This window comes from Telopea speciosissima, chromosome 7, assembly GCF_018873765.1.
Source record: "Telopea speciosissima isolate NSW1024214 ecotype Mountain lineage chromosome 7, Tspe_v1, whole genome shotgun sequence".
NCBI lineage: Eukaryota > Viridiplantae > Streptophyta > Magnoliopsida > Proteales > Proteaceae > Telopea > Telopea speciosissima.
Window position 1 is genome coordinate 20,456,812 of NC_057922.1, and position 277,865 is coordinate 20,734,676.

Below are 277,865 nucleotides of genomic sequence, written 5' to 3' on the forward strand. Positions count from 1 at the left end.
ATGTGGGGTTTCAAATGGGAGACATGGTGATGGTTCGTGTCAATCCCGAGAGATTCCAACCGGGTGTCAACACTAGCCAAATGCATTATTGGCTCTTGGGAGTATGTTGCTTAGTTTGGTTCATTTTCCATTTGTTTAAGTTTGTGAAATTACAATAAGAGAAGGCATTTGGAAAATGAGAGCAAATGCTTTGACATGGATCTCTTTGCTCTAGTAGTCTTCTTTCTCTGTTGCCTCAACCTCGAGGGTTGTTTTTGGGGAGAGTTCAGGATGCATGTTCTTGTATCTAGTTGTACATACATGCAAGGTTTAAAGTATCAGTATCGGGTATCGTATTGGAAGGGTGATTTTAAGAGACGTATTGTACCGTATCGTATCGGAGAGTTGTATTGTACACTACAGATACACGTGGAAATGGTCAAGATATACATGAAAATACACTTTTGGAGCAAAAAAAAGTGTATTTCCATGTGTATCTTGACCATTTTTGAGAAAACCTACCTTTTTCTGTGGAATCTCCTTCAATGATCTTAGCTTGTTGGATGATGCAAAGGATGATGTTGTAGCTCTCCTTGATTCGTTTTTGAGTGTAGATTAAAAGCTCCAGCTCCAAAAGTGTGAAAAACTTGGTTAAATGGAAGATTTCAGACTTGCGGTTGAGAGTTTCCCTTCTTTTTTCCTCCAGAATGTGTGTTGTATCGAGTTTGTGACTCAAAATGTCTTTTTTTTGAATGGTTTGTATCGATTGTAACGGTATGTATTGAGCCGCATATCGATACGTATCAATACATACCGATACGTATTAAAGCAACCCACAGAACCGTTTACCGGATGTATCGATGGTATCGATATGTATCGGTTGTATCATTTCGATACCATTCGAGACAGTCCATTTTAAAAAAGAGACATATCGGTACCCGACCGATACAGACATAACGGTTGATACGATATGATACGTACTGCTACTTTAAACCATGCATATATGTATCTGTATGTACTTTGAAATGGTTGTACTTGTACCACTTTGGCATTTTAGTATGCATACATGAAAAAAAAATCTATAAAAAGGAAAATATTTGTAAATTACAAATTTGCATCTCCCTGCTGTTAAATAGTTTCTCTTTTGACTTTGTCTATTTGCAGTTCTTATCCTTTGACAGAAATAACTATTTGTAACTAGATGAAAGATCTAATGAAAAAATTTCCATGTTCAATTACTTCTTTTTCTCTAGCAATGCAATATTGATTCATCAAAGCTTAAAGTGGATAAATACGCAGAATACATAGAGGGCAAGAGGCAAAGAAAATTATAAGAACTCCGGAACATGCAAATGTGCTTATGTGAAAGATCTAATGGAAAAATTCTCCATGTTCAAAAGATATAGATTCAGAATGTATTGCTGTCCAGCTGTAAATGGTGATTCATGATCCAAAGCGTTTTTAAAATTTTTTTAATGCAAGATGATTTAAGCAGTTGTTTCAGATTAATATCTCTACAGTCTCAGTTGTCCTATTTTTTCTTCTTCTTCATTCCACGTTTCTTTCTCCACTTCTTCATTTGAGGATTGAGGAAGTAGTTTCAAGTTGCATTACTTTTATGTTTTGGCATGTTAAGTGATATTTAGATTATACCCTTATTCCATTTGAATTAAACTTATGGTGTCTTTGTACTTTGTAGGATGGAGCAGGTCGTGTTGGTAAAATGCTTTTTGCACGGCAAGGAAAGAAATTTGACTATGATCTGAAACAGGTAAACTTGCACTAGAACTTGGTGCTATTTTTCTGCTGAACCTTGTTTTCTACTGTTTATACAATTGACTGCTGCGAACCAAAATTGTTTCAGCTTCGGATTGCCGGTGATCTTTTGATGGAGTTAGGTGCTGGTGTAGAGTTGGCAACTGCTGCTGTGCCACACCTTTTCCTGCCATTGGCTTGTGCTGCCAATGTTGTCAAGGTTGGACTCTTTCCTTTTACTGTTTCACATGTCTTTTGCTGAAGAAACTCGACAAAACCTTATGTATGTTTCCTTTCACTTGTAGAATGTTGCTGCTGTAACATCAACATCAACTCGCACACCAATTTACAAAGCTTTTGCCAAAGGTGAAAACATTGGGGATGTCACTGCTAAAGGAGAATGCGTTGGAAATGTTGCAGATTTGGTATGGATTCCTGCTGTTCTTTCCTTACCAGATTCTCATAGATGTCTCTCAAATGATACTTTCGACTTCTCCAAGTCTTGATTGTTGTGGAGCTTAGAATTATTGCTTACGACTTTCTGCAGCATAGTGTTGATTTTATTTAAGTTTGTTATCCTTAGAAGAGGATACCACATGTTTCATATATTTTCCAGTTCAAGCTAAAGTTGGTGATTTTGTTTGATCTTTTTGTATTGGGAAAGCTTGGAACTGGACTGGGCATCATGATCTCAAAAAGAAATCCATCTTTGGTGACTACATTTGCACTCCTCTCATGTGGATATGTTCTTAGCTCTTACCAGGAGGTTTGGTTCTTGTACTTCAGTTGGCATTCTTTTTCTTCTTTTCTTCTGCACCATTTGAAATTGTGTTAGATCTTGTTCATTGCTTTCGATTTGGTTGTGGCCAGGTAAAATCTGTTGTTTTGCATACTTTGAACCGGGCAAGGTTCACTGTGGCAGTGGAATCGTTCCTTAAGACAGGTTAGATTGAATCCTTCGTAAGCAAGCATATCAGATGCGGTTTTCTCAGCTCGTGTCTTTATTATTCCTTCTTTAATTAGTTTAGGTGAAGTCCCCAGTGGAAGTTCAGAAAATGTGCTTCATCTCTGATGGTTTTCTTTTTACCACCTTTCAATATTGTAGGATGTGTGCCCACATTGCAGGAGGGGAATATGAAGGAAAATATCTTCAGTTTCCCTTGGTCAAGAAATAGGCCCATTGTTCTAGGTACATTTAGAATCTGCTGATCATGGCTGCTTTTACTTGTTCCTGATGTTTATATTTGTATCCTTATTTCAAACTGAAGTTTGTTGCTTCTGTTTTTACAGGAACGAGGTTTAAGGATGCATTTCAAGATCCTGGTTCATTTCTTGCCATAAAACCTCTATTTGAAGTATATTTCTTCATTATACCTCTGATATCAACTTTTTAATGGAAATGTTACTTCACACTTCTCTTTAACCAATCGGAGAAAGAACCTATTATCATCTCTCTTTCTCTCTCTCACACTTACACCGTGTGTTTTTTTTTTGCACTTCCTTGACAGAAAGAGAAGTACATGATTACATACAATCCTTCAAAGGGTAATGTGTATGCCTTGCTCAAGGATCAAGCAAAGTCAGATGACATTCTAAAAGCTGCTTTCCATGTGAGAATTTTATGTTGCGTCTTATTCTAGGTGTGTTCTTTATTATTATTCAGAGAGCCATGTCTAAAATCTGATATGATACAGGCTCATGTGCTTCTACATTTCATCCGTTCATCACATGAACGTCGATCTTCTTATTCAAAACATGGTGAATATGATGGTCAAGATTTTGTTGGAACCCCGTCAACTCATTCTCTTTTGACCACTGCTGATCTTGAGGCTCATATTGCCGAGTCTTGCAAAGTGGTGTCTAATTCATATGTTTTCTTTAAGAGGAAAGCTGCAGAACAGGTTTGTGAAGTTTGTTTTAATTTTATGTGCCATTTTCCTTTTTATAGATTGTACATGACAAAAAAGCATATTAGACATGGTTGAGGGATGAAAATGATGTATCGTGGACCAAGATGCCATAAAATTTTTTTCTTCTGGAAAACAATGTCCAGAAATTTGAAATGGAAGTCATTTCCAAAAATTTGCATGGTATTTATGCAAATAATTTCTGGTTTTTTACTCTAATACAATTTCCTTTTGCTTTTAATTTCTTCCTGTGAAGTATTTTCCTTTTGCGCTTAATCTCTTCCTGTGAAATATTTTCCTTTGGAACAACCGGAGCCTAATAAGCAAATCTGAAAAAAGGGGCGTACCCTGTACCCAGTGCACAAGGCTTCCGCCACTGCGGGGTCTGGGTAGGGTCATAATGTACGCAGCCTTTTACCCCTGGTTTGTGGAGAGGCTGTTTCCAGAGACTCAAACCCATGACCACTTGGTCACAAATAATACAAGTAGACATGTATCTGGACTGGCCATAGTTTCGCATTCATTTGTTTCCTTTTGCCCCATTAAAGTTGATTGTTGATTTTACTTCTTGCAGGGATGGGTAATGTCAGAATCACATCTCAACCCTGGGCGAGCTCGACTATGTTAACTACAGCATTAGAGAAGATATCTTCACTTTTGACCGATGTATCACAATGTTCAGGGATGCTCTTCTAGTTCTTAAGAAATTTTACTGGCAGAAGCAGGTTGAGATTTATTAAACGAGGCCTTTCACATAATGCTGAAAGGGACCATGAGAACCATGTTTTCTCTTGCGAAGTTAGCGTAGTTGCTTTCACTGGTTTCTGAGAAGAAGCCCTTAATAGCCATGCTCTGTGCTCTATCTTAAATTATTAGGTTAATTCCACAGGAGATGAAGACAATGCAGTGGGCATTTCTGTTGGTTTTGAGGAAACAACTTGTTTCCATTAAGCTGTAAAGTATAACAATGCAATCTTTATGTGTTTTTTTCGTTTATTACTTTGAACAGGTTGCCAATTTTGTTGATTTGATGATGTGTTTCTTTCCTTTATTATTATTATTTTTTTGGGTCTGAGGGTAAAGGGTTTCTTGGGTTGCAGATGCAGAGTTTTTGATCTAATTTGATTTATCATGCCTTATATTCTATGTGCAGGAATTATTGTAATTTTTCATTCACCATTTAGAACTCAGAAATCTGTTTTTGGTTCCAATTATTATCCTTTGATGTCTGCATATTACAGGACCATTTCCAAGGTAACCAAGCTTGGTCTTGAAGATGTAGAGATATGAAGATAGTCGAAGAAACAGAGAGGCAGGCTTTTATTCTTCCTGGATCACGTAAAACATTTAGTTTTCTTTGAGTTCTCTGAACACTTCCAAACCCTTGGCCCAGGTTGCTGGAACTGTTGCCTTGGAACACCTTTGAAAGTGTTCCTTGCCAGTGGGGCTCGAACTTAAAAGAGTCCTAGGTTCAAAATAGGAGTTTCCATGATATGGTCTATAACATGTTTTAGAAGAGCTAATGTTTGGTGTAACAGGAACGTTTCGCTGTTAAACCAAGGAACAAAAATCTTTGTTCCACGAGTCATCTTTTATAATAAGAAATTTAAGGAATCAATTAGTGGGAGGGCTATAATTAGATGATATAAGCTACACAAGTCGTCTTTTGTAATAACAAATTAAGGAATCAATTAGTGGGGAGTGGGGACCATAAACAAAAAAAGAATCATGGAAACATCAATTACAGCCTATTTTTATCTATAATCAACCCCCTAATCGTTTAATCGAGTATCCTAAACCTAGGTGGATATCCCTAAGTCAAGGTATGTCCATGCTTTCCTTTCCTTAGAGATTAACTTATGAGATAATCATATATAAAACGTCAGTTTTACCAAACAGCTTCTTTGTGCACATGATTCCTACTTAGATTTGTCCTCTTTGCTTAAGATAAAAATATTAGGGAAATGATCATTTCAGTAGACTTAATAGCAATGTACTTTACTTTAATCTGCAATTTGCATTGCCTGTAAGCGGTCGGTCGTTCCTTATCTTCCTATTTCTTCATGTTGCTTTGCCTGTTTCTCTCAGGAAAACCGAGGCATTCAATTGTGGGGATTCCTTCCCATGTCTTCTCACATTCTGACCAGTGGACCTTACACTGACACTCTCTCTCTCTCTCTTCCCACATCAAATTGATCATCTTTCTTTCATAAAACCTTCTCCCGTGCGTCTATTGGGATGATGTCTCACATTGGTATTATGGGAAAGCCTTGTCCGATGATTTAATAGGAATAGGAAAAGGGAGGGGGTTCTCATGAAATGAAAATGGTTGGTGACTTGCCAGGAGAGTGTAGGTTTCCAAGAGGTCACGGGTTCGACTTTTCTATATTCACCTTGTGTGATAAAGCACCCCTCCCCCCCCCCCCCCTAAACCGAGACTGTTGGTGCCTTGCCAGTAGAGTGTGCTATACAATGTTGGTTCATGGTATAGCCATTTGTGATGCATTCAAGGTGACAAACCACTATGATAGGGAAATGCATGGCTTTAAGGGTTAAAGTTAGAAGAAACCCGAGTCGAGCTTTTTTGCGATAGGGTAATCTCTGCAGGCAGCAGCGGGGAATAAAATGGCCTTATATACCAGTGTTGTGGATCCACCAGAGAAGAGAGGGCAGACTCGAACCAAACAAAGATATGGGAATGTCGTATAAGTGTATTTTTTTGGATGCTTTTCTCAGAAATTTTTCATCCTCCCTTAAATAGGTATAGGGGAGGCATAGATAGGGAGCTGAGCGAAAGAGATGATAGGTAAAGTGGTGGTCCATGACTCCATTAACACCAAGCAATCTCTTAGTGTCAAACGCCAACCTACCTGAATCAGAATTGTCATAAAACCATGAGATCATTGGGACTTCATTTCACGCTTCTTACTTACCATCCAAAACAATTCAATTTCAATTAGATTGGAGTGAGATATTTATATATAATAAAATACGATCATGAGTCATGACCATAAAAAATTGAAATACAGTTACTACTGTCTGCAAGAGCATTGCCCCATTTAATAGGACAGACAGGTCATTTAGTCTATTAAATATGGTTCAGAAGATTAGGCCTCCTCAGGGGTTCCATATTAATTAAGAGATCGAGGCCCTATTAAATGAAAGGGTAACTCGACTCTTTTGATCTTACTTTCATATACTTATCTTAACTTGCTAATTTACCCATCAGGTAGATCCCAATTTCGGCCGATTCGGAATGGTATTTCTACCCGGTTTTTCAACCCATTCCGATCTATTACTCGAACCTCAATATTCTCTTGACGAAAAACCCAAAAGAAAAAGAAAAAGAAAAAAAAAGACTTTGAGTTTTCTTTCACCGCAGACTTCTTGATGGATACGAGTAAATATTGGGAGGGTATTTTGGGAACATACCAAAAACCCTATAGAAGTTTTGAGAATCCTAGGGATGGTGGTTGAACCTTGAAGTAAAATTTTGTCCTAAAAGAAAAAATCTCATTGCACTACTTAAGATTAATGCAGAGAAAGGGTGACCTTGAAGGACTTTTCAAGGGGAAATTGGGAAAGGTAAAACAAGTCATTTTCTAAAATGTGAACGTTGTTAAGGTCCCCTCACCTATTTACTTATGAGAGTGGAAGTTAGGAGAAGGTAGGTGGAATCATCATTGGCAGAATTTAAGACTGGATACGTCATTACCTATCTTAAGTAGATTTGTTAATTTGTTACATATGAGATCTGTTGAAGGACTTATTATTAACTGTCATCATAACTCTCAAATTGATAGTTTTTATTAAACAAAACAATTGATGATGTTAGCTTGGTTTAATGTAATAAGATGCCAATTTATAGACTAATAGTCAAAATGTGTTGCAGAAGCAAAAATATTTAGAGAAAGAATTAATATATCTTGTTCATGAGTTATTAATAATATGGTGCACGCAGACACATGAGGTGGGTGAAATGACCACCCTGCCCCCCCTGAATTTCCAGCCCATGTGTTTGGGTGCAGGCTATGCTGCTGCGGCACAGAGAACATCAACCCTAATAGCACTATTGAACCTTTTGATGGTGGATTTAAGAGGTGCAGCAGGTCTTATATATTGCTTCAAGCCCTCATCTCATCTATTGAATTAATGAAACATGCACCTCTTGTGAATGCATGGTGGCCCTGCAAATATCATTACTTATCTCTCTCATACACACACATGATGTGAGCAACAGGAAATTAGAGAGAGAAAAAATTACATTCTCAAAAAGTTCAGTGTAGAGAAGTAATGGTTGTTAATCCACTTGTGACATAGCAAATTAATATTTTTTCCACCAAAAAGAGCAAATAGTTTCAACAGAAACTAAATAAAAAAGGGGGTTTGGGGGAGAGAGCCGGGGGGGGGGGGGGAGAGGGAGATAGAAATTTGAGAAAAAATTTTAATCAATCTTATGAATAATAAGTGGGTAATAATACTATTCATTCATACAAAATATATAAATGAAGGTGATATGGAGAGAAAACCTGGGTTTTGGACAAAGGAAAAAGATAGACATCAATACCAATAAAGATACTAGAAACAATGACAAAACAACAGAGGGAGGTCTATCTGAATTAATTTTTGGAGCTAGTCTACACACTACAGTACCAAGGATTCAAATACTTTTCTTTTTCCCTCTCTCTCTCTCTCTCTAACAAGAAAGAGAAATTGGAATTAAGAGATGAAGAAAAGAGGAGACCAACCCCATTTTAGCAACTCCAATGACTGAAATGGTAAACTCCCCCCCCCCCCCCCAAAAGAAAAAGCCCAAAAAAAATCAAATTTTGAATCACAAACTACAAAAAATGAAGAACCCCAAATGGGTAACTTAAAGAGCTATTGGCTAAGGATTAGATTAGAACTTAGATAACCAATTAAATCTATTGTGGAAAAACAAACATGCATGGATGTCAACCACTCAACCCTCAAACTCAAACTCTGCCAGACCAACTCTACCTAAACCACATTACATTGCCACAATAATATATAAGTAAAGAGAATCCTAAAGAACAAGGGGGGAGGGAACAATAGTCAAATAAGGGAGATACAAAGGAAGAAAAAAAAAAACAGTATAAAACTAGCTGGACTTCTACATCAATGACAAATAAGGAAGATTGAAGCATAGAATAATAAGATAAGGAAGATTGGAGAGAAAAAAGTAGAGTAGTTTTCAAGATACTGCTGCTGCTGCATTCTTCTTGGCCAAGTTGTGTTTGTTGTTATGCATCCACACCTTAAGGACTCTCCTCTTGACACCAATCTCTTGGCAGAATTGCTGCACCACCGACTCCTCTTGCTTCTGCATCCTCCACCCTACTTTTTCTGCAAAGCTGAGCATCTTCTCTTTCTGTTCTTGAGTGAACTTGGTTCTGAACCTCTTCTCCACTAGCTGTGGTGGCCTTGGGACAATTCCACCACCACCTTCTTGCTCATCAGACTCTGAAGGGAGTGAACCCCCAGCCAAGTTGTAAGACATTATCATTTGATGGTGAGATAATGGAGCTTGTGCTGCTCTAGATGAGTGCATGAAAGCTCCAGTGTGATAACCCAAGGCCTCAGCAGGGCCTAACATACCACCAACCTTGTGTGGGTTTGGACCAAGAATGAGCTTCCTTCCCAATCCCATTCCTACCCTGTTGAGATGTGGGTGGTGGTAGCAGTCACAAGAGGAGGACTCACCTTCAATCTCTTTCCTATGGAAGTTCCTGTGACAGTTGCAAGCTGAACACTTGAGGGCTTCAAGGGTACCCTCTTCTCCACTGGGCATGAACTCTCCACACCCATCTGTGGCATTCCCTCCCATGGCTGCTGCATGGTTCTTGAGGCATTCCCTGTACCTGATCAACACTTTCTTGTAAGGCATGTGATCCTCTAGGGCTGGGGTTATGGGTCCATTAGACGGAGGCTGTGGTGATGATGAAGAAGGGATAATGTGGTTGTGTGGAGGAGTGGGTTCATGATGGATCATGTGTCCATGTCCCCCAGCATAAGTGCTGGTTATTGGAATTGGGATTTCTTCTTCTTGACCTGAAAGATCCATCTCTTACTCTCACTCTCTCTCTCTCTCTGTGTGTGTGTTTGTTTGTTTGGAGACCAAAAGAAAGAAAGAACAAAGGAAGAAGAAGACAATTAGAGGCCAGAATGATTAAGGGTAGAACTTGTTTTTGGTCTGGGATTCTTGAGACTTGTCTTCAGGAATGTCCCCCCTTCTTGCTTTCCATTTCTTCTCCCCTCTGTAATGACCCACTACAGAATGTAAAGACCTCTGATACTCTTTGACACCATAATATTACCTAAATAATTAACCACTAAAGCTTTTCTTTTCTCTCTCCCTCTCTCTATTGATTCCTCAACTTGGCGGTAGTGGGCATGAACAAAAAAGATCAGTCTATATATCTCTTCTCTCTAAAGCTAATGAGAGAGAGAGAGAGAGAGAAGAAGAGAGTTAACAGATTAGCCAAACCATACAGAAATGATGGTGGAGGAGCTGATGAATAAGGAGTAAAAACTCTCTTCTTTTTGGTTTTTTTTTTTCAAACTAGAAATGGAAAGTCAAGGGGGAAAATGATATGAAGACAGTCACAGAAGCATGAAATATTTCCTCTGATCACTACTGGCTACAGGCTTTGGTGGATTAACAAAGAAATGGACTTCCTACATCAGCTTCTCTGCAAAACTTGAACTAGAAAAAAAAACAAACACATTCAACAGCTAAGACACAGGTTTTAACAAAGAAGAAGGAATAGAAGCATTGGAAATTAATAATAAAAAAGAAGAGCAAGTAGGATGGTGAAGGAGAAGAAGAGGCAAAACTTGAGAGAGAGAGAGAGAGAGAGAGAGATGAGAAAATGAAGATGGGTTTTGTGGGTGGGATTTCTAGGATGTCAAGCACTAAGCAAGAGCTTATAGTAGTAGTGAAAGAGCACAAAAAGGAATTGCCGGTGTGAAAGAGAAGGGGGACAAAAAAAAAAGCAGGTTTTTACAGACAAAGAGGAGGACAGATGGTTTGAGAGAGAGAGAGAGAGTGACGAGAAAAAAAAAAAGTGGGGTTTTTGCTTTGCTTGCACTATCAGGCATCAAGCTTACGCCATACAGAGGCAGTGGTGTCAGAGACTGTAATAGAGAGAGAGAGAGAGAAGATGAGAGAGAAGCAATACAGAAGCAGTGGTGTCAGAGACCGTAATAGAGATTAGAGAGAGAAAGAGAGAGAAAGAGAAAGAGGGAGACCCCCCACGGAAGAATTTTGGAAAAGAAAGGCATTAAATCCTCACGGAAGAATTCTAGAAAAGAAAATGTCTTAAAATTTGAAGGGAAATACCAAAACTTCCTTATTTAAGAGTAAGTTGACTGAAAACCCAAATATTATTTTAAGAGAACTTTACCTCTCACAATTACCTTTTTACCCCCTATTTATATATATATATATATATATATATTTATTTATTTATTTATTTATTTATTTAGGGGTAAAAGATGTTGTTTGGTCAATGAGAACACACGCATTGTATTAATATGGATGGTTTTTTTTTTTTTTTTTTTTTTTTTTTTATTTCATAGGATACAAAATGGTAAATTTGCATGCTCCTGTGTCAAGAGTTTAGACCCAAGAACCACACGATCAATCAACATTTTTTTTTCTTTTATTTATTTTTTTGCAAGAAAAAATGGCTTGTAGGCAATGTGACGATTGTGCCTAGACACATGAAGGACAAAATTATTGCCCCACCCTCGTGAGATGAAAAATCCCACCCCTGTTGTGTGCATTGTGCACACTCTCATTGCCCTCGTGCTAGTGTAGAGGTCACACAGCCTGGTAGCTATCCCCCTATTTCTTATTTTCTTTTTACACAATTTTTATGCATGACTGTATATGTACATAGTTGTGCCTTTCAACCGTTGGATGGGGGTGGGGGCAGAAGTGTAATTGCACATCCCTCTCTCTCATCCAACAGTTGAATGCACGATTGTGTAAGTACACGGCCGTGCATTAAACCTTTTGTTTTTGTTTTTGTTTTTTTTTTTAAATGTCTTCTTAACAAAGGTGATATTTGTTCAACGGTGAAGGAAAATCCCTTGACTGTAGTTTTCGTATATATAGACTGTAGAGGGTATCGCACAATAGTGAAAGATATGTTCGACCATTTATAAATAAAGAGATGTTTTAAGATCCTTTACGGGTAGCTGAACCCTTCCAGTTGGGTGAAAGAAAACTTTCTCCTAATACATTTTTGTTAATATGCATAAATAAAAAATCATAAGCCTTAGCCTATAAATAATTAACCACAAGTCTTGGTTTATAAATCATTACCAAAATGTTTCTTTTATTTTATTTTATTGGCCAATTATGTCTATATTTAAGATAGTGTACTTGTATTTATATATTCTTCAATTAAATTATTCTATAGGGAAATTGGGTAAAATAAACTCTTGCCATTTGGGGAGGGGGAGGGGGAGAAGAGGAAACCTGAAAACTTCAAAGCAAATATAATAAAGGGAGAATGTTCTCTTGTGCTGTAGGGCAGGTTGTGTCCAGGCACATGGGTCTGCCACTTAAGGGGGGCAGGATGGTTATTGCGCCCACCCCCATGTGTCTAGGCATAGCTTGCGTTGCGGCACATAGAACAATGCCCTTATAATAATTTCTTTTGCTTTAATAAATTTTGACGGAATGAATATTTTTTTACATTTTTTTTCCTGGATAGAAATAGCTGAATCTGTTAAATATATTAGCTCTAATGGATTAAATTACTGAATCAAAATATTTACTGAAATTTTCTACAAAAGAAAAAGAAAAGAGGGCATGGGTGGGTGACTCATTTATTTGAATGAACAGAATGGCCCAAACAAAGTCCCCATGATGTCCTTTCCAATATTTGTAGGACAACCAACTGGTGCTTCACCCCAAAGGAAAGGATAGGTATCATATGGGTCTAACATTGCAAGGAAGAGGGAAAGAGGGAGTACCACCTACTAATACTGGGCTTCTCTCTCTTTCTCTTTACCCCCCCAAAAAAAAAAAAAAAAAAACTAGCAGTAACGGCTCTTTCTCTCATGTAAAATACTATTATACGTTCAGGTGTAGAAATTGACAATATATGTACCACCACCCTTGTTCTGATGCTTAGATCTTGAACCTTTATTAGTGAAAATACCCGAGATTGAATCGCGTGATTCCATCTCATGTGGTGGGGTAAGTGTGTTAATCGGTTGGTTTGGTTCGCTTTTGATCAGACTGAATCAATTTTGGTCTCAATCAGATTCAGTTTTCATCTGGTTTTTAGTTATCGGTTTGTAATCGGGTTACTATTTGGTTCAGTTCGATCAATTTTCAGATTTATTTGGGTCTTGATCATCTTGGTTTGGTTTAATTTAGGGTTTGATCCGGATTGACCGGTTCAGGTACACCCTTTTTTGGTGGGGTTATAAAGCATGGGTGCGAAATACACCCTAACTGTAGTACAATATGTAATAACTAGCGACCCCACCACCTTCCTGTTCCTGAAATTATGGTACGTACAATTGACAGAAGAGGGTGATTCAGAAAGCAACCAGTGTTCATTCTAACGTGGGATTAGAATCTGCCAAGAAATAAAAACATAAGGATATATTTGTCCCTATATATTATGGTCCTTCCTAAACCTTGTAATAACGAGAGCCTCGTGCGTTGGGTACGTCTTTTTTTTATGTTAACTTGAATGTTCTCACAAATCACGTTCAAGAAAAATGCATGAATCATATATAGCACTTTGCATTGGAGAAATTTTTGTTACAATACCTATTTATTTCTCTAATTAATGGGAATCGATTCACTGCGGGGCTTTAGATGCACCCGAAAAGATATCATGAGGGTATTTTGAGAACATAGTAAAACCCTACAAGGATTTGTAAACCCAAGATGTTGTGTTGAAGGAAAACCTTTTTTCTTCATTAAACTTTTTGTTGTCTTGATTGATTTGAAAAAAATTGACTCAATTGAGAATGTTACATGCCAAACATCTTTATATATTTTCTTACAATTTTCTTGAGGAATTTATATGTGTGTTTTAAAGTGAATGCATGATTGTTGGGAAATTAATCGCTATTTGGGTTTCTAGAGCTTGCACATGCACGTTGGCCAAAGGAAGCACACACCAGGATGGATTTCCACCATTTCATAGGGGGTGGTGTGATCTTTTCACATATTTCTATATCTAAGTGTAGGAACCATGCAGGCCACACGACCTGGTAGCGATCTTTACCCAATGATTTATATATCCTTTTGTAATTTCAATCCAAATCACTTTATTCTTCATTATCCATTTCCTTTATTCCATCTCACCACATTTAAAGTCTCTTCTTTTTATCTTTAAAGATTTTGTTTTATCTCCTTTGTTCATCTTGTATGATTAGTAATTCTCCTTATCAACTTGGCCATCTTGGGGAAAATTATCATTGACAACAACAGATATTTTCCTTTTCACACTAAAATTGTTGGAAAATAATCTTATTTTTAATTGTCATTTTAAAAAAAAATTATATAATGTAGTATTTAATGCATTAATGAAAACGGGTTTTCAAAAAATTAAAATTTACTCAATGCAAATATTTAATATATTATTTATGTGAAATAATAGAAATTACTCTCATTGAAAAAAAAAACACTAAAAAGATAAAAAGGTCAAAAGGTACATTAAAACTTTTTTTTTTTTTTCTTTCTCTTTCACTTACCTTGGTTAAAACAAGATTTTCCCTTAAAAAAGAGTTAAAATTCCTGAATATGATATTTCTTTTTCCAATGCTGCTAGTATTGTCCATTTCCGCTTTATCTTCGTATTCATTGATTTTTCACTTCACTTACGCTGTCCACATGACATGTGTAAAAATTTAATATAAAATTAATAAATTAATTGTGGGACCTACATCCCATGACACATTTCATGTAAACAGTAAAAGTGAAAGTGTTTTTTTTTGGTAAAAGTGAAAGTGATTTAATCACTTCATGTACGTGTAGATTCTATTCCTTCAGTTTTCTCTCTGTCACCAGAATTGGTCGTCGTCCATTACCACAAAAAAAAAAAAGAAAAAAAAGAAAAAAAAGAAAAGGTTTTCGTCGATTCAGATTTGATCATATTCTGAATCAACTGGATCAGCTAGGAATCGGCCAATTCCACCTAAATTGGATCGGGGTGGAATCGGTTGGGAAAATAATATGAAAAAAAAATAATAAAAGGTAACAAATTAATGACAAAAATCTAGAGTCTCAGCGATTACTATAACACCACCTCCCTCTCTTGGCTAGAAGTGTAAATTGGTCGGGCAGGTCGGTTTCGGTTGCGCTTAATAAGTCTCCACCATTTTAAGATCTCGCACCATTTTTGTCCGTTTAAGTAATCTGTCCGCGTAGGTCAGGGGATGGATAAGTTTCTATTTTATCAGTTTATCACCCATAATCGGGCCCAAGGTAATCGAATTTATTGGACTAAAAAGGCAATAAAGGGTTAAAATCAGGTTAAATGTGCTTAAATAGTTTAATTGGGATATAAATGGTTGATTATCGATTGGTCACATTATTTTATTGTTTCTGATCAGGCGACCGTTGGGCCACTCCCTTCATGCAAGGTTTCACATTTTTTTCCCAATCTCAGCCGTCCACGTGTTATGCATTCCCAAGCTTTGTTCGAGTATTTTGTTTATTTATTTTTAAAGGGTGATAGCACGACATGTTGGCATCATGTATGTATTCAGATTGGGTGGATTGGCCGATCCATATCAAGTGTAACGGCTCCGCCGATCCAAAATAGGCTGTTTTGGATTAGAAAGAGCAATCAGGATCGGCCTCACTATAAAAATACTAGTTTTATAGCCGATGATTTTTACCGCTCCTAAAAGTCTTAAAATTGCCACCAAAGGCTTTAGTGGCAGTTTTTTTTTTTTCCCCAAGGGGATCCACCACTAAATGCAGCGCCACTAATGTTTTGCAATTCCGCTCTCCAGCCGTGGCGGGAGCTCCAACCTAGCCAAAGCAGGGGTTTTGGGTCATTTTTGTGAAATGATCGAACCCCATGTTTTGGCTGGGCTGGATCCTCCAACTCCCTCCACGACTGGAGGAGAGCCAGATTCATTGCTTCGTGGTGAAAATTAGTCATCACCCGTGTACGTAACCGATCACCCCGCCACCAACCGGTCCCACTCCTGAAACTACCCTTCAATCGCCCCATCAAGTTGCCCTCGCCCCTCCCCATCCCCTATCCCCTTCCCCCTCCCATGAAACTCCTCGCTTATCCTTGCCTGTCCCATTACTACCACCACCCTCCTCTTGAAGCTCCTTGTCATCCCTCCCTCCCCTACTCCACCCTACCCTGCGGCCTTTTCCCCACTTTTGCCAAACCATGCTCTTACACCACCAAAATCTTTTGCAAAATGTAGGAGAAAAGGGAGGCCGGGGGAAGAAAAAAAGGAACCCCACCCCACGGCGCCTCTCCACACAAAAAAAAAAAGATAAGGCGAGTGTGAGAGAATTGAACCTTATGCAACATTGGCAAATAATAGAAAATGCAGAGAAAGATGATGCTCATAACACCGACATCTATAGATCGTAAAGATCAAAAACCTTAAAATTCACCCCTCACCAAATTGCCTCCTTCCTCTCTCCATATCCCATCCCTCTCCCCCGATTATGTGGAACTCCCTCATCATCTCTCCATAAATCCAATTGGAGAATTGTAGGAGATTCTGCTTGAGATGCTGAACGGGATGATACAAAGGAACTATTCAGCTGTTGATGTCATCGGATTGACAGTTGGGGATTTGAATGCTGCAGTGATGAAGTTGTATGCTACAGAGAGCCAAAGTCCCCACCATGATTTGGCGGGTGTTTTAAAGTTGAATGAAAGTGGCCTTTAGCTGCGGTATTTTTTTTTTTTTTTTTACCGTGGTTAAAGGTTATATACCTTTGCATTTATTTAAATAAAAAAATTCCATCCATCAGTGATGCTTCTATTAAATCACCTCTACTCATACCTCTTTATTGGCATTAATGTTTTACTGCCAATGAAGGTTATACACCTTTCCACATTTAATTAAATAAAAATCCTATCTGTCATGGCGCTATCTCTACAGAAATACCGCCACATACCACTTTAGGGGCGGTAAATTTTTTTTTTTTACCACCGATAAAGGTTATATACTTTCAATTTAACCTAATAAAAACTCCATCTAAGTAGTGGGGCTTTTATTAAATCGCCTCCACACAGGCCCTTTAGTAATAGTATTTATTACCGCCACTAAAAATTATATACCTTCATATTTAAGGACCCAAAATCGATCCAAAATCATTGAAACACAAAAACTGTGCTGGACCCAGATTCAAATTTTTAGAACAAAAACAATGCCATATAGAGCCAAAAAGTCTTGTAGAAGCATTGTTTTTGTGCCTTTTTTTTTTTTTTTTAAACTGACTTGGTCAATTCCATGGATTCGATTCCTTGAACCCTGTTTACTATCCCCTTGGGAGAAGTGCAGGGAATGTTCACGTATGTGAGCGTACGTGAACAACTCATAAGTATTCAGATAGAATCTATTCTGTGAGAATGTTTCAATTGAACGGCTATGAGTTGTTCACGTACACTCACCTACGTAAACATTCACCCCTCCCTTGGGAGGAGGGTGTCTGTTAAAAAGGACTATTTACATATAAAAGACGGGTAATAGGGTTCACGGAAGTGAAGATTGAATTATTGGATAGTTAATAAATCTAATTTTTTCTCTCTCTCTCACTCCCTCCTCCCAGGTGGTATTGAGAGGAGATTACATTAATAGAGCATAAGCTGATTACGTGGTAATTAAATTATTCATGCTAATCATGACACACTTGGAGGGAATTCCAATTAACTTTCAAGCTAGTGTTGTCCTTACTGTTTAGAATGATGTGTGGTATAATGAGGTTTTATTAAGCTGATCATCTTTATCATTAATAATTAAAACAAATAGGCTCTTGATCCAAATAGATTATTAAATAATATATACTAAGATCAAGACAATAAGATATACTTAATTCTTCAAATTTTAGAGATTTGAGTTTGCTTGGAAGGGAGGAAATAGACAAAAGTAAGCTTTGAGGAAGCTCTTCCTCTTTTTTAATCCTTCCTTTCCCATGTTCTTAGGTGTTAACGATGTTTTAAGATAAAAAAGGGATGCACATGTGGGCACTTAAAGAAACACAAAGTGTCTTTCCGCTCTTGCTATTACTAGTGTCTTAGATTAAAAACTTGTTTAATCTCTTTTGCCATCTTTAAGGGATTCTAATTATCACAATCCTCTTTCTTCATTTCATTGGTAATTATATTTCATCTTCTAAAATTACGTCTCTTCTATTCCTATCTTGTTTTGATTGGCTAACATATTCTTTTATTTATATTTTTAAAGAGTACCCTTATTCGTTTAGGCATCTTTTTCAGGTGTTCGTTCGCATGGATTCAATAAAATTAATTTGAAGCAGGGTTAAGTGACCTAAATAGGGAGAAGGTTCTCTACACTGTCAATGTGGAGGAATCTTCCATGCCTTTCTAATTTGATGTAAGAAATAGTTTTATCAACAGAGACCCACATGATCAGGAAGGAAAAAGAAAATATCAATGCGAGACCCACATGGACAGGATATGAAAGAACATAAAAAATACCTCCGCACTTCTGGAGCAAAAAAGTTTCAACTTCAATTTGAGAACGAGTTTTTCTTTCCTTCATCCATGGTGAAGAGAAAATCTATAATTAATCCAAGGGATCTAACCCTCTCATTTGACTGAGAAAGGGGATTCCAGATATTCTACTAGAGGACTACAATTAATGATAACTTTTGCTATTGCAAGAGTTGATTAATGAGATTCAAAGGCTCAACTCTCAAGTCACCATAGATGAATCTGAATGAATACAGGAAACCTTTCACCTTACCTTTTTGGAATCGCTGTTTTGTCCATTTCTCTTTTCGGGAAGTATTTATTTTTACTTGTCGTGGGAGCTAATGTACCCTATGACTTATAAGAGGGTAGTTGTACCTATTCTCATTTCCTTTGGCATGTGCTTGAGGACATGCCCTCCAACTGGACATGTACCTTGGACTGGAAAGTCTAAATCATAAATCATTGCTCACTTCATACTTACATCCATGCCTCTTTCTCTCTCTCATCATATATTTTGCTCGTGAAGGTAATGAAATTATCTGTGAGGCTAGCAAATGGAGTCCTAAAGTAGCTATTGCTTGTGATGTATGAAAGGAGATCAAATTTGAATTCCCAACAATGGATATACTTTGTAATCAAGTAATTACTCTTTGTTTCCTTAATTGATTTGTAATTAAACTCAACACGGCGTGTGAGTTATCGTGTTTACTTCAGTATTCTTGGATTGGTAGGGCTTTTTTGTCCCACTCGTCTCAGTCTGCTGGCATGCCACAAATAAATGTAGAAGAGATTCGATCTCCAAAGGCAAAGGCATACCCTTGGGGAGCATGACTCCTGTCCTGTGCACACGAAACCAATGAGAGTGCGTGCTTTGGCATTCATGTGGGTGAGATTTCCGCCTTTCATGGAGGAGGTGATCATTTGCCCCCCTTTGTGTTTGGGTATGGAAGGTACACTCCCTCCACATAAAACTTTCTTCTATATATATATATATGGAAAAATGTTCTCAGTTGGGGGGGGGGGGGGGGAGGCTACTCCCAGACATAGTGGGGGGCAAAATGATCATTGCGCTCCCATGAAAGGCCAAAATCCTGCCCCCGATATGTCAGTGCACACGCTCTCATTTGGGTGCCGCATGCACGTGGCTCCTGCGCTCCCCCACAAAGAACGCTCCCCTATATATACATATATATATATACCTTAATCAAAATGTAGACTCGTCGAGTACACATATGAACTAACATAAGGTTACAAATTATTTAGCATCTTGAGGGGTGTTAAAAAAATAGTATTATTTCACATGTACACTAAAAAAATGTGTATGACAATGATACCTTTTAGTAACAACATAATGATACATGACATTCAAATTACTTTTGAAAACTCTTTTATATCCTTATCTTAATGAATTTTTAGGAATAAGGCAAGGAGAAATTAAAAGAAGGTGCGAAGTTATATATATAGGGTTCTATGAATAAATGACATAGGGGAGCAAACCAATGAGGAATGATAGAATGGTTTTTTACATAGGAGGGTAGCAAGGTCATTCCATATGAGGAGGAGAGAGTGCTAGTATAACTTCCCCTTCTGGCTAAGAGAACTTGTTTTCTATATGTTTATTGACTTGAAATTTTAAGAATTAGAGAAAGTTTTCCTCCACCCATAGAGAACGGTTCACCTATCATCCTAGGGTTCACAAACCCCTATAGGATTTTATTATGTTTCCAAAATACCCTTCCGATGCCCTCTCCCACCCCGAGGTGAATAAGATACCATTCACCATAGATGGAGAAAAACTCGACTCTTAGGAATTTAGCATTTTTTTTCTTCCTGATTTTGTTTGGGTTTTGGAGGGAGTAAGGTATAACATGTTATGCCATTGCCCACTGGCAAATTTTGGAATAAAAAATGCTTTTGGGTTCGTTCTCATTTTCTTTCCTTCGGATATAATCTTCCAAGAAATCTATGCTTCTTTGGTAGTCCGTGACATTTCATTTTGGGTCAGACTGAGTCCAGACTCTCGTGACTCATGAGAGTCCAACTCCAAACAGCCAAGAATTGGTCTGAATTTCGTATTAGATTCTGTCATGACTATCAGTCCAATTGGCAGATTAGGTTTCCACCTTAGTACAGTTGGGGAATCCTATACTCATTTTCTTTTGTTCTCACTTCTGCACCAAACTCTGGTTCAAGTTAATCGTATGGTTCTATTCACAATGTCATAGGTAGAAATCGAATCATTTATTAAACGGTTTACACGGTTTCTATTATAGTTTCATAGAAAATGGCACACTCAAAAACCTAATTTCATAGAAAAGACATTTCAGACTATTAACGAGATATGTAGTTTAGGTTATTTATTTTCAGTACCTTGCCATGCATAGTATAATCTCAAATTTCTTTTCCAAATGATCTTGAACTACGTTCGACTTGATCCCAAGTAAGGTACATGGGTCTTACCTAAAATTAGGTAAGACCCATGTCTTATTCATTTGAGTTAATTATCTCTCCCGAAATATGGAGATCTTTATGAGTCATAGACGACCCTTATTTAGATGGCAACTCCTTAAAGTGAACTTTAATCCCCCTTCTCGCATTGTGCATGGAGGTGCATGTTTCATCGTGTGTACCTATAGTGGCGACTTTGCTGGGGACTTAGGACTCATGTTTTGGACCATTCATGTATATATGGTTTTTTAGTAGTTATTACGTTCTATTTATAAATTAGTTATATCATGTCATCATTTTCAAAGTGCACAATGCTCCCACGTTTAGCAGGGTCTAGGGAGGGTCATATGTACGTAGTCTTACCCTTGTTTCCAGAAAGGCTATTTCAAGGACTTGAACCCGTGACCAACCGTTCAGCAAGTGAACATCTGACCAATGCACCAAGCACGACGTTCAATAATTAACTTTAATTTTTTGTGGTATTTTCTTGTTAGATATGAGAGTGATCTCTTCATAATTATTCTATAATGCATGAGCTTTCTATCTTTGGGTCCTAGTAATAGAGAATCTCTCTCTTTCTGATACTGAAAATAGAGAACAAAAGAGACATATGGATAAAAGAAGAAAGGAAAAGGGCAAAGTAGTAGCCGTTGAAACATTCCCACCACTTTTAAATTTTGTCTTGACTTGGGCACTTGGCCAAAGGTTTTACATCCTGCCGCTTGGTATAAGATTCAAAGCAACTTAGAAAAAGATGGTTTTCTCAAAAAGAAAAACCGTTATTTTCCTCTTACTACTCAACCCAACCCAGCCCAACCCCACCTCTAGTGAAAGATAAAAAGTAGAGGGGATAAGAGAATAAAAGGATAGAGGAAAAGCAAAATGCATGGTTTCAATAACCTAACAATATTTGATAGTATCATCAAGGGATTCTATACTCTCCATTTTCCTATGTAATCTTTTCATTAGTTTCAATTCTCAGACCCAAATAAATAGAATATAGGGATAAAGATCTCTACTTGGTGGTGTTTCCTACGCCCTCTCACAGGCACCGTGAGATGACATTTCTGCCCCCTGGGTAGATATCCGACTACCCATACGCTTGTGTAGAGACCATGCGACCAAGTAGAGATCTCTTATCCATAGATAAATAAATATATAAAAAACATAAGATAGAAAGTATTCATTTGGTAACGGTAGAAAATATTTTCAAGAAATTATTTAAAGACAAAGGATGCATGAGGCTCCTACCACTACAGGGTCTGGGGAGGATCATAATGTAGCATATTTAATTCCAAGTCACGATGAGGCTGTTTTTCAACTCGAATCCACGATAACTAGGTCATAATAGAGTAACTTTATTGTTGCGCCGACGTCCACCTTCTAGACAAATGAAAATTCTATTGATTTAAAATAGAATTTAAATGTAAATTATTTTCCATGCATTTACATAAGGTATTGTGTCCTCCAAGTCTCTCATTAATATGGCTTTATTCTTTTTGATACCAAAATTGATTTATTTGGCTAATTTTCATATACTAGAGAGAATCTGAAGTTTGGCTGAATAAGGCACATTAATATTCTACTTCCGAGCACGCAAATGAGAGGGCTTCATGTGCAGTTGTCAAATCTCAATGGTTAGATTGGAATCTAGCTAACTGATAGAATTTACCTGATACCAATCACAGACCCCAAAAACTATGTTCCATCAATTTAATGGAAGAAAACACAAATGTCAACGCCATTTTGTTGGGTCTCTCTCTCTTTCTCTTTTATTCTTATCCCAAAAGCAAGAAATCAAAGCTAAAGTTATCCAGAGTTAAGGAAACAAAGAGACCCAACAATGGATCTTCTTTTATTCTTCTCTCTTTTTCTCTTGCAAGTTTCAAGAACCCCACAAACCTTCTTTTCTTCTTATACTATAATAATTACATGAGCCGGGAAGGAATTTACCAAACTACCCATGTCATCAGTGGGCTGTACGTCCCAAGCATCTTTAAAGAAGTTTTATCTCATCAAATTAAGCTTAGCCAGCTTAATGGGCATAATGGAATTGAAGTGGTCTTTATGGACTGGACCAATCCCCCACTATACATGGACTGGAGAGGGACCTTGTCCATGTTCATTTTCAATGATAATATTGCAAGATAGATAGATAGATAGAGGTAGAGATATTTGTGATAGAAAAAGCAGAGTTAAGTTTTTGTCTTTTTATTAAGTGTTGTTGGAGCTTTATTCTACTTTTGATTAATGGAGCTTTGGCTTTGATGAGAAGGGCAGGCTATCTCTTTCTCACTTTGACAAGTTGATCATCTCTCTTTTTTTGATTTTTTGTGATGGAGGTAACCTGACCCAGCAAAGGGTGGGGTTTAGAGCCTTTTACGTACAGGGTGAGGGTGATCAAGGGTTAGTGTGTGGGACTATGAGCAAGGAAAAAGGGTTGGAAGGTTGGGAATGGAGTAGGGTACCCTAAGGATAAGAAAGAAGTAATCTCCCTTGTGCGTGGGGACCCCTATTTGAGGAGGGAAAGAAAATCAATTAATTCAGGCTGGCATATGTAAGGAAGGGGCTTTTAATGTGCAAAGTGGATGTTGGCAGAAAGATCATTCTCAAACCCCACGCCTTCACTCTCTCTCTCTCTCTTTTTGCGTGTGTTTTGGTGTCTGTGTGGGGATCGGAGCTGCACAGATTCTAAGGTATTTAACTCACAAGTATGTGCCCTAATTAAATCATCTTCTTGGTAGGAAAGGGTAGCTGATTAGAAGGGAAAATATTTGGCTGCAACCCGGGATGCAGCCATGTTCTGCTGCCCCCAATGGTAGGTATCAATTTGGAATAATTTCCTTTTTCTTTGGATTCATAAATGTCCTTTTAGGTTTTATATTTCCCAAACCCTATGATTGGGCAGTAGGAACATGGCTGCAACCAAATATTGTCGGATTAGAAATCCATCTTGGTCCACGTTGGCCTGACCGCCTAATACTGAATAATTAATTGGGCAATTAGAGATTGATGTATCCCTGCATTGTGCGTAGAGGCATCAGCAGAGATGAGATTTTTTATTTCACAATGTGGAAAAGTAATTTTATGCCCTCTTATATTTAGGTGTAGGATCCACACGACTTGATAGTGATCACCTACCCTTAATACTAATATGGGCAAGAGATCTCTACACAAACGTGTGGGCCAATGGGTGAGTATGCCTGGGTAACTACCTAGGGGGCAGAGGCGTCATCTCACGGTGCCTTGTGAGAGGGCATAGGAAACACCATCAAGTAGAAATTTTTTTCCCTACTAATATTAATTTAAAGGAATGTCCATTTATTTGGAAACCCATTTTGAGAAGGTTGTATAAATTATTGGCAATCCATAAGGTGCTCAAACTTGTGTTTATAGCTAGGAACCTCCAAAGGATTGCACCAAAATGATCAAACGATTGTGTCATTAGAATAGCAGCAAAATGATCCATCTACACTCTTCTAGGGTTTAAAACCCCTAACTCACAATCAATGGAAGAAGAGACATACAGAAATAAGAGAGAGAGAGAGAGAGAGAGAGAGAGAGAGAGAGAGAGAGAGAGAGTGTGTGTTGCTATTTTATAAATTTGCAAAAATCAATTTCATGTAACATATAACAAACCAAATGGTGAGATCCTGTTGAGTGATCTTGTGATCTTACCTTTTTCGCTTTATATCAGTCTTTAACTCAACATGAATAGATATCTTTATTTACTCAAAAATACAACCATCTTTAAGAAAAAAAAAATGAAACTATTTACTTATAAGTACAACCTATGATGGATATAACTTAAAATGATATAAATAAATAGGGGTGCTGTTCTTTGTGCCTCAATGCAGCCTGTGCCCAGGCACATGGGGGTGGGTGTAATGACACCCTACCCCCCTGCACAGGCTGCCCATGTGCCTGGGTGCAGACTGCGTTGCGGCACAGAGAACATTCTCCCAAATAAATATATTTAAGTTCCTCCACTACAATATCACATATTGAAACAAGTATATACAAAATTACCGTAAAATACCCTAATCCACGGGACAACTTATGTAGAGAATCACGGCTATGAATTGGACGTAAAACTTTTATATATAGCTATTAAATTATTATTATTATTATTTAATATTTTTGTAACTAATTTATGAAATTGTCAATGAGCTCGGAATTTAGTCCAATCATAGTCGTAATTTTCTTAAGATATTCATCCTATTCGAGAAGTGGATTCCATGTTGAGCATATCTTGCATTCAAAGATGACATTCCAACGTATTGATATATAGCCAGTGTAGGCATCAACTTTTGGTATACCAAAACACACAAAGTTCAACTGTAACAGTAATTTTGATGGAAACCTATGCAAGATTTTCAAGATGATCTAGTTCGTTAAACATACAATATGAATACCAATATTTATGTTTTGGAATCACATTTCGAAAAAATATACAATGTGATAACCTATGAACCAAATACTCAATTTTGTCTTTAGTTGCAAACACTTTAAGGTATAACCTTAGGACAAACAATCCCACATAAAATGACAGTGTAAATTAATTTAATTTAAACACTTTAAATTGGGTTTGATGAAAACATATATCCAGCAATTTGAACATGAAAATATTTGTGGTCAATAATTTACAGAAAAGATTGGTAGATAGGTATGATTGTTTGGCCATGTGGAAGAGTGATGTGACAATTCTAAATGTGAGATATCTAGGAAATAATCTAAAAGACCACATGTTGAAGCCCCAAAATCACGGCTTTACCTGTCCGGAGCACGATTGCAGTTAGCGATTTTGGTATCGGTTGATACTAATAAATATGGTATTTGGTGAAACGCTTATGAACCTTAGATTTTAGGGGGAAAAAAAGAGAAGACTTTTGATCTTGTATTAAATCATTATGAACCAATATTGACGATATTTATCAGTAATGGTATTGATTTCGGTGGTGAGAATATTTGTAGTGACCGGTATCGATAATGTGTATTAAAACCATGGTCTGAAGCCTAACAAGTAGGCCAATCTCAAGTGAGGGTGTGGTGCTTGAAGTTGACACCCCCACCTCTGGAAAAAATATATATAAAAGGGAGAATGTTTTCAGTGCCGCAGCGCAGGTTGCGCCCATGCACATAATCCTGCCACTCAGGGGGCAAAGTGGTCATTGCGCCCACCCCCATGTGCCAGGGCGCAGCCTGCGCTGCGGCACAGAGAACAACGCTGCTATATAAAAATAACTATTTGACCATGTGGCCCAAGCCCCAAATGCAATATTTTTTTTATTATATTAAAAAAAGGGTCAATATTTTGTGTCCAAGAGCGGAGGAGGTTGCGCTATCTGTCACTTTCGTTCTCCACATGAAATGACCTTCTTGGGCAAAGGAGAGAGATAGAGCGGGAGGTACTGGCGCATCCTTCGCTCCCAAACAGAGAACATTCACCCTTAAATAAATGGGGAAGTGTTCCCTGCTTGGGATGCAAGGGCAATGTCGTGCACGGCAATTAATGAGAGACCGTGTGTTGGTACATTTGGGGGGTAGAATTTCTATCATTCATGGGAGGCATGCCGATCATTTCTACCCCCATATGTCTGGGCGTGGCTCCTGTGGAAAAAGAACTCTATACGGGAGTGTGGCCTACGCTAGCACTCCCATGAGTCTATCTCTCTCTTCCCCATATCAAAACATACTTCTACCCCTTGTTTTGAGGAGAGACATAGACACATGGGAGTGTTCTAGATAGATAACTACTTCCCTAATTTAGGGTATGTTTGGATGGCAAGACAAGAAAAGAAAAAAAAATTTCAAAAAAATTTTTGAATATGGGATAAGAGATAGACAAGTAAATCAATCATTGCATCATCATCATTTTCATGATTTCTAAACATAGAGAATGCTGCCTGGCAGTGTTCCCTATACCCTCACACATGGAATAGTAAAATGACCACCCCACCCTCTCTCCTTGAATACCTGTGCGAGCTCCCATTCATTGTCTGGCGTTAAACCGTTTCCCATAATTTTAAGCCACTGAACGGTTACTGATAAGTGATAACACAGTTTTTTTTTTTTTTTTGGTAAGAAGTGATTACACAGTTGAAACCTGTTTTTCTTACTACTGCCAGTGGCATACGTGTTATTACAGATGTGTTACGTGAGCATGTTACCCCGTACGTAAATAAATAGAGTAGCTAGGGGGGGGAGAGAGAGAGAGAGAGAGAGAGAGAGGAATGAACAGTAAGAAAAGAAAAAAAAGAGAGGCGGGGTTTTACTTTGAAGAGATTATTAGAAAGAGGAAAAAGAGGAGAAAGTGAAACAAAGAAGGTGAGGCAAGGTAATTGCGCGATCCGAGGAGCGCAGAGAGAGAGAGAGAGAGGGGGAAGTGATCAGGGCGCGCATGCCCGCATGGCCACTGAATACTGACCAAACCTTTTCCCGACCACTACCTGCCACCATTGCATCACTCTCTCTCTCTCTCTCTCTCTCTCTCATTCTTTCTTGTGGGAAATTTTGGAATTGGTACACGCAACCCCACCCCACCAAGTCACCCATACCTTCCTTCTTGCTAGTAATGAATCCCATTATAGGGTCTATACTTCTATACACCTCTCTCTCTCTCCTTGAGAGTCTGGGAATATAGGACCCACATACCATAATCATCTTCACAGTCCTACAGTACTGAATTTTAGGTACACGAAACCTCTTCCCTGATATTTACCCTAAAAAAATAAAAAGGAAACCTCTTCCCTGGTCCTGGGCCTGGACCCTGCGAGATTAGATGACCTGATCTATCAATTTCATGGCCCTTTCTTAATTTCAATTTAATTTGTCTTTCTTTTTTCTTCCTTCCTGTAAGATAAGACCTTGCGCACCATCCGTTTCCTAGATCTCAATGCTAAAACTTGCTCTAATACCATTGTAGGGATGAATGCACAAACATGAGTAATTACTTTTAGTCACCAAAATAATTCTACACCTCTCTGTACCTCACTACGTTGTCTACTATTAGAGTTTTCCCCCAAACAGACAATAAATAAGCACCCCAAAACCCTGGCTTCCACACAATTACAAATTTTAATCTTACACATGTAATAGACCCTAAACTGACATAGTAAAACATATACAACCCCAATAATAACTACGTTGACCCTGCATAAGCAAGACATGAACCCCCAACAGCCAGTCGGACATGACAATAGTGCCGGATTGGGACTGGGCAAGAAACTTGTCATACACTTGAGTGACATGCCATGCTCTCTATTTTAAATAGTTGCAGAATTAGTGGACATTCAGAGTGTTTGCCGCTTACACTGAACAAAAAAGGAAAAAATTAAGCTACCTATTATGGAATCATTATTTTCTTTCAACAAAGAATAAAAGCCAAATTGCAATTATGATACAAAGGAGAAAAACACAGAAATATGTTGAAATTGTTCTTAGCGACAATGATTCATCAACAGGATCTAGACACAAGGCACAATCAAATATTCATATCAGATCTATCTTGAATATCCTGATTCCTTACACATGGCTATAAGCCCATAATTCTGTGATGCATTCAGATTGCACAAAACAAAATTTCATTACAATGTTATATTGAACACCACAACCATCCACAACACTTTATAATATTACAACTCAACTCAGCTAAGCCTTATCCCAACTAAATGGAGTGGCTCCATTGATCCTCCCTTTGTCATTCATCTCTATTCAAATCCCTACTTGTCAACCCTATAGGGTGGTACAATTTCGATTCAAAGAAAGCTCCAGAATGTTGGATAGAGAAGAATGTTTTCGACTAGCATGCAATTGTAACTAGAAAGCAAAAGGCAATTTAAGTGAGTCAAGTATGGCACTTAAACATGAAAGAAAACGTTACTTGTTGGATTTGAGCAACATATCCCTGAACTCATCATTAGATTTTGGCTTCTCATCCTCCTCACTCGTCTGTTCATTCTTACTCCATCCCAGGGGTCTAACCAAATTCCTTGGCACCGCAAATGTGTTCTTCCCCTTGAGCTGGACTCGGTCTTCACGCCTTTTGGAAACTGAAGATGACTTATGAGGTCCAGTAGACTCTTTAGAGGCTGCAATAGGTTCTTCATGTCCTGCTATCAACAACAACAACAACAACAACAACAACTCAGCTCTTCCCAACTAAATGGGGTCAGCTACATGGATCCTTCCAAAAACAAAGTAAGAGAAATGAAGAGGAATGCAGATTAAAAATGAAGAAATGGCATAAGAAAAGTAAGTAAGGGAAAATGAAAAATGCACATAATATTAATTGACATTGGACCAAGAAATGGGAGTTATGGAGTGCAACAAAAATTCCCATTTGATATTGTGCTGATGAGCTATATCCAGAATAAGAACTTCAAGCAAAACCTACTGCGGAAGGAGATTCAAAGATGATAGTATCTCCTTAAAGCAAGCGCTTGATTGCTCACACTTTGAATGGTGCGACTAAATCATGATAAGCACTATGAAATATGATTGCGGATGAACTGATCTAGCCTAATGATGCCAGGCAGCTGAAAACTGAAAATTTAACAGGCTTGCAAAGACAAACCAGCTCATTGCAAATATTAACCTTTCAAAACCCCCTTCCATAAGCCCCAAAAAGAATCTCATGGGCAAGCATGCAGCTGAAAATGAAAAATTAACAGGCTTGCAAAGACAAACCAGGCCTTCACTAATAGTAGCCTTTTCACAGTTTCACCACCCTACACCCTCTCTCTCCCCCCCCAAAAAAAAAATAAATAAAAAAAATCACATGGGTAAGAGAAGCCGAGTATTTGAACCTAACATAAGTCCAGAATTCAGGGAGAACAAACTTACAGTAATTGATATAAGTAGAATAGAAGTAGATATTGATAGGCGGGGCAATTGGCCTATGCCGTTTTCATAGCAAAACTAGTAACGACATTGAATTTTTCCATTTGCTGTATCAAGTAGAATAGGCATGCGTAAATGTTTTAATATGGGAATTTAAATTCTTATTATGTAATTTTCTACTTTCTGCTTTTGCCAGAACAAGCTTATGATTTGTATAGCAGTGGCTAATTTTCAGGCTGACTTTTTTTTTATTTTTGTTGGAAAACAAACACAAAACTTAATGATAATATCTCAAAACATCTGATCTTTATCCCAATCAATTGGGGATGGCACAAATCCTGATTTTCCATTCAAACAAACAAAATCATATCTGAAGTTAACCAAGAACCATCCATATGTTTTCTCAGCATTTCACCCCAGTTCATTTTCAATCTACCCCTTGTTCTCCAGATCCTCTAATCTAAACCATATCACTCAGAAGATGCACTTCTCCTACCCAAGCTAAGTATATATGTAGAAATTAGGGAGAAAGAGCACAAGCAAGCAGACTGCTGCCTACTTACATTAATGAACTTTTAATACTTATGTTCTCCTTTGCCAGAGTAATGAAATTAAAAACTGTTCACAAGTAGGACGAGAGAATAGAGTAAAAATAAAATAAAAATGTTCTCCTCCTTGAACAGTCGCCAATGATTTTAAAGAACCCCAAATGCACATCTGCCCCTCACCTCTTCAGCCCCAAGATTTCCCGATTTACACTCTGCCACACATCATAAAGAACATTGGGGCCACCTTCATAAAAAATTTAATATGGACTCTTCACCTTCAAGATCTAGGAATTGACATGCAATCCTGCTGCAGATCCAACTGCTAAGGTGATCTCGACAACAGTTAAACATAAGTGAGGTCCCAGGAGGTCAGTTAAGGAGGAGATGCTGTGACAGAAGGTGAACATAAGAAGCATCACACATAGGAGGTTAGCTAACGAGGAGATGCTGTGATGGAAGGTGAACATAAGAAAGCATCACACATTGAGAGGAAATGAGACCTCACCTCCAATTATCAGACATTGGATGACTAACACAAACTGTAATCAGCTAGCCAATCATGGATCCCATCTCCAGTAATCTGCTACTAGTTGGGGTGTTGATGAAGACATTCATGGATTGAAGTTGCCAATTTAGTTTTAACTCTATTTATTTTAAAACAAATTTGAGTGTTTGCTTCCTGATTCAGTTTTTGCTTCGGTTGATACAATTTTCAAGCAACCCAAATGTTAACCATAGGTGTTTGTAAGCACTAATGATGTAGGGAAATGTAGTGCTAGATTTTCACATACGAAAATGGACACAAACCTATCAATTTTGTAAACAACCTCCACCAAAAAACAAAAAACAAAACAAAGCAGGATTCACTCAAAGCAACTGCAGTCCTGATGAATACCCAAAGGCCCAAACTAGTAAAATTACAAAACCCATTTGAAAAACCACCTAAACACAGGAATAAATGAAATTTTCTATCAAGAATCTAGAATCAATAAGAAATTCAACGGTACAAGTCTTGCTAGGTTTGATCAACCCTAGGTAGATCTGCAAAATTGATGTAGAGCTGAAACAGCACAAGTGTAAAAAGAATTAAGGCCCAACAGAGAAGCACACGATTTAGAACTAGGGCCAACAGTGACCCACGGTTGTGGGTCTGGTTCTTCCTTTGCATGGTGGTCTTGGTTCAGTTTCTAGAAGTCACATGTGGTCCCTAATGTGAAGACAATGTGCTGGAATATTTTCTTAGTAGCTATCTATATTATAGATTCTATTTTGTACTAGATTTAATTGCCAAGTCATTAGCAATCTAGGAGTTTCTATTTTGGTTCTATTTTTCTGTGTTTTTTAGCAACTAGATCTTCTAGAAAGTTGTTATTTTATTGAGTTGTAAGCTACTCAGTAATCAAGACTTACAATTCTTGTAAGACATGCTTCTTAGTTTATGAATACAAGCAAGGAGCCTCTACAGCCCACGATTTTGGCTATTCTCTGATGTATTTCTTCATTGAAGAATGTGTGCTACTGTAGTGATACAGCAGCTCCCCTGATGAAGCTAAGGACTGATTGGTGGTGAATCCAACTGCAGGCCAGAGTGGTGATACCCTGGCCATATTTCCTTCCTTTCTTCTTCCTCCTTTATTCTTTCTATTTTCCTGCATACCCATAGTTTGCATGGGGAGTTTCTGCTGCAACTTGGACTACCATTCAAAGATAAAAAGTAGACTTCGGGCCCTCCAATACTACTGCCAAGGATTCTTCAATGGTTGATCAACCATTGGTATCAGTTCTGCCCAGGTACAGCAGCTTGCAGTTCTGGTTTTCCTTTCCATTTTGTCTTCAAGTTGTTACTTCTGTAACAATAGCTTCAATCTTCGGATTGAGCCCAAACTTGGTGAGTCATTCTCTTCTACCTTGCCTTCCAACGACCTGAATTTGAAGTCCATTGGTGTTGTTGATCTGAAGCTATTCCAGTTTCTCTTACTAATTTAGTGATCATATTAGTTTCACAGTTGTCACGGCGTCTAGGCGATCCAAGGCGCTGGAGAGGGTCCAAAATCAAGGCAACACAACACCAACTAGGCGCCCAAGGCGACCAAGGTTTTTGAAGATATTTTAGCCACAAGTTGGTTCTTGAAGATATTTTCTGTCCACCTTCATTACTCACCATCTGACCGTTGGTTCTTGAAGATATTTTAGCCACAAGTTCAGCTGTTTTAGGCCAGCCTTCAACCAGATTTTGAGCAACATTGGCTGGCTGGTTTGTGAGTTTTTGCATATTCTATTTTCTGCCCTATTGTTACCTATGCTAGGAGCACTACGGTTCTATCATGTGCATAGAACTAAAACTCGGAACTCGACCAGGTTTCGACCCTGGGAAAAACCGAGTTGACTCGGGATATCTCAAGATCTTGGTCGAGTTGGTGCATTTTTGTTTTCAACTCAAAACCTGGTTTCGGTGGGTTTTAGACCTAATTTGGGTCTGAAACTTGGTACTCAGTCTATTTTAGGCCATTTAAACACAATGGCACTATCAGATTTTGCAAAAGCAAAGTCCAAATAGGAGTTTCACTTAGTGGGAAACCAGGACAGACACTTATGCCAGAAACCAGGACAGACACAAGACAAACACTTATTTATACCTAATACCATTTAAGTAAATGTTTTTGTATTTGTATTTTCATTTACTTAAGATATTATTCAGAAACAAATGAATATTTTACCGCACTTCAGGTTTTTAGCAATGTTTTACCACATTAAGATTTATGGAATTTTTAGATTTGAGAAAAACCCCAGCATTAGAAAGTTGAAAAATGCACCTACCGCCGAAAATCCATTTTTTTTTCTTGAACTGGGAGGTTGACTTTTATTCCTTTTGGAATTTGATTTTTTAACTATTTTTATTGGATTCAAATAGGGGATATTTGCTTATTTATGAATAATATCTAAAGTAAATGAAATACAAATTCATTTACTTAAATGATATTAGGTGTAAATAAGTGTCTGTCCTAGTTTCTAGCATAAATAAGTGTCTATATCCCAAGGTTTGTAGAGATAGGTGTCTTTATACCAAGATTTCCCACTGAGATCTCGAGATGTGGCACTCATATAAAGGAGCTTGGGTCGAGATCTCGAGATTTCCCACTGAGATCTCGAGATCTGGCATTCATATAAAGGAGTTTGGGTCGAGATCTCGACGAGATATTGCACTTTCTCGTTTCTTATGCCATCTCGTCTCGACCCTGGGAAAAACTGAGATCTCGCGATTTTTAGTACTATGATCATGTGGTGTTACAGTTCATTAAATCTTAATTTGATTTTTTAGAACTCGTTAGACAACTTCTTAACTGACTGTACAGTTCAGCCACCACCTAAATTTTAGATATTTCCGGAACTGCAACCCAGCATTAAACAAATATGGGAATTTTATGGTTTGGTATTAGACATATGGAGCAACTATTTCACGAAGTTTCAGGCTTTCAGCCCAGACAGCAAATCCTTGGTAGTCCAAACAGGCAAGTTGACCAGATCAATATGATTATCATTTTCAGAGTAACAAGTTAAATTTTAAATTGGTTAGGTAGCAAAGAACCCATCAAAAGCACATAGAAGAACAAGATACAACACATAGAAATGTCTAAAGAGTTGGAATAAGTAAGTGGGAGCACACTAAAAAAGCATAGTATGTGATTCATGACAGGATAATGAAGATGAAATGGAAAATCTCGCAAGGGAATGATATCACCCAGGGAAAAAAAAACATAGTATTTCATGCAAATATTGGTTGAAACATCATAACTGATATGATTAATCCAAGAAAACAAAAAATATTTATCATGTTGGCATACCATGATCCGGTGCAGTGCTAGCTCCAAAGGAAACCTTCTTTTGGCTTCGTTTTGGATCTGACCGTGCAATGCTCAATTTCTTACCAAGCAGTGTCTGTCTGTTCTTTAACACAGCTGCTCCAAGTTGTGTGCTATCCGAAAAATCCACATAGGCCAGACCCTTCGCAAAAGAAAAAGAAAATGATATGGAAAGCTTTGCAAGGAAAAGAAAATTCATTGGACCGAGAAGAAATAGAAGACACCAGAAAAGAAGGGGGGGGAGGGGGAAGGCAAAGAAACAGAAGACATAAAACCTCCACTCCCTTGCAAGACTCCAGAGAAAAGGGGAAAAAGTAGCAGAAGGAAATCAAAGGCAAAACTAAGAGCAGTAAAAATTCTGCCCATATTGCGAAAAATTCCCCTACCCCCACCACATATACCTTTATTGGAAATGTCTTCTGTTTAGGCACAATAGCCATTCCACTTAATTTTCATGTGGGTGACAATACAAAATGTCCATCTAGTGGGAGACCCAGTGGGTATCCCATGTCAACTTCTCCATCCAAGTCAGCTTTATAACCTACCTTTGGACAATTCATTAGTAAAGGTAGGATGTTGCAAATTGGGCTGGCTGGACCAGGCTTTTGAGAACCCGACCCAAGCCCACCAAACCACAGGCTGGGAAATTTCAATCCAAATCCATGCTTTCCAGGCTCAGGTTAGCCCAGCCTGGCCTGAAAGACCATCCTAAAATGTTTAAATATCTTTGCATAGTTGTCAAGACGTCGCCTTGGTTTTTGTTCCCCCTCACCTTGGGTCACCTAGTTGCCCTGACAACTAATATATCTTTGTGAAATGGAGATGTTAGGGAGTTTTGAATATTGGTCAAAAAGATGTGACGTCCATAGGGCTAACCACCACAACATCCAAGCATTTTTTACAAGAAGCATCAAATCGGGCTTCGGCCATGCCGAACCATGGGCCTCACCCTTCACCCAGCCCAGAGCGACCGCAGGTTGGGCCTTCTCAAGCAAACCTTGTCCCATGGGTCCAAATCACAGCCCAAGCCTGGAAATTTTCAGGCAGGTTGTGGCCTTTCAGGTCCAAGATGCACCCTAGGTAAAGGGAACACAATGAATTCTACCCCCCCCCCCCCTTCTTTCTATTATTCTTTTCCTTTTGGTTAAGTGAAAAATAATAAGAAAAATAACTTCCCTTTTGCCATATGGAAGAAACCCATGGATTGAAAATTGAAATATGAAGAGAGTCAAAAGTTGCAAATTCTTCTGACACATAATATTGCATTGCAGTATACAAATTCTTCCATCAGGTAAAAAAGATGCTGGGAACTTAACACCCTCCCAGGGCCAAATTCCAGCTGCAAGAACATAGACCATGAGGAGTCCTTCCTTACATTTTATTTATAAAAAAAAATAAAAATAGAAACAATAGTTCAACACATAAAAAAGGGTGTATCCAGTGCAAGAGGCTCCCGCAATTATGGGGTCTGGGGAGGGTCATAATGTACGCAGCCTTACCCCTGCTTCACGGAGAGGCTATTTCCTAAAAAAGAAACAGCCCGTGTTCAACACAAAAAAGAAAAGAAGTCTCCAAGAATGGTATAGTACGAGGAAAAACTGCATTAGACCAACCCAGAGGGTCCCATTTCAGATGGACAGACAATATTGCAATATCACACCTCATTCAGAACATGCCTTTCTACTTCAAAACAAACAAGCAAAAGAAATCAGAGGACCAGGACAACAAAATCCTGTTAAATGGCAGCTCAGTTGATAATGTGATAAATGTGATTCCAGCAGGCAACAGTACTACACCACATGGCAAAATTAAGCAGTCTTTTCTGACACTACTCAATAAGAAAATAAAAAATTTTAAAAGCTGAAATCACAAGAAACGTTTTTACACTTGCTGAACCATACAGCTCAGGTGGACCATGGAACTTGACATGCAGCAAAACGAGACCCTACCTCATGGACGGTCCGCTTGTGCAGAACATCCTGGATGTGGCTCAAATTGGAAAACAAATAAAACCTTTAAGAACAGTCTGAATTGGGCACGCATTTTTATTTCAAATAAGAAAGAATGTGGATCAAATGATACAACTACGATCACTAGGAAGTGATTGAAGAGTAGACTTTGCAAAAGGACCAGGATGCTGAACAAAGCATGCCGTATCATAAATCTCCCCATGCCTAAGAACACCATGAGAGTTGGAAAAAAAATTCGTCGAATGGATGTTTAGAATTTTTCCTAGTAAGGGCAGCTTCAGGCAACCAGCAATCCAAATTATGGCATAATTTGTATTTCGAATAATAATGTGTTACATGAATAGCATTGGACAACTTCAATAGGGCATAAACATACGCATGTGTTTGGGAGTACATGTGAATAAGTTTGTGTCTATGTACAAATGATTGTGTATGTATTTTGTGATGTATGTATACATAGGAAGGGGGAGATACAAACCCTTGACTTGCGAGTGAACTTGTCCTTCAAGATCCGAATATCTGTGACTCCACCAATGTCGCTAAAGAAATCACGCAGATGTCCTTCATTTGCCTAAGAAAGATGCTATCATTAGAATTATAGCAAATTTTTATCACTGAAGAATACATTCATCAGAAGATAGATACTTGCCTCCAAGCCAAGATTTGAAATAAACACAGTGCACTCATCACTGTACAATTTTGTTTTCCCAGCTCCGGAATCATTGACTTGTTGCTCATCTGAGTTTTCAGGTTTGTTAGCCTTGACTTCATTGAGCCTATCTTTCTTTGTACCTGACTTCTGAGTTGAATCCTTCTGAAAAACTCCCTTCTGCCTCTTCGGTGGATTCTGTTCATCTGTTAATCTTGCGCTTGATCCTCTTTTTTGTGAGAGATTTTTTGCAGGGGCTCTCTCTTTCTGAGTTGCTGGTGCAGCAAGATGTGTGGCCTGTTGTTGTGATATGAATAACTTAAGCTCTTCAAGGCGTGGAGTCACCTAAGAAAAAATGGCAAAGATTAAGGCATCGGGACTCTCTGGTCTTTAGAATTAGGAGATCACTTCAGAATAAAAATATTTTATCCGTCAACAGAAAAATATACTGACCAGACACTTTATGGATATCTCTGGACTTCAATTGTGCCCACCAACATCAATTTATTTAAATATAGTTAAAAAACTGTTTTACTGTACTGTGAGAAATATTACTGTAGAGAATCCTTAAAAACTATTATATGGTGATGAAAATGCTAACAATAGAAATGTAGCTAAATAACGACAAACTAAATAAGAGTCCTGAACAAATAGGAAGTATTGAAGTGAAGAATCATGCTTGTATCTCATGTCAAAGTCTCTAACCACAATACTGATCATGCATCTTAGGTTTTCAGTCTATTTTCTAGGCACAGGTACAAATGCCAACAGTGACATGGTACTAGTGCCTTCATTATCCTCCAAAATCATTTCAATAAAGTACATGCATATTTTTCTGTTGACTACTTAAATATGTTTAGTTGACCAATGAATAGATATTTAAAGGAAAAAGTAGAATCTATATTGTAAATGTGTGTGCCTATTATTTACAAAAGGGATTCATGATCAGATTACTCAATAAAAAACTGTCTGACACACTGAATCTGTGAATCATGAAAGAAAGTGGTTGTGAGACATCAATATTTTCGATCACATCTATTGTTATGATTCAACAACAACAACAACAATAACATCATAACCTTATCCCAATTAAATGGGGCTGGCTAAATAGATCCTTGCTCTCCAATCCTCTCTATTTGAAGTAATACATGTTACAAGGCCTAGCTAAGCTATGCACGTCTTTCCTCACCACTTCTCCTATGGTTATTTTAGGCCTGCCTCTGGCTCTTATAGATTCCTCAATCTGAATCAAATAATTCCTCCATACTGAAGCATCCAAAGGCCTCCATTGCACATGGCCATAACAACTCAAACGACTTTCTTGCAACGTATTATATATCGGAGCTACTCCCAAATCAGCTCTAATATCATAATCCCTTACTTTATCCTTCCTAGTTTTAAGCTTTAAAGGAATACGCCGATCACACAACACTCCGGAGGCACCTCTCCTCTTCATCCAATTTTAATTCTTTGAGCAACATCATCCTCTGTATCACCTTCTTTATTTATGAATGAGCCCAAATACCTAAAACAATCCCTTTGTGGAATCTTCCTCTCATCAATATTTACTTCCTCATTATCCGTCCTAGTGGCTAGTGTAACTAAAGTTACACACCATATACTCTGTCTTTGTTCTACTTATCTTTAAACCTTCTGATTCCAAAGTAAATTTCCATAACTCCAACTTGGCATTAATTCATGTTGTTGTCTCATCTGCCAAAACAATATCATCAACAAACATACACCAAGGAAACTCATCTTGAATGTCTCTGGTTAAATCATCCATGATAAGAGCAAACAAATATGGGTTTAAGGCCGATCCTTGATGTAACCCTACTGTAATTGGGAATTCACTACCTTGACCACCCCAACAATTCTTACGCCAATCATCACACCATTATACATATCTTTAATTATGTCTACGTATTTACTTGAAACCCTTCTCTTCTCTAGTATTCGCAAAATTAACTCTCTAGGGATTCTTTCATATGCTTTTTCTAACCAAGCTTATAAATCTCGATTTCGAGGCAGGTTTCAACCAGACAAAAAACCAATATTTCTCGGGTTTTGACCAAAACCTAGTACTTTTCTAGGCAAAACTAGACATGTCTATGCTGCCAAAACTGGTCAAAACTAGGTTTTTTTTTGTCGAAACTGGTTGGAACTAGAGAAATGTGCGAAATATGGTCAAAACTAGTCGAAACTTGACTCATACCAAATTTCGTCTCTTATTTCTTGGGAAACCGAGATTTAGAACCATGTTTCTGGGTCAATAAAAACCATATGGAGATCCTTTTAACCCTCTCTAAATCTTTCCATGAGACTCTAAAGTAAGAAAATAGATTTCATTGTGGATCTTCCAGGCATAAAACCAAATCAGTTCTCCGAAATAGTAATTCCTTTTATGCCTCTATAGTTATTGCAACTCTGAATATTACTTTTTTTTTTGTAAATCATGACCATAATGCTTCTCCTCCATTCATCTGGCATTTTCCTTGTGTTCATAATCTTATTAAACAGTTTGATTAACCAAGATAAACCATAAATTCCTAAGCTCTTCCATACTTCTATTGAGACCCTGTAATGTACTCCTAGGTAGGAAAAGTCCCACTAGGAACCAGGGTAATAGGGTTGGCCGAATGGGACAGATTTGGCTAATTAGGGCAAAATTTAGAGTTAGGGTTGAGTAATGATAATGGGGTTTATAGGGTTTTAATATGCAGGTTTAGGAGGTCTTAATGATATAAAGATGTTAGGGTTTGGAGGGGTTTTAAAATTCTGCAGTTGGGCAGAATCGGGTTGCAGGTTTTAGGGTTTAATGGAGTGAGGAACTGGAGGGATTAGAGTGGATACTAAAGGCTAGGGTTAAGGTCGAGTGTGGGGAATGATGTGGGGAATGTGGGCTGGAAGTAGGGTTTGAGGGTGAGGCCTAAATCTGGAATTATAAGGGAGTCCTAGTTGAGGTAGGAGTGCAGGTTTAATGGAGTTTAAAGTTTGATGGATGGAAGGGGATGTGGATTAGGTCTAAGGGAAGGGTAATGGCTAGGTGGAAGAAGACTTTAAAATAACTTGCAGGTTTGAACTTACTGTAATGCTGGAATAATGGCAGCAGCTTGAAGACTTGATAGAACCTCCTAATCTTCACAATGCAAGGAGTCGCAGGAGTCCACCTACCCTTCACCACCTTGAGATCCACAAGGATGCAAAGCTCACCGAGGAGCAGAGGCAGCAGCACGATGGCAGCAGTCACAGCTTGAAAGCAGTAAATTTTTTAATGCAGAAATTAGTGGGGAGCCTGCCCACGATAGCTTTATTTATAGTAGAAAAAAGGGCCAAAAGGCCTTACAAATATTCAGATCTGGAAAAGGAATCCCAGATCTGAATCCTAGTTACAATCCTAGTCAGATTAGGACTGGTGGTTCCTAACCTGAATCCTAATTAGAGAAGCCTCTTTTATTTCAAACACCCCAATTCTGTGTACGTATCTACAACATGTGGAGTCTTGACGAGTAATGCAGCCTTCTAGTGCACTATTGCTCAAAATGTCTTTATTTAGTAGGCTGTGGAAATACTCTTTCCATCTCTCCTCAATGTCCTCATCTCTCATTGGAACTATGCATTCTTCACTTTTAATACATCTAACATGGTCAAATCTTTACTCTTCCTTTCTCTCATTCTAGATATCTTATAGATAGCTTTTCCCCTTCTTTTGTGTTCAAATTGTTATAAAGATCTTCATATTTCTTTGCCCTTGCTTTCCCTACAATCTTCTTAGCATCATTTCTGGAGAATTTATTCCTTTTTAGATCCTCTACCTCCTTAGTCTTTTGCCATGTTTAAAAACTAGCTTTCTTAGTCTTAATGGCTGCTTGAACCTCATCATCCCACCACCAAGTCTCCTTATGTGTATGGCAGTTTCCTTCTGATTTCCCTTTGACTTCTTATCAACCTTCTTAATACAAGTTCTCATCTCGTTCCACACATAGTTCGCTATCTTGTTTCGGTCAAGTCAAACCACCGAAACACCAAAATTTCACTAAACCTTGCATTTTTTCCAGCTGGTTTTGGTTTTGATGTTTTGGGCTAAACCTTCAAATTACCTCAAAAAAAAAAAAAAAAACAATAAAAAATACACTAAGTGGCAAGTAAATTATGCAACAATAGATGAACATAATATTGATTAATTATTTAACAAATAGGTAAAGTAGAAATTACAAACTACAAAGTACAGTGAACAATATATAGACGCCCAAGTCTTCCATGTCCCAACAATACAATACTGTGACCGTCTACTGATATGAACTATGTCGTGCTGGATCGAGTCCACTCATGGTCTGATGGAGGCAACGCGCATTGTCCTCTGACTGCATGACAAATGCATGCCACCTCATAGTGAGCAAGAATGAAAGAGAGTAGTCTTCCACAAATGCCATGTAAACGGTCTCATCTCCATACTGCAGGTAACCTATCCTAGGGTATAGGTCACTGTAATGTGAAGAACCAGCCACTAAGCCACTTTCAAAAGATAGTGTTGGCAACATGTACAGCTGTAATATGAAGAACCAGCCACTGAGCCACTTTCAAAAGATAGTGTTGGCTGCATGTACAGCCAGTACGTCCCAATGAATGGGCGTCATACTTAAAATTGTAAGCGGATGAAGAAGACGCATGCTCCCAAACGCCAGTGAAATGACCATATGGACTGTACTCTGGCAAGCCGCTCTATCCAATAAAGGATGAGGTACCCCAGTGCCTATTTCCTCTGTTGTCCTTTATACTCATCCCATCCAAAGTGCCAGACAAGCTATCAACGTCCATACAATCAGCTAATTCATCTACTTGGAACAAGTGAAAAGGCCCTCTCATGTAGCCTGCACCTTGGGTTGGACGTGCATCATGGTCCGTATCCTATGTGGCATGATCAAACTGGGTCTCCACAGTGGATCAAGCCAGCTCTGTCTCCTACGCCTCCTCTGTCTGGTCATACTCCTCCTAAAGTCCTGCATATCTATCACCACCATCACCATCATCATCATCATCGCCGCCACCATCATTGTCGTCGTCTCCATCACCTCCATGAGTAGATGACGAAGGTATGCGAGTGTGACCACCTGAGGAAATGGACTAGTCCGGGTCGTCCTCATCATCCCTACCAGGTGTGGGATCGAACGTTTGAGGTGTCTATGAGTGCATCAGACCCTCTGTAGCCATGTACACATCCAAATCAACACCCATCTCACTGGCTATATGGAGTCAGGCCTACCCCCCAGCCTGATCCATCACCAGCTCACCTCTATCCCTTAATGGTACTCGGTCTAAAAAACGTCACCAAGCTCGATATGGTTAGTGTCATTCTCCATACCCATACGTATGTGCTGTATCTTCAGCATCATATTATAGTACACATACATTAAATTAGCGAGATGTTCTAAACCTAATCAATTGCGCCTCTTTGACCGGATGAGCGAAAACGTACTCCAGTTTTGCTCACAGCCAAAGGTGGAACATGTCTAGGATAGGACCTTAATTGCTATCCTCAAATTTTCTGCAGACCTTGCTTACCAACATCAGAAGCATTTCGGCCAGCCTCTGCGACGGGGGTTCCAAAACTCCCCGATTCATCCCTGAAACTTTTAATCTATACCCAGTTGGAAAATTGTATTTGTTAGAACCCATCAAGAGTAATTACTTATGTTGTAAATAGGGAATAAGGGTATTTTGGGTAGTTTCTATATTTTGTATTCATTGTAACCCTATTCCTGATATTATAAATAAAGAGGACCAGTGTCATATTGACACAAGTCCTATTCACTCCAATCCAACATGGCATTAGAGCAAGAATCGATCTAGGGTACTGAAAAAAAAAAATTTCCCATCATTTTTTTTACTCTCCCTTTCTCGATTTTTTCCACCTAGTGCCACCACTCCACTTCCACCTAGAGATCACCGTTTTCTCCCTTCTCCACATCTAGCGCCACCGCCACCCACCACTTCCGCTTCCTCGATGGCGATCTTCTAAGCCACCGAGGGCCTTTGTTTGCCCTTGCTTTTTTGGTTCCCTTCATTAAACTAATGATTTGAAGGGCTTCATCCAATTTTTTAGATTTTTTTTTGGGTTTCAGACATCTTCATTCCTTCGATTTTACGGGTTTTTTTTAAGATCAAAATTTTTTTCTTCCGATCGATTCTTAGGTTCCAGCCTAATTTCGATTTTTATTTGGTCTGACATCCCCTTCTGGTTATCTTTTTTGTCCAAGCATTCCCTGGTATCGATTTTTTTCATGGATTACAATATTTCCTGGTGCTTCTCGATTTCTCATCTCTCTCTCCGAAATCGAATTTCTTTTTCTCTGGCTGTATCGTTTATCTTTACACCATAGATTCCTTAGATTTTTTCCAGAACTCCTTTATCCAATCAGAGATGACTGGTTTGGAGGCATCTAGTGGTTCTTCTGCAGATGATGGTAGCCGCTCATACCCAACCTTCCCTCCCTGTGCTGTTAAACTTGATGGGGGGGGGGGAATTACTTGATGTGGTCTAGATCTGTCTTTGTCTCTGTTGACTCTCATGGGTACTATGGCTATCTTACTGGTGCTAAGCCAAAGCCCACGGCTGAATCTGAACAAGAACGATGGAGTTCAGCCAATTCTCTTGTTATGTCTTTTCTCTTCAACAGCATGCAACCTCAGATTGCCAGAGAATATATGCCATTGGATACTGCAGCCAAGATTTGGAAGGCTGCCCAGGAAACATACTCCCAAGTTGGGAACGATGCACAGGTCTATGAGTTAAGGAAGAAACTGCGTGAGACTAAGCAGGGTACCCTCACATTATCTCAGTATTTCTCTGAGCTGCGTTCTCTCTGGCAGGATTTGGATTATTATGATGGTTTTCAATGCTCTACGGCTGCGGATGTTACTGCTTTCAAGAAACGGAACGAAAAATTCCATGTTTACGATTTTATGGCTGGTCTGAATGTGGTATATGATTAGTTTCATTCTCAGATTCTCAGTCGTGATCCGTTTCCCACTTTGGAACAATCATATTCCCTGATTCAGCTTGAAGACACCCGCAGATCCGCCTTTCTTCCTCCTTCTGCGCTTCCCGCTCCAGAGCGATCAGCCTTAGCTTCCAGCATTACTATACCATCTCAGGGTGGTACTAATAAAATCACTGATCGTGCTACTTCTGACAGACAACCTTTTAAGTGTGATTATTGTGGAAAACCCTGGCATAACAAGGAAAACTGTTGGAAGCTTCATGGCTGTCGAGCTGAGGGCTCTATCAAGGGCCGTGGTAAGAACCAAAACCGCAAGTCTTTTGCAAATCTTTCAGAGGCTGCTGATAATGCTGCACTTGTCGTGCCTACCCCTGTTGCTGCTTCCTCTCCTATGCCTGATGAAGTCACCATGTTACTCCGCCAGTTGGTCACCAAGTTAGACTCTCCTGCCATGGCCAATCCCGCTGCTGCCTCCTGTTCTACTTCGGTACAATCAGGTTCTTCTGCCATATCAGGTATAGCTTTCGCTGGTTGTGCCTCTGCTGCCCCTCGTCCCTGGATTATTGACTCAGGGGCTTCAGATCACATGACTGGTGATTCCAGTTTTTTTTCTCGTTACTCTCCTTGTTCTGGTAAAGACAAGGTTCGCATTGCCAATGGAACATTCTCTTTTGATTATGGACAAGGTTCCATTGTTTGTACTCCTACTTTAACCTTACATCATGTCTTGCATGTTCCTGAGTTCTCTACAAACCTACTTTCCATTCATCGCCTTACTTCTGACCTGAATTGCAAAGTGATATTTTTTTCCTCTTATTGTTTGTTTCAAGATATGGTGACAGGAGAAACGATTGGCTCTGGTAGAGCTCATGGTGATCTCTATTTGCTTGATGAGGAAGCTTCCCCAACCAATCTAGCTCACTTGACAAAATCAGCAACTCCAGCTTCTTTGGATTCGTCTTCCCTTTTACTTTGGCATAAACGATTGGGTCACCCGCCTGTGGGGACCTTAGTTAGGTCTAATCCTTCTTTATTTTCTGGTTGTAATTCCAAGGATTTGTTTTGTGAGGCATGCATTTTAGCCAAACAAACTCGGGTTTCATATTCTAATTCCAATAAACGAAGTACTTCACCATTTATGTTAATCCACACTGATGTATGGGGTCCAGCATGATGTAATTCTTTATCTGGTTTTAGATGGTTTGTATCCTTTATTGATTGTCATACTCGAGTTACCTGGCTGTACTTGATGCGTCACAAGAGTGAATTGTTTCACTGTTTTCAGTCCTTTCACAGCATGGTTCGCACACAATTCCAGGCCACTATCCAAGTTCTTCGTAGTGATAATGGGTTGGAATATTTAGATGACGCATTTCGTCAATATCTTGACACCCATGGTATTTTACACCAAACCAGCTGTGTTGACACACCCGCTCAGAACGGTGTGGCAGAACGGAAGAATCACATTTCCTTGAAGTTGCTCGCTCCATGCTTTTTGAGATGCATGTGCCTACTTCTTACTGGGGTGAGGCAGTCCTTACTGTAGCCTATCTGATCAATCGGATGCCTAGTTACATTCTAGACTTTGTATCGCCTATCCAGGCTCTCCAGGGCTCTACTAGCTTCACGGTTCCACCTAAAGTGTTTGGCCATCTCTGCTTTGCCCGCAACCATCAACACCCTGGGAAGTTAGAACCTCGTGGATTGAAGTGCATCTTTGTGGGGCCCCCCCCACACGGCGGATGTATGTCAACATGGATGTAGTTTTTAATGAGGCTGTTCCCTACTTCTCTTCGGCATCTCATCAAGGGGGGACCTTGTTTTTCACTGATGATGTGCTCCTATTCAAGGGGGCCCTTGGATGATTCAGCTGCTACCGATATAGTTCAAGATACCTCTCAGCCTGTTGCTCCTGTTGTTATCCCTTATGACATTGTTTATCATCGGCGACCTCGTGAAAAGCAAATAGAGCCTACCACAGCTGCATCAACTCTACCTAGCCAACCGACTCCTACATCAGATCAGATCTTAGATTCAGCTCCATCAGGTAATGACCATCCTTCCCCTGAGTTCATATCATTAGATTCCCCTTTACCTGATCCATCTCTTGATCTTCCCATTGCCCTCCTTAAGGGGACTAGAACCTGTACACAACATCCCATTTCCAAGGCGGTTTCGCATGGGTGTCTATCTCCACATTTTCGTGCCTTGTATCGTCCTTGTCTTCTGTTTCCATTCCTCAGAATTGGTAGGAGGCTCTCAGAGATCCAAGGTGGAAGGCAGCAATGGTGGAAGAAATGCAGGCCTTGAAGAAGAACAGTACATGGGATTTGGTGACTCTTCCTCCTAACAAGAGGACTGTGAGTTGTAAGTGGGTATTTGTTGTCAAGCACAATGCTGATGGATCTGTCGATCGCTACAAGGCGAGGCTGGTTGCTAGAGGATTTACACAGACATATGGTCTTGGCTCATGTGATCCTTTCCGAGTACTTGGCTTGTTTTTTTGGGCTTAACTTAAGATGCAGTTCCAGAAATGGAGTTGCAATTCTCGATTCAGACAAGTTTTCGAAGCGAGCTTGCCTGCATTACCAATGAGTGGGTCAATGCTCGTCCTCAGCCGTAAGCGCGCGCGCCTCTTCTTAGGCTATCTAGGACGTCGGGTAGCTGCTCACAGAGTTCCCACCTCCGCTGACGCCTAGACCGGAACCATATCTCTTCCTCTGGTTGATTCTTTGCTCTCCAGCCCGAGACCATGCCAACCCCTTCTCGAGGGAAGAAGCCCTCCTACCTTTGAATTGGCTATCTCATATCAGGAGACATTCGCACCGGTTGCAAAGATGAACACCATTCGAGTCATCCTTTCATGTGCAGTCAATCTTAGGTGGACCTTGCAGCAACTTGATGTGAAGAACGCCTTCCTACAAGGGAAGCTCGAAGAAGAGGTGTATCTAGATATTCCGCCTGGGTTTGCTAGTTCAGAGACCGAGGGCAAGGTATGTAAGCTCTAGCGTGCGTTATACGGGCTGAAACAGTCTCCTCGAGCCTGGTTTGGCTGTTTTCATGGTGCTATGATCTCGTTTGGTTATTCTCAAAGCAACGCAGATCACACTCTCTTTATCAAGCGCACGGGGACCAAGATAGCAGTCTTAATTGTCTATGTTGACGACATAGTGGTAACTGGGGACGATATTGAAGAAATAACTCACCTCAAGGTGTATCTTGGCCGAGAATTTAAGATTAAAGACTTGGGACAGATGCGCTATCTTCTTAGCATTGAGGTGGCCCGGTCTACAAAGGGTATGTTTCTCTCTCAGCGGAAATACACCTTAGACATCTTAACTGAGACAGGTATGATGGGATGTAAGCCAGCCGATACTCCTGTAGAACCAAACGCTCGTCTGTCTAGTCAAACAGGTGAGCCAGTAGACAAAGGTCGGTATCAACGTTTGGTGGGCAAGCTGATTTATCTGTCTCATACACTGATACACGTCCGGACATTACTTTTGCTGTTAGTATGGTCAGCCAATTTATGCATGATCCATACACCTCACACTAGGAAGCAGCCATTCGGATACTCCGCTACTTGAAGGCAGCACCAGGAAAGGGTATACTTTTCTCTCCACATGATCATCTTCGGATCGAGGTTTTTACTGATTCAGATTGGGCTAGTTCTCCTGATGACAGACGGTCCATCTCTGGGTATTGCACTTTGGTTGGAGGTAACTTAGTAACTTGGCGTAGCAAAAAAAAAGTTGTGGTTAACGATAAAGTGCTGAAGCAGAGTTTCGTGTCATGTCTCATGGCATTTGCAAACTGTTGTGGATTAAAAGTCTTTTACAAGACTTGACTGTTCCGGTCCAACTACCTATGATGCTTTACTGTGACAACAAGTCTGCCATTAGCATAGCCCACAACCCTGTCCAGCATAACTGAACGAAGCATGTGGAGATCGATCGACACTTTATTAAGGAAAAATTAGAGCTAGGACTGATTAGTACTCCCTTTGTCAAATTAGCAGATCAGTTGGCTGATGTGTTTACAAAGGGTTTGGCTAGTAAGGTTTTTTGTCCTATTGTGTGCAAGTTGGGCATGCATGATATTTATGCACCCACTTGAGGGGGAGAGTGTTGTAAATAGGTAAGAAGGGTATTTTTGGTAGTTTCCATATTTTGTATTGATTGTAACCCTATTCTTGATATTATAAATAAAGAGGACCAGTGTCATATTGACACAAGTCCTATTCTCTCCAATCCAACAATTTATTATATTCATAAAGAACTAGACTCACCTCATTGTTGTAAACAGACTATAGTTTACTATTTGGCTTCAACTATGCAACCACTTCCTTGACAGCTTCTATAAGTTCCAGATTCATCCCAAGTCTAATAATTGCATATAGATAATGTCTAGTATTACATATTCTATAAATTATAAAATGTACAATTGTGGCATGGTGCGCTTGAAAGCAGAGTCCACTATCCTCAGGACTGAGACAATTAGGCCTAAAATTTGCACCACCTTACTCAACTGGACCCAAAACTCCTCAGATGCAATGGTTGCCTGTGCTGCCCTACCACAGGGGGACTCACTCCCTCCACCCAAACAACTCCTCAAATGCAAACATAGTTCTGAGTCCAGCCTTCTTCGCCTCACAGCTCTTTACTGCAATATAGTTTGTAGCAAATCTGGTGATTCCGGGCCTGACCAAGTCTCTTGCACACTTCTCCCTCCAAAGGTTCAGTGCAAACCCATGGTTGTAGACAACGGTATTCACATGTCTGGCTCTCTCAGCAACACTCAGCACCAATTTTACCTTCCCCATGTCCTTCAACATCAAGTCAATGCAATGGGCTGCACAAGGGTCCAGAAGAGCCTTTACTTACTATTATGCATCAACTTTTGACTGGCCTTCTGAAAGATGTTTCCGTTATCCGTCACAATCTGGACAAAGTTCTCTACAACCACATCCCCTTCAATTCATCTATATACTGCTGAAGCTCCTTTTTCAGCTGAGGCAAATACTTATAAATCACATCGTATGCGGTGTATCCCTTGACACCTGGGTCAGCCTTAGCAACTGCATCTAGCATCGTCAGGTTATAAGGCCTCGTAGGGCGTTTGCAAGGATGTTTTGGAATAACAACCACTTAGACACAACCTCGGTAGCCATCCCCTCACACTACCCCACATCCACTTCAGTTTACGTTGCTTGTTTCCTTTTTTCCTGTAGATGTCGAGATCCTACTGTAGTAGGGGCCACTCGTGGTGGGACCACTAGACGTGGAGGTGGAGCCACCCTACTACTCTGTGATCTTCTGAAGGGAAATATAAGTTGCCTACTAGATGGACCAGCTCCTCCACTACCACTAACACTACCACTTGCCCTAGATGGACCAACTCCTCCCCTAGTGTCTCTGTATCTACCCTTCTCCTCCTAGAAGATGGCTCTATTCCTCGCCTGTGCCTGCCAAAAATCTCTAGCCTTTGCCTATGTCTGCACATTATTAGACAAATACATAGGGTTACCACTGTCATCACTACTATCATAATCCCCATGTACTGGGCGGGTTGCATGAACTACCTCCTCAAATGTTATCCTCGCTTTCTCCTTTTCTGCCTTCCTCCTATTCCCTCCCCTCATGTGTTCATCTATGGCCCTAGCAATATCCATAGGTACCATGGGGCATGAAGCCACATTTGAGTCATTCCCAACCAAATGTTGTTTCAGTCTTGTGGCCCCACCTGACATAATCCTCTTGTGACAGTAGTTACATTCGACTTTTTTATTCACCATCAACTGGAGTACCACGCAGCATGATGTCTCTCCCATGTTTCCTCCCATGTCTCTTCCCCTATCGCCTCCCTCATCGCCTTCCCTTTCACTTGTTATCTCACCTCCTTACTGTTGCATTAAAAAAACGAAGCATTATTAACTTAGAAACATCAAACTGAGAATCACTAAAAAAACTATGCAGACACTTATTATTTTTCCCCTAACCCTTATACTTTTTTTTGTCATAATCAAAAATAATTTTCAGAATTTTCTTTAATAAAATAGTGGTCTAATACAAGAAAACCAAATATGGTACAGCATTTGAAGCCTCATATGCGCTTCAAAACACGCTAAAATCAGCAACATAAATTTATTTAATTTTTCTAAAAAAAAAAAAAAGGGGAATGTTTTCCCTTATTTTTCTTTAATTTCTTGGATTTTTTAAATATTTTGAAAATTAAAAATAATTATTTACCAGCAGAAAATAAATTCAGACTCCGTGAGGCCGTAGAACGGCCAATGGTAATTAACATATATATAATTGAGCCCCATCCAGTTTATATCAACCCTAATTTTTTGACATTTTTGTTGTAGAAAAATCAATATTTTTTACCAGAAAAATAAATAAATATCTACATAAACAAAAGAAAGAAAAAAAATCGGCACCGTGTGGTTGTAGATCGGCCTTTGTTGTCTAACATATAACAAATCCACCCCCATACAACAAGTATTTATCATATTTTTTTAAAAAAAATTAATTTTTGGGAAAGTTAGTTTACCTGAAATAGTTGAATGTAGCCAAACCTTGCCCAATATGCAGCAACTAATCTCTTTGGAATGATGTGGCAATCCCCAGCAGTGTATTCCAATACTATGGAGTGGTGATGTGGCAAAAAAACCAAATTTTCAGCACTTCTCCCCTTATCCAGGTTGAAACTAACAAAACCACCGAGTTCTGGTCGATGTTCAACCTTAACTCGCAAAAGCATCCAAATTTATATAAGGGTTTGTGACATTTCGGCAAGATGGTACAAACAATACCAAAATTTCGCTGGAATTTTGAAAATTTATATTGAAACAAATACAATCTACTGTTTCATATGGTGTTTTGTCTCGGCTCATTCAAAACTACTGAAATTTTCAAAATTTCTTATATAAGGGTTTGTGTCATTTCGGCGAGATGGCACAAACAGTACCGAAATTTCAAAAATTTAGGTCAAAGCAAATACAATCTACTATTTCATATGGCGTTTTGTCTTGGCTCATTCGAAATTACCAAAATTTTCAAAATTTCGCTGAAATTTTGCCGAGTTTTCAAACCATGGTTCAACATCGTAGTAGTGTCTCTCTCAAAATCCCACTTTTCTTGTTAGATCACTTTATCAGTAAAAGAATTTAAGGAATCTCCTTTTAAAATCCACCACCTTATCTTAGGGAAAGTAGGCTCCCCAAGCTTACGATTTTGTGATATGAGGCATATATCCATGACCATCAATCTATGCTGAGTGGTCAGGCTCTCCCCAGGTATAACCTTACAGTCCTAACAAGTAACAAAACAATCTATAAGACCTTCTAGTTAGGCAGAAATTTATTTGCCTGCTATGATGCCCACTTTTGAAGGTAACTAGATGTTCCTCTCTCTTTTCAAAGTAAGTGTTCACAATGGATAAATCATAAGCCACAACAATATCTAAAATTGAGATCCCCTCCTCATTTGTCTCTCTAAAACCATAACCTCCATGAAAGCCTTCTTAGCCTCTACAATCTCTCCCCACATTGTGTTCGCAAAATTGTAACTTACTACTTTCATCCAATTCTACTTGGGGTACATAAGCACTAATTATATTGACAACCTCTTTCTCCAACACAAACCTGATGGATATAATCCAATCTCCAAATCTTTTAACATACACCACATCATTCTTCAGATCTTTATCCACAACAATGCCAATTCCACTTCTATTACTTTGATCTCCCGCATGCCAAAGTTTAAAGTTGTCCAACTCCTTAGGTTTTTTACGGAAATGATGCATTCCAAAAGGTTAAATACAACTTTTTGAGCCATTTCAAGATGATAAACGTTGAAATATGTGAAATTGCTAGGAAACCTTGTCTCCCCCCCCCCCCCCCAGAAGGTATAAAAGGCTCTCTCATTGCATTCTACTCTCAAACATCATCAACAAGAGCATTTAAAATATTTTTATGAGAAACAAAGCCTTGAACTTCAAACCAAAAAATAATTTTTCATTATGCTTCTAATAAAACAAATTTAAAAGCACCAAAATGGCAAAAAAATTATTCGTTTTCAAAAAAGTATGCAAGTAGCTATGAAAGATGTAGAAATAGTAGAATGCAACTTATTGGGCTTTTTCATTTCTTTCTATTAGCGAATCAGTATTTTCTCACATGATTACTAAAAATAGATAATTGACACAAAGGCAAATGTTCCCTAAACGATCCGTTTAGATAAACTTATCCAAATGGCCCAAATCTGCATGTGGCAGATCAGATAGGGCCCAAATTTAATGAATAGACCCCACGGTCCCCTGCCTACATGTCAAGTTTCAGTCCAAGTGGATATCTTTTTTTTTGGTGAATAAATATATTACCATACCCCAGGAGGGGGCAGGAGGAAAAGAAAAGGGGGGGGGAGAAAAGAAACAGAAAATCAAGCCATCCTTACAGAGGGAGGAGGCTGCAAAAGGGAACTATCTAAGCCCCAAGTAACAACAATATGCCTGTTCCTTGGGGTGTTAATAATGGATCTATGGGGACATCTAAGCCCCAAGTAACTTGGCCTTCCAAATCAAGTCGAAGGAGCAAGATTTGCAAGTTCATCTCTTAAGGTTCCTCTCCATCCAAATGTGATGAATAGCAGAGCCAAAAACAAGCTTTCCTACGGTGTCACAGAGGGAGTTGCCTTTGAAGGCTTGTCCATCCAGCGCCATTCTCTATCAAAGGGGAAATGTCTCCTGCAGCGGGTCCAAATGGACAAGAGGGCTTTGTTCCAAATGGTGGATGAAAAGGGGCAAGCAAAGAAAAGGTGGGCAGTGTCCTCAGAACCATTCCAATAGAAAATGCAGGAGGAGGAGACGGGGATATTTCAGTGAAGGAGGCTTGGGTTGGGAGGCAAATGTTAGGCGATCTCCAGACCGTGAAGCTATGGCTGGGGATGAGGCCTTTGATCCAGACTAGTTTGTGCCAAGGGACAGAAGGGCTTGGGTTACGGATAAAGTTCCAGGCTGAACTAAAGCTAAAACGGCCGTTGGGGGAGAAGAGCCAAATAACCTTATCCGCAAGAGCAGGGGGGAGGGGGGGAGGGATGGTCAGATCTGAGAGAGGATAGGGATATGGGGGAGACCAAGAGCCAAGAGAGATGATGGTATAAAGGGGAGCAGATCCGGAAATGCAGGAAGAATAGATCGATCTAGCTCCAATGGCGTTGTAGAGAACTCCAAGAGGGTGCCAGGGATCAAGCCAAAGAGAGGTGGATGGGAACTATCCAGATGGAATTGTTTTTTAGAAAATGGGAGTAGACCCAGTTGACCTAGATGGAGTCATGCCTAGAGGAGATTTTCCAAAAGAGCTTCAGTATTCCAACAATATTGGAATCGCAGATGCGGCGAATTCCCAAGCCTCCTTTAACCTTGGGGAGGCAAATGGATTTCCAACTAATTGGATGCAGAAATTTGGAGGCTTCTTTTCCTTTCAAGAGGAAGGCACAGAACAGGTTTTCCATAGCCTTGATAGTTGCTTTGGGGATACCAAAGATACCACACTAGTAAATGTAAGATGATTGGAGAACCGATCTGATGCATTCGAGCCTGCCAACATAGGAAAGGAGTTTGCCTTTCCAAAGCTAGAGCCGATTACGGATATTGTCAAGCATGGGGGAGCAATGATGGTTGGAAAGCCTAGCAGGGATGAGGGGAATGCCCAGGTACTTGACAGGGAGGACTCCGATGGAGAAGTCAGTTAGAAGCAGGAGGGCATCTCTGTCAGACTCAGGGATATTTGCTAGAACGGTTTTGGATTTGAGGAGGTTGATACGGAGACCAAAGAGATCCTCAAAGAGGAGGAGAGAGGACATGATGGCCGAGATAGAGGAAGGGAGAAGATCATCAGATCATCAGCAAAAGCCAGGTAGGTAAGATTGAGGTGCTAGCATTTGGGGATAGGGGAGATAAGGTGGAGATCCGTTTTGGATTGGAGACTTCTAGAAAGGTCTTCCAAGGCCAGGGAGAAGAGAAAGGAGGAAAGGGGGCAGCCTTGGCGGATACCCACTTTGGAATGGAAGAACCCGGCGGAGGATCCATTAACCAGAACAGAGAGAGAAGGGGAGGAAATGCATGCAAAAATCCAACGGACGAAGGCGGGGGGAAAACCCATTTGAGAGAGCACATCGCAGATGAAGTCCTAGCGGAGGGAGTCAAAAGCTTTGTGAAGGTCAAATTTCATGAGGGTCGAGGGAGAGTGAGATTTTCGATCAAACCCACGCACAATCTCGGAGCAAAGGATAATATTATCCGTAATACTTCTACCAGAGATGAAGGCAGATTGATTGGGGCTGACAAGGGAAGGGATGACAAGCTGAATTCTATTTGCAAGGATCTTTGCAACGAACTTATAGAGAAGATTGCAAAGGGAGATAGGTCTGAAGTCAAACAAGGAGGAGGCTCCTTTTTTAGGGATGAAACAAAGGAAGGTCTGATTGAACTGGGCAAGTTGGATGGGTTTAAAAAAGAAGCTACGGATAGCTTTGAAGAGGTCTCCTTTGATTGAGTCCCAGCAACTTAGGAAGAAGCCCATACTGAATCCATCAGGACCCAGGGCTTTGTTGGATTTATGGGAAAGGATTGCCTTGGAGATTTCATCATCAAAGGGGATGGACAGAAGAAAGTTTGTCATGATGAGGGGGACAAATTTATTGATGAGATTCGATGGAAGGGGGGAGGGGGGGGGGAAGGGGGGATTGAAGAGGGAAGAGAAGAAGGAGACTGTCTCAGTCCAAGTGGATATCACCAAGTGGCAAAATAGAACTTCAAAAATCTAGGGACTCCAGGAAGGTGCAATGCATGGACACACAAGGGAGCATTCGATTGAATTTGAGTCTGAAATTTGAAACGTGGCTAATCCAAACCTAGATTTGTCTATCCAACAGTCAGAATTGCAACACCATCCTACCACATAGCCTAAAAGAGTGGATTGCTATGATAAGATTATCACAACGGGGCAATGTAAATGAAATCATCCTTTGACATATTATATGATAAAATATATTATACCATGTAAAAACATGGTTCTATTATTCTAAGTGCATGTGATCTAGGAGTGGCTTAAGTAGAAGATAAGTTGAACGAGCGACATCCAATATGGTATGGACATTTGCAACGGAGACTATTGAGTGAGATGATACAATTAGAGGGACTCAAAGACCAAGGGAAGTCTAGAAGTGACTGGGAAGAACAGTGAAAAGATTAGAAAAGCCTAAGCTTGAAAGCTAACATGACCATAAATAGAGTTGATTGGTGGAGCAGAATCCATATGCGATACACTATCTGTTTAGGGTTGATGTCTTGTATTCTGTGGTTTGGGTTGTATCTCTTTGTTTTCCCTTTAAATTGTTCGCAATAGGGGTTATTAGGGTTATGGGAAATTCTTTGTAAGCAGAGACAGAAGAGGAAGAGAACTTGTAACTTGCTTGATTGTTTTTCTTTCTGTTACTTTGTGTTTTCTGCATCGTAAATAGGTTTCAGTTTCTACACTATCTACTGAAGTTACGAAACCATAATACCAATTTAAGAGATTTTTTTAATTATAATATTTCCTACATATATATATATATATATATATATATCATACTATTATATAAAAGCACGTTGTGGCAAATCTTTCAGTTACCTATTCTACCCTTCATTCTTATCTATAATTCCATCTTTTTCTCATTCTTTCTCCCGTCTTTTGTTATTATATTCTTTCTTAAAATTGGTACCCTTAGCTTTTTTTCTTTTTTTTTTTCTTAATTCTTAAAATCGTTTTTTATGACAGTAAATCTGTCGAATCCCATTCTTACCCCCAAAAAAAAAAAATACTCTCTAATCAAAACTATCTAATTGTGTGACCTTCTATTTCCCTCTCCCTCTCCAATCTCCCAATTTCAGTCCTCTCACGCTCAAACGAAACAAACCTCTCTCTTTTCTCTCATCATCCACAATCCTCATCGAAACTTGAAGTTTGCAGCCTCTCCAAATCCAATCGTTGCAATTTCGAATTTGAACTCTTTGTCGACATTGCTAATCGTCTGCATCCGGACCCTTTTATCTCTGTGACTAATTTCTTAATCTGACCAGCGATTCTCTATGCTCAGTTTTGCATTGTGATATCTTTTTTTATAGTTGTTACCCTCTTTGCCAGTTTTGTTTAATGGATGAAAACTCCATGAATTCATTTGTTGGTTTCTCACTCTTTGTTCTCTATTTTTTTTTTAAATTAATTCATTGGTGATTGCAGAGGCGGACTATTTCTATTCCTCTCCTTCTTCTTCGTCTCCATCTCCTTTAGTCAAACGGTTACAGCGGCCATTTGCAGTGGTCGTAACTCGGAACACTTCATTTGAGGCTCTTTCTTCTTCTTCTTCTTTATCTCTGTGACTAATTCCTCAATACTTTGTGATTTTTTTTTAACTGAATAGACCTTTTGATTGTTTTGTGCAGCCATGGCTTGGTCTTTCCTTCAGGTTACGACTTCAGAGGAGGTCGCTTTGCCTCTCAGAGTAGTGCAAATCAAGGGTTTGGTAATCTTCTCGGACCTTTTCTGTTGGTTTAGTGCAGTTGCACAAGAATTGAAACAAATTTTTTTTTAGGGAGGGGGGGATTTAGTGATTTCCCTACATCTTTTTTGGTTTTTGATTTGTAATTTTATCCCTGGCCTGTAATAAATCTCACCTAATTTGTTGCTGACTTTGATCCGGTCATCGCATCGGTGCTCCCACAATCATATCTTGAAGCTGCTCTATTCGCAAATACAACAGACCGGCTTCTCTTTCAGGTAAGAAACTCCAGACTTCTTGTTATTTCTCTGTTTTCTTTGTTCTGTGGATGACAATCATGATCTCGACTAGATTTCAAGTGCTACCGTTGAGTCACACTTTCTTTCCTGGCTGAAGCATCTTCACTGCCACATGTAGTGTTTGAGTTGATTGCTTTCCAGCCTTCCCCACATGCACTTCTAGCTTGCCCATTCTGATTTCTACTCATTCACTCTTCCCCCTCTTTGCAATACAGTGTCTCCCACCCGCCAAGGTAATTTTAGTTGAGTTTCTTTTGGTCTTAGGAACATTTTAGTAGTCATGCAACCATCTTTAGCATGGTTCTCGACACCATCAGATTAGGATTTCTATTATGGATATATTAGTATATGTTAGATAGGAATATTTCTTCTTCTTTTTTATCTTTTTGGCAGGATTGGGGGATAGGGTAATACTTCTCTTTGTCTCATGTAGCCAAACCATTTCTTTCCAACTCATAAACAATTCTAAAATCTCTTTTTGAGGAAAAGCAAGAATGGTTTTAGAGGTAAAGGATGATAAGCATTTTGCTGTCATCCGAACTCCATTTCTTTCCACCTTTAAAGCATTTTTGAATGAGATCCTTCACATTCAACTAGCTTCATTTTATGTCCCTGCATTCATATTGTTTCTCAAATGGGTCTAGCCCTGTTTTTGGGCTTTCCTGTCTTGGATTTCCATCAGTTTTGCTATTTATTTTGGTTATGTTGTTTTCCATAAGTAGCCAAATTTCAAAGTTCTTGACTACAGTAATGCTCAGCCCTTTTCAGCAAATATGGTACATTCCTATTGGGCTGTAAGCCTGGTAATGTCATTAAATGAAACGTCTGGCATTGGGTTTAACCCAGTGGGTGAAAAAACTGGAAAAATTCTTAATTAAATGACTCAGATGTGAGTGCAGCTACAGGCCAGACATCCTCACCTGAAATTAAGCAATCTCCTTTAAGATCCACACAGCTTATGAGTTTTGGAGTTCTTTGTGTAAAGATTCAAGAATATTGTTATCAACTCCCCTCCATAGTCCATAACCCCTAACCCAAATCCTAAAGTTTAATGTGGTCACACAGATGATCATTACAACCTTGATTTTGGTGGAGGCATTGAGTAACAGACAATCATGATCTAGGAGAGAGGAGTATATGAGCAAATAGCTAAATGGATAGAGAACAAAGGAATTAGTAGAAATGTAGTGGCAGGGCACGTACTCTCCTTCTCCAACACGAGTTCCTCACCTCCCTTGCTCTCTCTCTCCAGGCTTTGCTGCTCCAGTACAGCTCCTAAGTAGTTTCATATTATTTTCGTCTCTGGTCTTTTTTGTCTTTATTACAGTATTCTTAGTTATAATCTGTGAGTTCATTAAAGGTTCTGGTTCTTTTGGAAAAGGCTGATGCTTCCGCTATGTCCACGACATCTCATCGTTCTCACTCTGATTGTCTTCTATTAATTGTCTTCGTTCTTGTCTTCTATGAAGAGTTTAGCTCTATTATTTGGATTTTCTTCCAGCTGATGACCAAACATGGAGGACTGCAGCTACATCGAGGCTTGTTCTTGAAAATCAGTTCAGAAGTAACAATGATCAAATACAGAGTAGCTGCTCCACAGATATATTTTCAAACAACTCAGAGACATACTATCATCCTCCTTTGGCTAAGCCCCATGTGTTCTACGGACGATGCAATCAGGTGGTTTATCAACCTGATAGATGGCATAAGACCCTGCCGCCTGCAGAAACACTGCCAAGGACTGAAGTCCTAGGCGGTTACATTTTCGTTTGCAACAATGAGACTATGCAGGACGATCTCCGCCGCCAACTCTTTGGTGATTCCCTTCTCATTCTCTTTTCTGTCTCTGCTATAATTAGCCTTCAGCATGATTAAAAATGTATCTTATACTGATAAGTACACCGAAGATATGCACCAAGTTTGGCTTTGGCAATTCATAGTTTGCCAGAACCTATCAGCTTGTAATTAGTTCAATAACCAGCCCTTTCGACCCAAAAATCTCCTTTAAAACCATGATTCCAAATCATAGTTTACTTGGTTTCATCCAACAGTTAGATTGTGAGTACTCAAATCTCAAGTTCCATTGAACAACTTCTACACCAAAGCCAGATCCTGGAGTCCTGGCTTCTTTTGTTCCAAGTAATCACAAAATGTGATAGAATTTGGGATCGGAGTGATGTATTACTTCTGCAGCAAATTCAGGACTTGGGACTTGGTACAAACTTAAAACAATATGAACAGTGTCTTGGAATAACAGTTTTGTTTAAGAACTTTGAAAAGAAAATAGATGCCACAAAATTCACACTAATCACATCATAGGGGAAGGTTTCACACTAATCACATCATAGGGAAAGGTTTCGCACTAATCACAACATAGGGAAAGGTTTCCCTCTCCCCCCCCCCCCCCCAAGATAGACCAGAGTTACTGAATTTCACCTTTTTGTTTTGCAGGACTTCCCCACAAATATAAGGACTCTGTTAGGGCAATAACCCCAGGCTTACCCCTATTTCTTTATAACTATACAACCCACCAAATGCATGGAGTGTATCAGGTAAGCTCACTTTTGGGTTTTGATGACCATTTGACTTTGAATATATACTAGAAGAGGAATTACTTGGTAATAAACACACACACACCTTGATCTGCCAAATTTAGTATCTAAATGCATTGTTGGCTTATTGCTCCTATGATTTCACTGTAAAGGTGACTTCTGGTTCCTTCTCAAACACTCACCTCATATTCCTATTTGTTGAAGGGGAATATTTTCATGGTCTAGAATTTGACTTCTTCTGGAATGTAAATTTGACGCAGATATGGAGTATGAAGCAGGACAAGTATGTACATGATATGAGGGAGCATGTCAAGGTTCTCACGAGCTTTTCCCTTTTTGTTTTTATGATTTTGTTTGTATTCAAATAACAATCATAAACATAGGTTCTAATTTTTGTTGTCACTTCTAAAAACAGATTCATGAGGTACCCTTTCTCTAATAAAATTGCTTATTAAAAAAAAAAAACCAATAGAGGTACCCTTTCTCTCCCTTTTGCATTGGAGTGTATTTTTTAAGCTATTTCTTGTTCCTCATTTTTCCCCTACAAATATTTTGATAATAGGGCATAAATTTTTACCAGTATCAATTTGAATATTTGTTTGGAGATGGTTCTCTCTGCTATCACAACGACAGATTCATGAGGTACCCTCTCTCACTTTTGAATTCAAACTATTCTCTTGTTTTTTTTCCCCTGTTTGAAAATGGATCTGATGTTGTGTTTTTCTTTGTGTTGGTTGTTTTTGTGTGTTTCATTGATTTTGTACACCAACCCCCCCTCTCTCTCTCAACTTACAGGATGCGAGCAAGAGAGCGTGTCTATCGCATAGAGAAATCAGGTCAGACCTAAATTGGATTTATTTCAATTGACGTAAATACAAAGATTACTGGTAATTTGGGGAAATTAAAAAGAAAAGAGAAAAAAGATAATGAAAAAGATGGGCTATTTAAATAAGAAAGAAAGGCAAAATAGTCAACTGAAAATATATATATGCCCTTTGGAATAGTTCACCTTTGGAATAGTTCAATGTGCAAGGCATTCTCAGATGGGAATGGATAAATTGATACAACTTCTGTAACTATATTAACTTACATTCTCAGAATGGGGGCATTTCTTCAGTTGTGTTGTATCCAAGAATTGAAGCATTGGAGAAAAGTCAATTCTATTTGAAAGAGTAGAGTTTAAGGTCCTTGTCTGTGTCATTGTGTCCATGTATTTGGCCTTCTTTGAGGGAGAAAAGTTAATTTGTGTTTATGCCTCATGTATTGGACTATTGCACAAAGTTACCGCTGGGAACTGATGTAGTTTGGAATGGCAGTGCCCATTTGGAGTTTAAGGCTTTAGGCCTTCTTTCTTTTGCTTAGATATTCCATATGTTAGCGACAACTTTCCAGTCACAATTATTAGACTGCATATTTCATTTGGTTGCAATTATTTTTCAATATTTCAATAAATATTTTTATTGATATGTTCTTGGAGCTTTGTTTGTTATATAGCCTTTACTAGAAGTATGTGCTGTAGTGTTTCTTACTGTTGTTTTGTGTGAGGCTGGAATAAAATCCTTATAAACTACACACTGGCTTCTTTTGGCTTCAAGTCCTTATGGCCAGAGTAAAGCATTAACTTCCACAAGCAAGGATAAATTGGGTTGCCAACTTTTCAGTCCATGGAGCATAACACTTAACTTTATACACTGTTCAGATGTCTTGGTAATAAACCTTAGTTTCAATGGATACCTTGTCAAATGCATTATCCCTCTCCTGACAGATCAACCTTTTGCACCAATTTTTTTATTTTATTTTTATTAAGATGAAGGATCAGAATCCGACAAGTTTTCTTTTAAAGTGGCTGATGTGGCATTACTTTGGGGCCTTTATGGAAGAGCCTGAAACCTAATCACGATGCAAGAAAACAATAAACAGAATAAAGAAGAAATCACATAGATGAATATTGATTTAAGCTGAATGTCTTTTCTCATTACTTTACACCACTTTGGTTTTTTGTTCTTGTAGGCCTTCCCCTTTCCAGTTGAAGCCTTTAAGTTGTACCAAATTTCTCCTCACTTGGCCAACATATATGTGTACAAATATGCATGCATGGACACAAGATGACAGATTTCTAAGTATCTTCTCTTTTATGCTTCAATCTTTTCTTCTGTAATATGAAACCCTCACCATTGCAACTTGCAAGAAGACTGATGTTTTCCATTGCCCTAGGATCATGGCCTGGTAGAATATTCCTCTCTGTTAGTTATCTACTTGAGTCATATTGCGTACTAAGTTTTTATTAACAACATCTAAAAGAAAGTACTATTTTTTTAGGTACAGAAAGAATACTTTGGGTGTCCATCTTCTAATTGCAGGTTCAAATTCTTTGTTGCTTGAATTTTTTATTGTATGTGGACTTCAGAAGATATATGTTAAAATTCTTAAACTCTATTCGATTAGTTGTAGCGGCATGGATAGTAGCAAAATAAGCAAGTAGGGGTTTTTTTTGCAAATCAATCTTGCTGGTTAATAACATTCTTCTTTTCTTGGTTTTACAAGTATTAAATATGGGTCTTTAGCTCAATTGGCAGAGTACTTGGGGTGTGAGAATTGACTTCATATTCCAAGAGGATGGTGGTTCGAATCCACCAAGTCCCTCATCTATATTTTCATTTTAACTTCAATGGTAGTGTCATGGGAAGTGGTATTTCATGATGTAGAGAACCCAGTACTTTACTGAATTGTATCCATCTAACTTGTTTAATTTCGACTATAGTTTCTTTGTTATTTTATAATTTTTTTTTTTTGGTAAAGGTTATTTTATAATTCTTACTGCATATTTTTCTTTAGGATATTGTCTTGGTTATATAGGGGTTGTACTATGTTATCCCCCATAAACTCTTAGAGCTTGACTCTCTCTCTCTCTTAGAAGTATATAAAACTCAGTTCCTAATTTGGTGAAACATTATTGGACCTTATGAGGTCGAGTGTTGTGAAATTTTGATTGTTAAAATATCTAGAAACAATCAGAGAACTATGTCGTATTAGAACAATAAATATTCCAATCTATAAACAGTTCAAAAAGGAAATGGTGAAGGTTCTGATTTTACATTATTTCAAAATATTTATGAAAGACTTAAAATATAAATATTTCTCTTTCAATTCATAGTTTCCATTTTTTTTTAAATTTTAATTTAGCTAATTTCTCTTCTGCTAAAATATCTTGGCCCATTTTAAGAAAGTAGTCTTCAAAGGATACAAAATCTTGATAATCTTTTAAATGCTTTAGTCTCGCGTCAACTCCATCGCCATTTCTGTCTCCCAGGAGTGCAAAATCAATCGCTACAAACTACAAAGCTATCTACCACTGCTCCTTCAGTGTGTATTTATTAGAATTTGTTTCTACTATAATTGTCTCTCATTTTTCTATATCATAATGTTTTATGATATGCTTCAATATTTATTGAAAAAGAGTCAAGTACTCATACTATTTTGCAAATTTGAGAAAGTCTCATTACCTTACACGTGCAAATGCACGTGCATATTTACTAGTATATATATACACACACTTAAATAAGAGTACCTTGAAGTGCCATTGCAAATATCAAAGGATGATTTGTGGTTCATGAAGATCCAATCAAGAAGTTTGTGAGCTAATCATTTTGAAAACCACGAGATCGACCTAGAAGCTTTCCAGGGCATGACTATTGATTATTTTGTGAGGCATTGGGGTCTGGTGGCATCTGCCAAAGCTGTTCAAGAACAGATTCAACATGTGTAGACCATTCCCCACCTCTCTTCATTAAGCATAACATAGATGGTAGTTCAATTGGGAACCCTGATCTAGCAGCTTTCAGAAATCATGAGAGCAAGATACTGTTGATGCTTCCAGGTACCGTTTGAAAGGCATACTGGATTTTTTCAGAGTTCAAGGAATTCGTTCAAGGAACGCAAATTGCACTGGCAGATGGGTGGATAAATGTTCATGTGGAAGATGATTCTGTGCTTATGGTTGTGAAGTTTAACTATCATTCAAAGGGTCCTTGGCTCTATATATTCCTTAATAGAAAAGCTACAGCTTCAAGTACCTAAGGGAACTTTTCCTTCTCTTGAAGAATGAGAGCTGTTAACTCTATTTGAAGCCTTATCCTATTATGGAGTTTCTAGTTGAGGTTGGGCTTAGGCCCTTTGATGCTGCTATTGTACTCTAGTTATTTGTTTTGCAATTGGAAGTTCAAGTTTTAACATGACAGAGCATGACCACCATACAAAAGGACCCTACTTAACAGTGGGCCAACCCTACATTGGAAGCACGGTCTCTGCTGTAAGATGGAACAGCACTAATAGCCCTCATACATCAAAGATCACCAATGAGAGAAATTCAGCCTCATGCAAGGGAAACCTTAAATGCAAAATGTGAAAAGCTTATATCAAATTGAGTCCAGAGGAAGAAAGCATACCTTCCTTAAAGCATGGTCAAAATCTCCCAGAGTACCATACTCCCGCTCAAAGCGTAACCAAGAATGGCATATGTCCTGAATAATTCTGTGTTTTAGGAAAGGAAGGTACCATCCAATCCACAATATACTACACAGTAATTGAAGACCAAACCTCACAGTAAATATGCCAGTTCTGAGACTTGAAACAACATACATTTCTAAGAACAGTCCACTTGAAAATTCATGTGATTAGAAAAACAAAAAAAATTTAAATTGTACTCCAGAATTCCGTTATTTTTTAATGTACGAAGAGTATAGCAACAAAGTTCATGAGAAACCACCATAAAATAAAATTACCACATTTCTATCCCATAGGTACATACAAGTAAACAAGATTCAATCAAGCAATAACCAATTCAGCAAAGCAAAGAACTCTTGGAGGATGGGAGAGGCCCACACATTTAACCTAAATGAGAGAAAGAGAGAGAGGACCACTAATCGAGATCCAGGACAGGCCTGCTTCCTTCATGGAAGAAAATAAACTGCAGTATCCTTGGAATATGATAGCAATGGTTGATGAGAAGTACTGAATTAATACTCTATTAAGTGAGATGTAATGGATCATATTATGTGGAGTACTAGATTAGTACTCTGTTTAGGGGCATACTTGTCATTCAAGTATTTTATATGTGAATAAATATCAGAATATCAAATTGGTAAGAAGACTTTTCTCTAGTCAATCACTTCTCTTCACTTCTTTCTTTATCAGTTTCTGCCCTATTCAGTGTTCTGTTTTACTACATGGAATCAGAGCATTGATCTAGAACAGTTTTCTTTCTCTTTCTTATTCCAGATTCTTCCACTCAATTCTTGGTTTCTCCTGTACTGACTCGGGAATCAATTTCTTTCTGTTCCATAATGATGTGTGCCAGAGCCTGTTGGTTGCTGGCTTTGTTAGTGGGCCTATGATGTGCACTATAATCTTCCTTCCCAAACCAAATCAGCAATAGAAGAGAATGATTAGTGTAGTGCCTAGATGTATTGGTGTTTGTGATTGGATTCAACTGTTGGTGATGCTGTGATCTGTTCAACTGTGGGGGATCTCTAACCATTTCTGCTGCCATAGTTGTCAAGGCATTGCCTAGATGCCTTGTCGGTGTTGCCTCGCATCCAGGCCCACTCCAATGCCTTGGGTTGCCTAGACGCCACGACAACTATGCCTGTTGCTGCAGCTCTTGCATCTATGAGTAAAAGGAAGTTGATTGTGACTGTTTGCTGTTGGCAGTTTGAGTTCTGTAAATTTCACTCCCGATAAGTATATTGGTTGATTTCTGCACTTACTTCTTGGTGTTGGATTAGTAGAATGGCTAATAACAGTGTGGGGAAATTCAATAGTTATGAAAATACAGTAAAAATTTCATCGATTAAGTTGAATGCATAAACTTTTTACCATGGGAACAAGTCATGAAGGCTTATATTGCATCAATGGGAAAGCTTCATATTCTGTCCAATCCCCCTCCTAGTAAACATGATAAAATTTATCTAGAATGGATGAAAGATGATTATTTACTCAAGTGCTGGCGATGGAAATGTCTGGAACAAACTATTAGTGCCAATTTTATATACTATCCAACCGCCAAAGAAGATTGGGAGGCTGTTCATAAAAGGTTTAGACAAAACCAAAATATTTAACGTGTATCAGATTTATGAAGATATTATTAAACTGAAACAAGGAGACAAATCCCCCAGTGAATGTTGTAGTGCATAATTGTCAAGGCTACTAGGCGACCTAAGGCGTTGGAAGGGCTAAAATATTATGTTGGGTCCGAGCCACTTCTCAAACTAATCCAGATCTTTGCTTGCATAAGCCGTATTCTTTGGATCTAACAGGTAGCAGACCTGCTGTCTCCAAAGAACACCCAGAGAAAACAAAACGATTCAACAAAGCAGACTTAATACAGACAAAACCACGCCGTGGGGAAAGTTTAGTGCAGAAAATTATCTTTATGATTCTTAGTCAAATAAAGGCTTCCTGTGCAGCACCTCTTTTCTGACCTAGCAAGTGAAAAAAACGTCTTCATTCAATATTAGCCCTTTCTTTCTCTCCCCCTCTGCCCTTTTCCTTTTTGGTGACTAAACTCTCTTCTCGTCAGCTATAGTAACTGGTCACTTGTCCCTGTCCCTAGAGTCTCCATCTTTGATCCATTCATTGGGCGAAGTATAGGGGGCTGTTCGCCTTTTGAATCAAAGTGGAGTAGATTTAAGTTGGTTAAGTGGAACAAATCATGCCTCTACGCATGTGTCCGGAAACATAAGCTGACGGTTGAGCCCACTCTGGACCACAGCACCTGGGGTGGGAGCCACCCGAGAAGCTAGCTATTACAGTGAGCAGCTGCAGCAGTAGGGAGCCGAGGAGCAAGGCATCTCAGTAACAGAAGAATGGAAGAAAATAGAGGACAAATAAGAAAGAGCAGAGCATCACAGCAACCTCTCTTCAAGACCTTTAACCAAGTGAGGCAATTCCCGTGGATTATTATCAATATGTACAGAAGGGAGGAGCCGTATGAGATGAAATCTCACATACGGTTCTGTAGCAGGGATTCTTTGAATTGCTATTTAACTTATTCTGGTCTCTCTTTCCTTCTTCTTCTTCTCCCCTCTCTTTGACCATGGTGGCATAGCTCCAGCAAGGCCAAGCTCGCCTAGCTACTCAAGCCCCTTAGACGTAAATGCGGTACTTAGCCAATTCTAAACCAAGAAGAAAATCCGCCCCTATTTGAGAAGGTGTGTGCAAGACCATAGCGAACCGGGCCTTTGCTCGTGGAAGAACTGGGCCGCAATAGAGAAGCAAACTCTTTATATAACATAAATTGAGTCAAATTGCTCGATGTAGGCTTGCTCCTCTTGGCAGCCTTGGCAGCCTTCTTCAAGTAGGCATCTTTCTTCACTAACGCTTGGGAATTCCTAGAGACAACTAAACTGAGTTCTATTTCTAGCTTTTTTGATAGCTATATATTTCGTTACTGGGCAACCAGGTCGAGGGAACAATTGCATATGCAAAGACAGGCTAGCCACCCAAGGAAACAGATAGATCTGAACCATGGTCTTCCCAAGAATATATTGAATGAGGAGGAAATATCAATAACTTAGAACTCAACCCTAAATTGAACTGGTCCCACAGTGATATCTGTGGCAAGTATGCCAACGAAATTCCTCCTTGTATTGTCATAGCTCTCACTCCTTGTGTAGAGGGGCGAAGATGGCGTGCAGTATATGAATATGTAATATAGCAATGAGAATTTTATATAATTATGTTTATATGCAATATAGAAGTCATATCAATTTAATATGATATAATTCTGCTCGTAATGGCCTAAAATGAGAAAACCAACATATACTAAACCAAGCATAAGATATAATATAAGCACATTCATCAACAAACAAATCAATAAACATAAATCAACGTAATCTTGTACTAGAACTGCCCCCCCCCCCCAAAAAAAAAAAAAAAAAGTCTCGTGAAGTGTCAACAAGGCGTGTTGCCGCCTTAGACCCAAGATAGAGCCTGGACGCCTAAGGGTTTTGTAATTTCTTCTTTGGTTCGAACTTTTTGTATTTTTATTTTTTTTTGGGCCCCATTTTTCATGCATAATCATAATCAACAAACTGACTTCAAACCATTATAGAAAGAACTTTCAAGCCCAAAAAATTGGGAAAACTCAAAGAAATCTGAAAAAGCCCAGGATACTATGAAACCCATCTAACCAGCTAGATGACTAGTCATAAGCTCCATTCACAGTAGTTTTGGTTTACTGTACTTCCACACTATCATTACAACAAGGAAGGGAGCATACCTCTGAACCAGTTCCATTGAATCTTTTACTGTAGCATCTCCTGTAGATAGATCTAGCTTCGTGGATATGACCCATTTCAATTTCCATTCCTATATAACCTTTCCAGGCCTCGATCATTGAACTACTGTGTAGGCCAACATCAAGTATTACAAAAACAAAGAGAAATGAAAACAATATGCAACACTTCTTACTGAGGTACAATCAAACCTGGTCTTAAGTAGGCTCTCCCAAACTCCCCGAGCTGCAACTGGATCATTTGCAAACTTTAATTCTAAACGAGCCCAATAAGCATGCAAATGCAAATTATGTAACAAACCACCTTCAGCCTTTAAGTATTGGGAGAGGTAATCCGCAGCATGCTGTATGCAAAAAGTACATGGTCATAGTTCAAGAACATATATTAAATAATACAGCTTGAAACCAAAAATGAGGAATTTTAAAGTTTTCTAAAAGAATTTTGAATGGACTGTCAGCATGGCTGTTGATCTCTTCAGACGATAACAAATATAATGACATGCAATTGTTCAGATGGATAGTAATAAGATCAGAAAAGATAGAACTAGAAATGAATGCATCCAAAGGGAGTAGTCTTTTTGAAGGTGGTTCACTATCCCCAATTTAGACAGGCCTATTGCTCATATCCAATAATTGAAACACTGGAAATGGCAGTAATCACCTAACAAAAGACAAGTTTTAGGAGCCAACAATTGAAACAGTGAAGAAAAATACTAGCTTGATGGTAGAGCCAATTTCTTCCTAAAGGAGGTAGCTCTCTCATGAAAGCAACTATTTCTATCATTCCTGTTGGCCATCTTTCGTTGTCAGCACTTTCAGTTTCCATGGCAAAAAATTAGTATCCAAAGCAATTCCATATGTGAAGGTCAACCAACCTTTTACGGCTTTCATCTAGTATGCTGAAATGAAGTTTGTGCACCTAGAAGGAAGGGGAAAGGAGTCAGGTCAATCAACAATTGTCCCTAAACAAGAGTCTCCTTTCAAACCAATTCTAGTATTTCAGGATTAAACCTAAACAGTTCATGGAGACAGCTTATAGCAGCCAAGTATGGTCAGATTAACACGGGAGACTGTCGGGTCCATCAAAGCATGGTTCGAAATTTCAGTCGAAATGACCTAAATTTCGCAAAATATTTCGGTTTCGAGAAACCTCAAAACGAAACAGGGGTCAACTCTATAGGCATACCCGCTTTTGACCTACATTTTGGCCAAAATTTCAGTCATTGCGGTCATTTTGACTTATTTTGTCAGCAAAATTTCGATGGAATTTCTACTGATTACAGCAAAATTTCAAGCTTTCACCCCCTTCAGCCTGAGAAGTCCAGAACTACTAGAAAACCTTCATTTTTTCAGGCAAAATCCTTCATTTTGTTACTGAATCAAGACTTGATGATCAACAGTGGGGCATCCACTTCAAAATCTGGGCACATTTGAAGCATCATCAATAGCCAAATTTCAATATAATTTCAAATTTTCAACCTATAGGGCTATTGTGATGGACTTTGACTGATTCTTCAGGCAGAGGATGACATGGCCAGCATGTAATAGGGTCCAAAGCCAAACTACCACTTTGGGTGTTCTTTTTTCTAATCTAATGCTTCAAACATAAGTAAACATGCTTAATTAGGCAATCCCTATTAATTGTCCATGATGACACTTTTTAATATTAGTGTACTATTAAATGGTTCTTCTTCATTCCTAATACATATTTCAATTGCTTTTACTGATTGTTATGTTTTCTAGTACAAAATTACGTAGAGATAAGTTATATAAGAAAAAGGATACTAAAACATACAACATACAATACCAAATTAGGGTTTGAAGCCAAACTATGATTTTGGGTGTGTTTGATTTACAATCTAAAGGTTCAAATATGTTTAGATATGCTTAATTAGGGTTTTCCTGAAGTTTCGGATCAAAATAGTCATTTGACAACCGAAATGGCAACCCTAAATGTACCAGTTTTCGTTCAAAATTAGAGCAAAATCTGAAATATTACGGTTTCGACTTGAAATCTCGAACTATGCATGGAAGTCATGGTACCAGCCTTATGGAAAGCCATCCATGCCACTAATACAACTTCCGACAGAATATCAAAGTAGTAGAAGATGGTAGAGATTGCAACTTCGGGGTAGGTAAATGATGCTTAAGATCCCTCTTTTGGAAAGCAACCCTAATATGATATTGCTAAGAACTGGCAGACTATGTATCCAGGCAGGATCGTTAAAGAACAAGGTGTCCCCTATTTGAAACATTAATGACAAGGAAATCCAGCAACTAGGCAATTTCTATATGTACTAAGATTGATGATAAACAGGGAAATGGATAGCAGAGGAGTTGGTCCAGAAACAATAAAAGCCATTCCACAAAAATCTTCAGCTGGAAGCAAATTACTACAGGTCCTCCACACCCATCCTTAGCAGTGAACTTCATTTGAATGAAGAGTGCCCCTATCATAATTCAGTTCTTCAAGTGGACATCTGCCAAGAACAACATCCAACAATCAATCCACTCATCTCTAAAGGCTTCTGTCTTCCAAATGTCTTCCTCTTTTGACTTGCTGCTGAATTTGTCCACATTAGGTTGTGTATTGTCATTCATTTTGAAGTCTGGTCCTACTCATTTAATGGGGCGGGTAAGAATAGTCATGCCCCAACATTTCTCAGACATTTATCGAGCTGGAATGCTACCATCTTTCTAGAAAAGGCAGTGTCATGAAGATACTATTCTTAGCCAATTGATAATCTGGCATCAAAGCAGCAGCAGATCAATAAACATAAAAAACCTGCCTTTTAGGTAGCTTGACGGCCACACACACACACATACCATAGTAGTCACAGCGTCTAGGCGACCCTAGGAGTTGGAGAGGGTCCAAAATCAGAGCGACAACAATTAGGCAACCAAGGTACCCGCCTAGGCGACGCCTTGACAACTATGTCACATACAAAAGACTATGCAGGGAATTCACTAACCTCAGCCAATCAGGCATTAGGAGATAATGTGGATCTTCTTCTGTAATTTGAAAAAATGATACATAACCTTTCTATGTGGCTCCTTGGCCTCCACTCATAAATAAAATCTCTTTCTTATTGTGTTGAGAATTTTTTTTTTTTCCTTTTTTTCAGGGTGGGGGTTGGGAGAAACCTCTGGCCTAGGGGTAGGAATAATAGAAAATGCAAAGTGAACTGTTGCAACTTGAAGCTATTAGAAGGGCAAGAGAAAGGCAATGCAGCAAGAGTTAAAGTAATGACAGAAGATACAGATTACTGGTAGTAAACAAATATCCCGCCCTCAAGTTGAAGCACGGATGGCACAAAAGAATCAAGGGTAACTTACACGTACCTCCGCTGAGGTATCACTTAATTACAGAACAACCCGTGAGTTTTGGATACCTACGTATGCCACCCCTGCTTTCCAAAATAATTATGTTTTGTTTCTGTGAGAATGCCGTAGGACTCCAGGAATTTTGGAAGCTGAACATGCTCAAACCCATTCCGTTAGTTGCGAACAGTAAGAGTGTTTCAGAAATTTTATGACCAATATACCCTTTCTTGTTGCCCATCTCTTTAAAGGCTGAAACCAAAACTTTGCAACCAATCTGATCAGCCAGATCAGCATGACCAGTACAAGGTTGGTTTAGGAGTAGATCGTGAAGAGGATGATGAGGCGTTTCAGGAAATGGTGACCGTAGATGCGTAGACAGAATGCTGAAAATGGGCGCCGTGCAGCAGGTCAAGGCAGGGCAACCAGGGATGGTAGTGGGGATGGCTGAAGTGGGATATCGTCTGTACCGCCATGTTGATATGGTATAACCTACCAAAACCAAACTGGTTTAATAGGGACAGGTTCGTCTTGAGTGTGGACCATGGGTGTCTGCTTCAATATGTTTGTTTTTATCTCGATGGTTTCTCATCCGTTCAGGTAAAGTGATTCCATCGCTCATTAGCAATTTCGTTTTAACCTCAGTGAAAGGAATTATGGGATTTATCCATTATAGTATTGTAAACCCCGAAACATACCAAATTCATAGAAAATTGTTGGATTCAGATCGGGGCTGAGATGCTATTTTGAATCTGCAATGGGAATTTTCGTTCTTTAGAATGATTTAGCACGATACTGCAAGTGACATGTTATGCTCCTTTTAGTCTTTTTTTTTTTTTTACAGATTGGTGAGTTGTCGATAAATGTTGGTGTATCTGACGAAGACCTTATGAACATTTTCGAGTGAAAACACACAATGGACAAGTATTGAAAGTTCGAAATGCCATACTACATCTCTCTGTTTATCATTAGCCATTAAAACAAGTATAAATAATTTCTGAAAATTTTGTCTTCTCCTCTGAAACTGAAAAATACATCCAAAATCCATGAGGCGGATAATAGGGATGAAGAAGACGGGACAACCATGAGCGCGGCCATCAACCTGCAGCAAAGTTGTAGTAACTTTGCTCCGAAGCATGTGTGCAAACTGAATTGCAAAAGGTTGGTGGAAGCCGCTGCTGTTTTGCGTCTCCTTGATTCCTTGTTCCGTGTTTCCAAGTTCCAACTCGATGGTTTGGTTTCAGACCTGGAATTAATTGAACAGTAAGAGTGTTTTAAACATTTTATTCCGATAATTAATAAGTAAACCCATTTTTTTTACAGATCGGTGCAGTTTTGTGAAGAATGAGAAAGGAAGAGAAAGAAATGGTGAATGATTTGATTAAGTTTAGAGGAAGAAGAAGAAGAGAGAAGGAGAAGAGTTAGTGAAGGGAGATGGGAGACATGGTACGGCCATGGATGGTTCTCTGCCGCTAGGGTTCTTCAAGAGTAGAAATAAGGGAAATAATGGAAGAAGAGGTTTATTTTGGCAGGAGGGGCACTTTGGTCAATATATGATATATTCTAATGTTTTTAGTCCCAGGTAATGGGTTTACTTATTAATTATTTTGGAAAGCAGGGGTGACATGCGTAAATATCCAAAACTCACAAGTGGCTCTGCAATTACGTGATACCTCAGGGGAGGTACATGTAAATTACCCAAGAATCAATATGGTAATGCAGGCTTGGTCCTAAAATTGGTCCTATTTACTATAACTATTGGATATGTGTTTATAATTCTTTGGATTTTATTGTTATGGGATGAATAATAAGGCCCAAAAGTGAGGGTCTGAAGGGGTGTATGAAAATAAATATTTAATTACCAGTGGAGTGTATTAGGTATGTAGTTAGCTTTAGTTTAGTACTAAAGAGCTCACTTTTGAGTAGCTGCGTACATAGTTAAATATTTTAGAGCCATTGTTAGTTAAGTTAGTCTAGCTACCTAAGAGTTACAGATCTAGAAGACTTTATTTTGTTTTCAAACAAAACTGCAACAAACCCCCCCCCCCCCAACAAAAATAAAAACTATAGAATTGAATGGATTAAATTTGTTTTGATTAGTAATTACCTAGGTGGCCAGTTTTCTCTCCCTTCAAAAAGTGTAGACAGCTATAGGTACCAATCAGCCAAGGTCATAACACTGCAATTCAAATTCTGTTGAGAGAAATTAAGAGTCCCAGTTGAACTAGGAATTTGGAAACAGCCTCTCCACGAAGTGGGGGTAAGGCTGAGTACATTATGACCCTCCCTAGACCCCGCAATGGCGGGAGCCTCATGCACTGGGTACGCCTTTTTTTAGTTGAACTAGGAATACTGGAACTCCAGGAATTAGTATTCAGCCTGCTATAAATTTGACAAGCATTGAAGATAAGACTTGGTTAAGAGAAGTGGCAATGATATTCATATATCAAGCTAATCGTGCCTTAAGTTGTGGTACGACAGTCCAGAAGCTTAACAGTGCGAATCCCTCAAGTAGCAATCAGCAGGGGCTTATGAGGCCTAATGTTTAGCCTGTGTTAATTGGACTCGGGTGTGAGAATCACATAATGTTAAGCATCCAGGAGTCAGATCCACCTAATCCTAAAACATAGGATACGGGGATGTGTCAAAAATGGGTACAGGTCTGGGGACTTGGCGAAATTATACTAGGTTACAACTTACAAGCCTCCAAGGGCTCGAACATAAAATATAATATTTTAGTTTATAATGAGGCAATAAATGTGTATAAATTGTGTGGGGGCATAAATGTAAGTCGATAGCCCCCCCTAAGGGCTTAAGTGTAAAATGTTAAATTTGATTTCCTTAGTCCAACCAATAATACAATAGAGAAATGACAAAACTAACCAATAATACAATAGAGAAAAGACCGAAAAAATGGGGCTTAGGGCTCTGTGCTCTTCTCTCTGCAAAATAAGTCAAACGATGGAGAGAGATCAATGGGCACTTAACACTTGTAGAGAGGCAGCAGCAAGTCAGGTAGGCTGTTTCTTCGAGAAGTTCTCCACCCCCCCCCCCCCCAACCCCTCTTTTTTTCCCCTAACATCTTCTCCCTCTGGTTCCAATGTGTTGTCCTCTTCTCATTTGCTGCAGGTCTCCCCCTTCTTCTTCATCCTCTCCCTTGCTGCCTCCCCTTCCCTCCTTTCCCCTCGGCCTGACTTCGGGCTTGCAGAGCCAAGCTGGACTGCTGAGATCTTTGAGCCCGACCCCAGGCTGGACCGGGCTTGGGCTGAGCCACAGGGACCCAGGGTTGGGTTTTAAAAATTCCCACCCAACCCAGTCCAGTTGCACTCCTGGTAGAAAGAGCATTCCTCATATCTCTAGGAGGAATGAAGACTACGCTCGAAGGATGGGACAATTGGTTCAATTTAAGTGATTTAGTTAAGTGTCTTTTAATTTAAGATAGTAGGGACAATTAGGTCTTTTTACTTTAAGTTTTAAGTTATTTTATGTTTAGCAACACCCTTCCACGATTTTTGAAGGATGTGTTTAAGTTGTATTAGGTTTTGGCCTTTGGCCTTATTATAAATAAAGTAAATCGTAGGAGGCTCCCACACAATTGAATATTTGAAAGAAAAAAAAAAACAGAATTGATGGCTGCCATTGCTGCTGCTCCTTTGCTCCTTGTGAGTGTTTGCCTTGTGGTTCTATCAAGGAAGAAGGGTAGGTGGATTTCCTATGACTCCTTACGCCATGACGGCTGGGAGGATCCTCTACAGCTGGAAGGTGGTTCTATCCTTCTGTCACAGAGCTGCTGCCTCCATTGAAGATCTTCTTCAACCAGTAAGTTAGTTATTTAGTTTCATTCATCCCCTTCTTCTTCTAATCCTCCATCCCAAACCTACCCCATCCCAATTGATTCCCATAAACCCTAAATAATCTAAGTTCTGTCCAGCCCTATTTTATCAGTCAAATCCCCTCAAATTTCAGACATAACATCCTTACAGTAAACCTTCCACTCGATCTAGCTTGCTGCCCCATCCCCAATAGCTAAACCCTAATTCCCCCTCTTCTCTATAAAACCTAAAATCAACCTAAAACCTGTTCAGACCTAACTAGCCATCCAATTCAGCCCAAACTACAGTCGAATCTCCCTCTCCCTGCCAGTGATACTCGACCAGAACCCCAGTCCTAAAATCCCATTAAAAACCCTAGTTTCAGCCTAAATTCTAAAACCCGAAACCCTAACCCTAATTTTCTGAAATTCAATTTTTTTAGTTAAACATCATCCAAACCTACATTATTAGACTCCCTAAAATTAAAACCATATAAGAATTACCCCATTCCCCCAAGCCTAACCCTAGAAATTGACCTAAAAACCCTAATTCTGCCCATTCGAACCAGCAGCCCCCTTTGAGATCCTGTTGCTTGGCCTCTAATAGGATCCTTCTCCTATTTAGAGCTACATTAGGTTGGCTAGTATAACTATCAGTACAAGTCTGCAAAGTTTCACCAAAATCTGATGGCTAGATGAGATTTAGAACAATTCTACTGCCACAAGGAATTGTAAAAAAAAAAAACTGAACTAGAACCTCCAGCAATTGATTAATAGAATCAGAAATTAAATGAGAAGTTTAAACACAATGGAATCAGCAGATTTAGGAGAGAGCTTACATTATCTGATTAATAGGAAATAAGAGCTCCCATCATCCAACCAATAGTAAAGCTCAATCTAACCTAATACATTAGCAGCAAATAAGTAGAAAGGAATATTCCTAATCCAAGACAAGCTTTACAACCAAAAAAAAAACTCCTAAAAGACCCTATAAGACCCCACAATTTGACTGATTTGTAAGGATAAGATTCCTGCTGTAGGCTGGAATCTTATCTCAAAACAAAATTTGAAAAAGAACAGAAATCACTTGCTGTCACGACATGTAGGCTGCCTATGACAGCTGTGATGGCTTCCATCAAGGGGACATAGAATGAATCCCAAATAAGCAAAGTGTAAGCCCAGAACCCCAAAACCACATCAGAAAGAGTGAAAAAATGTTTGGATGATTGCATTTCAATATTATACGCACCAGCCTCACCAAAGTATCAGATTATATCCAGAACTTCCGAATTCCCAAATCTCAAAGCCAGGTTTATCAGCACCTATGCAAATGTCAAGTGTTGACTGACATTTCAACTTATGGCTAGTCTGCCCACCGTGGTAGAAAGAATAAAGGATGGATCACGTTTAGTCCCCATTCTAATGTTGCAAAATGCAATCAATGCTCTTGACCTAGTCAAGTAGCATAGTCAAAACTTGTAGCCTTTCCCACTCCATTCTCTTTTTTTTCCGGATTTTTTAACTTTATTATTAAATGAGATTGACTGCCACAAATTGAGAAGCATACCACCCATAACTAATTTTTTTTTCAATGGTCCAACATTTAAATCTTCCACTAATCATATTAACTAAACAAAATTACAAAGAAATCAAGATCTATACAAAGAAATATCAAACTTACATCATCGTCAAAGAAAATCAAATAAATTGAGTTACCCCAAAAAATATGATACAATCATTGAAATAGAAAGAAAAAATAAATAAAAAAATTTAGAATACAGCTTATATTTTTGCATGGGGAAGAAATTATGCAAGGGTATGCTGAGGAACCTACCAAAAGGCAAAGTTCATACAATAGTTAGCAGGTGAAAAGTAAATCTGAAAAGGAGAATTCAAACAATCTGCAATGGTTATTACACCTACGAACCTGAAATGTGTCCCTTATCAAGGCATAGTCGAGAGCATCATCTGCCGGACCAGTTAATGAAATCCTTCGTCGTAAACCATCTATCCGAGTAAGGTATAAATCCAAATACTGAAACAGCATGAATCACTGACAGTTAGCACTTAGCATCTTCTCTCACAATCACTAGTAGAGTAAACGAAATCTTGGCTAAGACAATTAAAATCAACAGAGTTTCCGAAGCAGTAACCCATTAGACAACAGAAGAGAATAAACTACACCAATTAAAATCCACAAGTTGTTTGTTTTGTAACTATCTTGTTGCCATAAATTTCTGACAAGGATCACTATCTGGCTATCTACATTCTGTTACAGAGATATATCAAGTGAAGAATTAAACAGGCTTCCTGACAATTTTTCATACCAAAATAATCAGATAGTAGAGTTGAGCAGCGCATGGAGCAGAATGAAAGCTTCAGAAGGCCAACTGTAAGAAACTCCCAAGTTCTGGGGAGCCTCGACCTCATCCTCTTTCATTAAGGAAACTAGATCAAGAAAGAATCAAAATTTTCCTTCATACAAGCAATTTTAAGGGTTTGCATACTTATCATTCAGAGACTTAAATTGCATCCCCAAATAGGGAAAGTTACCCGGACAGATCTTGACTTCTACTATATATAGTACCCCTCATAAGCATGAAAGCACCACTTCAAAAAGCTCAGATGGACCTTCTACCAATTGGGAGTCAATGCACAAAGGAGATCAAAATCTATGAAGGAATCAAGTTATTTTAGCATGGGAGAACCTATAAATTTGGCCATGGACTAACCATGGAACCATTGAGTATCCTACTTCAATTATTTTGGGATAGTTTAGAAGAGTTACAGACTCATAGATACAAGCATGAGTGTCAAAACCTCAAATTAGCCCGCAAAATCCTTCTCTCCTTCTTGTGTCTTTTGCTAGAATGGCTCCGAGGACATTGCCCATCTCTTCTTTGCTTGCCCATTTACCTCCACCATCTGGAAAAAAGCCCTTACATCCATCTGGCCCCGTTGCAGGAGACCTCTAACCTTTGATAGAGAATGGCTCTGGTTGAAAATGACTTTCTCTGGAGCCACTATCTGTGACACTGTTGGAAAGCTTGTATTTGGCTCCGCTATCTACCACATTTGAATGGAATGGAATCTTAGGAGATGGACCTCCAACTCTAGATCATTTGATTTGATTTGGAAAGCCATCTCTTTCGATGTCTCCTCCAAGCTCAGCTTCATCCCTAATAGGTCCATTTTTTATGCCCCAAGGAACAGGCACATTGTTGTATCTTGGGGTCCTGATACTTCTCTTTTACAGCCCCCCCCACCTCTGCGTAGTTTGGCTTGTGGTTGCGGCTTTGCCCCCCCCCCTTCTCTCTTCCCCCCTTTTTCTCCTTTGTTCATCCCCCTCCCCCACCCCTTTTTTCTCCCCGTCCCCTCTTGGGTTTGGTAATAGAATATATTCACCAAAAAAAAGTCATCAAAAATCAACAATAAGTCACATCAAGTTATCAAAAATCAACATAGAAATAGAAGACAACAGAACGAAAGAAGCAACCTGTTGGAGGTTAGAATCAATTAAAACATACATTTGATTTATAAGTTCTTGGAATTGGTCATTTTCAAGTACACCTAGTCTCACATTTGGTTTATACCGTTCCTAGAAAATATGATCTTATCAATAAGTAATTAACCTGCTCTTGATTTAGAGAAATATCCTTGTTCTCTAATAAATTTGATTGATCAAATGATTTTATTTTTACATGGGACTTTTTGTATTAGATAGAGCACAAAGCCAGCTTTCCAACAAATCCAAGATTGCTTAAATCTGATTTATATTGAAGGAGTTATGTTCTGATCAAACCTTATTTGGTGTGCGCGAATGCTGTCAAAATTGGCTTGAATGAAAATAATTTTTTAGATATTAAAACAAATAAATATTTTACCGCACTTTTGGTTTTTACCAATGTTTTACCATATTAAGATTTATGGAATTTTTAGATTTGAGAAGAAAAAAAACCCAGCATTAGAAAGTTGAAAATTTCACCTACCTCTAAAAATCCAATTTTTGTTCTTGAACTGGGGGGTTGACTTTTTATCCTTTGGAATTTTTTTTTTAACTATTTTTATTGGATTCAAATAAGGGGTATTTGCATATTTATGTATAATATCTTAAGTAAACGGAATAACAAATGATATTTGACATATATAAGTTCCAGAACCTGGTTCGATACCAATTAAACCAATGCATGGCATAAATAAGTTCCAGAACATGGTTCGATACCAATTAAACCAATGCAAGGCGCCGTACAATAAGGCAGCAGCCGCCTAGGCATCTAGAAATCAAACCAGTGCAAAGCGTCCCACAATAAGGTGGCAGTAACCTAGGCACCTAGAAATCCGCCTGGACACCTAGGCGACACCTTGACAACCATGGGTCTACTACAGGCAATTGTACGTTTGTTGGAGGTACTCATGTTACATTGAAAAGTAAAAAAGGCAAACTACAATAGCTCGGTCTAGTGTTGAAGCTTTGTATAGAGCTCATACTGCGACTGAATTGATGCGGCTTAAATACTTTGTCCAAAAGCTTGGTTTTCTAGTCAGCAGGACTATGGAAATGCTATGTGATAATCAAGCAACTAGTTATATTGCTAGTAATCCAGTCTTTCACAAGAGGACCAAACATATTAACCGAGAAGAGCCATTTATAATCTTGGTCCCACATTCTTGTGTTTTCTACACATGGACTAATCTGGATGATCCCTAATCTGCCCAACAAATCTATTCAAGAGTATGCTTGAATTTACCATTAGTTCAAGTTCCTGCAGAAAAAATGGAATCTAAGCACTGTGCTGAGCTTGTAAACATGTGAATTAACCAAAAAGCATGTGAAAGTTATTGACATCGTTTCAGTTTATAGCAGCATGGCAATTTGAGTGTCAAATTGACTCCATATCAGTTAATATTCCCTTTAGGCTCCTTCAAATAGATATTCGCCAGGATGATTTACACACACACCCCCCCCCCCGGTCTCCTTCCTCTCCCCCGCCATCCGGTGTCTGGGATGCCTTGCTTTCCTTTGCCGGAAGACGCAACGGTAGGGGAGATAACGTTGTTTAGACTGCATCTTCTTCCAGTATTTTCAGCTCCAAAGGGGCTTGGAATTGCATCCCTTCTCATGGAACATTGTCCCTTTGGCACAAGTTAATGTGGTTCAAGAGCCACATCCTTTGTCATAGCTTCACTGTTTGGAGGGCCCTCTCCCACTGCCTCCCAACAGTCTTTTCTTATCCACCGACAGATTCCGGTATCTCCCTCCTGCTGTCTTTGTTGGAATGCTACGGAAGACATCGACCACCTCTTTTTTGCTTGCCCCTTTTCCTTCTTCCATCTGGAAAGGAATTCTAGTAAAATGATGGCCAAGGAGACGGAGGATTCTTACATTCCAGAGGGAATGGATTTGGGTGGATATGAACTTTGGCGGTAAATCAACCTGTGATGTAGTAGGCAAGCTTGCCTTTGGTGCTGCCATTAACCACATTTGGATGGAGAGTAATCTTAGGAAATTGGTCGCCCAGTTCTAGATCCCTCCAACAGATATCAGACTCCATCTCTTTTGAAGTCAAAAGCAAGTTGTCCTCGGTCTCCTCTTGTTGTAATGACTCCCCAAGGAACAGGAGTATTTTTGTATCATGGGATTGCCCCTCTATTCTGCAGCCCTCCTCCTCCTGCTGAGGATTGGGTTTTTTGTTTTATGATAATTGTTGTATCTTCTCCTTCTATTGGGGCTCCATTTTCTTTTCTCTCACCTGGTAATAAATTATTTATTCACCCTTTGACACAGAGATTATAACAATGAAATATAAAACATTTATTGAGGCTTGAGGGGACAGTAATGAATCATTCACAACAAATAAAAGAAACAGAATCATAAAGGATTACCATCAAATCAATGAAAAGAATGTTAGATTGAGGTATATAAAAAAAATGTGGCTCATAAATTCACAATAGTTTTTGAACCTCGTAATGATTAAAAAATATCACATTTCATCCTTTTGGGTTGGTCCTTGTTATAAAGGACCCCCACCCATCTCCTTGGTCAAATTGCGAACCCAGATGCAAATGTCATATGCACTGGAAGTGTTTCCAACAAAAGTTGTGGAAAATTACAGAGATACCATAAACCGCTAGTACAAAATTTTAGAGGTTCGTGGCACTTTTGTGATGTGATAAACTTTGACCACATTTTGACATTGCATTCTTTATTGGATAACATTGACAGATGAGATGGATGTGGCCTTCTTTGTGACACATCCCATTCATGTCTACCATTGCCATCCATGTAGCAACTTAACCTATGAATATTAACTTTACCCCAAAAATCAAATAGATATTTCCTCACCTCTTCGATGCTCGAAAAAGTACATTGCAGGGACTGCTCAAAGACCTGAAAATTTTAACCTTCATCAATCAGACCCAAAAAAAATAAAAATAATAATAATATAACATTTCCTCATTCAGATCAAAGAAAGTAAAGTGAAAACTGATACTCTAATTGCCAAATAAAGAGAAGAAAAGACATAAAAGGCCTGAGCTCAATTACTAGTTCATCCATAAAATTGACCAAAGAGAAAATTAAACTACCAAACATAAGTTGGAATTACTCAGTATAACCATGGGGAGTCAAACATTTCTTCCAAGGAAATTTTTTAAGCATGAATAAAAGAATCCCACCACGACCTTTCCAAAACTTGCTTTTGATGATATCGAAGCCCTCCTAAAAGAATAGAATATTGCCAATCAACTAGAGATGAAATATCCCAACCCAAAGCAACAACTTAGAGCAAATACCAAAACCACTTATAAGATCTCTGTTATTTATATGAAAAAGCAATATATTCATAATATTATTACTAAACCTACCACCCCAAATAGCAATACAAACAAAATTTAAAAAGAAAAAAAAAATCCATGAACCAAATGTCCACCTCATCTCATATGCATCAAGCAATAAAAAAAGATAGTACTTGTGGGTTGAGCACTCTTCCCCCCCCAAAAAAAAAAAAAAAGGGAACTCCTCATCTTTTCCCATCCTGATCTCCTAGGGCTTGATAGCCCTTGCAAACTCACCTCCATAATTCATTTATCAGTGGATGCACGACAAATCCTGATTTTTGGTCTACCTGGACAACACACTGGCATTTCAGCAATGACCTCCCTCATGCACCTAGTTAAGAATTCAGCCTTGAATCCCAATTCAAGAGAAACCCATAACCAACAACATAGTGCGAGGACACAAGCAAGGGGCTTTTTGAAATAGTAAGACAAGGTCCGAAACAACACTAATAAGGTTCTGCAAACTTGATGCAGGCTCTGAAATCAAGTAGGGCCACCAAAAGAGTAGCTTAACCTTCCTTGCCTCCATCACCCCTTAATTGGTTTGGTATCTAAGAATCCCAGGGTCCTGCCCCGTAACCCTGTAAAATTGGCCAAGCTATGCATGCTTCAGACGTCAGAGGGCAGGGGAAGTTAGTGTCAGGTCTGGTATTGATAGTTGTCATGGCGTCTAGGTGAACCAAGCTAAATCATACTGTTGATACCTACTGGGCTAAACATGGGAAACCTGACTGGGTTGCATCAACCGCCAACACAGCTGCATCTGATGGTAATTCTGAGAAGGTGTCTTTTGGCGACACCAACATTGCATCCTCTGATATTCCACAATCCGGTCAAGGACAACGTGATTATTACACTATCCGGATGCAATGTTGGTGTCGCCATTTGGTTACCAAATGGTTCAGTTGAGCACCTCAAGCTCGGTTGGTTGCAACTTGCAAAGGGTTTCACTCAAACATATGGTGTTGATTATTTTGAGACATTCTCTCTGGTAGCACGCATTAATTTTGTCCGTATACTTATCTGTTTGGAAGTAATCTTAATTGGCCTTTATTTCAGCTAGAACTCAAAAATGCCTTTCTATATGGTGATCTTGATGAAGAGGTTTATACGAAGCAACCTATAGGGTATGTTGCCTAGGGGGAGAATGCATCCAAAGTATGTCGTCTTCACAACATGGTTCAAAATCTTGCGATATATAGCCAATATTTCGGTATATTTCGGATATCTCGACACTGCCGAGACGAGATGACCATATGAAATGAAAAAAGTCCAAATTTCGATATATTTCGTGATATTTCGTCACGAAATTTCAGTATATTTCGTAAATAAAGTGTATTTAACAGTTTATACATCAGGGTCCGACCGTATACTGTCAATCAAGGGTGCAAACCCAAAACACCACTTTGAGTTCATTTTTTTGCAATATGAAGGTTTAAATGTGTTTATTTAACTTAAATAATGGTGTACATGAAGTATCAGGCCTTAATATGGCCAAAAACCCACCGAGATGGAGTGCCAAAATATGGTAGAAAAAATACCATATTTCGACAAAATTTCAGTATATTTCGGATATCTCGACCAACCCAGATACCGAGATATCGCGAGATTTCAAACTATGCTTCACAAGGCTATTTATAGGCTGAAGCAATCTCCACATGCTTGGTTCAATAAGTTCAATAAAGTTATTGGAAGTTGTGGCTTTACCTAGTGTTTTTCTGATCACTCAGTGTTTATACATCGTCGGGAGGACAAAGTTGTTATCCTAGTTTTGTATGTTGATGATATTATAATTTTAGGAAATGACACTTCTGGTATTCAAGCGGTGAAGGTGTATCTCCATCGACACTTTCAGATGAAGGATTTAGGGCCTCTCAGATACTTTTTGGGGATTGAAGTTGTTCGTTGCAAGAAAAGGTATTACCTTACCTCAGAGGAAGTATGTTCTTGATCTCCCATCTGAGACTGGTATGCTCGGCTGTGAGCCTATTGATAACCCTATGGATCCGAATCTGAAACTTGGGGTGAGTGATAGTGATGATTTTGAGGATAAACATTAGTACAAAAGACTAGTTGGGAAGCTCATTTATCTGATTGTCATCGTCCAGATATTTCCTTTGTGGTTGGAGTCATTAGTCAATTTATGGAGAGCCCTAAACTTGCTGATTGGGATGTTGCTTGTTGTATCTTGAGGTATCTTAAGGGTGCTCCAAACAAAGGTGTTATTTATCGACATCATGGTTACACAAATATTGTAGGTTATTCTGATGCTGATTGGGCTAGAGTTGCCAATGATCGACGATCGACTACTGGATATGGTACCTTTGTTGGAGGTAATCTAGTGTCTTGGAAGAATAAGAACCAAACTATTGTGGCTCAATTGAGTGCAGAGGCTGAGTATAGAGCTATGGCTCATACTGCAGCAGAGTTGATGTGGTTGAAATCTCTCCCACAAGAATTGGGGTTCTCTATTCCCGAACCAATGAAGATGTATTGTGACAATCAATCCATCATTTACATTGCTCGAAATCCAGTTTTTCATGAGGACTAAGCATATTGAGGTTGATTGCCACTTTGTGAGAAATGTTGTTATGCAAAAACTGATTTCCACTCCGTTCATCAACTCCGACAGTCAACTTAATGATATGTTCACAAAGGCATTGTTTTGACCTGCATTTCTTGATGGTTGTTCCAAGCTAGGTATGGATGACATATATACACCAGCTTGAGGGGGAGTGTTAGAATGTAGATCTCGGTTGGGGGACTATAGGAGTACATAGACCTCCATATTGTGGGACTTTATTTATGAAGTTATTGTTTTTAGTTGGTTTCAAATTGTAACTAAGAATAGCTGAGTTGCGTTGTTTACTTCTTATGCTTGGACTATAGAGTCCTTTGATTATTGTAATTGGTCAAGTTTATATAAATAAATTGTTGGGTGATAAATTGCTTCTACCCATCTATAGCTCTCTCATTCTCTTGGTTCTCCAAGGGTTGAGTGCTGTTACAATGGCATCCATGAAACTTCTATTGACCGACTAGTGGCTTCAGATAAAGGAAAGAGTTCCATTCAGTCTAGGGATTCTTCCAACTCCATCCCAAAGGGCCTGTTTCATGTTACACCACAGTAACCGCATCATCCACCCCCACCACCATATGAAGTTGGTCGATATGATGATCCTCTTTATGGAGCTGAAAGAGGAGCGCAGATAGCTAGACGTCCTCAATTTTTATGGGGATAACAACCCAAAGCAGTAACTTGATTGGGTTCACAGTTTGGAGATATTTTTCAGATGGTACGGATTTACTGAGGCCAAAAAGATTCTATTTGCAGAGGCTAAGCTGAAGGACACGGCTCGAGTCGAGTGGATCAAACACCAACAGCAGAATTGAACTCAAGGCATTAGGATAGTTGTTACTTGGGCCGTGATGAGTAAAGCCATGAACCAAAGATTCCTGCCTAACAACTACAAGCAGCATATGCACCTCAGGTTTGCACAATTGAGACAGAAAAGCATGACAGCTAAGGAGTATGCAGCCAGGTTTTACTATTTAGCAACACGATCTGATTTTAAGTGGGATGAGGAGGTATTGGTGGCATAGTTCCACAAGGGATTACACCCTCAAATAAGTGCTGCACTAGTATCCAATCGACTTCCTAGAATGTAGGATGTTGTACAGGTGGCATATCAAGTAGAAGAAAGTCTGAAGCAGTCATAAACTCGGTTACTAGAAAGACTTTTACAGATATTATTCCTAGGAGTGATAGTTCCAGTCAATAGTAGCCTTCTTAATGTAGTCCTAGATAGGTAGGAGACCTACTAGGAGCCAAACAACAAGATCAAACAACAAAAGGGGCTGCTGGTTCGAATGGACAGCACTAGGATTTAGGTCAATTCCTAGGGTTTGGGTTGGATATTGGGAAAGGGGTTTATAGGGTATTAATGGGCAGGTCTAGGGGGTCAATATGGTATTAAAAGGTTAGGGGTTGGATGAGTTTTGAAATTCTGCAATTCTGGACAGAATTGAGTTGCAGGTTTTGGGTTTAATGGAGTGGAGGAATGGAGGGGTTAGAGTGGGAATTTGGGGCTGAAACTTGGATCGAGTGTCAACAATGATGTAAGGGATGTATGCTGAAAGTTTGGTTTGAAACTGATGGACAGATTCGAAGTTATGGTGGTTTCCTAGTAGAAGTAGGAGAGAGGGGTAAAACTATAATTTCAGACAATCGGCTGGGTGGATGGTGCTGAAATTTGAATCGAGTCTCTCTTAGGGTTTGAGGAAGACTCAATCAAATTTTTAGCAGGTTCTAATGGTTAGATTTGGCTGGGCAGAATTCTCACGAAAATCACCTTGTAGGTGACCTTCTAGAAGGAAGAAGAATAGTTGCAGAATTTCTTACTTGTTGCAGGTCTTCAATGGCAGCAGCTTTGAAGATGAACAATGGGGTCTCCCGATCTTCACGATGCAAGGAGATAAGTAGCAACCCTCCCGATCTTCACGATGCAAGGAGTCGATTGGAGATCCACCAATCCCTTCAACCTTGATATTACTCACAAGGCAACCTTGATATTACTCACAAGGCACACTCACGATGGAGCAAAGGCAGCAACAAAGGCAGCAAGCATAAAGCTAATTTTTATTAATCAAATTCGTGTTCAATGCTGGCCTCCCTTACAAACTTATATAGAAGACTCAAAAATAGACTTAGACACTAAAAAGGAATGGCCTAACCCAATCCTTAACCTATTAGCTAACTTAAACTGACTAGGAAACTGAAATAGACTCAAAATAGAGTCCTAATCCAGCCCAACTAAACAACTAAAACAAAAACTAATAAAATCACTTAAATTGAACCACTGGTTGAACCGGTTCAATTTAAAACACCAAATAAAAAGCTAAGTATGAAAATAAAACTAAGTATGGGAGCTAATCCCGTATGCAACCTATTTACCCATATTTTAGGCCCATAAAAGTGGCCTATTACATTAGAAACCCATGGGATCAAAGGCCCAACATATATGTAACCCAACCCTAGACTTATTCCTAATAAAAGAAGCCCAATTTGGTGATAAATCTGCATCACTTCTCCCCAAGAAAAATCATTCAGCAAGCCACAAGCTATTGGTTCAACAATGGCATCTTCACAACCAAACCGGCCATATTCCCCACCTCAGCGTGGTTCCAACAAACCTCCTGTGATGCCAAAGGCTGCCATTCAGTGTTTTATGTGCAAAGGGTATGAGCATATTAGTGCTTAGTATCCCAACCATTCGGTAACTTACATTGATAAGGATTCTTTTGTACCTTATGTCCCAGAAGAGCAACTGAATCTTGAAACAGTTAATTTAGAGGCAAAGCGTGAGCTAGGTGAAGTCAACGGTAATGAAGATGATGAGCAACAACCTTGTTATGTTCTACATCCTCTTTTGACCACTCACAAGGTCTTCGATTATGAAGATTGACGCCACAGCAGTATGTTCCAGACCTGCACGAAGTGCAATGATCAATTATGTAGCATGGTGATCGATGGAGGTAGTTGCTCTAATGTCGTCTATGAAGATGTTCTTCATAAGCTAGGATTGCAAACGAAACAAAGCCAACCTGGATTTTTGGTCTAATAAAGGCTAGTAGTAGTTTAGTTTGTAGTCTTTTCTTTTATATTATGTTTTGCTTTGAATAGGTTACATAAGAAATAGTCATATAGGAGATAGAGTTTGAGTTAGTTTGTATTTCACATTCCAGGGTTAGGATGTCTTTGACTTCTTTGTTTGTTTCTTCTATTTAAATGCTTGCAATCAACAAACTCAATTATAAAATCACAATGAAATAGATTTGAATACATTGTCATGTGTGTGTGCGACTGTGGTCGTGGAGTTTTCCTTTCTCCCCTACAACTCTGAGTTCCCATCTCAGGTATCTTCCCATTCTCTCATTGGGCCTCCACCATCCAAGGGTTGTGAGGTTTGCAATATGATCCTTGACAAGGCTCTCTCCACCTACACATATAATAAGATACCTTTTCTTATTGCCAACGAGGGAGGAAAAAAAGAGAGAAAAATTTAGAGGCCTAAGGACGGAGAACCTACTTGAAATGAAGTTGCTAAACAGATTGCAGTAACTGGAAACAACCAGTATGAGGTAAGTAGGGAAATCGCTGAGAGGACCCTGCTTCATATAACTATCTCCTAGAGAAGCAAACAGTGAGACGTCCAGAGGGAAGAAGCAATCCAGCAGTATAAGTAAGGACACATACAAGAATACAATCATATAACAGTATTGTATTTATCACTAAGGGGATTTCATCTTCCCATTAATAAACATCCAATCATCTCTTACACCTAACAGCTGATATTATACTTATCAAACTGCTCACAACATCCTCAGGCATTGGTAGAATGTGTGTGTCCCGATGTATGCACCAAGCCTTGGGTAGTTGAGGAGAGCTCATCGAAAATTCTCCCACAGATCCCTTTCCATATTCCTCAGCACATGGATAAAGAAATCATTTCCCCCAACTTCATAACAAGTACCACAAAGAGATTCCAGACAGAGAAGGAAGGGGAAGAAAGGGAAAAGAGAAAGCAAGGAAGTGAAGCTTTTAAAGCCTTCTCTATAAGTTTCTGCTAGTGATCAGCTGTCAATGCATAAGTCGAGGCACCATCCAATCCTCCTTTGTAGCCTAATTAACAATAACCCAAGAAGAAACTGTCCATCTCATCTTAGATCAGTTATGCCACTTTGATAACTGCCTCAAAAGGTGGCCCTTCTGCCAGCCTCAATTTTTCTTACTTAACAAGGAATGAAAATGAGGCTCTATGTATTTTCCAGGGTGAGGGGGAAGACATCCAAATTACGCTTTTTGGCTCCTGGAAGCAACAACAGTATCCATGCCAGGAAGAAAAAAATTCTAATTAAATTTCTGGGCATTGTATGCTAATCATGATGTGGCTCATTAACCAAAGAATTTAATCATAGGACTAAGGGAATTTCTCACAATATGTTCTAGGACAAATGCACTACCAAATACCACTCCATTATATCAATGTTCATAAAATTAATGTTCCAACAAGAGATAAGAACTGAAACATACAGCAGACAACTCATTTTTAGAAGCATGACCACGCTCCAAGGAGAGCAAATATCGACTCCAAAGCTCTCCAATCCAGGAGCAGTTTCTGATTGCCCTGGAATATACATCCCTAGCAACACTGGGAACCTGAAACAAAAGACCAAACAATAGTCATAATCTATTAAATTACAACTAATTTGAACAAGTTTATGGGGAAAACCTTTAATGTGTGATCCAAAAAGCGAGTATAATCAAGCCATATGTCACTTGATAAAGGAAACTCTGTGATGGCACGTTCATACAGGATTTGAATGCGAGCTGGATCACCGCATGACTGTTCAAATTTTAAGTATGTCTGCAACAATACAAGGTCTGTCACTTGCAAATAATTAAAGAAAAATTAGTAATAGTAATAATAATAATAATATTTTATTAATAAGAGCGCCAACCAAATGATCAAGATAAAAGATGGAATCACTAAAAGTGTATTTGATGCAAGGATTGAGATCTCGGTATCGGTTTCGGCAGCCGATACCGATCCAGATCGGCCAGTATCGGCCTGGATCGGTCAATTTTAACACTACTCTTCATTAAAAATCGAGATTTTTTATAATTTTACCCTTGATCCGATACCGATACCCGATCCAGGATCGGCCAAGTATTGGTATCAGCCTCGACCGATACCGATACAATCCGGCCGATCTGATACCGATACCTCAATCCATGGTTTGATGAGAACATACAACAATTACTTTCAGTCGGACTACAGAGATACTAATGAGAACTAGATTAATCAAAGCCTTCTGATAAGGAACTGCCGTGGAAACAAATTTGGCATTCTTTGTAAGATGATCCTTATGCACTTATTTTTCTCTAAAATAAAGAGGAACTGTTTTCCCAGATTCCCAATTCTCTTCAATCTGCACATCCACTTTCCACTCGACTTAAGCAAAGTTTCCTTTTGATTTACCCATTTTGCGTCCCAAGAGGGAAAGGGAGCAACGAAGAACCCATAAGTTCAATTCTCTTACCATGTACCAACTGATCTTGGCACCCCAAGTAAAAAGGAATATTAGTTATGTTTCTTTTGATAAGGGCAAGGCATCCAACTATTATTTGTATAATACCTGTTTCTGACTTTCTACCGCCTTCATTTCTTTGACAGAATTATTTTTTACTTTTGTTGGAAACAACAGAAAGGAAGAATTTTGGCTGATGCCTGATCTTTTCAAAGTCTAACACTGCCTTTTACCATTCTGAATTTACTTTCCTAGTTCCTGAATTAACAAACTATGAATTCAGCTCATACACAAACCACTGGCATTTAAAAAGTTGAACTTGAGCAGAGGAAGGAAAGCATTCATGTGGAGGCTATTCATCTACAAAAGCTAGAGTAGGAAATGCATATATTTGGCCAACACCAGACAATGAGAAAAAGGATATGCCATCTGCACCATATGCTTGTATGCCACAGCCAATAGCCCCTTAAGATGCAAGTAGCAGAGTTGTTCCACGAGATACATTGGAACCATTGGAAGATAAATGCAGAACACTTTCTGGACTACTCCATCTGTTCCTTAAAAACGGTCCACTTCGGGCTTTTTAACTGTTCTAAAATAATAGTACACTTAAAGCATTAATTTTGGTTGCTTTTCCATTTTACCAATTTGACACATTATTCCAAGAAGTTCTATGCCATGTTGTAAATGAAAGTCAACTTGGAATCCATGTTGGAGATGAAGGGTAAACTAGGAAAATAAATTAACAAAAGTACCAGGTTATAGCATTAATTAGCATCCCTTAAACGTATGTTCTTTCAAAGCAGACTATATTTGAGGAACAGAGAGAGTTGACTAATCAAGAAGTCATGCAAATGGTACAGGTTAGCAGAAGGTTGGAAAGTGCAATTTGCAGTTGCCAAATTGGGAGGAGCAATTTTTGCAAGGAAATAATAGGACATGAATAGATTAAAACTCCTAGAAGATTGCTATGCATTTCTGTAGTGGGTTGCTTTTATTATTGTCAGTGCTGGCAGTCATGGACCTTTGATGAAGGTGGTGGTGGTGACATCAATGGCAATGTTGATGATGACAACAGAAGCAGCAATAACAGCAGGGAAGTCATGCAGGCTACATTAGGTTGAACCAGCTGCTGCATGGAGACCCACTATGGTAGAGGTTGTTAATCGTGTAAGATTTAGAGTTGCAATTGGAATTAGGATATCTAATAAGGATTTCTTCTAATTTATAATTCTGATTCTTAGTAGGATTAGGAATCTGTTTATGTACTCTCATCCTATTATAAATAAAGTCTTGGGGGGAGCTGCTGAGATCTGCTGAGTATTGAATTCTGTCTCTTAGCAGCTCCCCTTTCTCTCCCATCTCTTCTCTTCTCTTCTTCGATTCTATGATTTCACAGGGTTAACTCTGTTACATGGTATCAAAGCATAACCATTATTTTGTATTTTTTTTTTGGGGGGGGTTCTGGTTTGAAGGTCTTACAAGGTTTGTACTAAAGGGTTGCAGCACCCTATGCTGCATACTACTTCAGACAAAAGCCCTAGTTGATGATATTAATGAAAAACTAGGGTTCTACTTCCTAATCTACTGTTTACATGGAGTGAAGATCGATTGCAGTCATCAAGTTTGAGGTTTAAGGTTGCGGTTCACCCTTGAAGATTACTCTCTACTTCTAACTCTGATCCAATCAGTGGATCTCTATTATTCTTGAAGATTATATTGATTGAAGGTTGGATCTGATCAGATCCTTCAATTCCATTCAAGAGCAGTACTTCTCACTCCATGCGGTACCCTGTTTACGGTAAGATTTCAGTTTGCTTTTTATCTATAATTCCTCCAATCAACTCAGCACTCTGCTGTGAGTTTTTTGGGATCTTATTCCCCTCTCCAAGTGCAGTGTTCGATCCCTCTGATCTATTGAAATTTGGGTTTTTAAACCCTGAGTTTGATTATCAGTGAGATTTAAGTTTTTAAACCCTAATTCTGGTTCTTCTTAAGTGCTGGTTGTGATTACTACTGCTGCTACTACTTTTCTACAGTATGTTTGATCAGTTGGTTTCATGGCTGGCTGATCCTAACCACCAACGGGCAATGTCCAAGTTCAGATTACTACTATTAAACTCTCCGGAGTTTCAAACTACCTCTTATGGGCCCAGGCAGTACAGGCATACATACATTTCAAAGGAAAACTAAAGTACATTACTGATGATCCTCCTACTACTGATCCAAAAAACCTACCACAATCACAGCTCAATGTGAGTGGATCAGTGACAACTCTATTATCAAAATATGGTCATGTAACAGTGTTGAAACTGCTATTGCATCTATTGCGATGTTTCACACTCTTGCTAAAGATGTCTGAGAAGATTTGCGTGAAAGTTCTTCTCAGGAGAAGAATATCTCCCACATGTATGATCTCTATGAGAAACTTTTAACTTCAAACAGGTAGATATGATTTTGAATGCATACTTTGCAAGTTACAAAGGTATGGTTGAAGAACTCCAGATACATCAGCCCTTGACTACTAATCTGGAGTAGTTGAAGCAACAAAAGGATAAATTTCACGTTGCAAAATTTTTAGCTGGTCAACATCCTGACTACCAATTTGTGAAGAGTCAACTTCTCACAGGAGAGAAGGTTCGCTCTCTCAATGAAGTCTTCTTTGCATCAATCGTCTAGCTAATCCTTCTAAAACTGACACTACTCCCAAGGATAATTCACCATTTGTTGCCAATCATGGACGAGGACGTGGCTGTGGCCAAGGCCGTGGAACTAGTGGTCGGGGTACAGGTAGTCAACCTGTTGATAAATCTTCTTGCCAGTGTACTTACTGTGGCAGATCAAATCATACCATTGATATCTGTTGGGTCAAAGTGCCAAACATGGAAAACCTGAGTGGGCCAATGAGTTGGCTAATACATCCACAATTGGTGCTTCTACTGAGCAAACTCCTAATAGTTCTACATCTGCTACATCTTCTACTGTGTCTCGGGATGATTACAGCCAGTTACTCAAACGCCTTCAACATCTTGAAGTTGCATCTGCCTCCACCCCTACAGCCACCTTAGCTCAGAAAGGTATCCATGCATTCCATATCTCTTCTACATTGTGGATTATTAATTCCGGTGCATCCTGTCATATGACTGGTAAGTCATTTATTTTCCTCTATAAATCAAACTCAAAATTCTTCTCCCGTCATCCTTGCTGAAGGATCCTCTACTCAGGTGACTGGTCATGGAACTGTCTCTCCCACTTCTTCCATGACTTTTTCACATGTTCTTCATGCTCCCAAATTACCTTTAAGTCTTTTATCTGTTAGTCAACTTACTAAATCTCACAATTATTCGAGCAATACATCATTATTCAAGGTATATACTAAAATATAAGTATTCAGAGATGCAAGTGTAACGAAGGAAACACACTTCAAAAGTTTAAAAACATGTTTAAATCCTAAATTTCAAGATGGAAACTTCATAAACTAATTTTCCCTGATCATGCTTTAACTTACATACCTACAACCTTGAACGAGTAAGTAATGAGATTCATATTCTGACAGCAGCACCAATAAAAATTTACACGCAAATATACCATACACAAAAAATACATAGGACACCAGTAAATGCACTGGAAAGGAGGAATAAAGAGAAACAAGTTAGAGGAGCTCCAAGAACAAGGCATAGACCAAAAATAACCTGGGAGAGAAGTGGTGAGAAGAAAAACACGGATTGGGCTAACAAAAATATAAGTTTTAATAGAGTTGAATGAGACAAAATAGGATTCATGTAGCCAACCATTTAGTTGGGGTAAGGCTTAGTTAAGTAGAGTTGAATATAAAATACATAAATATACAATAAAAAATGAAGTACATTACTGAAACTGAATAAACAAATTAGAGATTTCAGCGAATAGTGCATAGATATTTTATATACCATGTAATGTTGAAGCTTCTCCATGTCTGATGCATCTTGCTTACAAATTTTTTCTTCGTGATGGACCCGAGCATTATACATCTCAATGGCCTTTTGATATGCTGAAACAACATTAGAAGGAACTCCATCCAGCTCACCAGGATCAACTTCAGGAGCAGTCCCTTGTTCAACCTCCCAAGCCTTGTAGGCAAAAAGTGTTGACCTTAAGTCAGCCAGAGGCAAAGATAACTGACGATGGAATATACCTCGAATTCGATTGACCTGCTTTTCTTTTCCCTGCATACAAAGAAAACAGTTTTACATGTCACATTATCACTAGTTTCCATGTACCAACAAAAAGGAACGTATGACAAGAGTCACAGGACACCCGTTTTGGGTGGGGGGGGGGGGGGGAATGAAACAAATATATAAATAAAAATCAGGTAAGAAACCAGTTGATCACTCAAAGAAAGTGAATCTATGACATGAAACTCTAACATGCAGATAAATACTGACCTCTCGATCACTATCATCAATAGTATGAATGAAAGCTTGTTCAAATTTTCTGTATGCTTCCCAGATCTTATTGCCTTCAACAACATGCAATCCAGCAGCAGTAAGAGCACGTTCAAATAAGTTCCTCATTTTCAAGATACCAGCTGGCGAATATTCATGGACTGATGGGTCATTCTCTTGTACATAAGTTATGCAGTCACACCATAGAGACACAGACTGCAAAGAGCAACCATAGTTAGTTGTATTGAGTAAATTAACCTACAGATGAATCTTATAAAGATTGACCCCCCAAAAAAAATGATGCAAATAGAAAGTGCAGTTTTCTTGAAGAAACCCTAACATCCCTCCTTTCTATGTTTAGCTTTGCTCTTCTGAGAATATTAAACATCTGCAAAAATATGGTCCATATTACATATTCCAAATCAGAGCTTACCAGATATTCATGTAGACCTCGCTCAAAAAGTTTTTCAATTACAACAGAAGTCTCGGGTCTGCAAAAATTTAAGGAGAACATAAAACATCACCAACTTATCGGTTAACTAAAATAACATCATATCACTACCCTCCCGGACCACCCTCTCATCCCTACAACAGAATAACATAGCATGATTTTCCAAGACTTCACTCATGTGAAAAGTCTGAGTCCAACATAGTTACTTGACACATCAATATAGTATGATAAGACAACTAAGTTATGATACCTATGAGTGGATATGCTACTGAAATTCATTTTAACAAGAAATTGGGGATGCAAACCGTAGGTTGCTTCGAGAGAAAAAAAATTCATGAAAATAAACAAGCAGATTCATATGCTAGAATCAAACAATTTCACCCCCAAAAAGACAAAGACAAATTAATAATGGTCCCCGAAAATACTTGATCGGATGATTGACGCATGAGTGAACTATGCAAATCCTTCTCAATCTAGACGCCCGTATAGTTACCCAATTAAGAAAAAAACTAGCGATAAATAAAAGAAAATTTGATAAAACTCATAGGATCTGAGATGTCAGGAGTACTCATAATTAGGAGCAAGTAAACGCATGCATAACTGAATCAAACGTCCATACTGAGAGAAATATACCCAGTGCTCAGTGAGGCTTCATCCTTGACCCACTCCTGCCACATTGCAGGGGTTAAAGGGAAAAGAGCATTCATCGACTCTCTTGCTTCACGTAGCTTTTCAATATGGCCGAGTCTCCTCAGAGATTTTATGTACTGTGAAACGCGAAAATTAAGTTAAACCAGTAGGATATGTCACTAATCAATCTAAACACTTATGAAAAGAGATTTTGACGAAGAAGATACATACTTGAACGTGAGTCTCGTAACTCGACGGGTTCTCCGCCAGTTCTTTCTCTAGGGCTTCCACTCGGAGATCTTCGACGTCATCGTCCGACTCCGATTCCGACTCCGACTCCGAATCGGAAGAACTAGGGTTTTCCATTTCTGTATCAACTTCCACTTCATTGTGAGTTTTCTCGAGGGTCTTCACTTCCATATCAGAGGTTTCCGCCATTGATACTTCTCTCTCTGGTTTTGGGGGTCGTTTTGAGCTGGGCAGACACTCGCAAGTCGCAAATTCTAATGTATTCCAATTTTCTTTTGGGCGCCTAAATCCTTTTTCGTCACGCTATTCCTATCTTTTTTTTTTTTCTTTTTTTTGGGTACGATCATAGTTTCAGATTTAAGAATCCATTCGGATGGTGGGGTTCTGCGTGTCCATACGGTATGATGGTGTCTACAGTCTATGGCAGGGTTTTACTAATCGGTGGCGATCCGATACCAATCTGGACCGGTTCGTATTGGTCTTATAAATTTCTTAACAAAAAATTGATTTTTTTACATTTTTATCTCTATATGTATTGATCCACCGATACAGGATACTGATATGAATAGGCCAATCCGATACTAATTCCTCAAACCATGGTCAATGGATGCGAACAATGTAGACCATCCAATAATTACAGATCTTTTTTTGGTAAAGTAAGATTCTATTCAATTTTAGCCCCGTTACAAGAGGCATGTGTACCACACAAGGTTTTTGAAACTCGGAATCAGTTAGAGAGGATTCTGATCCAAATCACCTTGAATCAAGAATCTAAACTATTTTATGATGAAAATCAAATCGATTTAAGAATCAAGAATTGGCCCATGAATCGATCGAATTCAAAATGATTTAGAAAGAAAATGGCTTAGAATCGACCTATCAAATTTCGATTAGGTCAATCCGATTCCAATTCAAGAAACAACGATTAGGAACAGTGCAAATCTCTGGAGCCCGCTTGATAATCTTACGCGAAATAGTTTTTGGTGTTTTTCCGTTATGAGAAATGGGAAAACACCCAAAAACCGCTTGATAACAAAGTGTTTTTTGAAACATAAATCGAAATTTATGCTCCTTAGAAGACTTTTGACAGATCATGTTGGACTTGTTCTTTCGTTCTGTGTTGAAAATTGAAAACTGTGCCCGATAATTTCGACAAGGCTACATGCCTTTTCAGTTTTTACAACCACAAGCCTGCTGTCCTTCACCAAGGTCTGAAACGAAAGCCCTAACGGATGAGGTCGAGTTGATGCTGCCATCGTCGAGCCATCTGTGATGCCGGTGTTGTGGAAGGCTTCCAGAAGACTCAATACCGGATGTTGGGTGGTGGAGCCAACGAAGTCAGCCATGGCTACACAAAGGGTGATGGTCTTGGTGCTGAGATTGTTGGTACCTTCGTCCTCGTCAACACCGTCTTCTCTGCAACCGACGCCAAGAGAAGCGCCCGTGACTCCTACGTCCCTGTAAGTATCCTTTCCTCTTCTCCCACTCGTTAGTTACCTTTAATTTTTAATATATTTCTGAAAGATTGGTTATTTTTGTAGTGGGTGTGGTTGGTTCTTAATTATGCCTGTGGTCTGGGTTGAATCCCAGTACAATATGTCTTTGGGTTCTTGAAAAGGTTTCTGAAATCTGAACCCAGAAGTGGTTGGGTGCTAAAAAAGATACTTGGGTTTCTAATATAAGTTGGAGGAAGTTGAGTTTAGTTCAGAAATCGCTGATAACATGCGATTGAAGCTCTGCTGGTATGTGCCCTGTGGTGGAATTGAAACAAATGAAGAAAGGGTAACAAAGCTAGTCTGTGGTTTGGTGGTTTTCTAAGGGGATGGGATTTGGGGTTTTGAGATTTGGGGTTTTATTTAAAAAAAAAATCATTTTTACACTTGATTATTTGGATCGATTTTCTCTGTTTGTTATTCATATTTGAGTCGTTTTTTTCACTTGATTACTCATCTTTTAATCTGGTTTTTGGTTTGATATCCATTTCTCTAAAGGGAAGCAACTAGAGGGAGTCTCTTGGGAACAAATTTTCTGAACAGGTTTATCAAGCGGTTTCTCAACACAATTTCAGAAAAAACTATCCTGCTGTTTCTCAGCACATAAACAATAGTAAGGTTATCAAGCGGATACCAAATTTTCAATTCTTAAAACCATGGTAACACATAAATCTTTCGTCAACGTGAGTGAAGAAAAAAATGAGGTCCAAAAATATATATAATAATAATAACAATTGATGTTAGGAGAAAAGATGATCAGGGCACCATTAATATTATATCATTTAGAAATTTAGAAATTTAAAAAATCCCTTGTTGCGTTATAAAAATTCTTTAAATCACGAATAATTCTTTTTAAATAATTTAAAATTTTTTTTTCTTCAATACATGATCTCATATATAAAAATAAATAAAAAATTTCCTGCACCCATAAAAGACGGTTAACCCACCATCCTAAGGTTCACAAACCCGAATTTTAATATATTCCAAAATACCCTCAAGGTACCCTCTCCTGCCCTCTCCCGCCCCTCGATGAATGAAAATCGATCCAAAAAAATATGTTAATACTAAAAAAAGGAGTAGAAGATTGAAGTTATAAATTATTCATCGTAAAGTCACGGATAAGAAACTTCAAGAACATCTACATGTCCACATTCTCTCCGTTATTTCATTGCACAGTCACAAAGGGTGAGAGGCTAAAAGTATCTACATGACATCCAAATTCCAAACAATCAACTGGATACTATCAGCAATACATGAAGAGAAATATATCTAAAACCTTTAATTACTTTTCGGCTTTGGAAGGAAGGCTTGACAATGTTGATGAAGGGTTAACCTCCTCGACAATGTTGACGACCTTGGGCTGACGCTTCTTCTCCTCAGCAAACTTAGTAACAGTGATCTTCAAAACCCCATTCTCCAAATGAGCTTTAATGGATTCCAAGTCCGCATTGCGAGGCAACTTGAATTGTCTCCGGAACTTGCCGGTAATGCATTCAACGCCGCGCCATTCCTCGCCCTCCACCTCCTCTTCTCTCTTCCTCTCCCCACCGATCCTCAAAACCCAATTTTCCTCCACCTCGATCTTCAAATCCTCCTTCTTTATCCCTGGAACGTCCACCGTTATCACGTGTGCTTGCTCTGTCTCCTTCCAATCTGCCGGAGCCAGAACACATGTCGTCATTTCCAATTCAAAAGGGCCGTCGCTGGGCAGTCGCATATCCCACAACCTCCTTGGATAGGACATCAGTCCCTTTGTCGGCAGGGCCATCAATAGAACCCCCAAAGCCATTGCAACAATGCACAACACCAAAGCAGAGCTCCTCATTCTTATTCTGCTACTTTCGAGAAACAACAACTTGACTGCGTAATATTATTGATCGTAATGACTTGTTCATTATGGAGACCTGAGGGGTGTTTTATAGGGCAAAGGAGTGTTTGTCCAGGCGGTTTCATCTTCTCTGGATTTTTTATTACTTTTGCTTGTTTTCTACTATTCGAGTGAGATTCTTTTTCAAAGGTGATAATGCGGAACTAGATCCGTTTGTTAAATGAGATAATGACGTGTCATCGTCTATAAGGTCTTGTGGATTGTTTGTGTGACGTGTTCCATTTGATCTGGAGAGTCCCTTTGTCAACTAAAATAATAAGAGAGAAGACTTTACCCAAAATAAAAAAATAAGAGAGAAGATATATAAAAGCTTCTAGACCGACATTGTACAGCCTAGATTATAGTCAGTGTGTACTGACTGCCGGATCAAAAGTATTCTATTCTTTTTTCAATCATGTCAAGTTAATAAGAGCATTGAAAAAATCTTTTTGTAACCTGGGTGGTTACAACTGATTGTTGCAATCACATCCTCTTTCAATTATATTTAGAGAAAAAAAAAATCCCTCTCCAAACAGTTGTCTGGTGCAGTTGATGAGTTGTGGTGTGCTTCATGCCATGCTCACCAAGAGATCTCGAGTTCGAATCTCCTGGTTGTTACCTTCCTCAGTTCCCCCCCCCCACAGAAAAGAAAAAAATATAATTTCAGATTTAAAATGAAAACCCTAGTTCGTAGAAGAAGAAGAACTAGGATTTCATATGTTGAAGATTGAAGTATTGTATGAAGAGACTTTATAGGAATACTCAAGAATCCAGAAGACCGTGCAAATTTAAAGAAACTTGGGATTAAGATCCAAAGTTCTACAACCATCAAATTTACTTCACTGTCTGAAAGATAATGTGTGTAGCTCAATGCCTTCCCAGGGGAGTAGCTTTGGAGTTAGGTACTTCTCAAAATGGGATCCCACTTATGAGATTTCATTTGGGACTTGGATTGGGAGCAGAGTCATGGTGTAAAGTATTTTAAGGCGAAATACAAATTTGGTCTCTGAAACTAAACTTTGATTTAAATATTTCAAAGGAAAACCCAATCCAAAAGCCAATTTGAAGGTTGAGCTGAAGCTGAGGTTGTTTGTCAAAAAGAAATCTCATATCATTTAGGTTCTGTTGCTATGCTTTCACTTATTTACTCTGAAATGTTAAAATTTCTAGTATATCTCCACATGAACTCAACAATTGAGATGAAACACCAGAACCATACAAAATCAACAAGAAAACTCAAACATATACTCCAAATAGCTTAAGAATGTATCTAGGTTCTGCCTAGATATGGACACCAAATGAAGAGGTGATTTTCTGATTTCCGTAAGAAAACCAAAGTAGATAAAATGAGAGAATCAATATCCATATACACTTGCAAGTGCATGTAGTTTCCAATAAACAACTTTTTGATAAACAACCTTATTTTCATTTGCAGCTTTAACTTGTAATTCTAGACTATGTTCTTCCCGAGCATTTCTCAAGACTTCAGCCTGTACATGAACTCTACATTTTGATTCTTTTATTTCCATAACATCTTTAGTTTAGGAATCAAGAATTGGCCCATAAATCGGTCAAATTCAAAATGGTTTAGAAAGAAAATGACTTAGAATCGGCCTATCGGATTCTGATTCTGATTCCGATTCCAATTCATGAAACAACGATTAGAAACGTTAGAAATCAGATTTTTGATTCTTAAAACCATGGTAGTACATATCTGGCATGGCTTAGCCAAGGAGAGGACAAGGGAAGCGGCAACGACATTAATAACCCTTGGAATGTGAGTTCAGGTAAACTCAACAGGGGAAGCACAAATATATCAGATGTCCTCAATGATAGAGATCTCAATATGAATTCTGCTATTAGGATTTGAGAGGGATTGGATCACCTTTAAGTTAGGTGACTCCACCATAAACTTTCTAATAATCCCTGTTCTAATTGCTTCAGCTTCTCCCATTAATATAAAAGGCATAGAACTGATTTTGAAACTGCATATTTCTTAATCAAATCAAAAGGGCAGGTCTTTTAAGTTTTAAGAAATTCTATCCTCGATCACCTAGAGATGTGAAGAAAAAATCAGGTCAAATAATAATAATAATAATAACAAAAAAAAAAAAATTTTTTGGTAGAAATAATAATAACAATTGATGATAGACAAAAAGAGGAGAAAAGATGATAAGGGCACCATTAATATTATATCATTTAGAAATTTAAAATTCCCTTATTGTATTATAAAAATTCTTTAAATCAAGGATAATATTTTGAAATAATTTAAAATTGTGTCTACAATACATGATTTCATATAGAAAAAAATACGACAAAATTTTCCTGCACTCATAGAGAATGGTTCACCCACCATCCTAAGGTTCACAAATCCCTCCTAGGGTTTTTGTATATTCTAAAATACCCTCCAAATAGGCAGATACCCTCTCCAGCCATCTCCCACCCTTGGATGCATGGTTTGAGGTATCGGATCAGATCGGCAGATCCTAAGATTTGACCGATACAACAAGGTTTGACTGGATCGTTGTTTGGATTGCCCAACTCGGTTGGATTGGCCGATTCGATCCGATCCTTGACCGATCCAACTGAATATTTTTTTATATTTTCAAAGCTTTTAATTGGCCGATTCGATCCGATCCTTGACCGATCCAACTGAATATTTTTTTATATTTTCAAAGTTTTTAATTTTTTTTTTTAGTTCTTTATATTATCTTGACCGATACTGACCAATACCAACTGATTTTGACCGATTCGACCCAGATAATATCGATCGATCCGATCTCAAGATCACAACACCCGCCAACTTTGACCAATACATGACCCGATCCATAAAAAATTGATTTTGGGGGGGTTTTTTGACCGATCTTGACTGATCCGGAAGGGTTTCGGCCATGACCAATCCCGAGTCCGATACCTGAATTTTAAACCTTGCTTGGATGAATAAGATCCCATTCACCTTGGGTAGAGGGAAACGGAAAATAATCTCCTCCAATTCCTTGTCCGCCCAGTTTCCTTCCCCCCCCCCCCCCCAACACACACAATGCATGTAATGAGGAGGTGGACTTCACCCGGATAGAGTGCTTGAACAGGATTAGGGTGGTCATTGCACCCACTTTAGAGAGACTGGAGGAACTTGGCTGGGCAGGGAACTAGAGGGGACAAAGATCACTAGGTCCAAAAAAAAAAATATGTTAACACTAAAAAAGAGTAAAAAAAAAATTGAAGTTATAAATTATTCTTCTTAAGTCACGTATCGTATAAGAAACTTCAAGAACATCACTGCTACATGTCTACATTCTCTCTGTTATTTCGTTGCACAGACACAAAGGGTGAAAGGCTAGAAGTAACTATATCACATATCACATCCAAACAACCAACTGGATATTATCAATAATACATGAAGAGAAATCTTTAATTTTTAATTACATTTCGGCTTTGGAAGGCTTGATGTCTTCACCACCCGAAGGGTTAACCTCTTCGACAATGTTGACGACCTTGGGCTGACGCTTCTTCTCCTCAGCCAAATTAGGAACAGTGATCTTCAAAACCCCATTCTCCAGATGCGCTTTAATGGATTCCAAGTCTGCATTGCAAGGCAACCTGAATTGTCTCCAGAACTTGGCGGTGGTTCGTTCAACGCTGTGCCATTTCTCGCCCTCAACCTTTGCTTCCCTCTTCCTCTCACCATTGATCCTTAAAACCCTATTTTCCTCCACCTCGATCTTCACATCCTCCTTCTTCATCCCTGGAACGTCCACCGTAATTATCACGTGTGCTTGCTCTGTCTCCTTCCAATCTGCCCGAGCCAGAGCCAATGTCGTCGTTTCCAACCCAACCCCTTTAGGTATGGTAAATGGGATCTGTTCTAATATCCGAAAAGGGTCTTCGCTGGGCAATGTCATATCCCACAAGCTCCTTGTATAGGGCATCAGTGCTTTAGCCGACAGGGCCATCAATAGACCCTCCAAGGCCATTGCAATGCACAACACCAAAGCAGAGCTCCTCATTCTTATTCTGCTACTTTCGAGAAGCAACAACTTGACTGCGTAATTGATCGAAATGACTTGTTCTTCAGTGTTAACTCCTTGATTGTGGCTATCAGTGATGATTGTGGAGACTTAGGTGGGGATGTTTTATAGGGCGAAGGAGTGTTTGTCCAAGCGGTTTTTCATCTTTCTCTGGATTCTTCTTTATTACTTTTGCTTGTTTCCTGAGCATTCTACGTGTTTCTAGTTTATACTCTTCGAGTAAGATATTCTTTTTCAAAGGTGATGATGTGATATTACATAATTCTAGAACCTAGACCCGTTTATTATATGAGAATGACGTGTCATCTTCTATAAGGTCTTGTGGATTGTTTGTATGACGTGTTCCATTGTATCTAGACCGTTCTTTTATCAATCAGGTAATATAATGGGGAGAAGATAAAAACTTCTAGACCGACACTGTACAGTCTAGATTCTAGTCAGTGTGTAATGACCGTCAGATCAAAAGTATTTTATTCTTTCTTTCTTTTTTGTCTCTTTTTTTTTTTTTTTTGTGGTGTGAATGAATCTATTCATTGATCTGGTTCAAAAAAGGAGTTACAAAGTTCAGGATCTCCCTTGGAAAAGGAGGTTCCCAACAGCAACACAAAGGGCACGAGAGGCCCCACTTAGCTAACGAATGGGCTGCACCATTTCCTGCCCTACTTACATGGACAAACTCACAGAAATTGAAGCAAGATTTCAGGGTATAAATATCCTGAATAATACAAGAGAAAGTAGGTGAAGGAGGGGTGGGGGAGAGGGGGACAAGCATTTGATGAGGGAGAGACAATCCGACGAAACCAAAATGGACTGCACTCCCATCTTCCTCGCAGACTAGAGCGCCAATCGGATTGCCAATGCCTCACCAACCACTGCTGGGGCCCAAGCAAAATGCTCAGAAGCAATCAAACAAATCTCACCACCCGGGTCAAAAGCAGCACAACCAACGCTAAGCGCCTTAGGCCTCAACCCAGTAGCGGCATCAACAAAAAAGGCAAAAGTTCCAACAGGAGAGGGGGGGGGGGAGGAGTCAGCCCATAAGAACAAAAAACTGCCGGGGGGGAGGGACCAAAGAGGTGGACGGAACATCCTCGACAGCCTTGTTAACTGTGGCAATCCAAGGTCTGAAAGCTGGAACTGAAGACTTGAAGCAGCGGGCATTTCTCAGTTTCCAAATTTCCCAGGCAACCATTGCACGAGAAGAAAAGCAGATCTTATATACGGTCCTTCCTAGAAGCGCCTGGACACTTATTCCATTCCAAAATCCATTCCGAAATGGAAAGACTAGGAAGAGCATCCACCCTCAAGGAAACCACTGATGCTAACCAGGTTTGCCTGGCCAGTGGGCAATACACAAGTGCGTGTTCTACTGATTCAGCAGCAACCCCCCATCCAACACAAACATCGGAATCCACTATACGTCGCTGCTTCAGGTTTGTCAAAACCCCAATAGCTCCTAGACAAGCTTTCCACAAGAACATCTTCACTTTGGGAGGAACAAGAGAATTCCAAATACATCGCCAGACCTCTTTTGGAGTAGAGGTGGCCTTCACTGCAGATTTAGAGGAGCACTGTAGGAGTTGAGTACCCAATCTATTTGCAGACTTGACCGAAAAAATGCCATTTGTAGAAGGGCACCAGCATATCCTGTCTTCACACCCCTCAGAGCTGATGGGAATCTACAAGATACACTCAACCTCAAACGGTAAAAAGAAAGCTCTCAATTTTACGACGTCCCATCTGGCTTGGGAGGCAATGAGATCAGAGACACGATCAAAGGGGCATTCCGGAGGACGAGGTTGATGAAGTCTAAACCCTTCCACCACTGGGATCCAAGGATCATCCCAAATCAAAATAGAAAGTCCGTTCCCCACAATCCACATCAGACCTTTGCTCAACAACTGCCTACCATGAAGAATGCTCCTCCAAGCCCAGGAAGGTCTCCCACCCGCTCGAGCCCTCATAAAGGAAGAGGACTAGTAGTATATACTCTTCAGTAATCCAGCCCAGAGAGAGCCCTCAGAAGTAAGCAACTGCCACCCAAGCTTAGCTAAGAGAGCTTGGTTTTGGATATTTAGATCTTTGATGCCCAAACCTCCATCAAGCTTAGGAAGATTGAGACAGTCCTTCCCCACCCAATGGATTTTCCTCTCTTCTTTCTTTTGCCCCCACAAGAAGTTACAACTCGCCTTGCTGATATCACTAAGAAGTCCAGTAGGCAACTTAAAATGAGACATATGGTAAGATGGAGAAGCAGTCACCACAGTCTTGATAAGAACTTCTTTCCCAGCCTGGGAGAGCAATTTCTCCTTCCACCCCGCAATCTTTGCAATGGTTTTGTCCTTCACACTCTGAAACGCTGCCTTCTTGTTCTTGCCAATCTCAGAAGGGAGACCAAGGTAAGTACCAGGGCTAATCAAGCCATCCACTTTGATGATTCTAGCAAAAATGCGCCTGAGCTTGAGGGGAGAATTGGGGCTGAAGGAGGCTGAAGACTTTTGCCCATTAATAGCCTGGCCCGAAGCTTAACAGTAAAGAGATAAGACATCCCGCAAGCTTCTAAGGGAGCTATGCTCAGCCTAGATAAAGATAAGGCAATCATCAGCGAAAAAAGAGTGTCTCAGCAAAAAAAGTTCAAGTACGTCAAGTTAATAAGAGCATGGGAACCTCTTTAGGGCAATTATTATCAATATTCCACACTTAGTCTATATTTATTAAAACTATCCTATCCTAAACTTCTTTTTTGTTACTACACTGTTTTTAAACTTTTATGTCTCCTTCTACCTAAGGGTGTCAAAACTAAATTGAACCATTTAAATCGAAACCGATAGACCGTTTAGTTAAATGGTTCGGTTACGGTTTTAGAAATAACACCGCTTATTTAATCGGTTTGGTTCGATTTAGGTCGATTAATCCAACGGTTTCAAATCGTGTAATTCAATTAAAACCAATTATAACCAAACCACTAACAATTTAAAAACGTCACATTTTTTTTTTTTTTTTTATAAACAAAAAGTCAAAACCTAGCAAGTAACAACTACTAGACAGGCATGTTTCTTCATTAATGATTTCCTTTTTCTCAAAAAAAAACTAATAACTTAGTAAGTAATAAGTAATAACTATTAACTAATAACTAGTATTAATAAATAGAGTAGAAAATGTGTATAGAACCGTTTAACCAAAACCGTGTAAAACCGTATAAAACCATTTAACCGCAACCGTTTAAAAATCTTTTAACCGAAACTGTTTACCAAATGGTCCAAGTTTTTATTATGAGACCGTTTAGTTAAGCGGGTCTGGTTACGATTTCTAATCTCAAGCAGTTAAAACCGAACTGAACCGAATCGTTTAACCGAAACCGGACCATTTAACACCTTTACTTCTACCCCACGTTTATAAATACCTAGATTACCTTTTCTTTTCACCTAGTAACCTGCTAATCTATTTAACCTACCATTCTTCTTCTATGTTTTTACTATTTATGTCATTAAAATAGTATAAAAATGAAAGCACCCACCCACTTCTTCTCTCTCCCATTTTTTACTCCATTCTTTTTTTTGTTTTTTTTTTTCCTTTCAATTTTTTCTATTTGATTAATTTTTTATTCAACATTTCATCCTTATCGTTATTCTTTGAACAAATCATGGTTTTAAGTATTGGTATCGTATCACCCGTATCAGGGGATACGAACCGGATTTGCTAGTCACTGATATCGATACCGTGCCGATATCGTAACGGTAGCAGTGTAGCACGGTATGGACAAGGGGTAAAATGGTCAGAAAACTCATTTTTTAAGGAGATTCATGGGTAATTTTGTCCGATACAACCGATACGATATTGTATCGGTTTTGCAGGTTGCTGATCCGTTCTGATACCGTGCACTAAAACCATGGAACAAGTCGATTCTCTTCAAAGCACCCCACTTCTTCTCTCTCTTTTTTTATTTAATTTACCTTTTCGTGTTTTTTATTTTTTATTAACCTACAATGCGATTCTCGAATCGTCACTCTTCTTCTCACTCTTCATATTCGCAGAAGCAGAAGGCAACCCTCCCTCTCCATTACAATTGATCTCTACACGACTATCTTCATCTCTCCTCAATCTTGCAACCATGGGATGGAACGACACAAGATCAATCATCGCCCCATTGGATTGTCTCTACCTTCTTGTCAATAAAAATCAATTAAATAAATAAATTGAAGAAAAACAAAAAAAAAACCGAACGGAGTAAAAAACGGGAGAGGGAACAAGCGGATGGGTGTTTTCATTTTTTACTATTTTAATGATAAAAATAGTCAAAAATAGAAGAAGAATGGTAAGTTAAATAGATTAACAGGTTACTAGGTGAAAAGGAAGGGCAATCTGGGTATTTAAAAACATGAGGGTAGAAGGAGGTGTAAAAGTTTAAAAGCAGGGTAGTAACAGAAAAGAAGTTTAAGATAGGATAATTTTAATAAATATAGGTTAAGTGTAGGATAGTGATAATAATTGCCCCAAAATCTTTTTGTAATGAAGGTGGTTACGACTGATTGTTGCAATCATATCCCCCTTTAATTATATTTACGGGATAAAAATCGTCTCCGGTGCCCAAATCGTGCAGTGAGGTGCAATGCGGGTTAGGGAGATCGACACGTGGTATACTCAAATCGTGTGGCTGATGGGAGTTTGACCCATATTATATCCGGATCTAATATGACCCCCATCTTTGAAACCTAAAAATCCACAAAAACCCATCCTCCATCCTCTCAATTTCAAAACCTTGGTTTAGTCTACATCTCCGTTTTGAATTTTGCCCTGCGATTCGATGTTCACAAAGAAGAACCCTAACAGAGCTAGACGAGGGTGCTTGGTTTAATGGGATTTAGAATTGAATACAGTTTTGGTCTCTGAATCTAAACTTTGGTTTAAATATTTCAAAGAAAAACTCAATCCAAAAGCCAATTTGATGGCTAAGCTGAGGCGGGCTGTTTGTCAAAAAGAAATCTCAATCTCATATCATTCAGGTTCTGTTGTTATGCTTTCACTTATTTACTCTGAAGTGTTAAAACTTCTACTATACATCCACATGAGCTCAAAAATTGAGACGAAACACCAAAACAATACAAAACCAATAAGAAAACTCTAACACATACTCCATAGAGCTTAAGAATGTATATGGTTTCTGCCTAGATATGGACATTAGATGAAGAGAAGATTTTCTGATTCCCATATATAAGAAAACCAAAGTAGATAAAATGAGAGAATCAATAACCATATACACTTACAAGTGCATGTAGTTAATTTCCAAAACTTTTTGACAAGCAGCCTCAGCTTCATTTGCAGTTTTAACTCATAATTCTAGACTATGTTCTTCCCGAGCATTTCTCAAGACTTCAGCCTGTATATGACCTCTATGTTCTGATTCTTTTATTTCTATTACATCTCTGATTTAGAATGGAAGTTAATTAAAGTTGATATCCAAACAATGAAGGAGGATGGGTTTGGTTCAGAATCGCAAGGGAAAGTTCGGAAAGAAGATGTACACTAAAGTAGACACAGGGCTGTGCAAATGATCGCCGCGTTGGGAACAATAGCCACGCGCCGCACACGACCAAGTAGCCTTCTTTTTCTCATAAGATATAATTGTTTTTATGATTAGCGAAATAGAATACATAAACCGGTAGATTGTCGAGCTGAGTATTTCCCCCTTTCACTCTAGAGACAAGGAATTAGTCACCACTAAGAATGGTAATGCATTTACTCCCTAATCATATGCAACCTATTTTAATCTGTGCATGAAATTTTAACAGGCATTTGAACAAGGCGGTAATAATCCTTAGAATGTGAGTTAATTAGGTAAACTCAACAGGGGAAGCACAGATATATCGGATGTCCTCAATGATAAGAGATCTCAATAGAAATTCTGCTATTAGGATTTGAGAGGGATTGGATCACCTCTAAGTTAGGTGACTCCACCATAAACTTTCTAATAATCCAATCCCTGTTCTAATTGCTTCAGCTTCTCCCACTAATATTGAAGGCATACGAACCGGTTCTGAAACTGCATATTTCTCAAATCAAATCAAAAGTGCAAGTCCCTTAAGAAATTCTCTCGTCTCACCTTGAGTGAAGAAAAAAATCAAGTATAAAGAAATAACAATAATAACAATTGATGATAGAAAAAGAGAGGAGAAAAGATGATAAGGACACCATTAATATTATACCATTTAGAAATTTAAAAAATCCCTTATTGTATTATAAAAATTATTTAAATCAAGGTAATTCTTTTTAAATAGTTTAAAATTGATTTTTCTCCAATACATGATCTTATATAGAAAAAATTTACTGCACACATAGAGAATGGTTCACCCACCATCCAAGGATTCACAAAACCCTCCTAAGGTTTTTGTATGTTCAAAATACCCTCCGGATATCCTCTCCAACCATCTCCCATCCTTGAATGAATAGGATCTCATTCACCTTGGGTAGAGGGAAACGGAAAATTATCTCCTTCAGTTCCCTGCCCGGTCAAGTTCCCCCTAATTCATGTAATAAGGGGTTGGATTCCACGAATCGTTATCACCTCAAATTCGCGCGCTGCCCGTTCCAATTCCCTCCAATTCCTCACGTAAGAGCAGAAATGACCACCCTACCCCCTGCCCGAACATACTGCCTAAGGTGGGGTAGCGTGGTCATTTCTGCTCCTATGTGAGGAATTGGAGTGGACAGCGAATTGGAGGTGATAAAAATTCTGGATTCCACCTAGACAGAGTGTTCGGGCAAGGATAGGGTGATCATTGCGCTCCTCCTTTATTAGAGGTACTGGGAAACTTGGCTAAGGAGGGAACCAGAGGGTACAAAGATCCAGAGAGAAACTCAATCCCAAAAAATATGTTAATAATTGAAGTTATAAGTTATTCATCTTAAAGTCACGGATAAGAAACTTCAAGAACATCACTGCTACATGTCTATATTCTCTCTGTTATTTCGTTGCACAGTCACAAAGGGTGAAAGGCTAGAAGTATCTATCACATATCACATCCAAACAACCAATAACTGGATATTATCACCAATACATGAAGAGAAATCTAAAACTTTTAATTACATTTCGGCTTTGGAAGGCTTGATGTCTTCACCACTCGAAGGGTTAACCTCCTCGACAATGTTGACGACCTTAGGCTGAGGCTTCTTCTCCTCAGCCAATTTAGGAACAGTGATCTTCAAAACCCCATTCTCCAGATGCGCTTTAATGGATTCCAAGTCCGCATTGCGAGGCAACCTGAATTGTCTCCAGAACTTGCTGGTGGTTCGTTCAACGCTGTGCCATTTCTCACCCTCAACCTCCTCTTCCCTCTTCCTCTCTCCACTGATCCTCAAAACCCTATTTTCCTCCAACTCGATCTTCACATCCTCCTTCTTCATCCCTGGAACGTCCACCGTTATCATGTGCGCTTGCTCTGTCTCCTTCCAATCTGCCCGAGCCAGAGCCAATGTCGTCGTTTCTAACCCAACCCCTTTAGGTATTGTAAATGGGATCTGTTCTAGTATCCTAAAAGGGTCGTCGCTGGGTAATGTCATATCCCACAAGCTCCTTGGATAGGGCATCAGTCCCTTCGCCAACAGGGCCATCAATAGAACCCCCAAAGCCATTGCAATGCACAACACCAAAGCAGAGCTCCTCATTCTTATTCTGCTACTTTCAAGAAACAACAACTTGATTGCGTAATTGATCAAAATGGCTTGTTCTTCAGTGTGATCTCCTCGATTGTGACTACCAGTGATGATTGGGGGGTGTTTTATAGGGCAAAGGAGTGTTTGTCCAAAGTGGTTTTTCATCTTTCTCTGGAAACTTCTTTATTACTTTTGCTTGTTTCCCGAGCATTCTACGTGTTTCTAGTTTATCGAGTAAGATATTCTTTTTCAAAGGTGGTGATGTGAGAATACATATATTTCTAGAACCTAGACCCCGTTTTTTATATGATAATGACATGTCATATTCTATAAGGTCTTATGGATTATTTGTATGACGTGTTCCATTTAATCTGGACCGTCCCTTTGTTAACTAACACAATCAGGAAAGAAGATAAAAGCTTCTAGACCGACACTATATACAGCCTAGATTCTAGTCACTGTATAATGACATGACCGTCGGATCAAAAGTATTCTATTCTATCTTCAATCATGTCAAGTTAATAAGAGCATGGGAAAATCTTTTTTGTAACGAAGCAATCATATCCTCCTTTAATTATATTTACCGGATAAAAATCGCTTCCGGTGCCAAATTATATCCGGATCTACTATGACCCAGTTTTGAAGCCCAAAAATCCACCAAAACCAATCCTCCATCATCTCGATTTCGAGTTTGAAGAGGGTGCTTTCGTGTACATCTCCGATTGGTTTGACAGTTTCTTGCACTGGAAAATCTACCTCAACTCACTTATTTTCAAAGGCCATCTTCATTCTTCCTTACCCTTGCGATTTTTGAGGCTTGAAAGACCATGGAAGCACATAAATTGTGCTAATTAAAAGGAAATGTAGTTCCATGGCAAGACTTTATAGAATCCAAAAGACCATGAAATTTTAAAGAAGCTTGGGATTAAGATCCAAAGTTTTGCAATCATCAAATTTACTTCACTACCTTGAAGATAATGTGTGTGGCTTAATGCCCATCCCAAGGAAATAGCTTTGGAGTTGGGTACTTCTCAAAATGGGCGCCCGCATATGAGATTTCATTTGGGACTCAGATTTGGAGCAGAGTCATGGTGTAAAGCATTTTAATGCGATTTAGAACTACATACAGATTTGGTCTCTAAATCTAAATTCTGATTTAAAATTTCAAAGGGAAATTCAATCCAAAAGCCAATTTGAAGGTTGGGCCGAAGCTGAGGCTGAGGCTACTTGTGAGAACGAAATCTCATATCATTCAGGTTCTACTACTATGCTTTCACTTGTTTACTGTGAAGTGTTAAAAATTCTATCTAGAACCATACAAAATCAACAAGAAAACTCCAACATATACTCCAAAGAGCTTAAGAATGTAAATATGTTTTGTCTATATATGAACACCAGATGAAGAGGTAATTTTTTGATTCCCATAAGAAAACCAAAGTAGATGAAATGAAAGAATCAATAACCGTATTTATAGTTTCTAATAAATTTCCTTTTGACAAGCAGCCTCAGATTCATTTGGAGATTTAATTCGTAATTCTAGACTATGTTCTTCTCAAGCATTTCTCAAGACTTTAGCTTGTACATGAGCTCTACGTTATGATTCTTTTATTTCTATCACATCTGTGGTTCAAAATAGAAATTAATTATAGATGATACCCAAAAAATGAAGAAGGATGGGTTTTGAGTAATTTTCTTACCCAAACAATCTTCGTTGCTACCATGTTCTACAAAATGTTAGAAGAGGGTGATGTGTGCTCCTCTGATATATTAATAAGGTTCCTTGTCATGTCTTGAAATCTTGCTAATTTAGTTCTTGGTTTGAACAATGACAAGCCTACCTACATGGGTTTGGTTAGGTTGGGCAATTGATCAACTTAATTGGAACTCTAACTCATCATCCCAAATATTCCTGTGGACCTTAGGTTGTGTTGATTTCTTGCACCTCAGTTTCTTTTCGTTTTCTGGTTGATGCCTCTGCAAAAAGGCAAAACCTACCCAAACATGGAAGAAAGAAGCTAACCAATTCCAATAATTCCAATCAATGCTTAGGCATTCTGCACACCAATGAGAAATCAGTTTATTTTCATGGCTAAATTCATATTAACAAAACAGTAGATCATAAAAGTTTATACCAGTAGGGTATTACACACTTTATAACACTCTTGACACACACACACTCTCTCTCTCTCTCTCTAGCATTGACTCGGGAAATGCAGAATGGTAATGGATGGATCATGATGGAAACGAAGTCAAAGTTCTTGCTTCTTTTCTTTCTCGATTTCGAAATTTTTGGCATGGTGGTGGTGTTCTTCCCCATCTGCAATGCTGACGACTCTGGGACCCTTGATCTTTTCCGGAGACAGCTTAGCGATGGAGATGGTGAGAACGCCATTATCGAGGTTTGCTTTAATGGAGTCTAAATCCAGGTTTTCAGGCAAACGAAATTGCCTCCAGAACTTGCCATAGGACCTCTCCACACGGTGCCATTGATCCCCTTTCTTTTCCTCTTCCTTTTTCCTCTCCCCGCTCACCCGCAGCACTCTGTTCTCGGCCACTTCTATCTTCAGTTCCTCTCTCTTCAGCCCTAATTAATAAATCCAGCGATCGATTTCAAAAGATCAGAAAAATTAAGATTCAAGAAATTAGTAGCAGTGAGAGTATCAATTATATATTTACCAGGGACGTCGAGCATGATGAAATGTGCTTCGGGAGTTTCTTTCCAGTCAACTCTAGCAGGAGAGACGACCATATCATCCTTCTCCAGCTCGAAAGGGACTCGTTCCAGGATTTTGAACGGATCAGGTAACCTATCTTGCAAGATATCCGACCAAAGGCTCGCCGGTCGATCCACAAACGGCAGAAGTGAACCCTCCGACGGCGGACTAAGCGTCACCATCACCGCCATTAAAATAACCAGAGTAACGCCACTGATGACCTCCTCATCTTTTTTTGAAGATCAAAATTTATATTATTCCAAACAGAAACAGGGGAACAGAACAAAGATACAGAAGGGAAACTTTTCTTACTTGCAGTACTGAAGTTGGTTTTTCTGGGATGATCGATGACTATATATATATTGGTGGTAAAGAAGCGGAAGTAAGGATTTATAATGGGAAGAAGAGACTCGAAACTGGTAAACATGTTCGATTTCTAGCGAGAAGGTTCGACTGGAAGAAGAGATTCGAAACATGTAAACTTCGGTGTTCCAGAGCTTTCACGTATAATCCTAATCCTTAATCCTTTTATTTTCTTTAGTTATTTTTTGGGATATTTATCGCCTCCAGTTATCTATCCCTCCATTTCTTTCCATTCATCTCATTGGGGTGGAAATGATTATCCTATTTCCTGCCAAGATCACACTGCTCGTGTGGGGTCCATTCCCCTTATTAGAGAAATTGGAGAAAATGGAGAGACAGATAATTGGAGACACGAATTGAAGGGAATGACGACTCGTGGTTGGTGGGAGGTTTTTTTTTTTTTTTTTATAAAAAAATCACATCTCAATAGATTGGAATGGGTTCTAAAAATTGTAGAATTGATATCAAATGTAAGGGTGTCAATTGGTTTGATTTTGATTCTTCGTTTTGTTTCAAGATACAAATGCAAAAATCAAACCAAACTGAATCGAGAATATGCATTTTGTCAAAACTAAAATTGAAGCAACTCAGTTTGGTATCTATTCAATTCCTTATTTAGTTTTAATTTGGTTTAGGTCTTATTATCTGCAAAGATAGTTCACGAATAAATACTATTAAATTGAGCCTCCAATTACTAATACTGATTGACTTGAATGCAGTGCACTATCCATAGAAAAAATATACATATATACAAAATATTTTACGGAAAATTATAAAAAACCCCTATAATTTAAAAAGATTACACTGATCCCTCTTAAAATTACATCTACCTCCCTTTTGGAGGGAGTAGGCATAATTTTAAGAGAGATCAGTGTAATTTTTTCAAATTATAAGGGTGGTAAACGTAATTTTCTCAATATTCTAATATCTTGTTTTGAAATGAATCAAAGACATTATATTTCAACTAATTCTTCTTGGCCCTGGTATTGTATTAAGGATTTAGTGTATATCTCTGATATGGCCCAAGAATAGTGTTTGATAAGCAAGGAGACCCTTTTTGTATAGCTATAGCCATGAACCTTGCTAAGTATGATCAATCCAAGAATACTATATATTTCCCTTTGCTTTAGTAATATATCTTTTGTTTTCCATTAAAAAAAAAAAAAAGACATTATATTTCAATGTTAATAGTGTATAATGATTTGCTCATAGCGATGAATATTCAATAGACGCCCAAATTTACTTGTGAGTTAATGATGCTTTGTACCTTTATTTTTTGAAAACCCAACTCTGCCCACAAACCCTAACTGTAAACTATTAATACAATTTAGAATAAACTTGGTTTGGCTCTAGCCGAACGATTTCACTGTCGAAACTACAATTGAACTGAACTGAGAAAATATTTCTTGTTTTAAAATCTGAATCAAACCGATTCTTCTTCGATTTGGTTTGGACTGATTTGAAACAATTGGTTTCAGTTTCAGCTTTCAGTTCCAAATTGACACTCTTAATCAAAATTGAAAACTTAACGATCCAATGACTAAAACCCTAGAATTGGCCAAAATCAAGATCGATCACGGTAGGTTTTAATCCGAATTGACCAATTCGACTAATTCAATTCCAATTTTTGAAATAGTGGTGAGATCAGAATGATCTGAATTGCTCCTTCATTCCAAATGCTTAGATGAGATTCAACTATTTAGAAGCATTCCTATCTTTAATCCTTTTGAACATTGTTGTTTGTCCACAACAAATTCACGTTAGGCTCCCGTTTGTTTCAGCCTGAAATAATTGAAAAAGAAACATTCATTGCATAATCTAACTTTTCATTATTTCTTTTTAAATATATAAAATTTTCACAATAAAACTAGGGAAGGGTTCGTTGGTCGACGGATCATGGAGACACAAAAGTAAAATAGGGAGAAAACAAAAGGAGGGTAGTTTCAACATTTCCTCCAATAAGGAGTAGATTCCATTTGAGTAGTTTAATGCTCCAAACCATGGTGTCAGTTAACTGATCGTGAATAAGAAACCTTTCTTTAATAAAACTATATATTGTTCAGCCTTCAGATTTTATGTTGAAAAAGTTTACATTCAATTTGATCCTAACATTTTCTCTCGTAATTTTCAATATAATGATTTCTACAAAAAAAAAAAATTCAATATAATGATAGCTCTTTGTGTTGCTTTAAATGAATACATAGAGGGGCCTAATTATTTGAAGTACCCAAGTCCAAATATGGTTCTCAAAAAGAGGAGAATCCATTTGAGTGGTCTAATGCTCTAGACCATGGTGTCAATTAACTGATCGTGGTCCGTGGATAAGAAACCTTTCTTTAATAAAACTATATATTGTTTAGACTTCAGATTTTATGTTGAAAAAGTTTACATCCAATTTTTATTTTTTGGTATGTAGTTTACATCCAATTTGATCCTAACTTTTTCTCTCGTAATTTTCAATATTGATTTCTACCAAAAAAAAAAAAAAAAATCAATATAATGATAGCTCTTTGTGTTGCTTTAGATGAAAACATAGAGGGGCCTAATTATTTGAATTACCCAAGTCCAAATATGGTTCTCAAAATCATAGGATTATTAGGAGTTGCATAATTTCAATATGGTTATAATGGTATTTTTTTTATGTAAGGGAAAATGGAGCATGTCTAGGAGTGTGGCTCTTGGGCACCCGTGAAATGACTGCCCCACCCCGGCAAAACCCCCCCCCCCCCCCATGAAAAGCAAAAATCTCATCCATGTTGATGCTTCCACATTAGCCCCTACACTGGCGTTGGGGCCACCCTCCCCTAAATAATTTCACTCATAAAATAATTGACAAACAAGCATTGAAAATTCCTTCAATGATATTTTACATCATATTTTAACTTTAAAAACAAGCATTTAAAAAAATTTCCATATAAATTTTCCTAGTGAAAGTTATACATGGAAACAAATGAAACTTTTTAAGGAAAAAAATTGCTTGTCATCAAAAGGAAATTTCTTGACTTTTACTTAGGCTGTGCTTGGTATGCATTCTCAGAACGCATGCTGGGTCTAGAATGCATTCTGAAAAGACAAATATTGTTCGGTACACATTCTCATTTTATATTTCTAGAACAGGGCTGATTCTAGAATGCATCAAAAGCCCCATTCCACATTCTCGATTAAAAATCAACTACCGGTCTTGTCACCCCTGCCATGAGAGGTGGCAGAAGGTAGGTTTGGGGGAACAGGGGCAGCAGGTGGGGGGTGTTGCATTGTAGAGCAGAGGGAGAGGGGGCTATGAGAAGAGTTCAGAGGAGCGGTCGGGACAAGGATAGGGACAGGGTGGGGGCGAAAAAGGGGCAGAGGGTTAGAGAGAGAGAGAGGTGCAGTGGTGGTGGAAAGATGAGATTGGGTTACAACAACAACCATGTTGAATGGCTGAGATACAAAGAGGAGCATCCGATCATCAATAAGATTCTAGCATATAAGATCCCATAATATCCCACTAGTGTATACTTCAATCAACTCGGATGGGGCTGAATAAAGATTCATAGCTGAGGTTATGAACAATCTGATCCTTATTTTTTACAAAAGCCAAAATTTTTAATCTATTTTCCAACACCTATACATAATTATACAGTGTTTACCAAATCGTATTTTCCTTGAATTTACTAATTATACCTAAAAAAGCAACTAGACCAGCTAATTCCTCTGATTCTAAATGGGAATGAGTTATGTCTCCAAAACCATTGCCACTACATGGTAGCCAAACAGGTTTAGAAGAGAATCACAAAAAAAAGAAATTAAGCAAGAAACTAGCCTTCCCTAGCAGCCCCAGCAGAGCAGATGCTTCACAATAACAAATACAAACGTTGCAAAAGGGAATGCATAGAGAGGATATTCATCTCTAGAGAATTAGTTATTGTCTAATACAGGCCAATCCAGTATCAAATAACCACAAAGGCATCAGAGTGGTGCATATAGTATGGAGAAGCCCCACATAATTTTGGAACCAAAACAATTACATGCTCTTACTCAGCCTTGGCTCTCCACCTGAACTGCAATAGTCTTCAAAACATTCAAAATTTATATCCCAGCACTACATTTCATCCTACTGAAAGCCCCAAAAAAGGAGAAAAATATTCTAATGAACAACATTGAAAAGCACTGAAGCAATTGATATGTCCGAATCACTCCTCTCTTACACCCTCTTGTTATTCGAACACTAGTATACTTACCTCTTATAAAGTTCTAGCTTCACCGGTTAAGATATCTAACTCAAGCCATCGCCGGTTGCTTCTGTGCAAATGCTACACCTTTCTCAATGCTGGCCTTGAGTTCTGGTTTAAGAACCTCTAGAGCCTTTGCCTCATATTCAGTCAACCCTTGGAGATCAGCTGATATCAGGGCTTCGACACCCTTCTTTCCAAGCTTAATCCTTGATGCAAAGAAAGGCAGCTCAGGAAGCTCTGACTGGACAAATGCGCACTCATAGACATCGGCATCTCCATCCAGGGCACGAAGAGATGATTCAACAAATCTTGCTGCTGCATATGCCATAGACAGAGTTGCAGATCCTGCTCCAGCTTTTGCCTCTACTACTTCAGTTCCAGCATTCTGGATCCTCACAGTGAGCTCCTCTACTTCTTCATCTGTGAAACTAGCAAGTGGTTTTGTCTTTGAGAGCAGCGGAAGAATAGTAATCCCAGCATGTCCTCCAACAACGGGGACATCCACATCAATGAGCTTAAGGTTCTTCTTCTGTGCAACGAATGTGTTTGCCCTAACAACATCCAGAGTTGTAACACCAAAGAGCTTCTTTGGATCATAAACACCCTTCTGCTTCAATACTTCTGCCGCAATTGGCACTGTAGAATTGACTGGGTTGCTGATGATGTGGATGAAGGCATCTGGACAGTTATCTGCAACAGCCTCAACCAAGTTCTTGACTATGTTGGCATTGATGTTGAAGAGATCATCACGAGTCATGCCCGGCTTTCTTGGAACTCCAGCAGGTATCACAACAACATCTACACCTTTCAGAGAATTAGCCAATTCACTGTTACCTGTGAAGTCCAGAACTTGCGAAGGAGTATTGCAATGACTGAGATCAGCCGCTACTCCCTTAACATTTGCAATGTCATAAAGATGCAGATCCGAGACCAAAGGAGACATCTTGATCAGAAGTGCAAGGGGTTGACCAATTCCTCCAGCAGCTCCAAGAATAGCCACTTTGAAAGCAGAAGCCTGTGGTTGGACACAATTATCTGTTCTCTTGTTTTGTTCTTCAGCTATTCGTGCAAATGAGCCTCGAAGAGCAGCACTGCTTTCCTTGCCCAAGAACGATGACTCTGATTCACAGCTTACAGATGTTGCAGCTTTGAGACCACTGAAACTCTTAAGAGAGTTGGCAGAGTTCAACTTCATGCTGAGGGGCTTAAAGTTTGAAACTTGGCGTGTCTGGGTACCAGTAACTGATCCAATGGAGAAAGTAGCTGCTGTTGTTGTTGCCATCTTGCAATCTGAAAGGAAAACTTAAAAAGAATATCAGACACAATCCTGAATATCAATACAGGACAAACATTAAAGTTAAAGAGTCTGATGCACTACAACTGGTTTAGCTAGTTGATAGCCCATTAAACAGAGAAATGAAATCTAGAGATACAGATGCTTTGTTCTCTTAATTAAGTTAAGGTTTTAGTAATTGTCAAAATCAATACTTACTTTCTTTAAGTAGATACAATCCAATGGAGAAGCTAAATGCCAAGCTCTTGCCTCTCTGTCTGGGAGAAAAGATATGTCTATTTTTCCCAAAGAAGTAATCCAGTCACTTCTAGATTAGTGGAAATTCCTTTTCCTCTCTTATCAGTTTTTATGCACACCACGCAAAGACATTGGTTTTGATTGATTTCGCTAACCCTGAGATATAATCTATAGATATCTAGAAAATCTTTTGTTTAGCTTGTGTAAACTCAATGTAGCAAAGGTCCAGAATTGAGCTTTTTGCTCTTTAGCCCATCTACTTAATTTCTGTATCAAAGTACTTTGTTACATACTACTTCTCAGTTTCATTCAGAGGCAACGTATTTCTTATTCTTGTCTTCAGGAAATATAGATCAAGGACAACTTGACAACAATGAAAAAAAACTACAGATTCATGTTAAAGACATCTCCTCTGGAATTTAGAAAAGTTCAGGTACCCTATTATCCCTCTCTGAACTTTAGTGTCAGAATCTTGCTTTTCAAACAATGCCATTTTAGGCTACTGGTGATTTTCTTGGCAACTTTCACAGTCAACTAAATCAGCCTATTAGGATTCTTCCCTAATACAGCAGTTCGGTTGATGCAAGAAACACAAGACAAACTCGAGCTCTTTGACAGTAGTAAGTGCATCTTCGGTATTTATCTTCGTTCAAGGAAATATAGATCAAGGACAACTTGACAACAGTGCAAAAAAACTACAGATTCATGTTAAAGACATCTCCTCTGGAATTTAGAAAAGTGATTCTGAAAAGTTCAGGTACCCTATTATCCCTCTCTGAACTTTAGTGTTAGAATCTTGCTTTTCAAACAATGCCATTTTAGGCTACAGGTGATTTTCTTGGCAACTTTCTTCCTCTTCCTATTTAGGGGGTTGAGGCAACAAGCGAGAAAAGCCTTAGCCCTATATAAAAGGGTGGTCGTAGATCAGCTCGACCACCGGGAGAGAGTGGTCTACGAGCAGCTCGACCGTAGGCTGGTTGTAAATCAGGGGTGGTCAGTCAACTAAATCAGCCTATTAGGATTCTTCCCTAGTACAGCAGTTCGGTTGATGCAAGAAACACAAGACAAACTCGAGCTCTTTGACAGTAGTAAGTGCATCTTCGGTATTATCTTCATCAGTTCATTGTGCCTTGCCAAGCTTGTGCCATGTCTCCTCAAGTCAAAAACAACCAGCTTAAAAGGACTATCTAATTTTCTGTTTGATTCTAGAAAACATGCAGGTTAGGAGAAAAAGATAAAACCCAAGAAGAAAAATGAAAGGTTAAAGAAGTGTGTGCCTATGAATTGCAAGAGTAAATGTTTGTTCCAATTACATAATATGAGTGAAGGCAATCCAGGTTTCAAGTATAGGGAATCAGGATTTGATTGTCTGGTCTGCCTGATCCATAACACAAATCGTGGAGACCAATCCAATATTGCTTTGTATCACAATGCTTAAAAATTTACTTCACTACAACCAAATAACCCCTGCACAGAGTCAAACATATAGCTTCTAAGTGGCATAAATTAGCCATATATGAAGAGAGACACAATGAAACAGCAATTTATTCTTTTCCCTCAGTGGTTCGCCCAGGATCAGGATTGAAATGGCTGATCTAGTCCAATCCAGAGTCATTCCAGACTATGATTGGGGAGACTGTTCCAATCCTGGATTTCGAATTCTAAATCCTTATACATAATAAACCAATCCTGAGGCTACTACAGAGATAGGTTAAAGATACACAACATTTTTAAGTTTCATACAGTTATGATTTTCCATGTGTTTGCACGGGAGAAGGCAAACCAGGCACAAATTGAGTATGAGCAACCCTGTTATCATAGCCAACACACCCATTAGGGGCAGGTTTCATTGCATATGAGCAAGCCCAGTGATCTCTAGATGACTACAGGGCAGAAATTTTAGCAGAGAATGTTTCATTGGAGATGCTAAAGAGTGAATAAGGTGGTTGTGCAGCCATCTTACCATCAATATGTTGATTCTATTCTTAGAGACATCAAAGATGCCACTGTTTCAAATCAGGAGGAATGTAACTATCGGAACCCAGCAAGTTCCTTGGATTCTAGTGTTCTCTCTATCCTCCCCTTGCTTGGGGTCACGGGAGGATTCATTGAGCTAAAAAATACTAGACTTAATTTTCCAAAATTTCTAATAGACTTAATACTTTTCTTTCTTTACAAATTTAATATATATAAAATACTCTTCATTTGATTAATTATGTTTAATCATACTTGACTATCAATACCAGGTGGGATTGTGGGAATAAATATATGCTCTAAAGTAAAAAATAAATATGATATTTCTAACAAACCAAATCAGAGTGGGCAATCCAGATGGAAACCAGTCGGGGATAGACATATAAATCTGGGATTGGACCAGGTCCATGTTGGACAAATAAGCAGAGAAATGCCACATGGTCTGACCTCGACCCAGATTTGTCCAGATCTTTGCATCCCTACAGAACTAAAATATCAATGACCATAAAATTCAAGACAAATCAAAATGAAGATTCCTAGTGAAAATAACATAATAATAATAATAACAAAAGAGTCACAAAGCTATTTATTACATCAATGGCGGAAAGTTCGAGGCATCAAAATCAAGGTTCCTCACTAAAAGAATATAAACTTTCAAAAAGGAAGAAATAAAAAAATCAACCAATTAGAAAAGAAGTCCTCGTGTTACTTACCACAATAAAATGAAAAATTAAATAAAATAAACAAAAAAAAAAGAAGTGAAAATGATTAAAGAAAAAGTAAATAAGATGCGAGTGTTGGTTGAGTAGTGAGATTTCTACCATTAAAGATTAGCAAAGAACAAATCACAACCACAAAAGCCCCATTCAAGTAAGAACATCTAGTAACAAAATTTTCAGACATCAAAGGAAGTCTCCAACCTCGTCCGGATTTGGGGAAGAGGAGAAGCACACCAAGATCCAGAAACAAATGGTGATCTTGGAAATGAAAGAATTTGATGAAAAAATTGGTGGACTACGTAAAGTAAGTGGAGCAATTTCCGTTAAAAATTAGCTTAGTAAAGTTTAAACAAGCATTCAACGTTTCACGAGTTCAAGGATAACTCTCAAGATTTAGATCTCTAAACATAAATGAATGTAAATCATAAACTTCAATGCCGAGAGGAAATCCAAATCATGAAACCAAGAGAGTTGGCTTTGACTTGAATCGATCCAAAAGGTTAAAGATAAAAGAATCGAATATAGTAGGTACTCAATTCAGAGTAGAGAAAACAGAAGATTATAAGAAATGAAGCTATTAGGGTTTCTAATCTCACCTAGATTCGATCTACGAGCGGCTACTGGGGTCAGTTGCTCGTTGTCTGAGCTTGAATGAACGCTCAGCTCTCACCTTCCGAAGAAAAATAAAACGAAGAGGCAAAAAGCTTCAACCCTTTCCTTTCTTGAAGTCTCTTTTTTAATGAAATTTTCTTTCTTCAAATCGGTTATTATAATAGAGAATCTTTGTTTAGAGTTCACACAACAGTACGAGTTAGTTCCAAATTGATTCTAATCCGACGGTTGGATAGAAGTCTGCTTATGCTGTTTTTTTTTTTTTAGTAAAAGTCTGCTTATGCTGTTTTTTTTTATGCGAAAACAAAAACATACAACCTACAAATCCTGCTTGCGCTTGGCTAAATTACAAACAATATTCAAGCAAACAGGGTGTTTAAAAGTAGTAAAAACTATGCCAGCAGAGTGATTACTAATATACATAAGATCCTTAACATAAACTCAAGGCCAAGTATAGGTAGTAGGGGATGGAAGATCAGTTGTAATGTCAGAGTTAGAAAACCAAATCTCCTTAATCTGGAAGCCTAATGGCGTTGCATGTTCAAGACCCGCCTTAATACTGTATAATTTCGGATCCCATGGTTTGTAAGACAAAATTGATCCTGCACCAAAAAACATAAACCTTCCATCCATCAAAACCATAAACGCCCAGCTTGCCAGTTTTACTCCTGGGGTCTGGATTCCTGCACACAATAAAATAGGATATTCATGCTTAGGAATAGGTACCCAAGGACAAACATCAGAAGGAGAACAATTATCCTGTTGTACAAATTGGGAAGTATCAGGGGAGGGTGTAAGTGTAAATCTGAAAGCCAACGTGATACTTCTTGTAAAACCCCCAAAGCATTGGGTTTTTCTGATTGAAACAAGACCCTATTCCGAGCATTCCAAATATAGTAGCACGTTGTAATAAAAACCCCAAAAAATCAATGAAAGGAAACGCTATCTAGACATTTCGATTGAAAAAACCGAACACATAAATCACTTATGGAATCGTAGACCAGAGATTCAGTATGTAGACCCAGAGGGCCAGCCACCCAGATGTGTTTGACCCAGTCGCAGGATAAGAAGAGATGCCAGTGAGATTCGATACAATTGCCACAAAAAGCATAGGTGGGATCGATCGTTGTCCATTTAGAGATTGAAGCCTTGACCAGTAGTCTTGCATGAATCACACGCCAAAAGAAAATCTTAAATTTAGGATGAATTTTGAGTTTTCAAAAGAACTTCCACCAATTGGTGGAATAATTATTGATGGAAATGGGGGAAACGAGAAGAAATTTTGTAGCTATTTTTGTGGTCAAGATGCCATTTTTATGAAAGATGCACCACCATTTATCAATTGAAGGAAGCAAATTAAAATTGAAAATTGAGGGGTGCATATGAGCAAGCAGTAAGGATCGTGAATAATTTGATAGACTTTTGTCATCCTCACACATAATCTGGGAGACCTTAGTTTGTTTGGCAATATCTGATAGCGGGCTTAGCGCGTGATGGGCTAAGCAGGTCGAAAATGTAGCATTCCATCTATCAGTCCAAAAGAAAGTATCCTTACCATTACCAACCTTCCTGACCACCAATTTCTCAAGACTCGGGATTATGTGACCAATACTATTCCAAATAGAGGATCCTCTTTTAGACCTGGTGGTTGGATAAAAAAATGTGGATGCAGGAAAATATTTAGCCTTCAGAACTCTAGCCCATAGGGATTGTGGTTGGGTAATCACTCGCCATTCAAGCTTGATTAAAAGGGCTTTATTATGGGTCTCGGCTTTACAAAACCCCAGACCGCCTTGCAACTTAGGACGACACATCTTAGACCAAGCAATAGGAGTGGCATTTCTGCCACCTTGCTTGTATCCCAGCCAGAATCCCAGGCAAATAGAATCAATCTCCCTACAAATCTTTTTAGAGAAAAGGAAACAATTCATAAGATAAGCAGGGGTAGAAGCCAGTACGGATTTGATTAAGACACTACGACCTGCATATGATAAAAGATGAGACTTCCAAGGGGAGAGTTTTTTCTGCATTCGGACTATAATATTATTAAAGTCCTTAACCTTAGACTTGCAAGGAAAAAGTTTAGTACCCAGATAGGTTGAATTCTTAGGCATTTCCTTAATTCCAATCACCTTCTCAAGATTCTTTCGAGAAGAGGCCGAACTGCTCGCTAAAATATAATCCATTCTTATCATAGTTAATCTCTTGGCCTGAAATAAGAGAACAGTCCGAATGGCCTTAACAATAGAAAGATCCTCCAAGCTCAAGAACACAAAAATATAGTCGGCAAAAAGGAGATGAGTAATTTCAAGTGTTGACCGAGATATCTTGACACCCTGGAATAGGTCTAAATCCCTGTAAGCAGCCAGTAGACGTGATAAGACCTCCATTGCAATTGTGAAGAGATAGGGACTAAGAGGGCAACCTTGGCGCAAGCCCCTAGTGGCCTGAAAAAAATCAAAAGGGCTGCCATCCAGTTTAATGAAAAAAGAAGCGTAGAGATAAGAACAGAGATAAGTTTCTTCCAATGATCGCCAAACCCAAAAAAGTCAAAAGGAGATAAAATTAGACCCCACTCGAGTTTATCATAAGCTTTAGACATGTCCAGTTTAATTGCCACAAAGCCCGATAAAAAACGTGTCTCACATGCTTAGGTTGTCAATCGGTCCGGTTCGGTATTTGGTCCGATTCTGATGTGGTTTCTATTTTGATAAGGTGAAATCAAACTCGAACCGAATAGGAATCAAGCATAATCGTTTTACATTTGATATGGTTTTATCAGTTTCTATTTGATTTTGTTATTTGGTTTATATGCAATTTTTATTGTCGGTGATGGTGTTGAGAGTTGAGACCTCTGCTTGTCAAACCTTATGTATTCTCGTGTGTCCCTAATCTCTCCTGATCTCCCCCACTCATCTTGTTTTCACACATCTATGTGATAAAAAAAAAAAAATTCACATCTTCATAAGTCATTTTTTTCCCTTTAATGTTCCTTATTTTATTATTATTATTTTTCTTTTATACTTTGACATGATAAATAAACTATTTCTTCTATTAATAGGTATAATTTATTAATCCATTTTAACATTCTTTCCCTTTAATGCTCCTCGTTTTATTATTTTTTTCTTTTGTATTCTCACGTGATAAATAAACTATTTCTTTCATTAATGGGTGTAATTTGTTAATCCATTTTAACATGACCCAACATTTTCGATCAGTACTTGAACATATATATTATATAGTTAGTTCCAAGACATACTTATTTTATCTTTCAAGTATGATGTAATAATTTTATTTTTTTGTAACCAGCTTTATTAACTGAATCCCGAGGGAAAAAAAGTTACAAAGATTAGAAAATAACCTAGGCGATACAAAAATTGTTTCCTTTTTTATGATGTAACAATTTTTGTTTATTGAAATAACTATTATTTTATTAATTAAATCAATTGATGCATAGACTAGTAGTATTCAAGTGAGAAGTACCGGTTCATATTCGGTTTTTCAATTAATTATCTCTCCCATCTTTTACATTCTATTAAAAAGAAAGGGCTGTTCATCTAGTAATTGGGTTGAATACTAAGCAAAAAGGTGCGGATTTGTATTCACATCCATTTAAATATTTGAATATCAACTCGGATATTGAATATCCTATTAGACCAAAGGATGGGAAAAAAAAATACAAAAAATTTATATAAACTAAACATATTTGATATACTAAAATTTTTTAGGGTTAATTCCAAGTGCCCCCTGAAAATGGTCAAATGTACGGTTGCTCCCCTGAACTTTCACTAATGCAATGTGCCCCCTGCTTTCCAAACTAAGTACCACAGACAAAGACGTTATAATACGGATCCCAGTTTTTGAATTTTGATAGGCCATTCTGCCCTTGAATATGATAAAATGACCAAAATGACCTTACCCGGAAAAAAAAAATAAAAAATTGCAACTCATCGTCCCCAAATTATTTAGTGTTTGAAGAAGATGAGTTCTTGAATAAAAAATCATGAATGGAAGTGGTACACAATTCAAGTTATGGAAAAAAATGAGACGAAAACGAATTCGTTTTTAATTTCCCCGGATAAGGGGGATCTGGAACAACTTCTCAACCATGGCATGTTCTAGAAGAAGTTGCTTTCATTGTTAAAAAGCTTCAGAACGAATCCGGAAGTTCACGAACAAAGCTAATGAAGTAATCAACACAAAAAGCACATTCAACAAGAGTCAAGACCAATCCAGAAAACCAGACAGAGAAATAGGACAAAAAAACAACTTGGGATGAACAGTTCGTTTTTTATATTTGATGGGTAATGTGAAAGCTTTACGATAAGGAAGAGGCTAACAGCAAATTCCTCTCAGGAGGAAACCGAAAAATCATAGAAATTTTGCAGTAAAATTTAAAAGAAATAATTATGGGGGAAAAAAGGAAAAATAGATGGAAATACTTATTCGAATGCAAGAATGTTGAAGAAAATAAGGTTTAAGAACCTGGGCAAATTGCAATCTTTGGGTTGCCATCGCCACTTAGTGTAGAAAGAATCAGGCCTTCCGTTTTCAGAACATCGAAATCCTTCATCCAGAAACATGCAATCTTTGGACTTGTACAGTGGATACCCTTCATCCCAAACCCACTCTCCATTGAACAAATCACACTGTTCATCACCTGTTTCCAGGAATTCAGGTCTTTCAACTCTAGCTGAACCATCAAATCCCACCCACACAAGATCCTGCAACCGTCCACGATGCCGAAACCCTCGATAGACAAACTTGTAATCGAAGTAGAAAAAGCAGCAAAGAAAGCAAAAGACTGTAAAAACAAAAAAAGCCAAGAATGCCCCAATAGTGCTCTTGAGGTTTGAGACGCTTGATCTTCTTCAAGGCATCCCAGTAAGACATAGTTTCTGGGTCTTGGGGAGAGGGTTCTTTCACCATTTGGAGAGATAACAATTGTAGGTTTGGGGAAAAGGTTCTCTGAGTCACCGTTCCATTCTTGATTTCTTATTCAAGAGCTCATCTTCCTCAAACCCTAAACGATTTGGGGAAGATGAGTTGCAGGGGTTTTTTTTTTTCTAAGTGAGGTAATGGTAGGGACTATAATGGTATTTAGTTTGGAAAACAAGGGGGCACGTTACATTAGTAAAAGTTCAAAGGGGCAACCGTACGTTTGACCATTTTTAGGGGGGCATTTGGAATTAACCCAATTTTTTAAGTTTATATGTTACAGATTAGAGAAGGATATATATATAACTAGGGAAGAGATTGATCGTGTAGGGCTTACTCCAGCACGAGGGCCAATGAGAACACACACACGGCCATCAACATGTATATGATTTTTTATTTCATGGGGAAAAAGTGATATTTTAACACACACACGGCCATCAACATATATATGATTTTTTATTTCATGGGAAAAAGGTGATATTTTTGCACGCTCCTGTGTTTGGGTGCAAGAGCCATGCGACCAGGTATCACTCTTTTTCCCACATAATTAACATATTCATGTTGGATATTTATCGGATTGAATGTTGGCATCCCCATGTCCTAAAGAATCCAGTTGTATACAAATCATATCTAGATAGGACAGAAAGTTAGTACACATGATAGAGGATCTCACAACTATTTTACTAGCCAAAATTCAGTCCCAAACAAGTAGAAGTGGTGTGTTAAAAGCCAGTATAAAGAGAAAAGATTTAAAAAAATTCAATAGATTCCATTACAGTTTTGTAATTCTATAGAGGTCTGAAATGATTTTCCACTCACTTCCCTCGTTAGTTTCGGGCTGAAACTTCGACCAGTGAAATGGAATGATGTCCTCTATCACATTGGACCTACTCACATCAATCCATGTTGGCAATATGGCAAGTTTTGAGACTTGGGTGAAACCTTAAAGTTCATCTATTTTTAATTTTATGGGAAAAAGGTCTCTACTTGGTGGTGTTTCCAACGCCCTCTCACAAGACACCATAAGATGACGCCTCTGCCCCCTAGTAGATACCCAGGCATGCTCACTCATTGACCCAAACGCTAATGTAGAGACTGCGACCAAGTAGTGATCTCTTGCCCTAATTTTATAAATCATGTATAAACTTCTTTTTGCTGTTTTCGTACTAAAGTATCCACTTAAGTTCCTTTTTTTTTTGGTAAAAACTTAAGTTCCTTATAGACAGCATTGCAAATAAGATGGCATCACATATTTGTGTATGGAAGCATGCCGGCGCTACACGCACGCGCGTGTGTGTGTGTGTGTGTGTGTGTGTGAGAGAGAGAGAGAGAGAGAGAGAGAGAGAGAGAGAGAGAGAGGCCCTTTGCATTCTCTCCCATAACCAACTATCTTTCAATGAGATGAATTACTCGTACCAAAATTTATGTCAAACAGAAAGAGGGCTTTACAATAAAAATTGACAAAAAAATTATTATCGATCCAGAGTTGAGTATGCTAATACAAGGTGCAAGCTAAACTAAAAACACAATACTTGAACCTGACACAGATGCCATTCCTCTTCTCATGAATCTTAAACAAGAGGCCTCATACCCTGCAGGACATCACTGAGTTACATTTGGGATCACAGATGCAGTTCTAAAACCATCCTTATTTGACAAAAATGAGTAGAATTGTTCTCTAGCAGAATGCAGTTTGATCATAAAAATACCAAATATTGTCATGGTGGACAGCTACAAGTTGATTATAAATAATAGAATCTTTGAGGAAAATTTAAGCCATAAAATTAGATTTCACCATCCTGTCCAGATACTAACCAACTGTTTCCTAGAAAAAAAATATGGGGCTCATAAAGGGGGGAATGAAATGCATAAAACCATATAATAGGTGGGAAAACCTTTCTACCCAAAAAAGAAAGAGGTGGTCAAACTATCTTGAGCCATTTGAATTGTAGATCTTGTCAAACTGCCTGTATGGATGATGGGTAGCATACCCCTTGGATTAGCCACATGTCTAGTTTCAGGCCCCCTTAATCACGTGGTGTACTTATCTTTGGGGTGCACTTGGTTGTAACCAAGAATGGTTGGGTTTATCCCTTTGAACTATATTTGCCCTCTGTTCTCCATGACGGAAAAATTAGTAATTTCTCTTACCTTGCCTGAAACAGAGAGATTACCACAAACTCCATGAAAGTTTAAACCATGAACAATAAAACCAAACAATCTTTGCCAGAAAATAGAGATTACCAAAGAACTAATGAAATCTTAAACCATTAATGGTGAAACCATGAAATTTTGGTGGAAAATGGAGAGATCACACTGGACTGCATGAAAACCTTCAACCATGAACCCGTGGAAACCCATGAAACCAAACACCATGGAAAGTTGGAAACCCACTTTGAAACGGTGGAAAGAGAGACTGTCAGACAACGGAAAAAGGGTATCAATGGAAAACACTAGGGAACTACTAGAGAATACAGGAGAGAAATCACCGATGTGTGTATGTTGTGTTTGGGGAGGGGTGTGTGTACTTCAACACATAAACTATAGCAAATGAACAGAATTGAATTGTTTTAGAAGTGTTGAAGTATAGACCGGTTCTTCTACTGGTTCGGTTCTCTTGTCGTAGTATGTATTGTAACTAGATACATTGTAGTATCTAGGTTCATTGTGCACATGTTAAATGTGCTAGATAAGGATTGAGTCAATCATTCCATATTTGTAATAATCTCAAGTTATAAATGAAGGCATGGTCTCTGTCTCCTTGACAAGCCAATCTATTCTCCCAAATCTTCTTCTCAACTTGGTATCAGAGCCAGTCTTCTTTTTTGGGTATTTTTTTCTCGCCGAAGAAGTTCTTCAGCACCGCCGCTGTACCACTCGCCGCCTAAGGGCCCCTGGCCCTTGCGCTACCACCGTTAGGCCTCCCTGCACCACCACTGCCAGGCCTCCCTGGTCCTCACGCTGCCACCACCAGGCCTTCCTGGCCTCTCGCACCACCTCCCTGGCCCCTTGCGCCATCCTAACGACCTCCATGGCCCCCTGCTAGGCCTTCCACCTCCCACCTGGGCCATCCGCCTCCACCAGGTCCCTTGTTAGGACCCTGCCAGCTCCTCTGCACCTCACGCCAGTCCCTGCAAGCCCTTTTGCATCTCTCGCCGGCCCTTGCAGGCCCCTTTGCATCTCCACTGACCTTGTAACAGGCCCCCTTGCCTTGCTATGCTCACCCCCGCCTTGCTGGTTTTTCTTTCTCTGCCTGTAGCTTAATGGTATGCTGTAATCTTCTGTGTGAAGGTATTTCTCATTCACTTATTGTGCTTTTTCTTTTGCAAAATAATGGAGAGTACTAGTTCATCATTGGGTGGATTAGGAGGTAGTGACCAGCATCCTTCGGCAAAATAATGGGACTAATTATCTTGCCTGGTCACGAGCTTGTTTCCTAACTATTCGAGGCAACCACTTTTCGGGTTATATCACTGGTGGCACCCCCTACTGAGGCTTCTGCTAAGGACACATGGTTGGCTAATGATGCCCTTGTGATGTCATTCTTGTTGAACTCTATGAAACTAACCATCAGACCTAGTTTTGTGCTATTGAACACTGCCAAAGAATTGTGGGACGCAGTTAAGCATACATATGCCCAGACAAGCAATTATGCACAGATCTATGAGCTCCGCCGTCTAGTCCGTGATATTGCTCAGAAGGAGCTGTCAGTTTCTGACTACTACTCTGCCCTCACCAGTTTATGGCAGCAATTGGACTTTTATCACCCTGTTCCAATGGTTAGCACCTCTGATGGTGAGATCTTCCAGGAGCGTGAAATGGAATGGATTTATGAATTTGTGACTTGCCTCAACCTGGAATACGATCAGATTCGTGATCAGATCTTTGGCAGAGACACTTTTCCCACACTTCTCCAGGCTAACAACATTGTTCAACATGAAGACAGGCATCGCTCTATTATGATGCCACCTGCTGCCACTACCTGCTCTGCTCTCGTGACCACACCTCAGGCTACTTCCATTGCTGGTTATGTCACTAAACCTGGTTCATCTACAAAGGGCCCGGTTAAGTGTGATTATTGAGGGCGTCCTTACCACACCAGAGAGACCTGTTGGAAGTTTCATGGTCGCCCCAAAGGGGGAGGGAGTAGTGGGAAACAGAACTCTACTCGATCTCAGGCACACCTTTTTGAGACGACTGATGGTACCACACCTGTGTCCTTTACATCTAAACAGTTGGCTGCTCTCCAGCGTATGATGACTCAGCTCGGTGCTACATCTCCTACCATGGCTTCTTCCACTACTACTTTCCATCTTGTCCAGATAAGTATATTCCTTGCTTCCTTCCATTCTGGCTCCTCCTAGCTCATTGATTCTAGAGCCTCTGACCATATGACCAGCTCCTCGGACTTGTTTCATACCTGTAACCTGTGTTCGGGAAAGGACAAGGTCCAGGTGGCTGAGTGGTCCCTTTCTGTCATTTCTGGTAAAGGTTCTATCGCTTGCTCTTTATATCTGTCTTCTGTTTTACATGTCCCTAACCTTATGCAAATCTACTTTCTATCTACCGCCTTACCGTTGATCTGAATTGTAGTGTTCATTTTTTTTTCCTACTCACTGTGTTTTTCAGGATCTAGTGATGGGGGTAACAATTGGATATGGAATATGGTAGAGTGCGGGATGGCCTTTACCACTTGGATCCGGGTCTCACTGCTACTCCATCTCCAGTTTCAGCTCACATTCTTCGGGAAGACAGCCCTCCTAGGCAGCTGCATCAACGGCTCACGCTTTCTAGGATAAAACCCTTTTTCAACTAGTCTACTTGCCGTTTCAGCTCAGCATATTTTGTAGGACTGAGATGATACACAAACAGATTTGGAAACATTGGCACAACCACTAAGTTGATGGCATGATGTATATTCTGCATCGGGGGCAGCTCATCTTGAAGTTCCTAGGGTACAAAATCTGCAAAATCAGGAAGCTCGAATAGGCTTAGGAAAAGAGTCTCGGGTGGAGGAGTGACTTCCTTAGCAACTAAGGCTAATATAAGGCCAGTCTCTTTGATAGTCTCAATAAACTCTTATGGTGGAAATGCTTGCTAGCAGCTTAGTACCAGTCAACTCTCCTTTATGGCTATCTAATTACCCAAAGATTGGGATTAGAATAACCAACAGTGATCTAGAACAGTAGGTCACAGTAAGTCACCAGATTTGGTTCAAGTTCAGGTCAAAGGGCCTAGTTGGTATTAGGAATGAATTAGCAAAAATTAGGAGCTAATCCAATCGTCCGATTTAAAGAAATCAAAGGATTGCTGAAAACAGGAAATCGGATCTAGAAACTACTGAAATTAGCAACTAAACCAAGAGTAGTAAGTAATAACCAAAATAGAAACATGGAAAAGATTAAGTAACCAAGTAGTATTGAAATAGCAAATGAACAAGAATTAGTAACATGTAGGAAAATAGTAACTAGACTAAAATAGAAACTAAGGTAGTAGTATTCCATGACAGCACTCAAAACTAGGCATCAAACAAGGAACTAATGGATTGGACTGAAGAGTGTATCGGCAGCAAAAAACCAGGTGTGAAACAAAAAAATTGACAATAATTAGAGCTCTAAATAGCAATTCAGGAGATAAACCATAAACTGTAAGTTGCATGCGCAAGGATGGAGAAAAATCAAAATCTGACCTACAGTGAATGGAAAAGAAGAAGAATAGAAGGGAAATGAAGAATATGCTAGGCCTCTCACTTAACTGTGGAGAGGGAATCCCACTAACTCCAGCCTTAGCGTCTCACCAAGGTTTCCCTACTGCATCCCACAGTAGAGCAGTTCTGAATCTAAAAGACCATGCTGTCTCTCACAGAAATCACAAGCTCAAGGCTAAATTAATTCTCAAATAACTCGGGTGGGTATGATGCCCTCTTTATTTATAACTTTCTTGGAAATAAGCAAAATAGGAAACTCACCCCCCCCCCTCATGTGTGGAAGGAGGAATCCCTTGCAACCTAAAGTTTTCCACAAAATAGAAACTCTTCAAGAAATTAACACCTAATCCCGTATAGGACTCAAATCCCTCAGATTTTGAGCTTATAGAATTAGCTCATTATAATAGTAAAACCAAAAATACTAAGCCCATGGCCCATATAATCCATTGGACACTCAAAATCAAACATAATGCTCCATTCTTGGTTCAGTCCAACGGCCTGGTTAGCTGCTGGCCTTCTTGTTCTTCTGAACTCCATCAACTCTCCCCGTCTAAAAAAAACTCGTCCACAAGTGTTGAAGTACTGTTCATGTGACACTGTTCACGTGAACAATGATTTGGTTGATATGTGTATCTTCTATTTTCCTAGTCCTAGTTGGAGTCCTAGTTTCTAATTATGTCAAGTCCTAATTCTACTGTGAGTTGTTAGTCTTAGTTTCAGTTTGAGTTGTTAGTTTTAGTTCTTTTCCTATTGTAACTTGAAATCCTATCATGATTAGGAATTCCTAATCTGATTAGGAGTTCCCCTTTCTATTGTAATTTGAGATTATAAATACAAGCATTATGAGGGAGACTAATAAGTTTAACAGTTCTCTCCTCTTCCTCATCTTCTTCTCTTTCTCTCTTCTTCCTCCATTCTCGGTTCTGGTTTTCTTCATCTATATTCTCTAACATGGTATCAGAGCTAGGTTACCAGTGACTGATTCTCTCCAAGATTGCTGTTTTGAGAGTCGATTGTAAATTCTGGTTTGAAGAAGGAAACCCTAGTTCATAGAGGAAGAAGAGGAACTAGGGTTTCACATACTGGTTTCGATGACAGCTGAAATAGTATCTGAAGATCATACCTGGAGTTGGGTGTGCATCGATTACTGAATCTGGCTGCTATTAATTTCTGCTGAAGAACTAATGTTGTGCTCCATCGATATGTATTTGCTGCTCTATTCCGCTGCTATTCTGCTATTGCAAGTTACGATTTATTTCCTTCTATGGATTGCTGCTATTTGTTGATCTGCTGTCATTACTCGATTTGCTGCTGAATCAGCAATTTTATTGTGCTCTGTTTGTGGTAGTAATAGTAGATCAACAGAATCGAGTTGATCCTGTTAGTTGCATCTTCTTTCTTCCCGTGGCTTGGGGTTCCATTACCTCTCTTGGAGGCGACCCAGTATATTGAGTTTTAGGTCGAAACTCAAAGGGAGTAGTGAGATATGTCATTGAAATCAAACCTGAAACCATAACTACCCCTTTATCTGGTTTCAGGAATTTTTTGTTCAACCTTACCTTTGTTATTCAACTTTTTGTTGCTTGCATTCAAGATGGCATTGTGTTGCGATTCTCCACCCAAAATTTCAGGGTGATTGGCGGTCGAATGGAGAAGTTCTCTCGATATACGCTGGTTCCAGTTCTCTGCCTTCTCCTTTCTATCAAGAGGTAGGAGATGACTCCCCCTTACATGTCTTTATCTAATTTCTGTGATTCCATATATGCCCTTCCTTTTACCCTTAATTCAAACATATCCTTTAGTTATTGTCCCTTCCTAGTTTGTCCCCTTACAATAATTTTAATTCCCATAATGTCCCATTGCCTCTTTAACTACCAAATTGACCCCTTGCAAATTCTGGTTTATTACTAGATTGCCACTCCTCCCTTAAATTTGGCCTTGCTTATGCATATATATATGTATGGATTTCATTTAAATTACAATTCTGCCATTCTCCTATTTGACTACCCAATTGACCCTTGAAAATTCTGGTTTATTACCAGTTTGCCCTTTGGCTTGGATTGTATTTAAAAGTGGATTTCCACCAACTTACAACCATGCCATCTTTTTTTTCAACACCGTTCTCTTTCAATAATTCTAATTCCCTTCATATCCCATACCTTTGGTATTTACCCATAACACCTTTGGAAACTTCTAGTAAATTACAATTTTGCCATTCCTTAATTTTTTCATACCCATAGCACCTTTGGAGAATTCTGGAAGTTTATACTTTTGCACTATCTCTGACATAATCTCCGTTATTTGTCCACATGTACTACTACACGTGAGGGGGGGGATTTATGTACAATACACCTGCAGACATTGTAGAACGCAAAACTTGCAGGAACATTGGTGCAAAACATAGAAGATCAGTTTTCTCCACCATTGCCATTGGGTATCCTTCGTTATTGGGTTGAGTTTACCGTAAGGGGAAGATTGAAGTATTGAAGAGTATTGAAGATATTTGGTTGTTGCCTATTTGAGGACTTTCAATTGGGTTGATACAGTGTTTTTCCGCTGCCTAATTCAACTCATTTCCGCTACTTGCGGCTCTAGTTATTTAACTTCAAAATTTTATGTCATTATGACAATCTGAGATTCATCACTGGTTAGCTATTGAAGATCGTTAAAAGCTGCATTTTTTTGGAAGAAATTTTAGTCCCGGTTTGCTGATCATGTCTGTCCAGGTTTTGAAGATCAATTACTTCAAGTTCTTGAAGGTATATTTGGGAGCTACATTCATCTGTCAAGCTGGATTCTGCTGCAACTTAGTTTCTTCTCATTTTGTTCAAGTTGGGAATTGATACCTTGTATGCGCCAGCTTGAGGGCGAGTGTTTGCATTATTATGGAGTTCTTTTTTTTCCTTTTAGTTCAAGCTGGATCTTCTTTCTTTACTTATTTGTATAATCCAGCTTGAGGGGGAGTGTTGAAGTACTGTTCATGTGAACAGTAATTTGGTTGATACGTATATCTTCTATTTTCCTAGTCCTAGTTGGAGTCCTGGTTTCTAATTATGTCAAGTCCTAATTCTACTTTGAGTTGTTAGTCTTAGTTTCAGTTTGAGTTGTTAGTTCTAGTTCCTTTCCTATTGTAACTTGGAATCCTATCATGATTAGGAATTCCTAATCTGATTAGGAGTTCCCCTTTCTATTGCAATTTGAGATTATAAATACAAGCATTATGAGGGGGACTGATAAGTTTAACAGTTCTCTCATCGTCCTCATCTTCTTCTCTTTCTCTCTTCTTCCTCCATTCTTGGTTCTGGTTTTCTTCATCTATATTCTCTAACAAGTTTTATAGTGATGCCAAATCAGGATCCACATGATCATCCTATCGGAGATAGAGTTCCATAACCCTCAATATCGTCCCATCAATGTAGTGGTCTGTTGTCTTTCCATAGCTCTGATACCAATATAATGGAGTAGGATTACCCTTTTAGCAGGTTACAAGTTCCCAACATCAATTGTACCAGATTTTAGAGAAATTTTAGAACTCAAAATCTGGTTGACTGTAAGTCTGTAAAAACAGTATTAACTCCCAAAGGTTGGAAGCGATCCAGAGGTTAGGTAAGGTTTTACAGGTACTCTCTCAAAATAGAAACTTAGAGTTCTCAGAGTTAGTAACTCTTTAGAACTCCAGATCTGTAAGTTAGATCAGCACCCAAACCTGGTTGAAATATCTTCTTGGAATTGAGAACAAAATACCAAAGTATCAGCCAAAGACGATGGCTAGTTGTTGCAGATCAGAGAGGCCAAACAGAATAGAAACAGAAGGAAAACAGGGTATTGCAGGTACTGTTTGGACTTCAGGAGGTTAGTCCGCGACCAAGTTCTGTTATGCTCTTTTAACAAGTTGATAATAAACCTAAATATAGCCACAAAACAGCAGTGAATAAGTCTTCAGAAACAGAAAAGAGAATTAGAGTAGAAGTAAGATAGATATGACTTGATTCTCTCACTTAAACCTCGACCATCTTCCCACCAGTCAGCCCAGCTTCTCACTAAGTAGTCTACTGCATCTCACAGCCTTCTGTATCTCACAGGTAACAGGTTTCAAAGCAAAGTTTCATATGTTGTAAATCATGGGTGGGGTATGATCCCTTGGCTCTATTATTTATTACTTTATAGATTCCATAAAACATAGGGAACCCCCATGCATAGGAAGGAGGAGTCCTTACAACTTACAACCTAAGTTTTCTTAACAAAATAGAAACCATCTAGAAGATTGACAAAATAGCAACTACTAAGGCTGGTAATTAGTAACTAGAGTCCAGCCTTCTTGAACAAGCAAAAACAACAAATAGAAACTAGAAAAAGGAACCCACGACCCCAATATTAGTAGCAACCCTTGACTAAACCATGACTGAACCAAATTTGGTCCAACCAGTCCAGAAATCTGGTCTAACCAGAACTGAAAACTAGAGAACAGACTGTTTCTTCTTCCTCCTACTACGCTGGTAGTGTTTGGAGAAAATCAAATCTGCATCACTTCCCTTTACATCTTACAACTACATTTATTTCTTGGTAATATAGGCTCAATAACATGTCAGTTCCACAGTCAACCTCAATGTACACTAAATACTTGAGCATGTTCTCTTATACGTGATAAATGATGACATTCATTGGCTTGGAAGATGCATGTGCTCTTACAAGGAGTTATTGCTAAGAGTTTAGATCAGGGATAACAATGAGTTAGGTTCAATATTGAACAAAATACAATCAAAGGGCCATAACACGGTGCAAGTTCCATTTTTGCATGGTCCGAGAAGAGTTGGATTGGATAAGTCCTAATGATCAGTATTTTTGAAAGCAGTGGTTATCCTCTGGCTCGAACTTTCATCTTCACGCTGGCAGCAGCAACTTTTACCACTGCACCAAGTGACAGATCCTGTATAACACACAATCAAATACCAGTTAAACCTCTTCTCCGCCCAAATCCTTGAAGCATGCAAGTCAGTTGACAAAGCAGGGTCCCATGGTCAAGGCAGGTTGGGTAGGGCCACATGATTTTTCTACACCAAATTCATCCATAACCATAGTTATCAAGGAGTCGCCTAGGCAAAGCCAAGGTGTCCAAGCTCCTTGGTCGCCTTGGGCGCCTTGCCACTTGTTGGTGTCGTCTTGCTTTTTGGACCCTCTCCAACGTCATGGTCGCCTTGCCGCCTTGATAACTATGCCCATAACCAGTTAAGGGTCATTCTGAACCCTAACCATTTAGAGCAGAGTATGGTGGATCTCAAGTTTGACACATCCCCTGAGGTTGAGAAGCTTGCTTACATCAACTCATCAAGTCCTCCAAAGTTAAGGCCTTCATTCAGACTGCTCTGTATATCTTCTGGTTGATCATCTCACACATCATTCTGCGCCGTTCCATTATAGGTCTATGAGATGAAGTAAAGAAGGTGTGATGCTGGCTCAAGTATCTATGTACAGAACTGAACCCCTTAGATGATTATCCTTGTCTCATCAAAGGCTGGATGAGTTACAATCTGGCAGTAGCTGCTGCAGCAGCAACCATGTAAATCCTGATTTTGAACCATTCCACCGATTAGGAGGTGAATTACGTTCATTAAGCTGGAGAATTTGGTCCAAAATGAAAAGTCAAAACCAAAGACACCTGGCGAAGTTAGCAATTTGATGTAGTTTTCGTTGAACTTCAAGCTCTTTAGTATGGTATTGAGCTCCTGCAATAGGTTCAACAGATTTTGGCAGATAGAGACAGAGTCACCTGATCCTAGCTGATTGTAGGAGGAGACTCAGTCATTAGCTTTCTCCACTTTATGATTACAATATTAAGTTAATCCTGCCAGAATTGCCTTCCGTTCATCATGAAGGCAACAAGAAAATGACTTTTTTTTTTTTTTATGGTGGAGGATGAAAACATGATGGTTTGGGATTTTATGCTCATTCATTTTATTCTTGGTAAAAGAAAAATTATAATATCTATTTTACATTTGGGCTGAATTTGAAATGTTGCATATTGGAAATTTTTTGTTCTTTTTATTTATTTGTAATAATTCTATCAATCTTTATAGTCCATTTTTCATTTAACTGAAAGAAAGAAAAAATAAGACAGTCCATATGGCCATAGAAAACAGTGTATATGGCATCAATCCCCCCAACTCTATGACATAAAGATAACCATGGCTGAAAAACTGACATGAAACATGAATAGGATACCCATACATAAACATGTATTAAAATTTGGAAGAGGGATCATGAATATAGCCTGATTCTATTTGAGTATACCTTGGATGTCCGCAGTTCATTTACAGCCATTCTAAGAGAATCATCTGATAATATCAAACGTGATAAAGCACCTGTGCTTAACCTGCAATATTCAAGAGAGAACGCAATGATTCTACTTGATACAGTGGGTTAGTTTATGGTATAACAACATGGAATGCCTGCTGTAGAATATCAAATATTCAATAACTCTTACAAACGGTGGAAAAACTCAACAGCCAAATTATACCCCAAAAACTTTGCTGCATCTGATACAGAGCCATTAACTGCAAACATTAGGTCCAATAAAGCTCGCATTCCCTATGGCAGAAACAAAAGATAAAGTAGACTGAATGACCGATATCATATTCATTTAAAATCCATGTAGGCTCTCAAATTTTAGAGAGAAAATTAGTATACACAATATGATGAGTCATACCAATGCAAATTTTGGATTATTTGGTCCAATTTGTGAACCACATTCTGATCCTCTCATTGTCGACTTTGCAGGAAGAATCTGAAGAAGCTCAAGAGGAGGTTTGTACCCATTCAAGTCAACTGCATTCCTAACTAGTTCAAAGGGACAAAATGCTACCTATCAGTGCAAATACACATTTTTCATTTGGCAAACAAAAACAAAGAAGCTGCTATAAGGAGATTATCAAAGTATGATATCATCAAAAATCTTTTTCATTTATTCTCATCTGTCCATCTCAGGTGTATATCTAGAGACCTCCTCAGTACTCATAGAGTCATAGTATTGTATTGTTGAGACTTGGGAGTTCAGACATGGAAGACTAGGGTAGTAAGGTGTCTATGACTTATGCATTATTCATTGTACTTGGGTTGGGTGTCTATGTAATATGCATTGTGAATACTTCACTGTATCTAGTGGTTTGTAGTAGAACTTTTAGTCTTTAACTATTTCTTAAATAATTATTCAATATTATGTGTCTTCATCCATTATTGCATAATTTACTTGTTTTACTTGCCAATTATGTCTCATAGCACTCAAACAATGTGTAGAATAGGCAATTTTTTTTTGGTTAAAAGGAGCTTATATTAGTAGAAAGTAATTAAAACTTACAACCTGTAGTATGTCATTCCATTAGCATCATTCCTAATTATAGTGGAAAGAGCTTCTGGAAGACAATCTAGTCTAAAAACAACATCTTGAGATAGATGCACCAAACCAGCCAAATAGTCAGCACAGCCATTGATCTCCCTGTCATGATGAATAAAACTACAACTGCGAAAACTGTCACGCAAGCCACGGATCATCCTTGGCTTAACACGTGTTTCCATCAAACCAAAAACCACAAGCTGATTCTTCATAGCCCAATCAAACACCGCCCTGCGCTTACCGGGATCATTTAAACCCCGAGTATTCCACGCCCCAACATTCATCAATGCGAGGTTGGAGAAGTGGAGCAGTGCGTGTAGTTGCCCCGACCCAGACTGCGCTCACGTACACGAGGTATTGCAGGACCCTCAACATCATCTTCACTAGTCACAATAGGCTCCACATCCTGTAATGGAGCGAATCTATTACCAACAAACGACTGATCAGCATCCTTCCTGATGAGCACATTTATGTGTGAAATATTAAGTAGGCAGCTTCCCAATAGAGTTGGTCCTCAAACTTAGTGTTTCCTGGTAACCATGGTGTTTATTTTTCGGTCCAGTGAACCAGATTTAGCCGCCTCAGACACACCACTGGTTGGTGGTTTTAATTCCACAATACCTGAAAATTTTGGACTATTATGACCCAAGCCACGAACAGAATCCTTCACAGCAAGGTGGTTGTCACAACCACCTTGTCTTTGCCACGTTCCCCTACACTCTCCCTAGATGTTGGAGCAACCAACTTATCCTTCAAACCACCACTTGACACCTCATTAATTACCAACGTTCCAGCACGTGGCTGAACCTTAGAAGAGGATAATTGTGCCTTCTCAACACTAAAACCAGCAACCGTTTTCCCACCAGAAGAAGTATTTGAATAAACACGATCTGACCTGCCACGTGGTGGTTCAACAATCACTGATGCCTTAACCGCAGAAACTGCCTGACCGGAATCAGATGACGGAAGCACTGATCCAGCCATAGGGTTGACCACCTCCGGCGGTAAGGGACGTTTACCACGTCCACGTCGCCCCCTCGGTCTCTGCCAGCCATTTTCAACCTGCATGGTCTCAGGCGCAGAAGCACCACCCTCTTGAGTACTCTGGTTTGCAGCAACAGGGCATGCCTTATCAACATGTCCGAATACTTTGCAAGCACTGCACATAGGAGGCATCCAATCATAGTGAACAGATTGTTCAACCAAAGTTCCATTCTCTTGTGCAATCAAAATGGTGCTAGGAAGCCCATCAGAGGCCTTAATGGAGACACAAAGTCTCGCAAAGGAGAGCCGTTCTCTCTGCGTAGTCCTCCTATCAGCGCAGATTGGCCGACCAAGCACACTGGCAATGTGACCTAATGAACGTTCTCCCCAGTAATGCAAATTAAGTCCATAGAGCCTAATCCAAAGATGCAATTCAGACTCTTCTTTCTTAGAAAGAGATATCTCTGGAGACCAGGGTCGCAAAATCAGAGGACGAGTACCAAGAGTCCAAGGGCCTTCGTCCAAGATCTGGCAGCTCAGATCACTTCCCTGAAAATCAAACATAAAGATACCACTCTCTAAACCAAACACTTCGACACCACCAACATGCCCCCATTTCTCTTTCACAAAACGCTGCATGGCAGAGAACGTTGGCCTCGGACCGAAAACATATCCCACCAAAGCCGCATCCCATCGATCCTTCTCCTCCCCCAACTCTTCTGCAGTACACTGCGCAACTCTTCTGCCATTAACAACAGACGGCTCAAAGTAGGGGATAGCACCAGCATCCTCTCTTACCTTTCCACCTCTAAACAGATTCGCCCATGATCGTTGTACACCACTTCGAGTCCCATTACCCTCCATAGTAACGAGGGAAGGAGTACCATGGGCCACCGGTGTAGAAACTCCGACAAGCATAAACGAAAAAGAACCTTCAGAGCACTATTTCCTTCCAAAAAACGCAACAAAACCCCTGCTCCCCCATTGTTCTTCAATATCGAACGTTGTGGCGTCTTCTCCCACAATAGAATAGGCAATATTACATTAAGGGTTCAATGATTACTGCTAATCAAGGGTGCAAATCCAAAACACCAAATTGGGTGCTTTTAGTTTACAATTTGAAGATTTAAATATGTTTATTAAGCCTAAAACAAGCTTCCCTTAAAAATTTGGAGCCAACTATGGCCATTTGCCCACCAAAACATCATACCGAAACAAAACAAAAAAAAAATACACTAACTCCCCGAGATCTCAGTCGTCTCAACCTGGTCAAGACGAGTTTTTGAACCTTGAATTAAAGTGCACCTCGGTTCATTGGGCCTATGAGCTTAATATCTAGGATCTTAAGTTACTTCTTGTACAAGCAAGGTTCGAAAGCTCTGGTTTCGGTGCCAACTCGGACCCTTGAAAAACCGAGTCGACGGCGAGATCTCGCCGAGTTGGTGCACTTTTTTTTTTTTTTTCTGACTTGAAGCCTCATCTCGGTGGGTTTTAGACCTAATTTGGGTCTGAAACTTGGTATTCAGCCTATTTGCCATTTAAACACAATGGTACTATCAGATTTTGCAAAAACAAAGTCCAAATAGGAGTTTCACTTAGTGGAAAAGCAAGACAGACATAGGACAAACACACTTATTTATGCCTAATATCATTTAAGTATATTTAAGATATTATTCATAATAAGCAAATACCCCCTATTTGAATCCAATAAAAATAGTCAAAAAATCAAATTCCAAAAGGAAAAAAAGTCAATCCCCCAGTTCAAGAACAAAAACTGGATTTTCGGCTGTAGGTGCAATTTTCAACTTTCTAATGCAGGGGTTTTTCTCAAATCTAAAAATTCCATAAATCTTAATATGATAAAACATTGCTAAAAACCAAAAGTGCGGTAAAATATTCATTTGTTTTGATATCCAAAAAAATATTTTCATTCAGAGCGATTTTGACAGCATTCGCGCACACCGAATTAAGTTTGGCCGGTACATAACTCCTTGAATATAAATCAAATTTTAGCAATCTTGGACTTGTTGGAAAGCTTAACAAGATATTAGGCATAAATAAGTGTCTGTCTTGGTTCCTGGCATAGATAGGTGTCTGTATACCAAGATTTTCCAGCAAGATCTCGAGATCTGGCACTCATATAAAGGACCTGGAGGGGCATTTTCCTAGGTCAAACCGAGATCTCGGCGAGATATTGACATTTTGAGACTCATAGGCAGTCTCGTCTTAGGATTTCGAAAAACCGAAAAATTCGACGAGATCTCACAAGTTCTCGAACTATGTGTGCAAGTACTTTCTATTAGTTGTTATCCTCTTTAGTGATGGCCTTAGCCAGACTAAATGTAATGGGATCATTAGTGTCCTTCTACCGCGATTTAATGAAGTTGATTGACTCTGTTGTGTGAGACAGTGTGAGGAGAGATTCCTTAGGTTAGTGAGAGACCAACCAAGGCCATAGGTGAGAGGCCTTGGTCATATCCCCTGCCATCTTCTTCCTCTTCTCCTCCATCGAGTTCTTTGTTTCTATTTTCATTGTCCTGCAATAACCCAATATCTGAGAGGTATCGAGGCAACTGTTCTCCAATGTGTTGCTGGTTCCTTCTTTGAAGACTGTCCTATCGAGTTCCACTGAATCAGGCCTTGAAGAGTCATCCCCATCCTTGCAGCTCTCCTGTGTTGTGATCTAGTGCAGCAGACTTCAAGACCTAGAAACTCCAGATCTAGCCATCAGTTTCTGACCAAACTTCGGGAGTATAATACCCTGCCTAGGCCTCTACTTTGATGGTAGTTTCAGCCTAATCCATTGGCTGATTTGGACTGTAGACTGTAAGTTGCTATTTTGAGTTTCATTAACTAATCTTGAAATTAATGTAGTTCTAGATTGGTAGGAGACCAACTAGAAGCCAAATAACCAGGATTTGATCTGATAGGTAGTTCACTAACTCAAAAATAGGTGAAAGTGTAAAATTAGGGTTAGGGTTTGATGTGACCCAGGGTTTGATGGTAGGGTTAGGGTAAGTTGATGTAGGGGAGTCTTCCAATGAAGGTCCTAAGATGTTTTGATGGAATTAGTTATGTAAACTTAAATGGACAGTAGATTAGGTTTAGGATTTCTGGGTTTTTGAAAAGAGAATAATGGGGGAATCAAGGATTTAGGATGGGAGTTTAGGGCAGGGGCTTGGATCGAGTTTCCCTAAGGTTGAGAGGGAGATTCGGTCCACGTTTGGGCTATTTCTGATGGTTGGTTAGGTCTGGGCAGAATTTAGGTTATTGGGATGATGTTCAAAGATGGAGGGGATGCTAGCGTTTGGTTTAGAGGATTAGAAGAAGAAGTGTTTGGGTTGGGGTTGATGCATTTAATTGTTGTCTGAAAGTATTCTTGACCCTTGCAAAGAATTTCCAGCAGCTGAGTATGTCTCTTCAAGAGATCAACTAGGGCACAACTAGAGCTTGAATGGAGATCGGTGGAATGGGATTGGGAAAGGCTATATCAGCCTAGGCATCTCACCCATCCTATCTCAGGATTTTCACAAAGGCTAAAGGCAATATTTCATTATTCAAATTCGTGTACAATACTGGCCTCCCTTACAAACTTATATAGAAGACTCAAAAATAGAGTTAGACATGAAAAATGAAAGGCCTAATCCAATCCTTAACTAATAAGATATCTGGAATTGACTAGGAAAGTGAAATAATAAAGAAAACAGACTCAAAATAGGACTATAACTAAGCTAATGAAGTAAATCCCGTTTTCCTACTTTCTGCCCATATTTTAAGCTCATTAAATTGGTCAATTACAAAATAAACCCATGGGGTCAAAGTCCCAATACATATGTGACCCAACCCAAAGCTTATTTTCAATAAATAAACCCTCTAAGTGACTTAGCTACATCACCTGTCATATCTCATCATTCAACCATCAGATTTGACTGTAATTTGGACGTGTTAGTCCAGTCCAAGTCTCCTACCCTCGATTGGGAGATCTTCCCCATCTGAGAAGCCTGGTTACTACTCCTGGATCTATTTGATTTTCTGGGCGCTCATTGCCTCATTTCCTGCCCTGCCGATAGACCAGAACTTGCACTGTTTTGTTTCTTCTGTGGCTAGACATCATCCTAAGGTATTGTTATGGATTGTTGAGAGTTTTAAGAGTTGAAAGATTTTTCTGTTCATCTACTGTTTAGGTGTTTCCGTCATTTTCTGTTGCGGGAAAATTGTGGTATAGTGTACTGTTAATAGTGTGGGTGATCCTATTGTGCGCTAGGTTCATAGCTGTGTTGATTTGAGTCCTAGTCCTATATATATCTTGTCCATTCCAACATTATGTTCTTTAAAGGAAAGAAATGGGGAAAAAGAAGGGGAAAAGATCACAGAGAGCATTCTGTGTGAAATTTCCATATGAGAAGTTCTTAATAACACCATCAAATCGAGGACTACTTTGATTGCATGCATCTCATAATCAAGAGACAAACTTTAGCTTGTATTGATAAGAACCAAAATCAAGGCCTTGGAAATGTCTTGTTGGCTAATGAGGTTCTCCTTAAACACACACACACACACACATCCATTATAGATATAGATGTAGTCATGTAGATATATATATATATATATAGAGAGAGAGAGAGAGGTAACGAAGAAAGAAAAGCTGCAGGCAAGCAAAGTTGATGGGAACCTTTAAGAGCTAATAGAGTACGCAAACGAGCTAAGGCTGATGCTCGGTTCCTATGTTGTGAGCGGTCCTCAACAGCCTACACACAACATGGAACCAGTTGAAATTACAGATAAGAAAAAACAACTGTGAACTGTCTCCTGCATGAAAAAAAAAATTAAAAAAGAAATTTTGGAAATCAATGAGAAGAAGATGGGTTCAGAAACATGTGCAAAGCATGAAGCTGACCCAAGTGTGCATTTAAGTAGAAGCTACTGACTTACATAGCAATGAACAGAGGAGTTGAACCTTATAAAAGAGGCAAACAAACGCCACCAGATGATTTAAAATTATTGAGATTAACAAATTTAATTTGATTCAGAATTTCAAATCTCTATTGTTATGATGTACCCAAAAATTTATTCAAGTAAAAAGGTGGCACTAATGGAGGAGATTCTATTGATAGAATTCGTGCCACATGATGATAGCTAAAAAGCATATACCTGAAAAAGCAAGTGATATCTTCAGAAGAGCAATGGTGGTGTGATAACTAATGAACCACTGTAATCGTATAGGTTACAAAAGCATGAATCCATTCACTAGCTGCAATAGCAATAGTGTCCCTCCCGAAATGTGTGAAATTTTACCATGTAGCCTACTTGGTATCTTGGCTAAGGAGAGATTTTCCACAGTCCTTGCACCAATTGCCTAAACCTTAATGTATTTCACTTTTCTACTATCTAGTCCAAGTTCTCATCCCTCTCCTTCTAATTCTTCTTCCGATCTTTTCTGTCTACTCTCATCTACCTTCGAATCTGCGAATCACAAAGGGATGCTAAGGAGGACAACCTATTAATCTACAGAGGACGTCGGAATGAGTTTGGAGAGAGAAAGGGACCTGGGCTATTACTCCGGTGGGAAGGTGCTTGAGGCGGACTGCGCTTTCTCGCTTGTTACGGTGCTGGCCACCAGGACCAGAAGCTTTGTACGTATCCATTTCGCACTGGTTCATCAGCTCCTCGTCTGACAACAGCAGAAAATCTCGACCGCCATTGCTACTACCACCGCTCAAAGAGAAGGCCTTGATTTGTGTCTGAACCTGTATCTGAAACCCAGGAATCTTCGGCTTGGTTGTTAGAGACACAATGAAACCTGAACAAGTACCCACACCCACCATCGGATTTCGAATCCATCTCGAGATGGATTGAGCCATAAACATTCCTGTATTGTTAAGCAGATACCGAAGTCTGTGCTATCTTGAAGAGAAACAGAAGGGCTATTATTATCATTTTACTGGATTGCCCTTGGTGATTCACTAGATTACCATTAATGACCCTTCACGTTCAATGAGAAGGACATCTCTGTTCTCTCACGCTTGTGATTTGAATGTTAACGTCTCAATTATTGGTTGCAGGTGCTGAGAGGCTGAACCTGCTCTTAGCATCTTATGTCACGCTTGCACACCATATCGAGTAATGTTGTTGGCGATTTCAGTCAGCTGAGGCAACTCCATGCGCAGATCATCCACCATTCGCTCCATCACCACAACTACTGGATCGCCACGCTTATTACCCAATGCACGCGGGTCCGTGCCCCGTTGGCTTATGGCCGTCTCCTCTTCGACTCTTCCCGCCGTCCAAATGTCTTCGTCTTCACCAACATGCTCAAATTCTACTCCCAATGGGGAGCCCACCAGGATGTCATCTCTCTTTTCCTCCAAATGCAGCGCCATCACTGCGACGGTGTTAATATGGATGTGAAGCCCGATGCTTTTGTCTACCCAATCCTGATCAAATCGGCCGGAAAGACAGCCTTTCCATTACATGCCCATGTTCTCAAGTTGGGTCATGGTTGTGATCGTTATGTTAGGAATGCCATCATGGATATGTATGCCAAGTACGGCCCAATTGAACTTGCTCAACGATTGTTCGATGAAATGCCTGATAGAATGGCTGCTGATTGGAACTCGATAGTTTCTGGGTTTTGGAAGTGGGGTAACGAAGCTGAAGCTCGTCGATTGTTTGATTCAATGCCCGAGAAGAATGTCATCTCTTGGACTGCCATGGTTAGTGGTTACTCTAAGCACGGTGATATGATGAACGCACGGAAGTTCTTTGAAGAGATGCCTGAGAAGACCGTGGTCTCATGGAACGCAATGCTTTCAGGTTACATACAAAACGGGTTTGTGGAAGAAGCTCTACAATTGTTCGGAGACATGATGGATACAGGGTTACAACCCGATGAGACAACCTGGGTCACCCTTATTTCGTCTTGCTCTGCACGTGGTGACCCTCAACTTGCAGAGTTACTAGTGGGATCACTTGACCAAAGGCAGATCCATCTGAATGTTTTTGTCAAAACAGCACTCCTCGACATGTATGCAAAATGTGGGTCTATCGGAACTGCAAGAAGGATTTTTGACGAGATGGGAACATACAGGAATCCAGTTTCTTGGAATGCAATGATATCAGCATACACCAAGAATGGTGATCTTGTGTCAGCCAGGGAGCTCTTCTCTGAAATGCCAGAGAGGAATGTCGTCTCATGGAACTCAATGATTGCAGGCTATGCTCAGAACGGGCAATCATCTATAGCAATTGAGCTCTTCAAAGAAATGATAACAATTGGAGACTCAAAACCAGACGAAGTGACAATGGTGAGTGTGATTTCAGCCTGTGGGCATCTAGGGGCTTTAGAATTGGGCAAATGGGTCGTGAACTTTGTCACCCAAAACAAGATCAATTTGAGCATCTCCGGTTGTAACTCTCTGATTTCAATGTACTCAAGATGTGGGAACATGGAAGATGCTAAAAGGATTTTTCAACAAATGTCAGAAAGAGATGTAGTTTCCTACAATTCATTGATCACCGGGTTTGCAGCTCATGGCCATGGAACCGAGGTCGTTAAATTGTTCTTGAAGATGAAAGACGAAGGAATAGAACCAGACCGAATAACATTTATTGGTGTCTTAACAGCATGTAGTCATGCTGGCTTATCAGAGCAAGGCCTGCAAATTTTTTATTCCATCAGAAGCCCAGAAGTAGATCACTATGCCTGCATGGTTGATCTGCTTGGTCGAGCAGGCAAGTTAGACAAAGCAAAGAAGTTTGTAGACATAATGCCAATGAAACCACATGCAGGAGTGTTTGGGGCTCTTTTGAACGCCAGTTGTATCCACAAACGAATTGATCTTGGGGAGTTTGCTGCACACAAGCTCTTCGAGCTTGAACCAGAGAACTCTGGAAATTATGTCCTGCTTTCAAACATTTATGCATCAATGGGGAGGTGGGGAGATGTAGAGAAGGTTAGAGAGACAATGAGAACTAGGGGAGTGAAGAAGGCGACAGGGTGGAGTTGGGTTGAGTTTGGTGGCAAGGTACACCGATTTATTGTTGGAGATCGGTCACATGAGCGGTCCAGGGAGATATACGGGTTACTGGAACAAGTAGGAAAGAAGATGAGGGCTGCTGGATATGTAGCTGATAAGAGCTGTGTTTTGAGAGATATTGAAGAGGAAGAGAAAGAAGAGATGGTGGGGACCCATAGTGAAAAGCTGGCCATTGGGTTCGGGCTTCTTGTTTTCGAAATAGGGGCAACAGTTAGAGTTGTGAAGAACCTAAGGGTTTGCAGGGATTGCCATAGTGCCATTAAGTTGATCTCAAAGTTGGAGAGAAGGGAAATAGTTGTAAGAGATAATAACAGGTTTCACTGTTTCAAGGATGGCGAGTGCTCCTGCAGAGATTATTGGTGATTGAAGCGAGCCATAAAAATTATACTGGAAGGAAATCGAAGCTTCAGATTCTTGGCAATATCGAGAACATGAAGGTGATGCATTAAATTTTCAAAACTGAGGTGATTATTTCTGCAACTGGGTCTTAGTGACTTGGTCGCATAGACCAGAGAGTCTTGCCAGCAGGGAAGGCACCTAGAAAAATATGCGTTTGATTGAAGGCTTTTGCTGACAGGACTTTGTTTAACAGTTGGGGGCTTTTGCTCATGAAACCAGTAAAGTAAGTGAGTCTTCCTGTGAAGATACAGGGATGACCAAGGAATCTTTCATGTGGCAGCTCATTTGTATGTAGCTCAGAAAGGTTCCATGCATCACCAATTCACACCAATCCAATGGTAAAGAAAGCCATCCTTTCTGGGCAGAAATGGATTGATTTTGGCATTTACAAGGATGGTAGTATGGTACCCTCACCATCAGAGCTTACTAATTATCAGCAATGCACAGACCAAGGGAACACACTGGATCCTAATAATGAACCTAAAATTCAGTCCCTTATTTTAAACATAACTCCCCTGCTAGTGCCGTACTGTTCAGTAATGTGCACTGACTATAGTCCCAACCTGTAAGCTGCTGAGCATAAAGTTAGCAGTAGAGTGCGGCTGTCTACTCTGTGGCTCTAGACTTGAATCTGTATTGCATAACTTGTTCAGGTGTGATCTTCTCGAAGACATGTCTGCGCAGGATCACCATTCAGTATCCATATTGATCCCTAACTGTGGCTGTGTGTGGCAGCTATTTCTACTGGTTATGATGATTTGATGGTTCCAAGGACGAAAGGCTAAATTATGTGACAGATAAGCAACAGTGGCACATGAAATATGGAGGCAGGGGGAGTTCAAGCCCTTTGCATTCTTGGAACACCTCATTCTTGTAGAGGTCAGAATCTGCTACTTCGGCAGTCTGTAGAGCCTGACAGGGTTGGTATGGTCAAAGGTTATATTGATATGAATACCAAATCAAAGGTCTGTGATGAATAATAACTACGATGCTTTCTGAATGGCCTCTATCACACGCACACAGTCGACTCCTAATAGCAGTCGGGCTATTTTGAAGAGTTGGTTCTTTTTATTATCAAATCTTCCATTGAAATTCACTTTTCCTAAACTTTTGCATACATTTTGGCCTGTTCTGGGATCCCGCAGTTGCTTCATCAAATCCCAATGTTCTTTAGCTGTGTTAAGTGTTATTAGTGTTATTAAGTGTTACCATTATTTTAAGGGTATAATTTGATTACTTAAGTCATGTCCTTACATTTAATTTCATATTCAGTCATCTATATAGACTATGTGGAGGTATTGTCTTTTGTTTGCTGCTTTATTAGGATTTGAAACTGTTTCAAGCTGTTCCAGCTTGCAGCAGTTTCCACAATGGCACCTACTTTTTGAAACCCTACTTTCTGGCCTACTGCAATTTTCCATTAAAAGTCTTGACCTAGGCCAATTTGAATTGCCTATGGTTAGCCTTCCCAACTAACATTGGAATGTGAAATTGGGATAACCTAGAAAATTAAACAATGCACAACCTGTGATGGAAATTATATCGAATTGACTTTAGAAAAATTATGGGAACTTGGTTTAAAATTTGAATTGAAAACAAGATCTTCAATATCAGAATTTGATTGAACAAATGCCTAATCTATTAAAGAGAAGAAGATAAGAAATTGAAAACAGATTTGAAATAATAGATAGATGACTTAAGTGAAATAGATAACTGCAAAGAGTTGAAGAAAGAGAAAGAAGTGAGGTTAAAGTTTTAGGTTACAAAATTTATTTTGTCGAACCTATTTCTATTTCTTTCTAGAATCTATTTTGTTTAGTAGTAACCGAAATTTCTTAAAAAATAATCTTTTTTTTTTTTTTTCTCAAAATGATTTCACATATATATGACAAAAATTGAAATTGAAATCATACCAAGATAGACTTAGGCTCAATTTGATTAGTAGGTTTCATTTGTTTGGATTTATTATTGTATGATAGTATCCATATCAATATAAATGTGATCCTATATTTTTTAATTCTATTTTCATAAGTCTATAGTATGTTCACTGAACCTGAAAAAGCCCACCCGAGTCCAGGAAAACCTAAGTCCAATTTAAAGGTTAAATAATTTTCTAATTGGGCTTGGGCCCATCTAAACTTTCTCTCCTTCTCGAACCCATCCTTACTAATTGCACATGATTTTCATTGAAGCAAGTATCAGTACCTAGGGAAAAAACTAGGGATTTAAATTGTTTTGAGGTCTGCAAATTATTCTGCTCATCTTTTAGCATAATTTGCAATCTATATCCTCTAGTTTTTTGTTTGACCGTTGTTTTAGCTCGAATGCATAATTTTCTTTTCGAACCAAAAAAAAAAAAGGGATCAGATCGGCCATTTCGTGGGTTCAGAAACGGCTGAGGCCAATTCTGATTCTATCCGATCTGGATCAGCTGATTCCAATTGAATCAGTAGGGTTGGGGATCTATAAGATGATTCTAGGGTTTTTTGGGCTGATCCCCCCCCCCCCCCCATTCCGATCCAATACGATTTGAAAAGATATTGGCAAATCTCTTTTTGACTCCTAAAGATACAACAAATAAATTTTTTTTTGCTACTGCAAAAATAATATTACTATTGCCAAATCTATACTCCTTTGGTCATATCACATTTGTTTTTATGATTTTAAATTTTCAAAATTTTATTGTAAATATGAAGATCGAAACTAAACCTATAATGTCATGTGCTATACCCTCCCATCAGCCCTAAGGAAGATGAAGCACATATCAAATGACTATGCAACACATACATTTTAGGTATTCCTTTTTTGTATTGGATCCATATGGTACTTCGTTTGCAAGTGGAAGTGATGTGCTTACATGTATTCCATCTATTGCTCAAACACAATTGGCAAGCAATGGATAATAATACTTCAGGCTCGATTTGGTATGAGATGGTGTCTGCTCAAACGAGAGTAGTCATATTATTTATTGAGCAAATTGGGTAATGCTGTGGGAATGATTGGGAAGCATCAACGTGGGTGGCATTTACGTTTCTCATGGGGTGGGGCAATCATTTCACCCTCCTTAGTTTTTCGTTTTTCATGGGGTGGTCTTTGCACACACCCACACACGATTCTAGAGGAGTTTTTTTTTATTTTTTGTCCCTTTTATTGAATTCTATCATTTTTGACATTGTGAGATACCATTAAGAGAGAAAGAACGCCACCTGGTCGCATCAAACATGTCGCCTCTATTCCCTGATAGGGGCGTGCATAATGATCGCTGCACCCTTGGTCATTCCGAGGTTTAAAGGGGTGCGACAGTCATTTTGCATGCCCCTCAGTTAGGGCACAGAGGTCGCATGCGCTGCGCCATCAGGTAGTGTTGGAGTTTTATCTTTCTTTATCATTAATATGCGACACCAAGTATTACAATTAATTTTTTTGGTAGAACAAGTATTACATTATAGAATTTATAGTGAACGGAAGAGGAGAGATCGGGAAACCTTGGCCAATCTTGTAATTTCACCTAAAAGGGTCCTTAATAACAGTTCCGGCGAGTGACAACAACACACCCCCAGCAGTAGGCAAAATAATAAAGGATTTTATTTTAAATGGGAAAAATAAGGGTATTTTGGTCATTGTGAACAGATACTAGGGTTTCTCTTATAAGAAATCCCTATTAACACTATCGCAGGTCTCTTCATTTTAGCAGAGAAGCAGTTAGGGTTTTGAGTTCCTAAGGCGGAGCTAGTGTTCAGGGAGATCCCTCAGATCCTAGTCATGGCGGCACCTGCGAAGGTCTTATCTCAGAAGGAAGCCGATATCCAAATGATGTTGGCTGCCGATGTCCATTTAGGGACTAAGAACTGTGATTTTCAGATGGAAAGATACGTCTTCAAGAGAAGAAGTGATGGTGAGATTTCTATATCTTATTTTTCTCATTCTTTTTCCTTTGAAGTATTTTTTTCTTCACGATACGGTATTGGAAAGGGAAGAGTGTAAAAAGAGTTTCAATAGAGTTTTTAGAAGCAGTTAAGTGTCGGAAGCTGTGAATGCTAAAGGATTTTATGTTTATTTGATGCAGTTACAATTTGTTTGTAGTTGTCTATTGCCTGATAAAAAATTTGCGGGAAAATTAGATTCTTAGTATGATTAGATAATATGTTTGAGGCATGAACTTTGCTGTAACTTCACTTTAGTTGGTGTCTAATTTCTTATAAATCTGTGTTTTTGTTTACCCTAGTATTTTGAAATTTTAAATTGTATTGGCTCCCTTAATGTTCTTTTGCGACATGGTTATTTAGTGTTCTACAGACTGTAAATTGGGCATATATAGCTGCTACTGTTGTTGATATGGTTGTATTTTATGCTGAAAGGAGCTTTTCCATGAATTGCAATCTGATCCAAGATCAACTCACAGAGAATAACTATTTTATTGTTGAGGTACCTCATTTATCAGTTTATGGGAGAGTTTAATGTTGCGGGCTTGCCTCATTAGTCATTAGTAATGTTGTTCCATTGTGACTAAGTGGTCGTGGGTTCGAGTCTGGAAAGAGCCTCTCCGCGAAAGCCAGGGGTAAGGCTGCATGCATTATGACCCTCCCCAGATCCTGCAGTGCCAGAGCCTTGTGCACTGGATATGACCTTTTAGTGTTTTTTCAAAACTGTATTTCACATGTATTTTAAGCCTTTCCATGCGTATCTTTAGCATATCTTGTGATACGTCTGTTAAAATCATCTTTCCAATATGATACCCGATACCTATACTTTAGCATATCTTGTGATAATGGATTGAAGCTTGAAGTTTTCAAGTCGCAATGCATGGAGGAGATGATATTACACATCATGTTGCTTATTGTTACAATATACACGTGTTTATCATTTATGGACATGTGGTCCTTCCACCTTGAATCATGAGAACTCATGCCTCTATTCTGCTTATTTGTTACTGATATTGGTTTAAATTCTCAGGGATCTTCATCATTAATCTGGGGAAGACCTGGGAGAAGCTCCAATTGGCAGCTAGGGTGATTGTAGCTATTGAAAACCCTCAGGATATAATTGTTCAATCTGCGAGGCCCTATGGCCAGAGGGCTGTTTTGAAGTTTGCACAGTTCACAGGTGCTCACCCAATTGCGGGTAGGCACACTCCAGGAACATTCACTAACCAGCTCCAAACATCTTTCAGTGAGCCTAGGTTACTAATCCTTACCGATCCTAGAACGGATCATCAGGTGAATACCCCTTTGTTATTACCTGTGAATTTCCTTTCATTATTGATTATTATTTGATTTGGTGAATTGAATTTTGCTTGTTTATAATAGTTTGTTAACTTGCTTTGTGCAGCCAATCAAGGAAGCTGCCTTAGGAAACATTCCAACCATTGCTTTCTGTGACACGGATTCCCCCATGCGGTATGTGGATATTGGTATTCCTGCCAATAACAAGGGAAAGCACAGCATTGGTTGTTTGTTCTGGTTGTTGGCAAGGATGGTTCTACAAATGCGTGGGACTATTCGTCCTGGGCTGAAATGGGATGTGATGGTAAATACTCGTTTGCTTTTTATTAACACCAGAAAAGGTCTGTTTATGGACCTTAATGCTGGCATGAGAATAGTTACTGACAGATTGCTACAACATATCTAGCTCCTTTTCATGATCTCAATTTACTTTTAGATGGCTAGTGGATGTAGAAGCAAGAATTTTATGTTAATTTACCATCCATTCTTTCCCCTTTTTAATGAATTTGTTATTTGTAAAAATATTGGTTATTGCTATCAATTTAATATTTTGCTTGTGAAGCTTTAGGGAATTTTTGTTTGCTTCATCTTGTCTAGCTTATGTAACCTTTGTTTATATCTGTGATGCTTAACTTGAACTTTTATGAGTTCTGATTCAATCCTTGCTTTGTGCAGGTAGATTTATTTTTCTACAGGGAGCCTGAGGAGGCCAAAGAACTAGAAGAAGATGAGATGGGTGCTCCGCCCGAATATGGAGTTGCAGCAGAGTACTCAGCAGCTGCGCTTGGCCTTCCGGGTGACCAATGGCCTACACAAATTCCAGATGCACAGTGGGCGCCAGAAATGGCTACCCCAGGTCCTCTTCCTCCTGCTCCCAATGCTGAATGGCCTGCAGCTCCAGGTGAATATTAATACTTATCTTTCTATTTTATTTGTTTAGGCGTCATATTTTGTATGACTTAGAATAGAGCTGATTGAAGAGCAAGGTTCCATGTGGCTGACCCCATTTAGTTTGGATAAGGTTATTTTGTTTCTATTTTATTTGTTTAAATTCTTGGTTTCTTTGACTCAATGATTTTTACTAAAAGTATTTAGGAAAAAGAACGCCACCTGGTCTCGTGGCCCCTGCGCCCAGACACTGTCCCCCTCTGAAATGACCACTCCGCACCCCTACAAAATAAAAAATCCTCCTTGTCGATGCAGCTGCCCTGTCTTTCCCTTCATTGGCCCCACTAATGGCGCAGGGGCCTCATGACCGGGCATCGTTCTTCTTCCCAATTATTAATATAACTTTTAATATTAATATGGATTTTTTTCAATCTCTCATAAAACTATATTATGAGCATAAATACAATTAGAAGCGTTCACTTCTCTGTATGTTAATCGATACACAGGCTGATTGCAGTTCAATCCATGGTATCTAGGAGTTACTCTGGAAGGCTATTTCAAATGGGCTTTGCTAGTCTTGTGCACTATAGTATTAGCCTCTGAAACTCATATTGGCCTGTTGGGTGTTTTTTGATACCTTAGCATGTCTGTAACATGCACTCTGCTACTTCAATTGTCAACACAGTACTTTGGTTCTTTTTCTTCTTCTTTTTTTGGGGGGGGGTTGTTGTGTTTGGTTTTAAATTGTGTAGGTATATTAAACTCAGCTGAACTGTACTTAATCAGGCATTAAGTTTTAGCTCGTAATATAAGACTTTCACTATTGAAGAGTAATAGGTTGTTTTAATTTTAAAACCAATGTTGCTATGATGCCAGTGTAAGCTTTGTCCTAGCCAGGGGTTTAAGTTTAGATTGAAATATAAGACATCCTCTACTGTAAACTCAACTCTTCAATGTCAACAAATAGCATTTTTTTGTTCCACTTGTAACAACCCAATAACCATATCGAGAGAGTCAGTGGATTAAGTTTCCACCATAATTTGCAAGCCCGTCTTGGCATTATGATTATTTCACATGGGGGGGGGGGGATGGGGATTGTTGTATGCCTCCGAATTTGTTGTGATATCAATCATGCAGGCAATCTTTATTTGCTTGTTCTTTGCGTCACAAACCGCTTCCGCCATGCCAGTAGTATTCTAGTATCTGGATTGATTTCTTACATTAGGTAATCTTCTTAGTTATTTATTCTACGATAGAAACACATCTGTAAGTCATTTGCAATTATTATTGGTTCTAGCCCAAGTTTTTTGAATCATTTTTTGAATTTTTACCCTTTATCTTCTGTATATATTTTCAAGGGAAAAGGATTTGTGTAATGTCTGCTTTCAGAAAGCTCAAGCTCAAGCTCTGTAAATAGGGGGGGGGGTTGTTGAATAGGTTTTGAGTCTTTTGATAATATTTTAAAGGGATTTTATTCTTATCGAGGGGCACATGAAACCTTTTCTCTATTTTCAAATACTGAAATTTTTATAGCAGGTTCTCATTTTTCGCTTTTGGTTATTAAGTTATGGGAATTTTCTTTTATTGTGATCTACAGTTCCTTTAACAGGAGACGGATGGGATCAGGCAGCTGCTCCAATTATAGCCACACCTGGAGATGATGCTGTTCCTCCCCCCACTGGATGGGACAGTTAAAGGGCTACAATTTTGTGAACAGTTCAGGTTTAGAAATCTTGTTTTTGACTTGTAACAGGATACTCTTGTCTTTCTCAAATTAAACAGTTGTCTTTCTTAGGTAAGGTATATGGTGTTCCTGCCCCTACTGAATGGGACAGTTTTAAGGGCTACAATTTTGTGAACTGCTTTTGACTTTTATAGTAGCATAATTTGGTCTTTCTCAAATTAAACAGTTGTCTTTCTCAGATGAGGCTATCTGTTTTATTGTTTTTTGGATGTTATTTGGTATGTATAGCTTAGGTTTGGAGCTTTCTTTAGAATTTAAATGTTAGCTCAATATATATCTTTAGCTGAATGTATGAGGATTGCCACTGCTAGTCTCTATCGTCAAGTTCGGAATTTCTGATTGGGTAGAAATTTACTTAGGGAACCAAATTCCACAGTTGATGTGCATTATTTCCAATTTTGTTTGATTGAAGAGTGGACCCAGGAAGCCATTGTCTAGATAATGTGCAGAGGGTAAATGGTTGTAATTTGTCGTGGGTTAAAAGTCAAATTTTCTAATGTTTCGAGTTTTTAATTGTTACGAAAGTCCTGCTCAGTTCATCAAGCATGGATTACCAGATGTATTGGAATTTATTTTCAGATTTATTTCGAACAGCATTTCTTCCCCACAAGGATAATTTAATTTTTTTTTTAAAAAGGAGCGTTGGAATTTAGATCTTTGATTTTAGTTAGCATCATAATTTCCACGAAAATTTTCACATAAGTTTTATCAAGTTGAATAGAAATATTTGAAGGGAGAAGAAGGAACATAGACATGGCATAGACATGAATCGAAGAAAGTACAAATTTGATTAAAACATGTTTACCGATGTTAGAAAGTGTGTGTTCCTTTCGACCACAGAGCTTGCATTGGACTCTCTCTAGAATTCTCTGAAACGATACTCGTTAGAATTTTTTTGATAAAATTGAAACGATACTCTTAGATCGCTCAAGCATTGTTGAGAGCCCCAAGTATCTACCATGACCCCTAATCGACCGAAAACCCAGGGACTCCAAGACTAAGGTTCTAACCATAGCGGGAGTATTAGGACTGTAGAGGACACTGGATTTGTTCTACTTCACCGCTTGACCCAAAGTAGCACAGTAATGGTTTAGAATGGTCATGACATGTTAGGTATTCTGACTGCCTTGCCTTGCCTTGTCCGGAGCTTGAAGTCATTAGCAAAGAATTTTCCGGAGTGAGAAGACCCTTGGAGAAAATTTTAGCCGTTCCACAGAAAGCGGTGGTGGGATAGTGCTTCCTAGCACATAATAACCAGAAACGGGTTTAAAGGGCAACCTTGCTGAAGACTATGTTGAGGCGAAACACACCCAATAACTGATCCATTTACCTTAATATGATATTTTACGGCCGATACACACTGTATTATCCAGTGTACCCAAATTTGTCCAAACCTTAGCTGCCATAAGAGACATGCTCAAGGAAAGTCCATTCAATTTTATCATAGGCTTGGGCCTGGGCTGTCTCTCTGTGCTTATCCAACCCACTTGCTCTCCACCCTTGTTTCCCGCTCAATTTTTATGTTTGGTAACTATTAGTCTTAAAAGTCATAAATATACTAATGTGACCAAATTTTGGTTCTAAGAATCTTCTACATTAAATGTATAAAATACTAGATGATAAATACATCACGTGTGTTGAAACAAAAAGAGAAATAATCTTTTGAGATAATCTTTTACAGTCTATTACAGAGTGACATAGAGTCAAGCTCTTACCCAAAAAAAAGACATAAGAGTCAAGCTAGCTTGGTTATACATTTGGAAGTATGAGTAATGAAATGCTGTACTTTTACTCTATATTCATCCCGCCCTGACTCTATCAAGTTGTAAAGGAGAAAAAAAAAGGAAGGGAAGGGAAGGGAAGGGGAGTGAAATTAAATCAAAACTAAAATAGGAATTTTTATAATCATTACTTACCAAGTTTATATCATTAACTTTGAATCATTTCCAAATTAATAATTAAATATTTTATTATTCAACCAAATCCCTTCGATCCAAAAGGAAAATAAAGATTACATCATAAAAGTATGTTAAAGAGTTTTTTTGTTTCTAGAGCGTAGCCTTATCCTAGCATGGGAGCCAATGGGATCGCACACAAAAGTATCAAAAAGGGCAAGTAAGTCATTTTGCCTCATCTTGTGTTTGGGTTTAGGTATTACGCTCTTAGACATGCTCCTTTTCCCCGGCACCTAGAAGTATAATTATTAAATATGATAAGAGTTTTAACTAGGTTAGATAGTTTTGGACCGAATTTCTTTTCATCCACGAAGAAGAACCTGTCCTTATTGGCATCGGTTGGGACTCCAGGCGTAAAGGCGGACTTCGTACAATTGTTGGGGAGATGTATGACCCTTGATTATCTCCGTGCACTTCATTGCATCATTATTGTCATTGGATGGGACTCTAGACGTCGAGGCGGACTTCGAAAAACTGTGATTGGAGAGTGGAGGTGGGCCCGGATTCTCTAGAAATTTCACGTTTTCCTTTTAAAATCAATTTCACTTCCCTTACCTACCATTTTTAGTTCCAACCAGAGTGAGCATGAAGGAAAATGGTAGTTTTACTAATGTCAAGGCCTCTAATAACTCTCCAATGGGATATTATACCATATAGAGAAGATTATAGATTGAATCCTCATAAATACAAAACTTCTTCAAAACCCCCAAGCCCCCCACAAGTCCTATTTATAACACAACATAGCATCATAGATACTTGTCCTTACATTATCAACCATGGAAGTAGGCATGGAAGTACCAGTTATTGTAGAAGTCTGTGACTTTGGTTCCTCAAGTATCTCAGCTGCCTCTGATCCTCCTCCTGAGAATAGAAAGATGAAGGAAAAGGTTCTTGAAGGAGAAGAAGAAACCCAATCACCACCACCACCACCATCACCAAATGAATTCATTGAGTATTTGAAGGTGCGATCATCTCCTAATGAAGATGATGATCAACAACCATCACCCGATCTTCCGGAATCGGAGTCGAGGAAGCGATCTCGCGACACCGACGACACCGATAGCGAGGCCGATGCCGTGGGCCCAAAAGAATTCTGCTGCAACTTTTGCAACAAAAAGTTCAGTAATTCTCAAGCATTGGGTGGGCATCAAAATGCTCATAAGCATTTGAGAGCGGCCCTAAAAAGAGGAAGAGAAGTCCTAGACATCCCATGGTACCCATATCCCTATATGCACATGATTCCTCCTCCCCCTCCTCCTCCTCCTCCTTCTCATCCTATTGTTCCTATTAATGGGTATTTCAGTGGTAACCCTCTAGGGCATGGATTTCACTCACCATTTCTTTATAAGCCTAAGCCATGTCACCCATCGAACCGTGCTTATAATACTCTTGCAGGTGTTCGACAAGGTCTGAATGAGATGAGGATAGGGAATTATTATCATGCAGTAGCCAATAACAGTAATGGAATTCATCCATTTCTTGGATTGGGAACAACGTCGAGGTACATTAATGGTGGTGAAGCTGCTGCTGCTGCTCGCTTGTTTGGAGGTTATCAAGCTTCAATTGCTCCACCAAATGCGAATTTACATATTAATGGAAACCCATTTAGGGGAGGTAATGGTGGTGGTAGTTTTCATCGTTGGAATCCTTTGAAAAATCTTCATAAACAAGGAGAGGATCATGAGGAGCTTGATCTGTCCCTCAAGCTTTGATTGCATGTGTACATCCTTTGATTATTAGCATGTTGTGTGTGTGTGTGTTTGTTTTCTTTTTTTTTTTTTTTAGGGTTTTGTGTGGGGGAGGGAGGGGGGGGGGGAAGTGGATTGGAGGGGTAGATATATAAAATGTAGTTTGATTGATGTCATCTTCGGGTTGTGTCTGGTACTATTGGGGAATGATGTTTTATTTATTAGTTTGTAAGATAAAATGCAACAAAACAATGTCAAAAATTTTAGAACTTCAATTTATGCAATTTTTTTCTTAATTGTTGGGAAGATGTATGATTTTTTTTTTTACTGTTATAAAATAGTTCATCAAACTTAAGATTTCAACCGTTAAAACATGGGCAGTGGCATCTTTTTATCCTTTTAAGTGTTTGGTAGACTGTTGGATATTATAAAGTGTGGTGCACTGGCCCGGCAATGGACAATAAATTTCCTCTTTCGTAGATTGGGATAAATATTCTTTGTACATATGGGCGTAGAAATGGTATTACGCATCATAAATAAAAGTCCAATAACATTGTATAATAATAATTGATTTTTATGTGATCTTATTTGATGTACGTCGAATAGTTATGATTACATTGAAAATATTCCATACCATGTATCAAGGCGGTCTTAAAATCAGGAGGCTACTTTTGGTTGTCTAGGGTTTCCGACAAAAATTCACGACAAAAATAAATATTGATAGTTGAACCATTAACAAAATCACAATGAAATGCAAATTTTCAATTCTTGACGACATGTTGGAGATGTTGGCTGGTGCTAACGCATTTTTAAGATTGACTTGAGAAGCGATTACCACCAGATTCGGATCTGATCTGGAGACGAGTGTAAGACTACTTTGTTAATGCGAGACAGCTTGTATATATGAATGACGTATGATGCCTTTTGGGCAATCAAACGCCCCTAACACCTTCACGAGGATGATGAATCAGGAACCTGATAGGGTCCCTTTGGTTACACTTGAAAATATTCCATTCAATGTACTAAGGCTGTCTCAAAAAATCAGGAGGCTACTTTTGGTTGTTTAGAATTTCTGACAAAAATCCAAGACAATAAAATTCTTTTTGATAAAAAATGTAAAAAAATTGAAAACACGATGGTCAGCCACACCTTTTGCAGTGTTCTATCCGAATACTTTACTTTTGGGCGACGGTTTGCTAAGACTCCCATATGCAAATTGTGGGCAATGAGAGAGGCAGGAGATGAATCCCATAAATAAGGGGGTTTGAGGAGAGAGAAAACATACAAAGCCCATTTCTATGTGTCAAACGTGCAAATTGATTCACACACGGGCGTCATGCGAATATTTTATCCTTTACTTTTTCTTTTACAAAAAAGAAGAAGAAGAAGAAGGTTCTTATCAAATTTTCTTATAACTACTCCCTTTTTCCCAAAGTTTACCATCTAAAAATCCAAGTTCTATAAAAACTATGAAATATAGCCTTATAAAATGGTCAACTATAGATGGATTGGATTTTCAGGTTCTTCAAAAAAAGAAATTGAAAAGAGAGTTGGCAATAGCTTTGCTGTAAGGTTTTTGAATTGGCAACAGATGATGATAATCTATGTTGTAAACTGTAATACCCTCCATAATTGGCATAGAATAATCTCAATGTTGAATGTGGACTAAAATCTTTCTTTCATTAAAAAGGCAAATTTCTGTTTTATAGAAACATCTTTATTTTGTTCATAATTGTCACATATATTATGCACATGTAGAAAATAGATAAGTGATGTCATAAATCTCTATTAATTGGTAAATTCAATTATTTTAGTAATAGTAATGGACCTTTTCTCCCTTAGGAAGTTTAATCAATTATTTCAAGAAGTGATAAGGTTTAAATAAATAGGTTAATGCATATATTGTGAGATCAGGTCAATTTCCATTCCTTGGTTTTGGGTATTCTATATCCCTACCTTGCGCTTATCATGTTATCTATCTGTTTTATGTATTCCGTTTTCCTTTGCTAGGCGCTAGGCTCACATGAATGAATAGCCCGCTATCTACCACACAAAAAAAAAAAGGTTAATGCATAAGCTGAGAAGTGATAAGTCCTTAACACTTACAGCCAAGAAGCAAAAAAAATTCCTTAATTAAACACATAAAATTCTGATGGGAGAAGGAAAACTGTCACACTACATACTTCATGCTAGCGCCTCCTTGTGCCTATCTCTTTCGTCCCTCTTATAAAATGACATATCGGAGAGAGAGAAAGACACACGGGAAAGCGCTAGCACAACATATGCAGCCTAGTGTTCATTCTCCCAATTGTTTTATATGGGAAAAATAATGCTACCTGATCATGTGGTTACTATGCTCAGAAATAGGATCATGCAAAAGTACCGCCCTACCCTAGATATATGAAATAAAAAACTGCATTTACGTTGATGCCTTTACGCCTGCTCTCATTGGACCCCACACTGGTGCATGCGATACATGACCGTACCAGACAATGATCTCATGTCCTTCTTATATTTAACATTAGCCAAAAAAAGATCCTCATGATGCCGGAGTGGAAAGAAAATTGCAAGGACCTCTATTAAATGATTCATCTCCTTGCCCTCTCATTGGTGTGTTTTTTCACTCTGGTGTCATGGAAAACCTTTGTCCTTAATGTTAAAAATGAATTTATAAAAAGAAAAGGGGTTCATGCACAATCGCATCTAGCAATCGAAAACTTAATCAAATAGGGGGCATGGGGTTTGGTCGTTTTGACCCTTGTTGTCTCCATCGTACGGTTATATGTATGATCATGCACCATGCATGGTTGTACTCATACATATGACCTTTTGCGTTCATAATATTAAGGAAGATATTTGATGTTATCAACATATCCCATAGTGTAGTTATCTAGCATTAGTAATAACATTCAAGTTCAGAGAACAATTGCCTAGCACAATTGGTAGACATGTGAAGCGTGAAAGCCCACCCTACCAGGAGGTCTTGAGTCCAAGCCTCGTGATTCTCATCTTCCTTTCCCCCCAAAAAAATGGTAATGTGATTATAACATTCAAATTCCATTTTTTTTTTTTTCAACCCAATGAGGGAATTTTTATTAAGTCACAAGGGGCATAGCATGAAATGACTCGCAACTTGAAAATGGTCCTTAGGAAAAGATGACTCCCCACACCCTTTGTAAGGGTAAGTTAATGCCCACCCTGCAATATAATGGGCATGGATATTTTCTACTCTAGTAACAAAAAAGGAGTAAAATTCTATGTTTCCTTGGAGAAACTTGAGATCCTTGACACTAGATGAGGCTTCACTTGATGGTTAAGATGGATTTTATTCCATCCTAATAACATATCTTCCTCTTTGGAGAGAATGAATTAATGCACGGCAGAGTCAACACCTAAATTAGGTTCTAGGAATCATGAACATGAACATGATTCCAATGGAAGCATAGGTCAACCAAGAGAAATGGTACATATCAAATTGTGGACCAAGGAAGTTGTTAGAAACCTCAGTCTACCCAATTGACAGATTAAATTGGATCCGGTTCCTCTCCAGGGAGCTCAGTGCCCAGGGCACGCCTAGGGGTAGGGTTGTAAACTGATCGGATTCGGCTTGGATAATGCTATATCCGATCCGCATCCGATTAGCTATCGGACGGATTCGGATAGTGCTAAATGGATACGAATCGGATATTTTATCCGTTTACATGTAAATATAGCTTTTCGGATAGCTATAGCCTATCCGTACCCGCATCCGTTTAGCTTTTGGATGGATTCGGATAGTACTAAACGGATACGGAAACAGATTTTGGCTATTCATTTACACCCCTACCTAGGGGGCATCCAAGAGTGGGGTTGTGCTGCACACATCTCGGAGCACGCCTAGGGATGTGTGTGGCACAGCCCAACGGCTGGATGGTCCCTGGGCGTGCTGGGCTCCCTGGAGACGAGCTCAACTCCACTAAATTACTCATCCTAATTATTTGGTATTTTTCTTAATTAATAAATATTCTCAAACTAATACATGCATTAGATAATAATAATAATAATGTAAAATAACCCCTAAAAGTTATTTTAAAAAAATATACATAAAAGATGAAGAAACAAAATGACCTATAGACATTATCTAACCTAGCATGCAAAATAAATTACGAAAAATGACCTATAGACAATATCTAGCCTAACATGCAAAATAAATTAAGAAAAGATTGCAGGATGGAAAAATAATCTGGGAAAAAAAAAAATAGAACTACTAAAAAATTCATGCAAAAAAAAAAAAAAAAAAGCATAAATCCCTAGAAAGGGCTAACTATTCCCCTTAAAGGTGTCAATTGCAAGAACAATTTAAATCAGATTCAATAAACTGTTTACTTCTCGGTTTGATTTCGATTTTACAAAATAAAAATATTTATTAAACGATTTGGTTTAATTATGAATCAATAAACCGTTTGTTTTTAACCAATTAAAAGTGATTAGAACCAGTATGTCATTGAACCAATTATATATACTGAACCGATTAAAAAACTGTTTAATTGGAACCGTTTAATGCATGGTTTTGATTTGGAATATTGGAACCATTTATAAACGGTTTGGATTGCGTTTCTATCTCTCATTTCTTGAACCGATCAGCATTCTTAATCCTTCTATACTTGGCTTATGTCTACTCAAACTCCCATACCCCAAATTTCTTTTTTGAATCTCCAAGAAAAATAGACTTTCACCTTTTTCTCCACTAATATTAAAGGGTAAAAGTTCTCTGTCTAGGAGTGTGGCCTACGCCAGCACTCCCATGAGTCTATCTCTCTCCTCCCTATGTGAAAAGACACATTTACCCCTTGTTTTAAGGAGGAGAGAGATAGACACATGGGAGTGCTGACGTAGGTCACACTCCCATACAGAAAACTGCTTCCCTACTTTAAAATATCGAGATTACCCCTTTACTGTAAATACCAACTGGTTTCTCGTTTTTCAAAATAGACTAGTTCAATTATAATGAAAGATGAAATTAAAGAACAAAAGGGGGTCGAGGAAGATGATTTGAATCTGCCTCCTCTCACTGTTTTTGAGAAAAAGCACAACCTGTTATGTTTCTTTTTATTCCTCCTTAATCTACCTCAGACTTTTATTGATTTAGAGATGTTGTAGTGCATCATCTGTAATATTTCCATCATGTATGGCCTTAGCATGCAGTCATTGTATGGGTACGGAGTAGTGGAAGGGTATTGAACAAAGAGCTTGGTTGGATGGAGTCTAATACGGGAAGTGATCTTCTTAAATAGGTAATGGATTTTCCAGTTAACCGCCTTAAAGTGTAAAATAATATTTATGTGTGGCCGTGTGGGTCTATTTGCAATTATGCCTTATTACGGGAGAAATAGTAATTGTTTTTATTTATAGGGTAGGTTGGTCCTTGATCTCAGTCTATAAATTGGTAGCAATATCCATTAGATGTAAACCCTAGTCAATTTAGAGAAGAGAGCAAACAAAATCAACATAAGAGGTCTGAGTACTAGAGGATCATCTACTTCAAATGATATAGATTCAGGTACGAGTTTATTATCGAATCTCATATATTGTGTTTTATTTTCAATGATTCAACATGCTGCTTGTGTAGTTTAATTTTATCAATTGGTATCAAAACTAACATGAATGAATCATTTAACTGATATTGTTATATAATAAATATGGTGGCAGTTATATTAAACTACCATTACATACCTAATTGGAACTTTTATATAATGGCGATTTAATATTACTGCAGTTAATAAATGTCTATGGCGGTAGTAATTTGATAATTGTCGCAATATGATTTTTATTCCTCCCCCGAAGTGTATCCATTCAGAGTTTTTCTTGTAGTGTTCGCCTTAATTCTGAAGCAATGTATATGTTAAAGTTGTAGTTATCGACTTACCATAGTGAACATACTAAGATTGCACTAATCACACCATCTTTCATATTTGAACAAGCCATAATTGCAACGATTGCCGACTTCCATAACTAGATAAGCCAGAATTGCGATAAGATATGAATGATGCAATGCATATATTCATTTAATATATATTACATGCGTATTTAAATATTATATTTACATTATGAAAATAAATAAATAAAAGAAATACATAGAAAGCCAAGAATACCTATCCTCAGCTTCTGGTTTGCTTGGGAGAACTATATCAACTTAGAGGTGCAGGCCCAATCGGTAGTATTCCGATTGCTTATGCACCTCTGACACAATTCTGGAGTCTCTAGAATCTCAGATACTCAGTGTGTGGAGGGGATTTTTGTAGGGGTTCTACAGAGAACTCTTGCTTTCATTAGTTGAACGAGATTTTTTCTCCTCTTTTTCTTTAGTTTCTTTTCTTCATTTTCGTTCCTTTCTCTCTCCCTCTCCCTGTTTTTTTTTTCTCATTCTCCTAGACTCCTACCTTATAAAGGGGTTGGTTTTTTTATAGAAAATGCCAAGGGCCCTGGGAAATTGTGAATCCGGATCAGCTATCCACATGGGGACGGGCGGGGACAAATCTGACCCCTCCATGGGGTGTGGGTCCCACACCCTAAAGGCGAGCCCCACATCCCCATGGAGGGTTCAGATCTGTCCTGCCCGTTCCTATGTGGGTAGTAGATCTAAACTCGGAAATTGTAGGGGCTCTTTCTACGATATCACTGTAGTGGCACTACAGTGCTGCAGAGATAGTGCCACATGGACCTCTCATATGGCCATAAGTGGAACCTTTAGACAACAAAACTTTGGATGATGATATCTTCCAATCCCATGGTCCAATTTGGACAAGCCATATATCATCGGAAAGGTCTTTCTGAGTAATATCCAATGGTGTGGAGATCAAACAAAAATTCGGTTGGAAACACAGTCAAAACTATGCTTAAAATGAGAGACCCACAAATAATGGCCAAATCGTATCGTCTTTGTACCATCTTCTAGATACATGTTTAGAATGACAAGACACATTCATTCTAGAATTTTTTTTTCAGTTTTGAGAAGGTCGGACAATCGAGTAACACCAAGAGAAAACCGATTATTTCCTCTAGAAAATCTTAAACTTTTCTAAGATTGAGATTTCCGATGAAATTCCAAGAAGCTCCTTCCATCATTGTAGATAAAATCCTTAAGGTGACAAAATCCAATGTCATTGTGATTAATTATAAAGAAATTAGCAAGTAGATCAGACAAACATGATGAATGGTCTTCTTCCATCCGCATTTATTGCTTCTACCATGCATTGAACCTTTGGCCCCTAAGTTAGAGGCATGCAGAACAAACCGTTGAGGATCCAAAAAAGGTTTGTAAGTTGGCATGGTGGAATTATGAGTTAGACACATGGGAGTACTAGCATAAGCCATACTCCCAGACAAAAAACTATTTCCTAATATACTTTTTGAGTTATTTTGAAACTCCTTTTCACCCTTGACATAAAAAGAATTTTGGACTAAGTTTCCCTCCACCCATAAATGACGTTCACCCACCATCTTAGGATTCACAATCCCCTCCTAGGGTTTTAGTATGTTCCAAAATAGCCTCCCAATACCCTCTTGCCCCTATCCCATTCACCCTGAGTGGAGAAGAATAAGACAGGACAATCAAAAGAATGTTACCTTCTAAATATACTTACAGAACACTTACAGAGGTGCCATTTAGACGGTTCCAATTTTAAATGAACAGAATTCAATTCTGTTACCCAAGTAAATTAGAAAGACAAGTATACCCCATGTTACATAAAGAATATGTAAGCTAAGCTAACTGCAACGAATTTCAACCACTAAATCTGAATCTTAGGGTGCTTCTGATTTAGATATCTAATACACAACCAGTCCATGTATAAGGTGAGAAATGGGAAGATAAAGCAACTTTCCCTCAAAAGCTTTTATTGGGGGAAGCCAATAATTCCAGGTATACATACAACCAAGTATCCATAAAATAAAAACAAAAGGGTTTACTGTTTATACTTACAGTGCGTACGCAATAAATAACTCCACACAACCGTAACAGCAGACAAGCAAACCCAACCAGGATTATGGAATAAATTACAAACTTCAAACAATGTGGGCATCAAAGCTGACCCAAATAAATATTTAAAACTGGCTCACACAACCAGTTATGGGACAAAAAAAGGGCGCCTGCATGACCACTAACATTAAGAGAGAGAGCATAGAAGATGAATTACCACCAAGGGAAAACTAGAGTTTTGAATCAGCCTTTTTAAGCTACATCATTCTCCTTGGACTTGAAGCACTTCAGATAAAAATATAGCCAGCCACTCAAACCATTTTATCAGTAGCTGATTCAATTAGCAGCAGCCATCATAGGTAGTGTATAGAGAGGATCACTCTCATCTCTCTGCCCTGAACCACTTCCCCCTTGACGTAATTCACTCGATTAAAATGCAGACAACAGAATGTCAAGCAGCACTCACACAGTTCTCCCAAGTACCGTATCTTGAGCTGAAGCTTCCCCCTCCACTCTGTTGTGCATATTCGGCCACAACTGCACGAGCACAAACATCCCATGTCTTTGCCATCTCACTCAGTGACATTGGTTGTGAAAGGCTGCGGAGGGATATGCTGAACTTCGATTTTGCTTTTACCGAGAGATCTTCATATTCCTTACTATCACACCATTGAGGATCAAACAAAGAGACCAAATCAGAAGGGGAGGAATTTTCTTCAAGGTCGTATGAATCGTAAAGGTAAATATAACACAAATAAGCCATGATAAGACTGTTGTCCTAGCTCCAAGTCCCCAACTACAGCCAAATCTACATCCACTTCATTAAGATCCACACTGCAGGAAACGTGTTGGACTGGCATCCAACTGGGGAACGAAACCAGCAGCACATCTCTTGGAATACTTTGAGTTGGATGCAGATATTTTTACACTCACTTTCCCAGAAGGGAATCCCTACATAAAGTGGAAATAAATTGAAAAATTAATGCCTATTGCACTCACCTCAGCTCTACCGGTAACTTGTCTAGAAGTATAGGAGAACAATTCGGATAATTTGTGGGGACAAGCAACCTTAAAGGCAGAATGGGGGACTGCATAGCCATAAACACAAAAAATAAATACGTAGACATTAGAAATATGTAAGGATCAAATCGATATTAGAAAAGTAAAATTTTCCACCATTTGTGCTGAAGTATACTGCGACTTCAAATTTGGACTGAGAGCCACTGCACTGAAGGAGCACTTGACAATGGTTCCTTCACCACCTTCAGCTGCAGCTGCAGTTGGATCAACATCCTCATTGCTGATATCCACCACTGTATCTATAAGCTGCAGGTTTATCTCTCTGATCTCTTTCAACAGCGCATGGTTTGCCTGTGAAAAGGGGCAGTCCATCAGTCACTTTAATACAGAAGAAAAAAGTTGTACCGACTCCAAGAGGAAAGTGGATGACACGAAAAACAGAGTAAATAAAAATATGAAACAAACTGAGGTAGTTGGTTTTTTTTGTGCTAAGTAATAATTTTATAGATAAATGGAGAAGAGGGATGCTACAATCTAGTGACATAACAACAACAGCAGCATAACAGAACCATACAAGACCAGAATCCCCATGGATGTCATAGTCCTAAGCCAAAACAGTAAGCGTCAAGTCTCAAGTCACAACTGTATCTCATTCCAAAATCATAATCTTGGTCTCACTATTCCTTACAATATACCCCTAGAAAAGCAAATAACAGAATCAGTTTTTAAACATCCGATTTCAAAAATGGCATTCCAGGGTTACGAGTCAAGCACATGGAAATGGCCATGGCTAACACGACATTAGATTTGACGTGTGCCCCAAAGTGATTTTATAATTTGTCCTCCAGACTATCAAGTAAAAGAAAACCCATTCACATAATTTTCTACAATAAAAAAATTCCCAAACCAGAATTTCCTTTTTTTTCCCTTTCTTCCCCTTTTTGGCTTGTAAGCTTTAATGAAACAATTAGCAACAACAACAAACAAACAAAAAACAATAACAAGCTTTAATGAAACAATTAGCACGGTCCATTAATCCAGTCTGGTTTCAAAACAAAGATCTGTTGGATCAAGGTAGGGAATAAGTTCAAAATGATAAGTAAACTCACTCCTCATTAATACCCCTAGCTGCCAGACCTTTAACAAGTACCACTGTTCAAATGAAAGGGCACAATAAACCAAGAACATACTACTCAGACAGCCATGGAAATATCATGCAAGGATGATCTATGACAGTTGCAATAACACTGTAACCACAGAGCATCATGAGAAGTCTGCCACATGACCTAGATTCTTTGGTATCCATACCTGCTCATGAATGTGTCCACAAAGAGGATATAAGTTCGAACAATCGCACCTTGGCCAATCATTAGCCTACAGTCTGCCAGTTCAAGGAAAATCTCATTTCAACTGGGGGGCCTGGACTAAAAGGTAATCGGAATCATTCCCCCACTTCAAGCAGCTTTGAGGGTTCAAAGAGAATATTCTGTTTGCATTTTCAAAAGGTGATGGACATTGAAGTCCTATGTTCCCCCACGTGTTCCATAAAGTGGCATTTTGGGAAGTCGTATTAATCTTCAGCTCATTCAGAGTCCATCAGATGAAACTAAAAATCTATGGAGAAGTCAATTTTGTTTTGTACGTGTTCAAACATCATGGGCACTTCAGCGAAAAAATAAATTGTTCTGTACTAGGAATAAGGGGTTGAGGTGTTAGACCATATTGTCTACTATTTTCATTATTTTAAAGTTTAGTTTTAGAAGGACGAGAAAGTTGTATGACAATTTGTAAATGGCCTGTTTCAGTTTAACTTTCTGTTATCTATTTCAGTCATGCTTTCTAATCCTTAATATCATGGATTCTAATACCTATACAAGTCCATAAAACTGAATCTGTGGGCATGAGATGTACTTGCACTCGCGCTTTCCTCTGATTTTTGTTTAATAAAAAGTTAAAGTTCCTAGTTCCTACATTATTGCAGTGGGTTACCACCTTTTGTTGCTTCTTATCAACCGATCTTGAGAGTCCTCTTTCTTATGGACACTCAAGATCGGATTCCTCTCTCTATGGAAACCTTTGGATGTGATCAAGACTCAATATTCGTCTTTGGGTATGATTGTAACTTGAGATGCACATGTGATCTTGGTAAATATAATAGTGGAGATCACATGTGTATCTCAAGTTACAACCATACCCCAAGATGAATATTGAGTCTTGATCACATCCAAAGGTTTCCATAGGGAGAGGAATCCGATCTTGAGTGTCCATAAGAAAGAGGACTCTCAAGATTGGTTGATACTTCCATTAATCCACTGCTAGTTCTCAACCTCTTACAAGTTAGAAGCATACTAGCACTCTCTTACTTCCGTGGTTTCTGAATTTAATAAATTAATTATATTAGGGACCAAATTCTGCTGGATTCTTCCATTTTATTAGGGATTTGAATATCTTACAAAGCTTAAGGTGTCTCCAATGTGCTCTACTCACTGTAAATTGATCTGAATCTCCTCCCCCTCTCCCCACAATGTTTGGATTGAAATTATATGGTTAAACACTAACATAAATGTCCACTTAATCCTAAACCTCATAAGCTCAAGAGATGATTTGGTTGGTCATACTGCCTGGTCTAAGGAATCTAAATCTGTATATAGCAGAAAAAGAGGACATTATGGTCTGGGCTGAAACTCTATGGACGACTTCAGTTTTGACTTTATATTTTACTAAACTATTTCCGTAATGTGGCCATATAATGCAGGCTTTGGCAAGTTGACTCAAGCCTTGATGTGGGACCATCCCCCTTAACAGGAAATTGTAGATTCTCTCCATGCAGCACAAATTGTCATGGTCTTATTGCTCCAAAACATGATCTAGAACTGGTTTCAAGCTCTATATTCCCTCAAACAAACATGAGAATAGTCCTTTGAGCATGTCAAGTAGGTCTTTCACTATTGGAATTCAATCCAATGGTGGAGATTTAAAATAATGAAGAAATAATCCTTTCATAAGATTGGAAAAGAAACTACAGATGCTTCCACACAGGGCTAGTTTTAACTAAAATAAGTGGCGTAAGGCTATTTTGAACTTCTATCAAGAGAAGTGTTCTCAAATGCATCTCCTCTGTTTTTATTTGGGTTTGATGTAGAAAGGTAGGGAGTAAAAGGTACTTAGCAAGTATCAGTAGCTCACAAGACAACATATTTTTACCTTCAGACTTAGTTTCTAATTCTTAAAGTGGTCTAAATATATAAAGGGTGTGGGAGCGGGGGGGGGGGGGGGAAGGTACTGGGAACCATGTCCTTGAGTTCATGCTTTGAAAATTGAAGTAGAGATATTGATGGTTTCTAGAACCCTAAGTGATTAAGGTTCAGAAACAGTTTAAACCAGAATCGCAGTGAAGAGGAAAGGACCAGATTAAAGAAAATTCAACAGCTTGAAATGAAAGAGTCAGATATGGTCTAAAAACTGGTCAAGTACTCTATTCGGTGTTAAGAACAGAATTAAAATCTGAAGTCAATCCAATGGTCTGCTTCTAAGTTACAGAAAATTCGTACTTGGAACATGACTTCTCAAACCATGAATCAATATCAATAAATGGGGTGTTTTCAGACCAGCAAATAGACTTACTCAGATTAAGTAACAACAATTAGAAGAATTAAATCTATTGATGGAAACTGAATATCAGGAAACAAATCTGAAATAACCAGCAATCCTAGTAGCAATAGGAATCTGATGATCTGAGATCAGATTCAAAATTTAAGACCATAGAAAAATTCAGAAAAAGCTTATGACAAAGTCCATAGACAGTTAATCTGGCAAGTACTAGCAAGGTTCAAAATCTCGATTTCGAGGCCAGTTTCAGTGAGCCCTGATTTTTTTTAGGCCAACTCGAAACCTTGGTTTCGAGTCCCAGAAGGTGGTTTTTTGCCCTGCTTTTTTTTGTGCTGCCTATTTTTTATATTATTCATACATAAGTAAATACCCTCCTATTTAAATCCAATAAAAATAATTAAAAAATAAAATTCCAAAAGGATAAAAGTCAACCCCCCAGTTTAAGAACAAAACTGGATTTTCAATAGTAGGTGAAATTCTCAACTTTCAAATGCTGGGGTTTTTCCCAAATCTAAAAATTCCATAAATCTTAGTATGATAAAACATTTTTGAAAATAAAAAAGGGGCAAAATAATCTTTTGTTTTGATGTCTAAATATTTATTTCCATTCTTGGATTAATTCAAGATTGCTTAAATCTGATTTATACTGAAGGAGTTATGTTCTGGTCAAACCTTATTTGGTATGCGGGAATGCTTTTTAAATATGCCCTGAATGGAAATAAATATTTAGACATCAAAACAAAAGATTATTTTGTCTCTCTTTTGGTTTTTACCAATGTTTTATCATATTAAGATTTATGGAATTAGATTTGAGAAAAACCCCAGCACACCACATACATAGATACATTTATATAATACAACATCTTCTTAAGATTTGGATTTATATCTGAACCTTCATTTTTATTTTTTTGGTTGTGTAGTATATATAACTGATTGAACAATTTATAAATTACAAGTAGATGAAACCTTTGCCCATATTTTGATAATGACACATGTTAAAGGCAGGAAGCTATTATTAAGAGGGCAAACTTAAAGTATAAGAGTGAATTTTTCTCTTAAGAAAAAAGATTAACGAAAGAGAGAGAGAGAGAGATGACTCTCGATTGGACTTTAGTAGATTTCATACAACTCATTTATCCAAAATTCGATTTGTGTTTCAGTTTAAAAAATTTGCATTTAATGCCTATTCTAACCTTCAGTTCGTCAGTGCATGACCAGAAAGCAAGTACAATGCCCTCAGACAATGAATAAGGGCACTGAGAGCATGCATTGTGATGGTAGAGGACGATAAAATGCTCCTTCCTAGTTCTTATCCAGGCTACAATCGCTAACAATAAAGTTTTCACAGAGAGAGAGTCTCCCACTGTGCAGCTGGTGGTAGGAGAGGAAGAAGAGACAATTGGGACAGACTATGGGAAAGGTCAGACAATGAAACAAGGGTAAAAATGACACAGCTGGCACAAAATGAGAACATAAAGGAGGGTATTTTTGCTCAAGAAAACGTAGGAGAATTTGGCAGGATCGGCTGTGAGGACGAGTCCTTGGAGTGAGGGCATTTTGGTAATTTTAATTCAATTTTATTTTTGTCCCCCAAAAATAATTCCTTTTTTTCAATACAGACCTTATGAAGTACTGTCATTTTAATACAGAGATAGAGAAAATCCAGGTACAAAAAAAAACCTGCATCTTGTACTAACTTTTTTCTGACCTTTTTTTCTTGGTGAGAAAAATATTTTTACTATAGACAAGTAAATAAAATAATGAAGTTGAACCAAGTAGGATCTACCGGGAAAAGAATAACAAAATAGTATCTGTTAAACTATATCAATATTGTTCCAATATGAAACCTACACATGATGTTAGGCATGCACTTATCTCAGCAAAGGCTATTTAATCAAATGTCATGGAGAGTACATATTCACAAGCTTTGCAACCACATAAAGACAACTTTCACAAACAGTTCCAATTTCCAAATCCTTTAGAATAAAACACAACATAGTGAACATACCTCAATCCTAGGCCTCTTGATTCTTGATGTCGCGGTTGACTCCAAGTCAGATGTTTCAAGACCATTTAATTGCTTGAAACTATCATTAACACTACCAGCTGATGATACAGCATTCAAGGGCATAGCACTTGTGTTGCGTCTCATTTTCTTTGTTGCTGCACTTCCATCTTGTGAGATGAAGTTCCTTGCTTGCAAACGACACTTTGTCATAGCTACCAAATCCTCCCCAACAGCAGCTCTTGATCCATTACCAGGTGCTGATCCTGCTATCCTATCAATCATACTCACAACTGACCCAATGTCACTGACAGAGGAACAGAGAGCTTTAGATGGCATCGATTTTACCTGAAAAGGTGAACAAAGTTAAGACAGTTCTATGCTGCCGTTTTCATTAATCTGATATCGTAGACAGTGAATGGCCACTGAAGTATCCAACACAAATATGTCTGCAATGCCAGAATGATAACACTGCACAAACCAACAATCTGAATGGATGAAATGAACTAACCACTTTCATTAGACGCTCCAGAGGCTGCTCTGTAACACTTGACTTGCCAGAAACAATTGCCGACGCAGTACCATGATTTCCATCCTGACTAGTAAATTCGGCAAGCAATGGAGAAGCTGATATACCTGGTGTGCCAATGGCTAGGGATTGGGACTGGGGAGGGGCATGTGCAACAGTTGTTTGTGGATGTCCTATATTCCCTGGATTTGAGAGCAAAGAAACACCAGAAGTTTGTTTCTCAGCATCCCCTGGCATAGGAGATGGTACCATAGGAGGGGAAGGAGAAGGAACAATGAAGGGCGAGTTTGTCGATTGCAGAGGCGTTTCAGCTTTTGAAAGTGATGTTAGCAGACTTTGCTGGTCAATCTGTGGGGAAGAATGCTGAGAAATTTGTGGGGATGCAGCTTGAAGGTGTTGGGGAGAAGAAATAGGAAATGGAGCACCTGTTTTCAACTGTTGGTGAAATGTTGAGCGCTGGCCTGCTGAGTGGTGTTGTGGAAAAATTCCTTGTTTAACACCCATGCCTTGCCTCACCTTCAAGTCATTGACTTCATTCATCTGATGAAGCTGAGGAATTTGGTGTGCCTGCAATGGTGCAGACTGCTGCTGCTTTAGTTGTTGTAACTGCTGCTGCTGCTGTTGTTGCTGCTGGAACTGCTGCTGTAGTTGTTGCTGCTGTTGTTGCTGCTGCTGCTGCTGTTGCTGTGCTGTGGCTGCTGCTGTTGTTGTTGTTGCTGCTGCTGCTGCAGCTGCTGCCGCTGGAACAATATCTGCTGCTTCTGTTGTTGAGTCAATTGTGGGTGCATCTGGCGCTGTTGAAATTGCTGCTTTAGCTGTTGTGTTTGCATCAATTGTTGTTCCTGTTGTTGCTTCAGATGCTGGTGTTGGAGCATATTGGAATTTGGCTGAAGGGTATTAATATTAGGCTGTAATGTATTCACTCCACTTTGTGACAATGTGTTAATGTTTGCCTGTTGGGGCATGCTCACAGTATTTTGTTGAAGAGAATTGACAACGCCCTGCTGCAATGAACTCAATGAAGTTCCTTGTCCCGACTCCAAATTAGAAGTAGGCTGCAGTGAACTCATCATGTTTGGCTGCCCACTTGGAACCCCTAAATGACCTGATAAAGATGGTAATGAACCATGCTGCATGCTAGACACAGATGTTGGCTGCATTGACGTTACTGAAGCTGGCAAGTTAATTGATTGCATTTGAGAATTCATTTGGTTGTCATGCTGTTGCAATTGAGAAAGTTGAGATTGTGGCTGTGGCTGTGGCTGCTGCTGCTGCTGTTGCTGTTGCTGCTGCTGCTGCTGCTGTTGTTGCTGCTGCATGGAGTGCGGATGACCACCAGGTGGCTGAAGGTGCTGCTGTCCTTGCATTTGTGAGGAAACAGGTTTCTTGGGCCTATGTGAATTAAGAACATTAAGGATCTGCTTCTCATATGCACCCAGCTTGTCCTTGTAAGCAGGTACTACATTATTTTTAGACACTTGTAAAAAAGTTATCATGCGCTCCACCAAACCCTTGAAAAATTTGAGTCGGTCAATTTGGTCCTTGTTTGTTTGCTGTGGAAGAGCATCTTGCTGCCAAACAAGAAAAATAAGCAGAAGGCATGCAGACAAGTTTGTTTTACCAACAATTAACACTTTGTGGCACATTTATAGAAAATAAATAAGATGGAATCCAGTGACCAAAAAACGGGTACCTGCTGGAATTTGACAGCAATCTTCTGGTACATTTCATTCAGTTCTGGTAAATACATTTCCCTCATTGCCTTAATCTGAAAATCCAATACAAAAGGTAACATATTTAAGTACAGATCAGAAAATGTGTAACAAAGTGAGGAAAGAATGATTGACACATTATCTGCCTGAATCCTTTCTTGCCCATCCAGATGCTTTAAAGAACAGAGCAATAAAGGAAAAACCATACCCATCTGAAAACCGTACCTAATTGCACAGTAAGCGCCACTTAACCAAGGTTTAGCACTTTGATATTCAATTTCCCTAATTTCATTTAGTCTCCTCAGAATCAGAATATAAGAAACTCTTCTTAAGATGAATCAATGTTATATCCCACATTTGGAAGATCGTAAGTACTGAGTACCCAGTGAATCTTCAGCAAAGTGTCTTCTTAGTAATCCATTTACAATGAGATGGCCCTTCTTTCATTCAAAAAAGATGGAAGTATGTGGGTTCCTATTTTATTGCTACCCCTTACTGACTCAAAGCAAGTTTGAATACCCAACCATTAAAAAGGTTCCTTGTTCCAAAGTGTTCAAAGAGCCTTTTCTCTTTTTTTTTGGGTAAATTCAAAGAGGCTTTTCTTATCAGCAGCTTTAAAAGGACTAAAGAAAAAGAAAACAATTGTAAGTGTGCACCAAAGGCATTTGAAATAGAATAACGAATGAAGGCTAAAAACAGCATCAAGATCCAACAAATAGAAATGTGCAGCCACATATGAATATCAACATAATCTATAGCACCCAACCGCAAGAGAGGGAAAGGTAGAAGCAGGAATTAGCAAAGAAACTTGACTTCAAATGTGACAAAATTACAGAATATGGTAGAGACAATCGAAAGCAAATATAACTAACAAAAAAAAAAACTAGGAAGCACTGGGAAGTGGGAAACCACCTTTTGATAGACCTCTTCTTGCCAATCACAATTTTGTCCTGTCTGAGCTGTAGAATCTATTGATGCTGAAAATTGGCAAAAGAAGACAAATAGAGATTAATCAATAAACCCTGCATTAAATATGAAAATTCCTCCTAGCAAAAAAGGAAGAAAATTTAAGTGCAAAATTAGACTACTCCATCTGTCATTCCGTCAAAAAAGTTAAGCATCATAATGGTTCTTGTGCTGTGTTTTTTAAGGCAATCTTATGGTTTTGGAGAAACTGCTCCTTGCATTTTGCATCTCACCTTTAAGCTCCATTTATTTCCAGGTAAAAACCAGGTAAAAGGAGAATTTTAAGGCAAAGTTCGTGGAACCATGAGATTTACCTGAAACTTTTCCGTGTACATAAGTTTTCAGTGTAATCTTATGGTTTTGGAGAAAGTGCTACTCCATGCATTTGGCTTCTCTCCTTTAGGCTCCATTTATTTCCAGGTAAAACCAAGCACAAGGAAAATTTACAGGTGATGTCTGTGGAACCGGGAGATTTACCTGAAACTTTTCCTTGTACATAAGTTTCACCTGGAAATAAAACAGAGCCCTAGTAAAAGTTCCATGACAATGAACAGTAAAATAAATTACATCCATAAGGGCAGAGAATTCCACTGCAAACATAACAGCCATTTTCAACATAAAAAAAAAAACAACCAATTGCCCTCATATGATAGATAACCTTTTGAGTTCCCAAGTTTACTGATCTGATTGTCTTTAATATTTCCAAATTTGAGACTTAATATGACAGGGACAAGAGAACCTTCAAGTAGTCCCTTTTCAAGAGCAGAAGGCCTTGTAGAGCAGTGATTTTTCACCTACCATATTAATCTGTATGTGGAAGACTCTACACATTCTTCAAGGCAATGCCTAAGAAACAACAACGCAAAGCCTAGGGACCAGGCAGTTCCACTTAATGTAGTTCTAGATTTGTAGGAGACCAACTAGAAGCCAATAAACCATGATCTGCTATGAACACTAAATCGGCTAGGCTAAAATAGGTGTTTAGGGTGAAATTAGGGTTAGAGTTTGATGGTAGGGTTATGCTAAGTTGATGTAGGGGAGTCTTCCAGTGAAGGTATTGTTAAGTTTTAACAAGTCTAGGCCTTTTAATTAGAATCGGCAGCAAGGTTAGGGTTAGTGTTAGGGTTTCGGGTCTTTGAAAGGAGAAAAGGATGGATTTTTAGGGTTTATGATGGTCAGATGAGGTAGCAACTTTGATCGAGTTTTCCCGAGTATGAGAGGAGAATTCAATCAAAGTTTGGTGTGATTTGGCCGGCTGGTTTGGTCTGGGCAGAATTTAGGTAATGGAAAAAGTGGGGAAAAAAAAGGGAATATTAGGGTTTGGTGGTCTAGAGGATAATAAAAAGAAAGGTTAGGGTTGGGGATGAATCAAGCTCACTGTTGTTGCAGAATTTCCTTCGCAGCAGCTTGTTTGATTGAGAAACTTGAATAAAAATTGAATCTTTAACTAGAACTTGAAGGAGAGTTTCAAAAGAACCACCCGGATTTCCCACCGTAAGGTGTCAACCGGATCAAACACAGATTCCTTCAAACAATCCACCCGGGCTTCACACCGTAAGGTGTCGATCAGATCAAACACCAATCCCACCAGCCTTGATCAAGCACAAGACAAATATCTTCAATGGAGAAGAAGAGAAGCAAAAAGCTTTTCATTAATATCAAAATTCATGTACCATGCTTGCCCCCCTTACAACCTTATATAAAAAATTCAAAAATAGACTCCTACACTAAAAAGGAAAAGCCTAACCCAACCCTTAACCTATTAAAATTGACTAGGAAACTGAGATAGACTCAAACCAGAGTCCTAATCTAGCCCCACTAACCACTTAAAAGAAAACTACTAAAAGCACTTAAATTGAACAATTGGTTGAACCGGTTCAATTTATGAACAAAAACACTAAAATAAAACTAAGTATGGAACTAAAACAACTAATCCCGTATGCAACCCATGGGATCAAAGGCCCAACATGTATACAACGCAACAGTAGACTTATTCCTAAGCAAAGAAGCCCAATTTGAATAAATCTGCATCACCAACCAGGCGAAGGGGGGAGCCAGATGTGTCTAGGCCACCAGGCATGAACGAACCTAGGTTGTCATTGTAGTGAATCGACTGCCCAGCCAATAAAATTCCTATACATACTTATCCATTATGTGTTATTTGTTCAGATGTATATGTATCTGACACACAACAGGTTATAAAGATCCTTAAACCCAGTATGTACTGGCCCTACAAAGAATAATTAATCAAAATCAAGACACAAATAGAAATCTTACGTTGAGTATCAGTAATTTGGTGACTAGAGGACACACCCCACACAAACTTCTCAGCAAATTTATACTGAATATAAACTAAAACTTCACCAAATCCCATGTCAATTGGATAACTATAAACCCTTCTAACTGTAGTCATTAATGTATACTGGACCGATAAAAGTTAAACATAATATTCTGCACATGAAAAAGTTCAATTTAAACCCTCTACTAACACTAACAATAAAGTTGTCTTGGTGCCAAGGTGACACAAGGCAGTAGCCAGCAACCTTGATGCCTACACAAATCTCTGCCCATATTTTAAGCCAATTCCAAGAGTGTGTACCATTTCTTGAAATGTTTTCTTATTCTTATCCCCCTTTTCATAAAATTTTTCTTCTTATCCCCTCTTTCACCCATTCTTTCCCTTTTTCCCCTTTTCTCCCCTCGTTCTGATCTGGAGGCCTTCACACTTGCGCAACCAGTTGTCTAGAGTATGTTGTGGAAATCCAGCACTAGGAGGGGAGAAATTCCTAAACACAGCGGCTAAAAACAGAGTAACAAAAACAGCAAGCTCACAGAATATGGAATAATCCACTTCCTATCACTAAACACCCTTGCAGTTACAGAATGAGGATTGGCATTTTTGCTCATAGTTTCTGATGCAGTCTGCAGGAGGATAAAAGGGTAGAAATCCCTGAATCAACCACTGTTTCCAGCAGTCTTCTATAAGAATTACAGAAGCAGCAGTTCAAAATTCTTTATGTTTGAAATCAGTGACGGTTTCTAAATTTGTTTAGGTTCTAAGAACTTGAATAACAACTGAGGTTGTAGCTTTAAGTGATTTTCTAGTTGTTTCTCTTAGTTTCTACTTTCTGCTTTTGGAAAGTTTTGTGCTCGAATCCCAAATAGCAAGTCTGAACCCTTTCCTGTAAAAAAGGGTCAATACTGTTTTTGATTAATAAAATCTGCTGAATGCATTGCTTCTTTGTGGATTCGGTGGCGATTGAGTGAATTCTCCTTGGTGTACTGGATGGATTCCCTAAGCCATAAGGACAATTTGATCTTCATTGTTATGGCTGTGACTTCAAGCTCTGTTCTGGTTCTTCAGTACACTGCAAAACACTCCACTAAAGCTCATTGATCTGGTAAGTTTTCCCAGCCTCTTCATTCCCTTCAGATAACCTATTTTTAGCATATTTCCATCCACCATCAGTTCATAACTCTTTCAAATCAGACCAGTTTTCCCTCAAACTTTACACATCGTCCCTGTTTACTAATCCCTCTCAAATCCATGCATAGAACCATAGTTCCAGACCTGTTTCACACCCTTCCAGAAACCACCCCATTCTGTCTGAGGATAAAAAAAACCCCAGTCTCTGATCCTGCCACAATTTGGAGTCTGAAAAGTGAAAAGTTCCATCCAGGCCACGACTCAACTGCCACATCAGCCCCAGCCTAACCCCAGTTTGTCAGATTCAGAAAAAAACCATTCTCTCCCTAATTTTGATCTAAACTCTGATCTCTTAGTTTTCCTGGCACCTGTCCAATTCCTTCTTTCTTATTCTGATATTATCCCTACATTTCCATATCTGATATTAAACCAAAAGTCTTTAACCTTAATCTGCCTTCTTTAGCTAATAGTAATTGGAGGTTAAAATCCTAATTAGGTTTAGGGTTTCTAATTGCCACCAGTTTCTCAAATCAGTCAAGGTAGATTTAGAAATGGTTGCTTGCAATTGCTGATTTCTTACAGTTCCCGAAGCCCCAATCTTGCGATCTGAGAGGAAGATGATAAATTCAATTCAAATAGATCCACAACCAATGGTTCTGTTGCCACTCTCAATGTGAGCAATCAAGGACGAGAAGTTCAGTTCGAATAGAGACACAACAATGATTCTGTCGCTGCCCTTAACATGAGATATCAAGGATGAGAAGTTCAGTTATGAAAGAGCTGGGTTAGGGCAGTTACTTTGTTTACAATTCTACCCTCAGTTCCAAGTGAGTAATGTCGTCTTTGCAGGAAAGTAGATGTGATCCAAATTACCCAAATATCCTTATTTCCTAAGTGGAAACATGTTTCTCTAAGGGTAAAGGGAGTAAGGCTTCAATTTCTATCTTAACAAACATAATTACTAACAGACCCTTTTAAAAATTATTTATACTGAAAAAATCTAGAATCCTATTATTTTTGGATATGCGGAGTCTGACATCACATGTTATGCCAGACTCTGACACTCACACCCATGGGCAACATATATTAAAATAGGAAAACAGAGCATGATATAATAATTCAGGAAAGGTCATCAAGAGATTTCTGATTAAAAACCTGCTACACTGGAAGGTCAGATATTAAAAATGAATCAAGGCACTGAGTCTCAACTCATGACTCAAACCCTAGGTTAGGTTACTCAGCCCAAGCTGTGAAAATGAAACTCCGAAATCTCTCAATCCACAAACAAGTTCTAGTACCTGTCCCCACCACTATCGTTCTCAAATATAAATAATTAAACAGTTAAACCACAAAGTTAATAAGCAAAATAAGAACCTTATGTAAGATTTCATTCCTACTTGACCTGACTGAACTGCAGGTTCCTGAAACCAGATTCCCACCTAGGTGGCTTTGTAGATCCACCAGATCAACTACGAACTTCTGGAATCCAGAAGAAAACATGTTTTCCAGCAGTAAAAATTGGATTCCGACCACTTGGGACAGCAAAGGACAGAGAAAAGAAAAATAAGGAAAGAGAAAGTATCCTAATGTAGAACATCCTGGTTTAGTGATTAACTCAAACTTGACTCTCCTCAAACCCCACCCCACAGACAACAGCACTAACTTTCAGAAAGTTCAAAAACTACAACCTTGACCCATTAACAAATAATTATAAAATAACCCAAAAAAAAAAGAAATTGCAGAACTCCTCATCTACTTAAAACTTTCTCAATTGGGTCCTCCCCTGAATGGAGGCCAAGGGGTTCATCATCCAGACAAGACCATCTTAATTCCCTCTAAATCCTAATTCCTAAGAGAACCAGGCTGTCCTAGGCCAATTCTCTTGCATCTTTTTGTTTTTCTCCTTTCAGTCTATGACTTCTAATGTTTTGAATTTTTTTTCCCCACAAGAGTTCAAAAGACTATACCCAAAATCTAATAAACTTGGCGATTGGCAAATCAAATCAATTCTAAACAAAAATCAAAAACTTGGACTGGAAAGAAGAATATTATGACTGAAAGTGGACATCCATAGCCTACGAACAGACATTTTACCATTGTTTTTTTTGGAGAATGTGGGGCTGGGGAGATCAGACATCTTAATATGCTACAGACATGTTACAATTACAACAGCATCTGCCTCTAGGAATGCCAGTAATTACTTCCAACGATTGATTCCAAAAACAAATCTATTAATTTAATGTCATTTGCAGGATTCAAAATAAAAGGAAAATGACTGGTGTAAACTATCTGAGAGATGGCAGTAATAATTGCAGGTTTACGGATACCATGAGAGGCATTCAGCAGAAAAATAGACGCATATGAGCAGTAGAGTTTTAGTAAAAAGTTCATTCAAGTACGATAACATATACATACTTGATGAAGTCTCCGAAAGAATTCTTTGTGACTGCAATAGTTTCTGCTGCTCAACAACATTCTGAGGCTGAACCAAGCCACCTGAACTTTGAATCCTCTGCTGCACGTCTCTTTGTAACGAATTAGGCTGTTGTTGCAACCCCAATTGTTGTTGCAGTTGACCAGGTTGCGATTGGAGCTGAGATATCATTTGCTGCTGTGAAAGTTGTGATTGTGGTTGTTGCCCTTGTGTTGGTAACAAGGTCGATGATGTTTGATGGGTTTGTTGCTGCTGTACTGCAACCTTGGCTTGTAACATCTGCATTGCATGCTGATTTGACTGGATGTTTGAAATACCAGATTGAGCTCCAAGCAGTTGATGCTGCTGCTGCTGCTGTTGTAGCCCAGAAACATTACTTTGTGAGCCTAACTGTTGTTGCATGTTTGACAGATTATTTTGCTGGGCTTGGGCTAGCAACCTCTGCTGCTGCTGCTGCTGTTGTTGCTGCTGCTGCTGTGGCTGCTGCATGTCTGGGACACTGCTTTGCTGTCCGAGTAACAGATTCTGTTGCATGTTTGCTGCATTTGTTTGTTGCCCTATTAATGGTTGTTGCTGCTGGGAGGGCAACATTGATGGCTGAGACAGTGATGCTTGCTGTTGATTAAGAATGGACGTTTGTTGGTGCCCAGATTGTTGAGACTGTTGCTGATGCCTGAGGCCTGATTGCGGATGTTGCTGAAGCACAGATGCTGTCGGCTGTTGAATAGAAGGTTGCTGATTCTGTGGAAGGCCTGGAAGTGGAGTCGATTGCATCATAGAAGGCTGTGTCTGCTGAAGAGTGGACTGGCTTGAAGGCAAACCAGATGACATTTGCATAAGAGACTGCTGCGAAGATTGCATCTGAGTTGTCTGTAATAGATTCTGCTGTGGCTGCTGTTGCTGCTGGATATGTGATTGCATTACTGAAGGCTGCATATTTCCCTGCTGAAACTTCTGCTTCAAAAGTTGCTGTTGAAACTGTTGCTGGTAAAGATACTGCTGTGGATTTTGAGACTGTTGCTGGTGCTGCTGTAGATGCTGCTTTCCTTGCATTGGCCGCTGGGAATTGGAAAACATATTTGAGGACAGTCCTTGGGCCAGTGAATTACTTCCAGGGTTCTGTGACATGCCTGCCACACTCTGCAAATTAGAAGTCTGGCTACCAACACTTGACATGGTGCTCTGAGTTAGACTGCTCATAGATGGTAGCACAGATGGCAGGCTTGCAGAATTCTGCATTCCAGCAGATGCAATGGGATTTTGAATGCTCTGGCCCAGCATCTGTTGCCTTGACTGATTAGCCACTGGCATTGGAAGTGTCTGCCCCTGGTTCCGCATTGGGGGCTGCATATTTTGGGATCCTATTTTACAAATAAAAGACCAAAACAGAAATAAAATAAGCTTAACAAAAACAATAAATCAGCTTACTGAAAGTCCACAGATATACAAAATAAACATGCATTATACTGTACATCAAAAGAATGGAAATATGAAATCAAGAAAAATGATGGCAGCGACAAGTTCATATTTAACTCTCCTTTCATCAGATTAGACATAAGATCATCATGACAGAAAAAAGGAGTCCCCATTTAACTTTTCTTTCATCAGATTAGACATAAGACCAATGGAGGAGAAGATGAAAGAAAAAATCTTAACTACCCTTCTCCTTCGCAACAGGTACAGGAATGTCAAGCAGTGATTTCGTAAAACATATAATATGTGCACATGGAAACAGTTCTGGACATTCACTCAAATCTCTCTTTGGCAAAACATAATAAAATCTTGTAGTAAGGTGAAAAAAGCCCTAACTTCTATACTTGTGCTCAGCTCATGAACGAGTACATTTTGTTATCTTGTCCATAGGTCTTAGATATACTATTCGGAAGGTAAGCCAAATCAAGGACCAGTAATGCAGGAGCATGAATACGATTCTAGTTTTGGGTCAATTTTCTGGTTCACAATTGAGCCCATGGTTCAAGTTTCGGTTCAGATTTGAACCAGCAGCAGTTCCCCAGCGTCAGACATTCTTTAGTTGTTTATTTGCTCTGTTACTGATATTAGTTTATTTTCTTTGAAATTGCTATTAGTAGTTATTTGTAATAGTAGGTAATAGAGTTCCAACCTATTAGAACTCTATCTCTATCCTAACCTTTTATTAAGAGTTTAAGTCAGTTAAAACTCTTAAAAAGGAGCTGTCAACAACGGGTTTTCTATCCCCATTTTATTTGATCAATTTATTCCTTGTTGAGTTTAATTGTAACTCTCTTCCATTACTTAGTATAAATAAACGAAGATTAGGAGAAACAGCTCACGATTTGAATGGAATGAATTGACTTGATTTGGTTGTTGCCATTGATGGCTGAAGCTTTCTCTCCCCTTGATTTGGTAATGGATTTTCTCTCTTCCCCTTTCTTCTTCTCTCTCTCCTTTCCACCCCCATGGCTTGTACCTTTTTTTTCTTTTCTTCCTTCTTGTCTCATTAATTTCTCTCTCCCTCCTACGGTCAATTTTCCCCTTCTTTACCTCCTATTTCTTCTCTTTCTTTATTGGGGCAGCTCCACGGAATTATTTTCCTTTCTTTCCTCATTCACCATCGTAGGTGATGCAGATGAAACATAGAATTGGGCTTATTTTAGTGAAAACAAACCTTGGGTTGGATTATATATGTATTGGACCTTTGGTCCAATGGGTTTTCTTTGTAATGGGCCATTTTAATGGACCTGAATTATGGTTAGAAGGTAGGTATACGGGATTTATTTTATTAAGTTAATTTAAATTGTTTTATTTCAGTCTAATTCCATTACCTTGTGTAGAAGGTTTTCCTCTTAAGTGTCGTTTTCTTTTAAGATACCTACAGCTATTTGTAAGAGTGGTTAGACAGGTTTATTACATAGCTAAGGACTCTCTTTTTAAATAAACAGCTTGTAGCCTATTTTGGCAACCAACGATTTTTATCAATGGAGAATTAGCTGTTGCCTTTTTGCTGCTGTGAGACTCACTGAAAAGTGAGAAACACTTAAGATTGGAGGGGTTCTGTTCTAGACCTATTGGTAGGAAATCAAAGGTCATATCCACTACTCTATACAATGTTTTCTTCTCTCAAGTAAAAATTCATCTACAATAATTGGTGATTGCTGAGTTTGATTTAACTTGAGTTTGGAAGGGTTGATCATCAACTTTTACAGTTGTTCATATGTTGTTCATACTGAGATTTAAATCACAACATTGATCCACCAACTAGAAGCTAGCGGCAGACCTATTTTTGGGTTCTATTTTCTGAGATCGATAATTGAGATATAAGGGAATCCGGCAAGCAGAATGTACTGTCCTCCTAGAAAGGTCCTTCGACCAGCCTTTGGTGCTGATCTGATCCCTTGATTTGCTGATACAAGAAATCACTTGAATTCTGGTTTACGGGTTAGTGTAGTTCTATATAGGCAAGGCCTAATAGGAGGGGCTGTTTAGGGTAAAACTAGGGTTAGGTCTAAGAATTCAGGTATGGTTTATATATGGTTTTAGTATGCAGGTGTAGGAGATTATTATGGTATAACGAAAGTAGGGTTTGGATAGGTTTAGAAGTTCTGCAGTTTTAGGGTTAGGGTTTTAAGTTTCAGATTTTAGGCTAATTCTAGGGTTTAGGAAAGGGGTTTTGAGGCTGGGTTTCTGGTCGAGTGTAGCTGGCAGTGGGGGAATGGTTCGATCAGAATTTAGAGGTGTTCTGATGGTTAAATAGGTCTGGACAGAATTTAGAATGTTTTTAGGGTTTTTGGGTTTTGTGGGAGATGAGGGGAATTAGGGTTTAGATGGTCAGATTGGGTTCAAAGTAGGATCGAGTGTAGGGGAGAGTGTGGTGGATGTATGCTGAAAGTTTGGGACAGATCTGATGGTGGGATGATGGTTGCTTAGAAACTAAGCTATGATTCGAAGGTGGAAGTTGCAGGTTTAATGGAGGGCTAGGTTTGATGGATCGGAGGGAATTGGAGCAGGTTTAATTGAGGGGAATGCTGAACAGTATAGGTAGGCTAGGGTTAGAGGATTAGAAGAAGAAAGTAATTGCAGAATTAAATAAACTACTTACTTGAATAACACTGATCTCCAACAGTAGCAGATTGAAGAAGAGCTAAGAGAGGACCTCCCGATCTACAAGATTCAAGGAGTCACTGGGGATTCCAGTCCTTCAATCCTTGATATGACTCACAAGGGGGGTGTCTTGATATGACTCACAAGACTGGATCTCATAGGAGAGAATAACAGCAATAAAGGCATCAAGCATAAAGCTGAGTTTTTATTAATCAAAATTCGTATCCAATGCTGGCCTCCCTTACAAACTTATATAGAAGACTCAAAAATAGACTTAGACACTAAAAAGGAAAGGCCTAACCCAATCCTTAATTCGTATCCAATGTTGGCCTCCTTTACAAACTTATATAGAAGACTCAAAAATAGACTTAGACACTAAAAAGGAAATGCCTAACCCAATCCTTAACCTATTAGCTAACTTAAACTGACTAGGAAACTGAAATAGACTCAAAATAAAGTCCTAATCCAGCCCAACCAAACAACTAAAAGAAAAATAATAAAATCACTTAAATTGAACCATTGGTTGAACCGGTTCAATTTAAAACACCAAATAAAAAGCTAAGTATGGAAATAAAACTAAGTATTGGAGCTAATCCCGCATGCAACCTATTTACTCATATTTTAGGCCCATAAAAGTGGCCTATTACATTAGAAACCCATGGGATCAAAGGCCCAACAAGTCTGTAACCCAACCCTAGACTTATTCCTAATAAAAGAAGCCCAGTTTGGTGATAAATCTGCATCACGGGTTTTAGATTTTCAATCTTTTGACTGTTGACTCAAATCTGATCATTAGAACATTGCAGTATTTTGGGGATTATTTAATCTAACAATTTATGATCATTGACCAGAATCTAAGCTCCATCAGATAAGGCAGACTTTGACTTTATTACAACAACAACTCAGCCTAATCCCAACTAATGAAGCCCATACATGATAGAAGCCTAAGCTATGCATGTCTTTCTTGATCACTTCTCCTAGGGTCAGTTTAGGTCTGCCCTGACTTTGACTTTATTATAACAACAACTCAGCCTTATCCCAACTAATGAAGCTCATACATGATAGAAGCCAAAGCTACGCATGTCTTTCTTGACCACTTCTCCTAGGGTCAGTTTAGGTCTGCCCCTGACTCTTTTAGTTCCTTCAATCTGAATCAAATCACTCCTCTATACTGGAGCATCCAAAGATCTCAGTTGAACATGGCCATGCCACCTCAAACGACTTTCTCGTAGCTTATCATGTATTAGAGCTACTCCCAAATCAGCACTAATACGATCATTCCTTACTTTATCCTTCCTAGTTTTGCCACACATCCATCTCAACATCCTCATTTCCACTACACTTGAGTTTATTTATATGATGCTTCTTAACTACCCAGCATTCCGCACCATACATCATAGCCGGTCGTATGACTGTCCTATAAAATTTTCCTTCAAGTTTTAAAGAAATATGTCAATCTATTTTAATTTTCTGTGAAACATCAGCATCTATATCACCTTCTTTATTTATCCAAATACCTAAAATAATCACTTTGCGGAATCTCCCTCTCATCAATTTTCACCATCTCATTATCCGTCCTAGTGTAACGAAAGTTCCACAAACTATACTCTATCTTTGTTCTACTTATCTTAAAACCTTTTGATTCCAAGGCAAATCTCCATAACTCCAACTTGGAGCTAATCCCCTGCTTATGTCTAATCCACCAAAACAATATCATCAACAGAAAGCATACACCAAGGAACCTCATCATGAATGTATCTGGTTAAATCTTCCATGATAAGCGCAGACAAATAACAGCTTAAATCTGATCCTTTATGTAACCCAATTGTAATTGGGAATTTACTACCTGATACCCCCCAATTCTTACACTAGTCACCACACCATCATACATACCGTTAGTTACATCCACATATCATACATACTGTTATTTGATACACTTATCTTCTCTATACTTGCTAGATTAACTCTCTAGGGAGTGTCATAAGCTTTTTCAAGGTCAATAAAGACATATGGAGATCCTTCTTGCAATCTCAAAATCTTTCCGTTAGTCTCCTCAGTACGTAAATGGACTCTGCCATGGATCTTCCTGGCATAAAACCAAATTGGTTCTCCATAATAGTAGTTTCTTGTCTCATGTGGGTTTCAATAACCCTTTTCCATAATAGTAGCTGACTTTGACTTTATTGGTTGAACTAAATTCTGTTTTAGGGTTTTCTTGAGACTTATCATTGGAGAGGGGTGAAAGACGTGTTGAATTCTCTACCTCTGGCAATGGGAGAACAATGGCAGGAATCCAGGATATCAGTGGCGAAAATTCAGGAGATCAGTGGAGAACCAAGGATTCGAGTTCGACTTCGACAAGGATGCCAACTCCAGAAGTATCATCAGGGTGCAGTGATTCGATTCGACAATGGAAATCAGGTACCCCGACTTCCCACCTCTAAACTTTTGCTCTCTCTCCTTTTTTTGGCGGAACCCTAGAAAGGATTGATAACAGACTGTGGGGAAGGGAAAGGGAGTTGAGAGGGCAGTGGGGTGTTGTTGCGGGAATCGGATGGAAGAGCTTGTTGTGGGAATCAAACGGGGGGTTGCCTGTGGAATTTGCAGGGATGGTTGGGGTTCTGTTAATGCCGTAGGGTGGGATGACGCAATGGTTTGGGGAAGAAAGGAAGGGTGGTGGGGTTTGTCTCTAGGACTCAATGTCACGAAGGAAGGTAGCAATGAATTGGTGGGAAAGAGAGACGAGGGAGCAGTGAAATGTTGTTGCAGTGCTGGAGATGCGAGGGGTTTGCTGTGGGAATCGAAGGAAGAGGTTGGGGTTTCAGATGTGGCGGTAGGTTAGAGGCAGTAGGTTGGGAAGTAGTAACACAAGGAGAGAGGCAAAGAGAATTAAGGAAGACGGCTCTTTGCAACTAAAATACTCTAGTTTCTAACTGGACAGGGCAAGGCAGTGGATGAGAGAGAGACAGAGTCCTTTTTTTTTTCTGTGTGTGTGTGTGTGTGTTTTTGGATCTCAGCTCTCAACGGAGTAGTCTCAGCAGGGAGGGAAGAGAGAGATTGATGGAGGGGAGGAAATGGAGAACTTCGGCTCTGACACCAAACTGGTGGAGGGCCAATTAGGGAAGAGGAGAAATCTGAAATAGAGTCTCAGAAATGCAGGGGGAGGAGAGGAGCACACAAGCACACACTCACTCTCATTGAGCAAACAACAATTTCTATCTTCAAATTTGTCCCTCTGGTTGGATACATGCAAGTATAGAAAGAGAAAAGTACAGACTCCAAATTAGATTCTAAACTGAACACAACTTGTAATCCAACTCTAAGACTAAATATAGCTCAAAATAAATAACTAGTATATTCCAATGTATCCTACCTAAAGCAAATAAAAGACATAAAGACTAAGTAAACTACTTCCAACCCTTGTTGGACCAAAAACCCGATGGGTTTGGGTTTCCAAAGCCGGTCATATTTGTCCAACCAGTCAAGTGTTACTGCATCATTAGCAGCCATCAATCAATCCTGTGCTGCAGTCAATTATTGGGCTGCAGCTATTTACAAACATTTTACTGTTGTTCCTTGCATTCCCTGCAGCTTGCATCAATTTCTAAGGTTCTTATATAGTTCTTGAGCAAGCACACCTCAAGTGTCCTCCGCCAACAGATTGACGAGAATGACACCAGAATATTTCAGAAAGTTGAAGAACCTTTGTGGTAATGTGGTATCTCTTTCTGCTGTGCAAGCATGAGAAACGAATAAGGGTAGTTTAGGTACTCAAAAATTGAGGGGCAAAAGAATAAGGATTCAGTTTATGTCTTTAACCTCAGACGGAACATTTATTTTTCAGCAACTTTTACTTCTATTTTATTTTTGTAAAGATAAGTGTCACAATAAGGGGGTTTGTCCCTATCGTGGTTAATTGTTATCTTTACCTTGATTTTATTCAATCCTAGTCTAACTCTAGTTTAGGAAAGTAAACACTAGTCTATTAGGAAAGAATAAAACCAAAGATAAAGATAACAACTAACCACAATAGGAACAAACCCCCTCATCGTGACACATATCTTAACAGTTTTTAATATTAAATATTTTATTTACTTTTTTTGGTTGGTATTTAGCATTCAAGCAAGGATCAGACATTAAAGAATTGAGAGGAAATGGAGCTCTATTTTCCAACTTCCCCCAATGTGATGCAGTTCCATTGATTTTAAATTCCATAACCGCATGAAAGCAATAATTTTGGAGCTTCCATTCCATCCTCAGTGGTCCAAATGGAATTGCTTAAATTCTGTTTTGCCTAGATTTCTACAATTTGACCCTTGCGTTGGTAGCCAAGGCACTCACCTAGTTTTTACAACTTGGCCCTTTCCTTGGTCACCTTGGTCACCTAGGCGAGCTGTTTTTGAACTAGGTGGTCCATTTTGGGTTTTATTTTTAATTTTGTTTATGGTGCACCTTATTGCGGCTTATCATATCTTACGGAGGCTACAGTTGGAAAAACAGAAAAACAAAGTGATGCAGATTCATCATCGAAATGGGCTTATTTCAGAAATAAGCCTAGGGTTGGGATATATATATATATATATATTAGGCCTTTGATCCCATGGGTTCTCTATGTAATAGGCCACTTTAATGGGCCTAAAATAGGGGTACATAGGTTGCATACGGGATTAGCCCAATACTTAGTTTATTTTCTGGCTCAGTCTTTTATTTGTAAACTTAAATTGAACCGGTTCAAACCATGTTTCAATTTAAGTGATTTCATTTTAGCTGTCTTTTTTTTTTATGTTTCCACACTCTCCACAATTTTGCTGAGGAAGTGAGTTGCATTAGGAATAGGAATCAGGCCTTTGGCCTATTATAAATAATAAAATCGTGGGAGGCTCCCACAGAATTCAGATTTCAGAAAATTAAAATCAGCTTTATGCTTGCTGCCTTTGTTGCTGCCTTTGCTCCATCGTGAGTGTGCCTTGTGAGTAATATCAAGGTGAAGGGATTGGTGGATCTCCAATCGACTCCTTGCATCTTGTAGATCGGGAGGGCTGCTACTTATCTCCTTGCAACTTGTAGAACGGGAGACCCCATTGTTCATCTTCAAAGCTGCTGCCATTGAAGATAAGTGTTCAAGTACTCTACAGTTTCAGCAATCACCCTTCTTCTCCTAATCCTCCAACCTAGCTCCATCGATTCCCATTAAACCCTAGATCTAGTAAACCCTAAATTTCCTGTTCAGCTTTATTCCTCCATCAGAATCCATCCAACTTTTAATCACAGCGATCCTGCATCCATCCCTACACTCGATCCAGGTTGCTGCCCCATTCCATCACTTAAACCCTAACTTCCCTCAGTGAAGCCTAAACCCTAAAAATCCAGATCAACCACTTCCAACCATCAGAATACCTCTATATTTTGGCCGATTAATCCTCACTAGCCCTATAGAACTCGATCCAAAGCCCTTGCCCTAATTCCATCTGTAAACCCTAGTTTCTCTCGCTCTAACCTTTCCCAAAACCCTAATTTCCAGAATTTCAAAACTTCATTCAAACCTAACTAAACCTAGTTCATTAGACTCCTAAAAACCTGCCTAGCTTTACCACACAAGACTTACCCCCATTACCCTAACCCTAACCCTAACCCTAATTTTGACCTAAAATCCCAAATCTGCCTCCATCGATACAGCAGCTTGGAAGGTCCTGGTTTATTGGCTCCTAGTAGATTCCCTATCTATCTAAGACTACATTACAAAGGGGATCAAATTGAAAATATAACTATGCCTTAAAATTGTAGTAGTCAGAAAATGGAATACCTCCTTGATTGCTTATTGCTGGTTTTGATTAATATTGAATGAACATTGATTGATTGGTGAATGATTAATGTCTTCTCTTTAGTTTTTTATACTTACTACACAGACTGAATATTAACATTGTCAGGATATTAACTAACAATAAGTACTAACATGATCTGAAGGTCATAAACTAGACCATGTTTATGCTTGCCTTGACCACTGCTTAAGCGCCTACACTCCAAGGCTCCTGGCCAAAGCCTTGACAAATACGCCTAGTTGGGCCATGTGGTTGATTGGATAGGGCTGAAATTCAGGTAGACCCAAGGTTCTTACTCAGATGTCAAGTTTTAGCCCAAATGGAGTTCGCCAAGTAACAAAATAAAGCATGAAGAATCTAGGATCACGGAGAGGGTGTACACCAATACATAGGAGGGTATATGATAGAATTTGACTATGAAATTTGAGACGTAGTCAATCCAGACCATCTCCTAGATATCCAACAGTGAGAATTACCACATCAACCTTCCACATGGCACAACTAGGCGGTCCATAACCATAGATTACATAGTATTCAGTCCAGAAAGACTTCTACCTTACTTTTCACTTTAAAAATGTAAAATATAAATAGAAATGACCCCGATGTAATATTGAAAAAAATTCAAACATGCAAGGACCAGAAAATTTTAAATAGCAAAGGAAAGCTAACAAGGGACAGATTTTAGTTGGCAAGGATGTTGAGCAACACCAATATAAAAAAGCAGGTTAAAAATAGAGCAATTTAACAACTATACAAAACATAGTTGTCCCAGCTACTAGGCGACCTAAGACGTTGGAGGAGTGTCTAGGCAAGGCACTCGCCTAGACGTTGCCTAGGCGCCAGTATGACTATATGTAATATAGCAATGATAATTTTATATAATTATGCTTATATGCAAAATAGAAGCCATATCAATGCAGACATAATTATGCTAGTAATGACCTAATATGAGAAACCCACCATATAATAAACAAAACATAGGACATAATGTAAGCATATTCATCAAAAAAACAAAAAAATAAAATAAAATAAACATAAATCAACGTAAACTCGTGAAGTGTCAATAAGGCATGCGCCTTGCACCCAAGAAAGAGCCTGGACGCCAAGGTGGCGCCTAGGCGATGCCTTGACAACTATGATACAGAACTCAATTTGTTGAATCTGGTAATGTACTCCAAATCGTACCTGGATCTGGCGGACTTTGGTTACCAACAGCAGGGTTTGCCGGTAAGGAACCAGGCACACCAGGAGTTTGAGATTTTGTCTCCATTGTCAGCATCTTTAGAGATATCTTCCGTAGATAATCTGGCTGAAATGAAAAATCAAGAAAAGTTATATTCATTTTGCACGCTAGATACAAATGAAAGATGCAAAGAGACTATAATCATAACCCATAGTACTAACACAAAAAACAAAGACAATTCTGTAGCTACCCCCACAGTTGTTTTGTTCCTTTGTAAGTGTTTGGTGAATTGTGTTTCTGATGAGATCCATGCGTTATAAAGCTGAGGTGGTCTGCCCCTTCTATGGGAATGAATCTCTGCATCATCATGAATGGAACCCAGGGCCCCCTGAAATTTGTGCACCTTATATGCACTAACTAGAAGGTAGGAAAGGGACAGGAGTCAATGGACTTGATAGGCATGTGCTGCTAGCCTCCTACTCCTCATCCCATTAGCCAAGGCCCCCCTCCCTTCAAAACGTTCAACTCCTTAATATTATAATGTATGTAAAATCCATATAACGTGCAAACATAACAAAATTTATCTAATGTACATATTTGATATTCTAATGTATATTATGGTAAAGGATCACCAATTCAACATAAGGAAGTCTTTATGCTATAAATGGTATCTCATGGAAACTAATTTTCAGTAAAAGAGGCAAATAAAAGAGGTGATAATCCTACCCAATTACAGATTAAATAGACAATAGCAAGCTCGAATCGAATCAGATGCAACAACACTTACTTGGGGGGAAAAAAACAGAGAAAATAAGAAAAAAAGAGAAGGATAACTATGACTTCCCACCAACAAGGTACAGAATCACTGTCCTCCAAGGATATCTCACCCCCTACTGAATCACACACCATCCATTGTAGAAAACTTCAAACTTTATTCATCATAAATCGTCCATGAGCCTTGGCTCTTACAAGCCATATATAGAAAACGAAATAAGAATCCTAGTCTGACTAGGAAGCCCTTTAGGTGATTTATTTGCATCACAATGCCTTGAAAACTGCGACCCATGCACAGAAGGTCGGCAGTTCAAGGAATGGCAATCATGTAGCAATGCAAAAAACAAGCTGCAAAGAGAAGATATCATGTGACTAAGTAATGAATGTACCTGGCTTGCTGCAGCAGTATATATCTTTTCTTCAAATCTTACAGCAATTTTCCTAAGTTCTTGTAACCCTTCTGGGCCAGCAATTGGAAGGTTCTTCTTCAAAGTCTCCATTCTGTGGATGTGAAACATTGAGTTATAACAAATAACTGACTAAGAGTCAATGACCTATTTTTTCTTCTTTTTTTTTTTTTCTGTTGTAGGGTGAGGGGGTAGGCAACAACAACTAAACTGAAGCTCTTATAATCATCAGTACAGAGTCATATTCAAAATTTTCAAAACAAATACACTTTCTCAGTTACAGTTCAATAACTGAAATGGTTAGAACCAGATTAATAAAGAAGCAAAAGTCCTGTAAAATAGAAACTGACTCCAATACGGAAACATGAATCAAATCTCCTATTCTCCTACGCATATCTATCTTCCCTAATATAAACTCAAATAAAATAGAGATTACAAAAATAACCCAAAATAAGCAAACCCCATTGTACAACTGCATCACAGAGGTCCCAAAGCCAATTTAATTTCACTAAAATAACCTTGTAGGTAGCCTGACTCTCTGTGATAGTGATGCCGGTATAGACCCAGTTTCAAACCCATGTTTGAGACAGCAGCCATGCTCACAACTCACAATGTCGTTGCTGCTAGTACTAAATTTCACAGATCGCTTTGTTCCCAACAACACTGCTCAGGCCTAGGCTTTGGTGGGTTATCGAAACAACAACCAAGGATATCAGCGAATTTGGGTCTCAGTCATCATCCTTCTCTTCTTCTCTAAACAATAGAACTCAGCCTTATCCCAAATAAATGGGGTCGCTACAAAAATCCTTTTCCTCCAATCAGTTATATTCAAAGCCATACTTGTTACTAGTCCTAAGTTATGCATGTCTTTGCTCACCACTTCTCCTAGAGTCATTTTAGGCCTACCCAGGCTCTAAAATATTTGGTTCTTCATGACAGGACTATCCGTCCATCACATGAGTCCACACACTCTTAAAGTAAGAACAAGATAATAAATTGACGAATAACCTAAAATAGCAGAGTCAACTCATCAAATTTACACTTTTTAACTTATCAGTAGCAGAAGAAAAATATACAAAACGACTCTTAACTCAAGAACAAAATAATAAATAGTGGAGACGGTCCACCAATGCAAAAGCCTACATATTTCAAACGAAAAAAAGTTGCCAGAAAGGGGAACATGCTTTGCTTTCCATCATTCAGTTTCTAATCAAAGGCAGTATAAAATTGAAGTAAAACATAACAAGAGAAAATCCAAAACCCAATACATGGAGATGAAAATCAGCAGATTCCTTCAACAGTATCGCAAGCAGTGAATCAACAACCAAAAAAAAAAAACTTACATTTTATTCACAATCCTCTGACGAGAATCAGGTTGAAGTTGGCTTCTCCAATCGCTGCCATCTATGTTAGGCTCCCCTTGAGTAGGTCTCCAATTATTGTTATCCATAAATTAAGCTCTAAGAAAAACTATTCAAATAACAAACACACAGTAAAAACTCAACACCAGCATAATCAAACAAATCCAAGAAAATAAATTTGCCTAAATCAATAACAAAAACATAGATAAAAACCCTAGAAATAACACAACCTAATAAATTCGTAAAAGGTAAGAGATAGATATGGGGGTCGTGCGGACTTAAAAAAAGGTACAAGAAGATTAAACGTCAAAAACAAAACTCAGAAAGAAAGAAATGAAATTTCTAACCTCAGTCCTCAAAAGACCTGAAATCCAATAATCTCTCTTTTCCTGGGAAGTTTTCCCTTCGCCTTCAAGTCTTCAAACCTCTACAATATCCAACAATCTCCGGAACAAAAACCTCTCCCCTAAATAGAGCCTCTTACAGCTGAGATTGAGAGAGGGGAGGTTTGAACAGTTGAGGGGTAGAGAGAAGATGGGATTGGAATTTAAAAAATAAAAATTCGATGCGGGCCCCAAGACCTACTAGTTGCTTTCCGGTATCACTTGCCGTGATGGATTTACTTTCACCTAAGCTGTATTGAGGTCTATCCTGTCGCTGACTCATTCTCTACTTAACACGTATACATTCATGTGATGATTACAATTGGTTTTGAGGTTGCTGCAATTTCTATTTTAATTTCGAATTGATTTCATGAAATATTCAATAAATAGATTTTTTGTCCATAAATTAAAACTATTTTTATTACATCAAACTGAAATATTTCAATAAAATAATTATTGAAAGAGGGTAGCGAAACCATGGGCGTGAAAGGATGGTGATGGTGGCATGGGATGGCTGGGAGGTGGTGATGGTGGTGGTGTACATGATGGTAGTGAGACTATTAAGAGAAAAAAAAAGAAAGGTCGTGTTTTTTTTTTAACATGAAATTATTATTTTGTCCATCTTAATCATTTGCTCATTAAAGAACAATAATGAAATCAATTTCAATTCAAAATAAAAACAATTTATCGACTATTTCAGAATTTCTTTTTCATTTGATTTCTATTTCATTGAAATGAGATATAAAAATCAAATCAAATAATTTCCAAAATAAAAATCACCCAATAAAATTGAAATAGAAAACATACCAAATCAGGTATCGTTTTGTGCTTTATGGTTTCTAATTTCTAATTTCTAATCTAATAAAATTCAAATTGAAAGAATTGAGTTAAATATGTAATCAATTTTTGCCTCTTTGACTTTGGGACGGTTACAGATAAAGATTTGGTAGCCCAGGCCCAGGCCTAGGCCCATCTCTCTCTCTCTCTCTTCGGGGTTTGTGGGGGAATATTGTGTTAAGTCGGGCCCAAGTTGCAAGAATCCATTTTATGGGAATCGTGGTTTGTTTAATCAATCAATCTAGACCAAATTTAGATAGATCTTAGTTGATCTTTAAACCTTGATGGGAATAGTTAAGATTAGGATTCTATTTTATTTGATGCTCGTGGCCCACTATAAAGTATGTCTCGTCACTTCTGGTATTGTCGCATTAGAATAATTGTAGGTATATTTATAATAGAAAAAAATGAATAAGAATCTATTTTATAAAAAGATATATTTTTATAATTTGACTTATTAAACGTAATTAATCTATCCCAAGTTCCCAACATATTGAGTAAACTTGCACACCCTTCGATAGCTACCATGTGGCAGTTTAAGTGGGGTTGAAAATTTATTTATAGGTAGACCCAATGGTGCTTTATTCACCTCTCAATTTGAAACTAAATTCTACCAAATAAAATTTGAAACTAAAAGGGTTGCATCTTTCTTTTTTTTTGGGATAAAAAAAAAAAAGGGTTGCATTTATTTGCACAAAAAGGTATGATTATAATGAGAATATATATTCTGACCTTAAAAAAAAAAAAAAAGATATATATATATATATATATATATATATATATATTGTACATAGGCCTAAAAATTGATATATGTCAAACCTACTTTATTATTTTTTCTGTTTTGTGAAAAGAAATAACTCTACCACTCTACCAAATTGTCTACCGTACTTCTTACAATAGGAGGCATATATGCTATTTAATTAATAGGAGAAAAGAGAGAGAGAGACACACAAGGAGTGTTAGTGTATGCTACATAGCATGGCAACGTTTGTTCTCTCTACATGGCCAACGTGGAAAAGAATTTATACACCATATCAATACAAATGGATGTCTTGAAAAAAGGTATCATATATATAGTCGCTTATGATGAGAGATGATTACAATGCATCAAATAGGAGGGGGTTTTTTTCTTTTATTCAATAAAATTTCTTCTTACCAAACAAAAAAAGGAGGGGCTTCTAATCATTTTGGCACCCGATTGTCCTATCCCACGATTGGTGCTCGACCATGCATGTACACATAGTCAATGTAACTAGCCAAGTGCCCCTCGAATATTTTGTCAAAATAATCGAGCAATTATAAAAAATTAAGATTTTTCTAAATCGAAATTGAATCGCTAAATAAATAGTCGATTCAATTCTTTTTTTCTGTTTTTTTTGGGTGAGGTGATGGGAGATCCTAAACTAGACAAGGAACTTCTGGCTTTGGTATAGTATATATTTATATTTATGACATATTTATGAATAATTAGTTATGATAATAGTTTATAGGCTATAAAAAATATCCATTTAGCTATTACTAAGCATAATAGATTATATAATATAAAAAAAGAGGGTTGGTATGCCTAGAATGAAGAATATATTATGTATTATATTATAATATGGAAAGAGAACATTACCTGGGCGTGTGCAGTGCGCGCCCTACATCCAAACACAAGGGTTTACGAAATGATCGTCACACCCCTGGGAAATTCTGCCTTTGCATGGGATGCGATAGTCATTTTGCATGCCATGTGTCTAGGCACAGGGGCAGTGCACCACATGCGCTTGAGTAGTGTTCCTTCTCCCATATAATATATTATATAGTATACAACAAAAGCCTTCTTTTATATTATATTATATAACATTATAATATATAGTATATATATCATATTATATTGATATATAACATATCATATAATATATGTTATATTTATATAAAATATATAAGATATAACAAAAGCCTTCTTGTTGTATTTGGATGTTTGTAGGACTTTTTCCCCCATTTTCTTTGTTTTTCTTCTTAATGATAGTTTAGCATTTACCCAAAAAATATGTTAAGAGAGAGGGTAGGGGCGGGGTGGGCCGTGGGGGGTGTAGAGAGAGAGAGAAAGGGGCTTTGTTTTAATTTTCATTAATTTTATCATTTTACACCCACTTTAAGTAATAATTTTGCGCACATTCAATAAAGGTATCTGTATAACAAACATTAACAGTTTATGGTGATAAATCATAAACAACTCTGTAGCTTATGAATTTATGTTTTTATTGAATTTATTTAATTAGAAATAGGGGTCATAAATCATACCAAACACATCTATTTATGTTTATGTCTCGGATAAATATAAATATTTAAGGGAAAAAGAACTTTGTCCGGGAGTGTGGCCTGCACCAGCATTCTCATGAGTCTATCTCTCTCCTATCCATATGAAAAGACACATCTACCCCCTTGTTTTGAGGAGAAGAGATATAGACACATGGTACTATTGGCGTAGGCCGCACTCCCAAACAGAAAACTACTTCCCAATAGTTAAATTATACCGAAGAGGTTGGACTCCAATTCCAGTTTTGTTCAATCAAGTTTGTTGATGTGGTCCTGGAAATGACCCCCCCCCCTCTCCTAACTTCTATATTGTAATGTTGTATTTACCAAACCACAATGTTACATACATGAATGAACAGCTCCCATTTAAAATTTTTGATATTATCTTGGTCCAATCCCACCTACCTATACAACCTTTTCTACATCATTGGACCTTCTTACTAAGAAGAAGAGTGAATTCACCAAACAACGGGTCAATGATACCTAAACGTATTGCAATTACTATTTAGTAGCACCCGTCGTCTCTGTTGGAAAATTTGGTAAAGCGAAATCTGATTGAGTATCGAACATTTGTGGATTGTTTTAAGAAACCTTTTTTTTCTTTAAATATGGATTTTCCTAGACGGATGTGAATATGAATCGATTACGGATTCCCCTAGACGGATGTGAACATGGATCAGATACGGATTTTCAACTATCCATTTACATTCCTAATGGAAGCTTGGGGATAAAGTAGTGAATCTGTAGAGAGCAGTGATGAAGTCTCACTTTTGAGTTGACTCCGTTGAGTGGTGGAAAACTATATAAGATAAGGAGGTGAAGGGCTTAAGCTACTACCCCACAGGGGTTGTTGTTTGAAGTATCACATATGACAAATGTCCTCATGATTTTTTCTCCATTTGATTTATTGTTTAATTAATTGTAATACATTGTGAATTTGATAAAGGTATTTAAAGCTACAAAATATTATTTATAAAACTGTTATATATTGTATTTTTATAATCAAACTTGAATGGTTTGGAGGTCTGAAATTGATATATTCATATCCACATCTGATTAGCTTTCAAAAGGATTCGGATAATTTCAGGAAATCGATTTTCTAAACAGAGACAAACATAAATTGAATACAATTTTTTAAGGGTAAAGTACACGTACCCCTCTAGAATGCACCCAATATTCCTCGTACCCCCCTAAGCGGCTCAATATTCCACGTACCACCCCTGCTTTACACCCCAAATGCCATTTAAGTCCACACCATGTATTAAATGCTATAAAATGACCAAATTACCCTTTCTTCTATTTTTTCTAAAATTTGACAAGACCTAATTGCCCTGACCTATTTACTAAAATTTAAAAAGACTAAAATACCCTCATCTTCCCCAAATATTCTTTTACATACCACCACCACCACCGCTTCTCTGTCACAGTCCTCCTCATGTCAGGCGACTCATTCAACATCCCTGCTGTAGATTCTTACATCGATCATGTCTCCCAAATAGACCCATCAATCGTCTTCCACCGCTTCCCTGCTCTTCCCAAACTTGAATCTTCATCCCCCACCATCTTCCAAATCATCCACCGCAACAATCCAAACCTCCTCCACACCCTCCAAACCATCTCCAACTCTTCCTCCATTGCAGCCCTTGTGATCGATTTCTTCTGCAACTCTGCCTTCCCTAGTGCCGCCGAGCTAAACATCCCTCTTTACAACTACGTGCCGAGTGGTGCCTCTGGTCTCTCCGTCTTCCTTTACCTTCCAACGATTCATAACCAGACTGACAAGAGCCTCAGGAAGCTTGGCAACACAAATCTCGACATCCCAGGCTTGCCCCCAATTCGTGCTGCACAAATGTTAGGGTTAGGATTTTAAGCACAAGGTTGCTTAAAGCACAGCCTGGGCATTAATACAAGTAGGATTATATTAGAACATATAAAGGGATATTACATAAATACCCTTACAACAAATGCCGCAAGTTTTACATGATCGGAACAATGAGTTCTACGATGATATGTTGGACTTGTCAAACCATCTCACCAAATCAAGGGGAATTATATCAAACACCTTTGAAGCACTAGAGCCAAGAGTAATCAAGGTGGTCAGAGAACAAATGCCGTTTTTTTTTTCTGTATTGGAGCATTAGTTGTACAACCCATAGATCAATCTAGTGAGTTAGATTGCTTGAAGTGGCTTGACGTGCAACCGAGTCGAAGCATTGTGTTCTTGAGCTTCGGAAGCCGCGGCGTTTTCCCGGTGAAATAGATTGCAGAGATCGCCGCGGGGCTTGAAAGGAGTGGCCAGAGGTTCTTGTGGGAGGTGCGAAGTCCTCCACGGGATAGTGACAGACAGTCTTTGTTATCGGCCATGGATGATTTCGATCTTAATGCTGTGATGCCGGAGGGGTTTCTTGATCGGACCAGAGACAGGGGAATGGTGGTGAAGTCGTGGGCGCCACAGGTTGAGGTGTTGAGTCGAGAATCGGTGGGTGGATTCGTGACTCACTGTGGGTGGAACTCGGTTTTAGAAGCGGTGTGCGCTGGGGTGCCATTGCTGGCTTGGCCGCTCTATGCAGAACATGAAATGAATAAGGTGATTTTGGTGGAGGAGATGAAGTTAGCTATGCCAATGGAGGTGGCAGAGGAGGATGGGAACGTGGTGGCTGCCGAGGTTGAGAAGCGAGTCAAAGCATTGATGGATTCGGAGGAGGGAACATAGATGAGAGAGCAGTGTAGGGAAATGAGGGAGAAGGCCTTGGCTTCATGGGCTGAAGGTGGATCGTCAAAGACTACGTTTACCAATTTGGCCGAGTCATGGGAGCGGAGATAAAACTCGGATGTGTCGTCGTCCTTGTCAAACTGATTCAGCATCATCAGCTCGTTATCTCAAGATGATGATTTGGCGATGGTGTCAATGGTGGGGGGTGGTGGTGGCGGTGGTGGGTATGTAAAAGAAGATGATGATTTGGGGAAGATGAGGGCATTTTAGTCTTTTCAAATTTTAACAAATAGGTCAGGTCAATTAGGTCTTTTCAAATTTTAGAAAAGATAGAAGAAAGGGTAGTTTGGTCATTTTATAGCATTTAATACCTGGTGTGGACTTAAATGGCATTTAGGGTGTAAAGAGGGGTGGTACGTGGAATATTGAGGGGTGGTACGTGGAATATTGAGCCGCTTAGGGGGGTACGAGGAATATTAGGTGCATTGTAAGGGGGTTCATGTACTTTACCCATTTTTTAACTATCCATTGACATCCCTATAAGTTGTGGGACTTGACCGAAGCATTTGAGAGTGGGCAAAACTCATAAAGGATAAAACATAAAGAGGTTTTTCATGATCAGAAAAATAATTACAAAACAAGTAAATTTAAAAGTCAGAGAAAATGTGAAACAAAATCAAACTTACATGTCTTATCACATAGATTTAAATAATTTATCAATAAAAAAAATATCTACTTGAAGTGTGGCCTACCCCAACATTCCCATGAGTGTATCTCTCTCCTCCCTATATGAAAGGACACCTTTGTCCATTGTTTTGAAGAGGAGAGAAATAGACACATGGAACTGCTAGCGTAGGCCACACTCGTGGTCAGAAAACTACTTCCGAAAAAATATTACTGTTGGACAACTATGGGTCGGGTATTACCGGACCCGTTTTCAACCAGACATAAAAAGTGTTTTGCCCGTAAATTCGTCCACTGCTCTCTGTTGACTTCTGATTTATTTATTGTTGGGTTGATTCTGTAATCTTGTTTGCTTCTCTAGTGAATTAATCTGCTTGGGGAGTTGGGGTTTTTCTGAATTTCCTGCGTTGGTTCTTTGTGTCTTCTCTGGATCCTCTGCCAAATCAAGGTCAAGCTGCTCGGTTTGTTTTGGTTTTTGGCAAAGGTTCTCAGAAACCCTTCATCGGATATTCCCGTAATCTCATCCTCCATTTTCAGTCAAGAGACGATGATCTGATTTTCTCGTCGGCATATTCGAATCTGGTAAGGCTCCTTTTCCTTCTGTAGCTTTCTTCCCCTGCTTGGAAACCCTTGTTTCCTTTTTCTTCAATTATTAGTCTATGGGAAGATTTTATCGTTCCTTTCCTCAATTGGGTTTGGTTCTGATTCTAGGGCTGTATCCTCTATCTCTTTGATATGTAGTTCTTATCGAATTGTTTGAGTTTCTAGTTGTTTCTCTGGGCTACATGGAGAACTTCCATCTGTTGACTTTGAACTTATTTATAGATTTTGATATTTGGTCATATTTTTACGTTCTGTTTTTGGTTGGTCTTAGGGAAGGTTAGAGATGGCTGTGGCGCCCTCCGGCCACCTCAATCTCAATGAGTCACCCTCATGGGGATCTCGAAGCGTGGACTGTTTCGAGAAATTGGAGCAGATTGGTGAAGGAACTTATGGGTGAGTGAGTTGTTTGTCTCTAACAATTTTTTCTTTTAAAATTTTCCTGTTTTAGGCTTCTGTAGTACATATTTCTTTCATATGGGGATGCACTTGTAGAGTAACTTGATGGCAGAATAGTTATAACACACATTCTACAATTGTGAGAGAGATTTTGTTGTGTTTATCAACTGTGGACATCGGTTAAGGTACCTGTAAGGGTTGAAAAAACTGTACATAGATAAATTACAACGGTTGAAAGGTTCAATTTGAAACCTCTATTGATTATACTATATGACAGCAAACCAGTAACATCCAGTGATGAATTACTTTCTGAAATTAGTTTCCCCCCTCCACCCCAAATGTCCAACAACAGAACCAGATAAAGTTTCCTTAAGTATTGTTTAATCATTTATGGAACATTTTGTTAAAAGAAAGATAATCAATGTTTAAAATATTGAGATGGAACTAATAGGATATGAATAGGTTTTTGTCAAATCTACAACCACCAAATATCACTTTATATGAATTGTATCTATGGTCGGTCATCAATGTTATTTAATTCTAATCACCTTTTTAGACGATAAATAATGAATATGTCCCTCGTTAATGCATCAAATTTTTGTAATATACATATTACATAATACTGGTAAGAAAAATATTTATAATCTATATTATGTCTTACACACTTTCAATTTAGCCTGTGATCAATAGATGACAAATTGGACTTTAAAATATCTCCCCTCAACCTGATCTCTCTCCCTCTCGTAATGACAAAGTTGGTACAAAACTTCTAATTGAACCTTTCAATTGTAATGGGAATGTAATGTTTTGGTGAAACAATCGATATATTCCTGTCATTTATGTCCTCGTATGACAATTATTGTTCTATTTAAGCTGCTCTTATTGTGCTTCTTGATGAACTCGGAAGACCCATTGATGGTGTCTTTTATTGTTTTTATGCTTGCAGTCAAGTTTACATGGCTAGGGAAATCAAAACAGGGGAAATTGTTGCTTTGAAAAAGATACGAATGGACAATGAAAGGGAAGGGGTATGATTTAAATTTCCCTATTTTTCTGTTCTATATTCATTTTCAGCTGTAAAATATTATGAAAATATGCTTGGACTATTATGAGTTGAAAAATTAGATTGCTTGGTTCTGAGATTGTTTTATTAATAGGATTAAAGTATTCAATTATCGTTTAGAATTTCTTACATTTCACTTTGGTTTTGCAGTTTCCAATAACTGCCATACGTGAAATTAAAATTCTAAAGAAACTACATCATGAAAATGTAATAAAGTTGAAAGAGATTGTGACTTCTCCTGGTACTTCTCATTCCCTTTGTATTTAGTTACTGCTCTTTTCTCTTACACGGAACTTAATATTGTTAATGTTTGTGATCATTTTTGTTCTCACATATAAATTCATGTGTTATCTTCCAGGTCCTGAGAAAGATGAACAAGGGAGACCAGGTGAGTTTCCAATGCTTCCTGTAATGTAAAACAGTTCCAAAATATAAAGCCAAAACTGACTAACAGAACCAGGATCACCCAAAACAGAGAAATAGAACTGTTGAGGGAGAAAATAACTTGAGGCAGAGAAGTCAGAGAGGATTGATTTTGTGGTCAAGTGCTCTGCCCTATCTGTAGATTATGTCTGCACAATATCTCTGAAAGCAGAAAACTAAAAATGGTCTGCGCAGATAACTCCTCCTGCTACTAGTTGAATGGAGTAGTAGAACTAGTGATAGTGTTCTAGTTTTCTAGCTTATAATTCTCAGTGCTTGAACCAGGAATCAAGAGAGTAGATAATCAGAAACGTGTATACAAAATTTGAGCCAAATCTTATCAGTAGTCCAAGAAATATTGAAGAAGAATGATGAAAATGCATCACCAAAAAGAGGCTTATTGTCATGGGAATAAGTCTAGGGTTAAGTTATATACATGTTGGGCCTTTGATCCCATGGGTTTGCTACGTAATAGGTTACTTTATGGGCAAAAAATATGGGTAATTAGGTTGCATCCGGGATTAATTGTTTTAGTTCCATATTTAGTTTTATTTTAGTATTTTTGTTCATAAATTGAACGGTTCAACCAACAGTTCAATTTAAGTGATTTTATTAGTTTTATTTTAAGTGTTTAGTGGGGCTGGATTATGACTCTGATTTGAGTCTATTTCAGTTTCCTAGTCAGTTTAAGTTACCTAATAGGTTAAGGATTGGGTTAGGCCTTTCCTTTTTAGTGTAGCAGTCTAATTTTGAGTCTTTTATATAAGGTTGTAAGGGGGCAAAGGATGGAACATGAATTTTGAAATTAATGAAAAACTTTTTGCTGCTCTTCTTTTCCATTGAAGATTTTTGTCTTGTGTTTGATCAAGGCTGGTGGGATTGGTGTTTGATCCAATGAACACCTTGCGGTGTAAAGCCCGGGTGGATCGTTTGAAGGAATCAGTGTTTGATCCGATTGACACCTTGCAGTGGGAAGCCCGGGTGGTTCTTTCGAAGCTCTCCTTCAAGTTCTAGTTAAAGATTCAATTTTATTATAGTTTCTCAATCAAACAAGCTGCTGTGAAGGGAATTTTGCAACAACAGTAAGTTTGATTCATCCCAACCCTAACCTTTCTTCTTCTAATCCTTTGAACCACCAAACCCTAACATTCCCTCTATCTCTGAACATCATTCCCATAACCCAAATTCTGCCCAGACCAACCCAGCCACCAAAATACGATCATATTTGGATCGAATTTCCTTCTCACCCTAAGGAGAACTCGAACCAAGCCCCTGCCCTAATTTCCAATCCTAAACCTAGGTCCCTCCATTATTCTCTTTTCAAAAACCCAGAAAACCTAACCCTAACCTACTGCCCAGTCAAGTCTACATACTTCCCTCCATCAAAACATCTCAGGACCTTCACTGTTAGACTCCCCTACCTCAACTTGACATAACCCACACATCAAACCCTAACCCTAATTTTACCAAAAATCCCTATTTTGACCTAGCCGATTCACCTGTTCATAACAGATCCTGGTTTACTGGCTGCTAGTTGGTCTTCTACCAATCTAGGTCTACATTAAAGAATCAACCAGACAATTTGATGGAAAACAGGGGTTGCTGCAGGTGGATGGAAGTTAGAATAAACTGATCAGTTTATACTTTATACTGAGAATAAGAAGGTAGAAGAATAAAGAGGATAAACAGGCCAGGAATCCACTTGAAACCCCCCCTTGGAATCCACCATGGTAACTTGAAAAAAAAAACTGAAGTTCCTTACTTCCAAAACTGAAACTCAAAACAAAACTAAGCTATCAACCAACGAATGGAAGTCTTATATTCCTTTTGGGATTATCATAACTTTCAAATTTCAAGCTGGAAAACACAGTCCTAATTCCAGTCAATACTGCTACCTTTTGCATCAAAACAAAGCAAAATAAGAACTAAAACTATCCCTGATGCAGATTTATCACCAAATTGGGCTTCTTTTATTAGGAATAAGTCTAGGGTTGGGTTATATACATGTTGGGCTTTTGATCCCATGGGTTTTCTATGTAATAGGCCACTTTAATGGGCCTAAAATATTGGTACATAGGTTGCATACGGGATTAGCCCTATACTTAGTTTATTTTCATGTTTTTAATGTCTTAAATTGAACCGGTCCAAAGCTGGTTTGAACCAGTGGTTCAATTGAAGTGATTTTATTAGTTTTTCTTTTAGTTGTTTAGTTGGGGTGTTATAAGACTCTATTTTGAGTCTATTTCAGTTTCCTAGTCAGTTTAAGTTAACTAATAGGTTAAGGATTGGGTTAGGCTTTTCCTTTTTAGTGTCTAAGTCTATTTTTGAGTCTTCTATATAAGTTTGTGAGGGAGGCCAGCATTGAATACGAATTTGATTAATAAAAATTAGCTTTAAGCTTGCTGCCATTGCTGCTGCTCTCTGAGTGTACATCCTTGTGGATCTCAAGGTGGATAGGGTGGGTGGACTCTTGCGACTCCTTGCATCGTGAAGATCGGGAGGTTTCTTCAAGTTCTCAAGCTGCTGCCTTTTGATCTCTTCAAATCCAGTAAGTCTGAATCTGAACTTTGTTTAAACCTTCTTCTTCTCACTCCTACCCTAACTAGGATTCCTCCATAACTTCAAATCTGTCCATCAGTTTCAAACCAAACTTTCAGCATACATCCCTTACATCGTTATTGACACTCGATCCAAGTTTCATTAGACCCCCACCATCCTAAACCCTAGAATCCCCTTCTCCTACCTCCATTAGGAATTGTCTCAAATAACCTTATGTTGCTGTCCAACTCATCTAACCTACTTCCATTCACTCAAACATCATAAAACCTATACCATTAGACTTCCCTACATTTGCCTATCATTACCATATAAGACAACCCTAACCTAAACCTAACTTTAACCCTAATTTTGACCTAAAATTCAATTCTGCCCAAAATTGCAGAATTTCAAAACTCATCCAAACCATAACTTTTTTTATACCATAATAGCCCTCTAGTGCTGCCCATTAATACCCTATAAACCCCTTTCCCAATATCCAACCCTAACCCTAGTTTTGCCCCAAATTACTAAACCCTAACCCAATCGGCCAGCCTTTGTGTGTGACCCCATTACCCTGGCTCCTAGTGGGATTACTCCTACCTAGGACTACATTAATCCCACATCCAGGACTGGACTGAATTTCTAAACTCAAGTAATAAGCCATTGTAGGACCAAATCAGGTCGTCCTCCTCTTCGTTTTTGACACTGCAACAGTCTTTATTTAGCAAGTGTCATCAATGTCTTAATTCATTGGTTCTCATCTGATCAGTGTTTCTCAAGGGAGTTATATCTTTGGGATGTTTATCCTGCTATTTGCCAACCAGTTGGTTATGCACAAAAAGGACAGGGAAATGCGACTGTGTCCAGTGTGGCTTCATGGTCTCTGAGATGACCTAGAAACTCATCACATGGAGACGTCTGTAAATGTAGATAATAAGTATGCTCTTCCTTTAGGTAGTCACCGAGATCTGACTATAAGTATATTTTTTTTTGTCTTTGTTCCACTACATATGATATGGTTTCTTTCTACACTCAAGCTCCCTGTCTCCCTCTTGACAGTCTCTATATTTCATTTTCTCTTCCCCCTCCTTCCTTTATTTTTGAAAAGGAAATACAATAATACATCATGAAGTGTCCATTATTGTGGACATCTGGTATGTACCTCGCCTGACTCGGTTTCCCTATCTTGGACGAAGAGAATTGAATGAAGATTAAGGAGAAGTTGCAGAGTAATGTTTGGGTTCTATAGAGGAAACCCTGCCTTGATTCCCACAACTCCCACAAGGAGATAAATGATAATAATGCTCGATAGCTTCATTCCATTGAAAGGGAAGATAGATAAGAGTTAGTTACACGTGATCCACTCCTCACAGTTACATAACTACCTACACGGTTATGATAACTACGTAGAAACTCACCCTTCCACTTCTCTTATGTAACTGCACCCACACTCCTATAACTACAACTCATAATTACCCATCATAACAACCCATGTGAGACTTCTAAGACACTACATAACTACTCCACCCGGGCTATACACACGCATGTAACAGCATCTGTCTGGTGTTATACATGTGTTGAAAACGCCAGAAAGTGACAGAATGTTGGCATTTTTTTTTGTGTTGGGTTAAACTTGGCGTTTTTCTTTATGTTGGGTTAGACATGAAGTTTAGTATGCATATTTTTCTTTGACTTGTTTGAGAGAACAAATTATGATACTAAATTACTAATTGACTTCACATTGGAACAGATGGTAACAAATACAAAGGTGGCATCTACATGGTTTTTGAATATATGGACCATGATTTGACAGGTCTCTCCGACCGTCCTGGGATGCGATTTTCAGTTCCTCAAATCAAGGTATAATAATCTCATTTACTGTCAATAATTCCATTTTCCCTGATGGTGACTATGTATCTTTTTTTTCTCTTTGGATGAATAGTTATTAGTTGATTAATGATTTTTGGACTATTTTTCTTGTCAGTGCTACATGAGGCAATTGTTGACTGGGCTTCATTACTGCCATGTCAATCAAGTGCTTCATCGTGACATCAAAGGTTATTATGAAGTTTTAATTTTTTCATTTGTTGGGCTTGGTTCTTGAATTGTCTGCAGCTTGGATGATATCTATAAATGGCATTTATGTTTGTTTCAGGCTCTAATCTTCTTATAGACAATGAAGGAAATCTGAAACTTGCTGATTTTGGTCTTGCACGGTCGTTCTCCAATGATCACAATGGCAATCTTACAAATCGCGTGATTACTTTGTGGTATAGGTAAAGATTTACACTTAAACTGCTATACTATTTAGCATATCTGTGTCCAAGAGGTTAATGGCCTCTGTCCTCATGTTTGATTATGGTTAATCATCTGGTCAGACCTCCAGAGTTGCTTCTTGGAACCACAAAGTACGGTCCAGCTGTGGACATGTGGTCTGTCGGTTGTATCTTTGCGGAGCTGTTGCATGGGAAACCTATCTTTCCTGGAAAAGATGAGGTAGGGTTGCTCTTCCCTGCATATTTTTTTTTAAAAAAATAAAGTTTTTAAGTTTACGGTTTGGTCTCCACTTTGTAATTATAATTAATCTAAGTTGTGTTGATTGTGAACAAGTGCATAGGTAATTTGATTTGTGTCTTTTCTTTTTTCTCTGTTATGCCCTTATAGTCTACCAAAGTTCACATGTGAATGAGCTGATGGCATTGCACTGGAATGAGTCCTTAAATTTAATGTTTTGCCATTGTCAATAATAAAAGAGACCCACAATGTTGGTTATGTAAATCTGTTTCATACAATCCTGACTTTCTTGTTGCCATATTGACTGCTTTGAAGTGGGGTTTTTTTCCACCATGCTTTACAGATCAAATTCTTGATATGCCTCCTTTCTGTAGTTTCTGATGTCTCTTACTTTTATGTTTTTGATTGGTTAATTTCTTTCTCTAAAGCAACAGGCTTAGAATTGACACATTCTGTTTTTCTTCAGGAAACTCTCTTCATCAAGGGTCAAAATTTGGATTTGGATTTTGGATTGATATTTCATCTTGTCAAGTCGCAGAAATTTTGATGGGGGGGGGGGGAGGGAGAACTGAGAAAGATAATAGTTAAAAAATACAATGGAACTCTGATGATTACGCATTCAGAACTTAAATAGAATAGAATTACAAAGCAAAGTAACAATATATAGTAGGATACGTACAAGGGGAGTATGTAGGCTTTACCAAGTATAACTCATTATCTCCCTACTTGATTTCATTCTTCTTTTCCTCTTTTTCTCCTTTTTTCAAAGTTATTTTTACTTATTTATTGGTAATATATCCTAAAAAGCCTACATATAAAAAATTTACCAATATATAATTCTAACATCAAGTTCTCTCCCTCATTACTCTAAATTTTCAATCGGTAGTTCGAGAACTCGCGAGATCTCGCTCGAGATCGGTTATTCAGGAAGTCGAGACGAGTTGCTATACGATTTTTAAAAGTACATCTTTTCGGTCGAGATCTCATTAGATATCGCCGAGATCTCGACATCTCAACCTCAAACTCCTTTATATGAGTGCCAGATCTCAAGCTCTGGGTGAGATCTCGGTGGGAAATCTTGGTATACAGACACTTATGTATGCCACCAATCAGGACAGACACTTATTTATGCCTAATATCATCTAAGTAAATGTTTTTGTATTTGTATTTCATTTATTTAAGATATTATTCATAAATAAGCAAATACCTCCCTATTTGAATCCAATAAAAATAGTTAAAAAATCAAATTCCAAAAGGAAAAAAAGTCAATCCCCTAGTTCAAGAACAAAAACTGGATTTTCGGCGGTAGGTGCAATTTTCAACATTCTAATGCTGGGGTTACTCTCAAATCTAAAAATTCTATAAATCTTAATATGGTAAAACATTGCTAAAAACCAAAAGTGCGGTAAATATTCATTTGTTTTTATGTCCAAAAAAATATTTTCATTCAGAGTGATTTTGACAGCATTCGTGCACACCAAATTAAGTTTGACCGGTACATAATTTCTTCAATATAAATCAGATTTAAGCAATCTTGGACTTATTGGAAAGCTTTCAAAACAAAGCTTAAAGTTAGCAATGTTTTACCATATTAAGATTTATGAAATTTTATGCAATCTTGGGATTGAATACATTAACATATCACATTTTATATAACATTTGTTTAAAGATTGATGTATTGTACACTTTAAAATTTCTAATGCTTATTTAAGTTGTTTTACATGAATTGAATGTTTTGATTGCTTTCTATTACTAAATTATGTGTAGAGTAAGGTATTTTAGTACGTCGTCGCCTACCAACCTATGGTCCGAAGTGAAACTCATATTTGGACTTTATTTTTGCAAAATCTGATAGTGTCATTGTGTTTAAATGGCCTAAAATAGGCTGAATACCAAGTTTCAGACCCAAACTAGGTCTAAAACCCACTGAGTTGAGGCGTCGAGTCGGAAAAAAAAATGCACCTACTCAGCGAGATTTCGACTCAACTCGGTTTTTCCAAGGGTTGAGTTGGTATTGAGTTTCAAGTTTTAGTACCTTGTTTCAATCTAGCATGGAGCCATTCTTATATTAAGCTTGGTGTCAAATCATCGACCACTGCTTCAAATATCTGCAGTGCTGAGCCAAGCCATATTGTTGTGGGACTAGGCCATGTACTCATTCTCTTTCAATTATTCTTCACTTTGATATTTGAGATTGGTTGGATGTTAAAAAGTAGTTTCCCGCAATGGGAGTTTTTATTTTAGGGTGAAAGGCTGAGGCTTCCTATGTTGTGAGTTGTTTCTTTCACAATTTTTGGAAATTATCAATAAATGTAGAATTTTTGTGTAAGTTACAGCATAAACACATTTTTGGATTCCCTAAATTTCTGAAAGTTACAGCATAAATGTTGTGATTTTTTGTTTCTTTCCTATGTTTATCCAAATTGGAGAATATTTACACTTCCCTTAGTGGTCTCTCTCAAACCCACAAATTAGTGGAGTTTCACACCGATTTTCAATGATTTGTTCAAATTTTTATCTGTATAATTGGTTTTGCGACTTTAGGACATGCCAGCATTATTTGTAATCTTTAGTAGCCATGATTCAATATTTTGAACTTCCGTTCTGTGTGATATAAGATTTGCAAGATTCTTCAGAGGAGCACTTTCCTTGTTCTTGAAAGTACTGGGGTTTTCAGTTGCTATCATGGGTGATGGTTTTCAAAAACTTGTGGTGCCTTTAACGTGGCATTTTTCTGGTATTGCTGGATGACATCGGATGAGATTTTGTAATTTTTTGTAATTGTTTATTTTGATCACTTTATGCTGAATTATTTATACTGCCTTATAATATTCACAATAACTACATTATTATTGAACTTATTATTTACGTCTTTTTGTTGGTATTTTCATGTCCATTTTATTGGGGGGGGGGTGTTTCAATTTGAGTAGACCTGGCATGTTATCTTACTAACTTCGATAATATTACTTTTACTGAAATCTTCACTTTTATGTGAATTTGATCATGTTTATGCAGAAAAGAGTTGTGTCTTTTTTATAACATAGCCAGTTATAAACTACAATGTTGACCTTGTCATTCTGAAGACTTTATTTTACATGGACTACATGAACGTGGGGAAAGTTGCTATGTTGCCTGATTTTGAAGGTGTGTAGACGTGTTTGCACATGAATGTTATCACTTAAGAGGAGTTGATAAGACATGCATAGGAAATCCTAATTAGTCTTTCATTTTTGTAGTGTACTTGTAGAAAGTAGATAATTCTCACAAGACATGTGGACTTCTCATGTTTGCTCTACTTGTTTCTTTGATTAGTCTGATGCGATCTTTAAAAACTTCTACTACTTGCTTGATCTCAAACTCTGATGATTTATGCTGTGTTAATTTTCTTGTAGCCCTCTTAATTTATTCCATATTTTCTTCATTCTTACTGTAGCCTGAGCAATTGAACAAGATCTTTGAGCTGTGTGGAGCTCCTGATGAGAGCAATTGGCCTGGAGTTTCCAAGATTCCCTGGTATAACAATTTCAAGCCAACAAGGCCAATGAAGAGACGTCTAAGGGAGGTTTTCAGGCAGTAAGAAGAACAACTCTATTAATTATTGGAATTTGGATTTGGTTGATATACATATTGGGTGGGTTCCCTCTTTTAGCAAAATAGAAGACTTTAGCTTTGACCAGTTCTTTTTTTTTTTTTTTTTTGGGTTTTTTTAATTTGCTTCATAGCTTTGACCGCCATGCATTGGAGTTGCTGGACAGAATGCTGACTCTTAATCCCAGTCAGGTACACCAGATTCCAGATATACTATTTGCTAACCTTGTTTTAGGGATCTTTTCTTGTATGTATAATATTCCAGCTTTCTATGTGTTTTTTGAATGAACCTGCATGTCATTAAATTGAAAATATCTGGTGTTTGACCTGAAAACCTTCACCACATGAGGTACCTACTATATCAGCAATTAAGTGTACAAAAAAATTATGTGAAACATTAATGTAAAAGCATATATATAGTTAGAATATGTAGCATAAGTAGGAAGTAGGTGTTTCATAACTAGTATTTAAGATGAGTAAACATCACTTGCTTGGTGAAACCCATCCAACCATTTTGGGCCCTTCTTTAGCACTCAATTTTTCCAGTTGATTCAAGCAATGTGCCGCCTTCTATGTTTTTAATTTCATTCTCATGAGATGTAAGATGAGAGTGGTTGGTTTGTACATATGACTTTAGTAGTATGTCAACTTGATTGAAACATTTTTCACGCGTTATGTACTTTGTCTGCTGGTAATCCTCACATTTGGTGAAAGACATGTAATCAGATTTTTCGGGGGTATCACCTAGGAATATAGCATCTTGAAGCAAAATGGGCCTTGTCAAAATGTCCTGTATTCAACTTGATTTAAGAGCAAATTTGATGCTTCTCCTTTAGTGAAGAGGTCACACCTGTTGTTGAAGAGTTTCTGCTAAGATTACTTAGGCTTGTCAACCGGTACGGTTTCGGTAATACGGTACGGTACCAAAAATAGGTACCCAATACCGGTACCGATACCGTACCGTACCGTTTAAGAGTCTTATTTTCAATACCGTTATCGTACCGTTACAGTACGGTTTCGGTACGGTATAAAAACGATATGCATATGGTACAAAAAACAGTATAAAACAGAGCAAACGTGAAAGAAGATGAAACAGAGAACCGGAAATGAGTAAAAGAAGACCATCAAAAAACAATAGAGACAATGTGGGACACTAGAAGTAGAGACACGATCAAACACTCGAAGTATAAGAACGAATGTACAAATGATTGGACATTCAAGGACGAAACTAAAATATTGTTTAGAAAAAAAGGGAACTAACCAGAATAATTATCAAGCTTAAGCTTAAGCTCTTCTCATTCGTAAATGAAATGGTCCAGTGCCCAGTTCGGTGGTCATCGAACCTCGATGCACTCACTAACCCAACCAAAACGACAACAGAAAAACAGAACAATAAGAACTTAATCGATGAAGGAGAAATAGAAACCGCCATTTCCAGTTCAGAAGGGTAAAGGGGAAAGGGAAGTCGGAGATCGCTGGAGATCGGAGATCAATGATGATTTACCTGAGAATCTAGAAATCCAGTAGCAGAGAGCCAGAGAGGGATCTGAACTCTGAACAATCTGAAGAGATCTCGTTACTTCGAGAGTTCGAGGAGGTTCGCTGGAGCCACTGCTCAGTCAAAACTCGAGGAGGCTCTGGCCGCTCTGCCGGAGTGCTGCTCTGGGCGTCGCAAGGAAGCTTAGCCAAGAACGGCAGGAAGGGTGAAGCCGTAACCGTAAAGGGGAAAGGGAAGTCGAAACGATTGAAGTTGAACTGAAAGTCTGAAAGCGTGAAAGGAATTAGGGATTTTAGGATTTAGGGTCTTAGGAGTTAGGACTGTTAGGAGTTTAATTTGACAATGATACCCCCCAAAACGGTACGGTTTTGGTACATACCGATGGTATTATACCCAATACCGATACCGTACCGTGGTCAATACCGTTTGACTATATCGTACCGTACCGTTCCGTTTTTGCAACGGTATGGTTTGGTACGGTTTTACGCGGGCGGTTTTGGTTTCGGTATACGGTTTCGGTTCCAAATTGACACCCTTAAGATTACTTGGCCTGTTGAAGCTAATTTTCCTGGTATGGATGTTGGTGTTGAGTCCTAAACAGTGAATGGTTCGCTTAAAGGAATAGATATGTACGGAAAGTTTGTATATAGAGGTATTGCTTGCTTTTAATGCCATCAAGGTATTGCCAACCATGTTGGTTTCTGGTAGTGGGGTCTGCTCTTGGGTCAAAGGCTTTTGAGATAGCGAAGGGTAGGGATATCTGTTCTACTGGTTGTCTTGTGTCCTGTTGGTGAGGTTGCACTTACTGTAACAGATAGGAAGGATTGTGTTTTTGGCATGAGAAAATTTACTTCTCTGGGTCACACACTGAATGGAAGGGGACTGGAATACAGGAGTTGGATAGTTTTGGGGAATTTGCCTTGGTTCTGTGGAGATTCTTCATTTTGTAAGAGAGGTGCAACTTTAGTCATCCTTCTTGAACTATATGAGTGCCCAGGGAAGCTAATAGAATGGTTTGTAAGTTGGCCAAGTCATTTTTGCATGGTGCTATTCTGTATATTGGGGGAATTGAACTGGGCTGAGAGGGCCTTTGGGCTCTTTGATTGCATATGTATAATATTTTTATCTTTATAAAATGATTTATTGCTCATAAAGGGGGGGGGGGGGAATAAAGGGATATTGATGATCTGGATCTGTCAAAGGAGTTCCTTCTTGTTATTCAAGTGCCTGCCATGCATTTTGATTGTTATATTTGGTTTTGGGTTCATTTTGACTGGTTGTTGGTATTTCCTATTGTTCAGTCCCAGGTCTTCTCTTGGAAAGGAAGTTGGCTTGCTGTGATGCATTTACATCTGGTGTTTGTTAGATTAATCCTTGCTATCATCTCTGGCTGTGGGGGTTCCATTGTTTGCTGTGCTTGCTTTCATTGTTCCTGGGATTTCCTTACTACACTTTTCGTCTCTGGGCCTTTATTTGTTTTTTTTTTTGAGCCCTTTGGTTTCTGAAGTGCTTTCTTGCACCCTCCTCTTTTTTTCCCCCTGTTTTTACCCTGCAATTAATTGCTATAAAAAAATATATATTTTAATCATTTTCGTTGGTCTCTAATTTCATTAAGTTATCCTGAAAGTATGCATTATGCTGACCAGATATGGTAATTCCTTTTATCCATTTATCTTCATAGTTGAAGGGTTTTATTTTGGAAAATCCTTTTAAAGAGTCATTGGTACAAAAATCTTTGTGTGCCCCTCTTTGATTTTTTTCATGTGATTGTAATTTGGACATTCATACCATACAATCAATGCACATTGCCCAACAATGAAATAGTACGGACATTTCCATATGTATGTGTAATCTTGAAGATGGAATGTCAATGCATGTTTAAAATTTCCATCTCATCATTCCAAACTTTATATGAACTGGTAATGAGTTGTTTTTCTGTTTGCTTTTTGGGACCAAAAGATTTTAATTCCAAAACCTTTTACTCCCCAACTTCTGGCTGCTGTTTACGAATCCGGTGGTTGTGTTGTGACTATATTTCATTTTGGTAACATAGGCTTTTCTTTCCTAATAACAATTAGTCTTATTGTAATATAGTAGGGTACAGGGGTAGTTCAGTCTTTTTAGTCATTTTATTGTAACCCTACTTCATTCTATTTTAAATGAAGGGGGTTAGTGTCATTATAGACACAAGTCATAATTTTTCAAATCCCAACATAGTATCAGAGTTGAGATCCACCTTGGGATCCTCAATGACCTAGTTCCTCTCTCAGACTCTCTTCTCTCCCGCCATACCGCCCTCCTTTCTCCTCTCTCTCTTTCTGCCTGTCACAACACCATCATCACCACTTACCGCCACCTCTTACCACCGTCGAGAAGCACCAACACCACCAACTTCCACCCTCTACTCGCACCGGCAGAAGTACCGCCCACCCACCTTCCGCTTCTCTCTCTCTCGTGCGGTTCCACTCTTGGAACCGTGAGTCTTTTCCACCCTTGGTGTTGATTTTTCTCCCCCACTAAGGGCTCTTTTTGGCTTGAATCTCTATGGTGTACTAGATCAGATGGTTTATTCTCATAGCTGATTCTTTTGGTTGTTCATGCTACATCTTTTTTTTTTTTTTGTGGCATGCTTTGGTGATCGCTTCCGGCGCCCTTTGCTCGTGCAATTGCTTTTTATTATCTGTTTCAGATGGAAGGAATAGATACTTCAATGACTTCAACCATGTCCCCTGTTTTGGATGGAGGAAACACCCGTCATGATTTTCCTACCATCCCTGTTTGTTCCATTAAACTTGATGGTAGTAACTATTTGATGTGGTCAAAGTCCTGTTCCCTCTCTATTAGTTCCCGTGGATTTTCTAAATATCTCACGGGAGCTTTGGAGAAGCCTACAACTGATGATGCTGCTCAGGAGTAGTGTTCTGACAATTCTCTTGTTATGGCCTTTCTGTTGAATTCGATGCGACCCCAAATTGCTCGGGGATACCCTTTTACTTGACACTGCTGCCCAGATCTGGCAGGCTGCAAAGGAAACCTATTCCCAGGTGTATGAGTTGAAACAGAAAATTAGTGGTACCAAGTAGAGGGAGATGACTCTCTCCCAATACTATTTCGAGTTACGAGGTATGTGGTAGGAACTCGATTTTTATGAAGATTATCATCCCCTTTGTCCCGGTGATGCTTATGCTTTTAAGAAACGGGAAGACAAGCCTCGTGTATATGAGTTCCTTGTTGGCCTGAACATTGAGTTTGATCCGATTAGGGCTCATGTCCTTAATCGCGAACCCTTTTCGCACATGGCCCAAGCCTATTCTCTGGTTTATTCTGAGGATAGTCGACGTGTTGCCATGGTACAACCAAATTCTCAAGAAAGGTCTGCCTTGTTTTCAGGTTCCCAACCTCGTGGAGGGAGCTCTTCCAACCGATCAGGTGATCATACCCAGCCTGTGAAGGAAGTCTTGAAGTGTGATTATTGTGGTAAGGAGTGCCACACCAAAGATCATTGCTGGAAGTTTCACTGGTGTCTAGAGTTTGGTACTAGCCTAATGTTTTGTCCTACATTGTGGTAAGGAGTGTCACACCAAAGATCATTGTTGGAAGTTTTACTGGCGTCTAGAGTTTGGTACTGGCCTAATGTTTTGTCCTACATCATGGCCGTGACTACGGGCGTGGTGGTTTGACGTGGCTGTGGTACTCAAGCTCTTGCTCACCACACAGAGACTACTATTGAAGGTTTTGCTGGTCCTACAGACGCTCCTTTTTCATAGGAGCAGCTATCTATGCTACACTACATGATGACCCAGCTTCCCACTCCGTCTGCTGCACCGGCTGCCTCTTTGCCAATTCATTCTAAGTCTCATTTTGCCCACTCAGGTATTTATTTTAATCATCCTAGTGCCTCGATGGTATCCGTTCCTTGGATAATCAATTCAGGTGCTACAGACCATATGACTAGTTCTCCCAACCATTTCCCCAGTATTCTCCATCATCAGGTTAGGAGTAAGGACAGTTCGCATTGCAGATGAATCCCTTTCTTCTATTTCTAGGAAAAGGGGTGGTCAAAGTTTCTAACTTTTCCTTATCTTCTGGTTTACATGCCCCATCTTTCCCTATGAATCTTCTTTCTATTAGTAGTATTACCAAGCCTTAAATTGCAAAGTATTTTTTTTCCCTCTCACTGTATTTTTCAGGACATGGTGACAGGGGCAACAATAGGTAGTGGTAAGGTGCATGGTGGTGTCTTACATTTTGGATAGTGGTTCAGCTCCTGTTCCTTCTACCCAGCCTCTTCACATGGACTCCTCTTCTGCTGCTTTGACAGAATTACGTTTGTGGCACCAATGCTTGGGACATCCCCCGTTATATGCACTTTATCTACTATTTTTCCCACTTTATTTTCTAGATGTAACCCAAACCAGTTTTTTTTTTTTATGCTTGTGTTTTTTCCAAGCAAACCGGAACAAGTTACCCCAGTTTGGGCAATAAAAGTTTAGTTCCTTTCTCTTTAATTCATTCTGATATATGGGGCCTTGGCCACTGTGTCTCTGTATCTGAGTACCGCTGGTTTGTTTCTTTTATTGACTGTCATTCTTGCCTTACCATGATTTATCTGATGCGTCAAAAGAATGAAGGTTTTGATTGTTTTAAGCGGTTCCATGAGTTGATAAAAACACAATATGATGGTCGGATGCAGATTCTTTGCTCTGATAATGGGAAGGAATGTATGGAGGGTTCCTTTCAATCTTATCTTGCAGACTTAGTCAGTATCCATCAGACCAGGTGTGTTGATACTCAAGCTCAGAATGGGGTGGCGGAGCACAAAATCGTCATCTCTTGGAAGCACGGAACTAAATCTCGGTCTCGCAAGAAACCGAGACGAGATTCATCAACTTTAAAAAGTGCCATGTTTTGACCCAACTCGACCAATTTCAACTTGTTTTTACCAAATTTCGACCAAATTTCACTTGTTTCGACATGACCACCTATATAAGTGTCACTTATCCCCATCGAAAATTGTTTTTATATTTGTTATTTCATTTACTTAAAATATTATTCATAAGTAAGCGAATACCTCCTATTTGAATCCAATAAAAATAGTTAAAAAATCAAATTCCAAAAGGGAAAAAAGTCATCCCTTAGTTCAAGAACAAAAATTGGATTTTCGGCAGTAGGTCAAATTTTCAACTTTCTAATGTTGGGTTTTTTCTCAAATCTAAAATTTTTATAAATCTTAATATGGTAAAACATTGCTAAAAACCAAAAGTGCGGTAAAATATTCATTTGTTTTGACGTTTAAAAAAATATTTTCATTTAGAGCAATTTTGACAGCATTCACGCATACCTAAGTAGGTTTGATTGGAACATAACTCCTTCAATATAAATCAGATTTAAGCAATCTTGGATTTGTCCTTTGCTCCTGTTGCCAAGATGAACACCATTCGTGTTACTATTTCATGTGTAGTAAATTTTGGATGGGAGATGCAGCAACTTGATGTCAAGAATGTTTTCCTCCATGGGGAACTGCAAGAAGAAGTGTATATGGATGTTCTCCCTAGGTTCTCTTCTCCACAGACTCATGGGAAGGTATGTAAGCTGAAGAAGGCATTATATGGCTTGATGTCAAGAATGTTTTCCTCTATGGGTAACTGCAAGAAGAAGTGTATATGGATGTTCTCCTTGGGTTCTTATCTCCACAGACTCATGGGAAGGTATGTAAGCTGAAGAAGACACTATATGGCTTGAAGCAATCACCATGGGCTTGGTTTAGTCAGTTCCATAGGGCTATGGTGAGTAGGATGCAAGCGGAGCAATGCTGATCACACCCTATTTGTTAAGCGGGTTGGTGATCACCTTACCATTTACCATTCTTATTGTATATGTCGACCACATAGTTGTTACTGGGAATGGCCCTGTTGAGATAGCTTCTTTGAAGACTTAACTAGGTAAGGAACTTGAGATCGAAGACCTAGGGCAGTTAAGATATTTTCTTGGTATTGAGGTAGCTCGATCTACTAAAGGTGTATTTCTTTCTCAATGGAAATATACCCTAGATCTTCTTTCAGAGACATGTATGCTTGGCTGCAAGCTTGCAGAAAGCCAAGGATGGTGAGTAGGTTGATAAGGGCAGATACCAACGCCTCGTAGGATGTCTCATTTATTTGTCCCATACCAGGCCTGACATAGCCTATGTTGTGAGTTTGGTGAGTCACTACATGCACGACCCTTGTGTTTGTCATATGAAGGCTGTCTTTTGGATTCTTAGGTACTTGAAGTCGGCTCTAGGGAAGGGTATTCTGTTTTCACCTCATGATCATATGGGTGTAGAGGCCTTTATTGATGCAAGACTGGGCTGGTTCACCAGATGATAGGAGATCAACTTTTGGATATTGCACTCTTGTCGGCGGCAACCTTGTTACTTGGCGTAGTAAAAAGCAGAGTGTGGTAGCTCTGTCTAGTGCAATGGATGAATTTTGTGCTATGGCACATGGTGTTTGTGAGTTGCTATGGCTTCAAGGTCTCTTTCGTGATTTGGGTCTTCCTGTTCGTATTCCTATGATGTTATATTGTGACATCAAGTCTGCCATTAGCATTGCTCATAACCCAGTTCAGCATGATCGCACCAAACATGTTGAGACCTGAGATTGATCATCACTTTATCAAGGAAAAGCTGGAGATGGGTCTTATCTGCATTCCTTTTGTGAAGTCTAGTGAGTAGTTAGCAGATGTTCTCACAAAGGGGCTTAGCAGTAAAGTGTTTCATCCTATTTTGTGCAAGTTGGGCATGTGTGATATCTATGCTCCAACTTGAGGGGGAGTATCGTAATATGGGTGTAATATGGGTACAAGGGTAGTTCAGTCGTTTTAGTCATTTTATTGTAACCCTACTTCATTCTATTATAAATAAGGGGGGCTAGTGTCATTAAAGACACAAGTCATAATTTCCCAAATTCCAACTAGTCTATTTGATGGTTTTTTTTGGTAGAATCTATATGGTAACTTGGGTGGTATGAGTGCTGTGATGATGCTTGCATCTTTCTTGCTTTATAATCATGTAGACCTTACACCAATGATGAACAAATTGAGCAAGTTCAAGAAACTGATTTGACTTGAAACACTTGAGTTCATGGTATGCAGTGTGTACTTGTTGGCATCAATTAACTTTTCTTCTTTTCATAGTTTTGGTCTCCTTGTTCAATCCAATTTGTACTCATAATCCAGCCCGAAGTTGTGTGATATTCTCTTCTTGGTATTTGCATATGTCAATTCAACTGAATTATTCCATTTCATATTCATTACTTCCATATCATCAGTGGAAAATGTCTTCTTGACATTTCGTAGATTTGATTTTCTGCTATTTAATGCTTGTTTGTCATGCTTTGTCGATGTAGAGAATATCTGCCGAGGATGCACTTGATGCCGAGTATTTTTGGGCTGACCCCTTGCCTTGTGATCCAAAAAGGTTCGTTTTTCTTAATTTCCTCATGTTCATTCTTCTCCATCCAACCTGTAACTTTCGGCACCAGTGGCACTTGTTCCTACAGTTTGGCTAAAATGTACTCTTAAAGTTTGTAGTTTCTTGTTATAACTTCAAACCAACTTTGGCTTTACAGCTTACCTAAGTATGAATCATCTCATGAGTTTCAAACAAAGAAAAAACGACAACAGCAGCGCCAACACGAAGAAACGGCAAAGCGTCAGAAGCTGCAGCATGCACAGCAGCATCAACGCCTGCCTCCTACCCAGCAGAGTGGACAAACACATCCCCAGCTCCGTCAAGGCCCTAACCAGCCAATGCATTCTTCCCAGCCTCCAATTCCAGCAGGAGCTAGCCACCACTATGGTAAACCTCGTGGGCCTTCGGGAGGACCAAACAGATACCCACAGAGTGGAAACCCCAGTGGGGGATACAATCACCCTAATCGTGGAGGCCAAGGTGGAGGAGGTTACAGTGGTGGACCATATCCACCGCAAGGGCGTGGCCCTCCGTATCCTGCAAGTGGTATACCTGGTGCAGGACCCAGAGGGAGTGGCAGTAATTATGGAGGGGGTGCTCCGAATTATCCTCAAGGGGGTCCATACGGAGGTTCGAGTGTTGGCAGGGGTTCAAACATGATGGGTAATAATCGGAATCAACAGTATGGCTGGCAGCAGTAATGTTTGATTATTGATGTTTATGGTCTTCTGAAGTCCCCCTACATTAATTTGGGGGTGAATAAAGGATGTTCAAGAGAAATGTTAAATTTTAAAAAAAAAAGAAAAAAAGAATTGGCTCTAGGTTGAAGGGTTTTGATGTTTTCCAGTGACAAAACCTGATAAATTAGAGTCTTATGTTGAAACCAATAGATCCTGTTTCCACTATACCTTGTGATCATGTAAACCTAAATGAAAAGAATGAGTTGCTTTTCTGGAAATATTATCTGAATTTTTTTTGTTATGTTAGGTTCGGTTGTCCACATGGAGTTATGTGAAAAATATTCATTTCTTGTGTTTCTAGCAGAAAACTGCGTTTGGACAACCAAACATAGCCTTGTTCTTTTTTTTTTTTGTTATTTTTTAACATAATAATAATAATTTTTAGTCCGTTATCTGCTTATCTGGTTAGAAGTGAAGGAAAGGGAAATTCAGTTAAAGCAAAGATATAATGGAAAATTTTCTAATCGTTGTCAAGAATGATATTGTTACATGGAGGACTGCTAGTTAAGCCTACTTGTATTTTATGTGGTTATTGTGGTGAATCCATTGAATAATTATCACCTCCAATTCACTGTTCGCTCCAATTTCTTCCAATTCTTCACATAGGAGTGGAAATGACCACCCTACCCCACCTTGGGCAGTGTGTTCGGGTAGGGGGTAGGGTCGTCATTTCCGCTCCTATGTGAGGAATTGGAGGCAATTGGAGCGGGCAGCAAATTGGAGGAGATAACGATTCGAATCCACTTGGCATTTTTTCCTATCATGTGATTGGACTAAGCGCATTTAGGCTGCAAGCCTACTTGGATTGAGATAAAACTTCCCTCTAGTCCTACCATAATCCATTTTTGCGCCTCTATCCTCTCTTTGAAAGTTCTCGATAAACAATCTTCCGTCTAGTTTTTCTAGGTGTATATTATTACTTATTACTATATTTGGTATGTCAAGAATAAGGTTATTAAAGGATTAGCTAAGGTTCTTAGCACATGGTTTCTTCGTTTGTAACTAAATGGCTCGCAGAGCTCAACATCAATCCCCCATGAAAAAAGAAAAAAAAGAATTGTTATTGGGAGATCCTCAATCCCGTCCCAACACCTATGAATACTATGCCTAATATTGTCTTTAGTTGTGAACACTTTAAGGTATAATCTTACACTAACACAGGAACGTTAACTGGTCGTGCAATATGTTGTGTACTTGTGTCTAGACACAGTCACTCGCAAAATGATCGACGTACCCTTGGTCCTTTCTTCATTTCCTGGTAGTTGCACCGGTCATTTCGTGCTTGGCGGTGTCTGACAGCCAAGCATAGTTACACGCCACACTGCACAACCGGTTAGCATTCTTTATCCCTTAACTTTATAAATAGGTCCAAATAAGGTTTGATGAATACACATATCCAACAAGTTTATAATCATTCATTGTGGCAACATCATAAATAGATACATTCATCAATAAAAGCAAGGAATCCCAACAAACCATGCAGATAGGAACAATAGAGAACCATAGAGTGATAAAAGGTTTGGACAGACTCGAAGCAGATGGTGAATTGATGACTCAACAGCAAGCAATATTATCTATCCTTGATGTTCATCATCTTAATTGTTCGCTCAAAGTCTGACTCTGGCATGCTACATAAGCTATTTATGACATTGTTACTATACTCTGATGATTTGGTCTTCAATTTTTTAAGGATATGTAAAAAAGTAGATTCTTCTCTTCTTGTGATGATCAGAATTCAAGATCTCTAAGAACCAACTTATTTCCATCCACCTTGTGTTAGGGCACAAAAGCTCACAACAACCAGCCAATGCACGTAAGGCCTTTTTAACAACTTTTCGATGAGTTCCCAGTAGAGGGTATTTATGAAAACAAAAGAGCTATGTGGTTGTCTCTCAGATGTATGTGCGTGCAGATGATCCATTCTCGTTCCTTCCCAGGCACATAGAGAACCCAACCTCTCAGAGATGACATAGATCAAAACTTAAATGCCCTTTACTCAAAAGTCAAAACACAAAATTGCTCCGATAGAAAAGGTTTCCCACGACATACCGATTAAAAATGCATGGGAGGTGGTTTCATGTACAAGGGACCTATTTGATGTGAGAGAAAGAGGAGTTCACTATTAGAATGTAAGAGGGCATGGAAAAGAATCTCCACATTTCGGTTTGGGGATCTTTTTCCCCTGAAATATATAGTGGAAGCAATTTTAAAAGGCCCCGGTAAGAAGCCGACAATAGAAAATGTGAATCTTTTAACATGTCAATAACAAAATGTGAATCTTTTAATTTTACTTTCCCTTTTACCTGTTTATTATCATGTATCTAGACATGAAATAAATTTTAGGAATCCTAACATTTTGTTTCGTCCAAACTCTCCTAATCACAATCGATTAGATATCTCTTAAGTTATAGGTTTCCTTCTTGTCCAAAATCATAGGACATTCCGTATACATCCCATTTTGTTACTTCCTGATGATGATAAGAATAGGGCACAAACGATCACAGTCTCAATATCTCTCCTTCTCAAGGTTGGTCTTGGATATGGAAAATGACCAAAATGCCATCACATTCTTTAACGGCATATGACACTAAATTTTATCATCATAAAAGGCCCTTTAACCAATGCGGAAGGAGCACTGTTCTCCTTGACCACGGTGGTCCCACTCAATGGTGAGTGGGCTGTGGGGGTTGTAAGGGGTAGGAAGCTCCCTGCTCGGATGGTGTAGGGGCAAGGTTGATGATGGTGGCGGAAGCGAATTGATACTATATCATAGACAAAAATTTTATGCCCAATGATCTCGATGAACATATGCACAAAACAAATTTGTAAAGGATTTATGGGACCTAAAATATACAAACAATGTGTTCCTCCAAAGGAATGCCACACAAGGTCCCCAGCTCCGTTGATTACACCACCTCTAATGGTTGAAATCCTTGCTTGATGAGCAAAAGATTCTTTTTCTCTAAAAGAATATTATGTTGTGCAAATAAGGTTTCAACAAAGCTTCTCTTAAATAGAGAAAACTTAATTAGAAGATTACAATTTAACGTACTAGATTGTGCCAAGTAGTGTGATCTTAAAGGGTATGCTTTAAGTTATCCTTAATTACACAAAAAGACGACATTACAAAAGACGTAACTTGAAAACCTCAGTGGTGGATATTTTCATTATACTTTTTCTCACACTACCAACATCCACAATGGAACTTGCAACAATGGAATAAAAAACACCGCCATGTAAATAAATCCATTGTAAATAAATGCAGGAGTGTCATGACCAGTGATTAGACCCAAAACAATTTGAAAATACTTTTTAAATATAATTTAATTAATATAAATAATAGGGTAATCTTCCATAGTCTTTGAAAAGTGAAATGGATTGTTTCAGTATGATTTTTTCACCCATGTTTTTCATTTATATTGTTCAATATGTTGAGGGAAGTAAAAGAATTTCACAAAGTAAAAAACATGTACCAAATCCCTACACGATCAAGCGCTAATGTCATGACCAATGACTACCCAAAATATTTTGAAAACATTTTTCAAATATAATATAATATAAATAATAATAAAAAGCATTTTGCAAAATCCTATACAAAACCATTACTAGATCTGGATTTTGACCAATCACAATTTGACAACTCACTTGGATGTTCTTCCTGAAAAGAAGGGTAGTAGAAACTTTATTGAGTATCTATCACCCCCATCACTATTCATATCGTGTACGCTGAGTGATCAGTGTGTAGTCAGTCCTATCAATGGACATCCACCATTGACCCATCACAAATGCATAAAATATAAATGTGAATTTCTCAGGTACGGAGAAAGAAACTACCAGAAATTCCTATTGCCAAACAACTGACGGTTGTAGGTACCGCGACCTCTGAATGCGGGTTTCTTCGCCTTGCAGGTGGGATCCATTTGATTCGAGGTCTCATGGCAAAAGGGATGAATGGTTTGTTATTGAAATTCATTATTAAAACAGGGGTTTGGGATCATACCACATATTAGAATAAAAGAAGTCACCACTTAAGATTCGGGCCTAGGTCTTAATGGTGGTAATCCTATCTAGGGTAAGTGGAAAGGGCTACATGATTCCATATAATCTGGTCAAAAAATTTGTGTAAGTGGTCATGTTACAAGTGTGAGAAGGTATTAGCATCACATCTCACTCGGTTATACTGGTCTTTCCACTAGATGCTTGTGTTCGAAAGTTCTCTCATAATTATGTGTCCTATACCAAAATGCAAGACTAACTTGTAATGCATCGAATAGATAGAAAGAAATAAAATATATATTTCAGCAAATAAAAATTATATTTACTTTAAAGCGAATTACTTCAATGGTCTACACTGTGCTAAGAATAAAAGACAAAAGAGAAAAATGTACCTAAATTAAATTCAAAAAGGTAAGAAGTGAGAAGCGTTACCAATGCAAATGCAAAGTATTGAACATCTCCCAGCTCAAGTGGAGTCGGACAAATAGTTTGCTTCTCTCTTGTCGGACAGAGTAACGACTATGTAAGATGGGTTTGAGTAACTCGGACTTCGGGCTGAGTAACAACTGAAACTAGGACTTTTGCTACTCGGACTTCGGATAGAGTAACGACATCACGAGGGATTTTGGGGGCCTGGTACTCACACCTCGAATAGAGTAACGGTATTACATGGGACTAATAATGGTTACCTGACAGAGGCTTGGTAGAAAAGTGGTAAAAACAAGGTGGAAGAAGGAGAAATGATGAATTCGGACCAGGGGTGCGGACAAGGTAACGAGGGTGCAAATTTCGAGGAGGGGGCTGGGTAAAACATTGAGATGGGCTAAAACAGAGCTCTTACACTCAAAGACACTAAAAAATTGGTAGAGGATGCTCTTCCCGAGGTGCTTAGTAGGGGGCCTTTTTGCTGTACCGCCAAGTCGTACTGTAGTCAGACCCCTAAAAACAACACTTTTTAGGAATTTTTTTGTTGTAATTTTTTGGGTCTTTGGACTCTTTTTGGCTATTTTCTTGGGGGTATTGGTCCACCACTGTGATCGGGGAAGGTGAGCAACACCTCCTTCAGAATTTGTTGACAATGATTTTTTTGAATCATTTTTAGGGATGTGAGGGTGATAGGGTTTAAGTGCAGAGGTAAGAATCTTCCTCGAGAAAGATGCCAATGTTTGTCCATGTCCTGTTGTCTTCATCGCCAAGGGGAGGGGGAGTGACAAAATTCAACGTCTACAGAATGCACTCTCGAATTCTTTTTATACTTTTTGTCAAGTAATTATACAACTCTTCTACCAAGTTAATCATATGTCTAATCCGTTGTGTATACACGATGAATAGATGAATCATAATTTGGCTCTGATACCAAATGATGTACGTTAATCCCCATTGGATTTCCCTGGTTCAGGATTAATTTTGCATTAAGAGGTTAAATATTATTAAATAATATTGTGGCACTTATGTCCTTTCAAGTTTCAACGATCTTTTGATTCCTTATATCATCATGTAGGGGAAAAAATGAAAGAGGTGTGCTAATATTCTAGGAGAAATCAAAGAAAGAAGATAACCCTAAATTGGCAATATGACACATAAAACAATTTAAGTATTTATCGTTTTGACTGATTCATTAAATGGTTTGAAATCTATAAAATCCTTATTTGATTTTGGTTCTCTTCACTTCTTTTGTAAGTTCTTTCTCCAATTCAGTATCATGATTATATCGTTTCCTCTTTAAATAGCACGTTAAGAACGTGAGTTTTTCATACCTCTACGCCAAAAAGATTTGTGACAGGGTTTTCTTCGAAGGCTTTGTTTCCTCTTTAAACATCGCGTTGAGAACGTGAGTTTTTCATACCTCTACCCCACAAAGATCTGAGAAAGGGTTTTCTTTGAAGGCTTTGTTTGCTCTTTAAACATCGTGCTGAGGACGTGAGTTTTTCATACTTCTACCCCAGAAAGATCTGGGAAAGGGTTTTCGTCGAAAGCTTTGTATCTTCTTTATTTATGGAAGGATTATAGAGGGAAATTTATAGGCATGGAACAATCAATCAAAGGTTAGTATTCATTTCATTTTTAGGTCGAACAATCTTGTAAAATTATGTTGGACATTGCTTAGTTTGTTTCTGAAGATACTATTTTTCTCTTCCTTTCAATAGTTAAGTGCAAATATCTCCCTTTGTATTTTATAGCCTTGCTAACCACTGTCAATATTCGCTTCCTTTTGGATCCTTTATGGTTATATTCTTCAGAATGTTAATTTTTTTTACTGAATTAGGAAATGAACGAGAAATTTTAGAAATTAATAGAAATAAGAAGAAGAAAAATTAAGACCGGAGATTATTTATATTTACAAGAATTCTTCCCAAGCTACTGAATCATCCTCATGAATTCTCCCCTCCCCTTGCTTAAAAAAGATGCACGCGCAAATTTAGGGATCCGTCTCCTCTCCAAGGAGCCCAATGCCCAAGGTGGCATCAAAGGGCTAGGCTATGCCGCACACATCCCGATACACGCCTAGTCAACGATCGGGATGTGTGCAGCACAACCCAATGGCTGGATGCCACCCTGGGCATTCCTTGGGGGCTGGGATCCTTGGAGAGGAGCTCAATCCCAAATATAGATTACTGATTTAATAACAAGACCTATCAAAATTAGATGATCATAAAATTCATTCATAATTCAAACCCTAGTTATGTCATCAAATAATTCAAGCCTAATATGAAGTCCTACATAAGTTATTTTTTACCCCCCTTCTTTTCATCCCTACTATCAAGGTTGCACTTGGAATACTACAAAAGATTCATATTGATGCTGTATTTTCCATTCTCTATCCTTCGATATAATATTACCTTATGTCATATGGTGTGAGAAAGGTGTAAGATTTAATTTGTGGCCTTAATCCAAAACATAATCTAATCTAACTTAGGATATATTGCCCACTAAAAAACTACTCTTTTTTTTAAGTGAGAGAAATAGAATATTGCAAAAAAGGACTTACACAGTTTTGTACATAAAAGATATATCACACCATTTGAAAGAGTAGAAATATTACTTTAATTGAGAAGGATGAAGATAAAATTTTCAACTAAGGTGGAATTACAACATCGATTAATTAAACTTTGGGACCATAGATTATATCATTTACCAAAGTAGATTTGACTGAGGGTGGGCTTTGATGCAATGGTAAGATTGCTACATTGTGACCTAGTGATTGTGAGTTTAAGTTAGGAAACAACCTCTTCTTAAGGGGGTAAGGCTGCGTACATTATGACCCTCCCCAGACCCTGCAATGGTAAGATCCTCATGCATTGGGTGCGACCTTTACCAAAGTTGATTTGATTCACCTATCAAAAAAAAAAAGTTGATTTGATTATGACCCATTTTATTTTGGCTAATAGGAGAAATTATACATTATTTTAAAGAAAGAACCTTTCTAGCTTAGTTTGCTAATCCAATTCAAGTTGACCATGTAAGAAAAATTAGGAATTGCAATTGTCATGGGTTGTTATTCATCCCAAGAAACCCTAAACTAAAGAGGTCTTTGCTAAAAGGTTTTGAAACCTTTTTTTACTAGTATTAGTTTATCTTCCAAATCAACAAAGACAGACATTTGTAGGTCTATGGTTCAATTTGAAAGGTAAATGGATGCTATGTCTAGCATTAATCTGTTCTAGAGGATATCTCAATCAATTTGAGGCTTAAAGCACCATAATAACCCTTCTGTGACTCTGTAAAGGAATCTAACTGACCATTTTATCCTTTAGGGTTCTAGAGTAGAAGAGAGCTAGAGGATGACCATAAATTGCATAGGAGTGAATTTTGTACACACTTGTAGTTATTGTTTACTCCTTTTCTCATTCCAATTTATTAAGTTTTGAGGTTTTGGGTTATAGGTCTTGGTTTTTGGTTCAAGTTGTTGTTTAGTCTCAAATCCACCATTTGATCAAAACTGAAGTGCACTGGAATAATATTTCCCTTGGTCAAGTGAAATAAAGTAAAAACAGGTGAAAAAGAAACTATTCCTGGAGGAAATTGGTAATAAAATTGAGGGAAGTAGTTTTCTGTCTGGGAGAGTGGCCTACGCCAGCACTCCCATGTGTCATCTCTCTCTTCCTCAACACAAGGGGGCAGAGGAATCTTTTCATATAGGGGAAGACAGAGATAGACTCATGGGAGTGCTGGCCTACTCCCGGACAGAGTTCCTTTACCCTAAAATATATGTGAAATGAGATAGAAACATGTGAAATTCACCACAGAGAGAATTTGAAATTAGAAAGGCTTTTGATGAAACTGGTATGTAAGATGCTTTAAAAAAATAACAAGAATAGAATTAAAAAAAATAAATTAAAATCATAGCAAATAATTACTCATTTCTGTCCAAAGTAAGTTGATTTTAAATTCACTTCTTCCTGTTTTCACTTACTACATAGACCTGCAATTTGTATTTGAACTCCTTTTATATCTGCTTCTTCAGTTAATTCAATAGTCTTTTTCATTTCCACTATACTTCTACTGATAAAATTATTTGATTTCCAACAAAATGGAGATTCTAATAAGTTTTTAATTTATTAGGAGCTTTCAGTTTGACATACTTTTGGTGTTACAGTAATCCTTCATCATAAAAAACTGAAAGTAATCAGGCTTTAGAGGAAACTAGTATGTAAGATGATTTAAAAAATAACAAGAATAGAATTAAAATAATCGTGGCACAGAATTGCTAATTTTTGTTTTTGAGAAGAAAAAATTGAATATCGTAGAGGATAAAACACTAAAAATACAACACCAAAGTGGACTGAATCTTCTTATTTAACATGACTGTAATTCAGTTTTTTTTTTATTAGGGGTAGAGAACAGAAATATTAGGAGGGACATGAGAACATGTAGAAAAAATAGTGGTACAAATTACACTGGCAAGTGTGCATGATTCTACTTCTCAAACCACTCTAACTTTGACATGATGAGCAAAGAAGCCCCATGTAGAAGCTGATTAACTCTTTATATCTAGTTTTGGCACTGCTTCAAGAACCTTGGAGCATGTGGATAAGAAAATATGAAAAAAGAATTTGAAATGCTGCTACAGTTAAAAGGAGGAGGGGTAACAACACCAATTCAGGAACACTTTGTCCTAATGGTCTTATTACATTTATCAAATCAAAATTATGCTTTCTTAAGAAAAGAAGCAGCAGTTACTGGGGAGAGATTGGACCAAGGATGGCCATTTTGCTCATCAATAGATTTCCATGCCTTTTTTTTTTTAATTCGTCCTTTTGATGTTTTTGATCTTGTTTTTCCCTTGGTATACTGAGTTCTTCTGGTCATGATCTACATCTTCTAACAACTCATTTATTCCTAAATCAAATCTTTGACAATGGGTTTTCCCTTTCAGGTTATGTCGCAAATAAATCAGGGAAAAGGAAGACAAATGACACAATTCATCATTCAGTATCCAATAGTGAAAGTGATTCCAAAAGGTTTAGAAAAATAGACAACCTCCTTCAGCAGGCTACAGACCGAGACTATCTTCTCCTCCAAAACTACACGGAAGAGCTCTTTGATGATTTGATGCTTAAAAATTTTGCTTGGAGAGCTCCTTTGAATCCAAAGGATGCATTCTACAAGAAATTTTGTCGTGTCTGTTACAAATACAACAATGACAAAGATCGTAGTCTTTGGTTGTCATGTGGATCTTATCAAGGTAGCCTAAACAATTCATGTTGGATGTCATGCCACCTAGAGTGCTTTCTGAAGGATGAAGGGGCCAGAACAGTAAGGAAGGCTCCCTTTATGAAATTAGATGGCAATATCTATTGTGTCTCATGTGGAAAGGTTAAAGAACTGCTTAGGTAATAAGCTCCTTAGACCTAACAAATTTTTATGTTACAATAATTTTTTGTCTGCACATATATGTTGTTGACACATCACTATTTAAACCTTGTATGGTGGTAAGTGCTGAAAGATAATGACCATAAAACTAGCACTCTAAATGGGACTTCTACGGTTACCCAGATATGGAAAGGAGCTGGTATGACATGGGCATCCAACTCTTCTAAAAATTCAACCATTCAGCAGAACAGGTTTGTAAAATGATCAAGTTTGGATTGTTTATCAGTGCATATAAGTTCAATTTGATTATTCATCAAACAGATCCATATTTAACTTAATATCACGAATCCCAGTTTGAATTTGATCAAATCATATTGAGATATGAACCGACTTCCAGTTGAAGTCAGTGTGAAATGCTGTATGCAGCAGTTCTTGAACAATTTGCTGGAAAAAATTAAATTATCTTGTAGGGAATCATAGATTAAATTTATGTCTACAGAGTGATCCAACCTCACTAATGTCTTGGTTGATAGCTTATTGTCTTACTTCTTTAATACAAAATTGTTTCTTTCACCAGTCTTGTTTCTGTAATGTTTTTGGTGTGTTTGTGGTCACAGTGCTCCTTTACTGGGATTGTATTTTTTACTACCATTACTTGTTCAAATATATATTATACACAGACACACACCTTTCCTAAAACCCTTCTTGTTTTCTCTAGAATATTGCGAAAACAGTTATTGGCTGCGCGGTATGCAAAAAGACTAGACATGCTATGTCACCGGATATCCATGAGCCACAAGATACTCCAAGGAACTGGGAAATACAAAGGACTTCAATGGGTTGTTGATACTGCTGCAAAGAAACTTGAGAGAGTTGTGGGAGATCTAGAAATAGCATCAGAGGAAATGCCAAGGGAAATTGTCAATAAGCTTGATTGCTGCCATGAGATTCGAGTTATATGTGCTTCAGCAGTAGCAGCCATTGATTTCATGCTTTCAGGTGTAAAGTGTAATCAAAATGAACCCAAGGATCCACCAGGTAAGTAGCTTTTGTTTCAGTTATTAGAATATAAATCTTAAGACTAGTGCCACTCTAGTGATTTGCTTATTTGATTATCTGTCAGTTTTCTGCATCCAGTTTGAAGAAGTCTCTCCAATATCAACAGTCATCATACTGAAGTATGAAAATGAGCAGTTTGAGGACTTTCTAGGTTGTAGGTTGTGGCATCGGAAGTCCACTTTGACAGACTATCCTGAAAAACCTACCTACATGGTACTGCAGCAGAGGAAAAGATTTCTGCTTTCCAATCTTGATCCGTCCACTGAGTACTTCTGTAAGGTCTCCATCTTTAGCATTACAGGGGAGGTGGATGCATGGGAAGCTAATTGGAAAACAAGAGCATTGGGGGGCATAAGCAATAATGATGAATGCCCCTTAAAAAATGTCCCAGTGGAGGTTGAACATTGTGTGACAACTGCATCAGTTCCTCCTACTGCTACTTCCAAATCACATGGGAACCTTGAGGTTCCAAGTTTGGTCCTGAAGAAACAGTGGACCAAAAAAGACTGTGACTATTGCATGGAGGTCATAAGATCGTTGGAAAACGAAGGACATATAGAAAAGGACTTCAAAGTGAAGTTTCTCTCATGGTTCAGTCTAAGGGCAACAATGCAAGAGAAGAGGGTGGTATGTACATTTGTGGACATTTTGATTGATGATCTCCCAAGCTTGGCAGGTCAGCTTGTAGACACTTTCATGGATTTGATCTCCAATGAGAAGAACCCAGTTTCCTAAAACTTTTGTTGCTCTAAAATGTTGCATTAACCTTGTAAGTGAATGTAGGCTCAGAAACAATATTGGGAGTAGTTGATCCTGTTAATCAATGTAATAATAATTGCTCTTTGGCTAGTTCTTGAAGCAAAAGAATTAAGTATCTTCATTACTGCCCCTAGTTGAATGTTTATGTATCTGCATTTTATGAACAATGATTTGACCTCTCTAATGGTATCCTAATTACCTAACAAAAGTGACCAGGAATCCAAAGGAAACTCAGAACTGCAGGGTTAGGACGATCCAGATTTAGAGAGAAAACATGCACTCACAATCTGCTAGTCAGATGGATTAGGCATGCTGGTTGAAGGATCTATATAGGAACAGAAGTATATCCTTAAATTAGGAGACAATCCATTGGTCGGATGGTAAGTTGTTGCCCGGACAGAAATTAGTAACTTACTAAAAGAGCGATTGATGCGTAACCCGGGTCACAAAACCCTATTGGGTTCACTTATAGGCCCACCCAAGTAAATAGCTCAGAAATTAAATGTAATGGCAAACTTGTAACTATATCAAGGCTTATAATTAATAGAGCTGATTGGAGGGCAAGGATCCATGTAGCCGATCCCATTTAGTTGGGTTAAGGCTGAGTTGTTGATTGTTTGTTTGGCAGTTTGGTTAATAAAGAGAATCTTAAAGGATCATTAAGGTAAAATAGAAGAAAGGACAGAATAAGAATTATAATTAAAAGTAGGCTAACTTGGAACAAACAAAATAAAATACAAAAGATAAGAAGGATGGAAGGGGAGAGTAGACTTGGAATGAGATAAAAGATAAGGGTAGGGAGTAATAAATGAGAGAGGAAGGGTAATAAGGAAAGTGGGGGGGGGGGGGGGGGGAGGGAAACAATAAAATCGAATGGGGGGAAGTAGCTATTATCTTCAACCAACCTGGTCTCACAACTCCACAACCGGGAAGTAACCACTCAAACTTTCATCCCATCAAATCTACCCAATGAGTTGGGTTAAACACATTTATAAAAACAAAATTGAAAGTTTCTTAACTGTAGTCTAACGCTAAAGTAGAAGTAAAATCTAACCCTATCTCCTAATATTTAACCCAATCTAAATCTATAATGGAATCAAACTCTAAAACTAAACAGAAAAAGGAATTTTAGCCTAAGTAAAACAAAAAATTACAAGATAAATCCAAATAAGTAAATAAATAAACTACTAATATCCTACTAGACCAAAGACCCAAATTTGGACCTGGTTCTCGGTTTGGGTTCTCAAACAGGCTCGACCCGGTCCAAGGAAATACTCCTGAATCAGTGATCCTGTGTTGTGAAACTCCTTGTGCAGAACAATAGATATGATATGCTGTGATCAGGAACCTAGTATGCTGCTGGAGAGAGAGTTGTGATGCTGGTCTGAAAATTAATTAATGACTGCACTCAAGAAGAATATCAGAACCAGAACATAACTTAAAAATGAATTAAAAAAAACTGAAGTAACAAAAATTTTACCATCCATAGATTGACTGGACCAAGGCTGGATTGAAGACTGAACTTAAAGATGAAGAGTTGGGTAGGAAAAGAGGATTTGTTGTCTCCCACCAACTAAAAGATGGCCTCCTACCGATCTCCTCCTTGGAATCTCACCAAGAGCTGCTGTCCCTCATAACATGAGGCATCTCACACTCACACACATGTACATAGCAATGTTTTTTGGCTGTAATATTCGTTGGCCATGATAGAGGCCTCCACTTTATTTATAAGAATGTAGCACCATTACAATATTAGTAACTCTCTATTGCTAACAGAGAGTTACTAAAATAGAGATGTACATAAAATAGAAACTTCAACATAATAACTATGTTGTTAGCTAAGAGAATAGAAATAGAAACTACAGCAGAAAATAAAATCTATAGGATTGCAATATAAACTAGAAACTTTATCTCCAAGCCTGAAATATCTTCTTGTTGTATCTTGATGTATCTTCTAGAAACCTCCTCCCATGTTCGACCAAAAAAAAAAAAATGAAGAAACCTCCTCCCATGCATGGACTAACTATCTGGGCCTAGTGCTGGGCCTAGTCCTGGCCCTTCTTATTCTTGTGGAAATACTTCTGCTGGAACCTTTGATCCACATCACTGTGTGTGTGTGTTGGGGGGGAGGGGGTTGTGTGTGTGTGTGATAAAAAAGTACCTAGCATCAAAATCAATTTTTTTACAGTTAATCTGAGAACAAAAAAAGGCCAGGTTATGCACTCTCTATGTTGCAGATCCAAAGCAAAACAACTGAATCTCTTTAAATAGTCTCTGGCTTATGTATTCTTTTGATAATCATGAAATGTCTTACAACATGTTGACTGTCTTTGTGTGGTTTGTCTCTGTGATCTACAAACAAACTCTAACCTTCTTCTCAGTCTACCTAAAGAACAAACAGGATTGGGATTGGAAGCTTGTAGATATAAAATTTTTAACAAAAAATAGAAGCACAGAATGGGCCAATTTCTTAAACCAAGCAGTCTCTATTGCTTATTTGATTTCAAATAGATCTAAAATCCAAATGCTTATACTGAAATCTAGCTGTAATTATATAGCATTACAACTTCTTTCGTGGCTAATCCAGTATAAACCTATTTCATGGCATCTGGATTCGCCATGCCAGCCCTGACCTAGCCATTGCATGGTTAAAAAATCCAAAACTGAACAGAATTACACTTTTTATGTTTCCTCTTCTTCTATGCTATCAACTACTCATCCTGAGATGCAAAAACCTACGAATTGAAGATAGAATCAATCTGTTTGCTCTATACCATATGATTGAACAACTATGTCCCATCAATCCTTCTTAATAAGAACAAATTCTAAAATTGCATAGAAAATAATTTGCCTGAGAAGCAAGCCATAGGTGAATAGCGGCAACCATCAGTGTTGAAGAAATTCAAAATTGCAAAGGAAACTATATCAATATATCAGAACAAATATCATAGATCCAAGAAATCCCAAAAATTTCCATTAAAAAAAAAAGGAACCTTCATTATTTTCATTTGTATGTCTGCTTAACTTACAGACTTATTGGAACTTCCGTTCAATCAAGATGTGCGAAGCTTCGTCTCTGCTTGGCTTGTTTCATCGTTGAAGGCTTCATCAGAAGAGGAAGCCAGGCTTTTGGCTGGGACTTGATTGAGAACTGAACTCACTTTTTGTCCTCTAAGACCTTATACTCCCTAACCAGTTTTTCAGACTAACCAACACCCCACTCACCCAGTGATCCTTATTGAATGTAAGGACCAACTCTCCCCACTCACTGTCCCCATCCTAACTGAAAATAGGGTAGTAGTTCTCAATTTGGTTCATGTCGGCCCAGCTCAATTAGGGCACGAGATCGTTGTTTGGTCGCATGGCCCTTGCACCAGCATGGGCCAATGAAAGCGCATGTAAGAGCATCAACAGGGAAAGGATTTGTGATTTCATGGGGGAATGCGATAATTTTGTGTGGGTGAAAGAGACACGCCACCAGACAACATTCTTTTTTCCCATTTTAGAATTATTGTTACGATACAAACCAAAACAGATGGTTAAGATATCTCTCCTCTCCCATGTCTAGAGTTGGTCTAATGGTGCTTTTTGCACACTTATTAGTGCATATCAAACCGGGTTGGGGCAATGAAGTGTGGTATGTATATGTGGGTAGCTGATCTGGATTCGGTTCGAGTCTGATTCATTAAATTATAATATATTTGGATAGTGAACTTAAGGTGTTTTTGGGCTTATTTGTGGCTTATATTTTTAAGTCATGGGTTTTCGGTTTTTGGTCCAATACGAATTACGGTGTATATACGTGGGTTTGAGTCTAGGTCCATTAAAATATATTCTTGGATAATGGGCTTAAGGTGCTTTTGGGCTTATTTGTGACTTATAATTTTAAGTCATGGGCTTTCGGTATTGTGCTTAGTTTTAAGCCTAATATGAATTAACAGATACATTGTATTTGTTTCTTTTCTTTGAGACATACATAACTTTACATAAACATATATGTATTATTGGGAAAGGAAAAAAAAAAAAAAAAAACATAAACATATGGATTATGTCTCTTCACAGAGACACACTCCTATGTGGGAGAGGGGTAGAGACTTAGATTTGGAATCTCCATGGGAGATTGAATCTTGTCCACTCTTTTTACGGGCACACCCATTGTGAAGAGACACCTTAGAGGGGCTTCATGCCTCTATAAATAGAGGGACCAGCTTCTTGCCTTTTCATTTTAATTAAAACCGATTTTTCCTTCTACTTGTCAACGTTGTTCATCATTCTCTCTCATCTTCTTCTTTGTTTTGTGAGTGTTGAACATAGCCTTCGGTGCCTTTAGTGAGCCTAGCAAGTGAAGTACATCACTACTAATCTCTCACCAGGATGTGTGTTAGGCAGCCCAATCGTGGATTTGGATCCTCTCCAATGAGAATCCTGCCCAATGGGTGCCCAATAAGGCATCCAACGGCTGGGCTACCATGCACACATCCTGGTGCACCGCGCATATCAGGATGTGTGCGTGGCAGTCCAGCCGTTGGATGCCTCATTGGGCACTCATTGGCCAATCCCCTCATTGAAGAGGATCCGAATCCGCCAATTGTTGGATGTCTCATTAGGCACTCATTGGGCGCTTCATTGGAGAGGATCCCGATCCCAATTGTCATGACTCAATGTGAAGTCCCAATTCAATGTGTGACAACCTCATAGCCTCATGTCATGCTGTTCCATCCAGCCATTCACATCTCATCCATCACACCTTTATCACTCCATACATCATATCTCTCGTTCTGTCTTGGTCTAAGCTTCTCAAAGTCAAAGCTAGCCAGGGTTGGGGAGCGAAAATGCAAAACACCCAACCCAATATTCATTATTAAAAATATTAAATATTCATCTTAAAAAATGAATCAAAGCTATGTTACAAATCAATCTAAATGTTAGTTACCTTAAATTTTCTTTGTTTAAAATCCATATAGGCATTTTCATTTACTATTTTCTTAATGGTTGATTGTATTTTTAACTATCTCGTTCAATTTTCGGACCATTTTAACCATGCCGTATTGAACAAAGTTTTTTTTTTTTTTTTTTTCATTTTCATTTGAAATAGGGTTAGACCAACAAAAGACTAATAAGGGACTGAGAAAAAGATCACTACTTGGTGGTGTTTCCTACGCCCTCTCATAGGGCACCATGAGATGACGCCTCTGCCCCCTGGGTAGATACCCAAACATGCTCACTCATTGGCCCAAACGCTTGTGTATAGACCATGCGACTTATTAGAGATCTCTTGCCTTAAGGGACTATTCAAAGATATTGATAGCAAAGCAATAGGTATGGGTTTCAGTTTGGCTTTTATAGACAGAATATCCTATCGGTCTGGCTTTGGGTTTTACCCGATATATAAAAACTGAAAATATCCAATCAAAATCGGACCAAACCGATTGATTGACACCCCTACATCCAAGTTAGGTGCTACTTACAATCTTATCAATTGATTTCATACCTTTTTTCTTATAAAAGGAAATAAGCTATTGACTTCCTAATTAATAGGTTGCAAAATAAATCACAGGTGAATGGATATTAATTGTTCAACAAAAAAACCAATGGATAATAATAAGACATTTAAAAAAAAAAGGATCCTTTTTCAGGTATTGATGAACTCTTTTTTAGTAGAGAATCATATTTTGGAATGTTTAATAAATTATAGTTTTTTCTAGGTGTAAGATATTGAAATCTTAAACTCCTTTTTGGTTAGTAGAATCTACATTTAATAAGTAATGATGTGCAAAATTTTCCTAAATCTTCCATGTAAACTCAATGCTTAGTTAACTATTTCTGCTACGTAATTTATATGCGAAAAGTTTTTTTATTCAATAAGGAGATTTTTCTACATGGTCTAGCCTTTTTCAATGATGTGGAGGATTTTTTGCCCGTTGGTTGGGAAGTCCCCCTTGGATTAACATGCATCAACTTTGAGTCACATCTCGAACATATAGCATATTGCATTAGATTTTTAGGTATGCGTACTCAATAATTGAACCGATGCTACCCTAAAGTAGCCAAAGTTGAATTGTCAATCAAATTTAAGGGCTACATATATTCATATGGGAGAATTAGATTCTACTTAATTTCCCAAACTGATAAATAATGTGGAAAACATGTTCTATATTAATTGAAATGCCATAAAGTTGCCACAAAGGAGATTTTGAGTGCTCAAGAGAAGCCTCTCCTACAGACTACAAAGGGCCATGAAGTAAGTTTTTTCCAATGCATACATCTAAGTTGAACCCAAAAAAAGAGGGTTCTCATGTGAACATTAGGTTTTCAGTGAGTCTATCTTTCCCATCAAAGAAAGAAAGTGAAGCCTAACTCTCCCCATTCCATGCTGGGGAGTATTTGGCCATCGACATGCTGGTTGGTGGAACAGAAAACTTTTTCCTATAAACATAGAGAAACAGGAAATGTAGGGATGCTTTCCCACACTCTCTCAATATTTTGACCATATGGATGCTGACCGACACACTGTCTCCTCTATAACCACATAGGACCTTGTTGGCAAAACTTTTTCGTGTGTAGTGATTGATGTGGCGTGGGAGATTCCCCACATGAGAGGTGTGTGGAAATCTTAATGATAAATATTTATTCATTTTTTAAATTTAGTTTTCAATACTCTTCCTAAAATTACTAGGATGCAATTTTGGAAAATGGTTTCCCAATATAATTGTTTCCCATTCAGGGACACATGTTTTCAGAGTGTGCTTTTTCTTCTTCATCATTTTCAAAAGACAAGATCCATCGTAATCTTTCTATTTAATGCATTGCAATCTTTCCTTTGGTAATATAACTCTGAATCTATTTTTTCCTCTTTGGAAAATATATAGTAAATCAAATTTATAATGATCTATAAATATGTTGCCAATTTCATCACTATATGTATTGACTGGGCACTCTTCTTTGTTTAATTATTATTACCAGATCGGGTAAAACCCGATCCATGCACCCACTTGGGGCTTCTGTGGTGCCCATGGCCCATTAGGGTTTTGAGGGGGCCACTAGGTGGTCCCCTCAATATATATACATATATTGTGGGGGGGGGGGGGAGAAGGAGAGGCAGCCGAACAAGAGATAACAACAGTCTCTCTCTCTCTCTCTCTCTCCCTTTCATAACGCCTTTGAGTGTGTGTGTATTGCTAGGGATTCCATCACATTCCCTTGGACGGAGTCTCCATTGGAGATCGTTGCAAAGCTTGTGACGTTAGAGTTCATGTGGATCGATGCATAGGGCAACCAGATCTTTTTCGATGCATGAGAAACATCAACGAGGTAATACCCTAACCCTTGTTGTTTCCATTTAATAATTATAAATATATATACATATATTGTGGGGGGAGGGGGAGGGGGAGGGGAAGGAGAGGCAGCCGAACAAGAGATAACAACAGTCTCTCTCTCTCTCTCTCTCCCTTTGATAACGGCTTTGAGTGTGTGTGTATTGCTAGGGATTCCATCACATTCCCTTGGACGGGGTCTCCATTGGAGATCGTTGCAAAGCTTGCAACGTTAGAGTTCGTGTGGATCGACGCATAGGGCAACCAGATCTTTTTCGATGCGTGAGAAACATCAACGAGGTAATACCCTAACCCTAGTTGTTTCCATTTAATAATTATAAATAGGATAGAAGCACCATGACAGAGTCCTCTGTAGGTGCCCTTCCTTCTCCTGGATCGATTGATTGTCAATGATTTAGACTTCAATGAAAAGTTCTTTCCCATGAGGTTCCTTGGGTAGGTAATTTTTTGTTTCCAAAATTTGATATTAGTATTATTTGTATTCAACTTTAATTTTCCTGTTTTTGATGATGCTAGATTTTTCCACCTATCAATATCATGTGTACCCTTTCTTCTCTATATGAAGAATTTTTTTCTCTGTTCCTTGAGTATGGTAAATTTTTTTAATTTTTTTTCGCAAAATTCAATGTCAATATTATTTGTGTTCAACTGTAATTTTTCTGTTTATGATCATGTTAGAATGTTCTACCCATCGATATCCTATGTGTGAAAACGCAGATGATAATTAGGAATTATTTTATCGAAGTGGTGGATATTGCCTAACCAAGAAAAACTTAAAGCAGACACAAAGAAAATTTAATGTGGTCCACCACTTTAAAAATTCTCCAAAATGATAAATTTGGTTTAAATATTGTTAATTACTTCAACAACCTCCAAAACATTTGTAAAAACAACTAAATAATCTGATCCCTACTGTTTCTCTTGATATAGAACAATTACTAAACAAGTTTCTTTGATCATTTTGTTATTTATAGATGTATCACATTATGCGATGTCATGACCTTGCTAATATCTATGGGGGTTAGAATGTACCAAGGCCCAAGATTGGCCTACCAAGTAGTTTTTTGGGTTCAATTTAAGCCTAGGCCTATTAGGACACAACATGCCTCAAGATGGCCGGGTTTGGGCTAGCCCAAGATCATCATGATCTCAAACATGTAATATCAAATGGATCACTTCAGTCTATTCATGTTATATACATCATTTAATTAATTATCATCCTAATCTAAGTATATAGTTGGTACTTGATTATTCGTAAATTCGCCCATGATTTGCTAAAAGATCGTTGTTCTTCTTATTCAACATATTTCATTGTGGACTTTTCTTAAAACAGGAATTTGCCGGAACATAGCATAAGCTTGACAAGAAAAGAGATGGAAGATAACTATTTCCAAAGGCTTGAGACAAATGAAGCAAAATATAGAAGGCTATACTATCGGATCAATGATTTACCAGGTATGTAACGTTATATGAGACATTAAAGGGTCGATGAGAAGAGAAGGTAGGAAAAGAGAGTAGTTTTATATTTCTCCATTCAAATCGATAGGAAACACAATAGAAATAATACTTGACAAGAAAGACACATTAGGCCCTCAAAAATTGCTTTAAATCTAGAAGGGTTGGAATAAATTTTTATCCAAAGTTAGTTGTTTTTAAAACTCATTTCTTCTTGTTTTCTTAAGTACAATTTGATTATTCCCAGTTTGATTTGATCAAATCATATTGAGATATGAACTGACTCCCAATAGAAGTCATAGTGAAATGCTCTATACAGATCTTGAGCAATTTGCTGGAAAAAAACAATTAATTATCTTGTAGGAAATCCTAAATTAAATTTATGTCTACAAGAGTGATCCAAAATTGTTTTTTGCACCAGTCTTTTTACTGGAATTGTAGTTTTTTCTACCATTACTTCTCCTAAAATCCTTGCTATTTTCTCTAAACTGTTGCGAAAACAGTTATTGGCTGCGAAGTAGGCAAAAAACTAGACATACCAAGTCACCAGATATCGCTGAGCCAGAAGATCGAATTATATGTGCTTCAGCAGTAGCAGCCATTGATTTCATGCTTTCAGGTGTAAATTGTAATCTTCCAGTTATTGGAATTTAAATCTTTAAGACTACTACTGCCACACACTGAAGTGATTTGCTTATTCTGATTCTCAGTTTTCTGTATTCAGTTTGAAGAAATCTTTCCAACATCCAGAGTCATCATATTGAAGTATGAAAACGAGCAGTTTTGAGGACTTTCTAGGTTGTGCTGCAGCTGCGGAAATCCGTCAACTGAGTACTTCTTCAAGGTCTCAATCTTGAGCATTACAGGGGAGGTGGATGCATGGGAAGCTAATTGGAAAACAGGAGCATTGGAGGGCATAAGCAATAATGTTGAATGCCCCTTACAAAAATATCGCAGTTGAGGTTGAACATTGTGTGCCCACTGCATCAGTTCCTCCTACTGCGAAGTTCTGAAGGAGAAATTTTGTGAGGTTCTGTGATTGTCTTGTTGTATAAACAAGAGAGAGAAGTGAGATTTGGGCATTTTCGTGTTCTTGAGAGATCTCCATTGTATTTTTCTTCTATCATATAAGTGAATTATCTTCAGTTTCGCCCGTGGATGTAGCACATCAAATTGGTGTGTTAAATGTCTATGTCATCCTTGTTTGAATCTGTTTTGTTTCTTGGTGTTTGCGTTGACAGAACCTTGACAAGTTTGGTTCCATAGAAACAGTAGACCAAAAAAGACTATGATGATATGTATGGAGGTCATAAGATCATTGCAAAATAGAGATATAGAGGACTTCAAAGTGAAGTTTCTCTCATGGTTTCAAGGGGCAGTGACTAAGCACAGGGGGGCCACAAAACCAGGCAACATTCTTTTTCCCGTGCACCAACGCCTGGGGGGTGGTTTGTATGGACAAAGGAAAGATTTTTCATTTTGTAAGGGGTGAAGTTGTTATTTTAGGGATTGTGTCTAGACGCAGGGCCACACAACCTGGCAACATTCTTTTTACCTTGCTAATTATTTGTTGATTCAAAACTTCAATGTTTGGTTAAAACAGAAATTGTGCTCCGCTTGCTTGCGGTTTCATACCTGGTCCAATTTTAATTTAAAACCTAAGGGTCACATCCATGATCTTTCAAGGTTTAAGGACGGGCATGGAGGGAGGTTTCCCGCAATGACCATAACTGATTTAAGTCATTGAACGAAGACGTATTCAAATGCCTAGGGCGCAATGGATTTTGTGGGGGGGTAGGGAAAGCCATCACTTTTTGGGAGTTTTATACTATGGTTTGAAGAATCGGTATCGGATCACAAAATTGGGTGATTCATATCGGAATCAGCAAACGATGATACCAATTCTGATGCGATCCTGCATTGATGGGGACCAAGGTTCAAAATTCAGGTATCGGACTCGGTATCGGTCATTGCCAAAACCTTTCTAGATCAGGAACAGATCGGTACAAATCGGTCAGATCGGTCAAAACACCCCCAAAATCATTTTTTTATGGATTGGGTCATGTATCGGTCAAAGTTGGTGGATGTTTTGATCTCGGGATCGGATCGGCCGATATTATCCGGATCGGATCGGTCAAGATAATATAAAAAAAAAAACCTAAAAACTTAAAAATATATATATATATTCAGTCGGATCGATCAAGGATTGGATCTGATTGACCGATCCAACCAAGTTGGCCGATCCAATCAAACCTTGTTGTATCGATCTAATCTCGGGTTCGGCCTCGACCAATACCGATCTGATCTGGCCAATATCGGCCGATCCGATCCGAAATGCAGAACCATGATGGGACCAAAGGTTAAAATAATAATTTTAAATGAAAATTAGTTGTAAATCCGTCCAATCTAGCCCGATTAAGGGCAATCCGGACGGCTGATTCCGATCCCAATATCGATTACTAAATCCGTGCTCGCTTGTCCAACCTTTGACTAGGTCAAGCCTTTGGCGGCATTTTAATAATTTCGATAGGTCATGCCTTCCTAGTCACCAAGAGTTCATACTGTGGTAACGGGAGGATGAAATGCGGACCTCCCAAACAAACAAAAAACCCATTCCATATTTTTATGAGGGTGAGACATCCTTGGACATTTATGTTGGTGAGTGAGTACAAAGGGAATGCGGACCATCTCATTCTATTCCAAAAATTGATTCTAGAAACGTTTACCGAACGGCGATTTTACTCTAAAAAAGTGAAGGAATAAAAAAAAAATCAATTCCATCTGGAATAAAAGAATTGAGAATGGAATGATTATCAATCGGGGCCTAATTGTCTTATGGAGACATTTTGTAAAAAATCAGAAAGCAATTTAGTAATTTTTTTTTTTTGGATTGAAACAAATTTATTGAGGGGGACAAGTAGAAGCCAAGCGCTCCTGATTAGATAGATTCAGGAGCCAAGGAGAGGAACACGTCCAATTGGTCTAGCTTGTAACGGACGAGGCCATCCTCAATCTTATCAATATTCTCAACAATATTTCATTCACCTACTCTTTTGAGATTGAGGGTATTAACCAGGATATCCATTGCTTCTCTGCAAATTTCCTTTGTTGTAACTTTGTGTATGTTCCTAGAGAGATTAATGGCTTAGCCAACTCCTTAGCTAAGACAGCAATTTACACTACTAGCAATTCAGTTTTTCATGAGAACGACAAAAAATGTGGAGGTTAATTGTTACATTGTGAGAGATGCTGCTATGTAGAAGATTTTCTCTTTTCTCTGCTCTTTTTGTTAACTTTGCAAATCAACTTCTTGATATGTTTCGGAATATTTTTCTATATAATTGTTCTATGTTGGGTATGGATAATATTTATGCTCCAGCTTGAAGGGGAGTATTGAGAAATACAGTATAATATATTGCCGTAGGGGCGAAGGATATTCATATGTTATTATGATATGAAGATTGATGTTCATATTGGAGTATTTGCTCGACTTCAGCATCACATCAAGGTGACAAGATTCTAACCTATAGTATGTCTTGTTCAACAAATGGTTCATTCATGTACAATAATCACATTGTACAGTGTAGCGGGTATAGTTTAGTGGTAAAAGTGTGATTCGTTCTATTAATGAAATAGTTAAGGTTCGGTTTGATTCCGCATAAGAGGTTGTTTAGGGATACTTCTCTTTTCTTTCTTTCTCCCTGTCTATCTTTCTTCTTTTCTCCTGCAGATCCTGTTTCCATGGATCTGTTTACTGTTATATGCTGACTCTGATTTAGTAATAAATACAATTGGAAACAGAGATATAACAAATGGATAGTATGAAACATAGCTGAGATGCTTGATAAGAACAAAGTTAGTGTACATTGCCTGATTTTCCTCTCTCTCTCTCTCTCTCACTCACATACACACACACACACAACCATAAGCACTGTGTTTCAGATTAGGAGTCCATTTACGACGGAAAGAACAAATTCAAGTGCAGTTAAGTCGTCAACAGAGAACATACTCAGAATCTGGATGATAAATGATAAAACAGAATAATGTGTCAAAACAATCATTATCATCTTCTCAACTCAAAATCTAGATGATACATGATAAAAGAGAGTAATGAATCAAACCACTGGTATCATCTTCTCAAAATATGTATTTCAGATGATCTTCAAAGCAGTCCAAGAAGCTTTACATGCTAGTCAGGAGTATATGCGTGTGATGGATATAATACTCTACAAAGTATGTTCATAAAAAAGAACTAGGAGAATCTAGGAATTCAGTCCATTGCGTACTTAAATGTCCATTCCCTTGCTTTCTTGTCAAAGTTCTTCCTTTCCTTGCTGTCAAGATCAGCCAAAGGACCAGAAGGGTCTACTATGGTTGGGTCTGCAAGCATAGACCATATAGAGATTAACAATGTCATGATAGACATAGCAGGGGTCCATCGATCTTCCAATATATCAACATAGATGTTGCCGTCTTCGTCAATACTTGGATGATATACCTAAGATATTCAGAAAGACATTCACAAACCATTAGTAATTGTCATTCCATTAATCATTAATGCAAGTCTGAGTCTTGTAACAAGTATGACCTCGGATAGAGCCTATTGGAGGGCAAGGATCCATGTTGCCAATCCCATCTAGCTGAGATTTTCCTGACTTCCTAGGCTGTGTTTCGCTCTTCTCATCTTTTATGTCTTCATTTTTTCATTACACTTACTTTTAGTCAGTTTTCCCTACTTTGTTTTGCAAGGATCCATGTAGCCGACCCCATTTAATTGGGATAAGGCTGAGTTTGTTGTTGTTGTTGTTGTTGTAATCATTAATGCAAACCAGTCTAAAATCCGCTAACTCGATTACAACTATTCACTTCCCAGGGTGGCTTCATTAGAGAGACAGAGTTGAAAGAATGACAGGTAACTCATACATCAAACCCTTCTCTCCCCCCCCCCCCCCAATAAGGTGCTAAACTTTAAAAATACTATGAACAAGAATGCGATTTTCATCCTTCGAGGTGACACATTTTCTCACAATCATGTTCTTTATGGAAAAGCCACAATCTAATGAAGAGTCATGGATTAAGGTATACATATCCAGTAGGTTCTGCAATTTGATTAATGGTTTTTTTCGAATGGAATTAACAGTACACTCATTAGGGTTCTAAGACTAGACATGATTAAGCAGATATTATGTACTAATTAAAATTAATCTGTGCTAACAAAATGTTGGAAGAGAACAGAGGATTCACAGTAATGTTCATTTACTTTTATGTGTAAAAGTTCAAACTAGGATGTTGGAAGGAAATGCAGAAGAGAATGGATACCTTTGTCTGGAACTTGATCTTTGGTGGATTGAAGGGATAATCTTCAGGGATATCGATAGAGAGAAAAAAAAGGCCATCCTCTGCTGGGGAACTAGGAGGCCCCATGATTATTGCTTGCCACTTAAAGATATCATCACCATCAGGTCCACAGCTGCAATGAGTGAAAGGATCCTTTTTTATTATTTCAAACTCCTGCTTAAGTCTCTCTGCTCCAAACTCGAATTCTCTCATTTCTGGATCAACTGCAGCAGAATTAGACTCTGAATTAGAACAAGTGAGACAAGAGAAAAAAAGTGCAATGTCTGTATTTAATTCTCATGGGTAAGAAAAATGAGCAATGCAATATGTTAATCTCAAAGAAACCAACTATTGTTTTCTAACAAAACCCAAAAAATCTCTAAGCCTATGGCACCATCTTACACATTTTAGTTGCAGATTGAATCTGGTTTCATGCTAAGAAGAACTATGCTCTGAAGTAATTTCCTGATAGACAAGAAGAACTGGAGAAGAAAAACTGTATCTTTGTATTTCATCATAGAGATTTGAATTTAAATTACACAAGAATGTCATCTAACAAGGCAATACCTAAACAAGGAAAGAAAGATACATGAAAACTTAACTTAGAAAAACCCACATAGAGAAACTTTACATAAGCCAGAATTTCCAACGAAATCAGTAGTTACTCACAAAACCCACCTCAAGAAAACAGAGTATGAGATTAATCTAACAATATTTCACGAAATCCACTTAAAAAAAAAGTCGATCAAACAATTATAGGCCATTTACTTCTTTTTTTCCCTATCATGAAACAAGATAAAAGGAACCAAGAAAAAAAAAAAAACTGACCCAGAAACGGCTCTGAATCAAAACTCATCGGAAACAATGGCTCCTTAAACTCTCCTTCCATATGATGAAAAATTTTTGTGGTGAAGAACTAGAAACTTAAAAAGTTGAAATTAACGGGTAAGTGGAGTACGAGAATATATGGGCGTCACCGGATGTTTCTTCTCTTCCCCCACTGCCCGGAAATGGAACTTCAAGTCTTTAATGCTGTTCAGAGGCAGCGACTATTGACCGCCAAGTCAATCAACGAGGAAAAAGGAAAGATTAAATATTTCTATCCAGAAAAACAAAAATTTCAATCAACAAGGAAGATTCATATGTAACTTAACTGCAACTTGATGGAAGTTACAATCAGATTGAATATCCAATCAAATGCTGTGGATTGGAATATTTGATTCACAGGGAACTGAATTGCCTTGCTTAAGAACAAGGCTTATTATGCACGTGAAATTGACGCGCAAGACCATTTCAACCCGACTTAACCGGTGAAAACACCTACCGTGGTGATTCCACGCAACCATTTCTTTTTTTTCTTTGTTTTTTTTCCATTTATGTAATGACTTGGAGACGAAGCTAATGCCTGCGAGTTTGGCTTTCCCACTTTTTCTTGGTTACCAAAGTTCACCTTTCTAAAAAGGTCGAATGTTTATCTGCTGTTGTACGCATCGTGCCATGCAACAATGGTCATGTGTGCACAGCGGATCCCATTGTCTAGACATGACTGTTATTACACCGTACAATACGTACAACTGTGGCTACTGTATTAGAGCATGATAACACTTTTATTTGGATCATGTTTCAATTCTAGAATGAGTTTTGGTATTTTTAGGCCAAATTTCTAGACCCAAAAAATGTGTCTTGTAAGTACGCATTTATTATGTACAGTAATTTTAGTGTATGAAGTTTCTATAAATTTAAGAATGAATAAAGTTCTCTGCATTGGGGCGTAGAATATGCCCAGACACATGGGAGTGGGCAAAATGATTGCCTCACCCCTCTTGAATAACCTAAACTCCACCCCTATCTTACTCCATTGTGTCTGAGATTCTGGGTGTAGGTTGCACTCAGGGACAAAGAACGTGCATCCATTTAAATTATAACACTGAATATCAAAAAATTTGATGGTGATGGCTGTGGTTGTTGAAGTTACATTGGAGTAATGTTTTGTAACATAAAATACTATTTTGCCCAAAGAAATAATCATGTGTTCATTAAAAAACAACAACCCCCCCCCCCCCTTTCCCTTCCGTATGAAGTTCGAAATTAAAGTTTTTCTTGAGTGTGTGTATGTGTGTTTCTTAGCAACTGATTAATTCTTAGGAAAAAAAAAGAATCATCAACAACAAACAAACGTATTTCTATTTTTTTTTTTAAAATTATTCTAGAGAATTAAAAAAACACAGAAACAAAAATGTTATCATGCAACGCCTAATCGCTATAGCTTTTAATCTATCATTTTATTTACCACATATTGTGATTCTCTTTTATTTAATAAAATTATTTTTATATACGAAAAAAGGGATCTTGATTTATAACTATTTAGGAGGATTCTTTTTCCCCGGGAAAGGCATTGAACCACTTGGACATTTTGAAGCATGGGAAGAAGTCTTAAGTGGCATGTTTAGCAACTCTAACCATTATATAAGCATATTACAGTATATATCGACCATTTTAAAGTCTTGATTTCTCAATAAAATTGAGAACATGGAAGAAGTGGTGGAGATACGTAATTATTTGTGTCCTTAAGTGTGTCAAAATGAAATCGAAACCAGAACCGACCATTTACGATCGAATCGAATCGGACCGCAAAACAATGGTGCAATTCTGATTTCACATGTTCTCTATCTGGTTCGATTCGGTTCAGAACCGGATAACCGTCGGTTAATCGTCAATTTTGAACCGAATAGAACCGGATAGAATCCAAGAGTCTATAACTAATGTATAATACCCGTGGAGGGTTAGCTTGTTCAGTATAGGTATCAACTTACGATTTCTTCATTTATATATCTTTTATTACACTTAAGAAATTAACAAGAAAAATTTACATTCATTTTGCATATCAGGGAGGTGTTGGAATCTCTAAAGCAAAAAATTTAATGGGTGGAAACGGGAATATCTAAGCTCATCTTTGTTGCGTTGGAACTCTTAGAAGAAGCTAAAGAATGCAAATTAAAGTGACGTGGATGCATCTTTGTAGAATGTCTATGGTTAATTATGGACTGTTGGATTGAGAATGGAGCTTGGAAGCATAACATTATAGAATATTAGATTATTCAGTCATTTTTCCTTGGGGATAATTTTGATGATTAGAACTTCTTTTGTTTGCTTGATTTTGGTGGTGTTGGAAATCTTATGGAATCATCTTTTGAACAAGATCAAGATCTTTTATTTAATGCTTGGTGTTAATTTTTGATAGGGTTCTATGTTGATTGCTTATAGTCTGATTTGTTTATGAAATGGGTTAATTGAATTAAAGGGTACAAAAGTGGAAGGTTGAGTATTAATTATAAGGTTTTGTTAGTGATATTTTGATTTGTTAATTATATTCTAATTTGTTTATGAAATATACAATTTCTCCCACATAACAAGGAAATGGATGATAGAATTAAAGGATACAAAGTTGAAACCAGATGTGAACTGGTATAACAAACCGCATGTAAATCGGTTGTTAGCCGTATAATAAAACCCAAATAGAAACCGCAAAAATTGCACCGCATATAAAACGATTTTGATTTTGTGTGATTCTTATCCGGTGCGATTTTGATTTCTACCTTGCAAAATATGCACCGAACCGGAACCGCACTGTATAATCAACACCGCACCGTTTGACACCCTTATGTGTACTTGTATATAAAAGTATTGGATAAATGAAAGGAGACTTTGGAAATTTAAAAAAAAAAATTGAGTTTATCTTGAGAGAGGCCGGCTATCTCCCAACAAGCCAGACGCTTGGGTTTCGATAAAACCCCTCTATTTTCTCTCCTATTTCTTCTCTCTCCATTCTAAATTTCTATTTTTTACTATTTTCTCTCTTTCTCTCTCTATTATTTTTCTTCTTTTTATTTTATTTTTTTTATTTTTATAGATTATCTTGCAAGTAACAACCTTATTTTACCATAAGATCAGCTCGGTTTGGGCTATCTACAAACTTTGAATACTCTGTGAAACATATCTCGTCTGTTTTAGAAGAATTTCCCTACGTGTATCATATATGGAACCATTCCCCCTTTTATTAAACATAAACTTTTTGTCTAATAAAATAAAGGGTGAGCGGTAGCAACACTAGGGATGCAATAGGGTCGGATTGGGCCGGGCTTTACAGAACCCTAACCCAACCCTGAGTCCCCTTACCTGGGCCCAGGCCCGACCCGACCCTGACTCAGGACCTGAAAAATTCAACCTTGACCCGCCCTCAGGGTCGAGCTGGGTTGACCCTAATTGGCCCTGATCATGGGGAGAGGGAAAGAAATGCATGGGGCTGGAATGGGTCAAAGAGAAAATTATCAATTTTACGTAAAGTAACACTATAATAAAATATATTTTATAATAAAATGTGGGTGACGTTTAAAGTTTATAATATATACACATATATTATATTCATATATATTTTATAGTATAACTTAAAATAAGGTCAGGTCGGGCCGGGCTGGGGCAGGGCAGGCTTAGCCTGAGACCTCAACCCTAACCCAATCTGACCCTGACTCAAGGTCAGAAATTTCCAACCCTGACCCGCCCTCAGGACCAAATATCTGAGCCCAAACCCTCTTCAGACAAGGGCGAGTTCGGGCCGATAGGCCAAACTTGCACCCCTGAGCAACACTGATGTGTTGCGACCTTTGTCACACTGCGATTATTTTAAACCGTTGATCTTATATCAAAGACTGATCTCAGTCGTTAAATAAAAAAACCTGAAAACCTATTACCTGTTGTCAGCCGGAAAAAAAAAACACAAGCGGAGACTCGTGAAGGGTGCAGCCCTCCTTATACGTTTTCTAGTGGACATGTGTCTAACATAATGGGACCCACGACCTTCTTCTTCGCATAAAAACACCATCGACCCAACCCTTCTCCTTCCACCTAACACCTGCAACTCTACCCCTAAATCCCACCATCATTGGCTCAACCTCAACCATTCATTCTTGAAAGTTGAAACACAAGTTTTTTTCTTCTTTTTTTTTTTACTGAAATTAGGGTTCCATTTAGTCAATTTCTGATTTTTTTCCATCTCGATCTGATCATGTAAGGGAGAACTGCTGACGGGGCCCGTGTCTTGGGAGAACCATCCAAATGACTTTGTTTTTATTCATCACTTGTTAGTGGATTGTTTAAAGAGGGAAACTCGAAGGAGGCAATGAGATTGTGGCAGGAGATGGTAGGGAAGAGTTGGCAAACCAAAATACTGTTGTCGACACTGCTCTTATAGATGGTCTGTGCCGAGAAGGAAACTTGATGAAGCCCAAAAGATTCTTTCAGAGATGGTGGATAAGGGTTGCACGCCCAACGCCTTCACTTACAGCTCCCTAACAAGGCGTTGGGCTCCTGTGTAGAGCAACATAGTGTGTAGCGTACATCTAACAGCCCACAGTATTTGGACACGTAGCCCAATGCCCCACCTGTGTGATTGGTATAGACTGATCTTTAGTTTCCAGTTGATTGATTTCGGTCGACTTATTACTACATAAAATTTTTTTTTTCTATTCTTAAGAATCGGACGACCGCTTAATGATATCAGCAGGTCTGGTAGTCTGACCCAATGGGCTTGTACCATAAGTAGCAGATTGTCGACCTGACTTATTACTTTAATAATAAAAAAAGGAAGCAATTTTCTGTACGGGAGTGTGGCCTTCGCCAGTACTCCCATATGTCTATCTCTTTCTTCCTTAAAACAAGGGGGTAGAGGTGTCTTTTCACATGGGATGAAAGAGATAGACTCATGAGAGTGCTGGCGTAGGCCACACTCTCGGACAAAGAACTTTTTCCCTAAAAAAAGAATTGATAATTACGAACGTTGTTGCGTATTTTATAAAATTCCATTGGGTCCCAATTCAATTCCCGTCATTTTCACTTTGTTTTGTTCTGTTCAGTACACGACCCGAGTAGCTCGTACAATCTTGTGTGCAATGAAAATGCATTTTTTTGGTCAACTTTATGCTATGTTGATCAATTTTGGTAATATTGAATAAAATATAGATATTTGGTAAGGACATCTTGATTAAATTTGTGGAAATTAGGTCCATTATGATATTTTGATGAAATTAGGAATATTTTATCAGATTTTTCAACGGTAATTTAGGATATATCAGTGATATTCTTATTATGTATGAATAGAGAAATTTGTTCAAATCTGAAATATTTTGCATTCTTAATCAAACTTTTTTTTTTTTTTTTTGAGTCAATATTGCACTATGTTGATCAATTTTTTTGTCAAAACAAATAAAATTTAGGCATATTTGGGTGCAATTTGGACATCTTGGTCAAACTTTAGAAATTATGTCAAATAATAAAGATTTTGATGTAATTAAGATAATTTCAACAAATTTTGACAAACTTCAGTGATTTTGTTGAAACACAAAATGTTAATGGTTTAGGGTTTTATGGGTTAAGGTATAGGATCTTATGGTTCGACAGTTTATAATTTGGTCAAATTAATCAAAGTAAAATTAATTTAGAAAATATTTAGGTAAATTTCAGACATATTGGTCAAACTTGTGACAATTAGTTCAAATGATATAATTTTGACACATTTTGAAAAACTTTAGGGGGTTTAGGTTAGCAATATAGGCTCACCATATGACCTTGCTTTATAGACTAGTAGTATGGATTGAATGGTTTGTTGGATTAATTGCATTTGATATATTTGTCCATTAAACCTAATTTAATTTAATTTAATTAATTGATACATTTTCATATTCACAGGGGCGGGGCAGTCATTTCGCCTTCTTTTAGCTGTGTGCAGACACTACACTACCAGACAATGTTCATTTTAGAGGTGTCAATGGCCAGGCTGGACCGGGCTTGGCCTTAACTCTAGCCCAGCTTGACCCTGGCAAGATTTTCCCCAACCCGGCCCAGCCCTGATTGGCCCTGAATAATGAACAACCCATTGCAGCCCACTTAAAAAAGCTGCAGTCCCCTTAACAAAGCCCCAACCCACTTATCATATATACAGTATAGTATTCATATAGCCCCAGACCACTTAATAAAACCCATATTTATTAAGTGCATTAGCCTTAAAATGCACTAGTAGGTTATTAAGTGCATACAGGGTCGGGCTAGCCCTGCCAGGGCCAGGAAAATACTAAAACCAGCCGGCCCTGGTAGGAACACATGCCCAGCCTTGTACGGGCTCAGGGCGAGTTAGGGCCGAGTCTTTTTGACACTCCTAACTTCTTTTTCCCTAAACCCCCTACACCCTCTCACATAGGGCAGTGAAATGATCACCCTGCCCCTCCCCATGGATGCCCTTGAGGCAATAGTTATGGTCCTCATTCTTGATTGGGAGATTAGGTCACGTGTTATGTTTTCATAATCTAATAATGTATCCTCAATATCCATATGTCCTAATAATCTCCAAACCTCTTTCTGCAATGAAACTGAAACGATTTTGAGGAGAAATTAGTCTGAAATGCTGTCAGCAGATTCAGGGGAAGAGAGCATATTAGCTTCCACAAGCTCAAGGCAAGTATGCAGCTAGGCATTAAAGCCAATATCTACTGAAATTAACACCTCACATGAATATGTTAAAGAAAAAGTAAAGATTTCTTAGTTGAACACAAATAATACTAATGTCCAGAACGATCTCCATCACTTTCCACACAAGGGTTTTGTAGTGTTAGTGAACAGAATCAGTCTCCAAACAGGGGCATTACAGAGAAGACCAGGTAGAAGTAGAAGACTTGTGTCAAGCTTCTCAGCTTTAGCTCTCCTTATTTTTGAAGATTGATATCGAACATTGCCCTGAAACTTTGACTGGCAAGAGCCACATACCCAGAATGAATTCAGTTGTGTGAAGATCTTGAAAGTTAGGTTCTTGAACAGTGATTTCAGTCCATGGCAAGTTACAATGAGAATCGTCTCTTCAGAGTATGATTGTCGCACTATCATAGGCCATTGCAGCTTCTTTCTCAGTTTTAAAAGTACCAAACCAAATTAATTGGTGATTGGCATAGATTTGTGCACCCCAGTGACCATTCTGCTGCCTTACTACCCCTTTGAAGAACGACGTATTTTCATCTCTTCGACGCTTCCTTCTGCAATATTTTATCTGATGAAAATTTTCTAAATTATAAAACAAGTGGTAGAAAATCTAATTTTACTATAAAATTGTTTTGCTAATCTTTTCATGTCAAAATAAATAAATCTGACAAAGGGAAACACATGATCGAAAATGTTTTTAAAAAAAACAGGGAATTCTATTTATGAAGCAAACTTGGTTCACATTTCCTCATGTATGCATTAATTTTGCATTGTTAATTAGAAATACTTTTATGATCCATCAACCCCATCAAAGGAATAATTCTTTTATTTGCAACCATGTTTTGGTAAAGAGACGGAGTTCACACTGAGGAGAAAAGTTCTCTGCGGGGGGGTGTACCGCCCATGCCTAGACACAATGGAGGCGAAATGACCACCCCCAAGATGTCTTTGCGCCCCCTCTCATTGGTCCCCATGTGTGCAGGGCCCACGATGCTACCCCACAGTGAACGGGTCTCCATATATATGTGCTGTTTTATCATATGTGGTCTTGAATATTTTCTTTCCAAAACAAAAAATCACAAGCCCTACAGGCAGAATGCATTGCATTTGAGAGGCAAAAAGATGGCCAACAGAAAGCTTTTACAGCAGCTCTACAAGCAGGTCCCAAAGGTTTTCAGAAAGCAATGTGTGTTTCTAACTTTTATGAATCCTAATTGCAAAACTGGATCAAGTCCAACAAATACACATGACCTTTAAAATATTTAAGGGAAAGACTCAGAGAAAAAAAACACAATTGAAAATAAAATTACCTGCTGCAGAAGCAACTTCGGAGTGATCTCTTGCAAGTGACTCTTCATGGAGGGTCACTACTGAAGGAGAGTTTAGAGTACTTATTAATTTGCTGCACCATTTTATTGGTGATAAGCCTTCTTTTCTTCTTCGTTCATAAAAGAGACCAGGGGAAAGGACTTGCTAGATGGCATAGCTGGTCTAGGTATTGAGTGCTCATAGGGGGCCTTGCATTTCCACCACATGAAGCCGGTGGATCTCACCCTCCCACATTCTTCCAACTCTCCCATGGGAATGCCAGCAATAGGGAATCCTAACTCTTTCAGCAGCTCCGCCGAAAATCGAGCACAAGCTTCCTTTCCACAAACAATTTCATCATTTCAGTCTATGGCAACTTATGATGAGAATCGTCTCTTCGGAGTTGATTGCTGTACTATCATAAGCCATTGCAGCTTCTTTCTCAGTTTTAGAAGTACCAAGCCAGATTCTTTAATGATTGGCATATATTTGTACACCCCAGCTGTGACCATTCTGCTGCTTCACTACCCCTTTGCATCTTAGGTAGACATGATACTAACGATGTATTTTCATCTCTTCGATGCTTCCTCCTTGCCGGACATGGCGGGTTTGTACTGCTATTTGAGTCTGAAATAGCAATTAAAACCAAAGCCATATCCTACCCTTCTGCTTTCGCAGTTGGAAGAGACCAGCAGAAATGCTAGGCTTTCTTCTTTTCATTTCTGGTATAGGTGGTGGCACCATATTCCATAGAAATGAAGCGGAGACATGCATCTCTGAAGTTTGAACTCAACAAAAATGAATATCTTGCCTTCATATAAGCTAATAACAGGTCGAATAAAAACTTCATTCATACTTCGAATAAGATTTCTCTTTCTTAAATAAGTAAGGTCAATCATCTGATGTAACATACCTGGTAAATCATTGATCCAATAATATAGCCTTCTATATTTTGCTTCATGTGTCTCAAGCTTTTGGAAATAGTTGTCTTCCATCTCTTCTCTTGTCAAGCATTTACAATGTTCCGGTAAATTCCTGCTTTTAGTAAAGTCCACAATGAAATATGTTGAATAAGAAGAACAAAGATATATCTTTTAGCAAATCATAGGCTAAATTACAGATAATCAAGTACCCACCATACAATATATTAGGATGATAATTAAATGTCGTATATAACATGAATAGGCTAAAGTGATCCATTTGATATTACTTATCGTCTGAAAAAACAGTCATTGAATAACCAATAATGAAATAATCGATATCGCTAATAAAAGCATCATATAACTAAAGAGGGAAATTATATAAATAACAAAAACATCTAACTAAATTGGAATACAATTTAACGAACTGATAGACAATATCCACCACTTTCGATATCATCTGCGTTTTATTGATTTTGTAAAATGACGAATGCTTTTACACAAATGATATAAATGGGTAGAACATTCTAACATGATCAGAAGCAAAGAAAATTACGGTTGAACACAAATAATACTAACATCGAATTTTGAGAAAAAATAAAAAAAATTACCTACCTAAAGAACCTCAGGGAAAGATCTCTTCTTTGAAATCTAAATCATTGACAAATAGTCGATGCATGAGAAGGAAGGGCACCCATAGAGGACTCTGTCAAGATGCTTCATAAAAAAAAATTGTTAGTGAAGTAACATTTATTGAAACCCTATGCTATTTATAATAACAAAGAAGAGTGCCCAATCAATACATTTAGTAATGAAATTGGCAACAAATCACCACCATTCAATGATTATATATTTCCCAAAATGAAAAAAATTAGATTCATTGTATATTGCCAAAAGAAAGATAGTAATGAAATTGGAAACATATTGACACATCACCACCAATTCAGTGATAATATATTTCTCAAAGTGAAAAAATATATATATTCACTGTAGAATACCAAAAGAAAGATAGTAATGCATTAAATAGAAAGATCCTAAATCCTAAAAAAATTATGGTTGATTTTATCCTTTGAAAATAATTAAGGATAAAGCACCTTTTCTCAATACATGTTTCCCTCCCCGAAAGGGAAATGGTTAGGGAAACCATTTTCCTAAATGTCATCCTAATTATTTTAGGAATGGATTGAAAAATAATTTTAAAATAGAAATATTATGGGCAAGAGTTTGCCAGGTCGCTTGTGTGGGGGAATCTCCCATGCCACACTAATCACGACACAGGAAACAGTTTTGCCAACAGGGGTCCCACGTGGTTAGACAGGAGAAAGAGTGTCAGTGTAGCACCCACAGGATAGAATATGAGAGGTGTGGGAAAGCATCCCTATGTTGCCTGTGTGAAGATTTTTTTTTCTTTTTATTTATAGGAAAAAGTTTTGTTCTTCTCCTACATGTTCGGGAGCAATAGATGGCCAAATACTCCACTATTAGATGAAGTGTGTCTAGAATACCCTCCACATACCCGGGCCCAATCATTGATTTCTGTGCTCTGCTGACCAGAGTATCCTCCCCATATTTATTTATAAAGAATTTGTTTTGGATGGAGTGGGGAGAGCTAGGCTTCACTTTCCTTTTTTGATGGGAAGGGCGGACTCACTGAAAACATAATGCTCATATTGACAACTCTTGTTTTTTTTCCGGTTCAGCTTAGATTTATGAATTCGAAAAGGTTCAATCTAAGGGAATAGCCTTACCTCTAGATGTCAACTCTTGCCATATTGCGGTCGAATCCATTGAGCATCTTTTTTTGGAGTGCCCTCTCTCTAGATCGGTCTGGTCTCTATTCTTATCTTGTTTCCAGATGGTGTGGCATCAGCAGGGTTCCATTTTTGAATTACCGGCCTTGTGGAAGCGCAAATCCAAGGATACTGCTTTAAAAGAAGTGTGGAATGCAGCGATGGTGATTGTGCCTTTTATCTCTTGAGCAAAAGAAATTACGGGCGTCACAAGGGGAGGAATAGGCGGCCAGGGCAGATTTTTATCATGATTTTGTGCGCCTTGAGAGAGCAAATTTCTAGTAGCAAAGGGCGTCTCCATTTTGTGACTGACCTTCTCTGCTCTCGGAGATTTGGTATTCCCTTTTCTCCCCAACGGGCTCCTACAATAATGGAGATTTTTTGGTGCCCCCCTCCCTCTCGATCTTGGTTTAAATTAAACGTTGACGGATGTTCTCTTGGTAACCCAGGTGGGGCAGGTGCAGACGGTGTTGTCCGTGATTCCCAAGCAAAGGTGGTTGCTAATTTTAGTTCTTTTATCGGAATCTACTCAAACTAAGAGGCTGATTTCCAAGCATTGGTGAAAGGAATATCAATAGCTAGGGACATGGGAATTCAGGCATAAAGGATCGAGTGTGATTCTTTTGCAGTCACATAAGCAATTTATGGAGGCCGTATTCCATGGTATATCTTCGAAGAATGGTGTATGCTCCAGCCATATCTATCCTCTACTTGGTGGAAGCTCACGCACTGATAATAGAGAAGCCAATACAATAGCTGATCTTTTGGCCAAAGAAGCAACAAAAACATTGGTGTCCTCCTCTTCTCTGGCTTTGCCATCCTCTATTTGTGATGAGCTTTTGATTGATGCACAATGTAGACCGAGATTTCAGTTCTGGTGATAGTAGTGTCTTGTATGTTGGCTTGCCCCCTCCCCTGTTGATAGCCATGCCTAAGATGGGGGTTGCGGTGTAGCATGTTTTTTTGTTTCTTCTCGGTTCTCTCATTATAATTATTTTGTTCTTTTCAATATAAATGATCCTTTAGCGGAAAAAAATATATATGAATTCAAAAAAAAAACATACTTCATGGCCCTTTATAAGAGAGGCTTCTCTTGACCACCCAAAATCTCCTTTGTGGCAACTTTATGGCATTCAATTAACATTCCAGACATGTTATCCACATTAATGTTTATTAGTTTGAGAAATTTAAGTCGTATCTAATTCTCCCATATGGATATATGTAGTCCTTAAATTTGATTGGTAATTCAACTTTGGCTGAAGGTCTTAATAACAAATATAGCATACTCAAAGCACACTTTCAACAAGTATAAATGTTTCATTAAATCATTTTATCATAACCGAATGTCCTCATGAGTAGGTCAATTTGCGATTGTCAATTTGCGCAACATAAGGTGAGGTACACCATAAGTAACTTAAACATGCCTTAAAGCCTTAAAGAAAGGCCTCTGTGACCCCGCCTTCTTTTAGGAGAGAGTATTACTAGTATCAGAGAGGTTTTTAGACCTCTCCCCGAGGTCCACCCCTCTACTCTGTTTCACCTCCTTGGGGGATTCTTAAGGAGGGAAGCTTCCTTATTCCCTTAAGTCCCAAGTATAGAGCCAACGTCGCTTTCAGGTATGGCATGCTTCCTTCCCCTTGCCACCATTGCCACATGAGTGGTCTAGCTAGCAAGCCCCGGACTATCGGTTCCCTAACCTCGTGGGCTAGGGCATGCCATCCGACTTACGGGCATCAATGATTGCCTTCTTATGCTAAAGATGCATTGAGCCGTTTATCGATCAAGTTCATGTCCTGTTCTTATAGGTCCTTTATTCCACTCAGAATGCGCCCTTCAACTCAGAGGAGGACGGAAAGATCATTGGCCTTCCACTGCCTCTTTCTCACTCCGCTATGTATGAGGAAGCTTTACAAGGAACTGTATGACCGTCTAATTCCCATCCTGCTTCTGTTGAAGTGATGGTTACTGGAAAAGAGCTGGTCAACAAACCACAAAACATGGATTTACCAGAGGTTTTGAGGACCTATCTTACTTAGTGATGAAGGCATCAACATTTTCGATCATCACTTACAAGATTGTTGAGGACATTGATCGGTCAGTCAGTCCTCGATCGTGCTTCTGGTTTCCATTCCCATCATCATATTGATGATAAATCTCCTCATGATATGCCATAAGAACTTGGAGTCCGTATCATGTCGAAGGTAAGGTAACGTTGCGATTCTTGCTCAAAAAACAGACCGAACGTGTTCGAGTTATTGGCTCGTCCGACCCGACAACATTCATGAGTTGCTTGTTCAATTGTCCCTCGGAGACATAGTCAAGAAGTGCCATGCACGGTCGCCCCTCATCCTTTCTTTGTTAGTCGTATGGCTAGTGCGGAAAACCTTCCGTAAACATAATGTCCTGGTCACTCAACGCATCAAGCCCTCTAGCTGACATTGCTAGGCATTCCCGCTGGCTAGGTAGGGTACAACTCAACGCCTACTAGGCCTGATCATAAACTCCATTACTGAAAAGTGAGGTAAACATCATGATACTCATCATCCCGGTCACTCAACGTACTGGGACATGCAGTGGCGAACCGCACATTCCCACTAGCTAGGTGGGGAATTTGCACTGTACCTTAGCCAGTACCTAACCCCCTACTAGCAAGGGGTGATAATCACGGGTCTAGGTATTTCTTTATTTCCATTTTTACAATTCCTTTCGTTACCATGAGTAACTCCATTCACAATCTTTCCTTTTCTTCCCAAACTAGGCATAATGTATCAAAATACAATTTCCATGTCACCATTTTCATAAGTTAATCATCATCATCTCATATTGGGCATCATGTATCAAAATACAATCTACATGTCATCATTTTCATAATTTAATCATCATCTCATACACACAACATTCAACAGTTCAAATACATAAGGAAAGTAATTGTATTTCCACTCACAATATAGTCTGTGCCTGAAAGAAACTGGAAGAACTCCCCCCTGCTAGTGTCCTTGAATTTTCAGTCGCGCCACCTACATAGGCGTATCCTTTTAGTTTAGGGATTCATTCCAGCTTTGTAAATCTTTTTATTGTTCATGGTCCTTCTATTAAGTTCTTTAGGTCTAGGTCCGAAGTCCTTCCTATATAATTATCTTATTGTTTTAAGTCTGTATTTCCTTAGAAGAGTCCCTTATTCCATTAAATTAGTCTATAATTATGTGGTAAATTTCATTTGTACATGTTAAGTTCTATTTTGGTTTAATTTACTTATCTTGTCCAATATAATCCTGATATATTTCATTTAACATATTAAGCCATATTGAGGTCCATTACAGTTCATTTCATCCCATTTAATTATACTAATCTTGAATAGAGTCCATAGTCCTTAACAATACATTAGCCAAAATGTAAAGCCCAAAATAGTAATGTGATCTTTATGAAAATTCTAACCCATTTGCATGTCACAATAGCCTAAAGCAGTACCTTAATTATATGTGAGATTCCTAATTAGCATGCCATGCAACTTTAAATATTATGATGCATTTCTATAAAGCTTGGTATACATAACAGCATATCGTATGATCCCCCAAGAACACCACCATGCAATTTATAAGGCCCATAACAGTAGCATAGATTACTAATTATTGAGGTTAACCATGAGAATAAACCCAGCCCCCTTTGATGTTGCACTCTCTTTCTCTCTCTCTCTCTCTCTCCTTCTTCTTCTTCTTCTTCTCCTCCTCCTCTTCCTTGCGGATAGCCTCTTTTTCTCTCTCCCTACTTTTTTTAATCTTTTCTCCCTCATTCTCTTGGTCTCCCTCCCTCTCTCTCTCGTTCTCCTTCTTTCCTTTTTTCTATTTTATCTCTAACCCATACTCTTTTTCTTTTTCTTTCTCAGGTACACACTCTAGGACACACACAAAATCTTTCTTTTCCTCTCCTATTTTATCTCAATCACAAAATCCACCTTCCTTTCTTTTCTCCTCTTTTTCCATATTTTCCTCTCTCTCCCCTTCCTCCTTTTTTTCTCCCTCATCGTCTCCTTCTCATTTAATTTTCCAGATTTACTTTATTTTTTTCAAACTCATGAAACCAAAAACAGTATCAAATCTGAGAAGAAAATTGGGAAGAAGATGGCCTACCTTTCTTGGAGAGATACCACACTTCCTCAAGCTTGATTCTCTAAGTATCAAACTCTATTGCTCGTCTCAAATCCCAGCTCTATTTTCTACTCTCTTAGCTCTTCTCTAAATTTGAAAAATACAGTCAACAAGAAGAGTGCCAAGTTCTCCTAGATGTTTAAAAGGCCATCATTTGTTTTCCTTGGTTTCTCCTCCCTATGAAATTCCAGTCAAACCCCTCATAGTAGTGCCTTGACCCTCAATTCAACCAAGAGACATTATTGTAGATATTTTGACCAATGTACCCTTCTAAAGTGATTTTACCTTAAATTTTCTCACTGACAATGAGATTGAAGGTAAAATCACACCTCCTCCCCTCCATGTGGCATCCATGCACATTTGTTTTCCTTGGTTTCTCTTCCCTATGAAATTCCAGTCAAACCCTTCATAGTAGTGTTTTGCCCCTCATTTAAACAATTAGACACTCTTGTTGATATTTTGACCAAGGTACCCTTCTAAAGTGATTTTACCTTAAATTCTCTCACTAATCATGAGATTTAAGGTAAAATCACACCTCCTCCCCCATCCCCCCGCCCCGTGTGGCATCCATGCATATTTATTTTCCTTGGTTGCTCCTCCCTATGAAGTTCCAGTCAAACCCCTCATAGTAGTGCTTTACCCCTCATTTCAACCAATAGCCATTCTTGTTGCTATTTTGACCAAATAATAAAGTGATTTTACCTTAAATTCCATCACTAACGATGAGATTTAAGGTAAAGCACACCTCCTCCCCTCCATGTGGCATCCATGCACATGCCACTTAGGATGACATATGTCCCAATCATATTTCATGCACTTTTCTTTTCTTCTACGCCCTTGTCTCCTACGATGACACATGTCATCCACATCATCAGGTGGGACTGACTTACAGGTGGCAAATAAAATGATTTAAATTCCTTTGCACAAAATATAATGTTGGTGGGGCATGAACTTGGACCTCTAACATGCATAATCAAAATGTCAACCAGTGGGCCAAACTACTGATTTTATTACACCTCAAAAATAAATTCTTTTATACTATCCCAACACCTAACACATTTCCAAATAGGGGTTTACCTTTGAAAGACTAAATACAAAATCCCGAGTTCTATTAGTGAACAAGGCGATCAAAACCTGGCGTCACAAAATACGTACAAGAAGATCACCAGGAAAAAACGGGGTGTTACATGTTGAGACTGAATACTGTGAAGAAAGAAAGCTGGAGAGAAAATTTTGTCTGTATATTTCTTGAGTCAATTACAACGTATGTACATTTGTGTTTACAATAAAGATCCCTCGATAAAAGGGATATAGATTGAGAAGATATTATAAATATGGAAACTCTATCCCTTGATTGAAGAGATATAGATTGAACAGAAATGGAAACTGTGTGCTGTCCCATGAGAAGAGGGAGTGATACCATATGATGATGAAGTTAAGAACCAAATTTGCGAGGCAGAGGAGTTTGATAACAATGTAATGTTACGGAAACCAATTGATTCCAGCCAGAGAGAGCCACAGACCAATGATCCTCAAATTCTCAACCGAGGGTTAGTAAGAGACCTGACTGAAGAACACGCAATCTATCAAATGAAACCAAGTAGATCAGAACAGCCACCATGGCAATTCCCATCTACCCCTAGAAGATGAGAGAGAAGACTTGTGTGGAGCTTCACCAACCTTTGCTCTTTGGTTATTTTTGAAGACTTGTGGTGGATCTTCTGGAACAGTTTGGATCGGTTACTCATTCGGAGGAGAGACCAGCTGGGAAGGCACTCACTGCACAGGGTGAGGAAAGATTTTGAAAGGGAAACAACATGTCAGAGACATTGAAGAATTGGAGAAGTACCAAATGACTACTAACCTTGATTTATGGTTTGATTTTTATAAATGTCGCTCTATTTTTCTATAATAAATATGAAAAAGAAAAGAAATATGAACTTCCATCTGATAACCAATGTGAGAAAAAACTCATGAGAAAAGTCAAACAAAGCAAGAAGAAAGTAGAGCTCCTTAGATTTTAGAACATTAACAGCATCATTAAACTAATAAATACTAATGACCACATAATGGAATCTAAAGGTGTCATATTTTATTAATTCTCACAAATTAAACAGCTATTCATACTTCTTTTGTTTCTTTTGAGAAAGATTTGGAGTCTTGGACAGTACTTCGATGTTGTGAGTTGTGACCCTTGAATTAGGGGTGTCAACAAGCCCTGCCAGGGCCTAACATACCCTCAACCCAGTCCGACCCTGCCAGGGTTTTCCCTAGCCCAGCCCGGCCCTTATTGACCCTGTATTGACCCTTATTTCCCAGCTAAGAAAGAGTTGCAGTAAACTGATAGCAACAGCTTTAGAGATTTAAAGTAGCAGTACTAATGATCTAAACTGACAAATAAAAAAATTAATAGGAAATGAGTGTTAAAAGCAAGCAGAAATTAAAACTTGAAGATCAGCTTTGAAACTGAGGATCCTACTAATTCATTATATCAGGGAGGTCAATGAATCACCACAGAACCAAGGCAAAAAGCCAAACTTTCATTCACTAAAATTATAGGGGGAGGCTTCAAGCCTTTGCATAATTAAATAAGACAGAGAAAAGCCAAAAGTCCAAGTTTCAACAGAGACCACAATCAAATCAATAATTTGGCTTGAAATCGAATGAACTTTATTAAAAAAAAAAACCATAGTGGTTTTCGAGAAACAGCCTCTTTGCGAAAGCCGGGGTAAGGCTGCATACATTATGACCCTCCCCAGACCCCGCAGTGGTGGGAGCCTTGTGCATTGAATACTTCTTAAATCACAGGATATTCTAGGGTTCAAGTAGCAATAAAATCAACATTTTATTCCTTGAAATTAAGGAATATCCAAACCATTGGCGCATCCATGAAATAGCATATCACAGGAAAACTTCTCCTAAGAGAGATAGAGAGAGAGAGAGAGAGAGAGACTTACATCTTTGGGCGAGCTTTGATTGTCTGTGAGAGAGGAAGAGGAAGTCTCAGATAGATACCAAGGTCGTATCACCGAGGAACAGCAGCAGCAGCGGTGGCTGGAGTCGCAGGAAGAACTCAACTTAATAAAATTTGATCACCCAAAAATCAGAAAACTTTGGACAATACCCTACAGTTCCAACTTCTCATCAACCTCCTCATCAAGGTTCTCCGCTGCATAGATGAAGCCATTCTGGTCCTTGTCGAACACCCTGAAAGCCTCCTTGTCCTTCATCATAAGGTTGAGGAACCTTGGGAAGTCGTCTACCAAAGAGGATCTTTATTGCTCGCTCCAGGTGAGTTGAAGAGGATCCGTTTTCTATATGAGACAATTAAGGTGTTACATGGATCTCCTAATACTCACCGTCGATCTTCTCCATGCCAGTCTACCAGCGAGGGCCTCACTGCACCTCACTGATAGAGATGTCCTCAACCCTCAGTCCCAAAGACTCAAAATGAAAGTTAAACCCTAATAAAGAGTAAAGGCTCGATATACCCCCATTAGATTATTTTAGGGTTAAATTAAAAAGGTAAATTTCATGGACATCCCTTATAAGTTTATCGAATATCACAAACCCCTCTTCGCAAGGGGAGGTCCTTGCAATTCGTTGTGCTTTGATTGCAGCTATGGAGCTGAACCTTGAGAACATCCAAGTGGAGACTGATTGTTTAGATGCAGTCCTGATTATAAATGGTGGAAAACCCCGAGCTGGGAGGTGGAAGACCTGATTGCGGATGTAATTAGGCTCTCGTCTTCCTTTTCTTCTGTGTCCTTCGCTTTTGTTCTTAGGGCTATGAATGTGGTCTCAGATGCCCTGGCAACGAAGGCCCCGTCTCTTGTGTGTGTGACAGATTGGCCAAATTCCACGCGGTGGCTTCAGAAACTTTGTGTGACTGAAGCTACTGGTTGTACACACCCCCTTCAGCAATAATATCCCCGTTTACCCAAAAAAAAATAATTCTACTTAGTCCAGTCCGTTAGGTTTGTGCAGTTAAGTCACTGTTAACTCTTTTTTAAAGGCGAAAGTTCCCACGAGCTACGTGAGGTGAGTCGGCCTAGGTTTTCGAGGAAGGGGAAGCACGACTAGATCGAATCCCTATTACTGATGTTGAATCAAGCTTCATAGTTGTGTAAGCGGAATCGAGTTGCCCCTTACCAGTTACCACACACTGAACTTCCCATAATACCTTTAGGCCCCGTTTGTTTGCCGGATAAACAAGGGTGGGAAACTTGTGAGGGTAGGTCCCACATGTTGTGGGTTGGGTTGACAAGGAAAGGAAAGAAAATAATAGAATATGCATTTTGTAGTGGGGTGGAATTTAGTGGGAGAGAGAGGAAACGGGCATGGGGTGGGGATTCTATGGGAAAGAAAAGAAATAGGAAGATGAGAGAGATAAGACTCAAAAGTAATTTTTCCATGAATATTGCCAACGAAAATATGGGTGGGAAAAAGAGGGGTGCCACCTCACCAAATAAGATTATATGCATTTAATGAGCTTGTGCGGAAGTTCCCCACCCTATGTATCCAAACACACACATCCTTAGTACACTTTTCCTACCTTTTTTTGCCTATCCCACTTTTATCCCGCAAACAAACGGGCCCTTAAAGTAAAACCCCAAATACAAACCATTCTCTTCATCGTCTTCGTTGGTCTGAAGGCGGAATAAGCAAGAACATTAAGCTTAAGCAAAAGAAAATATAGTAACTAAATGGAAAGAGGTAGCTCACTATTTGATAAAATATTGAACTTGCCCCTTATGTCCCATTCATCAATTTCGTCCATAGCAAGAGAAAAAACCAAAACGTTCGAGAAACGAATTAGGTCAAATAATCAATAATGAAACAAATTAATAAATTTGCGTATGAGTCCCTATGTGTGTATTTGTAGGTATAGAGAGAGAGAGAGAGAGAGAGAGAGAGAGCACGGCAAGTGTACCTTGCGAACCCTTTTGCTCCTAACGTCTTCAATCTCGTAAAAACCTTCATCCAGTTTGGGCCGCTCTCCCTCAGCTCCTACCTCTCCATCCTCTTTGCCGACTCCTTCCTCTTCCACCTCCTCCTCTTCATTATCCTCTTCTGTTGTGACCAGCCGTCTCCTCCTCGTTCACAACTATACCTTCAGAATCCACACCTACCACAACAGTAACACCACCAGCATCACCACAATAGGCAGCGCCGCCACCACCAGCTCCATCGATGTTATTGTCTTTGTCATTTGGCCGCGGGGCCTGCAGAAACTCGGTTTTCTTCCTCCCCCTCTCATCCCCTCAATCCTCTCTCGTTCTGAGGCGCTCTCCTCTTTGGCAAAGGTGATGGATGGTCGCCCAATAATGGTTTTGCCGCAATTCTCCAATGGTATGAATAGGGAACAAGATGAGCGGTTAATATTTTCATAGTTTTTGGGATGTCCGTGATATTCGAAAAATTTAGAGGGGTGTCCATGAAATTTACCCAAATTTAAAAAGTAAAAACATAATACAAGGCTGGGTTGGGTCGGGTCAGGCTAGCCTGAGGCCTGAATCGGGCCAAACATTTTTAACCCTAACCCGCCCTCAAGGTTGATAAATCCAGCCGAGGCCTTGTTCAGGCTCAGGGTGGGCCAAGGTGGGTTCGGGCCGAAAGGGCTAAATTGACACCCCTACCTTGAATTGGAGAAGTTTGATAGGGTTTCAATGCCCAAACCTAAAAGAATTATGTCTAATCCAAAACCCTAAAATCTTTCATTTGTAAGGTATGAACCCTCCCCTATGAATGAAGGAATACAAGTTTTAAGGGATGTTTCAGTATGTATTGTTACTCTTTTTTCCTAGCTTCTCTTCTCATCGATTCTTTAAGAAAATACACCAAAGGCTAATGCCACATGTAACATACCTGGTAAATCATTGATCCGATAGTATAGTCTTCTATATTTTGTTTCATGTGTCTCAAGCCTTTGGAAATAGTTATCTTCCATATCTTCTTTTGTTAAGCATTTGCAATGTTTTGGTAAATTCCTGCTTTAATAAACGTCTACAATTAAATATGTTAAATAAGAATTCAACCTATATATATTGAATAAGAAGAACAACGATCTTTTAGCAAATCATAGGTTAAATCACAGATAATCAAGTACCCACCATACAATAAATTAGGATGAAAACTAAATATCTTATACAACATGAATTGGCTGAAGTGATCCTACTTATCGCCGGAAAAGAGACTCATTGAATAACCAATAATAAAGTATAATATGCTATAAAAGATACTCATTGAATAACCAATAATAAAATAATCGATATCACTATAAAAGAGTCATATAACTAAAGAGGGAATATGTCTAGATAACAAAAATATCTAACTAAATTGAAACATATTTTAACCAATTGATAGACAATATCCACCACTTTTGATTAAAAAAATTTTCTAATTAACTATCATCTGCGTTTTGTTGATTATGTAAAATGAAAAATGCATTTACATGTATGATATATATGGGTAGAACGTTCTAATATGATAACAGCAGAGAGATATTATGGTTGAACGCAAATAATACTAATGTCAAATTTTGAGAAAAAATTAAAAAAATGACCTACCCAAGGAATCTCATGGCAAAATTACTCTCCAGTGAAATCTAAATTCTAGACAGATAATCGATGCGGGAGAACGAAGGGCACCCATAGAGGACTCCATCAAGATGTTTGATAAAAAAAAATATTTTTGATAGTAGAGAAATATTTGTTCAAACCTTGTGCTATTTATAAGAAAAAAGAAGAGTGCCACTCAATACATTTAGTAATTAAATTCGCAATATATTGACACATCACCTCCATCAATGATCATATATATATTTCCCAAAGTGGAAAAAAAAAATTTGAATTCACTGTATATTGCCAAGAAAGGTAGTAATGAAATTTTTTTTTTGGGTGAATAAGGTAGTAATGAAAATTGACAACATATTGACAGATCACCACCAAATCAGTGATAATATTCAAAGTGAGAAAAAAATAGATTCACTGTATATTGCAAAAAGACAGATAGTACTGCAAAAATAGAAAGATACTAAATCCTACAAAATTATGATTGATCTTATCCTAGGAAAATGATTAAGGAGAAAGCACCTTCTTTCAAAACTTGCGCCCCTCCCTGAATGGGAAATGGTTAGGGAAACCATTTTCCCAAATGAGATCCTCCTAGTCATTTTAGGAATGGTACCGAAAAGAAACGTTAACTAAAAATAAAATATTTAGCACTAGAGTTTTCCATGCGTCGCTTGTGTTGGGGAATCTCCCATGCCACATTAATCATGACGCAAGAAACAATTTTGCCAATAGGAGTCATGTGGTCAGAGAGGAGAGGGAGTGTCAGTGTAGTACTCACATGGTCACAATATGAGATGGCATGGGAAAGAATCCCTACGTTGCCTATGTTAGGATTTTTTTCTCTATATTTATAGGAAAAGTTTGTTTTGCTCCGCTAACCAAACATGCTCAAGAGCAATCGATGGCCAAATACTCCACTATTGGACGAATTGTGTCTAAAGTACCCTCCACATACCCCCAATCATTGATCTATGTGCCGATAACTAGAGTACCCTCCCCATATTTATATATAAAGAATTTTTTTTCGGATGGAGTGATGATGTAGAGGAAATATCAGATGAATATTTAAACCGGTTGAACCAGCAAAAGTCCACCCGGAGTGGTCAGAGGTACTAAGCTAGATGGGTCGAATCATATATCAAATAAAAGATCTCGAAAAACTCCCATATGGATACATGTAGGCCTTAAATTTTATTGATAATTCAACTTTGGCTGAATTTTGTCGATAATTCAACTTTGACTGAAATCCATAACTATTGGCCCACTATCGATATATTTTAACAGTCTCTTATTGGGCCAATCCATAGTTAAGATGGGACCAACAAAAAACTTTGTGGGTATGGCATATTTAAAATGGTTCATAAATTGAAGGTGATGGGACAGTCAAAGATACCATTAAACATTTCTATAACAGTAAAAAAATATAATGGACAGTATGGATTTTAAAATTTAAATTTGAAAAGTATGAAGGAAAAAAAAAAAAAAAAAACAAAAAAGAAAATTTAAGTTAAGTAACATTCGCATTGATTTGAAACTTAGCTTTAATTCATTTTCCATGGTGGATATCGAATTTTTTATAATAATAAATAATGAGTTGGATGCTTTGCTTTTTCGCTCCCCAACTCTAGCTTGACTTTGAGAAAGCTTATACTAAGACAATATGAGAGATATGAAGTAATGCATGTAGTGATGAGGGTATCATGGATGAGCTATTGACGAGTGATGCATGGATATGAGATGTGCATGTATGGAAGGGATGGCGTGACATTGCTATGAGGTGGTTACATACGGGTTTTGACTTCACATTTAGGCTGTGTTTGGTATGCATTCTTGGAACGCATTGTAGGTTGATTTCGCATTTTTAGACGATGAAAACAACTGTTTTTATCATCTGAGAATGCAAAATCAACTTACAATGCGTTCTAAGAATGCATACCACACACAACCTTAGTCATGGCAACCAGAGGTTTCAATTCGTATGAAAAAGAGACCACTCTTTAGTCCCACATCAAGGTGCACTCATGTAAAATGGAACCCAAATCTTGATTCGGAGTGTACCCACTTTGGCCTTGTGGCTTCTCTTGCACCTCATTCAAGTGTGTTGGTTGGACCAATTCAGATTTTATCAATTAAATATTAAGGACATATCTATATGTGGGTTGTAATAAGCTTATTAGAAGTGGTGTTTTTTTTTCATTAAAAAAAAAAAAACTTACGAAGAGTTTAAAGTTTTGGTTGTTTGTAGACACTGCATTTTGACACTTTGGGAGAATAACCTCGACAATGATGATTTAGGCCTGGTTGGTTTCCATAGCAATCGAATTGATAAAAAATTACCACTTTACCCCTTACTCCAATTCTACCCCCAGATTGTCCCAAATAGAGCCATGATCCCTAGGATAACTTTATTTAATCATTTTAAGCCTATGCATGAAATTTCACCCGAATTGGTACCTTTCGTGAAAATTATCGTTTTGCTCATGGATCATTCCTCAATATGCGAACCCCAATTTTGGTTGAAACTACCCAGGTACCCTCATTTGGTTATATTAAGCTCACATGCAAAATTCCATAGAAATTTGGTATCATTTAGACCTCGATCAGGACGAAACATCATTGCTACGAATTCCTCAATTTTCATCACTTTTTGGTAGAATCAGGTCATGGCCTCCATACGGATGGCAAGTACTCGCTAAGAGCTTCACAGATATTGTGGCATGTCAAAATTGGCCTCACGGATTGAAAGATATTAACACTTTAATCCAAGCCCTTAAAATGAAATCTAAAAAAATATAAAAATATAGATCAACATTCTCTGTGGAGGAGCATGGCCCCTGATTGAAAGATATTAGTCATTAGTAATGTACTCCATTTTCTACAACTAATCAGATCAAATACTATTTCTGCACTCTTGATAACCATCTTCACATTGGATACATTTAAAACTGATTGAGTCATGCACTAGACAGAGATGGAAGAGTAGGGCCAAATAAACAATTGGTAAAGACCTGCAGGTGGAAGTCGAAGACTGGTGTGGAGCTTCCCAGCCTTTGCTCTCGTTATTTTTGAAGAATTTTATCGAACAATGCCCTGAAACTTGGACTGGTAAGAGCCATCCTTTTGATCATACCCAGAATTGATTCAGTGGTGTGAAGATCTTGGAAGTTAGGTTCTTGTACAGTGATTTCAGTCCATGGCAAGTTACGAATGAGAATCGCCTCTTCGGAGTTTGATTGATGCACTATCATAAGCCATAGCAGCTTCACTACCCACTTCGAATTTTGGGCAGAAGTTATGGAGGGATGAGTGGGATGGGCGGCGAGTGAAGGGAGGGGGGCGGTGGTGTTGGAAGAAGTTTCAGTGATGGACATAGCGGCGGTGGTGATAATGGAAGAGAACCATTGAGAGAGATGGGCTATGATCTGAAAAGAGAGCCATAAAAGCTCTAGTTTTTAGGGTTTGTTTGTGCAGATTGGTTGGGTAGAGCCTTGGATGATTTTGGTTTCTTCTTCTTCCTGGTTCTCGCAGTGATGTCGCTGCTCCACTAGCTTCTGTGAGGGAAATC

The 277,865-nt window shown here is 38.5% G+C and overlaps 16 protein-coding genes and 3 long non-coding RNA genes across 24 annotated transcripts in view; 9 read left to right on the forward strand and 10 right to left on the reverse strand.

Annotated features, from left to right (window-relative positions):
* Positions 1-4,670, forward strand: part of LOC122669366 (protein root UVB sensitive 6) — a 12,060-nt gene extending 7,390 nt beyond the window's left edge. Inside the window, exons 4-13 of the mRNA XM_043866119.1 lie at positions 1,679-1,750; positions 1,844-1,954; positions 2,040-2,159; positions 2,399-2,500; positions 2,605-2,677; positions 2,840-2,923; positions 3,025-3,089; positions 3,243-3,344; positions 3,429-3,635; positions 4,216-4,670. Coding sequence (XP_043722054.1) covers positions 1,679-1,750; positions 1,844-1,954; positions 2,040-2,159; positions 2,399-2,500; positions 2,605-2,677; positions 2,840-2,923; positions 3,025-3,089; positions 3,243-3,344; positions 3,429-3,635; positions 4,216-4,269 — 990 coding nt within the window. The 3' untranslated portion in view covers positions 4,270-4,670. The remainder of the gene's footprint in view (positions 1-1,678; positions 1,751-1,843; positions 1,955-2,039; positions 2,160-2,398; positions 2,501-2,604; positions 2,678-2,839; positions 2,924-3,024; positions 3,090-3,242; positions 3,345-3,428; positions 3,636-4,215) is intronic.
* A 3,853-nt stretch (positions 4,671-8,523) lies between these two features.
* On the reverse strand, positions 8,524-9,939 carry LOC122669367 (zinc-finger homeodomain protein 4-like). Its single transcript, XM_043866120.1, has 2 exons — positions 8,825-9,939; positions 8,524-8,732 (listed from the first exon to the last, which is right to left on the reverse strand). Exon 1 carries the CDS (start codon positions 9,724-9,726, stop codon positions 8,857-8,859), a length of 870 nt encoding a protein of 289 aa, XP_043722055.1. The 5' UTR covers positions 9,727-9,939; the 3' UTR covers positions 8,524-8,732; positions 8,825-8,856.
* An 18,328-nt stretch (positions 9,940-28,267) lies between these two features.
* LOC122669365 (squamous cell carcinoma antigen recognized by T-cells 3) lies at positions 28,268-95,419 on the reverse strand. 3 transcript variants are annotated; one of them, XM_043866116.1, is made up of 18 exons: positions 95,140-95,419; positions 94,912-95,045; positions 94,261-94,318; positions 93,828-94,043; positions 93,333-93,608; positions 88,605-88,739; positions 88,406-88,531; positions 80,819-80,863; positions 76,403-76,510; positions 67,536-67,687; positions 67,329-67,452; positions 63,496-63,570; positions 36,657-37,001; positions 36,486-36,578; positions 34,015-34,179; positions 33,540-33,543; positions 28,671-28,902; positions 28,268-28,522 (listed from the first exon to the last, which is right to left on the reverse strand). In XM_043866116.1, exons 1-18 carry the CDS (start codon positions 95,344-95,346, stop codon positions 28,510-28,512), a joined length of 2,508 nt encoding a protein of 835 aa, XP_043722051.1. In that variant the 5' UTR covers positions 95,347-95,419; the 3' UTR covers positions 28,268-28,509. The 3 variants fall into 3 exon arrangements, with proteins under 3 accessions (XP_043722051.1, XP_043722052.1, XP_043722053.1); XM_043866117.1 differs by lacking the exon at positions 33,540-33,543 and having other exon boundaries at positions 28,671-28,903; positions 34,018-34,179; XM_043866118.1 differs by lacking the exon at positions 33,540-33,543 and having other exon boundaries at positions 28,671-28,899; positions 34,020-34,179; positions 95,140-95,418.
* Positions 28,509-40,056, forward strand: LOC122669370. Its single transcript, XR_006334002.1, has 3 exons — positions 28,509-28,633; positions 29,750-29,760; positions 40,046-40,056. It is a non-coding gene; the product is annotated as an uncharacterized LOC122669370 (long non-coding RNA).
* A 999-nt stretch (positions 95,420-96,418) lies between the features above and the next one.
* Positions 96,419-96,785, forward strand: LOC122669371. The gene is made up of 2 exons (XR_006334003.1): positions 96,419-96,649; positions 96,699-96,785. It is a non-coding gene; the product is annotated as an uncharacterized LOC122669371 (long non-coding RNA).
* Positions 96,786-97,932: 1,147 nt separating this feature from the next.
* On the reverse strand, positions 97,933-98,475 carry LOC122668341 (22.0 kDa heat shock protein-like). Its single transcript, XM_043864926.1, has one exon. It carries the CDS (start codon positions 98,473-98,475, stop codon positions 97,933-97,935), a length of 543 nt encoding a protein of 180 aa, XP_043720861.1.
* A 3,448-nt stretch (positions 98,476-101,923) lies between these two features.
* Positions 101,924-102,541, reverse strand: LOC122669368 (22.7 kDa class IV heat shock protein-like). Its single transcript, XM_043866121.1, has one exon. It carries the CDS (start codon positions 102,522-102,524, stop codon positions 101,940-101,942), a length of 585 nt encoding a protein of 194 aa, XP_043722056.1. The 5' UTR covers positions 102,525-102,541; the 3' UTR covers positions 101,924-101,939.
* Positions 102,542-109,607: 7,066 nt separating this feature from the next.
* Positions 109,608-110,247, reverse strand: LOC122669369 (22.7 kDa class IV heat shock protein-like). The gene has a single exon (XM_043866122.1). It carries the CDS (start codon positions 110,205-110,207, stop codon positions 109,626-109,628), a length of 582 nt encoding a protein of 193 aa, XP_043722057.1. The 5' UTR covers positions 110,208-110,247; the 3' UTR covers positions 109,608-109,625.
* Positions 110,248-112,430: 2,183 nt separating this feature from the next.
* On the reverse strand, positions 112,431-113,139 carry LOC122667546 (22.0 kDa class IV heat shock protein-like). Its single transcript, XM_043863856.1, has 2 exons — positions 112,872-113,139; positions 112,431-112,779 (listed from the first exon to the last, which is right to left on the reverse strand). Exons 1-2 carry the CDS (start codon positions 113,098-113,100, stop codon positions 112,445-112,447), a joined length of 564 nt encoding a protein of 187 aa, XP_043719791.1. The 5' UTR covers positions 113,101-113,139; the 3' UTR covers positions 112,431-112,444.
* Positions 113,140-117,139: 4,000 nt separating this feature from the next.
* Positions 117,140-122,361, reverse strand: LOC122667545 (malate dehydrogenase, chloroplastic). 2 transcript variants are annotated; one of them, XM_043863854.1, is made up of 2 exons: positions 122,307-122,361; positions 117,140-118,776 (listed from the first exon to the last, which is right to left on the reverse strand). In XM_043863854.1, the coding sequence occupies exon 2, from the start codon at positions 118,766-118,768 to the stop codon at positions 117,533-117,535; it is 1,236 nt and encodes a 411-aa protein (XP_043719789.1). In that variant the 5' UTR covers positions 118,769-118,776; positions 122,307-122,361; the 3' UTR covers positions 117,140-117,532. The 2 variants fall into 2 exon arrangements, with proteins under 2 accessions (XP_043719789.1, XP_043719790.1); XM_043863855.1 differs by having other exon boundaries at positions 117,140-118,779; positions 122,310-122,342.
* A 6,273-nt stretch (positions 122,362-128,634) lies between these two features.
* LOC122669563 lies at positions 128,635-147,233 on the reverse strand. The gene is made up of 6 exons (XM_043866352.1): positions 146,885-147,233; positions 146,011-146,086; positions 139,671-139,801; positions 139,482-139,552; positions 139,256-139,337; positions 128,635-128,852 (listed from the first exon to the last, which is right to left on the reverse strand). The coding sequence occupies exons 1-6, from the start codon at positions 147,203-147,205 to the stop codon at positions 128,832-128,834; spliced, it is 702 nt and encodes a 233-aa protein (XP_043722287.1). The 5' UTR covers positions 147,206-147,233; the 3' UTR covers positions 128,635-128,831.
* A 154-nt stretch (positions 147,234-147,387) lies between these two features.
* LOC122669562 (pentatricopeptide repeat-containing protein At1g14470) lies at positions 147,388-149,763 on the forward strand. The gene has a single exon (XM_043866351.1). The coding sequence runs from the start codon at positions 147,434-147,436 to the stop codon at positions 149,735-149,737; it is 2,304 nt and encodes a 767-aa protein (XP_043722286.1). The 5' UTR covers positions 147,388-147,433; the 3' UTR covers positions 149,738-149,763.
* Positions 149,764-153,431: 3,668 nt separating this feature from the next.
* Positions 153,432-157,912, forward strand: LOC122669415 (40S ribosomal protein SA-like). Its single transcript, XM_043866173.1, has 5 exons — positions 153,432-153,668; positions 154,727-154,989; positions 155,102-155,299; positions 155,671-155,896; positions 157,481-157,912. The coding sequence occupies exons 1-5, from the start codon at positions 153,536-153,538 to the stop codon at positions 157,576-157,578; spliced, it is 918 nt and encodes a 305-aa protein (XP_043722108.1). The 5' UTR covers positions 153,432-153,535; the 3' UTR covers positions 157,579-157,912.
* An 11,557-nt stretch (positions 157,913-169,469) lies between these two features.
* On the reverse strand, positions 169,470-199,068 carry LOC122666620 (mediator of RNA polymerase II transcription subunit 15a). The gene is made up of 13 exons (XM_043862650.1): positions 198,901-199,068; positions 198,536-198,662; positions 197,175-197,286; positions 196,014-196,137; positions 184,911-186,290; positions 179,015-179,079; positions 178,084-178,158; positions 177,138-177,961; positions 176,373-177,069; positions 175,865-176,209; positions 170,404-170,598; positions 170,227-170,315; positions 169,470-169,886 (listed from the first exon to the last, which is right to left on the reverse strand). The coding sequence occupies exons 2-13, from the start codon at positions 198,640-198,642 to the stop codon at positions 169,679-169,681; spliced, it is 4,221 nt and encodes a 1,406-aa protein (XP_043718585.1). The 5' UTR covers positions 198,643-198,662; positions 198,901-199,068; the 3' UTR covers positions 169,470-169,678.
* A 5,155-nt stretch (positions 199,069-204,223) lies between these two features.
* On the forward strand, positions 204,224-204,901 carry LOC122669414 (UDP-glycosyltransferase 88F3-like). The gene has a single exon (XM_043866171.1). The coding sequence runs from the start codon at positions 204,437-204,439 to the stop codon at positions 204,785-204,787; it is 351 nt and encodes a 116-aa protein (XP_043722106.1). The 5' UTR covers positions 204,224-204,436; the 3' UTR covers positions 204,788-204,901.
* A 1,049-nt stretch (positions 204,902-205,950) lies between these two features.
* LOC122667886 (cyclin-dependent kinase C-2-like) lies at positions 205,951-226,516 on the forward strand. 3 transcript variants are annotated; one of them, XM_043864358.1, is made up of 14 exons: positions 205,951-206,053; positions 206,346-206,467; positions 207,417-207,498; positions 207,684-207,774; positions 207,892-207,921; positions 212,245-212,354; positions 212,479-212,551; positions 212,650-212,770; positions 212,873-212,990; positions 216,442-216,497; positions 216,546-216,581; positions 216,731-216,788; positions 225,483-225,553; positions 225,705-226,516. In XM_043864358.1, exons 2-14 carry the CDS (start codon positions 206,358-206,360, stop codon positions 226,246-226,248), a joined length of 1,500 nt encoding a protein of 499 aa, XP_043720293.1. In that variant the 5' UTR covers positions 205,951-206,053; positions 206,346-206,357; the 3' UTR covers positions 226,249-226,516. The 3 variants fall into 3 exon arrangements, with proteins under 3 accessions (XP_043720293.1, XP_043720290.1, XP_043720292.1); XM_043864355.1 differs by having other exon boundaries at positions 216,442-216,581; XM_043864357.1 differs by having other exon boundaries at positions 205,959-206,051; positions 206,343-206,467; positions 216,442-216,581.
* A 10,274-nt stretch (positions 226,517-236,790) lies between these two features.
* LOC122667887 (VIN3-like protein 2) lies at positions 236,791-238,008 on the forward strand. The gene is made up of 2 exons (XM_043864359.1): positions 236,791-237,135; positions 237,221-238,008. The coding sequence occupies exons 1-2, from the start codon at positions 236,865-236,867 to the stop codon at positions 237,889-237,891; spliced, it is 942 nt and encodes a 313-aa protein (XP_043720294.1). The 5' UTR covers positions 236,791-236,864; the 3' UTR covers positions 237,892-238,008.
* Positions 238,009-245,578: 7,570 nt separating this feature from the next.
* On the forward strand, positions 245,579-259,750 carry LOC122667129. Its single transcript, XR_006333760.1, has 3 exons — positions 245,579-245,688; positions 246,531-246,704; positions 259,740-259,750. It is a non-coding gene; the product is annotated as an uncharacterized LOC122667129 (long non-coding RNA).
* On the reverse strand, positions 250,802-252,268 carry LOC122667128 (ubiquitin-conjugating enzyme E2 D1-like). The gene is made up of 2 exons (XM_043863328.1): positions 252,024-252,268; positions 250,802-251,202 (listed from the first exon to the last, which is right to left on the reverse strand). Exons 1-2 carry the CDS (start codon positions 252,252-252,254, stop codon positions 250,975-250,977), a joined length of 459 nt encoding a protein of 152 aa, XP_043719263.1. The 5' UTR covers positions 252,255-252,268; the 3' UTR covers positions 250,802-250,974.
* Positions 259,751-277,865: the final 18,115 nt, after the last annotated feature.

What these genes read in the sequence shown, in the direction of transcription:
- LOC122667886 (XM_043864355.1), top strand. Translation starts at nt 206,358, where the DNA reads ATGGCTGTGGCGCCCTCCGGCCACCTCAATCTCAATGAGTCACCCTCA. An exon ending in ATTGGTGAAGGAACTTATGG is followed by an intron (nt 206,468 to 207,416) that starts GTGAGTGAGTTG and finishes TTATGCTTGCAG; the next exon opens with TCAAGTTTACATGGCTAGGG. An exon ending in TGGACAATGAAAGGGAAGGG is followed by an intron (nt 207,499 to 207,683) that starts GTATGATTTAAA and finishes TTGGTTTTGCAG; the next exon opens with TTTCCAATAACTGCCATACG.
- LOC122667546 (XM_043863856.1), bottom strand. Translation starts at nt 113,100, where the DNA reads ATGGCGGTGATGGTGACGCTTAGTCCGCCGTCGGAGGGTTCACTTCTG. An exon ending in CATCATGCTCGACGTCCCTG is followed by an intron (nt 112,780 to 112,871) that starts GTAAATATATAA and finishes TTTATTAATTAG; the next exon opens with GGCTGAAGAGAGAGGAACTG.
- LOC122669563 (XM_043866352.1), bottom strand. Translation starts at nt 147,205, where the DNA reads ATGTTTATGGCTCAATCCATCTCGAGATGGATTCGAAATCCGATGGTG. An exon ending in CCACCGGAGTAATAGCCCAG is followed by an intron (nt 146,087 to 146,884) that starts GTCCCTTTCTCT and finishes TGTTGTGTGTAG; the next exon opens with GCTGTTGAGGACCGCTCACA. An exon ending in ATAATCCAAAATTTGCATTG is followed by an intron (nt 139,553 to 139,670) that starts GTATGACTCATC and finishes TTTCTGCCATAG; the next exon opens with GGAATGCGAGCTTTATTGGA.
- LOC122669415 (XM_043866173.1), top strand. Translation starts at nt 153,536, where the DNA reads ATGGCGGCACCTGCGAAGGTCTTATCTCAGAAGGAAGCCGATATCCAA. An exon ending in CTTCAAGAGAAGAAGTGATG is followed by an intron (nt 153,669 to 154,726) that starts GTGAGATTTCTA and finishes TTAAATTCTCAG; the next exon opens with GGATCTTCATCATTAATCTG. An exon ending in TGAATGGCCTGCAGCTCCAG is followed by an intron (nt 155,897 to 157,480) that starts GTGAATATTAAT and finishes TGTGATCTACAG; the next exon opens with TTCCTTTAACAGGAGACGGA.
- LOC122669368 (XM_043866121.1), bottom strand. Translation starts at nt 102,524, where the DNA reads ATGAGGAGCTCTGCTTTGGTGTTGTGCATTGCAATGGCCTTGGAGGGT.
- LOC122666620 (XM_043862650.1), bottom strand. Translation starts at nt 198,642, where the DNA reads ATGGATAACAATAATTGGAGACCTACTCAAGGGGAGCCTAACATAGAT. An exon ending in TGGAGCGTCTAATGAAAGTG is followed by an intron (nt 176,210 to 176,372) that starts GTTAGTTCATTT and finishes TCACCTTTTCAG; the next exon opens with GTAAAATCGATGCCATCTAA. An exon ending in AGTATACTTCAGCACAAATG is followed by an intron (nt 170,316 to 170,403) that starts GTGGAAAATTTT and finishes ATGGCTATGCAG; the next exon opens with TCCCCCATTCTGCCTTTAAG.
- LOC122669369 (XM_043866122.1), bottom strand. Translation starts at nt 110,207, where the DNA reads ATGAGGAGCTCTGCTTTGGTGTTGTGCATTGCAATGGCTTTGGGGGTT.
- LOC122668341 (XM_043864926.1), bottom strand. Translation starts at nt 98,475, where the DNA reads ATGAGGAGCTCTGCTTTGGTGTTGTGCATTGTTGCAATGGCTTTGGGG.
- LOC122669367 (XM_043866120.1), bottom strand. Translation starts at nt 9,726, where the DNA reads ATGGATCTTTCAGGTCAAGAAGAAGAAATCCCAATTCCAATAACCAGC.
- LOC122669365 (XM_043866116.1), bottom strand. Translation starts at nt 95,346, where the DNA reads ATGGCGGAAACCTCTGATATGGAAGTGAAGACCCTCGAGAAAACTCAC. An exon ending in GAAGCCTCACTGAGCACTGG is followed by an intron (nt 94,319 to 94,911) that starts GTATATTTCTCT and finishes AAATTTTTGCAG; the next exon opens with ACCCGAGACTTCTGTTGTAA. An exon ending in CTAAAAATGAGTTGTCTGCT is followed by an intron (nt 80,864 to 88,405) that starts GTATGTTTCAGT and finishes TAAAATTTTCAG; the next exon opens with GTCTTTGAGCAGTCCCTGCA.
- LOC122667128 (XM_043863328.1), bottom strand. Translation starts at nt 252,254, where the DNA reads ATGAGAGAATTCGAGTTTGGAGCAGAGAGACTTAAGCAGGAGTTTGAA. An exon ending in AGATCAAGTTCCAGACAAAG is followed by an intron (nt 251,203 to 252,023) that starts GTATCCATTCTC and finishes TGAATATCTTAG; the next exon opens with GTATATCATCCAAGTATTGA.
- LOC122669562 (XM_043866351.1), top strand. Translation starts at nt 147,434, where the DNA reads ATGTCACGCTTGCACACCATATCGAGTAATGTTGTTGGCGATTTCAGT.
- LOC122667545 (XM_043863854.1), bottom strand. Translation starts at nt 118,768, where the DNA reads ATGGCAACAACAACAGCAGCTACTTTCTCCATTGGATCAGTTACTGGT.
- LOC122667887 (XM_043864359.1), top strand. Translation starts at nt 236,865, where the DNA reads ATGCTATGTCACCGGATATCCATGAGCCACAAGATACTCCAAGGAACT. An exon ending in TGAACCCAAGGATCCACCAG is followed by an intron (nt 237,136 to 237,220) that starts GTAAGTAGCTTT and finishes ATTATCTGTCAG; the next exon opens with TTTTCTGCATCCAGTTTGAA.
- LOC122669414 (XM_043866171.1), top strand. Translation starts at nt 204,437, where the DNA reads ATGGATGATTTCGATCTTAATGCTGTGATGCCGGAGGGGTTTCTTGAT.